Below are 288,358 nucleotides of genomic sequence, written 5' to 3'. Positions count from 1 at the left end.
CCCACAACAGGGAACTGAGGACTGAAGCTCCCCCCAGACCACCTAGCCTCTTGCCTTAGGGGTCTAAGGAGGGTGACACCTACCAATCAGTAGAGGTACTTGCATTGGGGGCTTAAGGTACAGCTGCAGTGCCCTCCCACCAAGGTGCTACAGGAATAGAGACACACTTACCTCACTGACACTTGGAGGAAGCCTGTCAGCATCCTGCCCCCCCTGGAGGGTGAACCTCAGCTGCTAATAGAATCTGGTGCACACAACTATCACCACTACTTCTTGAGGTGGATAGGTGTTAGGGTGCTGCACACACTTGATGACCCAAAATCAGATTCTACTCAAGAATAGTGAATAGACTCAGGCATATATATCTGGCAACAGCCCAAACCAGCTGGTAATAGGTCATAAGTAAGTAAAGGGCTACAACAAACAAGACAGCACAATCTAGTAGCCCATCCACGTATATTGAAAGAAAAAAAACAAGATAAGACTCAGTGAGCAATTACAGAATAAACCACTACTATATCTTTTTTTGTGTGATGGCTCGGACACAGCAGTCGATATCAAACCACATACAGAAGCAGACCATGACAGCTTCTACAACCCCCCAAACAAAAGAATCAAAATCTTTCCCAAATGAAGATACTATCCTGGAATTATCAGGTACAAAATATAAAAAACTAATTTACAGAATGCTTCGAGACATCAGGGATGACCTCAGAAACGAAATAAGGCAAACTGCAGAAAAAGCCAAGGAACACACTGATAAAAACAGTTGAAGAACTCAAAAAGATTATTCACGAACATAGTGGAAAAATTAATAAGTTGCAAGAATCCATAGAGAGACAGCATGTAGAAATCCAAAAGATTAACAATAAAATTACAGAATTAGACAATGCAATAGGAAGTCAGAGGAGCAGACTCGAGCAATTAGAATGCAGACTGGAAAATCTGCAGGACCAGGGAATTAACACAAACATAGCTGAAAAAAAAATCAGATAAAAGAATTTAAAAAAATGAAGAAACCCTAAGAATCTTGTGGGACTCAATCAAGAAGGATAACTTGCGAGTGATTGGAGTCCCAGAACAGGGAGGGGGGACAGGAAACACAGAGAAAATAGTTAAAGATCTGCTGACAGAAAACTTCTCTGACATCATGAAAGACGAAAGGATATCTATCCAAGATGCTCATCAAACCCCATTTAAGATTGATCCAAAAAGAAAATCACCAAGACATATTATCATCAAACTTGCCAAAACCAAAGATAAAGAGAAAATTTTAAAAGCAGCCAGGGAGAAAAGAAAGGTCTCCTTCAAGGGAGAATCAATAAGAGTAAGTTCAGACTACTCAGCAGAAACCATGCAGGCAAGAAGGCAATGGGATGACATATACAGAGCACTGAAGGAGAAAAACTGCCAGCCAAGGATCATATATCCAGCAAAACTCTCTCTGAAATATGAAGGCGAAATTAAGATATTTACAGATAAACACAAGCTTAGAGAATTTGCAAAAACCAAACCCAAAAAAAAAAAAAAACCAAACCTACAAGAAATACTAAAGGAAATTGTTTGGTCAGAAAACCAATAATATCAGATACCAGCACAACACAAGGTCACAGAACAGAACATCCTGATATCAACTCAAATAGGGAAATCACAAAAACAAATCAAGATTAATTAAAAAAAAAATGCTCATAACAGGGAATCATTGAAGTCAATACGTAAAAGATCACAATAATCAAAAAGAGGGACTAAATACAGGTGGCATAGAACTGCCATATGGAGGCAATATAGGACAATACAAGTTAGGTTTTTACTTAGAAAAATAGGGGTAAGTACTAAGGTAACCACAAAGAGGTATAACAACTCCATAACTCAAGATAAAAGCCAAGAAAAACGTAATGACTCAACAAATATAAAGTCAAACACTATGAAAACGAGGATCTCACAATTTACTAAGAAAAACGTCTCAGCACAAAAAAGTATGTGGAAAAATGAAATTGTCAACAACACACATAAAAAGGCATCAAAACGACAACACTAAACACTTATTTATCTATAATTACACGGAATGTAAATGGACTAAATGCACCAATAAAGAGACAGAGAGTCACAGACTGGATAAAGAAACATGATCCATCTATATGCTGCCTACAAGAGACACACCTTAGACTTAGAGACACAAACAAACTAAAACTCAAAGGATGGAAAAAAATATATCAAGCAAACAATGAGCAAAAAAAGAACAGGAGTAGCAATATTAATTTCTGACAAAATAGACTTTAGACTTAAATCCACCACAAAGGATAAAGAAGGACACTACATAATGATAAAAGGGACAATTGATCAGGGAGACATAACCATATTAAATATTTATGCACCCAATGACAGGCCTGCAAGATACATAAATCAAATTCTAACAGAACTGAAAAATGAGATAGACACCTCCACAATTATAGTAGGAGACTTCAACACACCACTTTCGGAGAAGGACAGGACATCCAGTAAGAAGCTCAATAGAGACACGGAAGACCTACTTACAACAATCAACCAACTTGACCTCATTGACTTATACAGAACTCTCCACCCAACTGCTGCAAAGTATATTTTTTTTCTAGTGCACATGGAACATTCTCTAGAATAGACCACATATTAGGTCATAAAACAAACCTTTGCAGAGTCCAAAACATCGAAATATTACAAAGCATCTTCTCAGACCACAAGGCAATAAAACTAGAAATCAATAACAGAAAAACTAGGGAAAAGAAATCAAATACTTGGAAAATGAACAATACCCTCCTGAAAAAAGACTGGGTTATAGAAGACATCAAGGAGGGAATAAGGAAATTCATAGAATGCAACGAGAATGAAAATACTTCCTATCAAAACCTCTGGGACACAGCAAAAGCAGTGCTCAGAGGCCAGTTTATATCGATAAATGCACACATACAAAAGGAAGAAAGAGCCAAAATCAGAGAACTGTCCCTACAACTTGAACAAATAGAAAGTGAGCAACAAAAGAACTCATCAGGCACTAGAAGAAAACAAATAATAAAAATTAGAGCAGAATTAAATGAATTAGAGAACAGAAAAACAATTGAAAGAACTAACAAAGCCAAAAGCTTATTCTTTGAAAAAATTAACAAAATTGATAAACCATTGGCTAGACTGACTAAAGAAATACAGGAAAGGAAACAAATAACCCAAAAAAGAAACGAGATGGGTCACATCACAACAGACACAACTGAAATTAAAAGAATCATATCAGATTATTATGAAAAATTGTACTCTAACAAATTTGCAAACCTAGAAGAAATGGATGAATTCCTGGAAAAACACTACCTACCTAAACTAACACATTCAGAAGTAGAACAACTAAATAGACCCATAACAAAAAAAGAGATTGAAACAGTAATCAAAAAAACTCCCAACAAAAAAAAGCCCTGGCCGGATGGCTTTACTGCAGAGTTCTACCAAACTTTCAGAGAAGAGTTAACACCACTACTACTAAAGGTACTTCAAAGCATAGAAAATGACGGAATACTACCCAACTCATTCTATGAAGCCACCATCTCCCTGATACCAAAACCAGGTAAAGACATTACAGAAAAAGAAAATTACAGACCTATATCTCTCATGAACATAGATGCAAAAATCCTCAACAAAATTTTAGCCAATAGAATTCAACAGCATATCAAAAAATAATCTACCACGACCAAGTGGGATTTATACCAGGTATGCAAGGCTGGTTTACTATTAGAAAAACCATTAATGTAATCCACCACATAAATAAAACAAAAGACAAAAACCACATGATCTTATTAATTGATGCAGAAAAGGCATTTGACAAAGTCCAACACCCATTTATGATAAAAACTCTCACCAAAATAGGAATTGAAGGGAAATTCCTCAACATAATAAAGGGCATCTATGCAAAGCCAACAGCCAACATCACTCTAAGTGGAGAGAACCTGAAAGCATTTCCCTTGAGAACGGGAACCAGGCAAGGATGCCCTTTATCACCGCTCTTATTCAACATTGTGCTAGAAGTCCTAGCCAGAGCAATTAGGCTAGACAAAGAAATAAAGGGCATCTGGATTGGCAAAGAGGAAGTAAAATTATCTCTATTTGCAGATGACATGATCTTATACACAGAAAACCCCAACGAATCCACCAGAAAACTACTGAAACTAATAGAAGAGTTTGGCAGAGTCTCAGGTTATAAGATAAACATACAAAAATCACTTGGATTCCTCTACATCAACAAAAAGAACACCGAAGAGGAAATCACCAAATCAATACCATTCGCAGTAGCCCCCAAGAAGATAAAATACTTAGGAATAAATCTTACCAAGGATGTAAAAGACCTATACAAAGAAAACTACAAAGCTCTACTACAAGAAATTCAAAAGGACATACTTAAGTGGAAAAACATACCTTGCTCATGGATAGGAAGACTTAACATAGTAAAAATGTCTATTCTACCAAAAGCCATCTATATATACAATGCACTTCCGATCCAAATTCCAAAGTCATTTTTTAAGGTGATAGAGAAACAAATCACCAACTTCATATGGAAGGGAAAGAAGCCTCGGATAAGCAAAGCATTACTGAAAAAGAAGAAGAAAGTGGGAGGCTTCACTCTACCTGATTTCAGAACCTATTATACAGCCACAGGAGTCAAAACAGCCTGGTATTGGTACAACAACAGGCAAAGAGACTAGTGGAACAGAATTGAGAACCCAGATATAAATCCATCCACATATGAGCAGCTGATATTTGACAAAGGCTCAGAGTCAGTTAATTGGGGAAAAGATAGTCTTTTTAACAAATGGTGCTGGCATAACTGGATATCCATTTGCAAAAGAATGAAACAGGACCCATACCTCACACCATGCACAAAAACTAACTCCAAGTGGATCAAAGACCTAAACATAAAGACTAAAACGATAAAGATCATGGAAGAAAAAATGGGGACAACCTTAGGAGCCCTAATACAAGGCATAAACAGAATACAAAACATTACCAAAAATGACGAAGAGAAACCCGATAACTGGGAGCTCCTAAAAATCAAACACCTATGCTCTTCTAAAGACTTCACCAAAAGAGTAAAAAGACCACCTACAGACTGGGAAAGAATTTTCAGCTATGACATCTCAGACCAGCGCCTGATCTCTAAAATCTACATGATTCTGTCAAAACTCAACCACAAAAAGACAAACAACCCAATCAAGAAGTGGGCAAAGGATATGAACACGCACTTCACTAAAGAAGATATTCAGGCAGCTAACAGACACATGAGAAAATGCTCTCGATCTTTAGCCATTAGAGAAATGCAAATTAAAACCACAATGAGATTCTATCTCACTCCAACAAGGCTGGCATTAATCCAAAAAACACAAACTAATAAATGTTGGAGAGGCTGCGGAGAGATTGGAACTCTTATACACTGCTGGTGGGAATGTCAAATGGTACAACCACTTTGGAAATCTATCTGGCGATATCTTAAACAGTTAGAAATAGAACTACCATACAACCCAGAAATCCCACTCCTCGGAATATACCCTAGAGAAACAAGAGCTATCACACAAACAGATATATGCACACCCATGTTTATTGCAGCTCTGTGTACAATAGCAAAAAGCTGGAAGCAACCAAGGTGTCCATCAACGGATGAATGGCTAAATAAATTGTGGTATATTCACACAATGGAATACTACGCATCGACAAAGAACAGTGACGAATCTGTGAAACATTTCATAACATGGAGGAACCTGGAAGGCATTATGCTGAGCGAAATTAGTCAGAGGCAAAAGGACAAATATTGTATAAGACCACTATTATAAGATCTTGAGAAATAGTATAAACTGAGAAGAACACATACTTCTGTGGTTACGAGGGGGGGAGGGAGGGAGGGTGGGAGAGGGTTTTTTACTGATTAATTAGTAGATAAGAACTGCTTTAGGTGAAGGGAAGGACAATACTCAATACATGGAAGGTCAGCTCAACTGGACTGGACCAAAAGCAAAGAAGTTTCCGGGATAAAATGAATGCTTCAAAGGTCAGCGGAGCAAGGGCGGGGGTTTGGGGACCATGGTTTAAGGGGACTTCTAAGTCAATTGGCAAAATAATTCTATTAGGAAAACATTCTGCATCCCACTTTGAAATGTGGCGTCTGGGGTCTTAAATGCTAACAAGCGGCCATCTAAGATGCATCAATTGGTCTCAAACCACCTGGAGCAAAGGAGAATGAAGAACACCAAGGTCACACGACAACTGAGAGCCCAAGAGACAGAAAGGGCCACATGAACCAGAGACCTACATCATCCTGAGACCAGAAGAACTAGTTGGTGCCCGGCCACAATCGATGTCTGCCCTGACAGGGAGCACAACAGAGAACCCCTGAGGGAGCAGGAGATCAGTGGGATGAAGACCCCAAATTTGCATAAAAAGACCATACTTAATGGTCTGACTGAGACTAGAGGAATCCCGGCGGTCATAGTCCCCAAACCTTCTGTTGGCCCAGGACAGGAACCATCCCCGAAGACAACTCATCAGACATGAAAGGGACTGGACAGTGGGTAGGTGAGAGATGCTGATGAAGAGTGAGCTAATTATATCAAGTGGTCACTTGAGACTGTGTTGGCATCTCCTGTCTGGAGGGGGGATGGGAGGATAGAGAGAGTTGGAAGCTGGCAAAATTGTCACGAAAGGAGAGACTGGAAGGGCTGACTCATTAGGGGGAGAGCAAGTGGGAGTACGGAGTAAGGTGTATATAAACTTATATGTGACAGTCTGACTTGATTTGTAAACGTTCACTTGAAGCTCAATAAAAGTTGAAAAAAAAAAAAAGGCTCCAGAACTAGGGAAAAAAAAAAAGAATAACATAACGGAAATTATTGCAATATTGAAAACAGAATTTTAACAACAACAAAAATGATTATTAGTTCATAGAAACTAGATTATACCAAAACATAGTAAATCGTTAAGAGGTAGAAACAGATTTCTAATAGAAATAATAAATTGATTCTTGGATAGTCTATCCAATTAATGAAAAGTAGTAAATCATATGAACACATTGGAAAAAGATTTCAATTTATTGCTTATTTGACACTGAACATAGAATTCATAAGATGCCACCTCAACAAGGTTAACAAGGTACCTCAGGTCAAAGAATATGTAAGTATGGTCACTCACAAAAAAAAACTTGAAATGCCCTGAACTCTCAAAGCACACGCGTAAAAGAAAATTGACACAGATTTTTCCCAATTTTGACAAGAATCCTAAGGCTTTACATGACATTATGAGATCCAATGCTGAAAGGAGTCCCTGGACTGTGTTAAGGGTTAATGTGCTGGGTAGAAAAACCTGGCAATTTATTTCCAAAAAAGCAGTGATTGAAAACCCTGTGGAGCAGTACCATTCTGACACACGTGGTTGCCACGAGTCAGAGCCAGCTCAACGAAGCTAAAAACAAGACAACACAACAAACCAAAAATACTTTTTCCAAACGAGCAATAATAAATGTTGATCACACATGCTAGAGGAAAGACCAAATTAACAATCTATTCTCCTTTAAAAAAAAAAAAATTATAAAATTATTGTCATAGGAAGAGACCAAAGAATATGCAGCCAAAAAATACAGGAAGAAAAACAACGTGGTTCAAGCAGTTCATTAATAAAATCTTACATATATTTTTTGGATTTTTTTTAATGTATATGTTATTAAATTTATTATTTATGGCTTTTTTTCACTTCTAAATAAATATTTGCTTTCATACCTAACTCCACACTGATAGTTTTATATTCTTGGTTATTAAAATGGGTCCCCCAAATGGGATAAGCTTCAGTCCCCACAAAACCTAGATCCACCACCATAGGAAGCATTGGCCCGACCTCAGTATGCATCTGCTGTTCTAGTGACACTGGAGGGGGAGGGGTGGTACAAGGATACTCTCAGAATTGTTTTAAAATAAATCACCAGTGTTTCTTATTTTTTTGTTTTGTTTTGTTTTTATGATTTGTCTTTTTCCCTGAAAAGAACCATTTCCTCAAGGTTGTCAATCTAGTTTCATTTTGTTATAGATTGAATTGTGTCCCCAAAAAACATGTGTTGTAAATCCTAACCACTTTTATGCCTGTGGTGATAATTCCATTTAGGAGTGGGTTGTCTTTGTTACGTTAATGAGAAATGATTAGTGTAGGGTGTGTCTCAAGTTAATCTCTTACAAAATACAAAAAAAGCAGATTAGACAAGCAGGGAGAAGCCAAGTCACATGAAGATGGCCCAGGAGCAGAAGCTCAGAAGAGACAAGGACCTTCCTCCAGGGCCAACAGAGAGAGAAAGCCTTCCCCTACACCCAGCACCCTGAATTCAGACTTGACAGAGAGAGAAAGCCTTTTCCTAGAACCAGCACACTGAATTCAGACTTCTAGCCTCCTAAACTGTGGAGAAAATAAATTTCTGTTAAAGCCACCCACGTATGGTATTTTTGTTACAGCAGCACTAGATAACTAAGACAACTGTTTAATAATTGAGAGCCAGAGTGCAGGGCTTTGGGAAAAACCATGCTCAATGATCAGAAAAAAAAGATTTTAACATTCAAATGTGAGACCATGAGAGTAAAACTACCAGGAACGATATAAAATAAGAGCAAAATGTGAGTTATCGTGTATAGGGGAAGAGCAAAAGGTAATGTAGGAGGAAGGGGATGTCACGGGTGGGGGTTGTTGGAGACACCCACCCCGTCACAATACTGCAGAGTTGCCACCCTGCCATGAGGTCACTCCTGGGCTCATTTATTTTTTAATAGTTTTAATGAAGGAAACAGCAAAACCCCATCTGCTTTGACAGCTGGGCCCACACGGCAGAAGACCTCCTGAGGAGATAAGGAGAGTTCAGTTTAATACAAGCAGACAATTAATACAGAGAATCTGTGCCAGCAGTGAGGTAGACGCAACCCTCCATTTTATCACAGAAAATCTGATAGCTCAAATCTACAGAACACTTGCTCTGTGCCACAGACTTTGCTAGGTGTTTTACAAACGTATTATGGCATTTAATTCTTCCACCAACCTCAAAGGTAGGAATTATTATCCCCACTTTACATGCAAGAGGAGACAGAAGCTGGACCATACCATCCCATATTCTATCTGCCACCAAAACCTGTGCTCCCATCCTTTCTCCCCGCATCAAAGCATTGTGTGAGTGCTGGGGCAGCCTCTGCAAACATCTCCCATGTTCTTCTGGGCTGAGTACTGGAAGGCTGAGTAACATAATTCCAGCAACTACATAATGAAAAGACCAAAAAGAAGTGGTGTGGACAGTCAAAAGGCAATGCCCCGGGAGTGAGAAGACAAGGATTCTAGTCTCAGATGTGCTCTTCACCAGCTTGGGTCTGCCATTCATTCCTTCACCTTCCCTTTCCCCATAAGCCAAACAAGAATAATCACACAGCCTACATTTATACAGCCATGGAGTCCCTGAGTGGCACAAATAGCTAAGTGCCTGACCACAGGCAAAAGCTGGTGGTTTGAACCCACCCAGAGGCACCTTGTCTCTGGGTGGTGCAAACGGTTTGAGCTTATCTATCAAATTAAATGTTGACAGTTCAAGCCCACTGAGCGGTGCCACAAAAGAGAGGCCTGGTGATCTGCTTCCATAAAGATTGTTGTTGTTATTGTTAGGGGCCATCAAGTCAGTTCCGACTCATAGTGACTGTGTGTACCACAGAACGAAACACTGTCCAGTCCTGCACCATGCTCACAGCCATTGTTATGCTTGAGCCTATTATTGCAGCCACTGTGTCAATCCATCTCATTGAGAGTCTTGCTCTTTTCCACTGACCCTCTACTTTATCAAGCATGACATCCTTCTCCATGGACTGATCCCTCCTGACAACATGTCCAAAGTATGTAAGATGCACTCTCGCCATACTTGCTTCTAAGGAGCATTCTGGTTGTACTTCTTCCAAGGCAGATTTATTCGTTATTTTGTCAGTCCATGGTATAGTCAATGTCCTTCGCCAACACCACAATTCAAAGGTATCAATTCTTCTTTGGTTTTCCTTATTCATTGCCCAGCTTTCACATGATGCGATTGAAAATATCATGCCTTGGGTCAGGTGCACTTTAATCTTCAAGGCGACATATTTGCTTTTGAACATTTTAAAGAGGTCCTTTGCAGCAGATTTGCCCAATTGCAATTCATCTTTCAATTTCTTGACTGCTGCTTCTGTGGGTGTTGATCGTGGATCCAAGTAAAATGAAATCCTTGATGTATTAGTCATCTAGTACTGCTATAACAGAAATACCACAAGTGGGTGACTTTAACAAAGGGAAATTTATTCTCTTACAGTCTAATAGGTTATAAGTCCAAATTCAGGGCATCAGCTTGAGAGGAAGGCTTTCTTTCTCTGTCAGTTCTGGAGGAAGTCCTTTTTGTTAGCCTTCCCTTAGTCTGGGAGCATCTCAGCGCAGGAACCTCAGGTCGAAAGGACGCGTTCCACTCCCAGCACAGCTTTCTTTGTGGTATGAGGTCCCCAACTCTCTGCTTGCTTCTCTTTCTTTTATCTCTTGTAAGATAAAAGGTGGTACAGGCCACACCTCAGGGAAAACTCCCTTTACATTGGATCAGGGATGTGACCTGAGCAAGGATGTTACATCTTACCCTAATCCTCTTTAACCACATGCAGAGATTATGATTTATAACACAAGGAAAAATCACAAAATGGAGGACAACCACATAATACTGAGAATCATGGCCTAACCAAGTTGACACATATTTTGGGCAGCCACAATTCAATCCATGACACTTGGCAACTTTAATCTCTTCCCCGTTTATCATGATGTTGCTTATTGGTCCAGTTGTGAAGATTTTTGTTTTCTTTATGTTGAGGTGTAATCCATAACGAAGGCTGTGGTCTTTGATCTTCATTGGTAAGTGCTTCAAGTCCTCTTCACTTTCAGCAAGCAAGGTTGTGTCATCTGCATAAAGCAGGTTGTTAATGAGTCTTCCTCCTATCTTGATGCCCCATTCTTTTTCATATAGTCCAGCTTCTTGTATTATTTGCTCAGCATACAGATTGAACAGGTATGGCGAAAGGATACAACCCTGATGCACACCTTTCCTGACTTTAAGCCATGTAGTATCCTTTCGTTCTGTGCCAAAACTGCCTCTTGATCTATGTACAGGTTCCTCTTGAGCATAATTAAGTGTTCTGGAATTCCCACTCTTCACAGTGTTATCCATAATTTGTTATGCTCCACACAGTCAAATGCTTTTGCATAGTCAATAAAACACTCGTAAATATCCTTCTGGTATTCTCTGCTTTCAGCCAGGATCCATCTGACATCAGCAATGATATCCCTGGTTCCACATCCTCTTCTGGATCCAGCCTGAATTTCTGGCAGTTCCCTGTCGATATACTGCTGCAGCCGCTTTTGAATGATCTTCGGCAAAATTTTGCTTGTGTGTGATATTAATGATATTATTCGGTAATTTCCACTTTTTTTTTTTTTTTTTTTGGATCACCTTTCTTGGAAATAGGCATAAATATGGATCTCTTCCAGTCAGTTTGCCAGGTACCTGTCTTCCAAATTTCTTGGCATAAATGAATGAGTACCTCCAGCACTGCATCCGTTTGTTGAAACACCTCAACTGGTATTCCGTCAATTCCTGGAGCCTTGTTTTTCATCAATGCCTTCAGTGCATCTTGGATTTCTTCCTTCAGGGCCATCAGTTCCTGAGCATATGCTACCTCTTGAAATGGTTGAACATTGACCAGTTCTTTTTGGTATAATGGCTCTGTGTATTCCTTCCATCTTCTTTTGGTGCTTCCTGCGTTGTTTAATATTTTCCCCATAAAATCCTTCAATGTTGTAACTCGAGGCTTGAATTTTTCTTCAGTTCTTTCAGCTTGAGAAATGCTGAGCATGTTCTTCCCTTCTGGTTTTCTATCTCCAGCTCTTTGTACATGTCATTATAATACTTTGTTTTGTCTTCTCAAGCTGCCCTTTAAAATCTTCTGTTCAGTTCCTTTACTTCATCATTTCTTCCTTTTGCTTTAGCTGCTCAACATTCAAAAGCAAGTTTCAGAATCTCATCTGACATCCATTTTTGTCTTTTTTTTCTTTCTTGTGTTTTTAATGACCTCTTGCTTTCTTCATGTATGATGCCCTTGATGTCATCCCACAACTCATCAGGTCTTTAGTCCTTAGTGTCATTAGGTGGAATACACAGGAATCAAATCAACTACATCTGTGGAAAGAGACAATGGAAAAGCTCAATATCATCAGTCAGAACAAGGACAGAGGCATCAAGTATTCCTATACAAGTTCAAGCTGAAACTGAAGAAAATTAGAACAAGTCCATAAAGTTTACAGCCAATCAAACCTTATGGAGCATTTCTACTCTGTAACACAAGCGGTCGCCATGAGTCAGAATTGACCTGAAAGCAACATGTTTGGTTTTTGGTTTAGAGGCACCTCAGCAGAAAGATCCAGTGGTCTGCTTCCAAAAGGTCACATCCTTGAAAATCCTATGAAGCACAGTTCTACTCTGCAACACTTGCGGGCGCCATGAGTTGGAATCAATTTGGCAGCAACTGGTTTCTCTGTTTTGTTTTGTTTTAATAATGAGCCAGACGCCACTTTAAGTACTTTACACTCCTTCATTTACTAAACCCTCACAATGGTATCATAATCCCTACCTTACAGGTGAGGCACAGAGAGGTTAAATAATTTGCCCACGATCCGGATTTGAGCCCAGACAGGCTGGCTCCAGAATCTTCACTCCCAACCACTCTGCATGTGCCTTATACATCTGCAAGGCTACTGCTAGTCCACTGAGGGGAGTGGTCTAAATCAGTGGTTCTCAGAGTATGGTCCCTGGACCGGCAGCATCTGCTGACTTGTGAGAAATGTAAATTCTTGGACCACAACAGACTTACTGAATCAGAGCCTCTGGGGGTAAGAAATCTGTGTTTAAAAAGCCCTCCAGGTGATTCTAATGCTTGCTAAAGTTTGAGAGCCACTGTTCTCAATGATCTCTAAGGTTCTTTCAAGAGCTGTGCTAGAAGGAGAAAAGGCGGTAAAAGGACTGAGAAGCAGGAGATAAAACAAGAACAAAGGGAGAAATAGAAACTGTGGGAACATGTTCCTTAGCAGACAAGCAGGTGTCTGCCCCAATATGGCCATTCTGCCCCAGGGAAAGAGGCCGAAGGCTGTCCCCCAGATAAGCAGGAGCCGAATTGGCCAGAGGCAGAATTTTTCAGGACACAGAGCCAAGTACAGGAGGTTTAGGCAACTGCTGAAACCTAGCTAAATCCCACCCCTTCCCCCGCAGCCCTCCTTTCTCAGTGTTGCTTTCACTGCCTTCAGCTTCTTTCACCCCAGGATGAAGGCTTTTGGACACATTAATGAAAAGTGATGGCATCTCTAGGCGGGATGAATTCTGGGGGGCATTTCACCCACCAAGACCACTTCTGAAGCAGAAAGCAAAAGTTGTTCAAGCACCAACAAGAAGGGTCTCGTGGAAAGACAGGATAAAAACCACATCCTACCTAAACCAGGGTGCCCAGAGAAAGGGGTGCCAGCAGCCGCACAAGTGGTTCAACCACTGGGGCTTCCCAGGTCGGGTGACAGAACCCAGAGTGTTGGAAAGTTGACGCTCTGTAAAGGGAATTTTGGCCACTAGAGACAGACCAGGCGGGATCCAACAGATAAACTCTTCTCCCTTCTCCTTTGAAGACAGTTCTGACAAGCAATGTTTCCATACAGCCTCCCTGGAGAGATTCCACAGAACTAAGCAAAAAACAAGGAGCCCTGGTGGTGCAGTGGTTAAGTGTCACTGAAGGGTCGGCCATTAGAACCCACCAGCCACTCTGCAGGAGAAAGATGTGGCAACTTGCTTCCCTAAGGATTCATAGCTTTGGAAACTCTGTGGGGGCAGTTCTACTCTGTCCTATAGCATCACTACAAGTTGGAATCGACTGGACACCAATGGAGTTTTTCTTTTTTTTAAGTAAAAAGCTGGGCTTTCTCGTGAAGCTGGGAGAAGATCAGTAACACATCACCTTATATTGCCTTCCTTCCTTCCCTGTTTCAATCCCTTTATCCCTCATTCTGGCTTCTTTAGGATTTTCAAACTCCTTCTCCAATAAAGTGTTAGCTCATCATATCTGGTTTCAATTTTCAAAAGGTATATCAAGAAAATAGACCTGAAAGTTTAGACATAAAGTTGATAAAGTTTCAGTCAACTCTCCAGTTGGTTAAAAAAAAAAAAAAATTTAGGTATGTAAAATGTGATGATCATTTAATCAGAAAACAGTCCCTTCCTGTCCTCATGCCTCTGCTATAAAGGGAGAATGACATGCCTGGATGTGATAAAGGGCTTGGGAAAAAAGGTCAGTGTTCTAGAGAGGAAACACAGTTTTCTCAGAGTAGTTATGACCAGGAAGAATTTGATAGTACAAGGATGAGTTGGATTAAAGATATAATCTAGTGAACTGGGAGCAAAGAGTCGTAGAAATCTGGGTGGAAACAATATAAAAGTAAGTTTCAAGCAAATGTTGAAATTAGTTAAGCTGCAAATAACAGAAATTTGTCAAAATCAACTTTTTCAGAACTCTGAAAATTAACCAAAGGCTTTCAACAATTGGAGGAGGTTTATTCAAGAAAAATAGCTGAATCTTGGTAAGAACTGAGAGCCTGGTATCATTTTAACTTACCCTATTTCCAATCCCCTCTTCCCTGCTCCATGGTAGACATAAAAATCAGAAGCCTAGCAGCCATTGGAGAGGACAGTGTGGGTTTGGAGCTTCCCAAAAAAGCTCATTCCTGGAGAATTGTCATTATCTGACCTTCCTGGAAACTCCCAGTAGCCACACATAACAAAGAACACAGGCTTTAGGTTTAATTCAGGAAAGTCACTAAACAAACAAAGCAATGACAACAAATAAACAACAAAGCCTGGGTAAGATGTAATTTTTAGAGTTGCCACATTATATTATTTAATATGTCCAGTTTTCAACAACAACAAACTGAGACATGTAAAGAAACAGGAAAGCATGGCCCATATGCAGGGAAAAAAGCAGTCAATAGAAACTGTCTCTGAGGAAGCCCAGAATTTGAACTTATGACAAAAAGACATTAAATCAGTTATAAGAAATATGCTCAAAGAACTAAACGAAACCATGTCTAAAGAACTAAAGGAAAGTATGAGCATAATGTTTCACCAAATAGAGAATATCAACACAGGGATAGAAATTATCAAAAAGAGCCCAATATAAATTCTGAAGCTGAAAAGTTCAGTAACTGAATGAAACATTCACAAAAGGAGCTCAACAGCAGATATGAAGATAGATCAATTGAGATTATGCAGTCTGAGGAATGGGGGAAAAAATGAATTTTAAAAAGTGAATAGAGAGGCAGGGCCAAGATGGCAGACTAGGTGGACGCTACCGCGGATCCCTCTTGCAACAAAGACTCGGAAAAACAAGTGAATCGATCACATACATAACAATCTATGAACTCTGAACAACAAACACAGATTTAGAGACGGAGAACGAACAAATACGGGGAGGCAGCGATTGTTTTCAGAGCCTGGAGCCAGCGTACCAGTCAGGTGACCTTCGGCGCCCGATTTGGGGCACAGCCCGGGGGGCAGACGGCACAAACAAGGGGCCCAGCCCTAGCCCCCAAACTCATTCCGGGAGGGGGCCCAGCCGGTTTGCGTGGGCGGCGTGACAGCGCAGCCAGTGGGAGAAGTCCCTGGGAGGCAGTGACTGCTCTTGGAGCGGGGAGAGCAGTGTCACAGCCGGGGAGCGGTCCCGCCGGGATTTAGGTGGGGCGCGGGCACGGCATAAGCGTGAGGAGCAGCTCCATCCCCCTGAACTGACCCTGGGGGGGGGCCCAGCAGGTTCGCGTGTGCGGCATGGCGGCGCAGCAGGTGGGAGAAGTCCCCGGGAGGCAGTGAGTGGTCTTGGAGCAGGGAGAGCCACGTCCCAGCCGGGACACGTGGTTGCGGCGCAGCCGCAGGGAGCTGCTCCACTCTCCAGAGCTGACCCCGCGGGGGGGGCCCAGCGGTTTGCGGGGGCGGCGTGGTGACGCGGCTGGCGGGACGGGGAGTCCCGGGAGGCAGGGTCTGATTTTGGAGTCAGGAGTGCACTGTCCCAGTAGGGGATCCTTAACCTTGGGCGTGGGGCTGACAGCGGAGGATCTGACCGTGACTCCAGCGGGCCAGACCCCCCGGGAGCAATCTCCACACAGCCAGCACACATAGGCGACGTGCCCTGCGGAAATCTCAGATATAATAGTCATTCCAAGCAAGACAAGCAACTCTGGCTATATTCTGAGGTGCTACTCTCCTAGCTCTCTGATCCCTCCCCCACCCTCCCCAGGCGGCTCCATTAACATCCGAATAGCCTGAGCCAGAGGGAGAACCCTGATAGGGATCTGACTGCATTTTTTTTTTTGCGGATTTTCTGGAAAAACTAGTTTCCCAGTGATGGCTCGGAGACAGCAGTCCATATCAAACCACATAAAGAAGCAGACCATGACAGCTTCTCCAACCCCCCAAACAAAAGAATCAAAATCTTTCCCAAATGAAGATACAATCCTGGAATTATCAGATACAGAATATAAAAAACTAATTTACAGAATGCTTCAAGACATCACAAACGAAATAAGGCAAACTGCAGAAAAAGCCAAGGAACACACTGATAAAACTGTTGAAGAACTCAAAAAGATTATTCAAGAACATAGTGGAAAAATTAATAAGTTGCAAGAATCCATAGAGAGACAGCATGTAGAAATCCAAGAGATTAAAAATAAAATTACAGAATTAGACAACGCAATAGGAAGTCAGAGGAGCAGACTCGAGCAATTAGAATGCAGACTGGGACATCTGGAGGACCAGGGAATCAACACCAACATAGCTGAAAAAAAATCAGATAAAAGAATTTAAAAAAATGAAGAAACCCTAAGAATCTTGTGGGACTCAATCAAGAAGGATAACTTGCGAGTGATTGGAGTCCCAGAACAGGGAAGGGAGACAGAAAACACAGAGAAAATAGTTGAAGAACTCCTGACACAAAACTTCCCTGACATCATGAAAGACGAAAGGATATCTATCCAAGATGCTCATCGAACCCCATTTAAGATTGATCCAAAAAGAAAAACACCAAGACATATTATCATCAAACTCGCCAAAACCAAAGATAAACAGAAAATTTTAAAAGCAGCCAGGGAGAAAAGAAAGGTTTCCTTCAAGGGAAAATCAATAAGAATAAGTTCAGACTACTCAGCAGAAACCATGCAGGCAAGAAGGGAATGGGACGACATATACAGAACACTGAAGGAGAAAACTGCCAGCCAAGGATCATATATCCAGCAAAACTCTCTCTGAAATATGAAGGCGAAATTAAGATATTTACAGATAAACACAAGCTTAGAGAATTTGCAAAAACCAAACCAAAGCTACAAGAAATACTAAAGGATATTGTTTGGTCAGAAAACCAATAATATCAGGTACCAGCACAATACAAGGTCACAAAACAGAACGTCCTGATATCAACTCAAATAGTGGAATCACAAAAACAAACAAATTAAGGTTAATTAAAATAAATAAATAAATACACACAAAAGGGAATCATAGAAGTCAATAGGTAAAAGATCACAATAATCAAAAAGAGGGACTAAATACAGGAGGCATTGAACTGCCAGATGGAGAGTGATACAAGGCAATATAGAACAATACAAGTTAGGTTTTTACTTAGAAAAATAGGGGTAAATAATAAGGTAACCACAAAAAGGTATAACAACTCCATAACTCAAGACAAAAGCCAAGAAAAACGTAACGACTCAACAAACATAAAGTCAAACACTATGAAAATGAGGATCTCACAATTTACTGAGAAAAACGTCTCAGCACAAAAAAGTATGTGGAAAAATGAAATGGCCAACAACACACATGAAAAGGCATCAAAATGACAGCACTAAAAACTTATTCATCTATAATTACGCTGAATGTAAATGGACTAAATGCACCAATAAAGAGACAGAGAGTCACAGACTGGATAAAGAAACACGATCCATCTATATGCTGCCTACAAGAGACACACCTTAGACTTAGAGACACAAACAAACTAAAACTCAAAGGATGGAAAAAAATATATCAAGCAAACAATAAGCAAAAAAGAACAGGAGTAGCAATATTAATTTCTGACAAAATAGACTTTAGACTTAAATCCATCACAAAGGATAAAGAAGGACACTATATAATGATAAAAGGGACAATTGATCAGGAAGACATAACCATATTAAATATTTATGCACCCAATGACAGGCCTGCAAGATAAATAAATCAAATTTTAACAGAATTGAAAAGTGAGATAGACACCTCCACAATTATAGTTGGAGACTTCAACACACCACTGTCGGAGAAGGACAGGACATCCAGTAAGAAGCTCAATAGAGACACAGAAGACCTACTTACAACAATCGACCAACTTGACCTCATTGACTTACACAGAACTCTCCACCCAACTGCTGCAAAGTATACTTTTTTTTCTAGCACACATGGAACATTCTCTAGAATAGACCACATATTAGGTCATAAAACAAACCTTTGCAGAGTCCAAAACATCGAAATATTACAAAGCATCTTCTCAGACCACAAGGCAATAAAACTAGAAATCAATAACAGAAAAACTAGGGAAAAGAAATCAAATACTTGGAAAATGAACAATACCCTCCTGAAAAAAGACTGGGTTATAGAAGACATCAAGGAGGGAATAAGGAAATTCATAGAATGCAACGAGGATGAAAATACTTCCTATCAAAGCCTCTGGGACACAGCAAAAGCAGTGCTCAGAGGCCAATTTATATTGATAAATGCACACATACAAAAAGAAGAAAGGGCCAAAATCAGAGAACTGTCCCTACAACTTGAACAAATAGAAAGCGAGCAACAAGAGAATCCATCAGGCACCAGAAGAAAACAAATAATAAAAATTAGAGCTGAACTAAATGAATTAGAGAACAGAAAAACAATTGAAAGAATTAACAAAGCCAAAAGCTGGTTCTTTGAAAAAATTAACAAAATTGATAAACCATTGGCTAGACTGACTAAAGAAATACAGGAAAGGAAACAAATAACCCGAATAAGAAACGAGAAGGACCACATCACAACAGAACCAAATGAAATTAAAAGAATCATTTCAGATTACTACGAAAAATTGTACTCTAACAAATTTGAAAACCTAGAAGAAATGGATAAATTCTTGGAAAAACACTACCTACCTAAACTGACACATTCAGAAGTAGAACAACTAAATAGACCCATAACAAAAAAAGAGATTGAAACAGTAATCAAAAAACTTCCAACAAAAAAAAGCCCTGGGGCGGGGGCCAAGATGGCGGACTAGGTGGACGCTACCGCGGATCCCTCTTGCAACAAAGACTCGGAAAAACAAGGGAATCGATCACATACATAACAATCTACGAACTCTGAACAACAAGCACAGACTTAGAGACGGAAAACGAACAAATACGGGCAGACAGCGACTGTTTTCAGAACTAGGAGCCAGCGCACCAGGCAGGTGACCTTCGGAGCTCGATCTCGGGCAGAGCCCAGGGGGGCAGACGGCACAGAAAGGGGGCCCACCCCTTCCCCCCCGAACCCATCCCGGGAGGAAGTCTAGCAGGTTGACTCGGGCGGCGTAGGGGCGCAGCCGGAGGGAGAAGCACCCGGGAGGCAGTGACTGATCTGGGAGGGGGGAGAACAGCATCCCAGCTGGGGTGCCGTCCCGCCGGGAGTCAGGCGAGAAGCCGACGGGGCGCGAGCGGGGGGGGGTCAACTATATTTCCCTAAAGTGACCCCAGGGCGGGGCCCACACGTTCGTGCGGGAGGACACACACCCAGTCCGCGCGTGTGGCACGGCACACCAGAGGGAGAAATCCCCGGAAGTGTCTGGTCTCAAAACAGGGAAAGCAGCATCCCAGACGGGGAGCCATTCCGCTGGGATCTGGGCGCGCGCGCGCGGGCGGGGCACGAGCGCGGGGTCCATTTTTATTACCCTGAATTGACCCAGGGGACGGGACCACCTGGTCGTGCGAGTGACGCCCTCCCAGTTTGCGCGAGAGGTGTGGCACACCGGAAGGAGAAGTCCCCAGGAGGAACTGATTGGTCCCGAAGCGCAGAAAGTAGCGTCCCAGACGGGGTGCCGTCCTGCCGGGGCTTGGGCGCACGCACAAGCGGGGCGTGAGCGCGGAGTCCATTTTTATTGCCCTGAATTGACCCAGGAGGCGGGCCCACCTGGCCGTGCAGGTGACGCCAAACCAGTTCGCGCGAGAGGTGTGGCGCTCCGGAAGGAGAAGTCCCCGGGAGGAAGTGACTGGTTCCGGAACGGGGAAAGCAGCGTCTCAACCCGGAAGTCATCCCGCTGGGATTTGGGCGCGCGCACAGGTGGGGCGTGACCGCGGGACCTAATTATAATCGCCTGAATAGACCCTGGGGGCGGGCCCACCCGTTCGTGCGGGAAACGCCCACCCAGTGCCCACTAGCGGTGCCGCGCACCGGAGGAAGTCCCCAGGAGGAAGTGACTGGTTTCCGAGCAAGGAAAGCAGTGTCCTAGCCAGGGACCCGTCCAGCCCGGATTCTGGCGAACGGGGGCGGAGCGTGAACGTGGTGTTCAGCTCTATATTCTGTGGTGCTACACTCCTAGCTCTCAGATCCCTCCCCCACCCTCCCCAGGCGACCCCATTAACATCCGAACACCCGGAGCCAGAGAGAGAATTCAGATAGGGATCTGACTGCATTTTTTTTTAGCTGACTACTTGGAAAATCTAGTTTCCCAGTGATGGCTCGGAGACAGCAGTCCATATCAAACCACATAAAGAAACAGACCATGACAGCTTCTCCAACCCCCCAAACAAAAGAATCAAAATCTTTCCCAAATGAAGATACAATCCTGGAATTATCAGATACAGAATATAAAAAACTAATTTACAGAATGCTTAAAGATATCACAAATGAAATTAGGATAAATGCAGAAAAAGCCAAGGAACACACTGATAAAACTGTTGAAGAACTCAAAAAGATTATTCAAGAACATAGTGGAAAAATTAACAAGTTGCAAGAATCCATAGAGAGACAGCATGTAGAAATCCAAAAGATTAACAATAAAATTACAGAATTAGACAACGCAATAGGAAGTCAGAGGAGCAGACTCGAGCAATTAGAATGTAGACTGGGACTTCTGGAGGACCAGGGAAACAACACCAACATAGCTGAAAAAAAATCAGATAAAAGAATTAAAAAAAATGAAGAAACCCTAAGAATCATGTGGGACTCCATCAAGAAGGATAACTTGTGAGTGATTGGAGTCCCAGAACAGGGAGGGGGGACAGAAAACACAGAGAAAATAGTTGAAGAACTCCTGACACAAAACTTCCCTGACATCATGAAAGAAGAAAGGATATCTATCCAAGATGCTCATCGAACCCCATTTAAGATTGATCCAAAAAGAAAAACACCAAGACATATCATCATCAAACTTGCCAAAACCAAAGACAAACAGAAAATTTTAAAAGCAGCCAGGGAGAAAAGAAAGGTTTCCTTCAAGGGAGAATCAATAAGAATAAGTTCAGACTACTCAGCAGAAACCATGCAGGCAAGAAGGGAATGGGACGACATATACAGAGCACTAAACGAGAAAATCTGCCAACCAAGGATCATATATCCAGCAAAACTCTCTCTGAAATATGAAGGAGAAATTAAGATATTTACAGATAAACACAAGTTTAGAGAATTTGCAAAAACTAAACCAAGACTGCAAGAAATGCTAAAGGAGATTGTTTGGCCGGATGACCAATAATATCAGGTACCAGCACAATACAAGGTCACAAAACAGAACGTCCTGATATCAACGCAACTCAAACAGGGAAAGCACAAAAACAAACAAATTAAGACTAATTCTAAAAAATAAATAAATAAACAAAATAATACACACAACAGGAAATCATGGAAATCAATAGATAAACGATCAAAATAATCAAAAAGAGGGACTAAATATAGGAGGCATTGAACTGCCAGATGGAGAGTGATACAAGGCGAAATAGAAGGATACAAGTTCGGTTTTTACTTAGAAAAATAGGGGTAAATAAAAAGGTAACCACAAAAAGGAATATCAATTCCATAACTCAAGAAAAAAGCCAAGAAAAACGTAACGACTCAATAAACACAAAGTTAAACATTAAGAAAATGAGGATCTCACAAGCTACTAAGAAAAACGTCTCAGCACAAAAAAAGCATGTGGAAAAATGAAATGGCCAACAACACACATGAAAAGGCATCAAAATGACAGCACTAAAAACTTACTTATCTATAATTACGCTGAATGTAAATGGACTAAATGCACCAATAAAGAGACAGAGAGTCACGGACTGGATAAAAAAAACACGATCCATCTATATGCTGCCTACAAGAGACACACCTTAGACTTAGAGACACAAACTAAAACTCAAAGGATGGAAAAAAATATATCAAGCAAACAATAAGCAAAAAAGAAGAGGAGTAGCAATATTAATTTCTGACAAAATAGACTTTAGACTTAAATCCGCCACAAAGGATAAAGAAGGACACTATGTAATGATAAAAGGGACAATTGATCAGGAAGACATAACCATATTAAATATTTACGCACCTAATGACAGGGCTGCAAGATACATAAATCAAATTTTAACAGAATTGAAAAGTGAGATAGACACCTCCACATATATAGTAGGAGACTTCAACACACCACTTTCGGAGAAGGACAGGACATCCAGTAAGAAGCTCAATAGAGACACGGAAGACCTACTTACAACAATCAACCAACTTGACCTCATTGACTTATACAGAACTCTCCACCCAACTGCTGCAAAATATACTTTTTTTTCTAGCGCACATGGAACATTCTCTAGAATAGACCATATATTAGGGCATAAAACAAATCTTTCCAGAATCCAAAACATCGAAATATTACAAAGCATCTTCTCAGACCACAAGGCAATGAAGCTAGAAATCAATAACAGAAAAACTAGGGAAAAGAAATCAAATACTTGGAAAATGAACAATATCCTCCTGAAAAAAGACTGGGTTATAGAAGACATCAAGGAGGGAATAAGGAAATTCTTAGAAAGCAATGAGAATGAAAATACTTCCTATCAAAACCTCTGGGACACAGCAAAAGCAGTGCTCAGAGGCCAATTTATATCGATAAATGCACACATACAAAAAGAAGAAAGAGCCAAAATCAGAGAACTGTCCCGACAACTTGAACAAATAGAAAGTGAGCAACAAAAGAATCCATCAGGCACCCGAAGAAAACAAATAATAAAAATTAGAGCTGAACTAAATGAATTAGAGAACAGAAAAACAATTGAAAGAATTAACAAAGCCAAAAGCTGGTTCTTTGAAAAAATTAACAAAATTGATAAACCATTGGCTAGACTGACTAAAGAAAAACAGGAAAGGAAACAAATAACCCGAATAAGAAACGAGAAGGACCACATCACAACAGAACCAAATGAAATCAAAAGAATCATATCAGATTACTACATAAAATTGTACTCTAACAAATTTGAAAACCTAGAAGAAATGGATAAATTCTTGGAACAATACTACTTACCTAAACTAACACATTCAGAAGTAGAACAACTAAATAGACCCATAACAAAAAGAGATTGAAACGGTAATCAAAAAACTCCCAACCAAAAAAAGTCCTGGCCCAGATGGCTTCACTGCAGAGTTCTACCAAACCTTCAGAGAAGACTTAACACCATTACTATTGAAGGTATTTCAAAGTATAGAAAAAGACGGAATACTACCCAACTCATTCTATGAAGCTACCATCTCCCTGATACCAAAACCAGGTAAAGACATTACAAAAAAAGAAAATTTTAGACCTATATCCCTCATGAACATAGATGCAAAAATCCTCAACAAAATTCTAGCCAATAGAATCCAACAACACATCAAAAAAATAATTCACCCTGATCAAGTGGGATTTATACCAGGTATGCAAGGCTGGTTTAATATCAGAAAAACCATTAATGTAATCCATCACATAAATAAAACAAAAGACAAAAACCACATGATCTTATCAATTGATGCAGAAAAGGCATTTGACAAAGTCCAACACCCATTTATGATAAAAACTCTCACCAAAATAGGAATTGAAGGAAAATTCCTCAACATAATAAAGGGCATATATGCAAAGCCAACGGCCAATATCACTCTAAATGGAGAGAACCTGAAAGCATTTCCCTTGAGAACGGGAACCAGACAAGGATGCCCTTTATCACCGTTCTTATTCAACATCGTACTTGAAGTCCTAGCCAGGGCAATTAGGCTAGACAAAGAAATAAAGGGTATCCAGATTGGTAAGGAGGAAGTAAAGCTATCACTATTTGCAGATGACATGATAGTACACATGGAAAACCCTAAGAAATCCTCCAGAAAACTACTGAAACTAATAGAAGAGTTTGGAAGAGTCTCAGGATATAAAATAAACATACAAAAATCACTTGGATTCCTCTACATCAACAAAAAGAACACCGAAGAGGAAATAACCAAATCAATACCATTCACAGTAGCCCCCAAGAAGATAAAATACTTAGGAATAAATCTTACCAAGGATGTAAAAGACCTATACAAAGAAAACTATAAAACTCTGCTACAAGAAATTCAAAAGGACACACTTAAATGGAAAAACATACCCTGCTCATGGATAGGAAGACTTAACATAGTAAAAATGTCTATTCTACCAAAAGCCATTTATACATACAACGCACTTCCAATCCAAATACCAATGTCATACTTTAAGGGAATAGAGAAACAAATCACTAATTTCATATGGAAAGGAAAGAACCCCCGGATAAGCAAAACATTACTGAAAAAGAAGAAGAAAGTGGGAGGCCTCACCCTACCTGATTTCAGAACCTATTATATAGCTACAGTAGTCAAAACAGCCTGGTAGTGGTACAACAACAGGCACATAGACCAATGGAACAGAATTGAGAATCCAGATATAAATCCATCCATTTATGAGCAGCTGATATTTGACAAAGGACCAGTGTCAGTCAATTGGGGAAATAATAGTCTTTTTAACAAATGGTGCTGGCATAACTGGATATCCATTTGCAAAAGAATGAAACAGGACCCATACCTCACACCATGCACAAAAACTAACTCCAAGTGGATCAAAGACCTAAACATAAAGACTAAAACGATAAAAATCATGGAAGAAAAAATAGGATCTACCCTAGGAGCCCTAATACAGGGCATAAACAGAATACAAAACATTACCAAAAATGATGAAGAGAAACCAGATAACTGGGAGCTCCTAAAAATCAAACACCTATGCTCATCTAAAGACTTCACCAAAAGAGTAAAAAGACCACCTACAGACTGGGAAAGAATATTCAGCTATGACATCTCAGACCAGCCCCTGATCTCTAAAATCTACATGATTCTGTCAAAAATCAACCACAAAAAGACAAACAACCCAATCAAGAAGTGGGCAAAGGATATGAACACACATTTCACTAAGGAAGATATTCAGGCAGCCAACAGATACATGAGAAAATGCTCTCGATCATTAGCCATTAGAGAAATGCAAATTAAAACTACGATGAGATTCCATCTGACACCAACTAGACTGGCATTAATTCAAAAAACACAAAATAATAAATGTTGGAGAGGCTGCGGAGAGACTGGAACTCTCTTACACTGCTGGTGGGATTGTAAAATGGTACAACCACTTTGGAAATCCATCTGGCGTTATCTTAAACAGTTAGAAATAGAACTACCATACAACCCAGAAATCCCACTCCTCGGAATATACCCTAAAAATACAAGACCCTTCACACAAACAGATATATGCACACCCATGTTTATTGCAGCTCTGTTTACAATAGCAAAAAGCTGGAAGCAACCAAGATGTCCATCAACGGACGAATGGGTAAATAAATTGTGGTATATTCACACAATGGAATACTACGCATCGATAAAGAACAGTGACGAATCTCTGAAACATTTCATAACATGGAGGAATCTGGAAGGCATTATGCTGAGCGAAATGAGTCAGTTGCAAAAGGACAAATATTGTATAAGACCACTATTATAAGATCTTGAGAAATAGAAAAAACGGAAAAGAACACATACTTTTGTGGTTACAAAGGGGGGAGGGAGGGAGGGAGGGAGGGAGAGGGCTTTTTATTGATCAATCTGTAGATGGGAACTGCTTTGGGTGAAGGGAAAGACAACACACAAAACAAGGAAGGTCAGCCTAATTGGACAGGATTAAAAGTAAAGAGGTTTCCGAGATAAAATGAAAGCTTCAAAGGATAGCGAAGCAGGGGCTGGGGTCTGGGGAACTTGGTTTGAGAGGACTTCTAAATCAATGGGCAAAACAATTCTATTATGAAAACACTCTGCATCCCACTTTGAATTGTGGCACCTGGGGTCCTAAATGCCAACAAGCAGCCATCTAAAATACATTAATTGGTCTCAACCCACCAGGAGCAAAGGCAAAGGAAGAACACCAAGGTCACACGACAACTAAGAACCCAAGAGACAGAAAGGGCCACTTGAACCAGAGACCTACAATATCCTGAGACCAGAAGAACTAGTTGGTGCCCGGCCACAATCGATGTCTGCCCTGTCAGGGAACACAACAGACAACTCCTGAGGGAGCAGGAGACCAATGGGATGCAGACCCCAAATTCTCATTAAAAGACCACACCTAATGGTATGATTGCGACTAGAGGAATCCCAGAGACAATGCTCCCCAGAACTTCTGATGGCACAGGACAGGAACCATCCCCGAAGACAAATCATCAGGCATGAAAAGGACTGGTCAGTGGGGGGGAGAGAGATACTGATGAAGAGTGAGCTAATTAAATCAGGTGGACACGGGAGAGTGTGTTGGCAACTCTTGTCTGGAGGGGGGATGGGAAGATAGAGAGAGAGGGAAGAAGGTAAAATTGGCACGAAACGAGAGACTGTAAGGGCTGACTCAATAGGGGGAGAGCAAGTGGGAGAAGGGAGTAAGATGTATGTAAACCTACATGTGACAGACTGATTGGAATGGTAAATGTTCACTTGAAGGTTAATAAAAAAAAAAAAAAAAAAAGCCCTGGCCCTGACGGCTTCACTGCAGAGTTCTACCAAACTTTCAGAGAAGAGTTAACACCACTACTACTGAAGGTATTTCAAAGCATAGAAAATGACGGAATACTACCCAACTCATTCTATGAAGCCACCATGTCTCTGATACCAAAACCAGGTAAAGACATTACAAAAAAAGAAAATTATAGACCTATATCCCTCATGAACATAGATGCAAAAATCCTCAACAAAATTCTAGCCAATAGAATCCAACAACACATCAAAAAAGAATTCACCATGATCAAGTGGGATTTCTACCAGGTATGCAAGGCTGGTTTAATATCCGAAAAACCATTAATGTAATCCATCACATAAATAAAACAAAACATAAAAACCACATGATCTTATCAATTGATGCAGAAAAGGCATTTGACAAAGTCCAACACCCATTTATGATAAAAACTCTCACCAAAATAGGAATTGAAGGAAAATTCCTCAACATAATAAAGGGCATCTACGCAAAGCCAACAGCCAATATCACTCTAAATGGAGAGAACCTGAAAGCATTTCCCTTGAGAACGGGAACCAGACAAGGATGCCCTTTATCACCGCTCTTATTCAACATCGTACTTGAAGCCCTAGCCAGGGCAATTAGGCTAGACAAAGAAATAAAGGGCATCTGGATTGGCAAGGAGGAAGTAAACTTATCACTATTTGCAGATGACATGATCTTATACACAGAAAACCCTAAGGAATCCTCCAGAAAACTACTGAAACTAATAGAAGAGTTTGGCAGAGTCTCAGGATATAAAATAAACATACAAAAATCACTTGGATTCCTCTACATCAACAAAAAGAACACCGAAGAGGAAATAACCAAATCAATACCATTCACAGTAGCCCCCAAGAAGATAAAATACTTAGGAATAAATCTTACCGAGTATGTAAAAGACCTATACAAAGAAAATTACAAAGCTCTACTACAAGAAATTAAAAAGGACATACTTAAGTGGAAAAGCATACCTTGCTCATGGATAGGAAGACTTAACATAGTAAAAATGTCTATTCTACCAAAAGCCATTTATACATATAACGCACTTCCGATCCAAATTCCAATGTCGTATTTTAAGGGGATAGAGAAACAAATCACCAACTTCATATGGAAGGGAAAGAAGCCCCGGATAAGCAAAGCATTACTGAAAAAGAAGAAGAAAGTGGGAGGCCTCACTCTACCTGATTTCAGAAGCTATTATACAGCCACAGGAGTCAAAACAGCCTGGTATTGGTACAACAACAGGCACATAGACCAATGGAACAGAATTGAGAACCCAGATATAAATCCATCCACGTATGAGCAGCTGATATTTGACAAAGGACCAGTGTCAGTTAATTGCGGAAAAGACAGTCTTTTTAACAAATGGTGCTGGCATAACTGGATATCCATTTGCAAAAGAATGAAACAGGACCCATACCTCACACCATGCACAAAAACTAACTCCAAGTGGATCAAAGACCTAAACATAAAGACTAAAACGATAAAGATCATGGAAGAAAAAATGGGGACAACCTTAGGAGCCCTAATACAAGGCATAAACAGAATACAAAACATTACCAAAAATGACGAAGAGAAACCCGATAACTGGGAGCTCCTAAAAATCAAACACCTATGCTCTTCTAAAGACTTCACCAAAAGAGTAAAAAGACCACCTACAGACTGGGAAAGACTTTTCAGCTATGACATCTCAGACCAGCGCCTGATCTCTAAAATCTACATGATTCTGTCAAAACTCAACCACAAAAAGACAAACAACCCAATCAAGAAGTGGGCAAAGGATATGAACACACATTTCACTAAAGAAGATATTCAGGTAGCTAACAGATACATGAGAAAATGCTCTCGATCATTAGCCATTAAAGAAATGCAAATTAAAACTACGATGAGATTCCATCTCACACCAACAAGGCTGGCATTAATTCAAAAAACACAAACTAATAAATGTTGGAGAGGCTGCGGAGAGATTGGAACTCTTATACACTGCTGGTGGGAATGTCAAATGGTACAACCACTTTGGAAATCTATCTGGCGATATCTTAAACAGTTAGAAATAGAACTACCATACAACCCAGAAATCCCACTCCTCGGAATATACCCTAGAGAAACAAGAGCTATCACACAAACAGATATATGCACACCCATGTTTATTGCAGCTCTGTTTACAACAGCAAAAAGCTGGAAGCAACCAAGGTGTCCATCAACGGATGAATGGCTAAATAAATTGTGGTATATTCACACAATGGAATACTACGCATCGACAAAGAACAGTGACGAATCTGTGAAACATTTCATAACATGGAGGAACCTGGAAGGCATTATGCTGAGCGAAATTAGTCAGAGGCAAAAGGACAAATATTGTATAAGACCACTATTATAAGATCTTGAGAAATAGTATAAACTGAGAAGAACACATACTTTTGTGGTTACGAAGGGGGGAGGGAGGGAGGGAGGGAGAGGGTTTCCTATTGATTAATCAGTAGATAAGAACTGCTTTAGGTGAAGGGAAAGACAACACTCAATACATGGAAGGTCAGCTCAATTGGACTGGACCAAAAGCAAAGAAGTTTCCAGGATAAAATGAATGCTTCAAAGCTCAGCGGAGCAGGGGCAGGGGTCTGGGGAACATGGTTTGAGGGGACTTCTAAGTCAACTGGCAAAATAATTCTATTAGGAAAACATTCTGCATCCCACTTTGAAATGTGGCGTCTGGGGTCTTAAATGCTAACAAGCGGCCATCTAAGATGCAGCAATTGGTCTCAACCCACCTGGAGCAAAGGAAAATGAAGAACACCAAGGTCACACGACAACTAGGAGCCCAAGAGACAGAAAGGGCCACATGAACCAGAGACCTACATCATCCTGAGACCAGAAGAACTAGTTGGTGCCCGGCCACAATCGATGTCTGCCCTGACAGGGAGCACAACAGAGAACTCCTGAGGGAGCAGGAGATCAGTGGGATGCAGACCCCAAATTCTCATAAAAAGACCATACTTAATGGTCTGACTGAGACTAGAGGAATCCCGGTGGCAATGCTCCCCAGACCTTCTGTTGGCATAGGACAGGAACCATCCCCGAAGACAAATCATCAGACATGAAAGGGACGGGTCAGCGGGGGGGAGAGAGATGCTGATGAAGAGTGAGCTAATTAAATCAGGTGGACACTTGAGAGTGTGTTGGCAACTCTTGTCTGGAGGGGGGATGGGAAGATAGAGAGAGAGGGAAGCTGGCAAAATTGTCACGAAAGGAGAGACTGAAAGGGCTGACTCAATAGGGGGAGAGCAAGTGGGAGTAGGGAGTAAGATGTATGTAAACTTACATGTGACAGACTGATTGGATTTGTAAACGTTCACTTGAAGCTTAATAAAAGTTAATTAAAAAAAAAAAGTGAATAGAGCCTCAAAGACCTGTGAATACCGTCAAGTGTACCAATGTATATACAATGGAGCCCCAGAAGGTATGTTCCACCACAGGACATTTGCACCTACTGCTCCTCTGCCTGACTCATTCTTCCCTTATACATAAGCATGGCTCACTCCCTTTTCTCTCCCATGTCTTTGTTCAAATATAATCTCAGCAGTGAGGCCTTCCTTGACCTCTCCATACAAAATAGCAGTTCCCTATCCTTCTTCGCCTCCTACCTTTCTTTATTTTTCTCTATAGCCATCATCACTATCTGATAGTCTATTCATCTATTTATTTATCTGGTTGTAGTCTCTACAAGAGGTAAATTCCACAAAAGCTTAGAGTTTGTTGTTCGATTCCCTGCCATATGAGCAGCTCCTGACTCAGTTCTGGTATCCTACAGATGTTCAACAAATATTTTTTGAATTAGTGAGTTTTACCAGCCGTAAAAACATCTATATGGTTTGATCCGACAAACTCACTCCTACGAATTTAGGCAAATGATTCCAGAGAAAAGTTATATGAAAGCAAATGTCATTGCTATAGAGTATGTTTGTCAAGTCTTATTTTACCAACGGCATAAGGAAAGCTAATAATGAAAAAAATCAGCATGTGGATGTCAGGCTTTTAGGAAAGGTACCTCGGAAAAAAGTTTTTAAACAAGTCTGACTCTTGAAGGAAGTAGCAGATTTGGTTTAGCAGAAGACAGACTCTAGCCAAAGACCCAGGAAGAGGAATGTTGTTGTCAGTTGCCGTCAAGTCAATTCCAACTCATGGCAACCCCACGTGGGCAGAATAGAACTGCTCCACAGGGTTTTCAACACCGTGACCCTTCAGAAGCAGATCATCAGACCTGTCTTCCGAAGCACCTCTGGGGTGGGTTCAAACCACCAACCTTTTGGCTGTTAGTCAAGTGCTTAACCGTTTGCACCACCCAGGGGCCTAGGAAGAGGAATGGGGCCTGGCAAATAATACCTAAAGGAAACCAGTCACCCAAGCCAGTGAGCCCCTTGGGAGGAGTAGAGTTTGGGGACTAGAGAGAAGTTGATAGGTGAGGTTACCTGGGAGGTGATAGAACACACCTGAAATTCAATCCAACTATGACTCAGCTCTTCTCTTTAAAAAAAAAAATAATAATAATTGGGGAATGCCAAAATATTGTAAATGTAATGCTTGCACCTTGTAAAAACCATTTTAAGATACCTAGAAATGTGTAAAATATCTGAGATTTGCTCTTCCAGATCAGGAGAGTCATTCTACAGTTCCTGGCAGATCCTGTCAAACACACGCCCACCTAGGTTCTAACACGAGCCAGCACAGATCAGCAAGGGCAAGACTTCTCCAGTACACACCTCCAGCCTATTAAGGATCCCTTAATGAGATAATTTGGGGGCTGTCACCATGTTTGCAACTCTTTCAGAAAAGATTTGAGACTAATTTCAACAGAAAGAACGAAAAGTAATTCTTCTAGGTGAGAAAAATCCTCAGACAGGAAAACTCTTCAGGAAAAAATATTTGGGGGGGAAAGAAAACTCTCAGGGCAAAGAGCTAAACTAACCAAAGGACATTTAGGGGCTCTGTCTTAACCAATTACCAATTATTTAAAAAATCTGAACCAGAGGACAATGAAGGTTCAGTGGTAGGATTGTCTCCTTCCTCGCAGGAGATCCAAATTTGATTTCCAGCCAATGCACCTTAAGCACAGCCACCACCCATCTGTCATAGGAGGCTTGTGTGTTGCTATGACATTGAACAGGTTTCAGCTGAACTTCCAGACTAAGACTAGGAAGAAACGCCTAGCAATGTACTTCTAAAATGAGCCAACGAAAACCCTATGGATCACAGCAGACAAATCCACAACTGATCATGGGGATGGTGCGGGACCACCTAGCAGTTCTGTTCTGCTGTGCACCGGGTCGTCACGAGACAGGGCCAACTTGACAGCAGCTACAAAAGCAACAAATCTGAACCAGAGTCATGAGAGCGTACAAGTACCAACTCATTCTCTCAGCAAATCTTTATGGGGACAATGTCAGTCCTGAGACTACGTATGTGGTCTCTGCGCTCATGGAGCCCATGAGGGCAGTCTCTGGGCCTAGATGTTCCCGAGACAAAAAGTAGGGCAGGTGCAAAATCCATTATCTGAAATCCCTGGTGCACTTTGTAATTTAGAATGTTCTGGATTGATTTCATTAAAAATATACAAGTGCGCAGACCTTATATTTCGTAGCAGCCCAAGCAAGGTCCAGTGCAGCACGCTGTAATCAAACATATTAGTATCGCTGTAGTAAAGCATGGATACTTATCCTAAGTGGGATAAATAAGACCATAAATAGCCTCAGTTCAGGTCAGCATTTTTCCACCAGATGAATTGGCTTCAAAGTTATGGAAAACTGACTTTTCAGAGCTTTTTGGATTTTAGGATTGTGGATAAGGGATGGTGGATTTTGGACACATGCTGTTTTCAGAGAAACCTGACATTCCTGAAAAGAGTGAATGCATGTAACAAAGCAAGCAGAGTTGGGATCACTGGACTTCAATTGCTTGGGCTCTCAGCTATCTTTACCATCAATGATATGCTCGAGTCCATCATTGCGGCTACTGTGTATTTTCAGTGCCCTCCAACCCAGGAGGCTCACCTTCCAGCACTATATTAGATAATATTCTATTGTGATCCACACCATTTTCATTGGCTCATTTTTGAAAGTAGATTGCCAGCGCTTTCTTCCTAGTCCGTCTTAGTCTGGAAGCGCCACTGAAACCTGCCCGCTATGGTTGACCCTGCTGGTATTTGAAATACTGGCGGTATAGCTTCCAGTATCATAGCAACACACAAGCCACCACGGTACAACAAACTGATAGACGGGTGGTGGCCACCACCTATAGCCCCATGTAAATTAAATGGCGATATACAAGACAGTTTGACATCCAGGACAGGAGCTCCTTGATGGAGAATATTTTGCAAATATAGTTTGGAACATGAGGATGTGGTGTTGTTTTAAAATATACAGATATATAAATGAATTTAACAACAATTACACAAAGTATGGTGCCCTGGTGGTGCAGTGGTTAAGAGCTATGGCTGCTAACCAAAAGGTGGGCAGCTCAAATCCACCAGCTACTCCTTGAAAACTCCATGTGGCAGTTCTGCTCTGTCCTGTAGGGTCACTATGAGCCAGAATCAACTCGATGGCAACAAGTTTGGTCTGGTCTGGTCTGGTCTGGTCTGGTCTGGTTGGTACAAAGAATGCTAGACCATTTGGTTTAAGTAATGCTCATAACAGTAATTAATGCATAAAGCACTCATCACATGCCTGGTAGTGTCTGAGCTCTTTGCCAGATCAACTCATTCATCTTCACAACAATCCACAGGGCAGGTATTTCCATTTTACAAATGAGGAAACTGAGGCACGGAGCAGTTACATGACTTGGAGTAGGGCACAGCTGGAATTTGCACCCAGGAAGCCTGATTCTGAAGTTCATACTATTAACTAAAACCCTAAACTATAAGAAGAAAGGAATCATGGATTACCGGTATTTTCTGAGAAGGCAGGAGGGGAGGAAAAAGTCTGTTATAAGTCCTTTATATTCACTGGTTACCAGAAAATATAAACACATACCCTAGATGATGATACTAAAGGAGTGACCTTCTGCAGATTTCTTCAGGTTCTTTGCCATGCCCTTGGAGTCAAGATTCAGATATATTGAATCTATAGAAAATGATCACAGACATTCTCTCCCCAACATGGAACCTGGGAGGTGCCAGTGCCCTTGGAGAGCTTTAAGTGTCCCGATGGGCAGTACCTGTGAGCTACTCCTAGCCCATCACTATTATCCCTCAGGTGTAGCCCAGCAAAGCCAGAGGTCACTCACAAATCTGCTTGGCCTAACAGCAACCCATCAACTTCAGGGCAGAGCATCCCTCCCCCATTTGTGAAGATGAGGGGTCCTTCAGGGAGGACCCACACTGCCCAGTGACATATCAGCATGATGGACATCTCCCGCTCCATGCTGCACCAGAGTCTTCTAGCAGGTACAGGCTTGCATTCCCACACTTTTCCAACCCCAGCTCATGGGAAGGATTTCAAGACACCTCTATACTGTCCAAGCCATCTCCCCTAATAGTGTCACCCCACAAATGACTACCTAGTGGGACCCTATGGTTCTGATATCCTTGCTCTAGAAATACTTTCCAGAATGCTTGCTTGTACTTGTGAATGAATTAACTCTTAGTTTTCATCACTACAAGTACCAAACATGTAGGCTCCAAAGGGAAGCCCCTTCTCTAGGTCATGGTGTCGCCAAAACAAATTGTTTCTTATTAAGAAAAGCCCTTGTTTTCTTTTTGTTTTGTTTTTTCTTCAACAATAATCAGTCTGACTCCATACAGATTTCTCCCAATGCCTGCTACCACCTCTATTTCCTCTGCCACTAAACCGATGAGAGACTGAGGAGTGGAAAATGGCTAGGATGGCTCTCACTTACAGAAGAGCTGCTAAAGACGATGAACTTTTAAGCTTTGGTTTTGTCTTATCTCGTTTACTCTAAACAGAAGCAGAACAGTGTTTTGCCATGAAATACATTTTTATGGTGAAGATGGCTAGATGGTTTTTCTCATATATTGGACTCTTAAACTTCAAGCACCATTCCCTTTGCTGTTGTTGTTGTTAGGTGCCATCGAGTCGGTTCCGATTCATAGCGACCCTATGCACAACAGAACGAAACACTGCCCGGTCCTGAGCCATCCTCACAATCATTGTTATGCTTGAGCTCATTGTTGCAGCCACTGTGTCAATCCACCCTGTTGAGGGTCTTCCCCTTTTCCACCGGCCCTGTACTCCACCAAGCATGATGCCCTTCTCCAGGGACTGATCCTTCCTGACAACATGTTCAAAGTATGTAAGACACAGTCTCACCATCCTTGCTTCTAAGAATTCTGGTTGTACTTCTTCCAAGACAGATTTTTTGGTTCTTTTGTCAGTCCATGGTATATTCAATATTCTTCGCCAACACCACAATTCAAAGGCGTCAATTCTTCTTCGGCCTTCCTTATTCATTGTCTAGCTTTCACATGCATATGATACCATTGAAAATACCATGGCTTGGGTCAGGTGCATCTTAGTCTTCAAGGTGACATCTTTGCTTTTCAACACTTTAAAGAGGTCCTTTGCAGCAGATTTACCCAATGCAATGTGTCGTTTGATTTCTTGACTGCTGTTTCCATGGCTGTTGATTGTGGATCCAAGTAAAATGAAATCTTTGACAAGTTCGATTTTTCTTGGTCCAGTTGTGAGGATTTTTGTTTTCTTTATATTGAGGTGCAATCCATACTGAAGGCTGTGGTCTTTGATCTTCATTAGTAAGTGCTTCAAGTCCTCTTCACTTTCAGCAAGCAAGGTCGTGTCATCTGCATAACGCAGGTTGTTAATGAGTCTTCCTCCAATCCTGATGCCCCGTTCTTCTTCATATAGTCCAGCTTGTATTATTTGCTCAGCATACAGATTGAATAGGTATGGAAAAAATACAACCCTGACGCACACATTTCCTGACTTTAAGCCAATCAGTATTCCCTTGTTCTGTCTGAAAAACTGCCTCTTGATCTACATACACATTCCTCACCAGCACAATTAAAGTGTTCTGGAATTCCCATTCTTCGCAATGTTATCCATAATTTGTTATGATCCAGTCGAATGCCTTTGCATAGTCAATAAAACACAGGTAAACATCCTTCTGGTATTCTCTGCTTTCAGCCAGGATCCATCTGACATCAGCAATGATATCCCTGGTTCCACGTCCTCTTCTGAAACCGGCCTGAATTTCTGGCAGTTCCCTGTCGATATACTGCTGCAGCCATTTTTGAATGATCTTCAGCAGAATTTTGCTTGTGTGTGATATTAAAGATAGTGTTCTATAATTTCCACATTCGGTTGGATCACCTTTCTTGGGAATAGGCATAAATATGGATCTCTTCCAGTCAGCTGGCCAGGAAGCTGTCTTCTATATTTCTTGGTATAGACGAGCGAGCACCTTCAGCACTGCATCTGTTTGTTGAAACATCTCAATAGATATTCCATCAATTTCTGGAGCCTTGTTTTTCACCAATGCCTTCAGGGCAGCTTGGACTTCTTCCTTCAGTACCATCAGTTCCTGATCATATGCCACCTCTTGAAATGGTTGAACATCGACTAATTCTTTTTTGGTATAATGACTCTGTGTATTCCTTCCATCTTCTTTTGATGCTTCCTGCGTCGTTTAATATTTTCCCCATAGAATCCTTCACTGTTGCAACTGAAGGCTTGAATTTTTTCTTCAGTTCTTTCAGCTTGAGAAACGTTGAGCTTGTTCTTCCCTTTTGGTTTTCCATCTCCAGCTCTTTGCACATGTCATTATAATACTTTGTCTTCTTGAGATGCCCTTTGAAATCTTCAGTTCTTTTACTTCATCAATTCTTCCTTTTGCTCAGCTGAAACCTGTCCTCCATGGGTGACCCCGATTGTATCTGAATACCAGTGGCATAGCTTCCAGCATCACAGCAACACACAAGCCCCCACAGTATGGCAAACTGACAGACTTGTGGGGGCCATTCTCTTTACATTACTATATATAGTTACCACCAACATTTTGTGTCAATGGAAAACAATGCCATTAAACACTTTGCCTTTGCCTTTGGCCCTCAGTTTTTTTTTTTTTAAGTTCCACAGTGACCTAGTGCTTTGGGCAAATGATTTCAACTCTGCTCCTTCACTGCACAGTGGAAATAATGATACTCATCAGTCCAAAAGTCAACTTTAATTAAAATACTGGAAGTGTGACCCACAGGCTGAAATAAGACTCAGATTGTGAGGAATCACTATCCCCAAATAAAGGGTGACCATCTGAAAAATGGACAAATGTTTTGTGTACCGCCAAATTTTAACAGAAACAGTATTTAGGCAATGCCTGCCTGCTGCTAAGTAGCTTACAGTGTCACCTAGGAAAGAGACTCAACACATGGAACCACCAAATGACAATTCAGAACAGAGTATTGATAAGCCCCAAAGGAAATATGTAGGAAATACGTAGTAGAAATAAATTAATATGAGGAAGACATCAAGGGAGAAGAAAAGAAGGGATTCAAAAAGTTGCAGAAAGATGAGTTAGAAAGAGCTGGAGCTGGGTAGGTATGAGCACAGCGGTTTAGAGGAAGGAGAGGAGAAATATGTGACAGGGTAGAGGGTCTACATTAGAAGGCAAAGAAATATAAGATTGGCTAGAAAGAATGGGGGCAAACTATAGATTACCTAGGAAGATATGCATTTTCTTTTTCATGAAAAGGAACTCTCTGCAATTTTTCCACAAAGAAGGAAATAATAGAGCTCTTCTTTTGCTCTTTCTCCTGCAGTAGTTATCCAATGTAAATGCGATGATCTTCTCCCTCTGGTCCCTATAAAAAAAAAAACCAAACCCACTGCCATCGATTCAGCCAGCCTGTAATTTCATACTATCATTAAGAGCAGTACTGCTCCAACTTTCTGTGTATGAGAACCACCTGGTGATCTTGTTACACTGCAAGTGTTGATTTGCTAAATCTGGGGAGGGGGCCGAGATTCTGCATTGCCAACAAGCTCCCAATGATGTGGTCTAAGGACCACACTTGGACTAGCAAGGATCTAGGATCTAACTCTCAAGTTAGGGAGAAAGAGATTTCTGAATCCCCTAGGGAGCTTCGTCATGCTCCACCCACCTGCTCCTGCCTGCACCATGATCAATACTAATCCATGATGTTAAAAGGTCCCCGTTCATGCAGTTTTTACCCCCAAAGATTCTGCTGGGATAGCTGCTGGCAGACTGAATGACAACAGAGCTAAAATACTATTAAATGATAAGGGTTTTTTTTAATACTCAATTTAAAAAAAAGAAAAAAGTCCAATATCTTCTGCCTCTTCTCACCAAACACAAAAGTATAACACCCAAGAAGTCAACTTGGGAATTGTCTCCATTTATCAGTCTTAAAGAGTTCCTGAGGCTCTGTTTGCACATCTTTGCTTCCTTTCCCACTCACTGGCTCTTCATTCAAGTTCCAGCCTTCACTGTATCAAAGGTGCCCTGAGGGAGCCCCTTGCAGGAACAAAGCCAAAAATATAGTCACCATGCTGAAAGCTCACAAAGATGATAGGTATGAACCCTTCTGAGCTCAGATCAGGCCGTTCTGAGACAAAACAGGAACTGAGTGTTTTGGGCTTCCCCCAGCCTATTTGTTCATGCACATCTATTAGACCTGTTGGGGCAGATCTTGTGATACCAATATTTACACGTAAGTGAGGGTTACTGTCTTAGCTTCCTAGGAGTGCCTTAACAAAATACCACAAAATGGGTGGCTTTAAAGAACAGAAATTTATTGTCTCACAGTTCTGGAGGAGTTCTGAAGTCTGAATTCAGGGTGTCAGCAGGGCCATGCTCTCTGTCTGCTTGAGGGGAAGATTCTTCCTTGTCTTTCAGCTCTGGTAGTCTGGAGTTTTCTTGCCATTCCTTGGCTTGTAGCTGGATCCTCTTATGGTGTATTTCCCCTGCTTGTGTGACTCTCTCTCCATTTATGTTCTCCCCTTTTATAAGACATCACTCAGAAGAGATTAGGAGTAGTAGGACAGTCTACTCCAATATGACTTACCTGATGATATCTTCAAAGAAAGACCCTATTTTCCCAAACAAGGTCACATTCACAGGTACAGGGGTTAGGACTTCAACAGATCTTCCTGGACAACACAATTCAATCCACATAGTTACCAGCTGCTACACACTCACACCCACACACAGAGACACAGACCCAACCTCCATACCCAGTTATATCAAAAGCTGGTCTCAGATAAATTATGTTAGTCACACAGCCAACGACCCACGAGCAGATGCAAAAACAATCATACCACCATGTGTGTAAGTTCTTGTCATGTCCCAGCAATCTGAGATTTTTATTGACCAGAACCACTCTGCATGAAAGGTTCCCAGAGGCTGAACTGTGGCAGGATTCATCTAACCATCTGTCTTAGTTATCTAGTGCTGCTATAACACAAATACCACAAGTGGGTGGCTTTAATAAACAAAAGTTTAGTTTATTCTCTCACACTTTAGGAGGTTGTAAGTACAAATTCACAGTGCCAGTTCCAGAGAATGGCTTTCTCTTTCAGTTGGCTCTGGAGAAAGGTCCTTGTCATCAATCTTCCTCTGGTCTGGGAGCTTCTCAGCACAGGAAACCTGGGTCCAAATGACGTGCTCTGCTCCCAGCACTGCTTTCTTGGTGATGTGAGGTCCCCATGTCTCTGCTCACTTCTCTCTTTTATATCTCAAAAGAGAGTGGCTTAAGACACAATCTAATTTTTTAGATTAGTCCTGCCTCATTAACATAACTGCTGCTAATCCCATCTCATCAACATCATAGAGATAGGATTTACAACACATAGGAAAATCACATCAGATGACAAAATGGTAGACAATCACACAATACTGGGCATCATGACCTACCCAAATTGACAGATATTTTGGGGGGACACAACTCAATCCTTGACACCATCTATCAGGGAGGTAGAGAACTCTGACCCAGCAGCAGGGCTACGGGACTGTTGGGGGATGAAGTCTGGGGCCCCAGCCTGAGACCAAGGGTGAAGGGACTGCTGGGCTTCTGCACGGATGTCTCTGAGGGAAACAAGGGAGAGTAGGCCCCCTGTGACAGCCTGGAGGCAGGGGTGTTGAAGACCTGGCACTACAACCATACTTGGCCGCTTTCAGACAGTGTGATTAGGGCAGACCATTCAAGCTCAGTTTCCGACTGTAAAATGAGGGTTCTACTGATGACCTCCCAGGCCACTGCAAGGGTAATGCGAGAGAAAGAGCCTCATGGGAAGCTGTGCAGCAAGGGCAAACCCCCAGGCAAAAGTTAATTACCCTGACTACTCAGCCTGTAGTAGTATCCCTGACCTTAAGGCAGACTTTCTTGGCCTCAGCACTGCTGACACTCTAGGCTGAATAATCTTTGTTGGGGGCACTGTCCTGTGCACTGTAAGATGTTTGGCAGCATTCCTGGTCTCAACCCACTAGATGACAATTGGACCCCACCCAAGCTGCGACAACCGAAAATGTCTTCAGACATTGCCCAATGTCCCAGAGGGAGGAGAATTCCCCTCCCCTGCTCCTTGAGAACCACTACCTCAAGGGACAGGAACCTCAGAGACACACTCAGTGGCAGACCTCTGCAGAGCCCAGGGGCAGGCTGCATCCTCCCTTCCCAAGGTAAATATGGAGAAGGAGAGAAGGCCAGTGGGAAAGACGCCGAATCCACAACAGCTAAAAACCAGGACATCTAAGGGCATGGTTTGGGTTTGGAGAGTATGCAGGTCCTCCATTGTATTTCTCTATGTGTATAATATGGTGTCATGCTGAAATCGATACAAATTTTTTCTATTGATCTGTTATATTCTAGAGAAGATAAAATATTTGTCTACGAAAAGAACACATTGTTCATGAAGGTAAACAAGAGCAGTGGCCTATCATGTGCCAAGGTGTGAAGTGGGGCAAATGGCTTCTGTGGGAAGCACGAAGTATCACACGTAGAGCAGAAGGGTACACTGTCCTCCTCGCTTGGCAGGTGTTCCCATTGGAAATCAAATCAGTCTGTGCCTGAGTACCACTTACATTCTAAAGGGAGATGTCATGGATTGAATTATGTCCCCCCAAAAATGTGTGTATCAACTTGGTTAGGCCATGATTCCCAGTATTCTGTGGTTGTCCTCCATTCTGTGATTGTAATTTTATGTTGAGAGGATTAGGCTGGGATTGTAACACCACCCTTACTCGGGTCACCTCCCTGATCCAATGTAAAGGGAATTTCCCTGGGGTGTGGCCTGCACCACCTTTTCTCTCTCAATAGATAAAAGAAAAGTGAAGCTAGCAGAGAAGGGGACCTCATACCACCAAGAGAACAGCACCGAGAGTACAGTGCTTCCTTAGGACCTAAGGTTCCTGCACTGGGATGCTCCCAGACCAAGGAAAGACTGATGCGTCACAAGGACCTTCCTCCAGAGCCAATAGAGAGAGAAAGCCTTCCCTTGGAGCTGACGCCCTGAATTTGGACTTCTAGCCTACTAGACTGTGAGAGAATAAATTTCTCTTTGTTAAAGCCATCCACTTGTGATATTTCTGTTACAGCAGCACTGGATAACTAAGACAGGAGAGTTCTGGTCAATCAAGCAATGGATAAAAATGTACAGACACTAGTACCAAGCAAGAAAGGCGGAAAAAAAGCATTGGGTAATAAAGGAAAGTTCCAGAAGGTAGGATTTAGAGTTTGATGTTTGGACATATCTTTTAGAAGCCCTCTTTAGTTCTTCTTTCCAAGATCTAACTCTACCTCCTGTTTGCTGAGAGGACACTAACTGGAAGCCAGGCTATGTGAGCAGGCTGTGGTGCCTTGCAGACTGAAAAGCAGCAGGACGCAGTGTCAGCCCCAGCTTCTGACCTCAAACACAGACCTTAGCTTTCCTTCTGCCTTCCATTTCCCAAACCACACAACAGAAACACTGGCCTAGCAAGCCGTTCTCTTAATTTTTACAGTGCTTCCACAGCTGCTAAGAGCTCATTAAAATTGCAGATGCCCAAACCATCTCCCCCAAAATGTCCATTTCAGTAAGTCCTACTGGGAACCAGGAATTGACCTTCAGATCTAGGTAGGGCCTGGACCACACCTAGGGAGGTATGGAATCGCCCCAGGATCCTTCCAGGGATGTTCACCTGTATGTTTCACTTTGGGAAGAACATCAACTCCGCTCAAATATCTTAAGAGCTGTTTAACTGTGTAGTTAACAGTTATGTTCTGATGAACTTAGGTAGCCTTGAGGTCTTCCTCTGAGGGTGCAAGCAAAAAATAAAAACAATGACTTCAGAGCTCTTAAAGAGTAATGTATATTCTTCTGCAGGATTTTTTTTTTTTTGTCACAAAGCATTTCAACCATTTTTACATGTACAATTCAGTGACGTTAACTACATTCACCATGTTGTGCAACCATCATCGCTCTCCATTTCCAAGTTTTTTAATCACCATTGACAAAAACTCTGTACCACTCCGGCAACACCCCCTCCTCCATTTCCCTCTCCCACCCACCGCAGGTAAGCACTCATGAACTTTGGTCTCTATCTAATTGCCTATTCTGGATATTTATATAAGTGGAATAATACACTATTCATACCTTTGTGTCTGACATTTCATTTAGCATAATGTTTTCAAGGTTCATTCGCGTTGTAGCATGTATCAGAACTTCCTTTCTGCTGAATATATTCCATTATACATATATATCACATTTTATTTACCCATTCATCTGTTGATGGACACTTGGATTGTTTCCACCTTTTGGCTATTGTGACTAGTGCTGTACTGAACATTGGTGTACAAGTATTTGTGCTCCTGCTTTCAATTTTTCTGAGTATATATCTGGAAATAGAATTGCTGGGTCATAATGTAGTCCCGTATTTAACTTTTGAGGTACCACGAAACTGTTTTCCATGAAGTTTGCACCATTTTACAATCTCACTAGCAGTGGATGAGGGTTACGATTTCTCCACATCCTCACCAACACTTGTTTCCATTTTTATGATCATAGCCATCCTACCCACCCCGTTGCCACTGAGTTGATTTCGACTCATAGTGACCCCATAGGGTTTCCAAGGCTGTAAATCTCTATGGAAGCAGACTCCCATGTTTTTCTCCTGTGGAGCCACTGGTAGTTTTGAACCACTGACCTTTCAGTTAACAGTCAATCACTTTAACCACTGCGCCACCAGGGCTCCTTACAGCTGTCCTAGTGGGAGTAAAGTAGTATCTCATTAAAGTTTTGATTTGCATTTCCCTAACGATGTTGAACCTCTTACTGGCCATCTGTGTATCTTTTTTAATGAAATGTCTATTTAAGTCCTCCGCCCATTTTTAATTGGGTTGCTTGTTTCCTTTTGTTCAGTTGTAAGGGTTTTTTATATATTATGGATATTAAACCCATATCAGATACATGGTTCCCAAATATTTTCTCCCAATCTGTAGATTGTCCTTTCATTTTTCTGATAAAATCCTTTAGCAAACAAGTTCCTAATTTTAATGAAATCCCATTTGCCTCCTTTGTTGCCCATGCTTTTAGTGTTATGCCCATGAATCCACTGTCAAAAATTAAGTCTCAAAACATTACTCCTATGTTTTGTTCTAAGAGTTTTATGGTTTTAGTTCTTACATTTAAGCCTTTCATCCATTTTGAGTTAATATTTGCATATGGTGTGCGGTATGGGTCCAAATTTTTTGTTCTTTTTTCATGCAGATATCCAGTCGTCCCAGCACCATTTATTGAAGAGACTATTATTTCCCCGTTGGAGGGACTTAACAACCTTATAGAAAATCAACTGGCCTGGGATTATGAGTTTATTTCTGGACTCTTAATTTTATTACATTTTGTCTGTCTTATTATAGGGTCGCTATGAGCTGGAATTGACTTGACGGCGTTAGGTTTGGCTTGGTTTTTTTTTTTTTTACCAGACTGTTTTGATTACTGTAGCTTTATAGTATGTTTTGAGATGGGGAACTGGGAGTCCTTCTACTTTATTTTTCTTTTTCAAGATTGCTTTGGGTATGCAGGGCCCCTTGCAATTCCACACAAATTTGAACCCTGGCTTTTCCATTTCTGCTATGAAGGCTTGGAATTTTGATGGGGATTGCTTTGGGTAGTATTGATATCTTAACAATATTAAGTCTTCCAATTCATGAACACAGAATATCTTTCCATTTTTTTAAGTCTTGTTTAAGTTCTTCAGCAATGTTTTATAGTTTTCAGTGTACAAGCCTTTCACCTACCTGGTTAAATTTATTCCTAGGTATTTGATTCTTTTAGGTGCTATTGTAAATGGAATTGTTTTCTTAATTTCCTTTTCAGACTTCTCATTGCTAGTACAAAAACTCAATTGATTTTTGTGTGTTGATCTCATACCCTATAGCTTTGTTGAATTCATTTATTAGCTGTAATGCCTTTGGCATTTTCTGTATTTAGGATCATGTCATCTGTGAATATAGTTTTACTTCCTTCCAGATGTGGATATATATCTTTTTCTTGCCTAATTGCTCTGGCTAGGACTTTCAGTACAATGTTGAATAGCAGTGGTGAAAGTGAGCATCCTTGCCTTATTCCTGATCTTAAGGGGAAAGCTCACAATTTTTTCCACTGAGTATGATGTTAGCTATGGATTTTTCAAAAATGCCCTTTATCACATCGAGGGGTTTCCCCTCTATTCCTACTTTGCTGAGTGTTTTTCTCATGAAAGGGTGTTGGATTTTGTTGAATGCCTTTTCTGCATGGATTAAACTGATCATGTAGTTCTTCTCCTTTGTTCTATTAATGTGGTATATTACATGGATTGACTTTATAATGTTGAACCACCCTTGCATTCCTGGATAAATCCCACTTGGCCATGGTAGACAAGTCCTTTAATATGGTGTTGGGATTCTGTTTGCTAGTATTTTGTTAAGGATTTTTGCATCTATATTCATAAGGGATATGGGGCCATAGTTTCGTTTTCTTGTGATATCTTTGTCTAGCTTTGGTATCATGGTAATGCTTGCCTCATAGAATCAGTAGGAAGTGTTCCCTTCTCTTCTATTTTTTGGAAGAATCTGAGAAGGGTTGGTGTCAGTTCTTTAAATATTTGGTAGATTTCTCTAGTAAAGCCATGTGGTCCAAGACTTTTTTGTTGTTGCTGGAAGGATTTTGATTACTGATGCAGCCTCTTCATTTGTTACGAGCCTGCTGAGATTTTCTATTCCTTCTTCACACAATTTTGGTAATTTGTGGTTTCTAGGAATTTGTCCGTTTCATCTAAATTATCTAATCTGTTGGCATACAACAGTTTATAATATTCTCTTATGATTCTTTTTATTTCTGTAGGATTGTTTGCAATGCCCCCACTTTCATTTCTAATTTTTGTTATTTGCATCTTTTTTCCTTTGTCAGTCTAGCTAAAGGTTTGTCAATTGTGTTCATCTTTTCAAAAATCAACTTCAAGTTTCATTGGTTCTATTGTTTTCTATTCTCTATTTCATTTCTTTCTGCTTTAATCTTTGTTATTTCCTTCCTTCTGGTAGCTTTGGGCTTGGTTTGCTCTTCTTTTTCTGGTTTCTCAAGTTGTAAGATTAGATTGTTGATTTGAGATCTTTCTCCTTTTTAATTTTAGCTATTTACTGCTATAAATTTCCCTCTGAGCACTGTCTTCACTGTGTCCCATTGGTTTTGGTACGTTGTGATTTCATTTCCATTCAACTTTTAAGTGTTTTCTGATTTCTGTCTTGATTTATTCCTTGACCCATTGGCTATTTAATACTGTGTTGTTTAACTTCCACAGATTTGTATATTTTACAGTTTTCCTTCTGTTACTAATTTCTAGTTTCATTCCATTATGGTCAGAGAAGATGCTTTGTATTATTCCAATCTTTTTACATTTATCAAGATTTACTCTCTGATCTGTCTTATGGTCTACATGGAGTATGAGCCGCATGCAATGAAGAACGTATATTGAGCTGTTGTTGGGTGGAGTGTTCTATGTATGTCTGTTAAGTCCAGTTGGTTTATAGCATTGTTCAAATACTCTACTTCTTTACTGATCTTTTTTTCTAGATGTTCTATCCATTACTGAAAATGCTGCACTGAAATTTGTATGTTTTTGAAGGTACAGCAAGCACGGTGCCTCATGCTGAACAACACCAATTTCTACCACCACTCCCCCGCCACCTCCCACAAAGCCATCCTAAATCACTCCCTCTCTCTGGTCCTGCATTCCTCACCTTCTCTACCTGTGCCCTCCAACAAGAGCACCTGGACCCTGCTTCCTAGGTCAGAGACTCTCCCTGACATCTGTGGCCCTCTGGGAAGTACGATCTGGTTTCCTGCCCCAGTACTTTTCTCTCATATATTGGGGGCCTGGAGTTCTACAGAAATCCCTCGGTGGCACAAACAGTTTACTCACTCAGCTGCTAACCAAAAGGCTGGAGATTTGAGTCCATCCAGAGGCACCTTGGAAGAAAGGGCTGGTGATCTACTTCTGAAAAACCAGCCACTGAAAACCCTATGGAGCACAGTTCTACTCTGACATACATGGGGTGGCCATGAGTCGGAATCAACTCAGCAGCAACGGGTTCGTTTTGTTTTGGGGGCTCTATGGAGTATCCACTGTGTTAACCTTACATCACAGCCAGAAGTCCTATAATTAAGTTTAAATTACAACAGGAAAAAGCTAGTGAAATACAAGGATCCCATAGTAGTTGGGAATGCCTTTTGGTTTTGAGGAAAAGTATGTATTAATTAGAAAGTGGAGGGTCCCCCCAAAGGACTTCAACCATATGAAACCAAAACAAGTAACACCTTAAAAGTTGGCTAGGTGGGAGGAGACCCCACCAGTGGTTTCACAAAGTCTAGCCCATGAGTCTCCTTATGAACAAGTGAGAACCAGGGAGCAGAGCCAAGCGAGGTTTTCTACAGGGACACAGCCCAGTGACACAGCTCAGCCCACGTGGCTGGTCAACGATGCGCAAACGATCTGCTGCTGCACAGTAAGCAATGTGCCAGGCCCTGTGGAGAATACTAAGGTGCACAAGGTCTGGATTCCGGAGTCAAGATGCATGCTCAAACAGCAGAATGCAGCCCAGGAGACAGCAACATCTACATGGGCAATAAAACAAGTAATGAGAGTTCAAATTTGAGGATGATGCAACTGGCTGAGTTAACAGGGAAGATGTCATGAAGGAAATGGAATGTGAGCTGGATATTCAATAATAGGCTTACAGGCACAGAAACCAGAAAAGATATTCCAGGCAGTGGGTACCAGTACGAGCAAAGATTTGACACAGAAAGGCATGAGGCTGACGTGAAAAAGAGCATAAATCCCACCTACAGGGAAGCACAGAATAATATGTGGAGTAGAGAGCAGAGCAATGAGACTGGAACCACAAGAAGTTTTGAACATCTGCTGCCAGTTATTAAGCCCTGGTCTCTCAGCTCCAAACACACTCCTCTATTCTGAGCTTTGTGATGCTGGGGCTGGGGCTCAGCAAATAACATTCCTGCTTTGCCAGGTGCTGCCAAAAAGGGGCACCAGGGGGAGTCTGCAAGGCTGGAGGAGAAAGGGGGACAGGCTCTCTTCTGTTCTACTTCCTGTTCCTATTTCAATACCTGTCCCTGCAGCCCTTCTTCACCTTGACAAAGCATTTGCTTCCCTTTGAAACCAAACTTAATGCCATCAAGTTGATTCCGACTCATGGCAGCCCCATGTGTTACAGAGTAGAACTGCTCCAAAGGGTTTGTTTGTTTGGCTGTAATCTTTATGGAAGCTGATTGCCAGGCCTTTCTTCCTTGGTGCAACTGATGCCAATCTTTAGGTTAGTAGTCCAGCGCAAACCATTTGCGCCCAAGGACCTCCCTTTGAATCCAGTTTGGGGGTTTTCCACTTGCAGAACCGGCCTTATTACACAGCCTGTCAGCAGCACCAGCACCAGCTGAGCAGCGCCTCCTCCTCAAAGGCCTGAGTTTCACCTCCAAAGCCCTTCCTCCAAGCTAATACATTCTAATAACTCCACCCAGTTCCCTTTGTTCTCCCAGCCCAAGGGAGACTGCTGTTCCTGTAGCTGCTACCTCCATGATGAAGAGTCGTCTTTTTACCTTTTCAGTCACCTAGTCAATAACTTTATGCCTAGTTGACAATTCTTTATATTAAACTCTCGCTGTTAAAATAGCTGTTTTGATTTATGTTTCCTGATTGGACCCTGCCTTATGAAATCAGGAAGAACTAAATCTTTATACAATGAGAACAACTCTTATCCGCAAACTTAGAAGCAGAAGAATATCTTTTCCATCCTTTCATTTAAAACAAGTTAAATCCTAACACAACAGAGAACCCCAAAGGCAGCAGAAGGGCAGTGGGATACAGACCCCAAACTCTCATAAAAAGACCAGACTTAAGGGTCTGACTGAGGCTAGAAGGACCCCGGTGGTCATGGCCCCCAGATATTCTATTAGCCCTAGACAGAAACCATTCCCAAAGCCAACTCTTCAGACAGGGATTGGACTGGACAATGGGATAGAAAAAGATGCTGGTGAAGAATGAGCTTCTTGGATCAAGCAGACACTTGAGACTATGTTGGCATCTCCTATCTGGAGGGGAGATGAGAGGGGGTCAGAAGCTGGTGGAATGGACACGAAAAGAGAGAGTGGAGGGAAGAAGTGGGCTGTCTCATTGGGGGAGAGCAATTAGGAGTTTATAGCAAGGTGTATATAAATTTTTGTACGAGAGACTGACGATTTGTAAACTTTCACTTAAAGTACAATAAAAAAAATTTTTTTAAATAAAACAAGTTAAATCCTACCCTGTGTCCTCATCCCATCAGGCTAGACATGACCAGGGTTCCGGCCCCCAGCCAGAAGCAAGAAAAGACCCAGGGGACTTACACAGCACCAGAACATTCATTTGTGAGGACTCCCTGGTCGCTTTTGAGATACCTGATGTCCAAGCCAACTGACCCACAAAATCTAGGTGCTCTGGGTTTTCTGCACCTGATTGTCAAAGGCCCAGAGCACTGAAAAGATTGTGGTACCCACCCATACGTACTTCAAATAAAAATAATATTAAAGATAAATTAAACATCAGGAAGTCCAACAAAATTCAGATTTTTTTTTTCCTGCAGCAATGACTTTGGATTTCCTTTTTAACATCAAATCAATTCTGAAAATTGTCTTCTCACTGCTTTGTGTCCCTGTTTTGCTGGTGCTCTAAGTACACCAGGAAATACTCCCGGGTGATCCAGCACTAGCCTCACCTCACCAGACCCTTCACAGAAGAGTGCCGGCTGTGTGGTCCCATTTACATGAAGTTACAGGACCTCAGAGCCTGCTGGCAGGGAGGAGACGTGAGGGTACCTACTGCCCCCTACTCCCCACCCTACCCACGGGTCTCGAAGAGCTCACTTCTTCCCCTCTCCTGCACAGACCTCAGAAGCACTCCCTCTTAAGTCAGCACAAATTGACCAAGTCAAGGTCATGGAAGATTCCTAGATACCTCTGAACTCTCTGAGGGACCAAGTTACTAGGCTGAGGGCTGGGGACCATGGTCTTGGAGAACATTTAGCTCAATTGGCATAACATAGTTTATAAGGAAAATGTTCTCCATCCTACTTTGGTAAGTAGAGTCTGGGTTCTTAAAAGCTTGTGAGTGGCCGTCTAAGATACATCTACTGGTCCCCCTCCCCTCCACCTCCCACCATCTGGAGCAAGGGGGAATGAAGAAAATCAAACACACAAGGGAAAGATTAGTCCAAAGGACTAATGGACCTCAACTAATACAACCTTCACCAGACTGAGTCCAGCACAACTAGATGGTACCTGGCTACCACCACCGACTGCTCTGACAGAAATCACAATAGAGGGTCCTGGACGGAACAGGAGAAAAACGTTGAACAAAATTCAAACTCACAAAAAAAGATCAGACTTACTGGTCTGACAGAGACTGGAGAAACCCCAAGTGCATGGCCCCTGGATACCCTTTTAACTCAGTACTGAAATCACTTCTGAGGTCACCCTTCAGCCAAAGATTAGACAGGACTACAAAACAAACAATGCCCGTAGTCCAACCATGTATACGAAACTAATTAGCCACACCAGCCCAGGGGCAAGGACAAGAAGGCAGGAGGGGACAGGAAAGCTGGACGAGTGGAAATGGCGAGCCCGAGGTCAAGAAGGGGAAAGTGTTGACATGCCATGGGGTTGGCAACCAATGTCAAAAAACAAGTTTAATTGTTAGATGAGAAACTAATTTGCTCTGTAAACTTTGACCTAAAGTGCGATTTAAATACAAAAAAAAAAAAAAGCACTTTCTCTTTCCCCTCCCCACAAATAAACTTTTAGCAAAGCATTTTCAACAAGTTCAGACTCCCACAAGGCTAGAGGAAGGGTAGTCTTCAGCCAGCTTCTTAAAACCCCTAAGGCAAAGAAATGTGAAGAGTAGGTCTACCTGCTTAGAATGGGGGAGAAGGGATGCAATGAAGAAAACAGAGAATAAAACACTAATCTCAATTATACATTTCAGTAAGTTATCCTGCCTTGTTACTATTGCAGGGAATTGCAAGCCATTGGAAGTGTCTGAAAAGGGTAAAAGAAAATTACCAAAAAGAGTTTAATAGAACCTATGCTTCAGGCCTTGATGGAGTTATCAGTACCAGATAAGCCCTCCTGCTATCCAGGAAAAAAAAAAAAAATTAAACAAGACAAAATATAGGAAATACCTGTTTTGATTCCCTGGACAACAGGAAAGAAGGAACCCAAGATGAGTCCTATGGCCACTCTGGTTTTCTGCCTGGAGACCCGTTCTGGACTGAGATCGAGAACGGAGTACCGACAATGAGCATTGCAGTTCTGAGCTGAGGAGACAGAGATGAGAGCTCAAGGAGGCTGGGGCAGTTGGAAGTTTCAGAACAGACCCCTGGAGAGGAAGGAGCTAGACATAGAAAAACTAAAAACCAAACTAGTTGCCACTAAGTCAATTCCAACTCATGGTAACCCCACGTGTGTCAGTAGCATTGTGCTCTGTAGGGTTTTCAATGGCTGTGATCTTTTGGAAGTAGATTGCCAGGACTTTCTTCCAAGGTGCCTCTGAGTAGACTTAAATTGCCAACCTTTCAGTTAATAGCTGAGTGTGTTAACCATTTGCACCACCCAGGGACTCCACATACCATTCAAAAACAGAAAACCAAACCTACTGCCATCTAGTGGATTCCGACTCATAGCAACCCTGTAAGACAGGGTAGAACTGCCCCATAAGGCTTCCAAGGAGTGGCTGGTGGATTCAAAGTGCCGACCTTTTGGTTAGCAGTGGAGCTCTTACCCACTGCATCACCAGGTCTCCACATACCCACTAAAATGGTAAAATTTAAAAGTTTGACAATACTAAGTATCGGTGACATTGTGGGGAAACTGCAACTCTCATAATTGGTGATACCAAAAAAAAAAAAAACCAAACCCAGTGCCATCAAGTCAATTCCAACTCATAGCGACCCTATAGACAGTGCAGAACTGCCCCACAGAGTTTCCAAGGAGTGCCTGGAGGATTTGAACCACCGATCTTTTGGTTAGCAGCCATAGCACTTAACCACTACGCCACCAGGGTTTCCATAATTGGTGATAGGAGTCTAAAATGGTGCAACCACTTCTGGAAAACAGTTTGGCAGTTTCTTCTACAGTTAAATTTATACTTACTATATGACCCAGGGAGGGCTGGTGGCACAGTGGATAAGTGTTTGGCTGCTAACCAAAAGGTCAGCAGTTCGAGTCCACTAACCACTCCTTGGAAACCCTATGGGGCAGTTTTACTCTGTCCTATATGGTTGCTATGAGTCGGAATTGACTGGACAGCAGTGGGTATAGGACCCAGAGCTCCCACTTCTAGGTATTTACTCAAACAAAATGAAAACATAAGCTCACAAAAAGATTCATCCTCGTATGTTCATAGCAGCTTTATTCAATAACCAAAATTGGGAACTCAAATATCCATTAATAGGTGGACGGATAAACAAACTGTAGTATATTTATGCAACAGAATACTAACAGTAATTTTAAAAACAGTTCTGATACAAGCATGAAATTCATAAATATTATGCTGAGTGAAAGAAGCCAGGTACCGAAGAGTGTGTGCTGCATAATCCCATTTATGTGGATGAAATTACAGAACAGGCGAGATTAATCTGCAGTGATAGACAGGGGTGGATTAACCAGTAAGCAAAGTACACATGGGTTTACAGTCAGCAAGGTATACACGGGCTTATTGCGTTTACTAATTTGTAGTACACAACTTCACATGAGTTTCACATCTTTCACGAGGTGAAACTGTGCATTCCAGATTAGTAAATAAACACAAACAAGCCCATGTATGCCTTGCTTGTCAGGTGATCTCTTCCTGGTGACAGACGTCAGATCAAGGATTATCTGGATCTACAAGGTGGCAGGAATTGAAAGGGCACAGGAAATTGGGGAGGGATGATGGAAATATTCTTGATCTGGATTGGGTAGTAGTTACATAAGTATATACGTTTTTCAAAACTCAACCAACTGTACACTTTTAAAATTAGTTCTTTTTCCTGTATGTAAATTATATCTCAATAAAGTTAATTACAAATATAAACTTAAAAAAAAAAGAGAACTGGAGAAATATGTGTCAGTTAGATGAGAAGAGTATGAACTGAAAAGGTGAGAGACTAGAAACAAGGATCTAGACTTCCCTACTGAACAAGCCAGAAGCCCAAGTTCTCACTTGAGTTTTGGTCTTTCAAATCAAGCCCGGTCTCAGGGTGTGGGGTACAGGGGAAATAAAAATAAGCATTTAGAGGTGAAGGTGGTCCATATGAAGTATTTGATCCATTGTGAAGAGAAGTGGGAAGACATTCAGACGAAGAGAGATCAAAAGCAGGTCTAGGCCCAAGGACTGAAACAGGATCAACAAAATGGCATACACTGGACTTGATGAGTTGCGATTCTAAGTGTACCACATTAGTGCGGATGAGCAGGGAAGTCAGTTTGCTGACTACTGCAACAGTCCAGCCTGGTAACAGTCCAATAGGCAATGGACAAGGCAAGAAGCAGAAAATCTGAAAGGCCCTAAAAGATGGGCCAGATATACCAGGGAAGAGGGAGTGCTTGGCCTGGGAAATGCTGAGCTGGAGATGCCCACAGGATAACCAGGCAATGCCAAGCAGTGGCTGAGAATGGAAGAGCAAAGCACAAGAAAGAAGTCGGAATGGCAAATAGGCATTTAGGAAGCCCACTGGAATGAGCCTTGTTCTTTTGTACCAGGTGCCTCTACACACAGCCTTTGCCTGAAACACCTTCCCCTTCTTCCCTATCTATCAAGTTAATTCTGCCTAAAACGCCAGTTCAAATGGAACCGTAAAAGCAGTCCTGGACTCCTATAAACCAGGTGCCAAGGAGTCAATTCCAAATCACGGCAACCCCATGTGTTTAAGTAGATTGTCAGGTCTTTCTTCCAAGATGCTTCTGGGTGGACTCAAAGTCCAACCTTTCATTTAGCAGCCAAATGTTAACCCTTTGCACCACCCAGGAACTTACAGGCAAACTTATTATAGCATTGGCCCCTAGCATCTTATTGCGCTAATTGGGATTTAGTGGGAAAGTTTAGGAAAGAGTCTGAGCTCTGGGGTCAGAGTAATCTAGTTTGAATTCCAACTCTGCCATGTACCAGCTGCGTGACTCTAGGTAATGCACAACCTCTAGACTGGACAGGGCTTCCAATATCTTCTGCAGGTCTCCGTAGCCCTCTTCAGACCAGGGAACAGGATGTAGAGAAGGAAGATCGGCTGATCATCCAAGCAGGGCTCGTGGGTGTCCTGAGCATAGCTTGGCTGTGACACTCAGAATTCACGTGCAGCACTTGCCAGACACACAAAAATGAGGCAAGCATCAGCCCTGCCACCTTCTACCAAGAAGGTCTGAGAAATAATGTCTTGCAACTACGAGTCACTGTAGATTCCACTGCAAATCTGCCTCGGGGAGCCATTCAGGTTGTCCTGAGGCCCAATCCGCATTCCCCAGAGGAACCAAGAGTTGAAAACTGGGAGTAGGCTCGGACTCAGTGGAGAGAGGGAGATGGCCTCTGCAAGACTTTTCCCGGGAGAGGGCCCTCAGCGTCCCGAACCTACCTCAAGCACAATGACATGGGGCTAGAGGGAGGATTTGACACCGTGGTGGGCTTGCTTGCTTTCCTAGAACAACTCGGGATCTCTGGAACACTCTTTGAAGCCTCCATTCCAGAAAGCTGCCCAGCACATTGCTGAGGACCAAGAGGTAGGGCACCAAAGGGCAGAGTCCCGCAGGGCGTGAAACTCAGCACAGGGCCCAGCAGCGCAGATCCCCAAACGACACCTGAGCGGGGGATTATGGCGTGGCGTCGACTACCAGGCCCACAAGGCCCTACAGCGCAATACAGACGCCACTCCAACAGCGGGAGCGCTGCCCCTTGGAAACCCATGGCCCCGCGCTTGGGGCGTGGCCCGGGAGCGTCTGGCCAATCGGCGCTGCGGGTTGCTGTCACGTGCCCACCACGACGCACGGCCACGTAACTACCAGCCTGCCCCGGGCTCTGACTCCCGCCGGCCCGGCCCGCCGCTCCCGGAAACGCCGCGAAGGAGCGGTTACGTGCCCGCAGCGGCTAGGCTTCTTGCGGAAGCAACGTAGGTGGGTCGTCCTCTCCTCGGTCCGAGAGACGCTGGGCGTTGCACCCCTGGACTGCGAAGCGAGGCGGGTGCGCAGCTCCACCAGAGTGCAGGGGGCGCCGGGCACGGGCGTTAAAAAAGGGGCAGCGGCAGGCCAGGCCTCTGGCGGCGGGACTCGGCGGGGCTGCACGCCGCCCTCCATCTTGCCGCAGCCAGCCGCGCCCCCGGGGCTCTCAGGCCCTGGACGTGCACTGTCCTTGTCCCAGGGAGAGGTGGCTGGGTTAAGGAGTATCTGTGGGGGCCTCAGATCCAATGCTTTTCAGCGTCTTTCTTAGCAGTCACGTCTCTGCCCACTGAAGAACTCGAGGCATGGGAGAACTTTTCCAGCAGGAAATCGGAGGTCTGCCCTAAGAGAAAATGTGACGAGAGCCACTGCAGTGTTCATGCACTAATGCACCTTAGTTGCCCTATCTGGAATCCTTTTAACTACTCTGTAGGGCAGGCTTCACTGACCCATTTTAGAGGTGAACAGTGAGGGATTTGAGAAATTTGTCCAAAGACACACCACTAAGAAGTGACATGCTTTTCGTGTCAGAAACGTGGCTCCAACCAGAACACGTCATGCTCTGCTTCTGTGTGACCAGCTGCAGGTCCGCACTTGGGGCCTAAGGTCTGAGGGATAAAGGCCTTAGGTAATACTCCCGTGCACTTAATTCTCTGTCCCAGAGGTAATACCTACCAAACCCAACCTCAGGTCTCCAGAAGACTGAGCCTGTCACCCTTTCGTCTCGCATTGCCTCTGGTCTTAGTGCTGTCCCTGGGCCCAGAGTTCTGAGCCACATGCCTTGGTGGTGCTTGGCCCGGAGGCAGGAGGAAGCTGGCCATGGGCTCAGCTGTGTGAGTATACTCTGGCTATGAAGGGGCTACCCCTTAACCACAGTGCCGGCGGGACTGAAAAATGGACTCCTTCAGATACACATATCTGAGGGGACTCCTAAAGTGATACTAAAATTGTCCCAACTTTTATTTATTCATGTCAAATAAATGACATTTGTCTCAAGCCTAAAACCAAAGAGATAACAATAGAGCCAAACTAATCTACTGCAACCACCTACCTACATGTGAGGCAGAGGCCGTCCTACCATTTAAAACACGCCTTGGAATTGCCTGAAATCCCACTATTAGCAATTTTCCAAGATTAAGGATCATCTTCTTTAGATTCATTGATCGACAAATTGGGCTATACTCTTAAGCCTCTGACAGGAGAGAAGGAGGCAAGTTAAATCTCTGAGTTGCTAGGGAGAAGATAGAGAGGACACAACGGGGAGAAGGGGCTCCCCTTTCAGGAGAGAACCTGGAGGCAATCTAAGAGAGGCCACTGGATCCAACCCATGCAAATCACTCAGGAACTTACAAATCCTGGTGTATCCAATTCAGCACTACCTGAGCCTTAGAATGTGATTTTCTGCACCTTATAGGGTCCTGTAATGGGCACCACATGAACCTACTGAATGTCCACAGCCACATGTGGACATTGCTCACAAGAGTGTGGACAAAGAATGCCAACACTCTACTGGCCAAATTCCCTCTGACCAGCCATGTCATCAGAGTAAGATTTCAAAACTTGGCTCCTCCCAGGATTCATCAGAACCAATTCTGTTTCCCATTCCAGGAAGCAAAACAAAGCCACTATCAGAAAATAATGAGAAAGAGTGGGACAGTCTAGTCAACTGGCATAACACGTTTCTTAGAGTTTATGTTCCACCTCCTAGTTTGGTGTGTAGTGTCTGGGGTTTTAAAAAAACCTATTGGTCTCTATTCATCTGGAGCAAAAGGAAAAAGAAGGGGAAACCTAGAATCAAAGAAGGAGCTAGACTGCAGGATTGTCTCCATCAACCTCTGCCTCCTCCACCTTGACCAGAAGAAGTAGGTAGTGCCCAGTTGCCCTTACCAGATGTTCTGATCAGGGACACAGTAGCTGTATCCTAATAGGGAGAAAAATGTGGAACGGAACTTTACGTTTTTAAAGACTCCAGACTTACTGGACCTGTGAAGCTGAAGGAATCCTTTAGACACTTGACGAGATACACTTTAAACCTTGAAGTGAAACTATCCCCTGAAGTTACCTTTAAACTAAATAGCAGGTTAGGTCAAAAAGTAAAGAATGTCACACTTGATTAATGCTCTTTTAAAAAAATTATCTGTATGAGACCAAATGGAGAACAGTTACTCTAAAACATAGATAAGAAGTTTGGGGGACAGGGATTCTAAGTCAATAAGAGTGAAACGGCCAGAACAGAAATAACCAGAATGTTGACAGAAAGTGTAGAATGTAGCCAGTGTCACTGAACATTATGTGTAGAAATTGTTGAATGGGAGCATGTTTTGCTGTGATATTTTTCATCAAAAATACAAAAAAATATTTTTTAAAAAAGAAAACAAAGAGCCATTAACTCAAAGAAAAACAAGCCAATGAATCAAATCTTTTATAGCTCCAAAGAAGGGAGTAAGAACCCCAAAGTGACATTAGCATTAAATATTATTATGAATATGAGAAATTCTCTTCCATTTGGACATGCTCTTGACTCATATCTCTTCATCTGCTGACTTCAAAGAAAAATCCCAGCTTGGAAGCAGGATGCTGCAGAAGGGGCACCAGTCATTTATCATTTGAGGGAGAGATTTGACTTTTCTTCCTCACCCTTCTAGAAAACAAGATTCCTTCCATAAATTTTGAGAATTGTTATCACCAAAATGAAGCATATGGTTCAAAGGAAATTACATCCATCTTGGCCCCACCCCTAACCCCACCACCACCAGTACCACCAAAGGCTTGCTCAGGGAGTAACAGTGTTTAGATGTCTGATGAGAGTCAACCAGTCAAGGGACAATAAGTCGCTCTCTCCACTCAGCAAGTGACCTTGCTGGACCCTGTCATGGATTGGATTGTGTCCCCCAAAAATATGTGTATTAACTTGGTTAGGCCATGATTCCTAGAATAGTGGTGGTGTCCTCCATTTTGTGATTGTAATATTATGTTAAAGAGGATTCAGGTGGGATTGTAGCACCCTTACTAAGGTCACATCCCTGATCCAACGTAAAGGGAGTTTCCCCGAGGTGTGGCCTGCACCACCTTTTATCTTACAATAGATGAAAGGGAAGTAGGCAGAGAGTGGGGCTTCATACCACCAAGAAAGCAGCACCAGGAGCAGAGCGTGTCCTTTGGACCTAGGTCCTGCACGAAGAAGCTCCTAGTCCAGAGGAAGATTTATGAGCAGGGCCTTTCTCCAGAGCTGACAGAGAGAAAAAGCCTTTCCCTGGAGGTGACACCCAGAATTTGGACTTCTTGCCTACTAGACTGTGAGAAAATTAATTTCTCTTTGTTAAAGCCAACCACTTGTGATATTTCTGTTATAGCAGCACTAGATGACTAAGACAGTCGCTCAGTAAAGACATGGAGGAAGGACCTGGCAGGCATCTGAGGGATCACAACCATAATTTCTAACACACCCAGAACTCTCTGAGGGCCTCTGACATCTTGGGATGCCCCTCACTTCCCTGTTTACAAGATGAAGAGCAACACCACTTTCTCGTGCCCTAACCCCATTCCTTGTATCAGCTGACCCCACCTGGTATTTCTGCCAGATCTAAACTGGGTCATATCAGGGATCTAGGCACAAGTCATCAGGACTCAGGAAGTAACACCACTTTAAATTTGCACAGGACTTTTTAGTCTATAAAGCACTTTTACATAATTTCCTTTAAGAAAATTATCATTATAACCCCAGTTTTTAGCAATCAGGTCCTGGAAGCACAAAGTAGTCACTCAGCCAGAGAGGAAAAGAGGCAGGATTACAACCCAGCTAGTTGAATCCAGGCCCAATGTTCTTTTTCCTGCTAGGCTGCTTGCAGGATGCACCTCTACATGAATTAGTAAAAGGCACTTCATTCAAGATACACTACTGCTCTCTGCCAGCAGATTGACCTAGGATGCCGAAGGAGAATGATGCCCCCTGGAGTTGTCTAGCTCACAACATGCACAACCGTACATTGGCAGCCTACAGCGGAAAACAGTCCATGAGCACATTCCGTGCAGGGACACACAGGCCACTGACTAGGGGAGGCCACCTAAACCCCAACCATAGTCTACTCTGTAGATGGAGAAGAGCCAGGGAGGCCTCATGGGTGTCCAAGCAGCCCCTGCATCAGTAAGGCCCAAAGCTTTCTTTGGCATCCTCTGAGACACTTGTAATATATGACTGCAGAGGGGCCAGGTGAACCCTGACTCATAGATGGCCCCAGCTACCTCGGTAAGTTTTTAATATTGTAAGTACTTTGAAATCTACATGTAGCATTAGGCTTGTCTTTTGCCTAAATAATATGAGGTTTTGATTTAAAGGTGATTTTGGTCAACTGGTCCAAATATATGTCATAAATGGTGGCTAAGTGCTATGGCCACTAACCAAAATGTCACCAGTTTGAATCCACCAGGCACTCCTTGGAAACTCTACGGGGCAGTTCTCCTCTGTCCTATAGGGTCACTATGAGTCGGAATTGACTCGAGAGCAACAGGTTTTTTCTTTTTTAACATTATTTCTCAAGAGGAACTGATGCATTCGAATTGTGGTGTTTGCGTAGATTATTGAATATACCACAGACTTCCAGAAGAATGAACAAATCAGTCTTGAAGAAAGTACAGCCATATTGCTCCTTAGAATCAAGGATGGTGAGACTTCGTCTTGCTTACTTTGGACATGTCCTCAGGAAAAACCAATAGCTAGACAAGGACGTCATCGTTGGTAGAGGGTCAGTGAAAAGGAGGGAAATCCTTATTGAGATGGATCGACACAATAGCTACAACTATGGGCTCAAACATGCCAACGATTCTGAGGATGGCTCAGGACCAGGCAGTGTTTCATTCTGTTATACATAAGGTCGCTGTAGGTCAGAGCCAACTTGAGGGCAACTAACCAAATTATTTCCACCACCTCTCTGTCAGTTTGTGGTACTGTGGTGGCTTGTGTGTTGCTATGGTGCTCTAAGCTATGCCACCAGTATTTCAAATACCAGCAGGGTTACCCGTTGTGGACAGGTTTCAGCAGAGCTTCCAGACTAAGACAGACTAGGAAGAAGACCTGGCAATCTACTTCCAAAAATTAGCCAATGCAAACCAACAGAACATTGTCCAACTCACTTGCTCTGGATATGTCATCAGAGGGATTGATCTCTGGAGGAAGTAGAGGGCCAGTGAGGGCAAGGATCCATCTCAATCCTCAGTGAGGTAGATTGGCCAAGTGCCACAACGATGGACTCCAACATTCAGGCGACTGTGAAAATGATGCAGGACCAGGCAATGTTTTGTTCTGTTGTATGTGGGTCACCAGGAATTGGCATCAACTCGACAGCAATTAACAACAACAATTATTTATTGTCAAATGAGTGGTTTTTGAAACAAGACCAGCAAGCCAAGGTGAGGATGAGGAGTGGTTACAGTTTACATGGCCACTGTCTTAACCTCAGCCTTCTCTTTGAAAAGTAAAATCTGTCAAAACCTCAAATCTGTCAAAAGCACCTTATATTTCCTCAAATGGTTGGATTACTGAAGGACTTTAAGAAAATACAACTGTTTCTGGAAGTATTCTTTGAAAGAAAAAGATTATTCTTTATTTGAAAAGCTATTTTTTCTAACATGCGTAAACACAGAGAAAAAAATAAGATCAGATAAGATGAAAATAATGGGGGGGCAGATAGCATGAGAAGAAAGGTCTCTTAAAGGCTCATGACAAGGTTGTTTGTATACAGTACAGTGGGTACACAGTGAAGAGTCAGTGAAGTAGAGTAAAAAATAATTTTTGGTTAGACTAGCATCAGTCTTTCTCTTAGAGAACAAATTTTTGTTTGAGAAAAACTGTGTTATGCTGTATGGCAGATTAATCTTTTCAAAAACTGAACACTGTCACATTTCAAGTCTCACATTTCCTCCAGAATCTTGCCACACGCCTTCTAAGAGATGGTGTCTCTTTTCCCTTCCCCTTGAAACTGGAAGGGCCTTATTGTGAGTACTTTGATGAATGGAACCCTACGGAAGCGATACTGCATGATTCCCAAGGCTAGGTCATAATAGCATAGTAGGTCATAGGGTTTCTACTTGGTTCTCTCTCTTTCTCTCTCTCTTCTGTCATGGATTGAATCATGTCCCCCAAATATTTGTATATCAATTTGGCTGGGCAATGATTCCCAGTATTGCGTAGTTGTCCTTCATTTTGTGATTGTAATTTTATGTTAAAGAGGATTAGGGTGGGATTGTAACACCACCCTTAGCCAGGTCACATCCGTGATCCAAGGTAAAGGGAGTTTCCCTGGGGTGTGGCCTGCACCACCTTTTATCTCTCAAGAGATAAAAAGAAAGGGAAGGGAGCAGAGAGGGGGACCTCCTACCACCAAGAAAGAAGCACTTGGAGCAGAGTGCGTCCTTTAGACCCAGGGGTTCCTGCTCAGAGAATCCCCTACTCCAGGGGAAGACTGAGGAGAAAGACCTTCCTCCAGAGCCCACAGAGAGAGAAAGCTTCCCCCTGGAGTTGACGCCCTGAATTTGGACTTCCAGCCCGCTAGACTGAGAGAAAATAAATTTCTCTTTGTTAAAGGTATCCATTTGTGGTATTTCTGTTATAGCAGCACTACGTGACTAAGACATTCTCCCTCTCCCAGCATGCTCATCTGTTGAATCCCAGCCACCATGTTGTCAGTTGCCCATAGGACATCCCAGCTATATTCAGAGCCAGATCGGAGGGTTCTAGGAGGGAGGATTCCAAGAGAAACACAGGAACATGATCGAAGCAAATTGCAAGACAGAGGTAAAGACAACCAGAATGTCCAGGGAAGAAAATACCCTACAAGAAAATGTAATCACGGTGTATGAGTTGGCTCTGCAGGAAATGATAGCTATGTAGTCTTAATAACATTGACCAGTACAGGGGGAGGATATGGGCTAACAATGTAAGGCTAAATCCTCACTTCCCATAATAGAAAATCAGCAGATAAAGTCTAAAAGGTAGGTGTATCAGGAAATAACAGGATAAGCACATATGAAAGTATGGTAGGCAGAATGGGTCCCAAAGATGCCCAGGTCCTAATCCCTGGAACCTATGATTATGTTACTTTACATGACAAAAAAAATGTTTTGCAGATGTAATTAAGGATTTTACTATTGGGAGAGTATGCTGCGTTTATCCAGGTGGTCCCAATGTAGTAACAAGGGTCCTTCTATGTGGGAGGTAGGTGGGTCAGAGCCAGAGAGGAGAGGTGAGGACAGAAACAGAGGTCAGAGTGATATCATTGCTGGCTTTGAGGATGGAGGAAGTGGTCACAAGCCAAGGAATGCAGCTGGCTTTCTAGAAGCTGGAAAGATAAGGAAACAGATTCCCTCCTGGAACCTCCAGAAAGGAATGCAGGCCCTTCTAATACCTTGATGTTAGCCCAGCAAGAGCCATTTTAGACTTCCGACTTCTAGAACTATAAGATAGTACATTTGTGTTTTAAGCCAGTAAGTATCCGATAATTTTCACAGCAGCAATAGGGAAGTAACATAGGAGATAAGGACAGAAGATACAACTGAAAGAGTTGAAATAGTTTTCTGGGAAGTGTGGGTGGAGAGGAGTGAAGAAAGGGACAGCTCCCCCCCCCATCCAGTGCCTTTCAGTTCCATAGAATTCTTTAACCACGTACATCTATTACTTTGATAAACTTTTAAATGTTCGATAAGGGATCCTTCACATACTATCACCCTAAAGAGAGGAATATCCAAGAAAACTAATCATAGCACCTATAGGGATGGAGCCAAAACAATTAAACAATCAGCAGGGTGTTCTTGAGCACCCCAGTGGGTACACCACACATGCTAGGTGTTGAGAGGAATTTATAAAAAGACCCAGCCCCTGCACTCAGGGATCTATCCATCCCACTAAACAGGCATGCCTCGCACTCCACGAGACCCAGAGCCTCGGTAGGAACTGCCTGGGTGCACGGGCCTCCAGCCCATTGAGAACTGGTTGGTATCACCAGGAGTGTTCTGGTGGGGCACTCAGGTGTGACTCAGACTCATTCAGTGGGCTAGCTTCACAGGTGCCCTACTCAGGTGAGCCAGTCCCACTCAGAGGGGTAAGAGGGGGTCCATGATACCAGCAGCTTCAAGGTCACACTGACACATCCGCTGAGATACCTTGTCTGCCATCAGTTCATTCCACAGACTCTTCAAGTAACCTACCATGTGCCAGGCACCATTCGGTCATTAGCTGCCATCGAGTGGGCCCCCGACTCCTGGCATCCCCCCGTATACCAGATCTAAACACTGCCTATTCCTGCACCATCCCTACAACCAGACCATTGTCATCTAAAGGTTTTCAGTGGCTGATTTTCAGGCCTTTCTTCAGTGGTGAAAGTGATCAACTGCTAACCAAAAGGTCAGCAGTCAATCCACCAGCAGCTCGGCTGAGAAAGCTGTGGCAGTCTGCTGCTGCAGAGGGTGACAGCCTTGGAAGCCCCACGGGGTCACTGTGAGAGGAATCAACTCGAAGGCAGTGGGTTTTTTTTGTCGTTGTTTTTGGTTCTTCCTTGTCCATCTTAGTCTGGAAGTGCCACTGCAACCCGTTCAGCATCACAGCAACACTCAAGCCTCCACTGACAGATGGGCGGTGGCTGCACCTGAAGTGCGTTGGCTGGGAATCGAACCTGGGTTTCCTGCACAGAAGCTGACAGTTCTGCCACTGAACCACCACTGCCCCTACGCACCTGGAATACTATAATGAATAGGACAGCCTAGGAGCCTGCCCTCAAGGGCTCACGATCCAGCAGGAGGACCACTGAGAAACACTGCTGCCAGAGGGTGAGAAGTGCTTAGAGGCAGAACAAAGCAGGGTGAGAGACAACGTGTGCTGCCCTAGACTCGGGAATCGAGACATGAGTCTGAGAAGATGATACTTGAGCAAGAGGGAGTGAGTGCTGGGGGTGACTTACCTGGCCACGGCGCCACTGGTGAATCTCTGCCCTCACCCAGTGAGCTTCCTTGCTTTATCCTTTGCATCTGCTGATGATACTAACGACAGCCCCCTTGCTAGAAGCAACCATTCCAGATGTTTGTTCCCCCTTTGCAAAGGTTATAGCTCAGCTGCCTGGCTCTGTTTGCTACGAGCATTTATCAGCTGTTCACCAGACTGGGCTGGGCAGTCTCCAAAGTTAGACATGGTCATATGGTGACCTCCTGACATATGAGCTCCCCAGAGCACTGAGAACCGGCACGTTCAAGAGCATGCTGAACACGCTGTCCTCTGCAGAGCCCTCCTGGGGCCTCAGCTCTCTATGTGAGGCCACGCAGCCGCGCACACACACAGACACCCAGAGTCATCAGCACAGCTTTGGGGTTGCTATCTTTGCCTGTGGAGTCCCACTGACAGCCATGTCCACCTGTGGTTATCTTCTGGCAGGGCGCTAGTCTTAGAAAGGCACACACATGCCCATGCCACTCAAGCTGAAGGAATTCGGGCATGTCGCTTTGGAGCTCCGAGCATGAAACACCCCACCTAAGGACTTTGGGAGTAAGACTGGGTTCAGAGTGCAGCTCAACTTGCTGAAATGGTGCAGCAGTGTTCCTTAAGCTTGGGTGTGCTTACACATTAATTAGGTGTGTGTTGAAAATGCAGATCCCTGGGTCCTGCAACCAAGAGATTTGGGTTCAAGCAGTCTGAAGGGGAAAGTGGAAACCTGCAACTGACAAGCCCGGGGTGGGGGGAGGGAAGGGGGTTCTGATGCAGGTGGTCAACAAAGCATACTTTGAGAAACTTTTCCAGCCAGAAACTAGCATTGGTGACAGGTTTTTTGAGACTCCGCCTCCTACTGCGGCATGCAGCCAGCTGTAAAGAACACAGAAACAACAACAAAAAAAAAAAACCAACCCAGTTGCTGCAGAGTCAATTCCAACTCGTGGCGACTCCCTGTGTGTCAGAGTATAACTGTGCTCCACAGGGTTTTCAATAGCTCTGATCCGGAAGTAGTTTGCCAGGCCTTTCTTCCGAGGCACCTCAGGGTAAATTCAGACCTCAGCTTTTCAGTTAGTAGACGAGCACTTACCATCTGCACCACCCAGGGACTCCCAAAGAACACAGAACAGCTCCTTTTAAAAACAAAGAGCAAGCTTCTCCAAAGTTTAACAGGGAAGAGGTATAGAAAGAGATGCTGGTGGAGGGGAGTCTTTTTAAGCTCATCTCCAGGGTTTCTAGGCTCTTACCTCTAAGATTCACTTTTCCCGTGGAATTTGTTTTGTTTTGCTTTTTGTTTGTTTTTGTTTTGCTTCTCACTGTGCCCATCAAAATTCTAACCCTAGATCAAAAATCCCTTTCCTCTTATCTCCTGGGTGTAGCTAAATTTAGCTGATATTTGCAAAGGAATGTTAATTAAGAGTGAAGAAAACAGAAACAATTATTGAAAATACAAACACCAAAGAACATTCAAGTTTCCAAAATGTAGGTTTCTAACTCTTAGATGACCGTCCCCCAGCAGTGAATGGGTGCCTCATTCCCACGCCCAGTGTCCTCCGTTCCTGGGCTTCTGCCTCCTCCTGGGCTGTTGGTCTCCACCTCCACCATCTACTGATCCAACGCAGCCATTGCCTCCTCTGAGAACTAAATCAGAAAATAAATTTCTTGTCCACGGGCAGACCTCCCACGCTGTGGAATGTGAGGCTCCCTGGTCTCTTACCCCTTCATGGGTAAGCGTGATATACCAACCGGTTGCTGACAAGTCGACTCCAAATCATAGCAACCCCATGTGTGTTCGAGTAGAACTGCATTCCACAGGGTTTTCGACGGCTGATTTTTTGGAAGTAGATCACCACGTGGCGTCTCTGGGTGGGCTCGAGCCTCCAACCTTTTGATTAACAGCCAAGCGCGTTAACCGCTTATACCATCCAGTGACCCCAAGTATGATATACATGCCATAATCACACACACAGAGCAGCTCACACGAGTGTACTCTGCAAAGCCTCTACAGTATTGCATGAGGCAAGCAATATACCTAATAGAGCAAAAAACGAGAACTGGCCCCTTGGATCTACAGCCAACAAAATACGTAAAGCTCTCCTAGCCATGAAGTTTAAGACTGTCCCCTCACACACTTTCAGTGACCCCATGGTTTGTTTTGTTTTGTTTTTTGCAGGTCTTTTTATTGTGCTTTAAGTGAAAGTTTACAGTTCACATCAGTTTTTCATACAAAAACTTATATACACATGATTATGTGACCCTAGTGCTCTCCCTATAATGTGACAGCACACTCCTCCTCTCCACGGTGTATTCCCCATGTCCATTCAACCAGCCTGTCCGCCTCTGCCTTCTCATCTCGCCTCCAGACAGGAGTTGCCCACTTAGTCTTATGTGTCTACTGGAGCTAAGAACCACACTTCTCACCAGTATCATCTTATGTCTCATAGTCCAGTCTAATCTTCGTCTGAAGAGTTGGCCTCGGGAATGATTTTAGTTTTGGGCTGGCAGAGGGTCCAGGGGCCAGGTCCTCTGAGTCCCTCCAGTCTGACTGAGAGACCTGGTCTTTTTACTAGAATTTGGTCTTTTTACTAGAATTTGTATTTGAGTTCTGTACCCCACTGTTCTCTTGCTCCCTCAGGGGCTCTCTGTTATGTTCCCTGTCATGGCAGTCATTGGTGGCAGCCGGGCACCATCCAGTTCTTCTGCCTCAGGCTGATGGAGTCGCTGGTTTACGTGGCCCTTTCTGTGTCTTGGGCTCATATTTTCCTTGTGTCTTTAGTGTTCTTCATTCTCCTTTGCTCCAGCTGGGTTGGGACCAATTGATGCATCTTAGATGGCCGCTCACTAGATTTAAGACCCCAGACACCACTCACCAAAGTAGGATGCAGAACATTTTCTTAGTAAACTTAATCATGTCTGTCCCCTGAAACCATGGTCCCCAGACCCCTGCCCCTGCTACTCTGTTGCTCGAAGTGTTTGGTTGTGTTCAGGAAACTTCTTAGCTTTTGGTTTAGTCCAGTTGTGCTGACTTCCCCTGTATTGTGTGTTGTCAGTGACCTCACATTTTACATCCGCCTTCTTGAATTCCTATCTACATAAACGTTCTTAACTTGTAGGAAAAAGACCACAGCTACGAGGACTACATTTTCATAACAACTCAAAAAAAAAAAAAAAAAAAAACGAGGGATGACATGATAAAGCATTTGTTTGGATTTGTGAATTAACTTATGCACAATATTCTGTAAATCCATAACTTCAAGTCTCTTCTAGACGTTTGCCAGGTCACCCGTACTGAGAAGAGCCCGATTACATGGAATAGAGTCTGCCCTGGAAAATCTGGGATGTGTGGTTGCCGTAGTAATTGAAGCCTTCTAGAACAAATCCATGCTTGGCTAATTACAGTCTTCTATTTTTAAACTCATCTACATTCTTCCCCCCACCCCAACATTTCTCACTACTTCAGCATTAAAATACTATTACTGTTATCTGTACAGGCTGTGCTGCTCTCAAAATAACATGTTTGCAGGCGGCCTCAGCCTGCATGTGAGGTGAGAGGCTCTCTAGCTTCAGAGGCTTGCTGCTCCCCAAGCACCAAAAAAAAAAAAAAAAAAAACCCATTGCCATCAAGTCAATTCCAACTCATAGCGACCCTATAGGACAGGGTAGAACTGCCCCATAGAGTTTCCAAGGAGCGCCTGGTAGATTTTAACTGCCGACCTTTTGGTTAGCAGCCGCAGCACTTAATCAGTACACCACCAGGGTTTCCTCCCCAGGTCCAGGAAGGCCAAATAAATACCTTTGAAGGAACCCCAATCATTTTACATGCTGGGAATAAAAACAACAGCACAGGCTGCCAGGGCTGCTTCCTGGGCTACATCCGATGCATGAGCACCAGGGCCAGGGGCGAGGCCTACTCCGAATTGGCTCACAACCTTCTGGAGCCAAGGCTCTGGCCGTTGCACTGTCTCATAGGAAGCTCTTTTGTGACAGGCTCCAGACAATAAAAAATCAACCAAACCAGTTGCCTTCAGCTCAACTGATTTTTTGTTAGTAGATTACCAGGCTTTCTTCCAAAGTACTCCTGAGTAGACTCAGACCTCCAACCTTTCGGTTAGTAGCTGAGCACATTAACCATTTGCTCCACCCCCGACTCAACAGGCCACAGAGATGATATCTAAGTAGCACTGAGGCTGACCTGGAAGTCATTCCAGACCTGAGTGTCCAATCCCTCGGTCTGTGTCAAGGCCTGAAAAAGGCTTCCATTCGCCTCCATGCTCCATGCCCCTGCCTGCTCCTCAGAAAGCCCGATGTCCTGCTAGCTCTGTCTGAGGGCCTGTCCTTTCCACAGCAGGGGTGCGGAAATAAACGAAGACCACCCAAAATGAGAACGAGCAAAGGCTACTTATTCAGAGCTGTCTATAGCAAGGGGGTCAGCCACCATTACTACGTTTGGCAGAGACTCAAAGGCAGGCAAAAACCAATTAAACCCATTGCCATGGAGTCCATTCTAACAGAGTAGAACTGAGTTCCATAGGGTTTTCTAGGCTGAAATCTTTAAGGAAGCATATTGCTAGCATATTGTTGAGGTGGTTTGAAGGGACAACCTTTCAGTTTGCAGCCAAGTGCAAATTGTTTGCACCACTCAGGGACTTCAAAGGCAGGCAGGCAAGTGGGAAAGCTTTAGTGGAAAAGGGAAGGCTTCAGGTGTGCCCTGACGGGAGGATGTTCACAGGGGAGGCTGGAGGCAGTTCAACTCGAGATGGGCATACTATGTTATTGGCTGTGGTGGTTGTGTTCCGTTAAGTCAGCTCTGAATCATAGCAACCCTAGAGGACAGAACAGAAGTGCCCCATAGGATTTTCTAGGTTATTTTTAACCTTTACAGGAGCAGATTGCCAGGTCTTTTCTCCCATAGAGCCAACGGTGGGTTTGAACCACTCACCTTTCAATTAGAGGCTGAGTGCTTAATGATTGCCCTACCAGGGTTCATCAACTCCAGTTGGTTCTGAGTTGGAAGTGGGGGAAAAACAGGGAAGCTGGCAGCCAGTGATCAAGTCCTGGCCGTCTGAGCCAATTGCTGCAGAGGTTGTGGTTTGGCTCCCCTTGCTGGATGCCGCAGATGGTGGGTCACAGGTCTAGTTTACAGTAAAACCTTCGAAAGCCAGAACTTGTGTAAAGCAGACACCTGTCAGAGAAGGAAAACTCAAATATTTTCCACTAATAGAGAGTGATAGGAAAGTGGTAAGGCTGCACCCTGTCAAATGTGGAAAACTCGTGAGACCCAGAAAAACAAGGCAGTCTTGTTGAGTTCTGGCTCTCACAGGTTTCACTGTTCATGGTCTGGCCGTTGTCCGTTTGTATATTCAGTCTCTCAGCAAATGCCACCTTCCACAGGCCTCGGGTGCTGCTTCTGCTGGTGGCCTGGAGGAGCCTGGAGAGAGCCCGGGCATGCAGTCCATGAGGCCTCAGGAGCACAACCACAATCCCATTGTGCCAACCCACCCTCCCTCTACCCCGCCCTGCCCAGGGGCCTTTCTGCCATCTTCTCTTCTGATTACTACAAGGCTCTGCACAGATGTGGGAAAGTGCAGATACACTTACTCCTAACCAGCTGTCCTTGGGTTTTTTGTCTTAAGGTCCTGTTGTGAATTGAATCATGTCCCCCAGAACAATACGTTGAAGTCCTAACCTCTGGTACCTGTGAATGTGACCTTGTTTGGAAATAGGGTCTTTGACGATGTTACCAGTTAGGTTAACATGAGGCCATGATAGAGTAGGGTGGGTCCTAATCCAACCTGAGTGGTGTCCTTACAAAAAAGGAGGAGAGACAGAAGTAGAAGGAAGATGGCCACATGACAGCTGAGGCAGGCATAAACCAAGGAACACCTGGGGCTACCAAAAGCTGGGAGAGACAAGGAAGGGTCTCCCCCTAGGGCCAGCAGAGAGAGCACGGCTCTGCCGACACCCTGAATTTAGACTTGTGGCCTCCAGAAATATGAGAGAATGCATTTCTGTCATTTCAAGCCACACACTTTGTGTTACTTTGTTACAGCGTCCCTAGGACACTGATCAGACCCCAAAGAATATTTTTTTAATGTGAGTTATATCCGTCAATGGAGCCCTGGTGGCCCAGTGGTTAAGAGCTATGTCTGCTAACCCAGAGGTCAGCAGTTCGGATCCACCAGCTGCTCCTTGGAAACCCTAGGGTTTTCAATGCTGATTATTTGAAAGTAGATCACCAAGCCTTTCTTCTGAGGTGCCTCTGGGTGGATTCTGTCCGCCTTTTGGTTAGTAGACAAATGCTTAACCATTTGCACCACGCAGGGACTCCTGATATTGGCAAATATATATATACCCGTTGCTGTCGAGTCAATTTCAACTCATAGTGACCCTAAAGGACAGAGTAGAACTGCCCTGTAGGGTTTTGAAGGAATGGCTGGTAGATTCAAACTGCCGACCTTTTGGTTAGCAGCCAAGGTCTTAACCACTGTGCCACCAGGGCTCTGGTATTGGCAAAACAAACAAAGCCTTTGCCATCGAGTTGATTCTGACTTACGGCAGTCCTAAAGGACAGAGTAGCACTGCCTCACAGGGTTTCCACGGAGCACCTGGTGGATTTGAACTGCCAGCCTTTTGGGTAGCAGCTGAATTCTTAACCACTATGCCACCAGGGTTTCCCAGTATTGGCAGAGTGCCGAGTGATAAATAGATCACTGCCTGGAAAAAAGAATGCAGAAATGGGTCTTATCTGACACTTACATGACCAACTGATTTTCAACAAAGGTGCCAAGGTAACGCGATGGGGGAAAAAGGATAGTCTTTTCAACAAATGGTGCTAAAACAACTGGATATCCGTATTGGAGAAAATGAACCTCAAACCTGACCTCCTACCATGTACAAAAATTTACTTGTAATGGATTCTTGATCTAGATATAAGTGCGAAAATTATAAAACTGATAGAAGAAAAATACTCCAGCTAAGGGACCTTTTTGGTTAGCAGCCGTAGCTCTTAACCCCTACACCACCAGGGTTCCCGGTGGGAGTATAGAAAGGTAAAACTGCTTTGGGAAAATGTTTGGAAGTTTCTTATTAAGTTAAATATTCAACTGCTCTATGACCAAGCAATTCCACTTCTAGATATTTACCCAAAAGAAATAAAAACACATGTCCAAATAAAAATACTTGTACGAGGATCTTCATAGCTGCTTTATTCTTCATAGCTAAAAACTGAAAACAACCCAAATTTCCATCCACAGAGCAGATAAGCTAATTGTGGTATATTCATATAATGGAATACTAGTCAGTTATGGAAAAGAACAAACTACAGCTATACAAAGCCAGATGGATGCACCTTACCAACATTATGCTGAGCAAGAAAAGCCAGACACAAAAGACTACATACTGTTTGATCTGTATATGAAATTCTAGAACATGGCAAATGAATCTATGCTGATAGAAACCAAAATAGTAGTTGACTGTAGAGGTGGGGATAGAGTGGAGACTGATAGAAGGGACATGAGTAAACTTTATCTGGTGATGGGAATGTCCATGTTATGATAGGGGCAGGTTTGTTCACTTGTCAAAACTCATTGAATGCTACACTTAAGACCTATACATTTAACTTTATGTAAATATTACCTAAAAAGAAAAGGCAAGGAAAACATCTAACACATTAAAGAAAAAAAAGATGAGAGTTAAGTCTTAAATGTGTAATCCTTGGGGTGTGGCGGGGGGTAGTCACAGATAAGAAGTGAGGGGAACCAAAAATGTTTCTGAAATAGTGATGCTGGTGAATTTTGCAGTCGTTGTGCGAGGACATCAGAGTTCATTGGAGAATCTTGTTTATGAATTTATGAGTAGTTTCTATGAAAGATTTGAGGTCAGGGACATGAACCACATTACATTCACTATACAGACTCAGACATGTAATAGAAGGGAGGAAGTCTTTTCAAATTATTGTATTTATTATAGAATCCTCTAATACAACAAATGTAAAATTAAGCTATCTAAATTAAACCCTTTTTCAAATTTTTACTATACACAACTGCAGCCCCAGTGGCAGAGTGGTTAAGAGCTCAGCTGTTAACCAAAAGGTCGCCAGTTTGAATCCTGCAGCCACTCGTTGGAAACCCCATGTGGCAGTTCTACTCTGTCCCGTAGGGTTGCTGTGAGTCAGAACCAGCTCTACAGCAGTGGGTTTGGTTCGGTATACACAACCCACAAGTTTCTTTGAGGCAGGAATAGTAGTCCAAAGGACCTTAACTTTCAGGTGTGTGTCCTCTTGTTTTTATGCATACTCTCCCTGAAATGGCCACACAGGCCATTCCTACGGATTGGATTCCGTCCAAGGGCTTTCCTCAGAGTGAGATCCAGATCTTCTGGCTAAAGACTAACCCTCTTTTAATGTTAAGAGAGGAGAGACACATGGGAGCAAGTGTCCCTGAGCTCTGAAAGCTCAGAGCCTTTACATTCAGTCAAACCTAATATGTTGGTCTTAGATGTGGATAGTGCCTATGCTGGCTCTGCTACCCCATCCACCTCCTTTTAGGGTTCAGCACATGCCAATTACACACCCTTAATGGTTAATCCTGGTAAGATGTGGTAACCTTCCCTGGAAGTAGCCCTCGTGAGAATTGGTACTGATTAGGTGCATTGGTGGTTCAGTGGTAGACTACTCACCTTCCACGAGGGTGAACTGGCTTGGATTTCCAGCCAGTGCATCCCATACGCAGCCACCACCCGTCTGTCAGTGGAGGCTTGCATGGTGCTCTGATGCTGAATGGGTTTCAGCAGAGCATCCAGGCTAAGAGACTAGGAAGAAAGGCCTGGTGATCTACTTCTGAAAATCACCCAGTGACAGCCTTATGGATTACAATGGTCTGATCCACAACCAACCGTGAGGGTGGTGCAGGACCCAGGAATATTTCCTTGTGTTGTACATGGGGTCACCATGAGTGGGGGGCCGACTCTACGGCAGCTAACACCACCACCACCAAGTGAGCGCTACGGCCATAACGAAGATTTAGAGTCTCAGTTCTCACTCATATATTATGCACCTGCATTGAGATAATTGTATTATTATTTCATAATTGACCTGAGCAAAGCAGGTATTTAAAACTCATCCTAAGAGCACCTGAAGGAGAGAAGTTGGGCTGTTGCCAAAGATATAAACCAAAAAACCAAGCCCAGTCCCGTCGAGTTGATTCCGACTCATAGCAACCCTAGAGGACAGAGTAGAACTGCCCCATAGAGTTGCCAAGGAGCACCCGGCAGATGTGAAATGCTGACCCTTTGGTTAGCAGCCGTGGCACTTACCCACTACACCACCAGGGTTTCTGCCAAAGATACAGGAGGGAAAAAGTACAAAAGGAAAAACATCACCCTCCGGCTGTGAGGAAGACCTGGAGCTTCTGCAGGGAGGTGCCCACAGTAACCAGGACGTTGCCTCTCAAGCTGGGGGTTGAAATTTTGAGGCCTTCTGGGTGGCGGGTCCTGCCTTTCTTGCATTTCAGAGAGAAAGGGGAAGAAGGAAATCCATTTAGTCCAAAGAAAAATCCCAGGCCCACCCATCATCTCTTCGGACAGCCTGATGGACTTTGAGCTATAAAGGTGTGAGGGTGTTATTAGCACAACATGGCGAGGCCTTCTCCAGTTGAGCTAGAGCCAAGAATAAGGAGGCTTTTGGGAAAGTACACACTTGTGTTCCAGAATGTACCATTGCTACTACCTAATAACTTTAATATCACCTTCCAGTTCACATACTGATCTAATTTAATATTCAAAACAATCCAGGCAGATAAATAGGATCGGGGGGTGGGGGGACAGTGGTGGCTCAGTGGTAGAATTCTCACCTTCCGTGAGAGAGATCCAAGCTTATTCAAACTAATCACCTCAAGCTCAGTTACCATCCATCTGTCAGAGGAAGCCTGTGTGTTGCAATGATGCTGAACAGGTTCAGTGGAGCTTTTGGACTAAGATGGACTAGGAAGAAAGGCCTGGTGATCTATTTCTGAAAATCAGCTGATGAAAACTCTATGAATCACAATGGTCCAGTCTGCAACCACTCATGGGGATGGTGCAGGACCAGGCAGCGTTTTGCTCTGTGGTGCACAGGTTCCTCTCGTGTTGAGGGCCGACTCAAGGGAAGTTGACAACAGCAAGTAAGATTATTCCCCTTTTACAGATGAGGAGCCTGAGAGTTTAGTGGCTTGTCCTAGATCACATGGCCATAAAACAAGAGAGCTCAAAGTAGGTTTGTGGGACTGCCTGGGTGTGAAGGACTTCCCCACCCACCCTGGAACTGCCCTGTCCATCCCCAACTGCTCTCCTTGGAGTTCATGGCGGACACTGACCTGACAAAGCCATTGATCTTGCTGGAGCTTCCCAAACTACTCCAGCGTGAAAATCTTCCAGAAGGATTCTTCACAGGGCAATGAGACAAGAAATTTATGGCTTAGCCTGATTAATGGGCTAGGCAGTTAAGAGTTCTTTGCCAAGCAATGAGCATAATTTATAGCAACCATGGCAGGAGGAAAGGCCCATAACTCACATCCTTAAAGGGCTCTTAGAACAAGAGACACGTTGAATCATTGAAAATATCTCCACTCCCCGTGTCAAAAAGAGACCAGCGTGTTTCTGGGTATTTCGGTCAAAGAACGAGGAGTCTAGATTAATTTACATGGTAGAAAAAGTAAGGAAAATACAGGTCATAAATTCCTGCCTGATATTTTCTTTGTTGTTTTCTGACGTGCTTGGTATTTCTATAGCCATGGTCCTGCTCGTCCCTCCCCTCCTCCAACCTTGTAAATACCGCCGTTTTAGCTGTGCCATTATTCATCTTCTAGAATGGAAGTGCTGCCAGGAAAGAGGCTTACAGGATCGTAGAAATAGTACCATAGGAAACAGATTAGAAAAAGGTCCTGAAATGGGAACTGAAGGCCTGGTTCTGTCCCAGCCCCCTTACTGTGGCTGTGTGACTTTAGGGACGGCACTTCTCTCTGGGCCTCAGTCTCTTCTGTAAAATGAAGAGTTTGGAGGGAATCGCGCTCTCAGGTTTGAAAGTTCTGTGAATTTCTTGCAATCTTGATAATCGCAGCATCATTACCATTCAGCATCTGGAAGGCATTGCTCCCTCTGCTAAACTCTCAGAGCATTTTATCTGTATATTAAAAAAATAGCATTCATCACTTTTTATCTCAAGCTCTAGTTATTTATGAGCTTCTTTTTCTTCACAGCTGGACTGAGTACTTTGGCTGGATGTCTTTTTCATCCTTGTATCTCCCCAGTCCCACCCAGCACAGTGTTTGGTACATGGTTGTCAACCAACAGAACTCTGGAACTTGGATGAAAAGTGAATGAAGCAAGATGGCCTTCCCTCACGATTTGCCCTTAGCTGGGGAGACTTGGTTTAGAGCTGTCCTTACAACAAGTACATTCTATTTGATATAATTTAATATCACCAAAAAAATAAAAACCAAATCCAGTGCCGTCGAGTCGATTCCGACTCATAGCGACCCTATAGGACAGAGTAGAACTGCCCCATAGAGTTTCCAAGGATCCCCTGGCGTATTCAAACTGCCAACCCTTTGGTTAGCAGCTGTAGCACTTAACCACTATGCCACCAGGGTTTCCATAATTAAATATACTTCTTATAATGTGGAGGTAGAAAGAGACTTCATTTTTCCAAAGTCCTTATTAAAATGTTCCCCTACAGCCCCTGAATTCTTAAAATCAAACAATAGTTTAGCTTAACTAGTAAAGAATGTCAGCCTTGAGCATTGTGCTCTTTTAAGAACTATCTCAAAACCAAAACCAAACCCATTGCCATCGAGTCGATTCCGACTCATAGCGACCCTATAGGACAGAGTAGAAATGCACCATAGAGTTTCCAAAGAGCGCCTGCGGATTGGAACTACCAACCTTTAGGTTGGCAGCTGTTACGCTTAACCACTATGTCACCAGGGTTTCTAAGAACTATCTATATGGGATCAAACTGGCAAAAACAATTAGGAAAATTAGATAGAAAACTTAGGGGGCAGTGGATTTATGTTAATGGGGGAGGAACAACTCAGAGAAGGAGGGTGAGACTGGTTGCACAACTCAGAGAATGTAATCAATTCACTGAATTGTACATGTAGAAACTGTTGAACTGGTGTGTGTTTTGCTGTGTATATTCTCAACAACAAAATAAATAAAATTATTTTCTCAAAAATGTTCCCCTACAAGGTCTCTTTTCTGTACTAGACTTTAAATCGAAGCAACATGTTTGTCAAGTTTTCTGGAAGATACTGCTCCACAAATGCCATGTCTGCTGCTCCCGTCTCCCTATCCTAAGGTGGCTGTGTGGATTATTCTTCATGAAATATTCATTTCCCGTCCCCCTTTCACTGTGAGCAGAATATACGCATTGATATTGGGTCTGACCATGTGGCTGGCTTTGGCCAATCAAAGGTTAGCAAGTGTGATGCAAACAGAGGCTTTATTATGTGCTTGTGCGGTTTTTCTTGCCTCTTGTAGTCATGCTAGTTACTATGAAAAGAATACGGGGAGTAGACAGGAATCCAGCCTGCAGCCTAGATCAACCAAACCATAGTCCATCTGCAAAACCATGGCAAGATTCAGCAAGGTACTGAGTTTTGGGGTTATTTGTTATGCAGCGTTATTGCAGCAGCAGTTGACTGATACTTTCAACTTCCATGCTTCATCCTTGTACATGTTTACTTTGCCCAACAACCCTCCATCATGTCTGTCTTTGTGCTTTTTGGGATAGAGATAGAAGCATGGCTTGGACATCTACTTTTTGGTGGAGATGGGTCTGTCAAGCAGGTGATTTTGGAAGAAAACCAAAAAAAAACCAAACCTGTTGCCATCCAGTCAATTCTGACTCATAGCAACCCTATAGCAGAGTAGAACTGCCCTATAGGGTTTCCAAGGAGTGCCTAGTGGATTCGAACTGCCAACCTTTTGGTTAGTAGCCATAGCTCTTAGCCACTACGCCACCAGGGTTTCTAAGATAGAATTGCCCCACACGGATTTCAAGGAGCAGCTGGTGGATTTGAACTGCTGACCTTTTGGTTAGTAGTAAAGCTCTTTAGCTACTACACCACCAGAGCTCCAATTTTTGAGAACTGATTTTAGTATTTCTGATTATTTATGGTATGTCTCCACTTAATTTGTTGCTCTGTGTGTTTTAAAGTAATTTGATGCATAACCTTTGGAAACTTTACATGATTACAAACTTTTGAAAAATTAATATGTACGTCATGTATCACGTTGCACAAATAACTTCAAATGTTAAGAATCACCATCAGCACAAAGCTGATTCCTATGAGATGGAGGTCAGGCATACCTTCACTCTTCAACCATTTTATCAATTCTGACACCAGTCATCCCTCCCACAGCACTCTCTGCTTCTCTTCTGGGTTCAATAATCTGTTGCAATGACCACATAGAACTCACAGACTATGCTTACAGTTAAGTGGTTTAAAATTAAGGAATAGGTTACAACCCGAGATCAGGATCAGGAAGCAAGTAGGCAATGTCTCCCTTCTTCAGTGCGGGACAGCTCTCTAGTTCCACTTGGTCATGCAGGCCTCCTCTTGGCTCCCTGAGGACAGGGTCCTCTTGGCCCTGCCATCTGTCACCACTGGCTGTGCCACTGGGCCCCTTCTGGGACTTTCACTGTCTTCAGTGTTACAGCCTTGACCCATGTTACAGCTGTTTTAGGAGGTTCCTTGCCTCCTCTCTCTCTCTGCTTCTTTCTGCTTTCTTCTGCTGCTTCTCACTTCTTTCTGTCTGCCTTAACTCTGTGGGGCTGGCTGTATATGTGTATGGATATATGTATGTATGTGTGTGTGTATATATATATATATCTATATATCTTCTTATCAATTTTAAGGCATGATCCCTCTCAGTGGGGCCACAAACTGACCAATCTCCCCTTGGTAGGTCAGAGAGAGTTCATTTGCATAGTAGGCATGGCTGGATTACCACTCACCTCATTTGCATAGTCCATTGACCAATCCCTGCAAGGTGCATACCAATCACGGGGCAGACTGCAGCCCAGGACCAGGTAAAAAGTATCAAAGCCAAGTTGTTTACAGATTACCCAGGAAATGTCAACCAAACTGGACAAAAGTAACAAATCCTCTGGGGTAGAAAACTGGGGCAAAGGTTAACTCCTCAGGGATTAGGGGGAAAATCTCTCAAGCTGTTTTTCCAAAGAACCAGGGCAAAAGGCCACAGAAAGAAACTGATTTTACCACACTAAATATTTCAGATTTTTATGAGATTTAAAGCATAACATCATTCAAAATAGCAATTTCCAATTATTTGTTCCCAAAAGCCATTGCCATCTAGTCAATTCTGACTCATAGCGACCCTAAGGACAGAGTAGAACTGCCCCATAGGGTTTCCGATGAGCGGCTGATGGATCTGAACTGGTGACCTTTTGATTAGCAGCTGAATTCTTTAACCACTACGCCACCAGGGCCCCCCAAGAATATAGAAATATAACTGTTTTTTGTATATCAGTCAACCTTGTGTCCTGTTCTCTTGTTAAATTAACTAATTTTTTAGTAGATTTTTGAGTGGATTTCTAAGTATTTTTGGTGTACATAATGTTGTCTGTAAATAAAGACTTTTATTCTTCCTTGACGATTTTTTTTCTTTTTCTTGACTTTTTGGAATATCTAAGATCACCAGTATAATGCTGAACAGAAGTGGTCCAAGTGGACATAATTGCTTTGTTTCCAATATTAGGGCAAAAGCATTCCAAATTTCACCACTAAATATAATATTATCTATAGAAGCCTTTATCAGATTGAGAGAGTTTCCTTTTATTCTTAGTTTGCCGAGAAGTCTGTCAAATAATTTTTCTGCATTTATGGAGACAATTGGAGATGAACATATAATTTTTCCTATATAGTCACTTAATGTTGACAATTACCTTGATCGGTTTTCCAATGTTGTAATGACCTTGAATTCCTAGAATATCCTTTTTATATAATTCATGGATTCTATTTCCCAATATTTTCTTGAAGGTTTTTGCATTTACGCCTTAAAAGATATTGTTCTGTAATTTTCTCTTTTTTGTAAAGTTCTTGTCTGGTTTGGTGTCAGGATTATGCTGGCTTCATGAAGTTAGTTGGGAAGTGGTCCCTCATTGTCTACATTTCAAACAAATTTACAGAAGATGGGTATTATTTCTTTCTTAAATATTTGGTAGAATTGACCAGTGAGAAATCAGGGCCTGGAGTTTCTTTGTAGGAAGGTGTATTCATTTCCTAGAGCTGCTATAGCAAATTATCACAAGCTTGGTGGCTTAAAACAACAGAAATTTATTCTCACAGTTCTGGGGACCAGAAATCTGAAATCAAGGCGTTAGCAGGGCCATTCTCACTCTGAAGAATTCTTGCCTCTTCCTAGCTTCTGGTGGCTCACAGAAATCCTCAGCATTCCTTGGCTTGTAGCTGTATCTATACAATCTCGGCCTCTGTCTTCATACGGCTTTCTTCCCTGGGTGTCTGTGTGTGTTATCTCCTCTTCTTATAAAGAAACCAGTCATTGGATTTGGGGCCCATTTAATCCAGTATGACCTCATCTTAACTAATTATATTTGCAAAGATGATATTTCCAAGTAAAGTCACATACTGAGGTTCTGGGTGAACATGAATTTTGGGAGGGGTCACTATTCAACCCACTAAAGAAGGTTTGAATTACAAATTAATTTTAACAGGTGTAGCTTTTTTTTTTTTTTTTTTTTTAGGGCTAATCAGGCTTTCTATTTCTTCTTGTTTCAGTTTTATAAATTGGTGTCCTTCAAGAATTTGACCATTTCAACTAAGTTGCTGAATTTATTAGCAGAAAGATGTTCATAATATTTCTTTATTATCCTTTTCATGTCTTTCAAATCTGTAGTAATGTCCTCTCTTTCATTTCTGATCTTAATAATTTTCATTTTTTCTTTCGTCTTCATTAGTCTATTTAAGCATTTATCAATTTTATTAATCTTTCCAAAAGAACCAACTTTCTGTTTTATCGATTGTTCTCTATTGTACATTTTAAACTTCTTATTATTATTGCCTTCCTTCTACTTATTTGGGATTTAATTTGCTCTTAATTTTTATCTTCATGGGGCATTGGTCTTAAACTTTATTTAAAATATATATATCTGAAGTTATAAATATCCCTCTACACACTGCTTTTGCTCCATTTCACACAATAAATTTTTTTTAATATTTAAAAAATATTTTCTAATTTTTGTTGTGATATATAATGTAGTCCATTGGTTATTTAAAAGTATGTTGCTTAATTTTCAAATATTCGAGGATTTTCAATGTATTTGTAATTGGTTCTTTTGGGGTCAGAAAGTATTATTTCAATACTTTTTAAAGTGTTGAAATTTGTTTTATGGATTAGCCTCAGGTGTAGTTTAGTAACTTCCAGATACACTTGGGAAAAAAAAATGTATTGAGCTACTGGTAGATGTAGTGTTTTGTATATATGAAACAGGTTAAGTTGGTTAACAGGATTATTCAAATTCTTTTTATCCTTACTGGATTTTTTTGTTTTTTGTTTTTTTTACTTATGTTTATGTCAATTACAGAAAAAGAATTTATAACATCTCCAACTATAATTGTGGATCTGGCAGCTTCTTCCTACAGTTCAGTCAGTATTCACTTTATGTATTGTGAAGCTGTTATTAGATACATACACATTTAGGATTGTATGTCTTCTTGGTGAATTGCTCCTTTTGTCATTAAGAAATGTCCCTCTTTATTTCTGTTAATATACCTTTATGTCTTATAATCTGATATTAATATAGTCAGTCCAGGTTAGTGTTTGCATGGTATATATATATTTTTTCTTCATTTAATTCTTGACCTAACTCTGTCTTTATGTAAAAGCATATTTCTTGTACACAGTATATAGTTGATTTTCGCTTTCTTTATCTAGACTGACAATGTCCACCTTTCAAATGGATTTTTTTAAATTTGATTTACATTACATTTAGAGTAGTTAGTGAAATGATTGTGTTTAAATCTATTATCACGCTATTTGTTTTTTATTTGTCCTATACAGCCTTTATTCCTTTTTTTCCCTTTCTGCCTCCTTTTTTATTAATCAAATATTTTTCACATTCTTGGTATTTGTCATCTACCACATACTTAGCTATTGATGAATTCAATTTTTTAGTGGTTGCTGTAGAATATGCATCCTTATCACAGCCTGCATGAATTAATATTATACCACTTTTCATATAATTTAAGAACCTTACAAAACGGCATTTACCTTTTCTCCATCCCTTGTTCTTTTGTTTACTTCTACATATGTTATTAGCCCCACAACATGTTATTATTTTTACTTTAAAAAGTCAACTGGTTTTTAAAGAAATTAAAATGAGAAAAATTATTTTATACTTTTCCATACATTTACTATTCCTCAGCTCTTCATTCTTGTGTGTAGATTGAAATTTCCTTTAGTATAATTTCCCTTTGGCCTAAATAACCTCCTTTAACATTTCGTATAAAGCAGGTCTGTTGGTTATACAAATGCTTCCAACATTTTTGTATCTGAAATATCTCACCTTCATTTTTTAAAGATATTTTCTCTGTATAGAATTCTAAGTTAACAATTTTGCTTTTCAGCACTTAAAAACTGTACCCTCATATTCTGCTTTGCATTGTTTCTGATGAGAAGACATTGTCATGCATTTTGTTGTTCTTCTATATGTAATATAAAGTATTTTTTCTAGCTGCTTTTAAGTTTTTTGTTTTTTACCTTTGATCTTTCAGCAATTTAAGTATGATGCACCTAGGTGTGGTTTGAGTGTATCCTGCTTGGGTTTTGTTTAGCTTCTTGGGTATGCAGATGGATATTTCTCATCAAATTTGGAAGATGTTCAGCTATTTTTCCCTCAAATACTTTTTGCTCCAACATCTTTCTCCTCTTCTTCTAGAATCCCAAAAACATGTATATTATGTATTTATGTGGCAGAGGTCTCTGAAATGTTATTCAGTTTTCTTTGTGCTTCATGTTGGAGAGTTTCTATTGAAATGGAATTATCTTTTTCTTCAGCTGGGTCCAGTATACTATTAATCCCATCCAGTAGATTTTTTATTTCAAATCCCAAAACCATTGCCATTGAGTCAATTCCAACTCATAGTGGCCCTATAGACAGAGTTGAACTGCCCCATAGAGTTTCCAAGGAGCATCTGGTAGATTCAAACTGCCAACCTTTTGGTTAGCTGCCACTGCATTTAACCACTATGCCACCAGGGTTTCCTTTCAAATATCATCTTTTTCATACCTAGAATTTCAATTTTGTTCCTTTTCGAAGTTTCTAATTTCTTTGCTGAGACTCCCCATTTGTTCACTGATTATCCTTCTTTTACTTTAAATCCATGAACGCGCTTATGAAAGTTGTTTTAAAATCCTTGTCTACTAATTCAAACATCACTTCTGGGTCTATTTCTATTGGCAAGTTTTCCTCTTGGCTATGGGCAACAATTCCCTGTCTTTTTTTTTTTTTTTTTTAACACGTATATTAGTTTTATATTGTATACTAGATATTGTGGATGCTTTGTTGTTAAAAATCTGAATTTTATTTTCTCTTTTCAGAGTATATTGCATTTTGTTCTAGTTTGGCAGCTAATTACTAGGGGATTGTCTTGATCCTACCAAGATTTATATTCAGAATACATAACTAACTTTTACAACTCAATGATAAGAAAACAATCAACCAAGTAAAAATGAGCAAATTCTTTTAATGGATACTTCACTAAAAAGATATATGAATGGCAAATATGCACAGGAAAAAATGCTCACTGTCATTAGTCACAAATTAAAACCACAGTGAAATACCACCTTGTACCTGTTATGGATTGAACTCTGTCCTTCAAAAATATCTGTTGTAATCCAAGCCTTTATACAATGTGGATGGAATTCCATTTGGAAATAGGGTTTTCTGTGTTATGCTGATGAGTGTAGTGTAGGGTGTATCTTCAGCCAACAACTTTTGAGGCATAAAAGGAGTAGATTAGGCACAGAACCAACCAAACATAGAAAGGGGAAGATTGATGCCACGCCACATGAAGATAGCCAAGTAACTGAGGAGCAGAAGCTGCAGAGACAAGGACCTTCCCCCAGAGTAAAGAGAGAGAAGAAGCCTTCCCCTAGAGCTGGTGCTTTGAATTTGGACTTGTAGCCTCCTAACTGTGGGGAAAAAAAAAAAAAATCTGTTTATTAAAGCCACCCACTTGTGATATTTCTGTTATAGCAGTACTAAGAAACTATTAGAATGGCAACAATCAAAAGGACTGACAATTCCAAGTGTGGAAAAGGAGGTAGAGAAACTGGAACCCCCATACATTGCTGGTGGGGATGTAAGTGGTATAGCCAATTTGGAAAAACACTTGGCAATTTAACGAGATGTTAAACACATACTTACCATAGGATCTAGCAATTCTACTTCATTTCCCATGATAAATGAAAATATATGACAACATAAATATTTCCAGACAAAACAGCAGCATTCATAATAGCCAAAACCAGGAACAATCAAAATATCAATCAACTGGAGAATGGATACATAGAATGTGGCGCATGTATACAACAGAATGTTGTTTAGCAGTAAAAGGAATGAACAACTGATACCTGCAATGAATGAACCTCAAAATCAGACATGTATCTACATCTTGTGTGATTCCATTTATGTAAAATTTCCAGAAAAGGCAAACTGGCAGAAACAGAAAGAGGATTACAGGTTGCCTGGAATTTGAGCAGGATGGATTGGAAATGGCCATGAAGGAAATTTTTGGGGTGATAAAAGTGTCCTAAAACTGGATTTCGTATAAATTTATTAAGACTCATCAAACTGAGCACTTAAATCAGTGAAATTTATGGTAAGTAAATTATACCTCAATAAAGTTGTTAAAGATGCATTAAGTTGAGTGAAAGAACACTAACACAAGAAAGTATAGCTATAGATATATAGATATAGGTAGGGATGATTCCACTATATAAAGCATCAGAATAAGCTAAACTAATTTGTGATGAAAAGATCTGAACCAAATAGTTACTTACGAGTGCTGTGTGTGAGAAATGACTGGAAAGGAGTGTGATAAGTCTTTCTGGGGTGATGATAATTCCTATATTTTGACATGTGTTTGGTTACACAGGTTATGCATTTGTCAAAACTCATTGAATATTCACTTAAGATTTGTGTGTTTCACTCTATGTAAATTTTGCCTAAAAAATAAAAACCGTTAATAATTATTGAACTGTAGTTAATGATATGCATGCTAAAGTGTTTAGGGGTGAAATCTATTAATGGCTGCAACTTACTCTGAAATACATTTAAAAAGAGAAGTATTCATGTATATATAAAGGGATGGTAGATATTTGATAATGGAAATATATCAAAATGTTAATTGTATAGTCAAGATGATGGGTATATCAATGTTCACCGTACATTTCTTTCAACTGTTCTGTATTTGTATATGAAATGTTTCCTAATAAAATGTTGGGGGAAAGGCGGCATACATCAATACTTATTAACTAGAACCAACAAATAAAATCAAACTTGAATATGATCAAGCCTGTAGATCAAACTACCATTATTCTGGAAAACCGAAAAGACAGAGGAATGTTTTAAATGTCACTACAGATACACAATCAGCAAAATCTAGATGGTATGAAACTCTACAGGACAAACAATCCAATTTCTTCAAAATAAATTACAGGAAAAAGGAAAGAGATAGAAGGGAAAACTATGAGATTTAAGAGATGCATTAATCAATTCCAATAAATAAACTTTATATGGACATTTATGAGACAATTAGAAATTCGGACACTGGCCTAATATTTAATAATTTAAAACAATTCTTTAGATGTGATAATGGTATTATGTTTGCGTTTCTTTAAAGTTTCTTTAAAGCCCTTATGTTTTAGAAATACTGAAATATTTGCAAATGAAATAACATGCTGAGATTTGCTTCAATATAATATGGAGGGGGGCTGGTGGAGACAGAGATGAATCAAGTTGGTAATTGTTGAAGCTGAGTAATGGCTAAATGCAAATTAATTAAATGATTTTATTTTTGTATATACTTAAATTTTTATATAATAAAAAGCTAAAAAAGAAAGAGATGAAAAATATGGGAGGAAAGGTTCAACATCACTAGTAATACAAGAAATACTAATTAAAGCAATATAGTTTTGCATCACCAATTTGATAAGTTTATTTAAATAGCATGATCAATTTTACTTGGTAATATAAAGCTGCATTTTTACCTCACCACACACACATCATCTATCCTGGTAGATGAAATATTTAAATGCAAACAATATCATAAAAGTAGAGGAAAATACAGGAGAGTGTTTACATTATCCTGGGGTGAAGAGATCTTAGTATGAGAGAAAAGTAAAAAACTATAAAGCAAAAGTTTGACATATCTAATTACATGAAGACATCTAATATCTCCATATGCCAAAGATATCACAGACAAAAGACGAAGGGCAAACTGGAAAACATATTTGCAATATATGAAACAGCCACAGACTGGTTAGCTTAATATATATAAAAGACTCTTGGAAAATCAGTAAGGGATGCCTTCAACTGCATTAATAATGTTATTTTAAAGTATTTGTTAAGTAAATAAGTTTATTTCTGGAATTTTTATACCTTTTTGTATGTATTAGATATTTTATATTAAGTGTAAGATAATGAAAACAATCAACAAAAAAGAGGAACAACCCAGCAGAAAAAATAACAAACATGGGAAAAGATGCTTATATGACTAATTAGCCAATGTATGCCAACTAATTAGCCAATGTATGCCAGCTCTGGTGGTGTAACAGTTAAGTGCTTGGCTGCTAATCAAAAAGTTGGTTGTTTCAACCCACCCAGCAGCTCTGCAGAAGAAAGACCTGGTGATCTGATTCCATAAAGATTAAACAAACCTATTGCCATTGAGTGGATTCCGACTCATAATGACCCTGTAGGACAGAGTAGAACTGCCCCATAGGGTTTCCAAGGCTGTAAATCTTTATGGAAGCAGACTGTCACATCTTCCTCCCACAGAGCAGCTGGTGGGTTTGAACCATCAACCTTTCAGTTAGCAGCAGAGTGCTTAACCACTGCTTCTTTCCATAAAGATTAGAGCATAGAAAACCCTATGGGCATTTCTACTCTGTCCTGGGGTCACCATGAGTCAAAATCGACTCATTGGCACCTACCAACAACATGCAAATTAAGGCAAAAATGACATGTGGAGGGGTGAGAAATGGGCATTCTGACACATTTGCTTGGAAGAAAGTACAGACTTTTCTAAAGGGCAATTTGAAAATATGCAACATACTGTAAACTATGAGTACACTTTGACCTAGTTCAACACTTATGAACTAGAGTTGACAAATAAAATCAAAGTTGAATATGATTAAACCTTTAGATTAAACTACCATTATTCTGTAAAACCAAAAAGACAGAGGAATGTGCTAAATGTCACCATAGTTATGTAATCAGCACAATTTAGAGTCTACGTGAAACTCTACAGGATAAGCAAGCCAATTTCTTCAAACTGAATTACGGAAAAACAAAAAGAGATGGAATAACTGAAAAGGAGGAGACTGACTTAAAGCACGACAGCATGAAGAGCTCTGCTGACCTGCTTCCCAGCAAAACTGGTGGGGGGGGGGGAATATATATATATATATACGGAAACCCTGGTAGCGTCGTGGTTAAGAGCTGAGGCTGCTAACCAAAAGGTCGGCAGTTTGAATTCGCCAAGCGCTCCTTGGAAACTCTATGGAGCAGTTCTACTCTGTCCTCTAGGGTCGCTATGAGTTGGAATCAACTCAACAGCAGTGGGTTTGGCTTGGTTTTATACATATATATAACATATACATTTATTTTAACTTAAAGCTTCTGGAAATGGTCCTAAGGGCAAACAGCAAATTAAAAAAAAAAATCTAACCAAGAAAGTCTATGAAATTCAGTAAGAAACATGAGGTCTGGTATTTGAATCAATTCCTCACTCCTCCCGGACACTCACTCCAGACTGCTGCAGCCAGAAACACAGGGACTATTCTACTCCAGCTCATAGCTGGAAGATTTTATTCCAGGGAGTGGCAAAACTTCAGTATTCATCATACCACTCCCAGCACCCTCTTCCTGAGAATAAGTCCCAGGTGAGTATAGTCAAGTCCACCATCTATTCATGGAATGGGCGCTCTAACTTGGATGCAGTGCACTGAAAATACTGGGGCTCCCATCACCCTTCCTTTGTCTCATGAAGCAGTGTTTCATGCCAGGGGAGGCAAGCCACGAGGACCTCAGGTTTTTGCTTTCCTCTCCATGGAGCACTCAGCTCCTAGAATGGAGGTGTCACTCAGAAAAAAGCTTCCCCTTATCCCCACTCCCAGTTTCACAGTCCTGGCCCAGAGATTTTGCCTGGAAAGGGGGGGGTGGTGGGGTGAAGCAGGCTGTAAAACAGATAGTTCCTAATCTCTTACAAAGGAACTGACTTCACTTGCATGGAACATGGAGAAGTCCAAACCTAAAGGAACTCTCAAGAACAGTATAGGCTGTGATGAAAGGCAATCAGGAGATTTGTGAATTTAATGAAGATACAGCCTACATTGTAGGTTAGCTAGTTTGCAGGAGATAACTGGAGAATCAGACAGCTGGGAGGAGCTCTCCTGGGATCAGAAAAAATATCAAACACAGATCTCAGAAACTATTCCTCCAAAGAAGACATGACTTGATTGGATTAGTTTATGCCACCAGACTTTGTTGAAAATAATAGATCAATCAGCTGGCAATTAGTAGAGTTTATAGCTGGATGTGGTCAGGAAAAGAGAGGAAATAAGCCGTATCAGTATTATTGTCATCTCAAGATGATTGTGATAGTCTACTCAAAGCTGTGCCTACCTGACAAGCAACATTATAGCTGAACACTATAGAGGGAAAGTAGACTTCACTAAAATAATCCACTTAGTCATTAAACAAGATAAACATGCATTTAACAATAACAAACACTGGGATGGGAGTGGGGGACCAGTATCCACAGTTGCTACATTATATAAAATGTCCAGTTCCTAACAAAAAACTACAAGGCATATAAAGAAACAGAAAACTATGCCCTATACACGAGGGGGAAAAAAAAGCCAGCAACAGAAACTGTCTGTGAAAGCAACCAGATGTTGGATTTAACAGAAAAAGATTTCAAAGTAGCTATTAAAAATATGTTCACAGACTAAAGAAAAGCTTGGTTACAGAAGTAGAAGAAGGTTTAATGGGAAGGTACTGCCCCACTGATGGGGGGGACCTGTATAATTGTTTGAAACAGAAGAAACAGACATATGCCACAAATAACTGTTTTTACAGGATACTGTATGAGGTGGTGCATCCTGGAGGTGTGATTGTGCAAAACTTTTGTCCCTTTTGGCTTTTGTACTGAGAGATAAGCATTGTAAGTATATTTCTGGGTTCCTGTGTGTTATTTAAAAGTTGTGTTTCTCATGATGATTCCATGTTCACAGGAATACCTCATTTTCAGGTCCCAGCACGAATTGCAGAGTACTTGATGTACCACTAATCCTACCCCCAGAGCCCAGGGGGACATATGTGTCCCACATAATGTGTATCAAAATCCATATTACCTACCGAAAATTCAGATATACTCATGATTCAGCATGTGTTCCATTAATGAAAAAACATATCAACAAAAAATTAAAAGCAAAAAATAACTCAGTCATGAAAGGGTTTAATTAATGCATACATACTCAGAGACTGCAGCAGTGCACAACCACAGGGACAGCTCCAAAAGGGCTGAGATCTGAATCAAGATGTGCAGTGGCTGTCATGGCTGAAATGTCCAGGGGCCCCTTAGGTGCAGAAGGGGACCAGCCCCGCCCTGTGTGGTCTCCACTGCTCCTGCCACCATTCTGCACCCTAAATTCTTCTTCTCCTCCTTGTGGCTCTTACCCATTGCTCCCACCTGCCAATGGCTCTTCATGGCACCTGAACCAGGTGAGACTGTAGAGGAGGTAAAGCTAAACTTCATGGGAAACCTGAAATAGAAAGGATAAGAAAGGCAGGTTGAGTAAAAAACCTGTGACCCTTCACATACAGTGACAATGATACCAACTGATGCTTCTCTTGAGGGATTATTTTAAAGACGAGCTTACCAAGATAAAAATTACATTAATGTATAAGAAAAAGTACATTCTCTAACTGCTTCCTTTTCTCAAAACCATCCTACCAAAGTGATTTTCCTAAAACATGCATCACTGTCAACATCTCCTATGGAATCAAGCACCTTAGGGTGACATTCAAGGACCCCAGGATTTGGCCCCTGATCCTCACTCTACATTCATCCCTCTCCAGGTTGAATTTGATCTTCTGCCAATCTTATCTACCTGGTGCATGTATTGTTTTCCTATTGCTGTTGTAACCAATTAGCACAAATTGAGTGTCTTAACACAAATTTATTATCTTACAGTTCTGGAGGTCAGAAATCCAAAATGGGTCTCACGGTTTCAGCAGGGCTGCATTCCTTTCTGGAGACTCCTTGCCTTTTCCGGTTTCTAGAAGTTGCAATATGGAGATGACACAACCTTGCTTGCTGAAAGTGAAGAGGACTTGAAGCACTTACTGATGAAGAACAAAGACCACAGCCTTTAGTATGAATTATACTTCAACATTAAAAAAAAAAAAAAACACAAAAATCCTCACAACTGGACCAATAAGCAACATCATGATAAATGGAGAAAAGATTGAAGTTGTCAAGAATCTCATTTCACTTGGATCCACAATCAACACCCATGGAAGCAGCAGTCAAGAAATCAAAAGACACACTGCACTGGGCAAATCTGCTGCAAAATACTTCTTTAAAGTGTTCAAAAGCAAAGATGTCAGTTTAAGGACTATGGTGCACCTGACACAAGCCAGGATGTTTTTAATCACCTCATATGCATGAAAAAGCTGGGCAATGAATAAGATAGACCGAAGAATAATTGACACCTTTGAATTAAGGTGTTGGCAAAGAATATTGAATATACCATGGGCTGCCAAAAGAACGAACAAATCTGTCTTGAAAGGAGTACAGCAGGAATGTTCCTTAGAAACAAGGAATGGCGAGACTACATCTTACATACTTTGGACATGTTATCAGGAAGGATCAGTCCCTGGAGAAGGACCTCATGCTTGGTAGAGGGTCAAAGAAAGAGAGGAAGACCCTCAATGAGATGGATTGACACAGTGGCTGCAACAATGGGCTCGAGCATAACAACAATTGTGAGGATGGCACAGGACCGGGCAGTATTCCGTTCTGTTGTACATAGGGTCTCCGTGAGTCAGAACCAACTTGGAGGCACCTAACAACAACAACAGAGGTTGCCTGCATTCGTTGACTCATAGCTCTTTTCCTCCATCTTCAAAGCTGGTAACAGTAGGCCGATTCTTTCTCACAATGACTGCCATTTCTCTGGTTCTGCCTCCCTTTTCCACTTTTAAGGATCCTTGTGATTACATTAGTTCTACCCAGATAATCCAGAATAATTTCCCCCATCTCAAAGTCAGCTGATTAGCAACCTTAATTCCATATGCAACCTGAATTCCTCTTTATCAGGTTACTGAACATATTCACAGTTTCCAGTGAGTAGGATATTATGATGATTAATTTTATGTGTCAACTTGGCTGGGCGTTGGTTCACAGTGGTTTGGCAAAACACTAGTCTAGTTACTGCCATGGAATAGTTACATGTGATTAAATCAGTTGGCCTTGGGTAGAGAAGATTACCTACTGTTGTTCTTGTGTGCTGTCATGTTGCTTCCCGACTCATAGCGACTCTATAGTACAGAGTAGAATTGCCCTATAGGGTATCCTAGGCTGCAGTCTCTACAGAAGCAAATCATCAGATCTTTTCTCCTGCAGTTGGTGGGTTCAAACCACTGGCCTTTTGGTTAGCACCTGAGCACTTAACCATTGTGCACCAAGGCTCCTTTTACCTTCCATAACGTAATGTAATGTACTTTACATGTAATATAATGCAATCACCTTCCATAATGCAATCTAATGCAATTGATCAGTCAGTTGGGTCATACCAGTGTCGAGTAGATCCTAAACCTAATCAATTCTGAATTATAAAGAGACCAGAATAGACACAGAAACACACATGCATAGGGAAAGACAGACGCCATGGGAGAATTTTAAGATTGTTTTAACCAGTTAAAATTGCTCTGGGCAGATCAGTGGTTGCCTGGGAATGGGGCAGAAAGAATGATGGATCACAATGGGGGCACAGGGGACTTTTGGGGGAGATAGAATCATTTGTAATCCTGAGAGAGATGCTGGTTACATGGATGTATACATATGTGAAATTGTACACTTTAAATATGCTCATCAATACCTCCAGGCTATTTTTGAGAGTATTTATTAAGACTGCAACTAAAAAAGTAAAAAAAAACTTTTAAGAGTGCAACTAAAAAAAAAAAATAATAATTTGGCAAATGAGTGGGGTGGTTAGATTAAAACTAAGAGTCATTATTTTCCTGTTAAAAAAATTAAACACTTTACCCCATATTAATAACTTTGCTCATTCAGTATTAATCAACAGGTAGAGAGAAGTAGACAGATGGTGGCAAATCACCACAAAGCAGCAGTTTATTAAGTTCTTCAGCTTGGTTCTCAATGTCTGATTCTTTTCTAGCTCCAAGTATGTGACACCTGCTAATTTATAAGGTGGACAAAGAAAAGACATAGTTCAAATGTAGTTCCCTAACTACCAGTGACATTTTGCAAAGTTTGAAGGAACTTCAGTTAGTGACTAATGAATTTAATGATTATTGATTCTTAAAGGCAATATTTCCTCTCCCCCCGCAACCCCCCAAAAAAATCACCTCTGGAAAATCAAGTCAACACATTCTCTTTTGTTAAAAAAAAAAAAAATCCCTTTACTGCTCATCTATAATTGAACACACCTGGAGCTGGAAGTTCAGTCTGGGACGAACTTGCTAAAGCCCTTTGTGGACACCCAACAAGAGTTCTGCTGGATTTAATAGTTGCCTATATATGCTATGAGTTGGAATCGACTTGACGGCAATGGATTTGATTTTGGTTATGTATGGAATGGCAGCCCTCCACCTCCAAACTCCCTCTCAATTATGCCTCTGAAATTCGCCAGAAATTGAGCTCAACTCTGTTTGCGTTATGTTAGGATTTCTCTGAGATCGACATTTCAGCAATATGGCAGACTAAATATTCTTTCAAATATCTAGTTGGGCTCATGAAAAAAAGCCAGAGAAATCTTCAGAGGCTCAAATGAAGATGATGCAGCTCTCCTGATTGAGAGTGAGGAATGGGATTTGTTGATCTCAGTCCCAAAAGGGAACGTCTTGGAATTTATTGTCATGAGTCACTGAGTGGCACAAACAGTTAAGTGCTCAGCTACTTACTGAAAGGTTGGCAGTTCAAATCCACCCAGAGGTGCCTTGCAAGAAAGGCCTGGTGATCTACTTCTGCAAGATCACAGCCACTGAAAACCCTATGGAACGAGTTTTACTGTGCAACATGTGGGCTGCCATGAGTCAGAATTGACTTGACAGAAACTTGTTCACTGATCATGACAAGAAATGAAGACAGTAGGCCCATATGAGGTGTGGAGTAGGAATAGAGAAGCCCACATAAAGCGGGGACTCTTGTGACTGTTCTTCAGTTTAACTGTAGACAGAAGACGAGGTTCTGGTTCTGAGTGGAGTGTAGTGACAGCGTGGTTTTGAATCTTCCCAATACTCCTCCAGAAAATCAAAGACAGCACAGATGATATCTGCCACTAAACTAGGTGACAGGAAATCCTTATAAACAGTAAAATATGGGTGTGGTCAACCCATACCAGGTGGCAGAACCACTGCAGGGTAAGCAAGGAGTAACTGGAGTAGTGGGAAGGAAAAGAGGAGGTCCTATGAGTTGAAGGTTGCTATGAGTCAGAATCGACTCTACGGCAATGGGTTATGAGTCAGGATGCCAGCAATTGCAGTAAGTGCTCACCCCCCAAAAAGAGGAGGGCTCTCAGATCTGATGAATGGGTCTGAGAAGAAAAAAAGTAACTGGAAGCCACTGAAGAGCCAAGTCCTTCCAGCCTCCAAATTCCAAGTGAGTGCTGATGAAGGTAGAACCTAGAGCAAATTACAAGGGAAGTCACTAAGGAGCAATGGGAGAATGATGCAGGGCTGAGATGACCTAAACCCTTGAGAATTATAGAAACCCCCTGTGTGTGTCTATTTACAAAATGACAGAGTCTTGACCTGAGTGGGGCATGCGGAGAGCAGGACTGATACTGAGCAGGGAAAGGCCGCTGAAGGGAATGGAAACGTTCCATTCAGACAGCAAGAAATAGTCCAGAGGAGGCAGGTCTAAGACAGTGTCAACAAAACACAGCTTCTAAACAAAGGTGCCACTGTCTTAGCTATCTAGTGCTGCTATAACAGAAACATCACAAGTTGGTGGTTTTAACAAATAGAAATGTATTTTTCACAGTTTAAGAGGCTAGTAGTTAGAGTTCAGGGCACTGGCTCTAGGGGAAGGCTGTGTCTATCTGTCAGCTAAAGGAGAAGGTCCTTCTCTTTTTTCAGCTTCTGATCATCAGCTCCTTGGCAATCTTCATGTGGTGTGTACCTTCCCCTCCATTCATGCTTCCTTCTCTGTGCCTGATCTGCTCTTTCTATATCTCAAAGGTGATTGACTTAAGACACACCCTACATTAATATAGTCTTATTAACATAACAAAGAAAGTCCTATTCCCAAATGGATTACACCCACAGGTATAAATAGGAGTTGAGAATTCACAACCCATATTTTTGAGGGACACAATTCAATACAAAACAATCACTATGAAAGGGAACAACTGTTAGAGTTCTGGGAAGCACAGACCAGGAGGCAGAAGCTCCCTGCATCAGGTTCGGCACCTTTTTAAAGGCAAATAAAAAGCTACGAAAACACCATTTTTTACTCATTCATGATACCAAGAGAAGTGAGAGCCCATGGGTCATGAAGCTTGGAAAGTTGCCCTGACCAATGACTCCCTCCACAACCTCCTTACCTCCATACAAAGACAGCATGAGAAAAGGGACTAAAATAAGCAGAACAGTTTTTAAGAAGATGGTCAAAATGCACTTTAAAAATGTAACCACAGAACCAAAAAACCAACCAAACCCACTGCTGTTGAGTCGGTTCCAACTCATAGTGACCCTATAGAGAAAATAAAAATTGAACCTATGTTTAAGATAAGCTAAAAGAAATTAAGAAAATCGTCAAAGCTTTAAAACAACACAAAGAAGGAATAGAAAAGGTTGTAAAAAGAGATAGCCAGGTAACGATTGGATATGAAATGAGAACAGATGGAAATAGGAAAAATAGAAACAAAAAAGAAAGGAAAAGAAATCAGAGATGAAGACTAAATTACTAGGAAAACACACACACACAAGAGATTCCACAGAAAGTATAGTAAAGGAAATATAAAGATAAAGAGGATTCGAAAGAAAATGATAGATATGAATTAAAAAAAAAATTGTTTTTTTTTTAATTACAGAGAAAAAATCCAATATTTATACATGTGTCTTAGGCTGGGTTCTCTAGAGAAGCATATATATATATATACATATATATATACAAAACCTGTTGCCATCGAGTCAATGCTGACTCATGGTGACCCTATAGGACAGAGTAGAACTGTTCCATGGGGTTTCCAGGAGTGGCTGGTGGATTGGAACTGCTGACCTTTTGGTTGGCAGCCGTACCATGCCATTGCTCTTAACCACTGAGCCACCAGGTCAGTGGTTAAGAGCTTGGCTGCTAACCAGAAGGTGGAGAGAGAGATTCATCTCAAGAAAACAGCTCACACTGTTGTAGAGGATGGCAAGTCTCAAGTCTATGGGTCAGCCATCAGAGTGGAGGCTTCTCCTGACTCACATACCTACAGGGGCTGATGAACCCAAGAACAGCAGGTCAGACAGCAGGCTGCTAGCTTACAGGCTGTAAAGGCTGATGAGTCCCAACATCAGCAGGTAAGATGGCAAGCTGCTGGCTCACAGGCTGCAGAGGCTGACAAATCCCAAGACTGGCAGTCCATACAGCAGACCACTGGCTCAAGTCCCAAGAACTGGAGGTCAGGTGATGATGAGCCACATACAGGATCCAGAGAAAGCAAGTAAGCTTTGCCAGAATGTCCACATATATATTGGATCCAGGCCACACCCCCAAGGAAACTTCCCTTACAACTAATTGGCTGATCAAATCACAGAGGATGACTACATCATTACATAACTGCCAAACTACATCATTACGTAACTGCCAATCTATATCATTACATAACTGCTAAACTATATCATTACATAACTACCAAACTACTGAGAATCATGGCCCAGTCAAGTTGACACACAAAACTTAACCATCACAATATGTATATATAATTGGACTCCCTGAAGAAGAAAACTGAGGCAATTAAACAGAAAAAAAATACTTAAGTATTCTTAAATAACTCAAGAAATTTTTCTGGAAATAAAAGAAGACTTAAAAGAGGGTGGACCGCAGCTATTGTGGTCACTTGGCAAACAAAGGTAGTAATAATTGTTTCTGGAAAGAATCATCAATGAATGCTAAAATTAGTGAGTAAAATTATGTTGAGAAACAAGATGTTTACATTGTTCAGTAGCCAGTCACCAAGATGGCACCAACGATCCTCATCTCCTAGTAATGGTGCTCTTGTGTAGTCCTCCGCCCACCCCCACCATACACACACTGAATAGGGTTTCCATGAGTACCAGTAAGATATTATAAGATATTACAGAAATGATAGATTGTGACTTTGGAGGATAGGTCATAAAAGACATTATGGTTGCCATTTTAAATATTTGGATCAACTGTTCTGAAGGAAGCCAGCTGCCATATCATGAGGATTGAACAGCCCTACTGAAAGCTACACATGATGAGGAACTGAGGCTTCCTGCTGACAGCCATGTGAGTGAACCATACTGGAATTGTTTCTCCAGCCTCAGTTAAACCTTTGGCTGACGTATTGACTGCAACCTCACGAAAGATCCTGAGCCAGAATCCTGAATTCCTGTTATACAGAACCTATGGGATAATAAATGGTTATTGTTTTAAGCCACTAAGTTTTGGGGTAATTTGTTATGCAGCAATATAATAAAGAATGCATCTCTGGTATCAAGAGTATGAGGCTGCTTAACAAATACCTAGAAATATGAGTGGTTTTGAGCCGGATAGTAGGCAGAATTTGGATGACTTTGAAAAGTGTGTTAGCGAAAGCCTAAAGAGCACGGAAGAGACTATTAGTAGAAGCTCGATGGCCTTTGAAGAGTGTCAAAGTAAAATGAAGATAATGTTATTGGAAACTGGAGGAAAAGGAACTTTTACCATGTAGTGGCCCAAAGTTTAGCAACACCGTCACCTGAAGTAACGTAGTAAATAGAAAACACACCTAATGAACTGGAGATTTCCAGGCAATGTTAAAGTTTTTTCTTGCTGCTTATACTAACATGTGAGAGAACAAGGGTGTCTTAGGCTGCGTTCTCTAGGGAAGCAAAACCAGTAAAGTGTATAAATATATATTTATATCAAGGAAATGGCTCTAGAGGCTATAACGTATCAAGTCTGTGGGTCAGAAAAGAGGCTTGTTGACCCCAAGATCAGCAGGCCAGAGAGAAGGACTCTTGCTCACAGGCTGCAAAGATCAACAAATCCCAAGATTGGCAGGTAAGACTACAGGTAAGGTGCTAGCTCAAGTCCCAAGAACCAGGGGTTAGACGAACAGGTGCCAGCTGCAGGATGCAGAACAAGTGAAAGTCGCTCAAGCACTGCCTGAACACCTGACCACACTCAATGCAGGCAACTCGCCCAAGGAAACCCCCCTTCAACTGATGGGCTACTCACAGCAGATTCCATCATGAGGGTGATCACATATCAAATCTCAACAGGGAAGTGATCACAACATTATACAACTGCCAAAACACTAAGAATTATGGCCCAGCCAAGTCGACATTCAATCTTAACCATCACAAAGGGCTAAGACAAAAAAAAAAAAAATGCTGTTAGCCAAAAAGTAGCAAGGACTTGCTGGTTTTAAAAATTTCCAGTTTCTCTAGATGGCACACTATGCAAAATTAAGAAATTGATTCCAAGCAAAGACTAAATCCTGAGCACTTCCAGGAAAACACGGTGTCTTAGTTTCTCAGTGCTGCTGTAACAGAAATACCATAAGTGAGTGGCTTTAATGAACAGAAATTTATTTTCTCACAGTTTAGGGGCCTGGAAGTTCCAATTCAGGGTATCAGCTCAAGGGGAAGGCTATCAGCTCTGAAGGAAGATCTTTTTCTCTTTCAGCTTCCAGTATTTGGTTCCTTGGCTATTTTCATGTGGCATCTATCTTCCCTGATTGTCCTTGCTTCTTTGCCTAATTTTCTCCTTTTATATTTCAAAAGTGAACCGTTTAAGATACACCCTACACTGACATGGCTTATTAACATGACAAAGAAAACCTTGCTCCCAGGTGGGATTACATCCACATGTACAGGCGTTAGGGTTTACAACACAAATTTTGGGGGAACACAATTCAATGCATAACACATGGTATAAAAATGAAGCCAAGGGGGTGACTCTAAAATTTTTTGTTAAGACTTCAGAATTATCCAAGGCAGTCTCTGAGAGAACTGTTCAAACAATAGGGCTTCTAAGAACCTTAAGGATGCTATCCCTGCACAGACTCAGCAGAAGGGTTTGTTTCAAGATTTGTGGGTGTGACATGTGTCCAATGGTGTGAATTCCACTAAGATTAACAGGACACCCACAAAGTTTTGAAAAAGAATTGTATTGGCACAAACACTGCCAACTTGGACTGAAAGGGACTGAGGCAGTAGAAAATGAAAAGATGTCTTGGACCCCAAAATTCTACTTGAAGGAAGTAGGCTGTGTCAGTTATCAACTTACTTGTCTCAGCTCCAAATCTACCCTTCCTTGTATGCTCTGCAAAAATGAAGATGAACTCTGTAAACATTTCTCCTTTGTCAGCTGGCCCAATGTTAGACTTTGCCAGTAGAAGGCACTGGAGGGACACTGGAGAAGAAGAGGTTTCTTCCCTGGCTCTGGTGTGCTTGTCTTTTGGAGCTCCTGAAAAGTACATGGTTTGTTATTTAATTTTTTATGATACATACATAGGAAACCCTGGTGGGGTACTGGTCAAGAGCTACGGCTGCTAACCAAAAGGTCGGCAGTTCAAATCTACCTGGCACTCCTTGGAAGCTCTATGGGGCAGTTCTACTCTGTCCTGTAAGGCCACTATGATACATACATAAAACATATGGTAAATACATATTAAAAAAATATTTGACATTTCAACAATCTTCAAATGTACAGTTCAGTGACATTAATTATGTTCATCACGTTGTTCAACCAACGCCCTTATTCATTCCCAAATTATACCATCACCTTTAACAGAAGCTCAGTGTATGATTTTTTTATAGCAGTACTCAGCAGCCAGAAGCAAGCTGCACCTTCCTCCAGCACACTCCTTCAGGTAACATCATAGCAGAGTGCCAATCATGGTGCATCTCATCATGACTGGCTTCCCCTGGCACACACTTCTCCCTTGCTCAGGTGGTTTCATAGTAGAGTGCTGCTGGCTAGGTACCTCTCCTTGGATGGCTTCCCCTGCACCCCAGAAGCTTGCAGAGGGTCCCCCCACATAAATGGCTTTCATGATGTATATCCTGCTCTGGCTAGCTTCACAGCAGAGTGCCAGCAAATGGGACATCTACAAACAGCTTTTCCTTTGCACATCCCCTCAGGCAGCTTCACAGAAAAGTGCTTGTGGTCAAGGCACCTGTGAACAGCTTTCCCTTGGCACGTCACCCTCAGCAGCTTCACAGCAGACTGCCAACAACGGGACACCAACCAATAGCCTCCCACAGTTTCATAAAAGAGTACCCTTGGACTGCTTTTATAGAATTCTATTAGATTCTTCTCTTGATAACGTACCTATTAGCATGCCAATATACTGCAGATTAATCACTTCCAATCGAAGATTATGTGGAAGGTCCTCCGTAGAAGTTAAATAGATTCTGAAATATGGAAATTTGGATTTACATTGAGGTCCATAAAACACTGCTGGAATTGTAGTTTGAGCTCAGATAATATACCTTCTGCAGATGTGGGTGGAAATGGAAATATTGCCTCTCATTTTAACTTTGACAGCACAGGAAGTATATAAAGCAGTCTGCATTATTTTTGATCCAAATATTAGTTGTCTAAATGGCTACTGCAGTGTGTTTCACATGTAAGCACTGTTTTGCCTTGTGATTTTAGGTTGAATTAATTAAGAATCATTATTAAGTCTGCAGCAAAAGCTAATTTCCAAAGCTATTCAGTGTTTGATAATAGTGGCTGAAGGCAGTTCTTATTCAGAAAAATTTCTATCTCAGCTCTGAGCTCAAAAATTGAAATAAAACTTCACTATTACCAAGTCACCAAACTCTTGTATGATGGGGCATATAAGAATGTACAGGTACTATTTCTGACAAAAATTAATGGAACTGTTGATAGTTAAGTCCACAAGAATATTGCTCATGATAGACAATACTGGTTTAATAACACATGATAGATCAAAATATTTTCTTCAGAGTCACTGCTGATAAATAATACAATGAAGAACCATAGGCATTAAACACTTTATAGCACAAGCTTTGCACATTTGCTTAACTATGGCTTTTACTGCTCCACACATATTTTACCACCATATTTGTAACACATATTAGCAGATTCCACTTCAGGTTGTACTCAATATGCTTTCTCAACTTCTTTGACAGTATTCTTACCTATATTTATTCTACACAGACTATTCATAGAGGTTATTTCTTTAGTTACTTCCAACTCACTACTGGCTCCTGAGTAAACAACTGAGTGGTATTGGTAATATCTGTTGATTCACCAAGATTCAGGGAAAACCACTCAAATAATTTGCCTTTTTTAAAAATTCACTATCGATGCTGTTCCTAATGTTCTCAACTCTTTGAGCAACTGTTCTCACTGAAAGGCGAATAGTCTTGAACAAGTTTATTTTTTCTGGACATGTTTCTTCAACTGCTACAGTCAAACACAATGGCATAGTGGTTAAAGAGCTCAGCTGCTAACCAAAATGCATCCACCAGCTGCTTCTTGGAAGCCCTCTGGGGCAGTACTACTTGGTCCTATAGGGTCACTGTGAGTTGGAATCAACTCAATGGCAATGAGTTTGGTTTTTGGTTTGGTTATATGGCTTTCCTTACTTGGCTAACAAATGAACCAATCAGAAACTTACTTCGGTTCACTTTATATTTTTGAAGGAAATCTGCTGCATATAAGAAAACCAAACCAAACCTGTTGCTGTTGAGTCAATTTTGACTCATAGCAATCCTATAGGACAGAGTAGAACTGCCCCATTGAGTTTCCAAGGAGCTCCTGGTAGATTCGAACTGCCAACCTTTTGGTTAGCAGTCATAGCTCTTAACCACTACGCCACCAGGGTTTCCCACATATGAAATAGGCCATACTAAATTTTCTAATTTTTCTGATCACTGCTTTCTTGTAAGAAATAGTTTAATGAGTGCTTAGACTGGTAATGTTGAGTATATTGTATTCTTTTAGCCCAGCTGTAGTGTCATTGCACTTTGCTACTTTATTCAATAACATAGTAATCTACGTTCTATTCTGCCTTAAAAGACAGTAACATTCCAGAAGGTGGATTACAAGTGAAGCCTGCCTCAAACCACCACAGGGCCACTGGGGCTCTGAAACCAACAAGACAGATCTCTCAGAGGCCCTTCTGAGGCATGCTAGCCCCTCCTCCTCCTGGAATGGAGGAAAGTCTACCTGTGTTTCTCCCAAATGCCAGCTCAGGTATAAGCAGTCCCCACAGTGCAGGGAAGGAAACCTGGGGCAAAACCAGATAGTAACATGCAGCCCTGAAAGGGGATCACTGGACGTGTGTTTTCCAACTAAAAATCTGGTTGCAGAAACAGTGAAGGGAAGAGAGTAATAACCAGAGGGGGAGGACTGCACCTCCTGGTGAACAGATTGATTACTACACAATATCTCACCTGAATGGTGGTGCTCACTGGTGGACAGACTGACCACAGCATGCTCTCTGGTGTGTTTGAAAGAGATAAAAGTTGAAAAACAAGATCTGGAACATTTGAATCTCAGTTAAACCAGGGAGGTAGAAGGAGCTATCACAGAGAGGGAGGGGAAAGCAAAGGCTCTGCCCATCTAAGAGTTTCTCGTGGAAAGTAGTGCAGGCAAAAACACCAAACACTGGGGAAAACAGAAAGTTAACACCTTGAAAATTTCAATGCCCCAACAAAAAATTACAAGACACACAAAGAATGGAGAAACAATGGCCTATCCAAACGAACATGACAAAGGCAGTGAAAGAGCATCTAGGGATGACCAAATAATGAAAATGAAATAATATAATACAACAACATTAAACATAATTAAAGAACTAAGAACAAAATAAGGATCTAAAAAAAGAGAGAGAGATTGCAACTGAAAGGACAGTAACTGAAATGAGAAATACAATAGGACTTACCAACAGATTTAATCAGGTAGAAGAAAGAATCAGCAAATTAGAGGACAAGGGAGTTAAAATTACAGACACTGTAGAGCAACAAGGACAGAGGCTAAAGAATGCTGAGCACAGTTTAATGGAATTACGGGACAACAACAAGACACCTAATATACAGATATGGGAATTGCAGAAGGAGATAAGAGAAAAGGACAGAAAGAATATTTGGAGAAATAATACCAGAAAACTTTCCCAATCTAATGAAGGGCATAAATCTACAAATCCAAAGAACCCCAAGCAGGATAAACCCAAAGAGATCTACACCAAAACACATCATAGTTAGGATCCCAAAAGATAAAGAGAGAATCCTGAAAGCAGCAAGAAAGAAGCACTCACATACAAAGGATCCCAAATAAGATCAATTGCCAATTTTTCCTTAGAAACATTGGAGGCCAAATGGCAATGGAGTGATATATTTAAAGTGCTGAAAGAAAAAACTGTCAACCAAGAATACTATACCCAGTAAAACTATCCTCCAAGAATCAGGGTGAAATTAAAACGTTCCCAGACAAACATAAGGTAAGAGAGTTCATATCCACCAGACCTGCCCTACAAAAAATATTAATGGGAGTTCTGTAGATGGGAGGGAAAAGACAATAGAAAGTAATTCAAACCTGTACATAAAAAGAAAGATCCCTAATAAAGGGAAATGCATGGACAAGTACAGGGCTAGAAATAAGGTATTCGTGCGTGATAATTCTAAATAACATAAAATTATATAAAAGGTAAGGATAAAATTATGTTGCAGGGCACATGAAATATAAAGACATAATTAGCGATAGCAACAACAAAGGAGGAGAAGAAGAGTGGTATAAATACAGAATTCCTTATATGTTACTAAAGTTGCTACCAACTTACCCTAGAATGTTATAAATATAGGCTCTTAAATCTAATATTCATGGTAACCACTAAGAAAATATATTTAAAAAACATACACAAAGGGAAAGGAGAAGGGAACCAAAAAAGCTCACTACAATAAATCTACAAAACACAAAAGAAAGCAGTACTAAAGGACAAAGACAAAAAAGGCTTAAGACACACTAAAAACAATTAACAAAATGGCAGAAGTTTGTCACTTCTTGTCAGTGATTACAGTGAATGTAAATGGCTTCAATCAAAAGGCAGAGAGTGGCAGAATGGATTAAAAAAACATGATCCAACTACATACTGTTTACAAGAGACACACCTTAAACCCAAAGACATGAATAGGTTGAAAGTGAAAGGATGGAACAAATATTTCATGCAAATAATAATGAAAAAAGAGCTGGGGTGACAATTGTAATATCAGAAAAAGTACATTTTAAGACAAAAACCTGTCAGAAGAGACAAAGATGGATATTACACAGTGATAAAAGGGCCAATTAATCAAGAATATTTAACAATCATAAATATGTATACACCCAACACTGGTATATCTAAATATATAAAACAAACACTGATAGAATTAAAGGGAGAAATAGATAGTACTATAATAATGCTTGGAGAATTCAATGCACCACTTTCCATATCGGACAGAAAACATCTAGAAAGAAGATCAACAAGGAAACAGAGGACCTGAATGACACTATAAACCAACTAAACTTAACAGACATGCACAGAACACTCCACCCAAAAACAGCACAATATATATTCTACTCCAGTGCACACGGATCATTCTCAGGGTAGACCACATTTTAGGTCACAAAGTAAGTCTTGATAAATTTAAAAAGATTGAAATCATATAAAGTAGTTTCTCTGACCACAATGGAGTGAAGCTAGAAATCAATACCAGAAAAAAACTTGGAAAATACAAGAACATATGGAAATTAAACAACACACTATTAAGCTACCAGTGGATAAAGGAAGAAATCAAAGGACAAATCGCAAATTTCTTAGAGTAAAATGAAAATGAAAGCATAACATATCAAAACTTATGCGATGCAGCAAAAGCAGTACTCAGAGGGAAAATTATAGCAATAAATGCCTACATTTAAAATTCACAGCCTAACCCAACAACTCCAGGAACTAGAAAGAGAAGAGCAAACTAGGCCTAAACTACCAGAAGAAAGGAAATAACAAAGATCAGAGTAGAAAGAAATAAAATCAAAAACAGAAAAACAATAGGATCAATAAAATCAGAAGATGGTTCTTTGAAAAGATTAATAAAGTCAACAAATAATCAAAACAAAATGAAAGACGGGACATTACAATTGACCAGATAAAAACAGAGAGGTTTCAACAGGCTTTTTTTACAGAAATAGAAACACCAATTCTCAACTTTATATGGAATAGCAAGAGGCCCTAAATAGCTAAAGCAATGTTGAAAGCAAAAAACAAAGTAGGAGAACTAGCGTTTCTTGATTTTAAAACATTCTACAGAGTTATAATAACCAAAACAGCCTGGTACTGGGATAACAATAGACATGTAGACCAATGGAATAGAATTGGGAGTCCAGAAATAAATCCACACATCTATGGTCAACTGATTTTTGACAAGGGTGCTAAGTCCATTCAATGGAGAAAGAAAAACCTCTTCAATAAATGGTGCCAGGAAAATTGGATTTCCACATGCAGAAAAATGAAACAGGATTCATGCCTCACACCACACACATAAACAAATTCAAAATGGACTAAAGACCTAAATGTGCAAACTAAAACCATAAAATTCTTAGAAGAACAAGCAGGGGTAACACTGTCAAACCTAGCTTTCAACAATGAATTATCTAAGATAATAGCAAAAGCACAAACAGCAAAAGACAAAATAAGTAAAAGGTACCTCATAAAAATTAAAAACTTTCGTTCCCCAAACCAAAAAACCAAACCTACTACCGTCAAGTTGATTCCGACTCATAGCTGCCCTACAGGACAGAGCAGAACTGTCCCATAGGGTTTCCAAGGAGCACCTGGTAGATTCAAACTGCTGACTTTTTGGTTAGCAGCCGAGCTCTTACCCACTAAACCACCAGGGCTTTTCCAAAAAAGTGAAAAGGCAAGCTACCAACTGGGAGAATATCTTCAGAAACCATGTATTCAACAAGAATCTAATAACCAAAATATAAATAAAACTTTGACAACATAGCAACAAAAAGACAAATATAGCCAATCATAAAATGGGCAGAAGACTTAAACAGACATTTCACCAAAGAGGACATTCATATGGCCACCAAACACATGAAAACATGCTCAGCATCATTAGCCATCAGAGAGATGCAAATCAAAACCACAATGAGATGCCATTTCACTCCCACTAGGATGGCTGTTCTTGTTAGGTGCCAGAGAGTTGGTTCCAACTCATAGCAACCCTGTGTATAACAGAATGAAACACTGCCCAGTCCACCAGGATGGCTAAGGTTAAAAAACAAAACAAAACAGAAAATAACAAATGTTGGTGAAGATGTAGGGAAATTGGAACCCGTATCCATTGCTGGTGGGAATGCAAAATGGTACAGCTGTTACGGAAAAACAGTGTGGGGGTTTCTCAAAAAAAAAAAAAAAAAAAACTAAACTAAAAATAGAACTACCATATGACCCAGCAATTCCACTCCTAGGAATATACCCAAACGATGTGAAAGCAGAAGCTCAGAAGAGACCTGTATACCAATGTTCACTGCAGGACTATTCACAATTGCCAAAAGCTAGCAACAGCCTAGATGCCCATCAACAGATGAATGGATAAATAAACGTGGTACATACATACAATGGAATACGACTCAGTTGGTAGGAGAAATGAAGTCTTGATAGATACTACAATATAGATGGAGCTTAATGACATTATGCTGAGTGAAATAAGCCAATCACAAAAGGACAAATATTGTATGATCTCACTTACATAAAAAGACAAGAAAAGGTAAATGTATAGACATCAAAGTTTATTTATGGTTACCAGGGGTGTGAGGGAGGGGGGAAAGGGAGTTAATGGTGATGGAAAAATCACATTAAGTGTAGGGTTGCAGAGCTGATTATGTCCATTGCTGTGAATAAGTTGCACACCTGTAAAAAGCTGAATTGGCAAAAGTTGTGTGATAGACATATTTACAACAGTGACAAAAAAAGTAGCTGCTGAGGCTGCTTATGTACAATCAAATACCTCATGGTATTTGGTTCCTCAGTTTGGAGGTTTAGGGTCATGGTTTCATGGGACATCCCAGTTAACCAGATTAATAACGTGTTTAGTGCTTCTGTTCTACTTCCTTGTTCGTTGTGTAGTGCCTGGGGTCTTAAAAGCTTGCAAGCAGCCATCCAAGGCTGCTTTAGTTTCTGTTCACCTGGAACAATTGGTTTCTATTCACCTGGAACAATGGAGGAAGAAGGAGAGTCAGAGACAGGAGGAAGATATGGAATGTGTGGCTAATTGCCTCCAGGAACAACAGCCTCCTTTGCTTTGTGACCAGAAGAACTGGATGGTGCCCGGCTACCATTACTGAACATTTTGATCAAAGATTCCATGGAAGAATTCTGACCAAAACGGGGAAAATGCAGAAGAGAACTTTAAATTCTCATAGACTAATGACTTTCTGGAGTCATGGAGAGTGTATGTCACCCCTGAAACTACTGCCCTGAGATAATCTTAAACCAAAACCTTAAACCAAAAATACTCCCCTAAAGTCATAATAGTTTAGCTTAACTAGTAAAAAAGTAGCCTTCACTAGTCAGCCTTGACCATTATGCTCTTTTAAAAACTATATGGGATCAAAATGACAACAGCAACTCGAAAGATTAGATAGGAACCTTAAGGGACAGTGGGTTTATGTTAGTGAGGGAGAAACAACTCAAAAAGGAGGGTGAGAATGGTTGCGCAACTCCAAGAATGCAATCAATGTCCCTAAATTGTACACGTAGAAACTGCTGGGGGAAAAAGAAGATGGTGACATTCTTAGTTGGCTATCTGACATGTTTTGACATGTACTGGTAGTAAATAACAAATAAATTAAATGTTGTGGTATGGCTATATGTGTGGGTCTCAAAATGTTGCTGAGTTACACCTGTATTACAGCAATTTGTAATGCACCGAGCAGCAGTGTGAAAAGATGCGTGCCTGTGAATTTTAAGTAATTTCCACGACATGAAATATTCTTCTTTTGATATTTTTCAACCATTTAAAAATGTAAACACCATTCTTAACCTGCAGGAGGGGGCTTGGATTTGGCCTGTGGGCTGTATCTTATTGAGTCCTAATCTACTGCTGTAGCCAGGAGGCAGAAGGCAATGTGGTCTCTGTTGTTCCAAACTCTCTTGTTCCTGGAGGGCCCAAAGCCCTGGAAGGATATGCCAAGGGCTCTGCTGCCAGCCACCAATAGGGAAATGGTGAGTAACAACAGCAATGAGAAAGCAAGCTGAAACGTCGAGGAGTCAAAAAAGGCTTCCCTGACAGTCACAAGAACATAATTGAATTTCTCTTGTTTTTTTCTTCCACTCACAACCCTATGTTACTTTTGTTCAGAGTCCCAAAGAGTCTCCCTGTCTCTTTTAATCCAGAGACATTGCCCTGGGATCCTCTCCCACCTACCAAAACCAAACCCACTGCCACCAAGTCAATCCTGACTCATAGTGACTCTACAGGGCAGAGTAGAACTGCCCCATTGGGTTTCCAAGGCTGTGTAACCTTTACGAGGAAACCCTAGTGGTGTAGTGGTTAAGAGCTACGGCTGCCACCCAAAAGGCAGGCAGTTCAAATCCACCAGGTGCTCCTTGGAAACCCTATGGGGCAGTTCTACTCTGCCCTGTAGGGTCACTATACGGTCGCTATATCTCGGAATTGACTCGATGGCAATGGTGTTTTTTTGTTTTTTTTTTTGTAGCCTTTAAGGAAGCAGACTGCAGCATCTTTCTCCCATAGAACAGCTGGTGGATTTGAACCACTGAACTTTCGGTTAGCAGTTGAGTGCTTAACCACTGCACCACCAGGGCTCCCACAAAGAAAGGGCCTAAGAAAAAATTCATCTAGCTGACGAATAATATGTGGTGCCCAGGACTGGGGGAGATAGATGGAGGGGTACAAGGAGGCTATGGATGCCACAGGGGAGAGGCAGTCACTCCGAAGGGTTACCCAACCTCTGTGTCACAATCCCTCAGGGTCTGCTGCTGCTGTGGCCACTGCAGACACCAACCTGAAACTCCTTGGGATAATGTTGAAGCTGGATTCTGGAAACTGGAAAGGGGGAAGATGACCTAGGGGAGAAAGGCAGGGGGTAAAAGAGTAGGATTTAGAGCAGGATGGATGAAGAAGCAGCCCCAGAATCTCTCAGTCTTGACTCTTCAGAGCCCCTGGCAAGCTATTTTAGTTTCATACTTAAATGAAAAGAATATCAGGGAGAAACCTGTTCCAAATTCATGAAAGGCTCATCAAAACAAAGATTTCTTTTAGGTACAATGGTGGCTCCTTAGGACAACAACATCATTCCTAAATAACAAAACTTTCCCTAGCCCATCTGCCAGGGGCCCACATTAATAGGTATTAAATTCGTCTCACTGTTAATCTGCTTCCAGTGGCCACAACAGCTAGAAGGATCACCCAGCTGCAGGTCTTGCGATGTAGTCTCAAAACCCAAGGTCAGCATGGAGAAGGGGAAAGAGTCCTGGACGAGAAGCCGGGACGCTTCTGGTTGTCATATCATTTTGGCAAGTTGCTTAAACTCTTAAAAAAAAAAAAAAAATTTTTTTTTTTTTTAGGTTTTCTGAAATGCAAAGTGAGGCACTGGCCAGTCCCTCTCAAACTTTAACTGCATGTGAATTACCTGGGAATTTGTTAAAATGCAGATTCTGATTGAGTAGGGCTGGGGAGCAGTCTGAGAACCTTTGTTTGTAACAGGCTCCCAGGTGCTGCTGCTGGTCCAGGAACCACCCCGAGTAGCAAGAGACCAGATGGTCTCTAGGTTCCCTTGAAAGATATAAAACATCTTAACGCTCAAGGAAGATATCATGGTATTAATTCTCAGAGCACACTGGCTTCTCCTCCCATTTCCCTTTAGGTCATTTCCTTCATCTCTTTGCCTCCTGATTCAGAAGGACCAAAAACCTATCTTTCCCAGGCCTGACAGTTTTTTCCTTTCTACAATACATTCTCATATCTAATTGCTTACTTGACCTCTCCGCTCAGATGTCCTATAAGCCCCTTCCTTACACTCCACAAATCTGCTCCACCTCAAATATTCCCAATACCAGTAAATGGCACCTCCATCCACCACATTGCTCAAGCCAAAAATCTGAAGGTGTGATGCCTTTCCCTCTCACCACTGCCCCCACCCCATCCCATCAATCCCCAAGTCCTATCAATTCTATTTCCTAGGCAGCTCTCTATCCACTTACAAACTGATAAGGGCATGGCCCTTTACTTTCTTTTCACACAGGCTTTGAACACACTGTTTCCTTCTCCTAGATTCTAGAACATTCCCATCACTACCTGGATAAGAGATCGGCTTAAACTTCAATTCCTCAGGGAAATCTTCTTCAGCCCCTCTGGACCAGAACAAGGTCCCGGTTCACACTCCTACTATGGTAAGCCCCAGGAGTATCCATAGTCACTTGTCTGTCTTCCCCATCAAAAAGGGACATGCTTTATGCTCTAATCCCTCCACCTACCCCACTGAAATGAAGCCAGTTCTGATCATAGAGACCCTATAGGACAGAGTAGAAATGCCCCATAGGGTTTCCCAGGCTGTGAATCTTTACAGAAGCAGACTGTCTCATCTTTCTCCCATAGAGTGGCTAGTGGGTTCAAACCTCCCACCTCCTTTCAGTTAGGAGCCGAGCGCTTAACCACTGTGCCACCAGAGCTCCTTCTCAACTGCAGGATCTAGCAAAGTGCCTGGGGGCATGACAAGTGTTCAATAAATATCTGTTGATGATTGCTCTTAGATGCACCTTATGCCTGCTGCCCCAAGGCCCTCCCTCAATTAGACTTTATTTTTCTTCTGGGCAGAGTTTTCATTTGTTCTTAAATTCCATTCCCAGGGGTAGGACTACAATAACTGCTTTCTTTGATTGCAAATGTCTTCTGAGGAAGGAGGGGAGACATTTCAAGTTTGCTATTCTACTCCTGGCAGTAAGAGAGAGTTGCTGTTTTGCTTATATACTGACTCACTGCTAATTCCCCCACTTTTAGTGAAGACAAGGAAGAACTGCAGGTAAAACTGAGCTGAAAGACCAGGATTAGTGAATATTCACCTGGGATGGCTCCCTGGACAGGCTCCTACCTTGAACTTTAGACAACTCAAGATGGTAAGCCATTGCCATTACAGGATGGATGGGCGGTACCTCCAGGAAAATATGCTCACAGGAAGGAGGAGCCAGTTCCAGCAGCCCACGTTTCTACATGTGGCCATGCTGCAGGCACAGGGCGGCAATCAGAGGACAGGAGTCCTGGGCAGAGTATCACTCAAGTCTAAATGTTGTCTCAGTCATAGCCCAAGACCGAGGGGATTCTGCAGTCCCCTCTGGGCCTCCTGGCACCAGAGGCATCTCATATATGTACAAATGGGTCAGTGAAAGGGCTAAGCACAACTAACCCATTGCCACTGAGTTGACTCCAACCTATAGCGACCCTACAGGACAGAGCAGAACTGCCCCATAGGGTTTCTAAGGAGCGGCTGGTGGATTCGAACTACCGACCTTTTGGTTAGCAGCCATATCACTTAACCACTGCACCACCAGGGCTCTAAGGGTGACTAGGAGCCATAAAAGCTAGTCCTGCTGGCCTTACACAAGTAGAAGGTGGTCTATGTGATTTGAATTTTAGGAGTATTTTATCTCCCTCAAATGAACACTTCAATCGCACTATTAGATCCATGGTTTCTAACTTTATCCATCCAAAGGCACAGGCCATTGTAGGGCTAATGTCCCTAAGAGATACCAGTCATTTATATTTCAATACAAATGAACAATATGCACTGAAACATAAATGTCCTAACAGCTTTTTTGTCCTAAGAACTTTTTGTCCTTCGGTTTGATATCAGGAACGGAGGAGACCTTAGGAATGAAGAGAGTGGAATAACACTAGGAGAAGGCAAGCTAGATGTGCTGAGTACCCCAACATATGAATTAAAAACAGCAACAAAAACAACTAGCCCCTCGCAGGAGTCCCTGGGTGGTGCAAACAGTTAACACACTTGGCTACTACCAAAAGGTTGGTGATTCGAATCCACCCACAGGCCCCTTGGAAGAAAGGCCTGGCAACCTGCTTCTGAAAGCTCACAGCCACTGAAGACCCTGTGGAACACAGTTCCACTCTGCACACATGTGGTTGCCGCACATCAGAATCGACTTTACCACAACTGATTTGGTTTGGTTTAGCCCCTTAAAAAAAAAAGCTCACAGCCACTGAAGACCCCTGTGGAACACAGTTCCACTCTGCACACGTGGTTGCCGCACATCAGAATCGACTTTACCACAACTGATTTGGTTTGGTTTAGCCCCTTACTGCCTTTCAAATGTGGTTTAAAACCCATTAAGTTTCAAAAGCTTTCCCAATAAAACCACTGTTTATGAATTTAAGAACTGATTCTTACTGGTCATCCTCTTCTCCCCGATCTAAGCCAACTCTCTCAAGGCTAAAAATGTAACCGACATGCCTGGCATGGAGCTGGGAGGGCAGGTGGGGACTGTCACTGGACACGTGATCACCAGGGTCTAATGAAAGTGTTAAAACAAAGGACCCTTAGATAGATATTCCTCCGACAGCCTCCTGGAGAACATAGAGTTCGTCTGAAAAAACCATCCTTTTCAAAACATTTGAATATCATACATTTATATCAAGGCAAAATGAACACCCCCAACGTTCTAAAGTAGATGTGGAGCTGTGTTAACATCCAGTCAGAGAGCCCATAAATAAAAGCCAACTGAAAAATGAGCGTTCAGAGAAACCAGCACTCACCTAAATTCCCCGATCCTGGTGTTCGTTTCTACATCCATATCCATGTAGAAAAAGTAGATTTCATTCATGGGGTAGACTCAAGATCTGTATTTAGTTAGCTACCAATTACACTAGTCATTGTGCTAACTTTTATGTACATTATCTCATTGAAGGCTGCACAAAATCCCGTGGAGTGGGTACTACAGTTATCGCCATTTTATAAAAGAGGAAACGGAGGCTTCCAGAAGTAAGCGATCCGAGCAGGGTAACAGCTAGCAAGCGCTTTAACAGGGTTTGAATCCACCTGTCACTCTAGAGGTTGAAATCTGACCTCCACACCAAGCTGCCTTCCCACCCCGGGGCACTGAGACCAGAGGGCTCTAGGCGGGAGAACCTCCCACTTCTTAGAAGAGATCATGTGAGCGGGAGGGTAGACGAGCAAATCCCAGCCCGCTGCTGGCAAATAAACTTCACACGTGCCATTCTCAAAGACAGGAAGTCACATCAACACACTTTCAAATTAGAAGATGACAGAAGAAATTGTCTTTTAATGAGAAACTAAGTTGCTCTGTAAACTTTCACCTAAAGCGCGCGCGCGCGCGCACACACACACCCACACCCACACACAAATTGTCTAAGTTATATATACTTACATCTGGTAATTTCTGCCTTGGGGGAGCGGGCTTGTTTATAACATTTTATAATGCAGCATGTCTTGTGAATTTTACTGTTCATTTCATTTTATATGTTTGTGAGTCTGTGTGTACATATGTACACACACATACTTGAAAACAAACCTACATTTTAAAAGCTCTGTAACTCAGGATCCCGCCGTTGGATTCACGCACACACCTCCTTGTCCTGAGTCATCCCTGGCTGCAGATGCGGAATCACCTGTAAAGCTTTAAAAAAAAAAAAGAAAAAAGAAAGAAAGAAAAGAAAAGTGCCCGGGCTCCACCCCCACTCTCTGAATCACAAGTCTTACGAAGCTCTCCGGATGCGCCGGTTGTGCAGCGGGGCTAAAAGCTCCTGTTTTAAATTGGTGAGTATCATTTACCAGTCTAAGATCATGGCTTATCAGAACCCTTCTTGATAGAACGTGCTTACTCATTCCCTGGGCGTGAGCGGCGAGCGGAAGCCGAAGTTGCAGGACGTCACCCCACCACTGGGTCACCTCGCTCCACGCGCCCTCACCTCTCCAGACTAGGGCTGGTCTGGGGCGTATACAAAACCAGGTTTCCTCCTTCAGGTCACTATTTGACTCTATTGTGCTGTCTTTAAACCCCATTGCCCTCTAGTTGATTCCAACTGTAACGACCCTGTAGGACAGAGTACAACTGCCCTAGACGTTTCCAAGGCTGCAAATCTTTACGGAAACCGACTGCCATCTTTCTCCTGCAGAGCAGCTGGTGAGTTCGAACCGCCGACCTTTGCCTTAGTAGCGGAGCGTCTAACCACTGCGCCAGCAGGACTCCTTAGAACTTTAAAAACAGAACCGTTTTACACCACCAGAAGTACTTTTACTTTCAAAGGGAATGACCAAGCCCCATCCTCACCCCACCCCGCTATTGCACTTCTCTGCAGCATTTCTCTGCAACAGTGAGTCAAAGATGGTTCAATTCACCATCGGGCTCTATCTTGACCAATTTAGCCTTTTTTAGCGAGGTAAGCTGTTCTCTGTGGCCTACCTCGGTCAGGCTCAGCTCTCTCACCTCCTGCTTGTTAATGATCCATCCACCAGCCACACTGGCTGGGCCAGCTGCTTGGCCTCTGCTGCCCTAGGGAAGACCTACCACCCACCAGCTGGCTACCTGCCCCTTTCCTGTGGCGCTGCCTCTACTTAACTCCCGCAGCTGAAGAACTCAGGGGCAATTATAGTATTAATGAGGAAATATTGGGAGGCACATTTACAAGAGTACAATAAAAAAAAAAAAAATCCCAAAAGTAGCAATTAAAAAGATTTAATTGGAAAGAATGAAATAAACTATGGTCTTTCAAACAGACAAAATGCAATACCTACTTGGCTTTTCTACATGTTGCAACTTGAAAAACTTTCAAGTATTCTAGATAATAGTTGGGTCGGTCATGTCCGCTGATGAGTCCCCTACTGGCACTATGGTCCTGTATGAATTTCCAGTGTAAATATGCTCTGTTTATTCACTTTATTTACCCCATCCTTCACTGGGAGTATGGCCACCATTTTTCTTGACCCAGATTTTAAAATGAATTTATTGGTCAACATGACTCCTAAACTGATCCTCTGCTCCTTCAGAACCCAGTTGAGACGAGACAATGCTGTGAAAGCAAAAGGAAGTGAGTTCAAGGCTTCCTCGCTGTCTGAAGAAGCATCCACACATTTTGCGGGGGATGGCAGGGATTTCTTGCTCCCCAGAAACTGAGATTCCCTCACACTTCTCACTTCTTTGTAGAGAGGCACACTCTAACAGGGAGGGGGAGTTAGAGGGCAGAGGGGAGTGTTTTCAGGTAAGGAAGCTGCATATGGAAAAGCAGCCTGTGGGGTTACAGGTACCAAGTTGTTAACTGTATGTGTGTAATCAATGTTCAGTTGGAGAAACAGCTTGCGTTTGAAGATGATTTAAGGTGAGAGATGAGAAAAAAATAATTATCTTGTGCTCTGTCTTATGGTGAACCTTATTTTGTTTCAAGAACTGCCTGGCTCTTTATTGCCTTTCACTGTGAGTAGGTGGCATCTGGGCCCTTGACTATGCGTACTGCTGCAGAAAGAGAAGCACAAACCAACAAACCACTTACCTTACTCAACAAGTCTTCCATCAAAAAACTCTAATGCTTTAAACACATGTGGAAATCACTAATATAGGGTGAAGACCCAAATGGCATTCACGGTACGTCTCTCAGTGGACACATTTAGGGTAGAGCTATGCCATTAATGATGATGATGATGAATAAAGTAAGCTATTTGCTCAGAGGTTTTCCGTTCTTTGTACTAAAAGGAGGTAAGTCTAGGTAAGGAGATCCAAGGCTAAGAAAATAAGTATCTGCTCTATTTTTCCTGATACGAAAGGCTTTCTAGCAGGGCTTCAAACAAGTTCATTCTGGTTCAAGCCACTTGCTGAGAATTTCCATTTCTAGCAAGTTCCCTGCTCAGAATTTACATTTCCACCCCAGATAGACTGAATCAGAATCTACATTTCAACAAGATTCCCAGGTGATTCTTATGTATAACTTCCTGAGAAGTTGTTAGAAATGCAAACTCAGGGATTTGAGCCTGAATCAGTATGAAGCCCTGCTTTCTAGTGCCTAGCCAGTAGGCACACCCCAAGTGGGATTTTATGAAACCTGAATACAGGCAGTCCTCGGGTTACAAATGTTCAACTTACATATGTAGTGAAGAACCAACCCCCGTAAAGCCTATTATATGAAAAATTCAAGGTACATACAATGGTTTGTAATAACAAGCTGACGCTACTTTGCGACGCACATGGAAACATTATTACTGTATTGGTATGTTAAAGATGTTTTAGTGTATCTGGAAGTGTTTAATGTTTTTTATGCATAGAAAGGTACACTATATACTAAGACAAACATCATTGACTTTAGATACGAACCGTACATAACTGTTCCAACTTACGTACAAACTCCACTTAAAAACGGACTCAGGAACAGAACCTTTTTTGTAATCCGGGGACTGCCTGCCTGTAGAGTCTTAGTATACCAAAGCTGCGCTCATCTCCCCCCACTTTAAATTTTCAAACTTTTCTCACATATGGCACTAAACCAAGGCCTGTGTACAGAATAAACCATCTGGTCTACTATGTATGGTCACCACTACAAAAAATGGATATGAGTTCTGAACTTGTACCCTGAAGGCTAACAACAACAACAACAAAAACCAAACCCATTGCTGTCTAGTCGATTCCAACTCACAGCGACCCTATAGGTCAGGGTAGAACTGCCCCACGGAGTTTCCAAGGAGCACCTGGTGGACCTGAACTGCCGACTTTTTGGTTAGCAGCTGTAGCACTTCATCACCATGCCACCAGGGTTTCTCAACAAAATAAAGGTAGGTCAAAAGGAAATTGGGGAGCTGGCCTAGAAGAAATTTAGCATTTGCTATCTTGCCTTTATGTGTATTTTCTGTTTATGCATTTCCTTATTATACTAATATTTCAGTAAGTTTAACAACACAGGAGCTGGAAGAGAGGGTACAATGGCAAACATGATAGTCATTCTGTGAGCATTATAGAATTTTTGCAGCCTTGATGATTTCTTACAGTTCTAATAGTCATGAAATAAAAATAAGCCTTTTTTTAGCCCAATATCACAAAATATGTCACTTATCTAAGTAAAATTCTCATACCCTTAGAAAAAATTAAAGGAAGTTTTCTTTTTTTTACATGTAGTAAATTCAGATTTATCTAGCCAACCTGAATTATACAAAAATCACATTTAACTTTTTAAGTAAGTTTCCTACTTCTCAAAGTCAACTTAATATACACTTCTGCAGGTTCATTTATAAAACCAGAAGACTTTAGAAACTAATTCCCTGTGGCAGGAATTCTAGAATTTCTACCAGAAAAGTCCCTGATAGGTCCCCACACTAAGATTTGGACAAGGAGGAACAATATTTGTATTCTGTCTTGCTTCCAAGCAGGTCATCTAACTTCCACATTCATTCTAAACACTGCAAACTAAAACATGAGCACTCTGAATCAGAGAGAAACGGTGTAAATATAGTATATAAATATAGTAACCATTCAATTTTAAAAATCAAATTGCTCTCTTGAACCTCCAGTTTTTACTTTCAGAGATGTCCAAAGCCTATGTTGATGTAACTAATACTTTCCTTTGTTACACGTGACTCAACTTTTACTCAGTATACCTACCAGACCGTTCGTTACCTGGACCAGGTTAATTGCATAGGAAGATTTTTACTATGTTTACATTTTTCTTAAATTAATTTTAAAAAAGCATAGTAAAGAGTCTGAGGACAAATTATTCAACTGTTTATCATACATAAGACCGCATGACTATAATACAAAGGGGGTTCTTTTTTCATTTAACGTTACAATATACACAGCAAGTCCGGACTAGATCTTACAATCTGAACACAGGTATTTAACCTTTTCCATGCTGTTTATGTTTACAATGCACAGGAGTCCTGTAACCAAACTGTGTAGTAAAGCACACAAAACTGGACTGTAACATAACACAGTATGCAGAAGCAGTGGATCGTATGTGTGATTTTCTTTATGCAAATATCGGTTTAAAAACTGCTTTTGTTTTTGGTGCTTGCTGTGGCAACCAGCACAGAAAAAAATGACCTGACCCATATAATATCTGAACCTTATATTCCTAAACAGCAGTAACTACTGAATTCCTTTTGATATTGCTATACTCAAGATGATATCCTTTTATTTACTGTAAACCTTTATGAACTACCAAGTTCAAAAATCATCCACAGGCTTGACATTTAATTACAAAATAAATATGGGTTTCCTGATTCACAACAAAAAATTTTGTGGTTTATAAAAACGGTATTTCCAAGTTTCCATTCACATTTTTACATAGTTGTAACCCTTTCTTTTTGTCACTGTTTACATATAAAAACCTGCTTTTGTTCAGAAAAACTGGACCTTGTCAGCCACATGGAATTGACCAATAAAAAGTAATGTGGTGTTCTGCTGAGCTGTTTTGAACAGGGTTTATTGGCAGAGGTAGATTACTGCTTCTTTTCTAGGCTTCTTTTGACCCTGGACAGATAACATTACTTATCGCCATTCTCCCAACTCAACCACTCAAAAGTATAACTCTCTAAAACTGATCAATTTAAAATGGGAACACAAATTGAGCAACTGCCAGACTGTGTTACATTAAGGCAGCATAATCTCAAAACTAGGCACCTGTTCAATACCAGCCTGTTACCTTCAGGTCGTGGGTGAGGGTTCTGCTTTACTCCAGCTCATATTCGGGACCTGTTGGTGCAGTCAAGGTCTTGCTTTCAAGTTTACAAGTGGGTTCATCAGGACTACGAGAATCAACTGCTGGCTCCATAGCTTCTGGATCCAGTGTCCCTTTCCCTTCAGAAGCCTGAACACATTATAATGTAACAGATGTTGTAATCTTGAGTTAGATGTCAATCTATTATGTTCAGTACACAGATTGCTGTAAATGTATTGGCTATGGATTCAACAACAGTTCCAGTTTTGTTTAAGCAATAGTACAGCCATAATTTTCAACTGACATTTAAAAATGGTCTAGTTACACCTTGTGTCAAAGTGCAGAACTGCTACATTATTGGTTACAGACATCTATGTGCTATAAAAACAGCTTTGGTACAATAAATTATCAAAAAAGAAAATAAATTTTTGTAAAATTCACAGCATAATTGTGAGGCAAAAAAGCAGTCACATAAAATTCTGCATTTTTTAAAAATGTTCAGGATGAACAGAAGACATCGTTGTGCAGAAGAAATGGTGGAGATACCACGTGCCGAGAAAAAGCAAAAGAAAAAGTAAAAAGCAGGAAGGGACACAGCTGTAGCTATTTTCGTCAAAGCAAACCACTACTTCTGTGACCTTCAACCAATAAAGAAGTCAACTTTATGACACACGCAAAGTGACCTTGCAATACCTTACAATTAGTGGGTCACAAAAGTCTATTTTAAAAGAAAGGCCTCTTGAATTACCCATTCTCTGTGTTTTCAGCATTAAGGACTGTCTGCAAAAGCATGTCCAAAAGTGATTGCATCTGAAATGGCAGGCTCTTCTAATTTAGAGTCCAAATCCATAAGGCCAAAGGTTATCCCAAAGACCACCACTCAGACCTCCCCAGGACTGGCCATGACTGACCCGTTGATTGCTTCTCAGTGCACCTTGGTTAGGAGACCAGTCACGTTCCATTACTATCTCCCTGCTGCCTCGAAAAACAGGAGGCCCACAGAGTCCCACGTCATTGCTGCTTTGCTCCTCAGTAGGTTCAGACAGGAGAGTTCTGATCCCCGCCACTTAGCATGCTTACTGTGCCTTACAAACTTCAACACAACCGTCCCTTTTGTACAGCTGAAGATGATGTTTGTGTCAGCTGGAGGTCCCTCTTCCCTACAGTACTGCATTTCCGTGCCCAAGTGTGTTTAGAGGACTTACAAACCCAAATTCCCCACCCCCACCCAAAACAGAACAAAACAAAAACGGGGAGGAAAGGAAAAAACAAAACGAAAACAAACGGGGGGGGGGGACACCCTCATGGGGCCCTTGATGCAAATTATGTGCAGTGCCTTTTTATTTTAAAATTAGTTGGCAAATGACCAAGACCAACACCTGACCATTAACTTCTGCTGAATAGAAAGACAAAAAACCCCACTATGATTGGGATGTGGCAAGTTAAAATAGGGGAGGCAAAAGGAGAGGTACTACCTCTGAGCTATCCGTGAAGATGGGTTTGGACATGGCTCTTTAAAAAACTTCATTGTCCCTCTGCAATCTTTTCAAGTTAAAAAAAAAAAAAGGGGGGGGGTCAGCTTTGCCCTCTTGTAGCGGTTCAGTGTGTTAATCTCCTTCTGATTCAAGCAGCTTTGCACTTTGTTTTTGGAAAAAAACACCACTTCTATAAAAACACACAAGAAACAAACTCAAGTTTCAATTTAGTCACGAGCTAGCTACAGGACTTTGTTGAACACAAACTCCTGTCATAGGAGACTCTTCTCTATCAATTCCTTGTCTCATTGTCAGGTGTCCTTCAGTCATGTAATGTGCAGGACCTGTATTAGCAGAAAATTGGTATGTTGGATGTCCAGCTATGCCAGTCTCTTGGCGGGGATTGGAGTAGACGGTTAAATTAACGTCCATAGCTCCATTCTGTCCAAAGTCCAAGGTATTAGCAGCCACTGGGCGATTCTGGTAGGCCTGATTGCCTTGATTACCAGTAGAGGAGGAAGATGTAGAGGAAGAAGTAGTTGAGGAAGACAGGGATGTCATGGAGTGGTGACTATGGCCAACCTCCATAGAATCCTGGGTAGAGGAGCTATTCGTTGGAGAATTGTAGACCCTTGGCCTGGTCCGGTTACCCAAGGCTTGTTGTCCATGGTGGTGGTGGTGGTGGTGGTGATGGTGATGGTGATGGGAACTATTTCCATGGTGATGATGCAATGCATTCTGTTGAGGGGCTACATGAAAGGTTGTTTCTTGAACAGGATGAGTTTCAACAGTGACTTGTGTAGGAGCTTCAGTGCCCGACCAACCAAGAGGAGCGGGAAATTGCTGACGCACCTGTAAGAACAGATTTTAACAGTATTCAGAGCACTGTTTCCATGCTTTTTCTTCAAAGTCTATTAACACTAGCATTTATATCAATTAGGGAGAAAGAGTTTTGAAACTTTAATGTGTAAACAGTGCAAAAGTCCAAATATGTTCAAGAGTAAAAAATGTATTACTATGGAAACTGCAGTTTTTAATAAATTATATCCACAAATAGGCTCATGTATTTCATTAGCCACTTCCTTTCCTTGGCAGTTTATTATGCCAAAATTCAGCAAACTTTTTCTAGGAAGGGCCATATAAACTATTTTTAATGGACTCAAAAGGAATTCTTCACTTTCCCCACTAAAAGCCCTCCTTTCTCTACCTTTCCTGTTTCAATAAAGGCACTACGATAGGGTCGCCATGAGTCGGAATCAAATCGCCGGCATACAACCACCACATACATCTAGCTGCTCAACAATTCCTCCACCCAATCAATAAGCATAACTCTCCTGAGTCTACGTTCATTGTATATTCCACATGGCCCCTTCTCTCCATCTATACCACATCACTCCATTGTGTATTCCACACGGCCCCTTCTCTCCATCTATACCACATCACTCCATTGTGTATTCCACACGGCCCCTTCTCTCCATCTATACCACATCACTCCACTGTATATTCCACACGGCCCCTTCTCTCCATCTATACCACATCACTCCACTGTATATTCCACACGGCCCCTTCTCTCCATCTATACCACATCACTCCATTGTGTATTCCACACGGCCCCTTCTCTCCATCTATACCACATCAACTCCACTGTATATTCCACACGGCCCCTTCTCTCCATCTATACCACATCACTCCACTGTATATTCCACACGGCCCCTTCTCTCCATCTATACCACATCACTCCATTGTGTATTCCACACGGCCCCTTCTCTCCATCTATACCACATCACTCCACTGTATATTCCACATGGCCCCTTCTCTCCATCTATACCACATCACTCCATTGTGTATTCCACACGGCCCCTTCTCTCCATCTATACCACATCACTCCACTGTATATTCCACACGGCCCCTTCTCTCCATCTATACCACATCACTCCATTGTGTATTCCACACGGCCCCTTCTCTCCATCTATACCACATCACTCCACTGTATATTCCACACGGCCCCTTCTCTCCATCTATACCACATCACTCCACTGTATATTCCACACGGCCCCTTCTCTCCATCTATACCACATCACTCCATTGTGTATTCCACACGGCCCCTTCTCTCCATCTATACCACATCACTCCACTGTATATTCCACATGGCCCCTTCTCTCCATCTATACCACATCACTCCATTGTGTATTCCACACGGCCCCTTCTCTCCATCTATACCACATCACTCCACTGTATATTCCACACGGCCCCTTCTCTCCATCTATACCACATCACTCCATTGTGTATTCCACACGGCCCCTTCTCTCCATCTATACCACATCACTCCACTGTATATTCCACACGGCCCCTTCTCTCCATCTATACTACATCACTCCACTGTATATTCCACACGGCCCCTTCTCTCCATCTATACCACATCACTCCACTGTGTATTCCACACGGCCCCTTCTCTCCATCTATACCACATCACTCCATTGTATATTCCACATGGCCCCTTCTCTCCATCTATACCACATCACTCCAGTCTGGGCCACTAACATCCCTGCCTAGAGCAATACAACAGCCTCCTAAACAAACTCCCTGCTCCCACCCATTCTCCAAAGGAGCAGTAAGAATGATCTTTCTAAAATATAAATCCTATCACCTCCCTCTTTGAAATTCTTTAATGACTTCTCATTGCACTTACAAAAACAAAATACAGTTGATTCTTGTTATCCATAGTAGTTCTATAAAGTTCCTACAAACAGTGAATTAGTGAATATTGGAACCAGCTGGAACAGGCCCTTCAAGCAACTTAATTTGCTGCTCTGCACATGTACATGTCTGAGTGACCCCAAAAGTGCAGTGAGCATAGATTTTGGGGTTATGAATAAACTTTAGTGAGTAGGCACATTCACAAATACATGATCCATGAATGGCGAGGATCCACTGTAATCCAAAATCCATACAAATGAGGTGCATAATTTGCCCAAGGCCCATCTCTCCAATCTCTTCCTTTAGCCATCTTCCCATGCTTTCTGGGTTCCCAGGCACAAAGGTCATTCCTTCTATTCCTCTACCTGGCCAAGATCTTCCAAATGCCTCACACACTAAATATCTAATCAACGATGATGGTGTCAGAACCAAACTTTAATAAGAAATACTACTGAAAACAGCCCAGTAGAAAAATATATGGAGTTCTCAGAAAACAAAATCCTTAAAGGTTCTTTTTCAAACTATGAAGCTGCTCAAACACATGCATAATAAGAAATAAAACTATACTCTAATTCCATTTTTCATTTCATCTACTGGCAAAGATCCAAAGGCTGATCACATTGACTGGTGGGAGGGTAAATTATCAAAATTAAAAATTATATTATACTTTAACCCGCCAAGTTTTTATATCCTTGATAAATTAACATATTTGAATGATATACACACAGTATTATTTGCACAATAGTAAAAAAAAAAAAAAAAGCTTTCTACACACTGATACAGAAAGATCTTCAAAGTATAGTTACATGTTTAAAAAAAAAGATGTGAAATGGTGTGTACGGTATGCTACTATTTGTGTACAAAGGTTGGGAGCAAAATATGTATTTGTATTTGCTTGTATGTACATAAGATATCTAAGAAAGGATACATTAATAATAGTTTAAAAATTGGGTGGCTAGAGGACATAGATTTTTCACTGAATCCCCTTTTATACTTACTTTTTTAACCATGTAAATATATTACCTACTCAAAAATTAAATAATAAAAAAGGATCTGAAGCAAATAAGGCAAAATAACTTTTATTGCATATGGGTAGGAAGTAAACAGGTGTCTTATGTTATTCTTGGTACTTTCCTGTGTTTGCAATATTTAATATATTAGCGAGGGAGGGAGAAAAGAAAGAAAGGGAGGGAGGAAGGAAGGAGTAGTGATATTCAAATGTAGACGTGAAGCATAAACAGTAATTACAAAAGCAAAGAGAGGGAGAAAGAGTATTGCAGGCTGAAAGTACAGTAAATGTGAGAAAAGTGAGAGAGAACATAGCAAGTTCCAAAAAAAGAAAATCGAGTGAGATGAGAGCTAGAGAACAGAGGGAAGAATGGCCTGGTAGGGGCCAGATCATGGAAATCACTGAGACTGTGGTAAGAAGCCTAAATTTTACTTTAAGTACAAAGGAAAGCCAGAAGTTGGTTTAAAGTAGGAGAAAAGAGCAAGATCAGACTGCTCTTCTGAAAGTTCACAGGCTGTAGAGACAGCAATGGAGTTCATGGGTGAATAGAATGCTGGAGGACTAACTGGTCTAACGGGAAGCTAGAGATGGTGGCAGCAATAGGGGAACAATGAGGTAGAGAGAATAAAAACATTACTTAAAATCCACATCATTTAACTTTCATTCAGTGTCAGGGGGTGAGGGAAAGGAGCAAAGGATAAACCTCTATATCCCAGGTTTATGACTGGAGCAAATGGGTGCATGTGGGCCATTTACAAATAGCTAACACTGGAAAAACTGGGGTGAAAATGAAAATGACGACATTAGTTTATGTGACACATCTGCAATTCCGGTTGGTGAGACGCTCAAAGCGATATTTATAGTCAACAGTAGGAAAATAAAGGCTCTGGGCTCAGGAGTGAAGTCTAGGCCAGAAATAAAGATGCAGGAATGACTTACATAAAGATAGTAACTGAAGTCATTGGTAAGAGTGGAGGAGATCATCCAGGTAGAGTGGCAAGTGAGAAGAGACAGGCCCCAGACCCCAGGAACACCAGCGTTTAAGTAGTGGCTGGAAGAAGAGAATCTAGAAAAGGAAACAGCCAAGTAAAGGCCAGAGAGATGGGGAATGAAGGGGGCATCCTGTCAAATAAGCCAGAAGAAGAGTATTTCAAAAAGTAGGCAGAAGTTGACACTGTCAAGCATTGTCGAGGGATGAAGAAAGGCAAGCCATCAAAGCATCTGCTGGGCACGTCCAACAGAGAGCTTCACTGCAACTCTGGCAGTGGAGTTGGAGGCAGAAACCGAATTGGAGCATGCTAACGAGCTTTTAAAAGGTAAAGGACTGGAGACCACAGGTGGCAGAAACATAGGATGAGGAAGACATGGGGCTAGGAAAAGGTTTTGTTTAAGATGGGAGAGACCTGAGAATGGTTAAATGCTGATAAGAAAGAGTCAGCAGAGAGGAGCTAGAGGAGTGACCATGAACAAAGCCCGGTGAAGGACAAGGACACTAGGAGGGTACCAGGTGGGCTTAGCCTTGATTGAGCAGGAAGATACACATAGCTCCTCATGAAAAGAGGGAGAAAGAGACCCAGACAACTGCACATATAGATAGGACTGTATATTCGATGATAAAAAGTTGAAGAATATTTTCCTTACAAAGCAAGGAGAGAGTGAGCATGGAGAAGAAAGTCAAAAAAATGTAAGAAGGGTAGAAAAGTTTGAAACAATTATTACAGAGAATCGGACCTGTAAGGTTGCCCAGTGGAGGTGCGTAAACACCAGTTAGTAGTGGTAAGAATGCACCCATGTGTGTGACTTTGTCCGGTAGTATTCAGCAGCTCCAGTCACAAGAATGAGAACGATACCAATGAATTTCACTTTTACTTCACCCATTGAATAATACACTGACTTCTCACCATAAAACACCCTAGTGCCGTTCTCAGTATAGACTAACCTAGTATTTTACAGAGAGGATTTAAATACTTTTACCACCATCATCTGTTTCATCCTAATTTGTTGAAAATTATTTAATTAGATCCTCTTCTTTAACAGGCTTAAAAAGTAAAGTGCAAAAAAACACAGGTTTAGCATAACGAGTGCTAAAAGACTATGGGATCTTTTAAATTATATGTATCACATATATGTAGATATAAACATATATAACTTAGTGTAGCATAGTAATTAAGATTGTGACCCAGGGAAAGTTAGTTAACGCATGAAGTCTCAGTTTCCACTGTAAAATGCAGCTCAAACCAGTGTGAAGCTCAAAATGCTATTGTGACAAATGAAGTGACACAGGAGAAACGTTTGGAACAATAGCTGGTATGCACCCGATAAATGTCAGCTAGCTCTAAACAAGGAGGCAGAAAAATGGAAGGACGTGCTCCTTGAACTGTCATTAAGTTACACTTCCTCATAAGTAAGGAAGCCATGAACTTGTAGAGTAAATGACTTATGATTAGAAAGGCAGTACTGCTGAGCCTGAGGCCTGGAGCCGGGTGTGGCGCAGCGTGAACGCTGACCTGGGGGCTGTGGGTCTCACAGTCCATGGCCTGGACTGCGGCTGTGAAGTGCCCCCCGCTGTGCCGGTGCTGGTGCGTCGGGTCTGACCGCGCTCTCCCACTGTTGCTCGTCCCCGATGATCCACCTTAAATATCACAACACAGCACAACTTGTGAGTTCATTTTGTTTAAGTTTACATTCCAATGCCATAATATGAAAACTGACAGCCTATCACAAACTCCTAAGGCTTTTGGCTAAAACTAAGCTCTTTCTCATCAACCACTGAACTAAGTAAAATACAATCAACTTTGTTTAAGCTAAGGGAAAACGTCAGTATGTGGGCGAAGCAGTTCCACTTAAAAACAACTCAAAAAAAATTTTTTTATAGTGTGTTTCCAACTATCATGCAGAATTTATTACATAATTTAAGTATTAGTGCTTGGGGGTAGATGACTTTATTACCAATACAAAGAAGAGATTATGTAAAACTCGTTCCTTCCCGCCCCATTAACAAATTTTATAAACACTTTAAAATAAAGCCCACCTCACCAACCAAGTACAGAACATTTCAAAGTCTAAGTCTAACATCGGAGAACAGACCTGAGCTTGAAGATGTACTAGAGGTGGTGCCTGAAGACTGTGACTGCTCCATCGCCGGACTCGTGGATACGCTATTACTTGTATTTGTACCTTCATCAGCTGTTTTCTTGAAAAAACTGTGCTGCAGGGCATAGTATGGTTGGATTCGAGTTTTGGGGTCATAATCAAGCATCCTTAAAATGAGGTCTTTGAACTTCAAGTAGTCAGCTACTGTATGACCCGACTCCCCAGCACGGCGCCCACCAGGTCCTCCTGTTTCTACTCCAAGGATATTATGGAGTTTACGGGTTCCTGGGGGTTTGTACTCCTAAAGGAGAAAAAAGAGAAAGAGGTTTTCTTTAAATTTGGTGGAATAAGTAAAAACCTACATAATTTAACTTCACAAACGTTTTAACATACTATTTGTTGAGGCCTTTGTTAGAAGGAACAGTTTATAGTCAGACATTCTGTATTTTCACACATTACTATTCTGAACACCCTGTAGTTAGAGAAATTAAACACAATTTCGAGAGCAAAGATGACTTTAAAAATTATCTAGTCCACGGAGCAGCAAAGTATGGCCCAGCTGAGAGTCTGTTTTTGTACAGGCCTAGCTAAAAATGGTTTTTGCATTTTTAAAGGGTTGCAAAAAACTAGGAAGAATATGCAACAGAGGCCTGCAAAGCTTAGGACATTTACTCTCTGGCCCTTTACAGAGGTGGCAGGCGGTGTACCGTGCCTGGCCAAGCCCAGGAGTCCTGACCCTCTCTCCTGCCCTACCACACAGACACCTGAGTGCACTTTCTTCAGGAGCGCTGGCTACTACAGCTGCACGGACCACCCCAGGGAAGTACATCCAAAGAAAAAATCACTACCTGCTCGTATATACAGAAATTAAAACCAAGTCATTTATGCTTCCCTTTAATAAATATATTTAATATTTCACTCTAACACGTGCTGAGATTTTTTTAGAAGAATACTTTTATAGATGATAGCATAACCCTTAAGTTGTTGCCGTTAGTTTCCATCGAGTCGATTCTGACTCATGACAACCCCATGTGTGCAGAGTAGGGCTGCTCCATATGTTTTTCAAAGCAGTGACCTTTTGGAAGCAGATTGCCAGGCCTGTCTTCCAAGATGCCTTTGGTTGGGTTCAAATCACCAACCTTTCAATCAGCAGTCGAGCCCTTAACCTTCTGTACTACTCTTAAGATCCCTATAAATTTTTAATTTGTTCAAACATCTTTGGACTTTTGCTTCTAGTTACAATGTAAAAATTTGCAAGAGACCACTGCTTCCACTCTAAAAGTGAGAACAAGCCAGGTAAACCACAAAGTCACTGCTTTTCAAAAACGTATCAGAAAACCAAGCACTCAAGCCATAATCAACTAAATTCTAGATAATGAAACACCTTTGCTAGGAGAGAAGAGACCTCTGGTGGGAGCAGGAACAAATATACCAGACACGTGGGTAAGGAAACCTGACCAACTCTGAACAAACTTCCAGTTGGCCAGTGAGGGGAGGTCCCGGCTAGGACCAGACAGGAGAGCCAGGAGAGGTTTCCCCAGGGCACAAAGAGCTGTGACTGACTGCAAGGTTGGGGGTAGAGCAGTGATGGGGAAAGATTTCCTGATGGGGGCAAAGTCAGTAGTGGGACTGCTGGCTGGGCAGTAACACAAAGACTTCTGGAGTCTCCCACCCAGTGCTCTGAACATAAGAACTGCTTACGGGCAAGTCCTGATTCTGCCCTCCAAACATGATGCCAGTGGTAAACAGATCCTAAGTCATATAAACAAACAAAGCCCAGATCCCCTTAACCTACAAAGCAGAACGGCTCAGCCCCATACTGGTGACCTGACACTGTAAAAGGCATCCCTCTTTCTGAGGGGAAATATGACTGACTTCAATCTTTATTGTTCTCAAGTACAGTAAGTATGACATACATTAAAAAATTACAGACACAAGCAAAAAAAAAAAAAAGAGGCCCATAATCAAGAGAAAAAAATAGTTGAAAGAAGAGCCACATAAAGAGAGTCCCTGGGTGGCCCAGGTGTTGAACTTAACAGACAAGCATTTTAAAGTAATTATGATAAATAAGTTAAAGAATCTAGTTTAAAAGGTGGATAAAACTTTTTTAAAGGACAAATACAAACGCTAGAATTAAAAAAAAAAAAAAACCTATCAGAAACGATGAAGCCATTTAATGGTTTTAACAGCAGACTGGACTCAAAAGGAAAAAAAAAAAAAAATCAGTGAACTAGAAGACAGGGCAGCAGATATTAACCAAACTCAAACACAAAAAGAAAGCAGAATGAATAAGCCAGAGACCTCTGCGATAGTACCAAGCACTCTAACATACCTGCAATTAGAGAACCCCCAAAGGGAAAAAATATCAAAGAAAACCATATTTAGGACATAAATAGTTTTAGTTCAATCAAACTGCTAAAAACCAAACATTAAATATTAAAATCAGCCAGAAGTTAAGAGGGAGAAATACTACACACAGGAGAGACAAGGGTAAGAGTGGCCAATGAGTTCTTATCAGAAGTAGTGAAAGCCACAACACAATGTCTTAACATTTTTTCTTTTTCTAAAGAAAAAAAATATTATTCACTTAGAATTCTATATCCATCAAAAATAAATTCCAGAAATGAAGGTAAAATAAAGACATTTTCAGATAAATGAATGCTTGGGAGAGCTGGTCAACAGACACCATTCACTATAAATGAAAAAGTTTAAAGGAAGTTCTTCAGACTAAAGGACAAACAACACCAGATGGAAGCCGGGAATTGCAGAAAGGAATTAAACAACAAAAAGGGCAAATATATCGGTAAATATAAAAGATCTTTTTTTATTACCTTTATTTTTTATGTGTTCTAAAATTTCTTTAAAGGTCTATTTTTTATTTAAACAGCCAATAATGTGCTGTGGGGTTTTAGCATTCACAGAAGTAACACGTGGCAAGAACACAAAATATGGACGGGGTTAAACAGAATTGTACAGTTATTACATTGTTTATTATGTGGTATTATCTGAAGGTAAATTGATAAGTCAGAGATGCATATTATAAAAGAAACCCTCTGAATAATTAAACAGGCTAAATATTGTAAAACAGATTATCAGACTGGATTAAAAAATATGGTCCAAGTATATGATGAATATAAAAGTCATACTTTCAAGATATGGACAGGTTTAAAGAAAAAGGGTAGGAAAAAAAATACCGTGGAAATGCTAAGGATAAGAAAGCTGGTATGACTATAATAATATCACACAATGTAGACATAAAGATAAAAGTATTATTAGAGATAAAGAGGAATATTTCAGGATAATAAAAGGGTCAATTTATCAAGAAGTCATAACAATCCCCAGCTATTAAAGAGCCTCAAAAAACATAAAGCAACTAAAGGGAGATTTAGGTGAATCCAAAATTATCGTTAAAGATTAACACTTTTCTCTGAGTTATTGAAAGAACATACATACACATGTATGCATTCACCCTCACACAGAGAGTAAGGATGGATATACAAGATGCGAAGAAACACACAGAATGACTTACACTGATGTTTACAGAGCACTATACCAAACAAATACAAAATACTAATTCTTTTCAAATGCATATGGAACATTTACCAAAATGGAGTACATAAAAAAAACTAGGCCACAGAATAGTCTGAACGAATTTCAAAGGACTAAACAATAGTGATTTTTTTTTTTACCATACCCAAAACCAAACCAAACTCACTACATCAAGTAGATTCTGACTCACAGTGACCCTATAGGACAGAGTAGAACTGCCCCACAGGGTCTCCAAGGAGCAGCTGGCAGATCTGAACACCAGACCTTTTGGTTAGCAGCCAATCGCTTAACCACTGCACCACAGGGCTCCATTTCTGATCACCCATAAAACCAATACAGCGCTCTTAAATTAGAAATCAGTAACAATAAAAAATCCTCAAATATTTTGAAACTATGTAACAAAATTCTAAATAATGATGGGTTAAAGAAAAAATCACAAGAGAAATTTAAAACTGTTTTCAAAATAATGATAATTATAACACACAATGTATTAAGTTTCAGGACGCAGCTAAAGCAGTGCTTAGAAATTTATTCATTAGATGCTTTTATGAGAAAGATTTAAAATCAATGACTTAGGTAGAAGAAAGAGCACATTCAAGCCAAAGTAATTAGAAATAAAGGAAATAATAATAATAATAAAAATCAACTAAATAGAAACTAGACAAAGAATGGGGGGGGGCAACAAAGTCAAAAGCTGATTATTTGAAAAATTAGTAAGTTTGATAAATCTCTAGCAAGACTAATCAGAGAAAACACAAATGACCAGTATCATCAGTAAAAGACTATCACTACAGATCATCCTGAAATTAAAAAAAAGGATATTATGGATAATCTTACAAATGCAACAACTTAGATGAAAAGGACCAGTTTCTTGAAATACACAATTTACTGAAATTGACTCAAAAAGAAAATCTAAATAGCCCTGTATTTATCAAAAATACGAGTCACAATTAATAACCTTCCAACAAAGAACACCCCAAGCCATGATGCTTTGTTTCACTGATGAACTATGTTAAAGATTTACAAAAGAAATAATGCCAATCTTATACAAATTCTTCCAGAATATTAAGAAAGAATAGTTCCCAATAGTTTTATGAAGCCAGCCTAATCCTGAGATCCAAATCTAATAAACGTTACAAGAAAATTTTAGGCAATCATCCATTATTAGCACAGAAACAAAACTCTTTACCAACAGAATACAGTAGCAAATCAAACCAGCAATATATAAGAAGGATGGATAGCACATTCTGGCCAAGTTTGGTTTATCACAGGTTAAACATGCCAAACATCAATTAATGTATTTCACCACATTAACATGTGAAAAATCATATGATCATCTGCAGATGCAGGAAAAGTATGACAACATTTAAAACCCATTCCTGATTTAAAAAACTTTCAAAAAAACTAGAAATAGAAAAGTACTTTTCCAACCTGATAAAGGACATCTACCAAAAAAAAAAAAAAAAGGTACAGCTAAAGTCAAACTTAATGTTGAATGACTGAATACTTTCCCCATAAGATTGTGAACAAGGCAAGATGTCTGCTCTCTTTCATCATTATTCAGCGTATGGAGGTCCTAGTCAGTACAATAAACCAAATAATAATAATAATAATAAAAGGTATATACAATGGGAAGAGAAAAATTAAAAGGTCTTCATTTGCAGAGGGCAAGATTGTTTAAGTAGACAACCCTATAGAAACAAACCAAAAAATTAACTTTTTTGGTGGTGGAAATACTCTATCTTATGGTTTTAGGTAGGAATACACTGTTGTATATAAAAGTTAAAGGTGAACTGGACACTTAAGATCTATACATTTTATTGTATGTAAATTACACTTCAACAAAATAGCATCATTTATAGTCTCAATTTTTCATCTTCCTTCCCAAAGAGAAAAACTTGCTGTAGTTATGGATTTCATTATCGGAAAAACCTAAAATGGATTCTTAAAACAGAAAATGAAGCACTAAAAGTAACAAAATCAATGATGGTGTGTTCACATGTATTTATACCTATGGATAAAGGCCTTAGTGTATCCTTCATAATATAATTACTTGATTATGGACTTGATTTTTTACTTTAATATTTATTTTTATTAGAAGAGAAAGTTATTTTATAATTTAAAAAATTATGAGTCTTATATTAATTGCTAAATGTAGCTAAGGAAAATCTCATAAAATCTAAAGCCCATTTGTTGTTGTTAGGTGCCACTGAGTTGGTGCCAACTCATAGCGACCCCATGTACAACAGAACAAAACGCTGCCTGGTCCTGTGCCATCCTCGCCATCATTGTTATGCTTAAGCCCATTGTTGCAGCCACTGGGCCAACCCATCTCATTAAGGGTCTTCCTCTTTTTCACTGACCCTCTAATTTACCACGTATGATGTCCGTCTCCAGTAACTCATCACCTCTGACAACATGTCCAAAGTACGTGAGATGTAGTCTCGCCATCCTTGCTTCTAAGGAGCTTTCTGGTTGTACCTCTTCCAAGACAGATTTGTTCGTTCTTTTGGCAGTCCACGGTATATTCAATATTCTTCACCAACACCACAATTCAAAGGCGTCAATTCTTCTTCAGTCTTCTTTATTCATCGTCCAGCTTTCATGTGCACAGGAGGCGACTGAAAACACCATGGCTTGGGTCAGGCGCATCTTATCTTCAAGGTGACATCTTTGCTTTTCAACACTTTGAAGAGATCTTTTGCAACAGATTTGCCCAATGCAATGTGTCTTTTGATTTGACTTCTGCTTCCATGGGTGTTGATTGTGGATCCAAGTAAAATGAAATCCCTGACGTCTTCAATCTTTTTCCCATTTATCATGATATTGCTCATTGGTCCAGCTGTAAGGATTTCTGTTTTCTTTATGTTGAGGTGCAATCCATACTGAAGGCTGTGGTCTTTGATCTTCATCAGTAAGTGCTTCAAGTTCTCTTCACTTTCAGCAAGCAGGGTTGTGTCATCTGCGTAACACAGGCTGTTAATGAGTCTTCCTCCAGGTTAATACGTATTAAATGTAGCTTAAGATACTAACTTTCAATTTAAAAAGGAAAGGTTTATCACTTATTTCTAAAGCGCCCCCCACCAAAATAATAATAGTTGCTTAACCGCAGCTTAACTGGTTTCAGAAGACAGATTGTGGGATTGGGGGGAGGAGTTTAATTTTGGGGGAAGGGGGAAACAGGAGCAAAAAATTTTTTAAAAAAAGGAAAAAGAAATTCCAATGGGAAAAGAAGGGGCAACCTCTATTGCAGAGAGAGAGAACATAAAGAAGGTTTCATATCCTTTCTGCAAGTTCCAATCAACTGGTAAGGGCTTGCCCTGAATGCTGAAGAGCTAAGGAGGATTCCCAGGCCACGTTCTGGTTCAGCAGTAAAAGCGGTCATGATTGATAAGTTACGTGGACACAGGTTAAGGAGGGAACTCAGGACGTGTGCTTCGCAAGTGGGCAAATTTAGCAGTTGAAAATTTAAATAAGGCAGAACGGAATAAAAGTTATGAATTAGTTTTGAAAGATACAATTACATATCTATTTTAGAATGTTTTCAAGTAAATCACATGATACTCAAAGTTGAGTCCATAGCTATGTGGAGGTGAATTAAAGCAAACCACCATTATCTTCAGTTCCTTGAAAATGACACCTGGTGGCAGCATCACTAAAACGCATGGGCAAAATAACAACCGGAGCAAAAGTAAAATCTCCAAACTACAAGTCACAAGGTTATACTAGGGCCAGACTGGATTATAAAACTATGATTATTTATAGATACATAAAACAAAAATAAAAGCCAAGATGCAAAATTACTATCGTTTCTCCTATTAAATTGACATTAGCTCAATATCTGAAAAAAGTCCTCAGGAAAAAAAGGAAAATTACTAAAACAAACTTAATGTTTTAAGAACTTTTAAAGATTCTGGAGATATATGAGCTAGGAATCTGAAATCTATCAAAGGACTACTTGGTCAGTTCATATCATTTAAAATAATACAAATTTCTTCTACCAGCAAACTTCTCCCATATTCCATCAACTTAAAAAAAAAAAAAAGGCCATCTACTACAAGTGTAACCTCGGTTCACAGCGGCTGTATTGTGAACTGTGGCTTCACTGTATGCCCAAGCTGTGAGAAACAAAGGTCAAATTTATCGATTCTACCATTGAAACAAGACATGGTGATCTGATCAGCAATCTCAAAAAAAAAAAAAAAAGGTGAGTTTCAAAATGAAGTCTTAAAGGGAACCCTGGTCGTTAAGTAAACACTGGTCCATACAAATAATTCAGGCCCAACTATTATTCTACTTTAAATAGTAGGCACCTAAGTTATCAACAAAATCACTAAGTGTGACACTCCCAAGTAAATACAAAATGAACTATAAAAAGAAAGCTCCAGTGAAAGAAATAACAAAGGCTCGGAAAAAACTGATCCTATTTTACCCGTTTTCCATCTTTGGTCTTCTTTAAGTTCCAAGTGCCATCTGGCAACTTCTCAAAGAACTTTCTTGCTTTTGGTGCTTGGTCAAGAATATGAGCAGGTGGAATACCCAGAACTTCCACTATTTTATTCATCTGATCTACCTGTATATATTAAAAACAAAAACAAAAAAACTGTAATTTCTACTGTACGTTCTCCTTCGGTCCATTCATTCACTCACTCACTCATTCATTCATAAATAAATTAAGCACCTCCCACGTGCCAGGCAGCCCTCTAGGCACTGAGCTTCCTCCTTCCACAGAGGGGAAGGCAGACAATTAACAAACACGTGAATCTACAGTAAGTCAGAATACTACGGAGAAAAATAAGAAAGGACAGGAGAGAGTTTTAAAGCTTTAGTTTTGGGGGAGTTTTAGTTAAATAACCATCACTAAAAAGTCTACAGGTTTAATAAAGTCTAGATCTAATAAAATGTTTTTAAAACTGTAGATTCATTTGCTCGTTCATTCATTAAACAAATACTATTGCTTACTATATGCCAGAAACCATGCTCAGCAGTATAACATAGCAGTAAACAAAAAAGAGACAAAAATGCCTACCAAAAGAAGTTTATGTAAGAGGATTAAGTTCTACTGAGAAAATTAAAATGGGATGGGGAGTGAGAAGGGGTACTACACGTTTAAATAGGGTAATCATGAAAGGTTTCATGGGAATGTGACGTTTGAAAGAAGACCTAAAAGCAATGAGGGAAGGAGCCAAGTGCTACCTGGGAAAGAGCTTTTCAGGCACAAGAGAGAACAATCGCGCAGACCCCAGTACAGGCCTGTGCATGGTGGCCAGTGCCTGGTGTCTCCTAAGGACAGTAGAGGAGGCTGTGTGCTGGGTGAGAGAGGGAGGGAGAAGAGTAGGGGACGAAGTCTGAGGTCCCAGAGAACAAGGGCCAGAGTAAGCAGGGATTTGTGAGCTACTCAAAGGACTTGGTTTGTACTATGAGCGACACGGGAAGCCAATGGAAGTTTCAGGTCCCTTTAATATTGCTTAAGACCTAGAAAAGTATTCCAAGGCAATATTATTTATATTTAAGCAAAAACAAATACAATGGCAGATGCTGCCAAACAGTAGCTCACTCACTGTAGCTGATGTGAATCAAAAGAAGGAAGGACAAGATTCTGACACTATCTATTCACAGCAATAAAATCTACTACAAGTCATTTAATTTCTTTGATCTTTCTTTTCTCATTTACAAGTGAATATCCTGATCAAGATCAGCAAAGGGTCAACCTTTCTTCAAGGAAAAAACAAATGAAGCAAAATAAAAACCCCACAAGTGAATAGTTTTAAAGCACCTGAGAGCCAGATTCCTTTGACTTAAAGGGAACACTGGCCTCTGCCTTGCCACCCCGCCCTGCCCCAGGCACTGCTCCACTCCCCCTCACCCCCTACCCCCGCCCGGTCCCCCTCATCCCCCAGGCACTGCTCCTTTCCTTCTCACCCCTCCTCAGTCCCTCTCACCCCCCAGGCACTGCTCCTCTCCCCCTCACCCCCCCAGTTACTGCTCCTCCCCCTCACCCCCCCAGCACTCCTCTCCCCTTCACCCTCCCACAAGCACTGCTCCTCTCCCCTTCACCCCCCTGCACAAAGTCTGCTCCTCTCCCCCTCACCCTGCCCTGCCCCAGGTACTAATCTCCCTCATTCCGCCCCCCTCACCCTCACAGGCACTGCTTCTGAACTTCACCAATGTCCTAACAACACAGACTGAAAACTAGTGGACTAGAGAATTATGCACCTCCTCTGTAGCTCTTCAATTCTGTAATTATTATTACCATCAATTATTTAGATTGAGTATCCATCAACCCCACTGGTCATTACTTCTTTACAGAACAGAGTCTCAAAATTTATAGTGACATTCACCAATCTTCAGGTTGGGCCTCACCGCTTTGCTACTGTATAAATTACCCCCAAAACACTTTACTTCCTAATCTAGTAGTTCATGTCTCCCCCTCACCCCAAAATGACAAATATCCTACTTCTCATCCCATAATTCTAAGCTCACCATTACATGATAACTGACAAAAATAGACAATAAAAAATAAACTGAAAACTGATCTCATATTGGAATGATCAAGTTGGTAGGCAGCCATCTTTTATCCCTAAAAACAACTTTCAGATCACGCTCTCAAAAGACAAAAAGCAAAACCAAAAAAAGGGGTCATGAAAACAGAAACAACGTTTCTGAAGTGACACGTTCTTTACCTCATTGGCACCACTGAACAGAGGTTCTCCAGTGTGCATTTCAACCAGAATACACCCGAGGGACCACATGTCGATAGCAAGGTCATAAGGCATTCCCAGTAGCACCTCTGGAGACCGATAGAAGCGACTCTGAATATACTGGTATATCTGAAATATATTTCAAAACAGTATTAATTCTAAAAGATGTTCTGTTTAGATTTTTAGACAACATTTGATTAAGAATACTGATCTGGTATTAAGGGGCGGGGGGGAGACCCTGATAAAACTCCTGCTTAGGGTTTTATTTACACTGACTTAAGACCAACTTTATGAATATTGTTTAATGAGCCAGACATTTCAAGGTATTGGTTTATCTGACTGTGAAATACAAAAAATATGTAAAGTGCAAGCCCTTTTTATTCAGTCCAACCCTAACTGGTAATTAAGGTACATTTAAAACAAATAATTACACTTTATTTTTTAAAAAAGTATTGAGAGTATTTCATTTTCCTATTTATTATTCTTTCCGGCTATGGCTAGCACTTGGGTTGTCATTAACTTGATAGCCGAACTTGTACTAGTCTCACTGATAAATCCTAGCAAAGTTGCATAGAAAGATTCAAATGAAAGCTGAATCACTTCTTCTCTGCCCTGCACCTCCATCTCAATCCAAGCCTTCTCAGGAAAATAACATCTGTATTGAAAGGGATTGTTTCCAATGACCTAATCTTGGAAGATCAATTCATCTTCACTTAGCCACTGTAAATTTATATCCAGAAATATCATTAAAACAAAGAATGTTTCATTAAAAAATAGAGAGAAAAAGAAAACTCTCATAATTAAACTCCCAAGCTAACACCTAAACCACACAGCCAGCCAGGGTGGTACGGCTTCATCATGAGAGCTCTGTGGCCCCATTTGAAACTCCAGTCAAGTTCCCTACAATCTCCTGCCTCCACAGGCTCTTCCACCCACTGAAGGCTATGGGAAGAAACTCTAAAGCAAAAGAACAAGGAAAGAAGTACTATATGTGCAGGCTCTTATATGCCAACATCACTGTTAAACCTCCTAGGCACAAAAAATCCCCTTAGTACTATGACTAGCTTATGTAAGGAAGTTTGTCGCCTCCAGATCCAGTTTGGTTAAGCAGTAGCTAGGTCCTCCACAAGGCTGAGGAGCTTATTCCAAAACACACTTGCCCTGCCACCTTCTGGTTCTGACCCAGAACCAGGGAGGGTAGGGCCACTGCATATGTATTTTGGAAATGACCTCCCCTGAGATTCTGAAGCACGTGCATGGTTAAAAACTCACTGAGCTGAAAGGATAGTTAGTTTGGCTGGATGGAGATATTAGGACAAATATATGATTTGGTTTAAGGAAAAAAAATTTTTTTCCAAGCCTAAAATCTTATTTAAATTCCTCTCAAGATGGGTATATATATTTCCATTCACAATATACTTTATTCCATATTCACATAACTACCCACATCCCTAGATTTTCAGAGGCTTAGAACCTTTTAAACTGCAAACTCTGTTGTCTACTCCTTCAACTTTTAAAAACTGTACCAATGATCACACGTTAATTTGCAGAAAAAAAAACCAAAAATCAGATGATCCTGTTTAACTTGCTATAAACCTTCATGATTAACCTGCTCTATTTAGAGCCTCGATAAAAAATTGAACAGCAGTGGAAAAAATCTAATTTGGAAGAATGAGAAATAGGAAAACCAGTAGGAAACAGTAACACCTAAATGTTTTATTTTGTAAAGAAGTGCAGTTTCAGTACTTTCAGGTAAATAGAGCAGTGTCAAGAATGAATATTATCAAATAGTGAGTCTAATTTCTTTTAAGAGAATAATTTATAATTTCTATTTTATATGCAAAAGATGCTAGAAAGAATGGTAAGAAAAACTGCTTTCCTAAACAGCTGAAGTTTTATCGCGACTGATACGGCTTTTTCCAGTTGAGTCTGAATAAAACCAGTCTGAAATGTCAGAATTTATATATAAATTGTAAACTGGTGGGGGGAAAAAAAAGATTTAAACTTATTTATCAAAACAAGTATGTCTATCAATGATGCAATTTCTATGCTATCCCTGGTGACACAGTGGTTAAGCCCTTGGCTGCTAACCAAAAGGTCAGTCTGCTTCTGCAAAGATTACAGCCCTGGAAACTCTATGGGGTGGTTCTACTCTGTCCTGTAGGGTTCTCTATGAGTCAGAATTGACTCAACAGCTTTAATTCAAAGCATTGTTATTTGTATTTTAAAAGATGTAGACATTGATACAAGGTGATTCAAGAGTCTATATTTTAAAGATAAATAACCATAATCGTCTATGCATTATTAGTAACATTTCAAGTGTCCACCTATGTTGTTTTAGCTAATTCCACTTTAATTCACAAACTATGAAATAATACTTACCCTCTGCCCCAACTGGCAAGAACTGCCAAAGTCCACAATCTTGATTGCACTGCGTTTCGGGTTACAGAGAAGGATATTCTCTGGTTTTAGGTCACAGTGAATGATACTAAGTTCTGGAGTGGCAAGGAAAAGCAGTGCAGTGCACATCTGCTGTGCAAACTTCCGTGTTAGGTTCAAAGAGACACCTCGAAAATTGGTATTCCTCAACAAGTCATAGAGGTTGTAGGACAGCATTTCAAAAACTAAACAGAGATGGTTCCGAAACATAAAGTGGCGCTTCAAATGCACTGAAAGAGAAAAGTTTCATTTTAAATTAGACACACCTATAAAGCTCAGAGTAACGTGTGCTTCTGTTCTCAAGCAATCTAAAACTCTATAATGTCAAACGTACAGTAAAATCAAGTTAAAGCTTGGCCATTAGCAGTCTGCAGTAACAACACAGTCTTTAATCAGTCGAGAGTATCTGAACAGTTTTTCTGCTGAATGGAACAGGTGTAGCGTCTATCAGTAAGAGATATATTGTGAGAAGTACCTCTGAAAACCAAGTCAGGTCTGAAAACACAAGTAGCAAACTGACGAAGACAGTACTGATGGTAGTTCAGTAACTTCCCCTTTATTTATAAAAGAGAGCCCTTTTTCCACTTCCTGAGCCCTACCTCCCAACTTCCTACGTCTCTGTTCCACCCACGGACCTCTGGTCTGCTCCACGGTTCCCTCTGAAGGGGCACTGGCTGCACACTCTGCTTTGCTGAGGATTAGGTTTCTCTAGTAATTTTCTGTTAACTAGAGCAACTGTCAAAGAAAGAACAGATTTCTTTTCTTTTAGGCAAATACAGCAAATGTTTGAAAATCATGCTTTATAAAATACTTGGGCTCATACTCCAGGCATTTGATTTTGTTTATCAAATTGATAAATGGTAAATTTTGTGCAAGACTGGTGGTTTGGTGAATGTTCAAAATAAAGCTCAACCACAAGAAATTATGAATAAGCTTATGACTGGGGAACAGTATAGAATGCAGTCATTACTTGATACCACTGCCGATCGCCTAAAAAGGTGTAATGTTTTCTAAATTGCTTCAAAGACTGTACTTTAAGTATTAACACTGACTTCACATCAGATGAGACCATTCAATATGGTAAAGCGTTGCCCAAACCAAGCGCCTGCAACTCAACTGCAATGACATAAAACTACCATTTGTCAAAGCTGTCTTCGTTTTAGTTTTTTAGTATCATAAAAACGGAGATTTCTCTACAGAAATATCTGGAATAACTATCACGGTTTCAGTACCTGGTCACTAAGAATTGCACATACACTATGCTGTCCTGGTAGCAGTCTTGGACTTCTTCTCTTGAAGCAGTGTGTGTCAACATTGTCTTTAGATACACATGATTTAAAGTTAAGCAACAAAAATACCACATTGCTAACAGGAGTTTGCAGTCCTACTTGACACACACTACAGAATGTGTAACAGCTGCCCTTACCCACTTAAAGTTCCCAGGTTTAAAACTAAAAAGATAACTCCATGTGACACAGGATATCCCACAGACATGGCCAATGCGTGCGTTTAAATTTCCTGGTTAAGCAGTAGCCATGAAAGAAACCAAAAGGTAGATGATGTCGGAATCCCAACATAATTAAGAAAATCCCTTTAAGAAGGGCTGTGTTTATTTAGAGTGGTGTCTGGGGTCTTAAACGCTAGCTAGTGGCCATCTAAGATGCATCAATTGGTCTCAATCCACCTGGAGCAAGAAGAATGAAGAACACCAAAGACACAAGGCAATTATGAGCCTAAGAGACAGAAAGGGCCACATAAACCAGAAACTACATCAGCCTGAAACCAGAAGAACTAGATGATGACCAGCCACAACCGCTGACTACCCTGACAGGGAACATAACAGAGAACCCCTGAGGGAACAGGAGAGCAGTGGGATGCAGACCCCAAATTCTCGTAAAAAGATCAGACTTAATGGTCAGACTGGGACTGGAAGGACCCCGGAGGCCATGGTCCCCAGACCTTCTGTTAGCCCAGAACAGGAACCATTCCCAAACCCAACTCTTCAGACAGGGACTGGACTGTGATAAAAACTGGTGAAGAACAAACTTCTTGGATCAAGTGGACGCATGAGACTATGTTGGCATCTCCTGTCTGTAGGGTGGAATGAGATGGCAGACGGGGCCAGAAGCTACCTGAATGGACGCGAGTAGAGAGAGTGGAGGGAAGAACCGTGCTGTCTCATTGGAGGGAGAGCAATTAGGAGTGCATGGCAAGGTGTATGTAAACTTTTGTATGAGAGACTGATCTGATTTGTAAATCACAATTAAAGCACAATGAAAATTAATTAATAAAAAAAAGATGTTACCTTCAAAAAAAAAAAAAGCTCTATGTTTAGAATGATCTTCCAGTGGAAGACCAATCCATTCAGGTACTTTCTGGGTACCTGCAATGAGCTGCCCACTAAAGACAAGGTCAAAGGAAGTTCAATTGTAACCTATTTGTTCAGTCTTTTTAACTGGACTTTGGAGAGAAAGGAAGGTTAGCAAGACTTGTTTCAGGCTTAAACTGAAGACTTGTTTTAGAACTACAATGAGTTTTTCTTTTAACTACACCATCCATGGTAGGTACCAAATAGTCTAGATAAAAACTTATGCCATATGGTAAAGAAGTAATGATAGATTCACATTCAGTTTTTTTTTTGTTGTTGTTGTTAAAGGTCAAAGACTTAAGACTACAAAACTCAGAACAAATTGTATCAATTGATCACTTAAAAATTATTTATATCATATAAGAGGAGTACCAACCCTCAGAAACCTTAGATGTAAATTATCAACTCAAATGACATGGCTATGTCTAATTCTAATGCTCTTTCCGCCCCCCAAAGTAGGACCTGTTTCTTGAGACACTGTGCCTTCACCACCTTTCTAGATAAAAACTTTAAAAAAGTCATCCAAAAGAATGTATGTAACAATAATTGCAATCAATAAAGAGGTCACTTTATTCAAAACAAAATGATAGCTACTCATAATGGACTCGATGGCATCCAACATCAACAACTATGTTTTGTTGTTTTCTTTCAATAAGGCAGAAAATGTCCCATCAATATTTTCATACTATCACCATTTTCCCCCTTACTTAAGCAAACACTCAACATACAACGCAAGAGAGTGGGGAGAAAGAAGCGGGGAGGCATGTCCAGAGACCCCTTTGTAAGCCAAGCACCGTTAGAATGTCATTCTTGTGCTTCTAAGCTCCTTAAATGGAAATGGGCTCACCTTGTACTAAATTAAATTATATTTGACAATGAACAGCAAAGTTTCAGTGAGTGTAATCAGTAAAGGTTTTAAGATGCAAACATTATTACTACGTATTAGTTATCTACAGAGGAAAAGAAACTACAGAAGAAAAAGTAATAGTACAAGCTCATTTTTATTGTAACAACAGGGAATGATGAATGTCTTATGAATGATATCTAATGACAATATTTGAAACTTACACCTTTAAACACCAATTTCTGTTTCCACTATTTTGAGGGAACTAAAGAACCATAACATACCCTCCTAATTTCTTAAAACTAGTTGCTAAATAAATTTAACCTTACATTTATCAGGTAAGGCCAGCATTTCTGACCATGAATTACTACGTATCTATGCCAACAGAAACTTCCATAATTCACTAATCCTGAAGTCTGTATCTTAAAACTGATGATGTCTTACAACTCTATTCGGCGGCAATTTTTTCCATAGTAGTACATAAAATGGTGTCGTACAATCGCTAACATCTTGGACTTCATTAAAAATAGTATTACAGGCGGTATAATTAGAAGATGTTTTGTACATATGTCAACTGGCCCCAGGCTTCAGTATTTTCGTAATTCTTTGGTCTCCTCTTTTTGTTTTCAGAAGGGAGATCATGTGACAAACACATGCTTTGGAATCAGGCCGAAGTCGGTTCAGATCCTACCTCCAGAGCCCCATAATGTTGGGCATGTAACTGCCTGAACAAACTATTTGTTAAATAAGGATACTACTGCTCTTCCTTTTAGGACTGCTATGATTACTACAGATGATGGAAGAAAAGCCCAAGGAATATGGTAGGAGCTCAGTAAATGGTGGCTTTTATCCTTTTCTATTATAATAAGCCTAACAGCTTCTAATGCTGCCAAACCGGCAGGTAACAGCCTGGGGAGGAGCTTGAGATCTGGGCTCAGACTTCCTGCAGTTCTTATAACCATTAAAAACATACTGGCTTACTTTAAGTTTCTGAGCTATATTAGAAAACGGTTAAGTTACCAAAAGTCCCTGGGCAGTGCAAACGGTCAAGAGCTCAACTACTAGCTAAAAAGTTGGTGGTTCGAACCTACCCAGAAGCACCTTGGAAGGGTGGGTTGGCAATCTGCTTCCAAAAGGTCACAGCCTTGGAAACCCTCTGGAGCAGTTCTACTCTGCACACATGGGGGGGTTGCCATGAGTCAGCCAAATCAATGGCAACTAATAATAATAGGTTACCAGAAAGATGACCCTCTGAATAAATGTGCAACATTAACAAATAGCAAAAAAATGACACTACTCATTTCTTTCTACACTGTACACCACCCGGAATACACATTCCAAAAGATTTAGAAAATTACTGTCAGATCCACTATATAAATCTACGCTCTAAAGCAGAAATAGTCTGAATTTTTAATCAATCACCTAAAGATAAAATCAAGAAATTTCTGGTCTGTGTTTGGGTACACTTGCTTTGTTTACCTACCTATGTAGTACTTCATTTCTGTGTCATGTTTGTTCATGAGCTCAAGAAGTCGCACTTCTATCTGGGCTTGATTCAGAAAAGCCTTCTTGTTCTTTATTATTTTAATGGCAACCCATTCTTGTTCCACGCGATCATATGCTTTTACAACCTGAAAGAGGAAAAAGATGAATAATCTTTTTATTTCATTAATAATAATTTCACAAGTTTACAATTCACTTCAGTTGTACATTTTCATGGCATTTAACTGTGTCTTTTCAACATTTTAATTTTTTGACCTTCCTAATTAGAAGAGATCCTATCTCTCTGTTCAATTCAGTGTAACATTCATTTACTAACACAATAATTTTAAGTGAATCCTTTTGCATCCTTGCGGTATTTCTAAATATCTACTGTACAGATAACTTTATCAAAATTAGATGAACTGCTTTCCTCCAGAAACAAATTATGAATCTTGACAAAGGTTTTGGTTTTTCATTTTTCCTCCTAAATGATATTATAATTCATACCACTGGTTATTCTTTTAATGAGAGAAAAACCTGGTTTAAATCCTAAGTATATGTGTGTAAAACCCACTGCCGTCGAGTCGATTCTGACTCATAGTGACCCTATAGGACAGAGTAGATCTGCCCCACAGGGATGCAAGGAGCATCTGATGGATTCAAACTGCTGACGTCTTGGTTAGCAGTTGTAGCTCTTAACCACTACGCCACTATGCTAAGGCACTGGACTGTGTGGATCATAACAAATTATGGATAACACTGTGGACAATGGGAATTCTGGAACACTTCATCGTGCTCAGGAGGAATCTGTACATGGATCAAGTGGCAGTCATTCAAACAGAACAAGGGCATACTGCATGGTTTAAAGTCAGGGAAGGTGTGTGTCAGGGTTGCATCCTTTCACCATACCTATTCAATCTGTATGCTGAGCAAATTATCTGAGAAGCTGGACTATATGAAGAACGGGGCATCAGGATTGGAGGGAGACTCATTAACAACCTGCATTATGCAGATGACACAACCCTGCTTGCTGAAAGTGAAGAAGACTTGAAGCACTTACTGATGAAGATCAAAGACCACAGTCTTCAGTATGGATTACACGTCAACATAAAACAAAAATCCTCACAACTGGACCAACAAGCAACATCATGATAAATGGAGAAAAGACTGAAGTTGTCAATAATTTCATTTTCCTTGGATCCACAATCGACACCCATGGAAGCAGCAGTCAAGAAATCAAGACGTATTGCATTGGGCAAATCTGCTGCAAAAGACCTCTTTAAAGTGTTAAAAAGCAAAGATGTCACCTTGAGGACAAAAGGGCGCCTTACCCAAGCCACGGTTATGCATGCGAAAGCTGGACAATGAATAAGGAAGACCGAAGAAGAACGGATGCCTTTGAACTGTGATGTTGGAGAAGAATATTAAATATGCCATGGATTGACCAAAGAACGAAAAAATCTGTCTTGGAAGAAGTACGACCAGAATGTTTCTTAGAAGAAAGGATGGCGAGACTACGTCTCACATACTTTGGACACGTTATCAGGAGGGGTCAGTCCCTGGAGAAGGACATCCTGCTTGTTAAAGTAAGAGGATCAGCAAAAAAGAGGAAGACCCTCAATGAGATGGACTGACATAGTGGCTGCAACAGTGGGCTCAAGCATAACAAGAATTGTGAGGATGGCACAGGACCAGGCAGTGTTTTGTTCTGCTGTACGTACGGTCACTATGAGTCGGAACCGACTCAACGGCACCGAACAACAGCAATGTATGTGTTTAATATTTGAAAGTTTCCAGTTCATTTCAGAAATACAGATAACTTTCTCATTTTAAATCAGAATCTCGAAGATAAAGATTTAAGCATATAAAACAATTAGTTTACACTAAATATGTATATGTGGAAGTTAAATGCCATAACAAGGGGATTTTGAAAGTTGTTTTAAAATGAGAATTATTACTAAAAAAAAGGCGAAGTGTTCATGAGCAAATCAGCATGCACACTTCTAACTTAAAATTGTAGTCATTTAAAGTAAGTTTTATAATAAAGTATTAACAAAAATTTACATAAAAATGAGGAAATCAATACACAGATAAAAGAAAACTAACCAGAGACAACCACAATAACTGATTAAAAATAAGTTATATTTAGTATATGTAGTCTGAATAAGTAATAGTTTTAGATACAGTTTCTAGAACATTCAAAAAGTCTGGGGTCAGAGGAACTTCTATTTTGGAGTTGGGGTAAAACCCCAGGTATAGGTTGAGAACCACCAGACTAGTAGAAGAGAATGGAATGCATGTTTCAGAATCTACATCCATCTAGGCCAACTACATTGTGAATGACAGATAAAATGGTTCAGCTAAAATCAAAACCTAGAAAGAAAAATGCTATATCCCTTGTTTCACTCAAATCTGAGCGATACTATCTGTCATCTCTCAAATCAGAGGCTATCACCAGGTAAAATCCAGGTGTTTTTGATATTCCCGTTTCACTGACTATACTGACTGCACCAAGAGTTACATTTCAATGCCCAGATTCTGATGGTCTCCAGGACAAAGATCGCTAACATGGGCCCAGCTATTTACTGACCTAGCAAATAGTTAACCAGTTAAATGCTAAAGTAATGGTTTTCAACCGTGAATTACATATTCAATGAGGAGTTTTTAAGAATACCAATGCCCAGTGTCCACCCACAGAAATTCTGATTTAACTGGTTTGGGGCCCAGGCACCAGTACTTTTGAGAGCTCCCTTGGAAATTTTAAAGTGCACTCAGGATTGATAATCGCTGGCTAAAGTAATCCAGGAACTCCTTTGACAAGGACTTGGCACTGGATTTAGAGCAAGTCTGACCAACTTTACACTGCCAAGTCAATATGGAAGACATTATTCTGGTGAGAGACAGGCCCTGAATCTGAATGTGGACACTGCACAACACTTCGGCCTGGTAGGGGACTCAGTCTGACCTGGTGCAAAAGAATTTGATCTCAAACAGGCCTGTATTTTTACAGGTTTACTATGCTCACCAGCTTTTAGGAATTAAAGTATGAGGAAATCAAGGTGGGGGGAGAAGGAAAACAGCTACAAGTATAGAGACTGATAATTTGCGGACAGCTAAGGTAAGTGGCAAACAGGCTGTACAGACACAATTTCCATGGTGGATGTTAGAAAAGTTAGAAAAATGTCTTGGTGACAATAACTGCCTAAACGTTGTGCAATTTTCCAAGATGGAGAAAGGCAATCATTAAATCTACGGCGTTTACCGCCTCGGTAAAGCTAGGACTCAGAAAGACTTTAAGAAGTTCAGATAGAGAAGGAGAAGTTACTTCTGACAAAATAGAATACCTTCATAGAGGGGGCTCCCAAACCACTGAGAAACTCCTGATTCAGAAGAACAACAGGTTATAAGTCAAGGAAAAAAAAAATCAATCCCTCGATTATGTATAAACCCCAGGAAATCAGGTGTAGACACACTATGCAGGTGACACCAGGGCCTGACACAGCCACCATGGAGTTACACACGTCATCTCACACCCCCGTCCACGTTTTCTTACATATTTAATAGCTTATATTTTTCTGTGTTGAGCAGATCTGTGGCCGCTAATGACCCACAACATATACTTTGTCTAAAACATGATTAAATTGACATATAATGAATTTTTCCTGACAGCCAAAAAGGGCTTATTTTACTTTCTCTTAAGGTAAAAACAGGGAAGAGTGTGTAGGTTTCATAGTTTTAAAAGAACAAAAACAAAAAAGGTCCATCCAGGAAAAGGTCATTTTGAGCCCCATTTTATCCTCACGAACTGAAGTCGGAAGTATTTGGATGGCAGGCTACACACCGCACAAACGTTGCAATGCAAAGGAGACCAAGATTAAGAGTAAAACATGTCCAATTGGTCTCAACCCTCCTGGATCAAAGGAGAATGAAGAACTCCGAGGACACAGGCGATTACGAGCCCAAGAGACAGAAAGGGCCACATGAACCAGATACTACATCATCCTGAGACCAGAAGAACTAGATGGTGCCCGGCTACAACCAATGACTGCCCTGACAGGGAACACAACAGAGAATCCCTGAGGGAGCAGGAGAGCAGTGGGATGTAGACCCCAAATTCTCATAAGACCAGGCTTAATGGTCTGACTGAGACTGGAAGGACCCCGGTGGTCATGGCCCCCAGACCTTCTTTTGCCCCAGGACAGGAACCATTCCCGAAGCCAACTCTTCAGACATGGATTGAACTGGACAATGGGTTGGAGAGGGGTGCTGGTGGAGTGAGCTTCTTGGGTCAGGCAGACACTTGAGACTATGTTGGCATCTCCTGCCTGGAGGGGAGATGAGAGGGTGAAGGGGGTTAGAAGCTGGCGAAAAGGACACGAAAAGAGAGAGCGGACGGAGAGAGCGGGCTATCTCATTAGGTACAGAGTAATTAGGAGTGCGCAGCAAGGTGTATATGGGTTTTTGTGTGAGAGACTGACTTGATTTGTAAACTTTCACTTAGAGCACAATAAAAATTATTTAAAAAAACAAAAGTAAAGCATGCCTGAAACAAAAGTGAGATCTGTGCCTTAATTAAAAAAAAAAAAAAAATTTTTTTTTTTAGATGGGCAAAATTTACCAAATGGGAACAGCTGGGGGACCTGAACCCAGAGAAAAAGCTTTCTCAAAGTGTAACGAAGAACTGTTAGCTCTGATAATCTAGGAATAACTGATGAATGAGCTAGTATTTTGAGGGTACTGTGCTTTGTGTTGGAGCCCTGGTGGCACTGTGGTTAAGAGCCTGTCTGCTAACCAAAAGGTCGGCAGTTCAAATCCATCAGCTGCTCCTTGGAAACCCTATGGGGCAGTTCTACTCCATCCTACAGAGTCGCTATGAGTCAGAATCAACTCAACAGCAACGAGGTAACAAGGTAACGGTGCTTTGTGTTGAGGATGCGTGGGGGGTGAGGAGAGAGGAATTGTGGGCGCAGAGAAAAGAGTGGAAGGAGGAGAAAAAAACAGGTGTGTTGGAGTCCCTTCCTCACCCTTTTTCGTAGAAGCTGCCTGGCTGATGCTTTCCATCAGAAAGACCCCAACCACAATAGCAGCAATGCTGGTGCTGGTAAAGACTGGAAGAGGAAATCCCGAAGACTGTCTGCCCACTTGGAGGCCTAATACAGTTAGAAGATAACACGGGGGAAAACCGCAGGCTTGAAGCCTCCAGAAAGTGGGAGGGCACCTGCTGTGCCAGCTGAAAAGGGTTAATTCCCTCTTAGGTGAAGTCTATCAGACAGAAGGGTAAATAGCTCTCTATACATAATGAAGACACAGCCATATAGATTCCATCATATAAAGTCTCTATGAAAGGGGTGATAGCCATAGAAAGTAAGTCAAGAAAAAGTCTAAAATTTTTTTTATAGCTGATGCGCAGTGGTTAAGAGACTGGCTGCTAACCAAAAGGTTGGCAGTTTAAATCCACCAGCTTGCTCCTCGGAAGCTCTATGGGGCAGTTCTACTCTGTCCTATAGGGTTCCTAGGAGTTGGAATCGATTCAATGGCAACGAGTTTGGTGTTTTTTTTTTTTTTGGTGACACTTTCACTATCTTTATAAAAACAAAACAAAAAAATCTTTATAGAACTGTGATAATCCAAATATTTACATACCCATTGTTTAGATGTAAAAATATTAAAAGACAGTACACTTTTAATTTATGAAATTCATCATTTTCCATTACCTGTCCAAAAGAACCTTTGCCTATCAAGGAGTCAATTTCGTAACGATCCATCCACTTTTCTCCGTTTTTTACAATATAATCATAGTTATCATCATCATAACCATCATTGTAAACCTTCCGCTCCTTCTTATGACTGGAATCGTCTCCCTGACCCTGTTGGTGTCTTCGCTTCTTTTTTGCATAGTAAACCTGAAATGAGAACATGTAGTTTTAACTGTACAATTTAAATCACTAGGGGTGGAAAAGAAAAAAAAAGAAAGTATATATGAGCAAATCTCTTCTCTGTAGTTAACTGATAAATTTTTATCCTTTGGTACTAAATACAAAAAAATTAATTTTCTACAACTGAGATTTTAATTATGAAAAGAACATTGACATAACCAAAGAAACAATATCTACAGGGAAATTCACTTTATAGTTATAGTACTGAAAGGTGACAAAAATAGATTTTTTATAAATCTCTTCATTTTATAAATAGGGAAATCGGACCAGAGACTTATAAAAATAGACTTATAAAAAAGTTTCTAAGACTAGTACAAAATAATAGGTAAACCTGTCACCAGTCGCAAGTAATTGGTAATGAACTTTGAGAAAATTATAAATTACACAGCATAGAACACTATCAGAAAAACTCTAGTTTACAAGGTAGCAACACATTTTTAAAACTAGCTGCAACAAAGCTACTTTTAACAATTTATCAGGTATTTTCAGATTATTAAATGCTATTTTGGTAAATCTTTTATAACATATTAATGCGTACAAAACCCAACTCAGAAATGTTCATTTAGTTTATTCTAATTTTGTCTGGCCACATCCACAATAACATAATAATATCGGCATTCAACAGCATCAAACTGCTATAAAACTGGTGTGCACTTAAGAACATCTTTTGAGTTCAATGGCTCTAAAACCAGCAGAGGGTAAGCTTTTATGGTGGAAGGCTCAGGACTTGCATCAGAAGAGGAAAACAAGCTGGAGCACTCCCACTCTTCTCCAGAAAGGCTCACTTAATACAGTAAAACCTGAGAAAGCCGGAACCTGTCAGGGAAGGACAATGCAAATGTCTTCCACTAATAGATGGCAACAGGAAAGCGGTAAGGCTGCACATGACAAAGGTGGAAAACTCACGAGACCCAGAAAAACAAGGCAGTCTTGTGGAGTTCCAGCTCTCACAGGTTCTACTGTAATTAATTTCTGAGCTACAGCTGAGGACAGAAGCAAATGGCAATCAAGCCAAAGGCCTAAAACACCAGAAAAGTTTCTCTTGCCAGCAAAGAGCCAAGTTATGAAACAAGTAATTCAAAGTGCTGTCTATGGTTTTTATCCTACTTACTACCACCAAAAAGGCTTTCAGACATCTTACAATGAAAGACGTAAAAGAGCACACAAAGTTTTAAAAAATTTAAAACCACAGAAATACAGAGATCAAATAAACTAGGCCAAATGACTTTAAATATATCTCAGCACTTCCTGACACCTATGGCACAAGTAGAAATAGGTATGTAAAAATTTAAGCAAAATTCTTAACTTAAGCATATACTTTTATAGTCTCATTATTTCCCCCTTTCTTTTGGGGGGAAGAGCTATGACAAAAATGATAACTTAGCATATGCGTATTTGGTGGGGGGGGAAGGAAGTTATCCACAATTATCTTTTTTTTTTTCAGTCCTTATTAATATAGCTTTCTTTTACATAGCTGTAATTATGTTACCTGTGAATCAGTAACTTAACCAGTCTTCAGTAATTTTAATAACAATCATTAGGAATAAAAAAAAGTTTAGAATGTTTAAGTAGGTCACGAAGTAACTTTTTCCCCTGATCCATTACAAGACAGATGCTGTTATAACAAATCAACAGTCTTACCTCATTAATATGCTTATATGTTTTGATCAAGTCAACAGAAAGTTTTCTCAGGGGAGCGGTTGCTGGGTCACGGAAGGTTTGGGGCATCCGCCTCTGTAACATGACAATATCAGGCATCACCTTAAATAGACAGAAAAGACTAGCACTTTAACTACATAAAATGCTATAAAGTCCCTCTTCTGTGACCTATTATCTATTTAAAAAAAAAAAAGGGTATCTAAATTAAAAGATTACATATTCGCTCTCAGAGTTATTTCTTTCATCCGAATTCCAATGAAGACAACCACTGAAACAAATAAATTAGAAGATGATGTGCCCAGCTGCCCAAGGCTTCAACCCTGTTCACCCAAATTGAACAACAGGATTACAGACGTACCTCTGATACAGGAGACAAGCATGATGCTATCCAAGAGGGCTCCCTCACCATACAGTCAGCCCAAGGAAAATTCTTCTGAATATATTTCTAAAACCTGCTCTGGCTCACAAGAGGCAGGCAAAGCCAAACCCAACCATCAGGGGCAACTTTCAGCTTCAAGAACCAGTTAGAAGCTGAGGCTGCTTAGGTACAACCAAACACCTCATGGGATTTGGTTCTTTGGGTTGGAGGTTTAGGGTCATGGTTTCATGGGACATCCCAGTTAATAAGCCTAATAATGTGCTTAGTGCTTCTGTTCCACATCCTAGTTCGTTGCATAGTGCCTAGGGTCTTAAAGCTTGCAAGTGGCCATCCAAGGCACAACCATTGGTCTCTATTCACCTAGAGCAACAGAGTAAGTTCAGGAATAGCAAGAAGATACGGAATGTGTGGCTAACTGCCTCCATGAACAACTGCTTCCTTTGCCAAGAGACCAGAAGAACTGGATGGTGCCCCACTACCATTACCGAACATTTTGATCAAAGATTCCATAGAAGAATCCTGATCAAAAGGGGGGAAATGCAGACCATAATTTCAAATTCTCATGCACTCTAGACTTCCTGAAGCCATGGAGCGTGGAAAAATCCCTGAAACTATAGCCCTGAGATATTCTTTAAACCTTAAACAAAAAATATCCCCTGAAGTCATCTTAAAATCAAACAGTTTAGCTTAACTAGCAAAAAAGGCCAGCCTTCAACATCACGCTCTTTTAAGAACTATCTGTATGGGATCAAATTGACAACAGCAAGCTGAAAGATTAGACAGGAATCTTACGGGGCTGTGGGTTTATGTTAATGGGGGAGGAACAACTTGGAAAAAGGTGAGAATGGCTGCACAACTCCAAGAATTCAATCAATGTCACCGAATTGTACATGTAGAAACTGTTGAACTGGTGTATGTTCTGCTATGTGTTCCGTTCAACAACGGAAACCCTGGTGGTGTAATGGTTAAGTGCTACAGCTGTGAACCAAAAGGTCGGCAGTTCAAATCTACCAGGAGCTCCTTGGAAACTCTATGGGGCAGTTCTACTCTGCCCCATAGGGTCGCTATGAGTCGGAATCGACTGGACGGCACTGGTTTGTTTTTTGGTTTTTTTTTTAATCAACAACAAAATAAATAAAAATTTAGGGGGGAAAAAAGAAGAACCAGTTGGCACTAAAAAACAGGTTGGCAGTATGCTTGGTGCTGAAGAAATCTGGCTACCCACAACACGCCCTGTCCTTCTACAAGTATCTGTCACTTAAGAAGCAAGGTTGAAATCTGTACTCGTTTAGCACAATTAAGTAAAACATGTCATTCATGGTAATGCCTCCAACATACCCCCTATATTCTTTTCTCTGCTTTATTATTCTCCAGGGCACTTACCACTACCTGACATACTATATATTTATTCATTGTTTCATTTTTTATCCCCCACCTTCCACTCCAAGGAAAACTTAACAAGGGCAGGAACTCTTTTGTTCACTAGTGTATTATCTGCCTAAAACAGTGACTGACACATAGTAGGTATTCAATAAATACTTGCTGAATAAACAAATGAACTCATAGTGCCAATGCCCCTACTTATGATAATACTAGGAGGTGACCACAAATAAGTTCCAGAGGACATAATAAATCTAATGAATGGCATTTTCTTTTAAACTTCATTAACTTCATTTCAATTATACTCCACTAACCCTCACCCCCAGTCCTAAACCATGTCTCCTGCATCATCCAGTACATAGTGGGAGGTTCAAGCACGAGCTTCCCGCCAGACCAATTTCACTGCAGACAGAGCAGGTGCATGAACGGCCTCTATACACATACCCACACATGCTGCAACTAACACGCCAATGATTCCAGACTGACATTTGAGCCCCATTCTTCCCCCAAGTGTCTGCCTCATTAAAGGAGTTCCCAGTGGGGCTTTGTGCAATCAACAGATCCTCATCCAATTCACTACATCAAGGTACCCACATAACCATTACCACTATCCCATCCTTGTGTTCCTGCCTAGCTCTGAGGCATTTAAGCCAGTGAAATCTACTGAGCCGAAGTCCCCAACACAGCCCACTTTCAAAGGACACTGAAATCAACTGGAGGGCACAGAGTGCTGATAAATGTATTACACCAAGGCCTCAGAGAAATGTTTGGAGTCTTGAGATAATTACTACCATAACCCACACTAACAAACAAGAATGGAGGAGGGCTGTAAGGTGAGAGTGGACAGACAGGTAACCATCATCATCTATACAGACTGAAAAGTGGAATGGTTACAGGACGTACCTAAGTGCATTTTCTCTTAAACTAATATAGAAATTATTTTTCACTGCACAAATACTCAAACGGTAAAAAGTTGTCATCCAGGTGGTGAATTCATGGATTGAATCACTGTTTCAAGTTAATATCATCTTTTTTCATGTACTTTCAAAGTTACAAATATAATTTATAAGGAAAGAAAAAAAAATTCAGTGATTATAATTATTTGTCTGAAAAGACAGCTAGAATAAAAAATCTGAATTACTTTTTTTTCAAATATATTGTTTTATTTTTCTAAAGATAAACAACAGGTAGAGCTAAGTTCATGGAATACTCCATTCTTATGCTATTCATTGGAGACTTGAATAGACAAGTAATAAGCATGTCAATTCTTTTTACGCAATCGTTGCTATAAGCATGTAAGGTGATGAAAGGGGCTTTCCTTAGCGTGTCTTTTTTTTTTTTTTTTAAGTCTCATGCAAGTAACATACTCAGTAAGCCCCTTCTTGGACTAGTGGAGCACAGCCTCAATGTGAAGTTTCGCAAAATCTGAATCAGTGGAAGTTTCATTACCACTGTAAGACAAGTTGATAGAAAGTATAACTACTGATACAACCAACTGAATAACAACCAAGTAATAACAAGGTAATAATGGCAGCAAATATTTACTGCACACCGTTTTTAGCGTATGTATTTTTACACATCTGTCACATAATACTCTCAACAAACTCATAAGTACTATTCTTATCACTATTTTACAAATGAAGAACTTGAGACTCTGGACCAAGGTCCTAGAGCCCGGGAAGAACACAGCTAAAATAAGAAGGCGACAGTCTCACACCAAACCACAGCGTCGTAACAAGAGCTCCCTGTCAACCTTCAGGCCTCTAGTGTACCCTTGTGCATGAGTCACTTTTAGGCCATTTATTGGGCAAAAGACTTGAAGTATGCATAATAAATACCAATAAAATAAGCATATGCATTTATTAAAATTAGTTACATACAAAACTGTGAATTTAAGTTTTAACTTGCCTATTTACAATGCCACTGTCAAGTATTAGGAAGAATCAATAATCAATGACTACAGCTTTCGAGGAGTAATTATGTTCACTCAAAACACCAAAATCATACAATCAAAAAAAGCATTTAAAATGTGTTAATACATACATGAAACTGGATATGAATGTGACTTTGAGAAACATGATCAAGTTTCTGCAGTGAGGATTAGTGTGTGCTGTGTGCTTGGCACATCACAAAATATCATTAAGCTTTTCCACACTAGTTAAACTCTGCCTATGAAGGTCTAATCAATTAGCTAATTCATTCTCAGTAACTTAATTTTCCAAAAACTTCTGGCAACAGAAGTTACTATTTCAGGGGGCACCTCGATTTATAAAACAGATGCATTCTGCCCGCCAAAACTGGCCTTTAACGTGTATTTTAGGGCTTCAGATAACACTATGAACAGGGTAAATGATCAAAATATATGGTAAGAACAAGTAATTCCTAAAAAGTAAACAACACTCTTTTTGCTGACATTCATTGTGATTTCACGTAAACGAAATTTTCTATTTACAATATTATGCTGTCATAAGCACAAATCTGGAATTAGAAAATAACTTTTCCAAATACTCAGAAATCTATCCTAAGACTCAAGGCCAGCCCTAAACATCTGATGCTTTCTCTACTTCCTGCCTCTCAAAGTCAGGAGAATGTAGAGTGATGCAGCAAACTGCCTTCTTGCCTTCTAGCACTGACAGTAAGCCCATGGTGTTCAGAGAGCCCAGGAGCTCACCAAGCTGCGGGTGGCTAGCACCCCCCCCCCAACGTACATGCAGACACGCACGCACATATGCACGCATAGTGTTCTCACTGCAAAAAGGAAAGCCGATGAGATGGCATCCTGCTGCCTCAGCTATCTGGCTCTGAGAGCTGGAAAAAGCCACTGCCCTAACGCTCACACTCTTATCGTTTCTCTTCACACAGCTTACAGAGCAAAAGAAGAGCAAGAGTTGTTTGTACCTCCTGTTTAAATCAGTTACAAGAGTTAAAACAACCATTAATTTTTTTCCCCCACAACATAAGCTCCAGGACTTTATTCAAAAATTATTTTCTAGTTTAATAATATCTATCTCATTCATTTTATTCATGCTTACCCCTATTTTCATATATAAAGAACAATCAGAAATACTATAGTCTGCCTTTCTTGCTATTCTGACAGATACTGCTGAAGCTGGATAGCATATGGAACACACATCCTAAGTACGAGTACAGCTTAAGAATTATGAAAGGTACTGCAAGAACTATAAAAGCCCAAAGAGACTCAGCATTCCAAGAATCAATCACAATTTTTCCACACATGTTTCTACTAGATTTCTCTCGTTTTCTAAATATGTGTTTGAATAAGATTGTTTTTAAACTTCTATCAACCCAAACGCCTATGAGAAATATTAACTACCAGAAATAAAATGGTAAAGTTATCTTACTTGAATTTACTTGTACAATGTATCTTATTTTAAAAGCACTGATATGGTGATTAACAAGAAACGATGAAAATTTCATTCAAATAACGAAACAATAGAAGCTCAGAGCTAGAAGGAACTTTAGGGAATCTGGTCTCACATCCCCACTTTACATGCAAGGAACAAATACGAAGGGTCCACGTGACTTGACTCAACATACTATCAGGTCTTGAGCCAAGCCCTTGAGTTCACATCTGACAACTTGTAGACCATTCCACATCAGCACACAGCTTTCATGTTTTACACTTCAGTTATAAGACATCTTCTAATACGACTGCGTTATTAGGTTCAGAAATTTCTGGGTTTCGGCAAAAATATTTGCCTGGGTACTATTACTTAAAAGACAGTCTTATTATATCATAGGAATCTTTTAAAATACTTTACAGTTTAAAATGGAAATGCTAGGGAAAATATCTTTTACTGTAAAATAAGATGTTCATTGTATCTAAAAACAGGTGCTTTGCTAACTAAATTACCTACTAAAATTATACAACTATAAAAGTATCTTTGAAAAGAAGAAAATTCTGGTGATCTACTTCTGAAAGGTCACAGGCTTGAAAGCCTTAGTGAGTCCAGTTCTACTCTGAAACACATGGGGTTGTCAGAAGTTTGATTTCATTCAATGGCAATTGGTGTATGTGTGTATACACACACACATACACACACATATGTATATATACACACACATATATATGTTGCGGCTTTTTTTGCCAACTACGCCCTCTTCCCCATGATGTATTTTTGTGGGCGTGCTATGCCATTTTTTTAACATGTTGTTACATCAAGAAGAGAGAAGCCTGGGCTGGAACTCAGAGCCCACTGCTTCCACACTTGGAGAAGTTCAGTCCCTTCATCTGTAAAATATAGATTATAATAGCACCTTGCCTGAGAGGCTGCTTTTGAACAAGTGGTAAAATGAATGTGAATATACTTTGTTTATCCTTTAGACATTCTTCTGGTGTACAGTTTCCAAGCTTAGTGAACATTCTCACCAACTGTTCCAATTCTCAAACACACGACTACATTCCTCTATCAGTTCACTGCATAAAACAAATTACAACACTCCTGAGTCCTGCCATAATTCACCCTATTCACTATTTAACTGTGAAGCATTTTATAAATGCAATGCCAGCTTACATACTGGTAAAATCTTATCACAACACACACAAGAGCACTCCCTAAGAAAGATATTACTTAACTGCAGCCAACTGCTCATTAAAACCATGTATTATTGAATTCAGGAAAATGCAATATTCTCATACAAACAATTTTGTAATAAAACTATTTTTTAATTTCCAAAATTTTTGACCACCACTTAATATATTAAGATACCTAAACAAAACAGTGACAACTGAAATTTATATTTTTATGCTCATATGCCCAATAGCCAGTGGTGAAAGAAACATTACAACCATAGCTATTAAGAAAACTTTCCCCAAACAAAAAATAAATGTAGAAAGTGCAGTTAATTCAGGAAGATATTAGACACATACACACACACGTACACTGCATATACACATATGTGTATGTGTGCATAAAATGAAAAGACTTTATTATTCCTTAAAATTGCTGAATCTCTGGTCTGAACGTTAGAATGAATGTTGTCGTCATTGGGTGCCACTGAGTCGATTCCGACTCATAGCGACCCTATGCACAACAGAACGAAACACTGCCTGGTCCTGTGCCATCTTCACATTTGTTGCTATGCTTGAGCCCATTGTTGCAGCCACTGTGTCAATCCATCTCATTGAGGGTCTTCCTCTTTTTTGCTGACCCTCTACTTTACCAAGCATGATGTCCTTCTCCAGGGACTGATCCCTCCTGATAACATGTCCAAAGCATGTGAGACGTAGTCTTGCCATCCTTGCTTCTAAGAAGCATTCTGGTCGTACTTCTTCCAAGACAGAATTATTCGTTCTTTTGGCAAACCATGGTATATTCAACATTCTTCACCAACACCACAATTCAAAGGCGTCAGAAATTCTTTGGTATTCCTTATTCATTGTCCAGCTTTCGCACGTATATGAGGTGACTGAAAATACCACGGCTTGGGTCAGGTGCACCTTAGTCCTCAAGGTGACATCCTTGCTCTTGAACACTTCTAAAGAGGTCTTTTACAGCTGATTTGCCCAGTGCAGCATGTCTTGATTTCTTGATTGCTGCTTCCATGGGTGCTAATTGTGGATCCAAGTAAAGAAGAAATCCTGGACAACCTCAGTCTTCTCTCCATTCATCATGATGTTATTTATTGGTCCAGTTGCAAGGATTTTTGTTTTCCTTATGTTGAGGTGTAATCCATATTGAAGACTGTGGTCTCTGATCTTCATTAGTAAGTGCTTCAAGTCCTCTTCACTTTCAGCAAGCAAGGTTGTGTCATCCGCATAATGCAGGCTGTTAGTGAGTTTTCCTCCAGTCCTGATGCCCTGTTCTTCCTCATATAGCCCAACTTCCTAGATTATCTGCTCAGCATATAGACTGAATACATACGGTGAAAGGATACAACTCTGATGCACGCCTTTCCTGACTTTAAACTATGCAGTATTCCCTTGTTCTGTTTGAACGAATGCCTCTTGATCCATGTAGATTCCTCATGAACACAATTAAGTGTTCTAGAATTCCCATTCTCCACAACATAATCCATAATTTGTTAGTGCAGTCAATAAAACATATGTAAACATCTTTCTGCTATGCTCTGCTTTCAGCCAAGATCCATCTGACATCAGCAATGATATCCTCTGTTCTACCTCCTCTTCTAAATCTGGCTTGAATTTCTGGCAGTTCCCTGTCAATATACTGCTGCAGCTGCTTTTGAATGGTCTTCAGCAAAATTTTGCTTGTATGTGATATTGATGATATTGTCCCATAATTTCTGTATCCAGTGGGATCACCTTTCTTGGGAACAGCCATAAATATTGATCTCTTTCAGTCGGCTGGCCAGGTAGCTGTCTTCCAAATTTCTTGGCATAGACGAGTGAGCACTTCCAGCTCAGCAACCAACTGCTGAAACATCTCAATTGGTATTCCCTCAATTCCCGGAGTCTCCTTTTTGACCAACGCCTTCGGTGCAGCTTGGACTTCTTCCTTCAGTACCATCGGTTCCTGACCATATATTACCTCCTGAAATGGCTGAATGTCAATCAATTCTTTTCTGGTACTGACTCTGTGTACTCCTTCCATCTTCTTTTGATGCTTTCTGAATCATTTAATATTTTCCCTGTAGAATTCTTCGCTATTGCAACTCGAGGCTTCGATTTTTATTTCAGTTCTTTCAGCTTGAGAAACGCTGAGCATGTTCTTCCCTTTTGGTTTTCTATCTCCAGATCTTTGCACATATCATAATACTTTACTTTGTCTTTTTAAGCCGCCCTTTCAAATTTTCTGTTTAGCTCTTTTACTTCTTCATTTTTTCTTTTGCTTTAGCTACTCGACATTCAAAAGCAAGTTTCAGAGTCTCTTCTGACATTCAGTTACATCTTTTCTTTCTCTTCTGTCTTTTTAATCGTCTCTTGCTTTCTTCATGTAAGATGTCCTCGATGTCATTCCACAACCCATCTGGTCTTCGGTCATTAGTGTTCAACACATGAATTCTTGAGATGGTCTCTAAATTCAGGTGGGATATACTCAAGGTTGTACTTTGGCTTTTGTGGACTCGTTCTAATTTTCTTCAGTTTCAACCTGAACGTGAATACGAGTAATTGATGGTCTGATCCACAGTCAGCCACTGGTCTTGTTCTGACTGATGATATTGAGCTTTTCCATTATCTCTCTCCACAGACGTAGTCGACTTGATTCCCGTGTATTCCAACTGGCGAGGTCCATGTAGTTGCCACTTATGTTGGTGAAAAAAGGTATTTCAACAAAGAAGTCACTAGTCTCACAAAATTCAATAAAGTGATCTCCAGCATCATTTCTATCACCAAGGCCTATTTTCCAACTACCAATCCTTCTTCATTTCCAACTTTCACATTCCAACCTCCACTAATTATAAGTACATCCTGATTGCATATTCGATCAATTTCAGACTGTAGAAGTTGGTAAAAATCTTCAATTTCTTCATCTTTGGCCTTAGTGGTTGGTGCGTTAAGTTTGAATAACAGTTGTATTAACCGGTCTTCCTTGTAGATGTATGGATATTATCCTAACACTGACATCACTGTACTTCAGGATAGATCTTGAAATGTTCTTTCTGACGGCGTGTATAACATCATTCCTCTTCAAGTTGTCCTTCCCGGCATAGTACACCCTATGACTGCCCTATTCAAAATGCCCAATACCAGTCCATTCCAGCTCACTAACACCTATGATATCGATGTTCATGCATTCCATTTCATTTTTGACAGTTTCTAATTTTCCTGGATTCATACTTCGTACATTCTAGGTTCTGATTATTAATGGATGTTTCAGTTTATTGTACAGTGGAGGCTTGTGTGTTGCTGTGATGCTGGAAGCTATACCACCAGTATTCAAATACCAGCAGGGCCACCCATGGCAGACAGGTTTTAGCAGAGCTTCCAGACTAAGACAGACTAGAAAAAAGGACCCGGTGGTCTACTTGTGAAAATAATTAGCCAGTGAAAACCTTATGAATAGCAGCGGAACACTGTCTAATATAGTGCCAGAAGATAAGCCCCTCAGGTTGGAAGGCGCTCAAAATGCGACTGGGGAAGAGCTATCTCCTCAAAATTAGAATGAATAACATGGTTAATTTGCAGGCATTTTTCTGTGAAATTTTAAGGAGTTGCGTATTTATTTTTAGAAATGTATACTAAAATAGTTTATAACAGCATAAAATCAGTCCTGTAAGTTTGCTGTAATAGAATCTGACTTGTTTTCCCACAACTTATATTCTTCTACTTAACCACCTTTCCATGAAAATGAGCTTTTTCTTTAACTTCCTTTATTTTAACTAATACTGTCTAGAAGTAACTTTTTCCCTTTCTACTTCAGAATGAGAGATTGTGGTTAGTTTATGATTTTTTTTTTTTTTTCAATTAAGTGAAATAGAATGAAAAAAAAAAAACAATAACAAACATTTTAATGCAAACTTCTTAACATCAAGTTTTGCCAACCTGGAATTCTATGTATTACATAAAGCTAAATGCCATTAAAAAATGTGCCTATTTGATATCGCAGAGTTTTAATGAATAAACTACCATTTGGGCAATTGTTTCTGATACATCATGAACTTACCTGGTTAGTTAGAGGTTGCTGAATCTGGTCAGAATAAGATAAGGCAGAAACCTGTTGGTCACTTATGTTTGGCTGGCGACGGTCACTGTACTGATGTGAATGGGGCATCTGTCCAGCCATCTGAAGGCCAGCAGCATGGAATGAAAACGACGGTGCAAGCCGAACGGATGAAGGTTTGCATGCTGAAGTCTCTCCTCCTATGAGAAGATAGTAAGTGACCTTTAAGGAAGTATTCACATCCTAACATTCATTACCATTTGGCAAATCTGATAGTTCTTTAAGTAAGCACTATAAAATAGCATGCTCAATAATATTTTTTAAAACCTTCAGAAATACAAACAGGAATATGTCACTCAGCACAACTATATGTTAAATGGTATAAAATATATAAATTGATTAAAATAAATACCTATAAATCTGTAGTAAGAGAAAATTTAAGTAAATCTTTTTGGATCGTAACAGGGATAACTTTTAATACTTAATTTTCATACATGAAATTTTTGTCAATTGAGAACCATAATATGTTACATAAATAATCTCTGGATTCTTGAGAATGGCCTCTCCCTCGGGTCAGCTCCTCAACAAACCAATTAAAAAAGGACACTACTGAGATGCTGCTTTAGGTCTTCCAGTTATACAACCAATTCCCCCCAACAACCTCCATATCAGGCGAACGATTTGTCCTAACGGTGCTGCTGTCCACCGACATAGGTTGAACGTACAATACAAAGAAACAAATTCACAGGATGTTGGAATCCTCTGGACCCTTCTGGCATAGTTAATATGTCTCCTAAAGAGAATCCCCCCTATATACAACCAAACTCGTATCACAGACTAAAGCCAAAACGCAAAGCTTAAACTCTGGCCTACAAACTCTAGACCCAGAATACTTGTGATTGTCCCTGAATGTACCAAGTAGCTATTGCCATCCAACAGACCATCCTGTTGAGCACCAGGATACTTTTTTCTAAAGTCTACTATTTCAGAGACAAACAAGAGTAGGCCCAACAGTGAAGAGTGTGGATGCGCAGCCAGGCTGCAGGGCTGGAAATCCCAGTTCCACTACGTATCAGTTGTATGGGCTTGCACACCTAGTTTCCTCATCTGTAAAAAATAGCTGATAATAATACCTACACCTCAAGAGACTGCTGGGAAGGTTAAGTGCTTTAATATAGGTGAAGTACTTAGAACATCTCTGGCATTAGTAACACTTGGCTCAATGTTAGCAGCAATGACTGTATGGTAAATGTGCTATCATGTACAGTAAAGAATGATGGTGTTAGTACTCGTTCTTGTGGCACATATGCTCTCTATCTGGGTGTTGTAAAGAGTTCCCAAACTGAAGACAACAAAGCTCAATGCGCCCAAAATATACATTCCACTTCTATTTCCAACCACCGTTTTCTACCCAGTCACCTGAATCAAAAATCTGAGTCACAATGGAGTTCTTTTTCCCCATAGCCCACCTCATATAGTCACCCAGTCTTACGGATTCCACCTCCTATTTAAAAAAAAAAAAAAAACCACATCGCCGTCAAGTCGATTCCACCTCATAGCAACCCTACAGAAACTCAAATACAACCTCTGCATCTCCACTGCAACATTTTTCACTTGGATTACTAAAACAGATTCCTAATAGGTCTTTCTGTCTTTACCCAATTAAAGCTTCCTATTTCTTTTAAAAGACAGCCAGAGTGACCTTTCTAAAATGTTAATCTCAAGTGCCCCATCTCTACTTAAACTTGAATATCACCTACCCTCTGCATGGTCTCCTTCCATTATAGCATGAAGTCAACTGACCCATAAATCAAAAAATTAAACCTGCTGCCAAGTCGAGCCCAATTCACAGTGACCCACAGTACATGACTAATAAATAGCTGCTGAATAAAAGGACAGTGTACCCAAGATGATAAATGGGAATAACTTTTTTAAAACATTACACTGATCATGCTGAAAAATAAGTTCAGTCAACTCAATTACGTGCAACAAATTCAATTTGTTCAGTTAAAAAGAAAAAAACTAGGAACTTATCCTATAGAAATAATGTGCACAAAGGTGGTTATTATTGTTTGGAATAGCAAAAAACTGAAAACCTAAATGCCAAACAATGGAGAAAGGGGAGGCATGGGGTTTAAGCCTGTATGTCAAAAACAAAAACTGGGAAGGAATATAAACAAACATAAACACATATGAAAAGAACTGAGGTCCCTGATATATAAAGAGCTTTTATAAACAGTAAAAATACTAAAGCTCTGAATGGCAAATTACTTAACCACTCTGGGCCTTAGTTTCTCTATCAGCAAAGCAGAAATAGTATTATACTAACCCTGTCCTCCTAGGTTTAAATGAGGTATCGCAAGCAGGCAATTAGAATGAAACCTGGTACATAACAAGAACTTTTTAAATATTTGCATCTATTTTTATCATTAATGTAATCCTTTTATACTGTGTTTAAACTAATTTACTGTAATATAAGCAAAAAAGTAAAAGCCATTAGTATAAAGCTCAGAGAAATTATAAAGTGAACAACCTGTATTGCAAGAAAGAATCATAACTAGCACCCCAGAAATCCCTACACCCTGACCTCAATCAATACCTGCTTCCTCTTCCCCCCAAAGTTAGCATTATCCTGACTTTCCAAAACCAGATTAGCTTTACCAAACCAAAACCAAATCCAGTGCCATCGAGTTGATTCCCACTCATAGCGACCCTATAGGACAGAGCAGAACTGCCCCCTAGTTTCCAAGGAGCATCTGACGGATTCGAACTGCCAACCCTTTGGTTCGCAGCTGTGGCACTTAACCACTATGCCACCAGGGTTTCCCAGATTAGCTTTAGCTTTATATAAACGGCTTTGTTCCCGTAATGTTATACCTGTAAGCTGTTGTTTGTTCATTATCACTGTTTAATATTATTCCATTATATAGCATATGATGATTTACTTAACCATTCTACTTTTGATTGACATTTGAATTAAAATTGAAATTGAAATTTTAATAGCCACACGAGGCTACTGGCTACCATTTTAGATGGCACAGCTATGGAATAATTTGGGGAAAACTGAAATCTTCCTAATACTGAGTCTTCCAATGCACAAACACTGTATAGTCCTCCACTGATGTGCTATCGCCTGTTGCTGGTGGCCACTGAGTCACAGCCCAACTCATGGTGACCCCACGCACCACGGAATGAAGCACTGCTTCGTTCTGCGCCATCCCCACAACTGGTTGCAGACTGAACCATTGTAATCCACAGGGTTTTCACTTACTGATTTTTGGAAGCAGATTGCCAGGCCTTTCTTCCTAGTCCATCTTATTCTGGAAGGTCCATTGAAACCTGTTCACCATGGGTGACCCTGCTGATATTTGAAATACCAGTGGCAGAGCTTCTAGTACCATAGTAAGATGCAATCCACCACAATACAACAAACTGACAGACAGACAGCAGAACAGTATGTTTACTTCATCTAAATCTCCAATGCACTGGCATCAAGTACTTTATAATATCCTCTCTTTTGTGAGCTTTTCAGTGTCGGTAGAATTGTAATGATACCCTGTTCACTTCAAGGCTGGTTACTGGGACTTTCTCCTCCTCCTTTGCAATCAGTCTCAGCAAAAGTTTATCAATTTTATTAAATCTATTCAAAAGAACCAAATGTGGCTTTGTTGATCCTCTTATGTGTGCTTTCTATTTCTGCTCTCATCTTACTCTATCAATAAGCCAGAGAGATGCATAAAATATTACCACTATAACTGTGCATTTGCTATCTCTCCATTTGTTATCGGATTATACAAATTTTAGAGTTGTTACATTTTCCAAATAAAATCTTTTCTAATTATGAACTGACCCTCTTTATTTCCCATAATGCTTTTCACCTTAAAATACAAGTTGTGTGATATTACTATGACTACACCAGGCTTTTGCTTAATCGATGTCTTTTGTCCATCCTTTAACTTTCATCCTCTGTGTCCAAAACAGTATGTTGCATGGTTTTATTTATGTATAAAGACTAAGAAACAACCCCGTTACTTGTTCCAATGATTTTATGTTCCTTTCTTGTCTTCTGCTGAGCTGATCTTTTAACATCCCCAACACATGTAACATTGTTTTATGATTCTCTTATATATCTTATAAAATATAATATAGATTTTATAGCCTGGATCCATCCAAATCTAATAAAATTAGCACCCCTCCCTTAATTTCTATATGATTGTTGGCTTGTATCTTAATCCTAGCTCTCTCTCTCTTCATATATAAACACACAACACACTTCATTATTGTTTTATACTGTTGTTATTCATTCATATTTACCCTTTTAGTTGTTCTACATTCCTCCCTGCATTTCCAACCTTTCATCTGGGATCATTTTCCTTCTTCCTAGAGAAAATGCTGTTTAATACTTCCTTTTTTTTTAGTACAAGTCTGCTAGTGACAAGTTCTCCCAGTTTTTACCTAAAAATATCTTTATTTCTCCATTATTGAAGCATATTTTTGCTGGGTATAAAATTCTAGATTGACAGTCTTTTTTTTTTTTTAGCATTTTGAAATTACATTTCATTATCTTCTGGCTTCCATTGTTTTTGTCAAGCTATTCATCTCATTTTTTTTTCCTTAAAATGTTCTCTTTTTTCTCTGGCAGTGGATTAAAGCCAGCCATTAGGTTCTTAACTTCAGTTTTTGTATTTTCTGTTCTAGAAGCCCCCCAGTTCTCTGCCAAAATTCTCAATCTGGTCTTTTAATTCCTAGAACATATTAAACAAAGTTATTTTTAAGTTTCTGATGATTCCATTATTTGGCTCTCTTATAAATCTTTTCCTACTGTCTTTCTTCTCTCATTGTATGCCTATTTTTTTTTTTTAATTAAGAATAAAGATGGTATAAGAAAAACCCACAAAGATAACTTGAACCTTAAAACAATATTATCTTTATCCAAAATGGGCTTGTGTTTTTTTACAGCTGGTAGTCTGGGATCCCAGCAATCAGGGATTAAAATGATTCAAAGGAGGGCTACAGTCCCTGTGAGGCAGATCTGTTTGCAGTTAACCCTTATTCTTATGCCTTTATGGGTCCCAACACAAACACTGGAGGGTATCGCAAGGCTGCCTTTCTTTGGCAGGCCTGGCCATATAATTTTTATATCCGTAGTTTCATGAACTGCAAGACTATGCTCCGCTTCTTAGCCTTTCAGTGCTTCTTCCAGAATTAGCTGGCACTCTTGAGAGGAAAAGTGGTCCCAAATGCCAGGCTCACCTCTTTCTTTCTCTGGCATCCTGACCCCATAATTCTTCAAAGCCTTGTCAGCTCATTCAAGCCTTCAAACATTTTGCTTTTCAGACTTTCTTATTGACCTCAGAGATAGGACTGATACAAATTACACAGTGCATCACTATTGGAAACACAACTCCTTTATACCTTTTCTAAGAAAAAAATATGTGCATATAAATAGAAAATATATTTGTAGGTCACACAGAAAAATATTAACAGTAGTTATCTTTGGATGGTGACATCAAAAGTGGAGATATTTTTTCTCTGTTTTTTTTTTTATTGTTTCCTATGTTTTCTGCATGAAGAATTTTTGGTTTTGATAATAAATGATTTTTTAAAATCCCTACCTATAGAGCCTAGCTTAATGACACCCATCCCATGATGTGTTCCCAATCGCAAAGGATTTCTCCTTTCCTGTGCTGTAAACTCTTACTGTATTCAATTTTTATCATTCGTAAGACATGTATTACAAACCATATTATTAACAGTCACGGAAAGACTAGCTCATCTTCCTTACAAGAGAGAGAAAGCTTCTTGAGAGCAAAGTGTTTCTCTTCTATCAAACATACCCTAAGCAATCCCTGGCACATGACAGGAGCTTGAGAACACAAATTAATGAAAGCGGGTATAAGGCAAACTAAACTGCCATGGTTCTACCTGTGATGCCATTTATAGGACTTTTTTTTAGAGATTTCCTTTCACGTCAGATTAATAATGTGTTTCTCTTGTGCCCGTGCCCTGTTCATGGTCTAAGTATTTTCACTTGAGAAATATTCATAAGAACTTTTACAGTCAAGAGATCTTAGAAAGGCTTAATACATGCATCTTTTCAAAAGCTGGTTTGGTGGTCATGGCAAGTGGAAGCCATATCCCATTTGTTAAAGTGTGTAACTATTGAGATACTTATGGCTTATCTTTATTATCAGCTTTCTGATTTTGAAAATCAGATTTACCACTGCCAACAGTTCTTGTTTGGCAGAGTTTGAGCCTAGGAGAAAGATGATAATGACTTAAAAATATTTCTTATTAATAATGTATTTAATCATTGAGAAAAGGGCAATCTATTAAACTACCAAATTCCCTTAATCCATTTAAAAGTCTTGTTGGTTTTCCTTTAGCAAAACTTTCCAGATAACTACCCCCCTCCTTGCTTTTCCTCTCCGACACTATCTAATCTGCGTCAAGGTCATATCATCTCCTGCCAAGATTACTAACAGGTCCCTACGGCTAATTTCATTCACTCTGCCCCCACAGCAACCTATTCATCTCCACCAGCCTAATCGTACAGAAACACTTCCTTACCTTATCTTCTCCCAATGCAAGATCCCAAAATGAATACTTCAAGTCTTCATCTTATTTGACCATTTCGTCATTATATACCAGAGTTAACCATTTATTTCTAAAAACTTTGCCAACCGTATCTTTCATGGTAACATGCTAGAATCTCCTAGGTCACCATGTAGCTCTCTAACCTCTATTTCTGAGTCTAATCTAGGGTCTTTCCCTAACTACTACCCTCAACCCTCTCCCCAGGAGCAATCTCATCCATTCTCATGGTTTTAATAACCAACCCTAAACTGAAAGCTCTTAAATGCTATCAATTGCAGTGAACGTATATTGAGTGCTTACTACGCACCAGGCACAATACTAAGGGTTTTGCATTAATTATTTTATTTAAGCATAAATATCTTCATGAGATAAATACTATTATAATCACCACCATTTTACAGAAAATTGAAGTTTGGAAAGATTAAACAATGTGCCCAGGATCAAAGAGGTACTAAGTGGTAGAGTCACAACTCCAGAGCCTGTGTACCTAACACATTCTGCCTCCAGGATACAACGCCCCTTAGGAACCTCATACTCCACAGGGCTGAACCTGAAATCACTCTCTCCTCAAACTATGACCCACTCCTCTTCCAAGAAAAAACCTCCCACATGGATTCGCTACCCCAGTTAGTGGCAACACCAAAGCACCCCATCTTCCCTCATTCCTCAAGTTTCTATAACTGCCCCATCCAATCAATCACTCAGAATGTAATCTGACTCAAGGATGCATTTGGATGGATGATTTTGTGATATCCAGATAGCTACAAAAGAATTACAAACAAACAGCTGCTTCGGCATTATTATAGTAACCATCCTCCTAAAATACATGCATTATTTTTATTCCAAAAGTCCCTCACATATATTCTCTTACCTTACCCTCACAACTGTGTACAAGTGGGGGACGGATCTTTATTCTAGTTTTGCAGGTGACAAACACATGATATATACGTGATTTAATACACAGCCCCATGCCTAGCGATGATATGCTAGCTGACAAAAAATCTCATATTCTTTTTGTAATTTGCTATAAATAATCTGCACGTAGATTAATAACTTTATATTTTTTGACTTGTGGGAATTCTTCCACTATTTACTATACCTTCTATCATAACTAATTAGTAACATTACCAGTTATCTGAAAAAATGAAAAAGATTAAGCCTCCTGCACTGAGGCCTGGTAACAACAGTCTGCACATAGGTGTGTCTGTCACATGCTCATTATCTCTTTTCTTAGGTCAACTGCTGTGATAATTTATACGAAATCCAGGAAGTTAATTAAAGTTTCACATCCTCCCATAATGCCAAAAAAAAAAAAAGTATTTAAGTTACCCGCTCATTCACTTCTTTCCTATGACAAGATCCTAAGGGGACAAACTAACACAGGCATTTCTAGTCAACTGGGTCTTACTAATCACTACATTCTTTTTATACTAAAGTATTAGGCTGAATCATATGAAATTGCTGATATATGACTTTTTTTGGCCTACAAAACAGCAATATCATAGGGTTCAACCTGATGGCTACTATGTTAATATAATCTTTATTCAAGTAAGTTAAAAATTACCTATGATAATATGTAACCCAAGAATGTATCAAGATATATTTCCCAGCATCAGATAAAGCTATAGTTTATAATAAACTTACATTAATTCAAAGCTATCTTCAAAATCATTATTTGGAGTTTAAGTCCAAACTAATCTTTAAAAATTGCTGTCAAATAGTGTAAAAAGCAAGTTGGAGAAAAGTCTGAGTGCAGGATCCTATTTACATTTTTTTATACTCTTCTGAACTATATGGATCGCTAGACAGGGGACCATCCTTCTAAAGCATTAATCTACATTAGATTTTAAAGAGAAACAGTTAAATGAAAGAACAATGTTAAAGAACAACAACAAAAAGAAAACTAAAAATAACTCGTTAACTAAAACTATAGCATCCAAAACTCTTGAGGCTGAGGTTCTGAGACAGAGTCCCCTAAGAAATGAAGGGAATAATCAAGCATATGTGGGAAGAAACCTCCAAGGTCTCTAGTAACAAGACATGCCCAAAATGAATGAGAACACAAAATGTTAAAAGGACAGCCAACTGCAATTTTAATGATGGCTGGAAATAAAGGAGGACGACTGAGAGGATGACTGAATTTAAGTTCATGAGTAAGTTTTGTTTACCACTTCATTACTAGCACTGAGAACAGCACTGGCACATGGCCTGCGTTTAATACATATCTCGTCAATCACGAACGAATTGAATCCATCAGGGTAGTATTTAAACACCGGGAAAAAATGGTGGAGGGTGGGAGGGACTTGATAGGGATAAGGATGAAAAGAAATAAATGAGTGATTCATGAGTCAAAACGAAAGCACAGAATTATAACACAGGCTACGACTACTGCTTAATAGTCAGTCTCTTACCCATATTTCTATTCCAAGCACATAGCGCTGTGCTTAGTTACACAGTAGGTGTTAAATACCATATTTTATGCAAATAACGCATGCCTTGTACATTTGTTTGCCAACTATGCCCTCCCCTGGCAAAGTACTTTCGTAAGTGCAGTGTGATAATTTTTTACAGCAACATGTAAAAACACATTGGCAAAAAGAACATAGGCGGTGCATGTTATTTGCATAAAAGTACGTATATATTAAAGTTATGCAATGACTATTCAAATTATCCCATGATTAAGGGCAAATGAACTGACTTATTACCCTCTAGTGGTCAACAGGCATCACTACAGCAATCATACAAACGTGAGCCTACACATACACACATATCCTACACATACACACATATCCCCTACTAGCAAAGACAGCAAATACTCAAATAGCCTGCAGATACAATGAAACTATTCACACAGGCCTAAATAAAAACTCAGATTTTTCAGTCTGCAATATTAAGTCAATGTATTAAATTGTTAAGAATGACAATGGAATAAAGTGGGATAAAATATGTATCTTTAAAAGGTCTGAAATATTAGACTTCCACCTCTGACCATTTGGAGTACCTGGTATCAAACTAGCTTATCCACTATAAACAACTATAAAACTGGTCAAAATATATGGAATAACTATTTTCAGACACTGAGCAATAGGCAGTACAGAACTGTGATCGCTGAGAGAAATGAAAGAAGCTAGGTAAGCCTCACAATCATCTTGGTTTTCTATATGGAGCCAATTTTCAGAGGATAGAGTATCTAGCAAGTGAAAAAAAAAAAAGCCCCCCCAAAAAACACTGCAGTCTTGGTGAGCTAAGGACACAAAAGATTCAATGCAAGTGACTTGGCTGTCATTTGTGAGGCAGGTAGCAGAAACAGAGCTATGCAGAGAAGCTGTAGTAATCCATACGTGGGGATCCCTTTAACTCTTTGGCCAAATACTAAGCTGCACAAGCACTGGGCAAGACTCCATGAGGTCAAGCCAAGAACAATTACTAGGGAGCTGTGAACTGAACAGCTAGCAGAACTCTCACAGGCCTGGGAGACATTAAGTGTTCCAACCAGCTAGAGTGGAGAAACCTCAATAAACACTAGACATTCAGCAGAGACCCCAAAAAAAATCTAAGCTTTAGGAGTGGGACTAACCTACTCCTAAATGAAGACCTTAGGATAAAGGCAGCCTTCTAAATGCCCTAATAGAGACTAAAAAAAAGTCACGAAGGGCCAAGCTGATCTACAAGCTATCTAAATTAACGGCCTGTCAGGATAAAATTCAACACTCTTTAGAGGAGGACAACAAAATCCATCCTTAATGCCCACAGCCAATCAAAAATCACTAAGCACACAAGAAACAGGAAAATATAACTTGTATTCAGGAGGCGGGGGGGAACCTGTAAGTCTAGAAATGATAAGGGGGGAAAAAAGGGGCAGACAAAAAACAGCTATCGTAAACATTTCAAAACATGAACAAAAAATGGGAATGGTGAATCGTAAACAGAAAATACAAACTATAAAAAAGAATCAAATGGAAATTCTAGAACTGAAAAATAATATAACTGAAATGAAAAATTCACTAACGAAACAGTAGGCTGCACACGGCAAAAGAAAAGATCAGTGAATGTAAAGGCAAGGCAATATAAATTAACTAAATTGAAAAACAGGGCACAAATTAACGGAAAAATATGTAAACAAGGTAGTCAGCAACTCTGGAACAAAAGCTGTCTAACCTTTCCCCTTGGAGGGGCAAAAATTAAGAAAAAAGTTGAAGAATTAAAAAAATTCAACGAAAAGCATCAACACACATATCCAAGTTCAATGAAACCCAAGCAGGACAAGCACAAAGACACAGACAGATAGACAGATAAGCAGGCAGGCAGGCAGGCAGGCAGACACACACCACATCACACCACGCCAAGCCACTCAATCACAGTGTTGAAAATCAAAGATGAAGAAAAAAATCTTAAATGCAGCCAGAGGGGGAAAAAAGACACATTACATCCAGGGGAACCAGTGACTTCTCATCAGAAACAATGCACACAACAAGAAAATAAAGTCTTTAAAATGATCAAAGAAAAAGACCTTTAACCTACGATTCTATATCCAGTAAAAACATTTTTCAAAAGGAAGGCAAAAGACTGTTTCAGAAAAACTAAGTGAGAGAATCTGTCAGCGGCAGTAGACTCAAAAAATCTTCATGTAAGTTCTTCAGGCTGAAGGAAACTGATTCCAGATAAAAACTGAGACCTACACAAAGGAAAAGACAGCACTAGCAATGGTAAATATGCAGATACATGCGAAAGGTATTTTCTTGTTTCTTAATATTTTTAAAAGGTAACTGACTGTTGTGAACAAAAACAACAATGCACTGTGCAGTTTAACCTATATAGAAGTAAAACATATGACAACAAGCACGAAGGATGGGAGAGGTAAAATGGAAGCACAGTGTTGTAAGGTCCTTACATTATGAGAAGTGGTATATTATTTGAAGGTAAAATGCAATAACTTAAAGATACATATTGTAAGCCAAAGAGCAACGATTAAAAAAATAAGAGACATTACTAACAAGCCAATAGCGGAGAATGTGGAATACTAACTGTATTTAAGAACCAAAAAGTATAGTCTCAATGTTTTGAGGCTAGTATATGAATGCACACATTTCACTCCTTCTGTATTTAACGAGTACTTAGTATTTTTTTGGCATTACACTGTCCTCAACAACTAGATTACAGAAAATCTTACCGCTTTCAACTACAAAAGGCAACCAAATTCTTACAGGTGAAATAAGAGACCAGGAGCTTAATTTTAGTAATAGCATCTGGAAACAGAAAGAATTAAAACAGTCACCCAAAATACAGCTGCTGGATTCCATTAATTATTATAATGTACGTAATATAAAATGCAATGTGAATAAATTTGTATTTTCTTCAATATTCTAAAATTACAAAAACGTTTTTAAATAATAAAAATAAATAAAGCAGACAATGCCATCTTATGGGTTATTAGTTATCAGTAGTCATGAACATCCCAAGTGGTTGTTTTATTTTTCCTATAATTAAAACTGTTTAAAAAAAATAATAATAATTAAAACTGTTTAGTCAATAATAAATCCCATCTAAATAAAATTCTTTATTTAATATCAAATACCAAGCAGCCTTCGCACACTAAATATCCAGGAATGAAGTGGGGGGAGGGGGAGTATGAAACAAAAGACAAGTAAACAAACACACACAATGTCTCAAGAGAAATTTTAGAGGTGAGATTTAAACCTTTTAAGAGATCAAATCCAACCACTTGATGAGGAAACTGAAGACCAGTGATTCTGTGATGTGCCCAAGTGGCTAGTTAGTGGCTGACTAAAGATCAGAAGTGGAAATCTAACTCCCTGTGCAATACTGTTACTAAAAGGTAAGCTCCTGGAGAACAGCCCCCTCCCACCTTTGACCAGGGCCTGCACTCAATACAAGCTCGGTAACAGAGCGTGCTGCCTAACTGAAAGAATGCGCAGTACATAAGAAGCACAGGTAAGTGACTCTGCCATTAAGAGAAGATTCAGAAATTCAGAAATACCAACACTAAATGGCACTGCAGTAAATGAAACAAACGCTGCTGAATTTTAGGTTTATGATTAACTGATAATTGATTTTAAATGACTACAACAAAACTTCTGAAAAGCTAAAAACGAATACTTTATTGGAAAAATTCTACACTAAGAAAACAACATATCTAACATAGCCACTGACATAATGGTCACTTATACAAAATGCTCACAAACATTTTTAACTCTGAGGCAAATACAATTAACAAAATATTCATCTTCAAAAGAACTGAAAAATCCAGACATAAATCCATCCACATATGAGCAGCTGATATTTGACAAAGGCCCCAAGTCAGTTAAATGGGGAAAAGACAAGTCTTTTTTACAAATGGTGCTGGCGTAACTGGCTATCCATCTGCAAAAAAATGAAACAAGACCCATACCTCACACCATGCACAAAAACTAACTCAAAATGGATCAAAGATCTAAATGTAAAATCTAAAACTATAAAGATCATGGAAGAAAAAATAGGGACAATGCTAGGAGCCCTAATACATGGCATAAACAGTACACAAAACATTACTAACAATGCAGAAGAGAAACTAGATAACTGGGAGCTCCTAAAAATCAAACACCTATGTTCATCCAAAGACTTCACCTAAAGAGTAAAAAGATTACCTACAGACTGGCAAGAAGTTTTTAGCTGTGACATTTCCAATCAGCGTCTGATCTCTAAAATCTACATGATACAGCAAAAACTCAACTACAAAAAGACAAATAACCCATTTAAAAAATGGGCAAAGGATATGAACAGGCACTTCACTAAAGATATTCAGGTAGATAAAAGATACATGAGGAAATGCTCACCACCATTAGCCATTAGAGAAATGCAAATCAAAAACTACAATGGGATTCCATCTCACTCCAACAAGGCCGGCATTAATCCAAAAAACACAAAATAATAAATGTTGGAGAGGTTGTGGAGAGACCAGAACACTTACACACTGCTGTGGGAATGGAAAAATGGTACAAGCACTTTGGAAATCGATTTTTTCCTTAAAAAGCTAGAAAGAGAACTACCATATGATCCAGCAATCCCACTTCTTAGAATATATCCTACAGAAATAAGAGCCTTTACACGAACAGATATATGCACACCCATGTTTACTGCGGCACTGTTTACAATAGCAAAAAGATGGAAGCAACCCAGATGCCCATCAACAGATGAATGGATAAATAAATTATGGTATATTCACACGATGGAATACTATGCATCAATAAAGAACAATGATGAAACCATGAAACATTTCATAACATGGAGGATACCTGGAAGGCATTATGCCGAGTGAAATTAGGCAGTTGCAAAAGGACAAATACTGTATAAGACCACTATTATAAGAACTTGAGAAATAGTTTAAACAGAGAAGAAAATATTCTTTGATGGTTATGAGAGGGTGAGGGACGGAGCGAGGGAGAGGGGTAGTCACTAATAGTAGATAAGAACTATTTTAGGTGAAGGGAAAGACAACACATGATACAGGAGATGTCAGTACAACTGGACTAAACTAAAAGCGAAGAAGTTTCCTGAATAAACTGAACGCTTCAAAGGCCAGTGCAGCAGGGATGGGGGTTTGGGGACCATGGTTTCAGGGGACATAGGTCAACTAGCATAATAAAATCTATTAAGAAAACATTCTGCATCCCACTTTGGAGAATGGTCTCCGAGGTCTTAAACGCTAGCAAGCGGCCATCTAAGATGCAATTGGTCTCAACCTACCTAGAGCAAAGGAGAATGAAGAACACCAAAGACACAAGGTAATTATGAGCCCAAGAGACAGAAAGGGTCACATAAACCAGAGACTACATCAGCCTGAGCCCAGAAGAACTAGATGGTGCCCGGCTACAACCGATGACCACCCTGACAGAGAACACAACAGAGAACCCCTGAGGGAGCAGGAGAGCAGTGGGATGCAGACCTCGAGTTCTCTTAAAAAGACCAGACTTAATGGTCTGACTGAGACTAGAAGGACCCCAGAGGCCATGGTCCCCAGACCTTCTGTTAGCCCAAGACAAGAACCATTCCCAAAGCCAACTCTTCAGACAGGGATTGGACTGGACTATGGGATTGAAAATGATACTGGTGAGGAGTGAGCTCCTCAGATCAAGTAGACACATGAGACCATGTGGGCAGCTCCATCTGGAGGTGAGATGAGAGGGCAGAGGGGGTCAGCAGCTGGCCGAATGGACACAAAAACAGAGAGAATAGAGAGTGGAGGGAAAGAGTGTGCTGTCTCATTGGGGGAAGAGCAACTAGGAGTATCTAGCAGGATGTATATAAATTTTTGTATGAGAGACTGACTTGATTTGCAAACTTTCACTTAAAGTACAATTAAAAAAAAAAAAACCTCATCTTCATGACTGCAGTTGTATGATCCTTGCTGGCTAAATTAGGCACTTAACCTAATGCTCCCAAACAACTATGAATAATTTTTTGAATTTATATATTCTCTATTCCCCCCCTGCCCCGGTCTTTTGGGTGGAACAAAAAGAAAACTCATTTTGTGGTGAAAGTTTAGTTTTAGCTGTTGTTTCACGGGACAGCCCTGCAGAATGGGATAAAAGGGTGTCAAGCGGAACAGCAGAATCCTGGTAGTAACACAAGGGAACAGTAAATGAGACAAAGATGCTGAGGAAGCCATATCAGGGAGTGTCAGCATCTTAATATAAAAACGGTATATTTTATATATACATACATATATATCAGAGAATTAGAATAACTTTTTTACTCAATAACTAATCAGGCTAAACTTAAGACCACGCCCATTTAAAAAAAAAACAACCACTACGTCGAAATCTAAAAGACGAACACACAGGACAGTGATGGCTGCTCTACCAGGCATCAAGGTCAGTACTAAAGAAAATAAGCAAATAATCAGTGCCTTGTCTAGACCGCCTGTGTCAATGCTAACGACTTATCTCCCTGAAGGAGTCATACTTTTACTGCAGTCATTTCAGCCATCAATAAATTTAGCTTTCATAAATACACAGAGATTTCAGAAGTTTTACAAAAACGACTAAAGTCATTCAAACTGAAGCACTATGCCGGTTATATTATAATCAAGGTACTGATTGTTTCAAAAGGAGCCCTGGTGATACATGATTAAGCACTTGGCTGCTAACTGAAAGGTCAGATGTTTGAGCCCACTTCAGTGGCTTCGGGAGATAAAAGACCTGGCGATCTGCTCCCATAAAGATTACCGCCTAGGAAACCTATGCAGCAGTTCTGCTCTGTCCTATATATAGGGTCGCTATGACTAGGAATGGACTCAATGGCACACAACAACAACAATTCTTTCAAGAGAGCTAATACATTATTATCCTTCAAACTAGCGGATAGGCTAGATTCTAGTGTTGCCTTTCAAGAAAGAAATGATTACAGTGGTCGTACAGCTCAAGGCTATCAGTATGATTTCAGTTTCTCAGATGAGGTGCCCTTATTTATGGCTTAGCAAACACAGTCACCCAAGAGAAGATGAGAAACAGCCGTCAGCCTAACTATCACTGACAGGACAAGTACATTCGATGAATACCACTTTCCATTTTTCATCTTCCTTCACTTTGTCCCAGGTCAAAGCCATCTGTAGGGTAGATAACAGAGCACTTGGGAACACTCTAGACAGGAGCACTGTAGGCCTTGAGTTGCTCAAGACCTGGTAAAGCCTATGTGCTGGGTCCTGCTGTTTCTGAGACTCCTCTATAACATAAATGTAGCATCTTCATTTACAAAAAAGGTAAAACAAGAAATACACTGGAAATGTCAGCTTGCTAGGGCAGAAATACACCGGACCAAGATTTAAGAGCCTCTTTGGAAACCCTGGTGGTGTAGCGGTTAAGAGCTATGGCTGCTAACCAAAAGGTCAGCAGTTCGAATCCACCAGGTGCTCCTTGGAAACCCTATGGGGCAGTTCTACTCTGTCCTCACAGGTTGCTGAGTCAGAATCGATCGACAGCAAAGGGTTTTTTTTTTTTCTTCTCTCTAGTTTTAGCACTGGCATAAATGCAGCCTGGCGGCAAACATGTCAGCTTCCTCATACATGAAATGAGATGATTTATCATCATGTTTAGTCACATAAATCCGAAGTACTCCTCCCCTCATCAAATGCCATGGATCTGAAATGTTAAACGGTTGCCAGAGTACAGAAAGGCTGCCCTCAAGAGGTAGTCCGAAGTCTCTATTTAGAGAGCTAAAAACTGTATTTCAATAAATGATGGTTAGATTCCAACTTTTTTAAAAAAATCTAAACAAGAAGCAGAATACTATTTATCTAAAATAAAAAAAAAGTGTACATATGCATGTACGTGTGTGTGTGTGTGTGTGTGTGTGTGTGTGTATCTCCCCTCCCTTCTTCAGAACCCTTGATCATAACTTTGCCAGGGCCTACAGCACACTAAGGCAGCCTTTCAGCAACCTTAAGGTACAGTAAGATGTGTTTAATACAACACATCTAAAAGCTGAAATATTATGAAGTCATTAAAAAGTGGAACACTGCCTACTTAGCTACTTTTCCCCTCAGAGGAAAAAGGTAAAAACTCAGAAAGAGGGGGAACATAATGCAGGCAGAAATCCTACCTACCACAGACCTTCAACTATGCCACAACCATGCTATTTTAAGAGGTGTAGGAAGATGCTACTAGCTTTCCGGCACATGATGTTTCTTTGGAGAGAAAGCTGCCCCAAGCCTTCCCTGATCTTTACCTTTGCCTTTTCCTAAAGCAGGCACAGCAGTAGCAGCTGAGGAGATAAAAAGAAAACAATTCTCTTTTTTAATTTTCCCCTCTCCTTTCTGAGAGAGAAGAGAAGAGAGGAGAACCATAACCACAACCACACAACTCCTCACTCTTTCATAGTTCTAGCTCAACAGCTGTAAGCACACAGGATATTTTTAAATCTAGTTAAGTACTCGGGTACTTACAATGAATTACAGCACAATACTTAAAATTATCCAATGAGGCAATCACTTAGCATTGTGATTCCAATTAAAACACTGTATATTTACGGGAATCTTCCATCATAAAATACCCAAAAGGCAAGATACATTGACAGAGATACTTCAAAAGTTGTACTGAGCAAATTAACTGTTCAAAAGAGGTTATAAAATCATATTAAAAAATTCCTTCATTAAAAGTATACTATATTTTTACACAAATAACGCACACCTTCAGTGTTTGTTTGCCAACTGCATCCTCCCCCCTGGGATATTTTCATAAGTGCTGCTATGCCAATTTTTTTTTACATGTTGCTGTAAAAAAAATTAGCATAGTGCTACAAAAACACCCTGCAGGGGGAGGGCATGGTTGGCAAACCAACGTAGAAGGCATGCACCATTTGCATAAAAACATGGTATTTATGTAGTAAATACAAACATTTTAAAACTCATAATTTTCCCTTTTCCATATATACTGTACAAAAGTATTTAACACTTACATCTCAATTCTATACTGTCCAAAGTGTTATTTAATATCCTTAATATATAAAAGAAAGCTTTCTAATGATACAATTAAAAAAAAAAAAAAGAAAACACTTAAGCCTACCACCCCCCCCCCCCCAAATTAGGCTAAAGGTGCAATTCTCACAAACCAGTCAGTATATACAGGTCAACTTTCAAACTCAAAAAGTAATAAGTAAGTATGTAATAACGAAATTTCATTTTTACCTGTCAAACCAGTAAAATTTTCCAAACCAGAAAGAGGAACCTCAATAACAACAGTATGGATAAGAGAAGCTTTTTTTAATCCACAAAGAAAAAGTAATTTAAAAAAATGAGTACTGGCAACATTCACTGGACTCCTAGTTTGTACTAAGTATTGTTCCAGTCCCATAAAGTCCTTAGAAATTAAGTGGCATTATTACAGCATTTGTTGTATTTTACATATAAAGAAGTTGTGGTCAGGTAACTCCACGGTGGCCCTAAGTTCACACAGCCCCTAAGTGGCAAAGCCAGGATGCAAACCAGCTCAGTCTGCAGGGCTCACCTACCCTCCTCACCACCATGAGCTTGAGTTTCCAAGACAGAAGGGGTGGGAAAGTACTCAAGACACGCTAGAAATTCCTCCTAATAGACACTAGAAACTCCTAAAGCAATCTCTGCAAACAGATGGAGATAAACTAGCAAGGAAGAGAGACCCAGGGTGACGAACAGCACCCTGTCTGAGAACATCCTTTCCCAAATACTACCTAGTTCCAGTGAAAATAGGCAAATGGGTGGCTGTGGCTGAAAGACAGGGGAATTAAATAAGGAGTCCAGGAAAATGAGAAAACTTCACATCAAGTTTTACCAAGCACCGTAGAAAAAAGAAAGCCAGTTATCTAGGTATCCATGAACCTATGCGCAGCTCACAAAAATGTACCGTAGAAAGAAGACAAGGCCAGGAAGCTCTCTGCGACCTGGCTGATACTCCTAGCCTACCAGCCCTTGCCACCCACCCTGCGCTCCAGTTCTTCCAAGGCACCCCAGGCTCTCTCAAGCACACTCTTTGCTCTGTCTCAAACATTATTCCCTTATTGGTTCATCTGATTGACTCCCACTTCTATTTCAAGTAGCAGCTTAAATGTCACCAAGTTTAGCTGGAAAATACAGACAGAGGAGTAGGTTAAGACTAGAATGGTAATCTATCTGGGCCAAAAGAGTCTTAAGTGCCAGGCTAAGGAATTTGGATTTTGCAAAACAGGTGAGAGGGCTGGCAGTGAAGACTCCAGCTGTGTTTTTACTGTAGAGTAAAAAATACTCGGGACTACCTGGATTCAATTCTGCCATCTATTAGCTATTAGCCAGCTGTTAGGCTAGCTACTGTGCAACTCTGGAGAGGTTATAATTAAATCTGTGCTTCCCATCCTAACTGCAGAGTGGGATAATAACAGTACTTAAATCGCAAGATTGTTACGAGGGTTAAAGAGTTAATGTTTAAAACAGTATCTGGCACATGATAAACGCTCAATAAATGTTCTCTCATTTAGGCATATTATCAAAGAACTAACGTGTAAAACGGACTGGAATGAGAAACCACAGGTAGAGATCAACTGGGTGGTTATTTCAACAGCCCAAGCAAGGGATCGTGGGAGCCTTTGGGAAGTTAATATTGGAAAAGGAAAGGAAGGGGATGTATGAACAGACACCTGAGGATAGAACTGACAGGCGTTGAAAATGTGTTTCCAAGTCGTGTCACGACTTGGAAAACAGTGGTGATAACTAGAAAATCCAAAAAGGGTACTCAGTTAAGATGATAAGCCAAAACCAAACCCGGTGCTGTCAAGTCGATTATGCTGGGGCAGAAAAAGAGGTTGAGCACCCCTGAAAAACAAGCTCTACAGTCATTTCCAGCTTTGACATTTACCTGAACACACCATAATCCAGAAAATAAGGCTGTACCAAAAGCAAGATCTCACACTTGCCAGTGAGATCAATACTCCACACATCAATACTTTAACTATAATCTATATATATGAGGCATCATTTCAACATTGTCAAAAGCCTACTTCCATCTTTCAGCATTAGTGCCTCTGTCATCAGATTTCCTCTTGAGTCATCTATGCTTTCCAGAGCACATAATCTTCTGTTGTAGATATACTTTTTGAATCCCTGCATAATGCCGTAACTGAAAATTTACCCCAAGTCACAATGGGATGAAACTTATTAACATTAGAACAGTTGACATTTTCCATTAATCCTATGTGCATGATTTCCACTTACTACAATGGTTTTTAAAATGGTGTTTACAAGTTTTATTTACAACATCCAACACCTAAAAATAAGAGGTCATAACCTCAAATATCAGTGCAAATTTCTGTGTCCTGTTCTTTACAGTTTCATCCCACTGAGTAACCCTCTGTGAGCATCCCAAACTAATACTGAATGAGGGTCCCCCCAGGCTTATGTGTTGTCCTCAAATAGAACACATTATTCAAATGGAGAGCACGTCCCATTATATGACAGACTATATAAGAGATTCAAGTACGTGTTAGCACTCAAGTATGTAGGGATTGAGGGATAATTTTGGAGAAAAAACCAGACTTTATATTCAAACACGTATAATACATTTTATAAAATTCCAAATATAATCACAATGCTAAAAATCAGACTCAATAAGCTATCTTTTAATACAGAAAATATCTCTATTTCACCTTAGTTCTTTTAAACATTATTAAAATCAAACCCACTGCGTCGAGTCAATTTCGACCGAGTGGAACTGCCCCACAGGGTTTCCAAGGAGCGTCTGATGGATTCGAACTGCCAACCTTTTGGTTAGCAGCCAAACTCTTAACCACTACGCCACTAGGGTTTCCAAGCAATATTAAAAGGGTTCTCAAAAAAATATATATTTTTCCAGTTAAATGATACTGAAGCAAAAATACTGATACATGTCAATAACACCTTTTCCTACTCACCACTTAAAAGGATGTTTTTCTTTCCTTTAAGTCACTCGAGAAAATACCTTAAGACTTTTTAAATGAACTTCAATCCCTAAAATGAGAAATAGTTCTAACACAATTCAGTTTTAAGTATGCTAGACAAAAATAACCAGATTTGAGCCTCATTAAAACTGGAGAGGATCCCCCCCTCAACAGGGATGAGACAGTGTCATGGATTGAATTATGTCCCCCGAAAAACATGTGTATTAACTTGGTTAGGGCGTGATTCCCAGTATTCTGTGTTGTCCTCTATTTTGTGATTGTTATTTTATGTTAAGAGGATTAAGGTAGGATTGTAACACCATCCTTACTTAGGTCACCCCCCTGATCCAACATAAAGGGAGTTTCCCGGGGGGTGTGGCCTGCACCACCTTTTATCTATCAAGGGATAAAAAGAAAAGGAAGCAAGCAGAGGTTGGGAACCTCATACCACCAAGAAAGCAGCACCAGGAGCTGAGCGCATCCTTTGGACCTGGGGTCCCTGCGCCTGAGAAGCTCCTCGACCATGGGAAGATTGAGGACAAGGACCTTCTTCCAGAGCCAATAGAGAGAAAGCCCTCCCCTGGACGTCTTGAATTTGGACTTTTGGCCTACTTTACTGTGAGGAAATAAATTTCTCTTTGTTAAAGCCACCCACTTGTGTGTGGTATCTCTGTTATGGCAGCGCTAGGTGACTAAAACAGATAGCAAGAAGCGGTCCATGGCATCTGCCTGGGCTGTAGATCCCAGCCCTGTCTAGGCCGCTCGTAGGAGGTCTTCCTCCATCAATTAGCCCCTCTGTCTCCTGTTATCTTTCACGTCTCTCTCATCCAGTTGTCTTAAACATATAAATATGCTCAACTTTCTTACTGCAAAAACAAAATCCTTCCTCAATTCTATATGCCTCCTTTAGCAATCTCTTAATTTATTCGTTTCTTTATTCATTTGTTTCACAAATATTTACGATTTGTTAATGAGCCCCTCCTACGCTCTAGACCTGTGCTGTCAATATGGTAGCCACTAGCCATAAGTGGCTAATGAGCACTTGAAACGTGGCTAGCCCAAATGGAATACGAAAAACAAAATGTGAAGTATCTTGATATTTCTTCAATTTGATTACAAGGTGGAATAATGTATTCTGAGTATACTGAATAAAATAATTACTAAAATTAATTTCACTATTACTTTTTACATTTTTTAAATGTGGTTCCTATAAATTTTTAAATTTTGTGAGTGGTACAAGTTTTATTTCCATACAGCACTGTTCCAGACAATTATTTTTAGCATTAGGGACACAAATGTGAAGACGATGGGCAACGTCTCTGGCCTCCTGGAGTTTACATTTTATTGGGGGGAGGGGGTATCCTTAGACAATAAACAAGTAACACAATAATATCAAAAAAAGGTGAGTGTTCTGAAGAATAACACAGGGAGGAAAAGACTGGGGAGAGAATGAGTTTCTCGCCCTCTTCCTCTCCCCTTCCCAACTCTCTAACAGGGAAGCCAAATAGGTTTCCTCTCAAGCACCAACTCAAATAGACTGGCAGTGGCTGTCTGGAGCACTCACTGCTATAGAAAAGAAGCCAAGGCTAACTTCAGCCTAGTTGGAAGGCCCAGCATGCTGTATCAGCCATGTCTGCATGGGCTTGGGAGCCGGCAGCAGTGCCAAGTGTGACAACCTTCTATAAATGGCAGCTCCATACAGCCATCCACTCAAACTAAAAGCCTCAGAGTCCTATTCACTCCCTCACTGTCTCCTCCCCAGCCTTTTAAACACACACGCACACACACACATATCCAATCTAACTAAATTCTGCAACCTTTGCCTCAGGAATGCCTCACAAATCTGGCTGTTCATGTCAATCCACTACATCACAACCCTAACTCAGAAGAAAGGTCATGAGAGGGGATTCTATAGTAAGTGCTCCTTATCTGGTCTTTATGCCTTCAGTTCAATCTGCCCCTGCTGTCAAAGCCTACTTCCTTAAAAAAAAAGTCTCAAATCATCAACACTATAAAACATTCAGAGCTTCCAGGTTTAAGTGTAAACTCTTTAACTTCACACAATCTGAAACTACAAGACCTCTCCCTATCACATTTCCCACATTCTCTCTCTACCCTGAATCCTCAGCCCCACCTCTCTCCGTCCTGTATCCCCACCTCTCTCCACCCTGTATCCCCATCTCCACCCTGTATCCCCTTCTCTCTCCATCCTGTATCCCCATCTTCTCCACCCTGTATCCCCATCCACAGCCTTTCCCTCAACCAAATGAACTCTTCTTCATATACACTAAACCTTTCACAACTCCACACCTGTGCAAAACTGTTCCCTCCATCTAAAAAGCTGTCCTCGCTCTCCCCTTTTCTGCTCCTACGAATCTTGAACTCAAACTTCCAGACCCAGATCAAAGTCATCTTCTCTAAGAAACCTTCTCAAAGTCTTACAGAGTGACTCACTCCCCTGGCTCCCTCCTTCCCCTTATACTCTGTTCTTATCTCAATGTAGCAAGTATGCTAGTAACCTTAAGGGAAGGACTGAGCTTACTTGTTTTTTATTCTCATAACTACAACAATGCAAAGGCAGAAAGAAAGTATTCAATAAATGAATGAGTGAATGAAGCAAAGAGCAATCCCTGAGCCCCTACCCCACAACCCTCACTCACAGTCTGGATTGGATACTCGTGCACTCCTGTAACACCCAGGCTGGACTATTAGAGCACTTCACCTGAACTGTATTAGACTGATTCCTCTACTCATCCACTAAGCCACAGAAAGGCAAGGATGTCTTCCTTACCTTTTTGATGCCAGCACATAAAAGACACTCAGTCAGTATTTACTTAGTGAGTGAGTGAATGAATGGACATCGTCAAGTCATCTAATTCCCCCACTTCAATTTTTATACAGAGGACAGCTGCAACCCAAAGAGGTTTAGTGACGTATACAACAAGGCCAGTAGCAAAATCAAGACTGGAACAGTCTTCTATTTTATACACAACTTTTTTCCTCCTTATGAAAAGGGTTCTTAAGTAGCTATTTGTTATTTTTTGGCCACTGAGTATCTGGACATTCTTCATAGCTTGTGGGAATCATGGAAGGCAAAAAAGGTTCTGCCTTCTACTATAAAAGCCAAATGTAACAAATATTTCCTCTTCTCTACTCCGTAGGGTTTTGTTAGTGGCTAAAGTTTGGAAATCAAATGCTCCTACTCAGAGCTTAGAATACTGAATATTCACTCTTGCAAGATGCAGGGAAAGTGAAAGAATATTCACTGTGGGGACAGGAGCGGGAAAGCTGAGCCTCTGGCAGCAATTCACTGCAGAAGTTCCAGGAGAGGCATCCTGAACAGACCGGTCCTATGGCCAATCCTTGCTGAGCCCTCTACTGCCTGCCACCTCGGTTCCTACTTATTTCTCTAGCTCAGTTGCCAGCTTTCCAATCAATTCTCTGAGCTACCTTATAGCCTTCCATTAAATTCATTTTCTGTCCAAGTTAGCCAGAAATGGGTTTCTGTTATCCACATCCAAATCAAACCTAAAAGTAACAGAACTATTTACAGTCAGTCAGTGACCAAGGGATATTCTCCTTGATGTCAAATAGTTAAAGTGATGAAATGCCATATAATACAGGCAACAACTACTTATCGAGCACTCCTTGTGTCAAACATTTCCTCTTGGTGCTGGGGTTATAGCAGTGAATAGGACAGAGTCTCTGCTTTTGTGGAGGTTACTTTCTAATGTAAGTGGACAAAATGAACATCCAAACAAGCAGATGGTTGGGGGAGACGCTGTTTTTGCTAGGAAGGTCAGAGAAGGCCTCTCCAAGAAAGTCCTTAGCTTCAGTTTCATTTGACTCATTTCAAATTAACTAATGTGTCTGCGGAATATATTAGTTTATAGCACCAATCACAGCCAGGCGTAAGATCTTAACATTTTTTTTCCCAACTGAAGTAGAGAATCATAGTGTTTCCATATGAAAACCTCAGAACCTCAGTATGAAAGAGTAATCACTGCCCATCTTGTCACTAGGCCAAGAAAAAGTTGGGAATTTTGCACCTTGCCCATTATAAGATTAACAGTATTATTCTTATTATAATTAATTTGAGGGTAAGGGCTTCCCTGCTTATAAAACAGTGCGTAGATTTTGATACCAGAAATGACCTAAACATTGGGAAACAAATGTTGCAACATGCAGAAAAATTTAACTAATGAATGCTAATGATACACACTCAAAGACACACACAGGAGCCCTGGTGGCACAGTGGTTTAAACACTCAGCTGCCAACCAAAAGGTCAGCGGTTCAAACCCAACAGCAGCTCTGCAGGAGAAAGATGTGGCAGTCTGCTTCCTTCTAGATTTACAGCCTTGGAAACCCTATGGGGTGGCTCTACTCTGTCCTCCTATAGGGTTGCTATGAGTTGGCTGTTAACTCGATGGCAGCAGGTTTGGTGTTGTTTGTTTGTTTGTTTGTTTTGGTGCAACTCAGGTAACAAGTTACTTTTATTTTTAAAATGTAAAATAAAAATAGCCTATTCAGGTCCATAAGAAAAAAAAATTTAATATTTAAATTGACATTTTTTTCCTATTCAGTAAATAGTTAATGGGAAAACTGGCACCGCTTTCCAGCTATTAAAATATTACTAAACTGACATCTGAGAAATTAACATAAAGGCGGCTTTCTAGTCGTTCATCTTTGAATTTGTGTGGTGTTTAAGAGTTTATAAAGTGTGCTCACATGTGCTATCTCATGTGAACCCCTCACAGGAGCTGGAATTATTTATCACTCCCACTACAAAAGCAAAAGGAATGGGCCATGGAGAAGGTCAAGGTCACAGAGTGTGTTAACAGTAGGAAAAAAAAAAAAAAAAAACAGTAGAGCTGAGGCTAAAGTTTGTTTATTCCTTTGAACGTACTATTTACTGAGTGCCTGTTGCATGCCATAGGCACTATATAGACCAAAATGAGAGAGAAATCCTGTGCCTGCACTCCAACTTCCAATTGTAGAAGCACAATGTCCAGGATGGGCAGGAACAGTTCTCAATCAGTCCCTCTGCTACTTGGTGATACTACTCTTTGAACCTTTCTTGTCATTAGCACTCGTTTCTCTTTGTCAGCGACAATGATGGCTTGGGAAGGAAGAAGGGGCAATAATCATCTGACTATACAGGCATAACTTAAATATTACAATTCCTCTACTCTCCTCAAAGAAGACTTGTTACTTCTTTTGCATCCCTCTCTTCCCAGTTAAAACCAAACCCAGTGCCGCTGAGTAGATTCCAACTCCTAGCGACCCTATGACCCTCTTCCCCGTAGGAAACCCTGGTGGCGTAGTGATTAAGTACTATGGCTGCTAACCAAGAGGTCGGCAGTTTGAATCTACCAGATGCTCCTTGGAAACTCTATGGGGCAGTTCTACTCTGTCCTATAGGGTTGCTATGAGTCGGAATTGACTCGACGGCAATGGGTAGTAGGTAGCTTCCTCATCAATGTGTGTTCAGGTCTCATGAGGTGAGTTAGTTGAGTCAGTCAACAATATTTTTTGAGTGCCTGTAACTAAATATTTGTCAGTGAATGAAGCAGCAGCTCCATCCTTAAGGGCCTTAAACTGTATGCTGGGAAAGAGACAATAACGCAAACACATGTAATATATAGGTAAGACGATTTTGGGGTACCTCACAATAACCTTGCTTCTTAAGACTCAAGACAAAGGACTCTAGGCCACAGGTTAGGTAGGGTGATGAGGTGACTCTGGGGTGGGGGCTAGCCAGGCCAGAAAGACCTTATGATTGCCTCGTTATATCAACTGACCTCAGGGAGAGGGGCTGGTCAGGCCAGAAAGACCACCTCATGATACTGACTGACTTCAGGGAAGAGGGGCTAGAGTTTGCATTATCTAATGAGAACCCTAATAAAAGCTCAGGACACTGAAGCTCCCTGGGCTTCCTAGTTGGAGAAAGACTTAAGCGTGTAATACGGCCCTTTTCGGGACATAGAAGGTCCACGCCGGACACCCTTCCAGACTTCTCCCTGCGCATCTCTTCACTTACATCCTTTTCCTACAATAAAACTATAACTATAGCACTTTTCATGAGTTCTGTTAGCTGTTCCAGCAAATTCAAAGGAGTTGTAAGAGCCAGCAGGTCAGAAGTGAGGACGGCTGGGAATCCCTGAACTTCCGGCTGGTATCCAAAGCGGGTACAGGGAACTCCCAAATTTGTAGCCAGTAGGTCAGAAGTGAGAGGAACACTGGAGACTCCCAAGTTTGCAGCTGGCGTCTTAAGCCTTGGGCTGATTGGATAATTTGAAGGATGGCATCTTTTTAACGTGTGAGATACAACCTAGCTGCATGTGGCCAGGGTGAAAGAAAGAAGCTTCATGAGCAGCTGGTGTCAGAATTGAACAGACAAGTGGAAAAGTGGGCATTTGTTATATTCTCATACTCTTAATAGGCAGCAAAGTCCACAAGGATAGAAGCAGATTCTAAATTTTCACAGCTCTATTCCCTACACATAGCAAACAGTTCTGAACTTGGTAGGTTCAATAAACACTCAATAAATTAATGCATGTCTAACTTACGTTAATAGCCTCCTAAATGCCTTACCTGATTCAAATGCCTCATTTCAACAGCTTGTCTGCTCAGACACATTAATGTATTCAATCCAAGTAGCCACTAGTTATAAGGTACTACAAGTGGTACTGGGGACAACAAAAGAAATGGGATACAATACCAAATTCAGTCTCCAAAAATGTTGCAAATATGTGTGGAAAATGCCAATGTAAATAACTACTTTAGTTCTGATAAGTAGGTGACGACTTTTAAACAAGATAGGCAGAGGAAAGGAAAGGGGCATTCCAAGCTGAGGAAAGAACATGAATTAAGATCCTATGAACTTAAGGGACATGTTGGTGGGAGAATGCCCGGTTTCATGTAAGTAGAGAAATGAGAATGGAAAGGTTACAGAGGCCTTGATAATCACAAAGAAGTATGCTCCACAAAACCATGAATACCACTCACCAACCAGGAGTAATCCTTCTAAATGTAAATCAAATCACATCATTCACTTGCTTAAAGCCCTCCAATTACTCTACATCACAATTAGAATACTCCTTACCCTACTTATAAGACCTTTTAGAATTTGGCTTCACTTCACTGGCCTCATCCTGTACCATCCTCTCTTACCCTCAAACCATAGGCCTGACTGGCCTATTTTCTGGTCCAGTAACATTCTCAGCATTGTTCCTGCCTTACGCTCAGCTCAAGTGGGTTATTCACACTTCACTCTCCTAGATTACTATTTTATACCACCTCCTTTTGGCTAAAACTCTTCACACTTCCTCCTGCATCCTCATTCTCAGCTTCCTGCTTCAGAGAAAACTGTAAGAGAATACCCATACTCCCACTTCCACTTACTAGTCTACCAGCATCTACACCCACATACTCTACCTCCCCACTGTTAACCACAGATAAACTTTCCAAGTTCCTAACTAAAGATAATCTCTCCATTTGCACACAAGATTCCTGCCATTCTCATCTACTCAAGGGCATCAACTCCAATAAGTCTCCCCTTCTATCACCTATGTTAATTTTTTACTGTTACTTCTCCCCATTTAAAAAAAAATTTTTTTTGACCACATTTCTTCACCAGATACTACTCCAATCCCTTTATAGTAAAACTCTCCGAGTTTTCTCCCACTCTCTCTTAAACCTACCCCAAATAGATTTTCACTCTCGAAACCCACCAAAAATATTCATTAAGATAACCAGTGACACACTGCTAAATCTAAGTCAATTTTTAGTCCTCACTTTACCTGATCCATTAGCACCATATGACAGAACTGAATGCTCTTCCCTTCTAGAAAAACTCTCTTCACTTAACTTAAACGCTGCCATACTTGCCAGGATTTCTTCCTCGCTCACTAGTTTTTTTTCACTAGTTACTTCTTTCCAATTTCTTTGTTGATTCCTCCTTTTCTTCCAATCTCTAACATGGCAGTGGCTGAGGACTTAGTCCTACCTAGGCCCTCTTCTATTCTCTACATATATAAATTCCCTCATCTAGCTCACGGCTTTTGAAACCATTGATATGGTAAGCACTTCCAAATGCACGCATCCAACTCAAACTTTTGCCAGACCTGTAGTTTATTTAAAACTCCATCTAACTACTCAATACCTGAAACTGGATATCTAATAGACATATTAAATTTAACCCACCCGGGAACTTCTACATTTGGTCAAGATGGAGTATTTACCTTCATGCTCAAGACAACGAAAAAACGGACTAAATATATGAAACAACAGTTTTAAAGACAATGGACATCAAGCAACAAAGGACAGCAACGCCTGAGATGAAAAACAAAAGAATGAGCCCTACAACTGCCCCAGCGTAATAAACTGCCCCAGCGTAATGCCTTTCAGTTTCTAGCCCCCACTGCAGAGATTCCAGCAGACTCCTTTAGTAATAAAGACAGAACTCAGAGCACCAAAGTGGCAAGCATTCACAGGAAAGAGTGCCAGAGAGGAAAGTGTTGGACATAAAGTTCCAGAGATCTGTATAGGATACATCCCACCATCATACGTCCCACCGTCATATGTCCCACCTTCATGAGTATTCAACTGAGTACCTATGTGCGCATGAATGTTAGAAAACCACTGAAAGCCTAAGAAAGGACCAACCAAAAAGACTGGAAGTAACAGTGCCTAGTGCTCACACAATGCTGGGAAGTGTGCCTGTTCCCATCAGCCAGACTGGGAAACCTCAATATTCAGTGAACATTAGATTAAAAGTACACCGGCAGTCTTTACTCAGTAAAAATTAAAAAAAACTGAGGAATAATTAGCCCAAGACTAAATACTGTGCTGGTCCCATCTACAAAGTCTCATAAGTAACCCCCCTACACCCAAAATCAAACTATTTCCAAGTTAACGTAACTGTGTCTCAGAACAAAGGTCAAGAAAATTTATAGGAATACAAAAATATTCAGGACCCAACAAAATAAAAGTTCGCAAATGTCTAGCACATAATGAAAAATTACGTGGCATGCAAAGAAGCAGGACAACACAAGTCATAATCAGAGTTTTAAAAGAATAAAAGAAATTAATCAAACAAACCAAGCCAGAACTGACACAGCTATTACAATTAGCAGGCACAGACGTTTTAGCAAGTATTATAACTGCTATATTCCATACATGCAAATAATTAAAGAGAGTCATGGAAAATATTTTTAAACTCGAACTTCTAGAAATGAAAGCTACAAAGACTAAAAAAAAAAAAAAACTAGACACAGATGGATTAATAACATATTAGACATTGCAGAAAAGATTAGTGAACTTGAAGACACCAGAATAAAAACTATCAAAAATGACACAAACGAATCTGTGAAACATTTCATAACATGGAGGAACCTGGAAGGCATTATGCTGAGCGAAATTAGTCAGAGGCAAAAGGACAAATATTGTATAAGACCACTATTACAGGATCTTGAGACACAGTATAAACTGAGAAGAACACATACTTTTGTGGTTACGAGGGGGGAGGGAGGGAGAGTGGGAGAGGGTTTTTTACTGATTAGTTAGTAGATAAGAACTACTTTAGGTGAACGGAAGGACAATACTCAATAAACGGAAGGTCAGCTCAACTGGACTGGACCAAAAGCAAAGAAATTTCCGGGATAAACTGAATGCTTCAAAGGTCAGCGGAGCAAGGGCAGGAGTTTGGGGACTATGGCTTACGGGAACTTCTAAGTCAACTGGCAAAATAATACTATTATGAAAACATTCTGCATCCCACTTTGAAATGTGGCGTCTGGGGTCTTAAATGCTAACAAGCGGCCATCTAAGATGCATCAATTGGTCTCAACCCACCTGGAGCAAAGGAGAATGAAGAACACCAAGGTCACACGATAACTATGAGCCCAAGAGACAGAAAGGGCCACATGAACTAGAGACTTAAATCATCCCGAGACCAGAAGAACTAGACAGTGCCCGGCCACAACCGATGACTGTCCTGACAGGGAACACAACAGAGAACCCCTGAGGGAGCAGGAGAATAGTGGGATGCAGACCCCAAATTCTCACAAAAAGACCAGACTTAATGGTCTGACTGAGACTAGAGGAATCCCGGCGGTCATGGTCCCCAAACCTTCTGTTGGCCCAGGACAGGAACCATTCCCGAAGACAACTCATCAGACATGGAGGAGACTGGACAATGGGGTTGGACAGAGATCCTGATGAAGAGTGAGCTACTTGTATCAGGTGGACACTTGAGACTGTGTTGGCATCTCTTGTCTGGAGGGGAGATAGGAGGGTAGAGAGGGTTAGAAACTGGCAAAATTGTCACGAAAGGAGAGACTGGAAGGGCTGACTCATCAGGGGGAGAGTAAGTGGGAGTATGGAGTAAGGTATATATAAGCTTATATGTGACAGACTGACTTGATTTGTAAACGTTCACTTAAAGCTCAATAAAAATTATTTTAAAAAAGAATGACACAAGGGGGGGGGAGACATTCAGTGAGTTCTGGGACAACCTCAAGTACCCTAAGATACATGCAACTAAATCCCCTAGTAAAAGGAAAGAAAGAGAAAACAAAAAAAAAATTTTTTAAATAATTGGTCAAGAATTTTCCAAATTTGATGAAAACCATAAACCCACAGATTCAGAAATTCGACAAGCACCAAGCACAAGAAAACTACGCTATAATCAAAATGCTCAAACCCAATGATGAACAGAAAACCTTAAAAACAATCAGGAAAAAAAAAACTAACCTCGTTGTCATTGAGTCGATTCTGACTCACAGAGACTGTGCAGGACAGAGTAGAACTGTCCCACAGGGTTTCCAAGCAGCTGCCGGTGGATTTCAACTGCTGATCTCTTAACCACTATGGCACCAGGGCTCCAAAGTGAAGAAAAGCCAACCAAAATGACTGCTGGAACAGTTAAGATACTAGCCCTTATCTTAAGAAGATGACACCAGCTGGCCTGCAAGCTCAAACAGTGAAATAAGACACTGGAGGTCTTGATCACTCTGACCACCTGTATTTGGTAAATGAATAACCCCAGTAGCCTTGCTTTTGTTCAATTTTTATTTACTCTCCACCCTAAAACATTCTTCCTTCCTATTACTCACCAGCTATCTGAATCCTAAATCGTGTTTAAAACCTAAACACAAGTTCTATGGGCTTCCTTTTTTTAAGTGTTTCTCAGGCTACTCAATCCATTTCCCATGTCCCTGTCCTTAAAACTCCTAGTGATTTTTTTTCTATACTCTACTAGATAAATCCTACGGCACTTTCTGTATGGTCATCTTATAATTTGCACATATTTACTTCTCGACTCTTGAACAAAACCTGGGTTTTGTATTTCCTCCAGAACCTCCCATGTAACAGTATCCAAATAAAGGCTTAAAGTGAGCCAAAGATAATAGCATAAGCAATAGTTAAAACACCTGACTTAAACTAGAAAGGTAGTAATAGCAAGGGGCAGTGAATAAGAATCTGATCTTCCAACAGAACATGAACAGGGGGTTCAAGTTTATGCTCCTTTTTGCTGTTATTAAATGGACAGTACAACATAAACTCTGCCCAGAAGCCTTACCAATTTATGAAAAACAAACATGTATTTTTATAAAAAGGTCAAAATCATAAGAAAAATCAAATATGCTACTTATTCCAATGGTACTACTTCAAACGTGGGGGGGGGGGACAATTTTACTGATCAGAGTTTTAGAAAACCTGCACATAGTGCTGTTACCTGAGACTTACATTTTAAGAGACAAACAAAGCCAAAGTATTTCCCTTTTATGTCATAAAATATTTAATTAAAGATTTTATACAACTCAATTTCTATAATTTAATACACATATATTGGTTACAAGTATTTAACAGAGCAATTAAATCCTACTTCCACTTCTGTTCTAAAATCCGCCTGCCCGCAGTGAGTGAGAACTGCTGCAGATCATTAAACACTCATTTATCAATGTCTCTTACCAGGCAACACAATGCAGCAGAATAGCACACAGAAACCATCCTGAACCCCAGCAACAGCGGCTAATTAGCATAGCCTACCACTAAACCGACACCGTATGATTGGAACTGTTAGTCGGAATGTTGGCCAATCAAACTAGGTTATGCAAATAGCCTATTTTAGTTGCTGGGGTAGAGATACTTCCAATTGTCCAATAGGAAAACAAGCAATAAACAAGAAATGAAATTTCAGCTTTGTCAGATTTTTAAGTTGCTATTAACACTTTCAGGTTTAGAGCAAAATTAACAGCAACTGGTAAAGGATTAGAATCATATTCCACAATCTGTGTGTATGGTAATACATACAGAATACAGTTAAAGTAATGCATTTGTTATAATTTTAACTTTTTACTACATAGATACAAGTTTTTACAACAGAAACTGCCATCAACATTTCAACTTTTTTCTCCACCTAATCAAAACTTTATGTAAATGTCTTTCCATACATTCAAGAAGATTCTCAAACATTACACATTTTAGAGAAACCTTACAAAACATTTTTATTCTATAAAGAAAAGACTAATAAATAGTGCGCATAAGAAAAAGCATGGCTCACTTTTCTCAAATAAGCTTCTATCAGGTGAAAAAAAATAACATTTTGTTTTCGATTATGACATACATTAATGTATGATTTCAAAAATAATTTTTAAATAATAAAATCCAAATTAAATATTAACCCAAAAGGCTTAAAACAGGCACACTGGAACGAAGTAAATAATACTCATATCCTTGGAGCAAAGTTCAAGTAAGATGTAAGTATAATATAAACACATTATATTCATATATAAAATTTCTGATGATATAGAAAACATAAAAACCTCAACTCTGTCAGTACATACTAACATCTACAAAAATCGTTTTAAAGAACATCAGTGTTCTGACAATTCTTAGTGGTTGAGAGAATTTCTTTTAATCTCACATATCCAGAGAAATGCTTTGAAACATGTCAAGGAGACACAGTTCCCGTTTGTGCCTTACAAAAGATACAATTTTATTATAAAATAGATCAACTTGTCCCACCTATTCTCACAATTATCTCCCTCTAAATGGAGTACAGATTCATACCACACCATGGAAATGCTAGTGACTTTTAAATACATTTTTCCATATAATGTCTATAAATGTCTCCAGAAGGATTTCTAGCATTGGCAAAATACACTCAACCAAGACACAGAGCAGATTTCAAGCATCAGATTCTAAGAGAATATCATGCTGGTCCTATTTCTATTACTGCAATCTATCTTCCCTCCTTAAGAAAACTGAAAGTCACTTTTCCACCATCTCCATGTACCTACCACCCACACTTGTCCCCTAATTTTTTCCCATTTTCTCTGTAATCTGGGATTCAGAGATGCAAACTACTTTAGGCCCACTAAAACCAAGATTTGAAAAAGTCAGCTTTTATGGGGGAGAGAGACTACTAATTGAACTTCAGAGCTGGAAGATCATCTGATACTAACCCCTCGCCCTAAAAACAAAGAAACTGTATACACTTCCAGAAACACAGTGTAGAAGATAAAAACCCTATACATAGAAGCCAAAGCCCTCCCAAACTTTCCTCTAACAGTATCTAAGACCAATCAATATATCAGGCAGGTATCAATAAGCCTCTGGGTTTCTTGTTCATATGAAAACATACATAAGCGTTCAAAAAAGATCAGCTCAGAATCATTCCCCACGTCATCATCTACAATACCTACGAACCAAAGTTTAAGAAAAATTTAAAAATCACTCTCCAATCAAAAGCATTAAATGCACTCCCTGATTGAATCTCAGTTTACTTCAAACTTTGACATCATTTGGTGTTGTTTTTGAACTACTGGAACCCTTATATGCCTCCTTTAACTCCTAAGGATAAAAAGGGAAGGGAAAAGATAAGTTTTATTTTTAAGCCAATTTTGTTCACACCCTTACCCATGCATCTTTAACATTTTTGTTCATCCAAGTTTCAACCTTGTGTTATTCCTTCCACATTGGTAAAGCAATTCTAACCCAGCCTATCTTTCAATCTATAGCAGTAAACAGGGCATTTTCAACATAAACAAGGACTGTTACCTGGTTCACCTCTTAAACATTCTTCCTACCTATCACAAAATCCCCATCCTGGAGGGAGAAAAGTAAAACCTCCACATTCCTGTTTTCCTTCAGGGCCTAGAGACACAAGCAAGCCCATTATCTGCCTGGTGACAGATGCACTGGGGTAAAACATCCAAAAGTTAATGTCATTTAGCTTATCGTCAATTCTCTTTAAAGCCACTTAAATTGTGGCAGTTAGAGAAGTATCAATGAGTAACAGTTTTAGAATTGGAAATTAAACATTTAAAATTCTTAAAAATAGTTAACTCACAGTTAGAAATAGAACTACGACACAACCCAGAAACCCACTCCTCGGAATATATCCTGGAGAAATAAGAGCCTTCACACAAACAGATATATGCGCACCCATGTTTATTGCAGCTCTGTTTACAATAGCAAAAAGGTGGAAGCAACCAAGGTGTCCATTAACGGATGAATGGTTAAATAAATTGTGGTATATTCACACAATGGAATACTACGCATTGATAAAGAACAGTGACGAATCTGTGAAACATTTCATAACATGGGGGAACCTGGAAGGCATTATGCTGAGCGAAATCAGTCAGAGGCAAAAGGACAAATATTGTATAAGACCACTATTATAAGATCTTGAGAAATAGTATAAACTGAGAAGAACACATACTTTTGTGGTTACGAGGGGGGAGGGAGGGAGGGTAGGAGAGGGTTTTTTACTGATTAGTAGGTAAGAACTGCTTTAGGTGAACGGAAGGACAATACCCAATACACGGAAGGTCAGCTCAACTGGACTGGACCAAAAGCAAAGAAGTTTCCGGAATAAACTGAATGCTTCAAAGGTCAACGGAGCAAGGGCGGGGGCTTGGGGACCATGGTTTAAGGGGACTTCTACGTCAACTGGCAAAATAATTCTATTAGGAAAACATTCTGCATCCCACTTTGAAATGTGGCATCTGGGGTCTTAAATGCTAACAAGCGGCCATCTAAGATGCATCAATTGGTCTCAACCCACCTGGAGCAAAGGAGAATGAAGAACTCCAAGGTCACACGATAACTAAGAGCCCAACAGACAGAAAAGGGCCACACGAACCAGAGACCTACATCATCCTGAGACCAGAAGAACTAGTTGGTGCCCGGCCACAACCGATGACTGCCCTGACAGGGAGCACAACAGAGAACCCCTGAGGGAGCAGGAGATCAGTGGGATGCAGACCCCAAATTCTCACAAAAAGACCAGACTTAATGGTCTGACTGAGACTAGAGGAATCCTCGTGGTCATGGTCCCCAAACCTTCTGTTGGCCCAGGACAGGAAACATTCCCGAAGACAACTCATCAGACATGAAAGGGACTGGACAGTGGGTAGGAGAGAGATGCTGATGAACAGTGAGCTATTTGTATCAGGTGGACGGACACTTGAGACTGTGTTGGCATCTCCTGTCTGGAGGGGCAATGGGAGGATAGAGAGAGTCGGAAGCTGGCAAAATTGTCACGAAAGGAGAGACTGGAAGGGCTGACTCATTAGGGGGAGAGCAAGTGGGAGTACGGAGTAAGGTGTATATAAACTTGTATGTGACAGTCTGACTTGATTTGTAAACGTTCACTTGAAGCTCAATAAAAGTTAATAAAAAAATAAAAATAAAAAATAGTTAACTCACTAAATTAAAATCTTCTTTACATAAAAATATATTTCAGAATTTCTAGTAAAGGAAGTTTTCTCGGTATACAATTAATCATTAACATTTCTCTAAATACAATATTCCTATTGCTTTTTCCCCTGTATTTTAAGAAGAAATATATTTAGGATAACTGGTAACTTCTCATCGGCAGTTACTGATGTTCAAGATATATACAGCCTCTATCCTCTCAGTGTATAACAGCCATTATTATACCAAGTAATATATCACAGAAGATTATCTCAAATAACAAATCATTCCATACCAACAATTTTGTATTTTAGGGAGAAGTACAATGCAGCTTTACACCTCTGAGAAAACAGAAAGTAGATAAAAATGCTTTTTTTTTTTTTTTTTTTTTAATTTGAAGCCATCTAAGTTGGAAAAATATTCAAAAACTTTGGGCAACTCAAGGTTTTAATTCTATAAAGTGAGGCTGTCACCACATTGTTTCACTGGATACCTTTAACAAAAGATTAAGCCCAGTAAGTATCTGTAGTCTCAAACTTAAGAGCAATCAATACTTCTTCCCTACTTCTCCTAAATTTACTTAAAATATTGGAAGGTAAACTATCCTTTACATCTGGATTACAGACATAATTTTTTTAAATCTTGGGCTGTTCTTTACTTCTGTGGATGAACTAATTCATGTTTGGAGAATGGTACCATTCTCCTCCTCCTCCCAAAACTAAAAAGCCACCTAGAAAATTATGAAAAGTCACTGTTGTACATCAAATACACTTTTACTTCCTCATTCGGCTATCGTGGAAATCAACCCTTTATTGAGCCAAATCTTAATAATAGTATATTGCTAGAACAAAAAAAATTAACTTTGGAGTTAAAAAATACTTTTGTATTGTACTTATCAGAATAATAAAATATAACAATTTCATCTTTCTTACGTATCTTCATCTATACAAACTACATTAAGTATTTACTTGCTAATTCTGGTATCATGTGAAAACAAGTAGACAGAATTAACAAATTTAGGCCTGACTTAAAAATGGACAATACAAAAAATTCACATTTAAGAGCCCTGAGTGGGAAGCATCTGAAGCCGAGGTAACAGAGAGAGGCTATGTGTCTGTTCATGAGGAGGTGATAGGCAAACCACGTGAACAGGCCAAGGACAAAGAAAGCAGTGCTTCTGAGCAGAGCCCAAAGCAAAGTCACAAAAGCAGAAAGTGAAGTACAGGTGTTGTTAACTTTCAATAGAACAGCCTCTCATAGGCAATTTTAAGTAGCAAGCTACAGGGTGAGTAGCAGGATGAATTTTTTATTGAGGCCAGGAAGGCCACCTAGTTCTTAATATGTGTTAACGAAATTCATTAGTAAATAGAAAACTAAGGATAGCCACAAAACAGAGCAGTGCCTGAAAAAATCCTTTAAGACTGGCAGCAAAAGAAGGACCCAATACCAACCACATCCAGAAGTTCAGTTTAATAAAAGAGAAGGGTGCTTCTACTAAGAAAATCTAAAGCACCTGATAAAGAGTTTCCAGGTCAAGGTGACAGACTAAACACGCTTCATTGTATCTACCATGATAAGCACTGAAGTAAAGAAGCACAAAATAAAATCACTGGAAGTATGGGATGGAGACACACCTGTGGACCAAAGATTCTGACAGCTTTCAGGAAAACAAAAGACAAACGGAATCACAACATTAGGTAAAAGAAAGTCAAAGACCTAGAGCTGAAAGCTCGTGCCAGGAACCGCAGAAGCTGCAAGTGCCCTTTTGGGCAGGAAGGAAAACTGGAAAGGAAGGAGGGGCATGGGGCAGCCTGACTTATTCCAGAACTCCCTGCTGTAAAGTTGGCCTCCCTCAATGGCTCTAAAGCAGTATCTACTGCACAGTCAGCATGCCTCAGCCACTCAACCACACATGCGCAGTCCCACCCCTCCCAGCCGAAGCCAAAGAAATGCCCTGAAAGGATGCAAAGCCACCTGCCTGAGAAAGGCTCGGTCACACATGCCCTTACTGCTTGGTGAGCCTCCTCAGCCTGGTAGCAGAGGAAGTGACCGTTCCTTCCTGCCAGGGCCTCATTCACATTCACTAAACTAAAAGCCTGTCATCAGTTCACATGCCTCACCCACAAGTGGCAAATCTGCACTCAGTCCTCCTCACGTTCGGGACAGCAGCTGATGAAGGCAGAGGCAATTCTGGTTCTTGGGCTGGGCTACAAGGGGTTCAGATATTTATTTTTAAAATAATATAATAAAGAAGGGCCCTAAATGGATCAAAGATGACAAGTGTCATAAATAAGACACTTAAAACTCTACATCTGAGATAAAAAAAAAAAATTCCTAGTGAAAGCTGAATGCACAGCACACAATTAAACCATTTCTTAAATCATCACTACATTACAATACACCTCAATCCCACTTTTAACATTTCTCCTATGAGCAGAACAAACTTAGTGACAGAGCATTCTAGCTCCCTCCCTGCAACGCATGGTGCTTTTCCAGAATAGTATTCTGTTTTCAGTTTTCAGAACCAACTCAAGTCAAAAGCATGGCATTCAATTATAGCTAAAAAGAAAGGTGTGTAAGTAGATAACCTGTATACAATGTAGAAGTAATTGGTGGGCAAAGGTTGTGAGGTAGAAAGAAATATAAAAGATACTAAAGCCCTCATTTTACATCAAGGGAAACTTATGGGCAAAGAGAGGTTTAAATCAATTTTATAAAATTTTGATAACAGAAACAGAAAAACCTTTAAAAACGGATAGGAGAAACTGACAGGAAAAAGGTAATGTAGAGAACTGTTTGGTTTCATCCTTCTGGGACCAAAGTCAGTAGTTTTTTAAATGATAAACCGAAACAGCTATAAACACATCACTTTAAATACATTACTATATTTAAAGTGATGGAAGTAGCCAAGAGAATAATTAAAAAACTCAATAGATTAAAAGGAGTTACTAGTAAGAAGTGGGAATAAGAAAATGAAAACTGGTATTTCATTTTTTCTTCCAGAATGGATTAAATGTCATTAACAACTGCGTGTAAATTGGTGATTCATGCTTACTATTGAAGAAAAACACAAATCTGAACGCAACCTGTCAGCTGAGCATGACCTGAAGAATAATGCTGCTGGTAGGTGGGGGAAAAAAGGCTGGCTGTAACCACTAGGAGGCTACAGAAAGAGCACATTTTAACAAGAAAAAACTTTTTCATCTTTTATAACTTTACACAACAGAGATTTACGTTTGTACTAACAAGATAAATATTTATATTTTCAAGTACCTGCTTTTTGAGTGGTAGATTCTTTGCAGTATATTTTGTGGGTGTTTTATAAAACCGGAAAGGAACTTATTTGTGTTTCTCTCTAATATAGATCTATTGAATAATATGGATTGCCATACTTTTTAAAAACACTAGAATACAGGGTAAACAGGCCCATACCAAACTAAACAGAAAACACTAAACATCCTCAGGAGGAAGTATAATCATAATTTATGCCTTCTGAGGAGTTGATCTACACTATCCAAGCGTTAAGCAGTAAGCACTTTTTATATGGGTTTCTTAGTTTGGATTTTCTGTGTAAAAAATCTTATTCCTTAAAGTTCAACCAAAATCTATTTTTAAAAACTTTTTAAATAATGCCCAAATCTATCCATTTTCTAACAATACAAAAACTAAGCTCCATCAAAATATTCCTAGAACCAAAAGCACATTTCATTTCACTTAAATCTACAATTCAAATCAATGTCCATAATACACATTCTTCACAACTTACACTTGCCTGTTTGAGAACACATGCTCCTTTTTAAGGCAGTGATAACTTCTACAGACGTTCCAGAAAAGCGAATACTGATAAGCTTATTGTATCTTATCAAAACTAAGGAGTCCTTGGGAATTTCTTTAAAAGGAGAAATACACTACACAAAATAAAAGGTCACTACCTTTTTTTTTTTACCATCAATAGAGTGTTAATGGGTTTATTCTCATTTGTTCAACAAATATTTGAGAATCTAGTACGTTCCAGGCATTGCACTAATAAATAAGACCTAGTCCCCGCACACTAAAACTGACAGATACTATGACCAAAACTAAAAGGCAAACAACAAACTGGAAAACATACCTATAATAATGCTGGTTAAGAGTAGGGGGCTCCAGAAACACACCGCTTGCTGGGTTTGCATCCTAGTTCCATCCCTTACTAGTTGTATGGCCTAGAGCAAGCTACTTAACCTCTGGCTAGATTAACTGTGGTACCAATTGCAGAGTTATTAAGCGTAAGTAATACCTGCAAAGCATTTAGAATACCTGGCATGTAGCACGTGTTCAATGAAGAACTCTTATTAAAAAAAAATTAAAACTCTAAGAGAAATTATCAGCCAAGAACATTAAAAGGAAATTCACAGAAGAACATGAGTAACAACCGTAAGAAAATATATTCAATCTCATTAATACACAAACAAATGTAAATTAAAATACTGAGTTATCTTTGATAGTTAAGAGGGCGGCAAGGGAGGTAGAGGGGTATTCACTAACTGTACACAAGAATTATTTTACATGAAGGCAAGGACAACATACAATACAGGGGAAGTCAGCACAACTGAACTAAACCAAAAGCTAAGAAATTTCCTGAATACAACCAAACACTTCAAGGGAGAGAGTAGCAGGGGCCGGGGTCTGAGGACCATGGTTTCAGGGGACATCTAGGTCAACTGGCATAACAAACTGTATTAAGAAAATGTTCTGTATCCCACTTTGGTGACTGGTGACTGGCGTCTTAAAAGCTAACAACAAGCAGCCATCTAAGATACATCAATTGGTTCCAACCCACCTGCAGCAAAGGAGAATGAAAAATACCAAAGACAGAAAATATTAGCCGTTAAGAGACAGAAAGGGCCACATAAACCAGAGACTCCATCAGCCTGAGACCAGAAGAGCTAGATGGTGCCTGGCTACCACCAGTGACCACCCTTACAGGGAATACAACAGAGAGTCCCTGACAGAGCAGAAGAAAAGTGGGGTGCAGAACTCTATTTCTAGTAAAAAGACCAGACTTAATGGTCTGACTGAGACAGAATGAACCTCTGAAGACATGGCCCTCTGACTCTCTGTTAGCCCAAAACTAAAACCACCATTCCTGATGCCAACACTTCAGACAAAGATTAGACTGGACTATAAGACATAAAATGATACTCATGAAAAGTGTGTTTCTTAGCTGAAGGAGATACATGAGATAAATGGGCAGCTCCTGTCCAGATGCAAGATGAGAAGACAACTAGATGTGTGGACACAGGAAATCTGGGGTGGGTAGGAGGAGTGTGCTGTCACATTATAGAGAGAGCAGCTAGGGTCACATAGCTATGTGTGTATAAATTTTTCTATGAGAAATTAACTTGAGCTGTGAACTTTCAATTAAAGCACAAAAAAACAAAAACTGAGTTATGTTTTATCTATCAAACTGGTAAACGTTTTTAAATACTCAGGATCCCAGGGTATGGGAAAATACTGATGTACACCTGGTAGAAGCACAAATTTTAGTTTAAAAAGGTATTTGAAAATACATATCAAAAACCTTTAAAGCGTATGTACGCTTTAACCCAATAGCTCCAACTTCTAGGACTTGGACCCAAGGCAATAAATCACAGATGAGCATAAAGACTTCCTATAATAATGTTCACTTAAACATTATTTATAAATTAATTAGCAAAAATAAGGAATAGGTTATTAATTATTACCAATATTAAGACCAATTCGTGGCATACTAATTAGTTATTAAAAATGACACTATAAAAGAATGTTAATGATGGGGAAATGTAGACCAGACTATAAAAAGTAAATAAAATATGACGCTAATTTTATTTCTTATATAGCGTGTGAATGAGCCACAGGCACATGAAGTAAAACATAATACACACACCAAAAACTTATGGTATTTTCTTTGAGTGTTAAGACTACTGGTAATTTTTTTTTCTTCATTATAGTCTTCTATCTGAAATTGAATTATTTTTAATTAAAAATATACATAAACTGTGTTGTGGTGATGATAGCTGCACAACTGTATAAATTTACTGTAACTCGAACTTACTTGTAAAAGGGGTAAATTTTACAGTATGTTAATTATGCTTCAAGGAATCTGTACACATATACGTAACTTATTAAAACGTTGTGGGGTGGGGAAGAGTCCCTGCCCTCAAGGAGAGAAAAAAATTACACGCATTTTATTTTCTTTGGTGGGAGAGGGACTACTAGTGGGGGAAGGGAGTATTTCAGGTATCTTTCAACAATAAATGTGCATGATTCTAACAACTTTTTTACTACTATAGCATGTAAAAACAGATACTATGTAATCATTTCAAGCACATCAGTATAAAAAACAGAATATTAACTTTTCAACTAATTCAGTTTCCAGAACCCCTTTATCTACTGTCACATTCTTTCCCTATCTGTCTTACTCTTGCAAATCCTTTCTGAATAATTCCAGAGTCCAAATCATAGGCCACAGAAGTGGTAGACAAGCAGAAAAAATAAGCCTACTTTCAGTATCTAATAACTAAAACACAGTCTTGCAACACTAAATTATATAAATGAGATACAAATTTGAGCCTCACTGTAATTCTGATAATCCCAGGTGATGCCAATGGTTTATGCACTCAGCTGCTAACCCAAAGACTGGCAGTTTGAGTCCACCCACAGACACCTCTGAAGAAAGGCTTGGTGATCTACTTAAAACATCAGCCACTGAAAACCCTATGGAGCACAGTTCTACTCAGACACACACGGGGTCGCCAATAATCAGAATCGACCCCACAGCAACTGGTTTGTAAGTCTGATAACACAGGTAGAACAAATAAATGTTACAGCATTAAAATGTAATTTGAGAAGACATCAATTTCTTAAATGGGAGAATTTAAGAAAATGAAAGCACCATACCCACAAAATCAGTACGGTAACAATTCAGAGGGCAGATAATAAAAGAGTAAGGCACGTCTACTAGCAAGCACTATGCACTCTGCTCTGTATTATGAAGTATTATCACCATTATTATGATTATTATTCCCCATCTGAAGAAACTGAGAGTTAGGGGTTTGTATTTTTATTCTAATGGTTACCTTAATACTAATAACTTTATATCATATCCTAAATCATCCCCTTTTTTTCTTTCTTTTCATTATGTGTCAGGGCGGAAAGGCAGGGTGGAAAGGTAGGACCTATTGAGCCCCCTACTTAGGAACAACACTGGAATTTAACCAATAACATTTTTGCCCCTTTTCCCTGTCCCCACTCCCAGCATCTGATTTGAAGTAATATTCTTTTGTTATTGTTGTTGTGTACCATTAAGTCAATTCCGGCTCACAGCAACACTGTATGACAGAGTAGGACTTTCCAAGGCTGTAATCTTTACTGGAGCAGGCTGCCAGGTCTTTTCTCCCACGGAGCCCCTAATGGGTTTGAACCACCGACCTTTCAGTTAGCAGCCAAGCACTTAACCAGTGGGCCACCAGAGTTCCTTAACATCCTTCTGCACCCAGTTAATAACTATAAAGCAATCAGCAACCTTATTCTACTTTTGATTTTTGGATTTGTACTGTATCTTCATTGCACAGAAGACAGTCATTACATATTACACCCTCACTTATAACCATCATTTAGTCTAAATTCTACAATACCTATTCAATGCTTGTTCTCCTTATCATCAATATCCCTCCAGCCTTTTCGGTTGCCTGAAGTTTGTTCTCTAGTAGATTCCTCAAGAAGCACTCACAGAAATAATATTCCCCAAGCTCTGGTGTTCACTGCTTTGTCTGCTGTCTTTACAGCTGGAAATCCATTTAGCTGGATATAGCACTCTCGGCTCCCATTTACTTTCCTTGAGTATATCAGATGTGACTTCACTGCTTCTGACATAAAACATGGCGGTCAAAATCTGATGTAATCTAATATTCTTCCCATTAATAATGACTTATGTCTTTTTTCCTGGATGCCCAAAGAGGTTTTTTTTTTTTTCCCCTTTAGAGTCCAGTAATTTTTAACAGAACAAGTCTACAGGCTAGTCAGTTCAGGATCAACTTCCCAGATATACAACAAGCCCTTTCCAAATGTGGTGGCAACTTTTTTTTTTTTTTTAAGGAAATTTTCTTGAGTTATTAATTAGCATTTGTTCGGTTTCATTGCTCCGATTCTTCTTTAGGGCCTCCTATTATTTATACGTTGAGACTTCTTTGCCTGTCTTTAATAACTGTCACTTTCTCTGGAACGGTTCTCCCTTCCCCTCACCCATTTCTTTTTGTTTTTTTTTTTTTATTATTCATCTTCTGTTTCTCTGAAGGAATTTTCTGTTGTATATTTTCACTCTCGAGTTCCTTCTAGTTTACCTTCAATTTTGAAATGATTTTTTTCCTTTATTTTTCTTTCCTGAGTTATCACCACATTTCTGAGTTTTCCTTATTTGAATTTATGTTGCTCTTTCACATTTGTATCATTTTCTAAATTTCTTCGGGTTTGTTTTGAAATGTTAGGTTATAGTTTTCATCTGTTTTTGTGAACACTTCTTTCTGGCATGCTTTCATTGTCTGCAAGGCTATACTATTCTGCTTCTTGTTTCTTTTTTCTTATAAAAACTCTGTGGGCAATTTGACTGTGATTCTTGTCTGTTGCTCATTTTTATGTGAAATAAAAAACTTTTAGGAGACTGGAGTGGGTCATAATATCCTTTCTGGCTTCAGTAGGAGTCCTCTGCTTTCTTCATGAAGTATAAGAAAACTTCTACTGAATATATACTACCCTCTTTTACATTTTTCTAAAACAGAGGATTCTTCTTTTTGCCTGCTGAATTAGAGATTTATTTTTAACTACAAAATCCAATGCTGACAAAGGTTTGTTAAAAGAGACACATTTATATAATCCTAGTGAGTACAAACTGGTACATATTACAAAATAGCCACAAAAAAAAAAAAAAAAAAAAACCATAAAGCCATTGTGGAAAACAGTGTGGTGGTTCCTCAAAAAACTAAAAACAGAACTACCATATGACCCAGGAATTTCAAGCCCAGGCATACACCCAAAACCTGAAAGCAAAGACTCAAAATGACACAAGTACACCAATGCTCACTGCAGCACTATTCACAACAGTTAAAAAGTGGAAACAACTTAAATGCCCATCAACAGATGAATGGATAAACAAAATGTGCTACATACATAAAATGGAATACTACTCAGCCAATAGGAGAAATGAAGTCTCGATACATGCTACAGTATGGATGGAGCTTGAAGACATAAAGCTGAGCAAAATAAGCCAGTCACAAAAGGACAAATACTCTATGACCTCACTTATATAAAAAGACAAGAAAAGGCAAAGTTTATTAGTGGTTACCAGGGGCAGGAGGGAGAGTAAAAAGGGGGTTAACAGTGATGGGAAAATCACATTGATTAAGGGTAGGGTTGCACAGTCAACTGTTGTAATTGTTGTCTATAGGTCCTACACCTGTAAAAAAGAGTAGCTGCTGAGGCTGCTTATGTACAACCAAATACCTCATGGAATTGTATCTGGTTCCTTGGTTTGGAAGTTTAGCGTTATGGTTTCATGGGACTTCTCGGTTAATTGTCCTAATAATGTAGTTAAAGCTTCTGATCTACCTCCTAGTTCGTTGCATAATGCCTAAAGTCTTCAAGTCGCCATTCAAGGAATGACCATTGGTCTCTATTATTTGCCTGGAGGAACAGTAGAAAAAGTTAGAGTCAGTGATACTGCATGGTTTAAAATCAGGAAAGGCGTGCGTCAGGGTTGTAAACTTTCACCATACTTAATCAATCTCTATGCCGCGCAAATAATCCGAGAAACTGGACTATATGAAGAAGCATGGGGCATCAGTGTTGGCGGAAGACTCATTAACAATCTCTAATATGCAGATGACACAACCTTGCTTGCTGAAAATTAAGAGGACTTGAAGCACTTACTGATGAAGATCAAAGACTACAACTTTCAGTATGGATTACACCTCAACATAAAGAAAACACAAATCCTCACTAGTGGACCAATAAGCAACTTCATCATGAAAGACTGAAGTTGTCAAGGATTTCATTTTATTTGGATCCACAATCAACACCCATGGAAGCAGCAGTCAAAAAAAATCCAACAACTGACTGTACTGGGCAATTCAGCTGCAAAAGATCTCTTTAAAGGTGTTGAAAGTAAGCCACTTTGAGGACTAAGGTATGCCTAACCCAAATCATACTTTCAATAGCCTCACATGCATGGGAAAGCTGGACAATGAATAAGAAAGACAGAAGAACTGATGCCTTTGAATTGTGGTGCTGATGAAGAATAATGAATATACCACGGACTGTCCAAAGAACAAACAAGTCTGTCTTGTAAGAAGCAGAGCCAGAGTACTCCTTGGAAGTGAGGATGGCAAGACTTTGTCTCATGTACTTTGGACATGTTATCAGGAGGGATCAGTCCCGGAGAAGGACATCATGCTTGGTAAGGTGGAGGGTCAGAGAAAAAGAAGACCCTCAATGAAATGGATTGACACAGCGGCTGCAACAATGGGCTCAAACACAGCAACAACTGAGAGGATGATATAGGACCATCATTCTGTCATACGTAGGGTCTCTATGAGTTGGAATCGATTCAACAGCACCTAACAACAACATGGAATGTGTGGCTAATTGTCCCCATGAACAACTACCTTCTTTGCCACAAGACCAGAACAACTGGATTGATGTCCAGCTACCATGACTAAACATTTTGATCAAAGATTCTACAAAAGATTCCACAAAAGATTCCTGATCAAAAGGGGGGAAAAGTAGAGCAGAATTTCAAATTCACATGGGCTCTAGACTCTCTGGAGCCATGGAGGCTGAATGAACCCCTAAAACTATTACCTTGAGCTAACCTTTAAACTTTAAACCAAAAATATCACTTGAAGTTAACCTAAAACCGAACAATAGTTTAACTAGTAAAAAGGTCTGCCTTAAGCATTGTGCTCTTTAAAGAACTATCTATTATGGGATCAAATTGACAAAAGCAACTCGAAAGATTAGATAGGAACCTTGGGGGCAGTGAGTTTATGTTAATGAGGAGGAAATAAGTCAGAAAAGGAGGGCGAAAATGGTTGCACAAGTCAAAAGAACTTAATCAATGCCATTAAATTGTATGTGTAGAAACTGTGAATTGGTGTATGTTTTGCTGTTTATATTCTCAACAACAAAATAAAATTTAGAAGGAAAAAAAATCTTAACGAGAATACCAGAAGCTACACTGCACTGTGAACCAATTAAAAAAAAGAAACTAAACCTGTTGCTGTTGAGCCAATTCCGACTCACAGCAACTCCACGTTAGCACTCTTAAAAGTTCTATCAAGGGTCTTAAAATTTCTGAAACCCTATGACCCAAGCGTTATCATGCCTAGGAATCAATTATAAGAAATATTTTAATAAATTTTAATAATAATAATTTTAGCATATAGCCAAACATTTATGCACTGATGTTAGTACTTCAGAAAATTAAAAAAAAAAAAAAACTTAATGTCTAAGAATAAAGACTAGCTAGCTTAACTAAGAAATGACCACACACTGAAATAGTCTCAAATCAGCACACTTTAAATTTCTAAGGTCATTCATCCTCAAAAACAATTACAGTTCTCAATGCTCTAGACCTGCTCCAAGTCCAGTGTGACAGCAGACCACTGTTGTTAGTATTTTTGATGACACGGGGAAATGTTTATGATATAAAGATATAAAGTTAGGCAATTAAAAAAAAGATATAAAACAGATTTTCAGGATTATCTCATTAATCAGAAATGATAAAGAAAAAAACAAAACAAAAAAGATTGGAAGGGATGTGCCACAGTACTTTGGACAGCTGAACTTTTCAGTGTTTCTACTTTTCTCTATTTTTCTAAATTTCTAAATGTTTTCAATGGCTGTTTATTACTTAATAAGCAGAGAGAGAAAGTAAAAACCTGGGAGCAAAAATACATCCACTGGGTTTATCATTTACCAAAAGCAATCTCACTGAATTAGGAAGAGCAAATTATCAGATTGCTCAGGGCTGAGAAACAAATGAAACCTAGACAAACTAAACATACATAGATGACACTTAGAAAAAGATACGTAGGACCATATGAACAATTCCAAAATTGGCAATATGTACCAAAATATGAAAATGCACATACCCTTTTATTCTCCTAATGAGCAGAACAAAAGTTTTTTTTTACCCAACAAAATTCACATTCTAAAATCAGAGAATCTCAAGTTGAAAACTCTGCCACATCAAATGGTTTTAATTAAGCCCTTAAATTCTTACATATAAGAATTATGGCAAAGACTGAATGAACACATCAACCCATTTTAAATAAGTTTCTAAGATTATTCACCTTCAAAAAAAGTTATAGTTCTGTGTGTTCTGGAACTATTCCAAATTTTAGAATGAGTAGCATATCGCTAAAATTAATTAAAAAAAAAAACTATTACTGCTTGTTAAAGAAGTCCACATCAACGAAATAAAAAATAGTATCAACTGTTGTGTCTGACAGCTTTTCCCAATTATTTCATGGGATGCTGATGGGTATAAATCAAAATAAAAGAGTGGATGTCCCTTAATGAAATAAACTGAAGAAATGCTAGGTTAAGCAGGTTTCTTCATGTAAGAGCCTTTTGTTAATGTGCATAGTAATCTCTGAGGTATTGTATTTTCTAAATTTAAGCTTAAAAAATAAGTGATTCTATATCCTACAGTGAATTTGGTTACCACTTGATTGGAAAGGGAAAGAGTGGCTTCCAGGATGATAGTGTGATAGTGTGCTTGGGTAAATGATATCATTCATCGATAACGGGAATAAACAGGAGACAGGGCGGTGATCTGTGCAGGAGAGGCATCCAGAAGGCAATTATGTGAGTCTGGAACTAGGAGAGAAGGCAGGGACACAAACACATTTTATTAACGTCAGCATGTAGGTGTCCTCAAAGCCTTTACTATGAATGCCATCACGCAGAGGGTGTTTTCTGTTTTTAGTTAAGGTGCCTTGAGCTCAAGAGCTAAGTCTTAAAAATGTACCATTAATATCCACGGCATCATTTATTTGTTTACATATCTGCTACCTCCCCCAAATGAAATGTACTTCTTGATTCTTAAGGACATGAATTATGTAATTTATCCTTGTAGACAGAGTACCTATTACAGTACCTGGTAAAGCAAATCCTAGCTAAATGTTAGTCACACAAATGAGCTGTTGTCTTCTAAACATCCAAAGACAATTTAATTTTATCTCCTTTATGTTCTAATTATATTTTTTAAAACATACAAAAAGAACCCTAAAATTAAACACCTATATACACACTTATGTGAGTTACACCAAAGTCTGACTTTAGCTTGGTGTTCAGTCAAAATCTATTCTTAAGCTCTGGTTTCTGACAGACTAATTAGCCAATGCCTTTCTATCCCCGAATCAACGGGATGGTATGAAAGAGTAACTCAGGATTACATCTAACCAGCATAACACAATACCACGAACAATGCCTGGTGAAAGCAGAAGCTTTCAAGTATGCATAAGCATTCTATTGGCTGAAGAATAATAAACGTGAACACAGTTAGCTAGTACAGGAGCTAACCCCTCCATTAATTAATGATGATTACAAAAAGTATTAATTGTTTAACATAAAATTAACTTTCAAATTGTTAAAACGGGAAATATACCAACAGCTAGTACATGTATTTAAGAGAGTGCTAGATCTTTTTCTCTTATATGCCAAAAAAATTTGGTAATTTTTAATTAATACAATGTCAAGTAAGAGATTGGATTACATTGTAAATCTGATTCATCTTTGTTCAATTTTTCTTGTGTTCTAACATTCATAAAATTAACCAGATAACCTTTATAAACTGTATTAATTTAATTCTATTGAGGCCGTCTTTCAAGAAAAAGGAATAATTGAGAATCCTTCATATTTTGAGGATAAACTAGAAGTATCAACTTTGCCACCTCAAAATTTCATGAGGAGAATCTCCAATATCAATACTAGCCATGGATAGATCTACGAGATCCCTCAAAGATACTGTGTCCTGTACTGACCTCAGTTGAAAGTGAGCATCTACTTGGTATAGTCAATGTGCAGTAAAGTGCCCAAGGAACAATCCGGGAGTGGGGACAGTGCTGAGAAACTGTTCCTGCACCAAAAGGTCAAGCTTATAAAATCTGAAAGCAAAAAATTTTCATAAAATTCTAAAAACTTTCTGTAAATATCCCTACTGATTTCTCTCTAATGATCGTATTCAGCCCTGGCATACTGTTGACCTTAACGAGGCCCTCAGAAAGAACGCATAATCGGTGTACTTCTAATACATACAATCAAATACATACGTACACACGTGTCCATGTAGAAGAGAGAGACACAGTCGGGAGATGATTATTACTCAATTACCTTTGACTTAAAAAAAGACTCACCATCAGCTTCTTACAGACAAGTCCCTCATGATTGTTAAAACAGTTTATCTATAACTCAATTCACAAACATATTCAAGCATGTTTCTCCATATGAAATGGTACACTCAAAACATTAAATTTTAAAATCCTACTTTAACATCAAAAACGGTAACTTTTTCCTTTTGGAAAACATGTATCACCAAGAACAAGAACGGATCACAAAAACTTTAACAGCTATACCAACAATGTAACTGGATACCTATTCAAGATTCAACATTCACGTAGTTACTTCTCTTCCAGTTAAAGGCCACATTTTCAGACATTAGTTCATAACCAAGTAAGACCTACGGACTCTACAAATATAAATCACTTGGTTCATCAGAATGCCTCACTATCTGCCTGATTCTCAAGAACCTACACGTTTAAACGTTATTTAGAGTTTGAACAGAGCCATATATGTAATAGCCTCCATTTTTCCACGTACAAATAAGATCACCTCAATTAATTATAAAGCAATAAAAAAATATTCTTTCAAGAGCACCTTCACACTGTTTCTCCTATATAAATACAAATGGCAAAAGGGAGGGAGGGACCAAGAAAGGAAGGGAAGAGGGACAGAGAGCTGAGAAAGGCAAGGGACAAGTAAAGAAAAACCAAAATCCCAGACACAGATTTTCTTAACGAATCAAACAACTGCATGGAATACTATTAATATTCTGAGCTTTATTAAAGATACATTACTAACATCTACTCCTCATGCCTTTAAAAGATTTGCTATATTCTAATAAGGATTTGCAGGAGACATTCATTCAACCATAAAGGTGGATATTTATTTTATTAACAGAAATAATTCAATTTCCACCAAAGCATTAACCAACCATCCACTTTTAAAAGCCTCAAGCACCAGCAATCAGTATATTCTATTTCTACTAACACCACTATAAGTCACTGATTATCAGACAATCTGAGTCCCAAAGCCAAGTTTAATAAATATCCCAGCTACCTTCGGCATTTACTGATCTAAATAATCTCCCCCCGCTCAACACACACATACTAATGGATATTTATCAAAAACCAGGCCGTTCCAAATATATCATCAGTCCCCACATTCTCTCAGACAACCATAGTTTTACTGTATTTCAAAACATGAGTCACCTGTATGCATCGTCTTCTTTCAAGTCTCATATCATCCTGATGGGGTGGGGGGAGGGAGGGAAGAGTCCAGCAGCAAAACTATAACACTGTGTGAAGAAAAACAGATTATGATAAGAGATAATGATGCAAGACAATTACCCCTAATTGAGGAATATCTCACGTAACTACAATCCCCAAAACATACAGATATAAGTACTCCATATTTTCAAAATGTTTACTAACACTGAGTTATGCTTACTTGAAAATTTTCCTTAGCCTTCATTAATCAAAATCAATTTTGTGTGTATAAAAAAAAGTATTTGTCAGGAAGAATAAAAACAGTTTTTAAATGTGCGTGCTACCAACAAAATCTTCAAGCATTTCTAGGTATGGAACAAACACTGACTTATTCAGCTATTCTATTATTAATGTTAAAAAAAATCTACATTTTGTAATCTCCATCAATTTGCGAATCAATACAAAGGTGAGTTAACTTTTCATAGTGACTTACTATCAAAGCAGGCAACGAAGGTTACTTTACAGGAAAGACAACATGTCAATCTAGCAAAAGTTATTTGTAAATTAAGTACTGAGACACTTCTCAGAACTGTTTCACTAAGTCTATATAAAAACCCTCCTGCTGTCAGAGTGGCTTCTCTTATTTACTGTAATTCTTTTACAGTACTTTCTACTTAGTGCTTCCACTGCTATTCCATGATTGACCAACAACTTTCATAATAGCCGAGGAGAAAGTGAAAGCAACCTCATCACTGTTATCGACTAAGAGCAAACGATAGCAGCCAAAGAGACAAAGTACAGGTTAAAATCTAATTTATAAATGGGTAGAATTGAAAAATTTATTTTTAAAACTGATACTGTAGATTTAATAACTACTCCTAATGAAGAAATTTTGCTAAGACCAGGCTAGTCAAAAGAACCTTTTGATTCCAAAAGATATTACTAAGGACCATGCAGGGGGAAAGTAGTACAGAAAGTTATCCAATTCTAGATTCTTCAATTACCTGGACAAATTCTACGTTGTTCACCTTTGTCTCAATCCTGATGCCTATAATCCTCTAAATTTTACATTGTGGCATCCCAACCATTCTGCTTTATATTTAATAGTTGCTTTCCAAAAGTAGTTCTATGCTCCTAAATTACCAACCAACGTTTCAATGGCCTCAGTGTAGTTCTTTTGAGGTGTTAGGAAGAAATCAACCGTACTGAAATAATCCACACAAATATTTGCAATTTTCAATGAGGATGGTAAGCCTGTTGCTGTCGAGTCAATTCCAACTCATAGAGGTCCTACAGGACAGAGCAGAACTGCCTCATAGGGTTTCCAAAGCTGTAATATTTGGGACATCATGCTTAGTGAAGTACAGGGTAAACAAAAGAGAGGAAGACCCTCAACAAGATGGAGTGACACAGTGGCTGCAACAATGGGCTTGAGCATACCAACAATTGTAAGGATGGTGCAGGACCGGGCAGTGTTTCGTTCTGTTGCACACAGGGTCGCTGAAAGTCAGGGCCAACTTGATGGCACCTAACTAAAACAATCTTTACAGAAGCAGACTGCAGCATCTTTCTCCCTCAAGGTGGCTGGTGGGTTCAAACCACCAACCTTTCAGTTAGAGTGCTTTTACCATTGTGCCACCAGGGCTCCTTATAAGGATGCTAATTAGCCCAAATGAACCCTCTAATTGGTAGAATTCCAAGTGGTGTTGCAAAATAAAATACTACTCAGGCAGTCTGAAGAAAAACATTTGTAGGCAAGTGGTTACATACATTTGAATCTATATTTATCACCCAAAACTATTCTCTGCTTTCACTTATTTCTCCTTCTACTTCTGAACTCCTAGGTTCTTTAAAATCTCCAAGTGTATACGTCAAATAACAGCAAGAGCAGGCACTTCATTGGAAGAGAAGCTCAGGGACTGAGGCTTAAATGTATAAATCATTTGAAAATTGGGAACTGCCTACATCTGAAATCAACTATAATCCAGAATCCACTTTTCAAGAACTACATTCCCAGTTAGGATACTGCTATGGCTTCAAGTAAAACCCTAGACAAAGGTACCCAATTTTTTGAGTGGATGGTTGGATAGATGGATGAGTGGTCAAACGTTGCTATCTGCTGTCAAGTTGATTCCAACTCAGAGCAAACCCATGCGTGCAGAGTAGAACTGCTCCATAGGATTTTTAAGGCTATAGGCTTTCGGAAGCAGATCACCAGGTCTGTCTTCCAAGGCACCTCTGGGTGGGTTCAAACTGCCAACCTTTTGGCTAGTAAACAAGCGCTTAATCATTTGCACCACCAGGGACTCCTGGATAGACTTTAAAATTCTCTTAGTTTTATTTACAAAAATAATCAATAATTAGAAAATCTAGATTAAATGATTTTTACTGTAAAGACCTACTTTTCTAGGAATTTTCTCCCCTAGAAATGGTCTGTCTTAAAAATTCTAGTATGGATCATGGAGAAAGAAAATAGCTATGAACTATATATAATCAAGTTCTTCAAGCTTTCAACATCATATTCTACCTATAAAATATCACAATATTAGAATGCTACCACACCTTGTCAACTTTAATGGTTTCAGCAGAAATAGGTATTATTCATATACTTCATAAGAAGCAAAATCAATTAAGATGTTAGAATTCTTTTTATTTTATTACAAGTTATAAAAAATTAGCCAATTTACTTCATTACGGTTTGAAATCCAAAATCTAAAGGTAAGGAACTTGCATCAAAATTGCCTGACCCTAAAACTGACACCTCTTAGAAATGTCATCCATTAATCACTATTCATCTCAAAAGCACCCTTCAGCAAAGGATGAAGTGTCTCCACAAGTCACAGAATTTGCTGCCGACACAGGTAGCAACTAACCATCATAAACTGGGTAATAATAAACTCCAGAATGCTTGACCTTAGATTGTTTAAATAAAGATTCTAGGGATTATTCATTCCATATAGCCTTCAGGCTAGTCCCTTTTCAAGAAAAAATTGCTTATACCAGGTCACAGTTTTACGACAATAAGTAGATAATACCAAACACTAAATGTGCCTGGCAGACAGATTGTAGATACAATATCCTTTCTAAAAAAGCTTTAAAATCCAGTCATATTTTTTAATTTTTCTGAGAAAACTTTGCAATGCATTCTACCTCCTCCGCTCCCCGATCTCAAATGGAATCATTTAAAAATTAGGCTCCCCATCTCAAATGGAATCATTTAAAAATTAGGGAGCAAAATGTAGATGCTAATGAAAAGCATCTACTAGCCTCACCATAAGAAGGTCCATAATCGTCAACACATCTTTTATAGTATGTTTTAGCTCACATTTTGCTGAAGGCAATACAATGGTCTATGAACAATCCAGGAACTGAGTTTAAGTCATTTTTTAAGCTAAACTTGCAAACCATTTTTTTAGTTGCCTCAAAATCACTGCATAAAATTAACCCACAGCATATCTTCAGAGGAAGTAGAATTTCAACAAGCTGTCTGAATTTAAGCACATGGTATACACTCAGGTATGGGTCAGATAATCTCTGATTAAAGGATATGGTTTTATTTCAAAAACTAAGTGGAAGTACAGTTTTTTATTTATTATTATTCCTTTAATGTACACATTACAGATATTCTCATATGTATTTCACAACTTAAAAAATTTAACCCATGTGAAAAAATAAAACATAATGCACAATTTAAAACTACAATTTAAAGAGCTGGAAAATGCCAGTTAAAAATAACTGCAAAAAAAAGACAGGGTACAAAAATGAAATCAAGGGAAGACAGATTTAAAACGTAATTCCATGAATTAAAATTACAATGATTATTATATATTACGCCTATCGTTTCTTATAAACTTTTGCTCATTTACACTAACAGATTAAAGTGACAGAAGAAAATGTTTTCTTCAATATAAGAATTTTAGCAATATTCTAGAATTATAATAAAGGAGTCGAGGGGAAAAGAAAATAGGAAAATGTTGATTCTCATGCCTAACCCACAAGAAAAAAAAAAAACGTATAATTCTAATTCCTAGTAAATGGTCAAATGACATACAGAGAAAAAGCTCCTACACTAATTGGGGATTTCAAGCGAAAACCTAAGAAGCAAGAACATCTATCACCCCTTCCCCAAATTCCCTAAGAAACAATCACAGTTTTTAAAAATAAATAAAGCAAGAAGCACAAAACTTTAGAATGTGATATCACACCAAAACTATGAGTAAAACCATAGGGAAAAGAACCCTTGCAGAATGCTTACTATGCACCAGCCACCCAGCTGAGACACTCTACAGATGCTGACACATTTAATCTCCTGACAGCTCTACAGCAGGCAGTGCTGCTGCCATTTTATCACTGGGCAAATGAAGGGTCAGAGAAATTAACTGGCCTTAAGGTCATAGCTTGTGAACTCTGGTCCCCCACGCCAGAGTTCACCATTCTTCCACACACCAAGACGCCTCTCATAAAGACCACAGAAACGGTTGTGAGATAAATCATAATAAAGATGCAGGAATCCACATGTGTCTGAGTCTGATTTTTGACCCTGTGCTCACTCTTTAGGAACCCTGATGGCACAGTGGTTGCCTGCTAATGGAAAGGCTGATAGTTCAAATCCACCAGCTGCTCAGGAGCAGAAAGAAGGGGCAGTCTGCTTCTGTAAAGATTTACAGAAGTTCTATTGCCCTACAGGGTCTTTATGAGTCAGAACTGACTCGATGGCAGTATGTTTGGCTTTGGCTTGCTCACTTTTTTGCCTTACCCATCCCAAACATGAAAAAAAATAAAATAAAAACGAAAGCTCAAAAGAAGTAAATTAACCGGTAAATGCATTTTCGTTTAGGAGAATGGAACACTAGTTCTCCTCAAAGGTTAGTCTAGTAGAGAAGTTCTGACTCTGGCATGTAACAGACGGCTACCAGCATACTTAAAAGGAGACAAACTGAAAAGAAGGTAAACCTGATAGCAGATGACTCATTTTTGCACTAAAGCCTTGGACAAGACAGAAGAACATTAAGGATTATAAACCTGGGTTTTGGGTTATACTATCCCCATGGCATCGTGGAGGTAGGAATAGGGGAGATATATGTGCTAAAGGCAATAGCAACATGCGATTTCTCATGAAATTCCATGAGAAGAGCTGATATAACCTGAGTAAGCACTAAGGAGAACGGTCAGGCACTAAGACCTGCAGAGGTTAAAATAAAGGCTGCCCAGAACTTCTGCTCTCCCAGGCACCAAGTTACTCAGCCTCTCCGAAACTAGGCCTGGGCTCAAATAAGATAAAAGTAGGTACAGCATATTTGGACACACCAACAAACACAGCAAATCAGGAGGGAAATGCCTCAAGTACACATTCTCTGTAACAATGTATATAACACACTGACAAATATATTTTTAAAAACTGCCAAGGGAGAGACTAAAAAGTTTCCAGGGGCAAGCTATAATCAGTAAGTACACACTAATTCAAACTATGTAAACTGCCACTGATATTTCATTTTGCTTGCTATTCTGTCTTCCTTTAGTGAATGTGAAAATACTTATAAATGATTGGCAAAGGTTTATATCAACCGTCAAGTCTATCAACAAATTTCTATCCTCTTGTATTTTGAGTTCTTCAAGCATGAATCCTCAGACCACAAAACTTTTCAGTAACCTAAGCAGGACCAGGCAGTGTTTAGTTCTGTTGCGTCACAATGAGTAGGAACAGACTTGATGGCACCTGAAAACAACAACCTCCCACTGCTGGGAAGTGACCACTACATATAAGGTCCCTATGATAGGGTTGGAAACCCTAGTGGCGTAGTGGTTCAGTGCTACAGCTGCTAACCAAGAGGTCAGCAGTTCAAATCCGCCAGGCGCTCCTTGGCAACCCTATGGGGCAGTTCTACTCTGTCCTATAGGGTCACTATGAGTCGGAATCAACTCGACAGCAGTGGTTTACAATAGGGTTAAGGAGCTCTGGTGGTGCAGTGCTTAAGCAACCAGCTATTAAACGAAAGGTCAGCGGTTGGAAACCACCAGACGCTCAGTGGGAGAAAGATGCAGCACTCTGCTCTGTAAAGATTTACAGCCTTGGAAACCCTAAGGGGCAGTTCTACTCTGTCCTATAGAATCCCTGTAAGTCGGAATCAACTTAGTGGCAATGAGTTTGGTTTTGGGGGGGTTTTTTGTTGTTTCGTGTAACAGAGTCACTACGAGTTGGAATCGACTCAATGGCAACAAGTTTGATTTTGTTTGGTTTATAACAAGCAGATCCAAGTTCCAGAAAGCTCATTGCTAATACAGTTGATTCAAAGTCAATATTAAGTACAGAATTAAACACATTTTTATAAAGCTGACTTGCCTCTCCCTAGAGTGCTAGGCTCACATTTCCAATAGCCCAGTGAACCAAACTTGAATCTCCCATTTATTACTGTTTCACTCCATCTGTGGTATCTTTAAAGAGCACTGTTCTAAATATTTTACTTTAATTCACTTCATCACATAAGGTAGGTGGCACTGTTAGTCCCATTTTACAGGTAAGGAAACAACGGCTCAGAAAGCTGAATTAAGGCTGCTCCAAGTCACACCTGACTAAATGTGGAGTCAGGATTCAAACCCAAACAAACTGACCCCAAAGCCACTACTCTCAGGCACCAAATTCAACTGAATTTATAATCTCCTCACCCTTTGCCACAACTCAAAATGAAAGGAGAGAAAGACCAGGGAGACCAGGAAAAAAAAAAATTCACTTCCCACTCTTGGTTAAGGTTAAACTCTTGGTTTCACCATTAGCACAATTTCCCAAACTGAAACCCTAATCATCTAGAACTCTTTCCTCTTCCTTATCCCACATGCAATCCACAAATTCTTAAGGTGGATTTCACCTCAGAAATGTTTCAGACTGGCCTCATCTCTCCTCTTTCTTAGTTAAGGTCCTCCTCATTCTATTTGGACTCCCTGCTGAATCAAGTTTTCACCCATGCCAGACCATTTTCCATCAGAACTACATGCCTTAAAAGCATATCCAATCACCACTGTGTGAAATTATATTGTTCAGAAGCTAGAATTTAATAATGATAGTCTTTTCTTCGTTCGAAATTTAAAAATCCAAGTTTTTCTCCCATTGTTTCTATCTGAAATAAACAGGCTTAGACCGTTATCTGATTATAAAGTATCACATGATCATTATTAGAAAAAAATTAAGTGTAAAGAACGAAAGCTTACAAAAAATTCCACCACCCTAGAATATGTTTTGTTGTGGAAATCTTGCTCTTTTTTGTTTAGGTTTACATCTTTACATCAAGAATTTGTATTTGCATCATCATTTTTAGTAGCTACACAGTATTCCAATGCATAGATGTAAATTTACTTCCAGTAAATGCCTCCTGCAGGATATTTGGCTTGCTTCCAATTTTTCACCACCATAAATTTTGAACCTTGGAGCATGTTTCTAACCATCTACTAATAGGAATTAGGAGCAAAGTTATATGAACAAAATACCAAGGGCCAACAAGATTATTTCAACTGTTTTTTGTTGATGTGCATGCTTACAGATGTGATCTATCAACTACACATAACATACTCAAACTTTCTATTACTCAAATCGATCCTAGATTATAAGAGGAATTAAAAAGCAGTGTCCTGATCATCTCCAGATGCTCTGCAAATCAAAAAAGCTTGAGATTCAGTGCTCAGAGCTATCTATTGCTGTGTTCCCCTTGTTGACCTGAAACTCGGGGGGTAATCTGAGTCATGTACATGCCCCCTCAACACACAGTATCTAGCACACAGAAAGGACTTAAGATGATTAGGTTAAATCAACAGCTGCAAGCCCTTCTCATAAGTTATTTGCAAGAAATGCATTCCAATTTCCAATAATCAGGAAAACCACTGTGTTCCCACCTCTCGGATAGCACCGACTTTTCTAATTAGGATGGTCTAAAGTATAATACATGCATACACACCCATATGCTGAATTGGTTATAGGTACTTTTATGTATAATTATATATAACTTTATAAACCACTACTTTTAATTATCCTTACATTTCAGAAACACAGAAAAATAGCAAGGCCCAGAAATAACCAAATAATGTCATTAACAGCTTAAATTTTCCTCCAACAAGCCTATTACTTTACTAAGAGTAGTAAAATACATTTAGTTTTACTTATTTTCCTTGCTATATTTTGGTGAAACCTACAAAGAAATGATACCTTCTTAAAAATTCTTCAAATTTGGTCTTGTATTTCCAAGTATGGGTTATTCTTCAACTATTCCGTGTTTCTTCCCCTACCTGTCATCCTTCTAGTTCTAACCTCAGGTGTTAGCTCCAGTTCTAGCCCCTGGCCCCTCGACTCATATCTTTACACATTCTCTTTCCCTCAGAAAGAAGTATGTTCAAAGCTTTGTTCTACACTAATAGTTTCAAACTCTGTTCTTTCTCTACTCTAACCTTGCACTCAATATCCAGTCCAACGACCTGCTGGCAGTGTCTGCCCACAGTGCCGCTTGACTACCTCCAGCCGACCCAGTGCCGTCGACCTCAGTCGCTAAATCAACAGCGCATCCTCATCGCCTTCGCTTTGCGACCACCTGTCTAGCTTCCCATCCTGTCCCCTGCACCACCATACTTCAGTGACCTCGGCAGAAGCGGTGGACTTATCTACTCTAAATGGTCTGACCAAGTACTCTCAATTTTCAAAACACCTCATGGTTTCTATTTCTCTCCATGCCAGCTATAATCACCTTGGTCCAGTCTTTATTACACACCTAGATATCACAGATGCCTCCTAAAATTAAGCATCTCTCAGGCCTGATGATATCTCAGAAACAAAAGGAGAGGTTTCTAAAACTGCAGATTCTAGGCCCCACCACCAAAGATCCTGGCTCATCCATCAGGAGGCATGGAGAAGAGCCCAAGGACCTACATTTTTTTTTGAAGCACTTCCAGATGATCCTTGAGCACAGCCAGGTTTTGGGAACTGCTGTGCCTTTTCAAAGGCAGCTTAGCTGACCCCTTTTTCCTATTCATTCTGCATATATTTGCCACATGCATCTTCCTTTCAACCTGGATTTAACCTCTTCAAAACTTAGGGAACCTTTTATTACATCTTATTTCCCTGAGCCAGAGCTCAGTATGGCATTCTATAAAGTGCCATCTAACCCTCTTCTGCACCAATGTTTACATGATTTCCCCCATCTGAAATGTGTCCCTTCTGTATCTAAATCCTACCCATCCTTCAAGACCGCCTCAATTCCCCTTTTGTCCAGGCGAGAGCCACCCTGGATTCACCTCTGTACTTCTAGAATACTCAGAGTAGCTACTACAAAATTTTACACTTAATTATCTACCATTATATTTTATAATTGTTTATGTTAGTTATATTTTCACTCCAATGATATTACCTACTGCTTGGCGAAAAGTATTACTAGGTCTCATATTTCTGTATCATAGTAGATGCTCAATAAACAGATTGACAGAGTAGTAACAACACAGAAAACAGTTTTATGTAGAAAAGCTGGGTTATAAAACAGTGTGCATACATCATAAAATCAGTTTTTTTAAAAATGAGAAAAATAGTTGTGTGTTTAAAAAAAAAAAAAAACCCAGGCAGGATAACTACAAAATTCAGACAGTAATTATCTCTGGAGAGAGGAACTGCAGGAAACTGTTATTCATATCTTCTGTATTTCCTAAATTTTCTAAAATGAACATGTATTTTGGGATAAAAACAAGTGTTTTAAATCTTAAGCTAGAATGTTCTTCATCAGTGGAAATACTGTAAACATGGCTGAAATGAGGTACCACCAGTAAGACTATCACAATTCAAATGTAGATGTCAACATTTCCATATCCCCTGGCCTCATCAGACTGGGGACCTTGCAAACCAATTATATACAGGCATGCCATTCCTTGAGCTGTCTAAAACCAAAAACCAAACCCGCCACCATCGAGTCAATTTTGATTTACAGCAACCCATCTACAGGACAGAATAGAACTGCCCCACAGTTTCCAAGGAGCTGCTGGTGGATTCAAACTGTCGACCTTCTGTTTAGCAGCCGAGCTTTTAACCATGTGGCCGCCAGGGCTCCTCGAGCTGTACAGATGGGAGTTTTGTTTTCTTGTTTTGGTTTGTAATTTCAGTCAAAACTAAAAACCTTAACATAGTATAAATGCTTTCTTATCTCCATATAAGACCAGAAGACATACAATAGGTAAGAAAACTGCAATTAGTATTAAAATAAATCTTAGACATAAAGTTCTGGAATAAACATTTAAGCATTCCCTTTCCTTAAGCAGAACATAATCCTAAATACAGGGAAATCTACCCATTACAAAGAGGGATTCTCATGATCAACTATGCCAAAAACTTTCAATCCTTAGATACTAATTATATCCCAAATTCCTCTAATTAACAACTTAAATTCATGCTGTTTTTTCCTGCATTCTGAAGAAAAAGAAAATAGCTACACATGGCCTACAAAACACTCTGCATACGCACAGACTTATTACTCTGCAGCTTCTTCTCCAACTGAACACCAAGTCTCTCAATCTTTCCTCCCAAATCTTATTAGCCAGTCTCCGTAAATTTTATTGCTCAAATCTCGTGCTCTGTTTCTCAGTTTATGACACCCAAATCTGTACACAATACACTTAAACATGAGCGTTGGCAACAGTAAGTATTGTTCTACAACCTTTTCTTCATTACATTCTTTAAACGTGTTAACTGTAGCACTGATCCACGTTCCAGCTGCAGTCTATTTTGCCTCATAATCAAATCTCTACTTTTAGGTGCCCACTTCAGTGAAATGATAGGAAATATAAAATTTATTTTCAAAAGTTGACAATTAAAAATAATAAGAAATTAGAAACAATAAAAATACTCAACATTACAGAAAAGGTGATATAAATTACAGTAAATCTACTTGATAAAATACTACATAATCATTTAAATTCTTTATATGATAAGTGCACTGCATATAAGAATGCAAAACCTTCCCCAGTCTCAGGAAAGTAAAATAAATGTACAGAAAAAATCTGGAATATATTTAATTATTAAAAACAAATGCCTTTGGTTAATAAAATTCTGGCTGATTTAAAAATTTTCTTCTTTATATCATAAATTTTATGATCGGGGAAAACAGTCCAAGAAATTCAGCTTCCATTTTAACATAAAAGTCACATCATTGTGGAATCTAGCTAAGGGCCACAACTATGAGAACCACCTCTAAGTATGTGTGTGCAATTTTTAAAACTCCAATATAGGTAAAAAGCTCATCATAATAAGATATTAAGGATGTCTGTTTCTTAAAACCAGTTAATATACTGCTAGGTGCCATCATCCAAAAGATCCAAAAAAAGATCCAAAAAACTGGCCACTCAAGGCCCTAAGTGATCCAGCTGGAGTGACCCTGCCCAGTTCAAGTCCTGGCTCTGCCACAGGACTGGGTGGATTCATGCAAAGTTCTTTACCCTTCTGTGACAAAGCTTCCTCATCTACAAGATGGGGGTAATCCCGTAGTTTGTTGTATTATCAGTGAGAAGGCCCAAATAAAAAGCATGCAAGAACATTTCACAGTTTAGTACTCGGTCCATGTTCTCTTCTTTATATAATACTTGATATTTTTATCATTACCTCCACCTTTTCAGTCTTTATCTCCTACTAATCACTGTCCCAGCCACAATGGACACTTTTTTGCTAAGACGAATCCATAAGCCTTCTTCATCTATCTCTCCCTATTAAGAGTGTGCTGAAAGCCCATCGCCAGTGCTTTTTCATGGGAAGCTTCCCACTAGTATTCCTTATAAACATGATTCCCTCCCTAAACCTTGTCATAGTATCGCTTATACCATGAAAGGAGGGAAAAGTCCCTCCATGACTGCATCTAGTCCCTCAAAGCGGGAAAAAAGCCATGTTCATCTCACCCTATAGAAGAGCCAGCTTCCTCAACAACAGCCAATTTTCACAAAGGGAAATAAAGAAGATCGTAATCATCAAACCAATTTGGCACCCACAATATCTCCTAATAGTTGCTCTGTTGAAAGAAGTCAAGTGGGCTGAAAATTTTACATAGATGAGATAATAAACACAGTTAATGGTACCTACAACCCGAGTGAAACTAGTCAGTTGCAAAAGGACAAATATTGTATAAGACCATTATTATAATAACTGGAGAAATAGTTTAAACACAGAAGAAAATATTCTTTGATGGTTATAAGAGGGGAGAAGAAGGGAGAGGGGAGAGGAGTTTTCACTAATTATTTTAGGTGAAGGGAAAGACAACACAATACAGGCAAGGTCAGCACAACTGGACTAAACTAAAAGCAAAGAAGTTTCCTGAAAAAATTGAACGCTTTGAAGGGGTGGGGTTTGGGGACCATGGCTTCAGGGGATATCTAAGTCAATTGGCATAATAAAATCTATTAAGAAAACATTCTGCATCCCACTTTGGAGAGTGGCTTCTGGGGTCTTAAACGCTAGCAAGCGGCCATCTAAGAGGCATCAATGGAGCCTGAAGCAAAGGAGAATGAAGAACACCAAAGACACAAGGTAATTATGAGCCCAAGAGACAGAAAGGGCCACATAAAGCAGAGACTGCATCAGCCTGAGACCAGAAGAACTAGATGGTGCCCGGCTACAACCGATGACTGCCCTGACAGGGAATGCAACAGAGAACCCCTGAGGGAGCAGGAGAGCGGTGGGATGCAGACCTCAGTTTCTCGTAAAAAGACCAGACGTATGTTTTAATGGTCTGAGACTTAAAGGACCCTGGAGGTCATGGTCCCCAGACCTTCGTTAGCCCAAGACAGGAACCATTCCCAAAGCCAACTCTTCAGACAGGGATTGGACTGGACTACAGGATAGAAAATGATACTGGTGAAGAGTGAGCTTCTTGGATCAAGTAGACACGTGAGACTATGAGGGCGTCTCCCGTCTGGAGGGGAGATGAGAGGGCAGAGGGGATCAGAAGCTGGCCGAATGGACACGAAAATAGACAGTGGAGGGAAGGAGCATGCTGTCTCATTAGGGGAAGAGCAATTAGAAGTATATAGCAAGGCGTATATAAATTTTTGTATGAGACTGACTCAATTTGTAAACTTTCACTTAAAGCACAATAAAAATTAAAAAAAAAAAAGAGCACCTACAACCTAATGGTGGAACAAATGGATTTGCTATGGTTTAGGTCTGTGACATAATCTAATGCAAATGGCACAAAATCTAGTATTTTTACTACAGGGGGTAATTTTTATATGAGCTAAAATACAGTTTACACAATTGTCAACTCCAGCCGTAACAAGATAAAGCTTGGGAATAGTCTGGATTTTTTGTTTATTTGTTTGTCTTGGCGGGGGGGGGGGGGGGGTGTTAAAATATCTTAAGAAACTATTTTCCATTAAATGTTGTTTTTAAATAAGTCACTAACAAAGATGTACCTACATAACCTTTTGATTTCTATAAAATTTTTAAAGAGGCATTCATTGTGTTAATAAATGTACAGTTGTGATGTGAAAATTCTAGGAGTTGGGGTGAAATTCCCTTTTAGGATGTCATCAGCTAGCTTTGCTGAATCAATAAAGCTCAAACTTCCTACTGCCAAAGTCCAAAACATAGACAGATCCCAGTACTAACTAGTTTAAGCAGCATTTTCTAGCCAATTTTTTTTTGGTGGGGGGATTACAAATGCTAAGAACTCCCCCCAAAAGCTTCCTTTTGCTGCCCCAAGTCATATTTTATTTTTGTCTTCATATATTCTCATTATAGCATATTCTTCGTCATATCCAATACAGATGAATTATACAATGACACAATTTTTATCAGATCTAGAGGTACAGGGTCTTTCATTTGGTTGAAATCTATCCTTTAATAGATGTGGGAACTGAGGTCTAGAGAGGTTATGGGCCTTACTTAGGATCACCTGAAAGGAACATAAACACTGAAAAAGTTTGATTATCAAACCAATGATAACACCAAAATAATATTCAATTGCCACCTTATACATTAATATAGTATATGTATGTATAACAAGATCATGAACATACTTACATAAAAATGGAAATGCTCAGGACAATATCCAGAAAGATATCAGTAAACCATTAGCAGAGTACCTCTGGTCAGAGTAAAGGGACTGAGAAGGTAGTCAGGTAGAAGTTGGGGGGAAGAACTGACAGAGGGGCAACCATACATTCTTCTGTATACACTTTAGTAACATATCAATGTGAACATACTTATGCCTATTCATACAGCTAAAAAATAATTTTAAATAGCTGCTTATATACAAATAATATTCTAAAAGTCAGATGGTATCATGACATGAATAGAGTTTCCAAAATCCATCATTTATTTCCTCTACAATCATGTGCTGACACTAGGGACATAAAGACACACTATCACTCCGCCTGCCCTCATGGAACTCACAGTTCAATATGGAAAACAGATAAAATCATCCCAACATACAACTACAAGCTGTGCTAAGTATTACAAAGAAAAGTACAGATTGCTGAGCAAGAATATCACGAGAGAAACCAATCTAGATTTGAGGAAGGACATTATCAAAAATAACCTTTCCAAGAATATGACTGGTGACACCTAATCTGTAGTCTGTAATAGTTCTTAAGCTCACAACTTTTTTAATTTCTAGGTCCATATAAAGAGTTGCTGAGAAGTTCAAAACTTCTGGGAAAATAATGGGTAAGTGCAGATCTGGACGTATCAAAGCTATTCAGCCAAGATAATAAAAGACTAAAAGAATGGTGAATGCATGCCTTACAATAATTAACCAAGTCTCAAAACGAAAGAATGAATCCACTTGCTCTCTGTAGTTTGACATGACAAGAACCAAAAGTAGAATGATACAGAAAAGCAAGTAGGGAATGAATAAAAGAACAAAGGCATCCAATGATGCAACAGTCATTTCACAATGTCAGCCCCCAGGCACTACACATTCTGCAGAGTCTGGGACCCAACGGGTCTAGCTTGACCATGATTCCAACACTAGGTGGGAAGCAGTGTTCCATTGCTCTAGAGCTCATCCATCTGGCTTGACTTTTTACCCAAAGGCCCATATCACTAAAACATGACTTAAAAAACGTCTGCCCCCGAATGAAAAACTTTTATGATCAGGGAAAAAGCTAAAATTTCAAAGAAATCATCCCTCCAATGAACCTGTTTTGTTTTTTTTGCCCTCAGATTCTGTACTCTCTGAACACGCTCATACCATGGAAGCTGTATTTTGGAATCTTGAAGTGGGGTATTTTTTACTGAACCCTTCAGAATGTATACATCCCACTTCACCATCCACTCCACCCCTCCTCACCTGCAGAATCCTAACTGGCTCTAAACACCACTGAAATAGGGACCTGATTGTATTACTCTTCATATTCCTCTGTGCATCTACAAAGGAGCTGTCTACCTCACAAGTATTGAAGAGTAATCCTTAAGATCTTGCTTCTGGCTGGAAAAAAAAAAAAAACTGGCACTGATTGGCTCTCCCACTATAAATAACCATAAAATTGCACAGAACATTTAAGCCAACTGTTTTCCGGCAAAAGATAAATGACAACACAAGGCTGTGGTCCCTAAGGGAAAGGGGTTACGATAGACCTGATTCTCTGGAGGCAATTTCTCAACATGGTGGAGGGAGCTAGAATCCAAGCAAAGCATAGTGATCCTACTGAAACGTGGAAGTAAAGATCCATAAGGAGAGGAGCACAAAAAAGGAGGAAGCTGTGCAGAAAAGGTTCTCCAGAAGTCTGTGTACAGTACCCATGAGTCCTTGGGTGAGGACTAGAGTGCACATGGACAGGGTGAGACCATCTGAGACTTAACAGAAAGTGATCGCTAAGAGGCTGGGAGCAGAACAGAGATGAGAGAATGAGCAAGCCTGGAGGATCTGGGAGTTCCTGCCCAGCCAAGGAAGTGAGATCTCATTAACACCTTCTGAAACATTCCCTTTCCATTTTGATGACTAAGGACCACACCCTAGAGTACACTCTACTAGAGACCAGGTTGAACCAGATGTTGGATTTAGCAAAGACTTAAGAAAATATGTACAAAACCTTAAAGGAATATATGGTCTTTAATACCGTGGACAGACAGGGTAGTTCAGCAGAAAAACGGCAACTACAAAAAAAAAAATTTTTTTTTTAATTCTAAAGCTAAAAACTGTAATAACTAAAATGAAAATTATACTGGATGGACTTAACAGCATACTGAAAATGACAGAAAATCAGTAAACTTGAAGACAGATCAATAGAAATTATCCAATCTAAAGAAGAGAGAAAAAAGACTACAGAAAAAAAATTAAGTGACCTTCAGAGACCTGATGGACAATATCAAATGTTCTAACACACATGTAAATAGAATCACAAAAGAGAAAAGTGGCATAAAAATATTTGAAGAAATCATGGGTAAAAATCTTCCAAATTATAACCACACCCAGGCACATCATAGGCAAACAATTTAAAACCAAAGATAACCAGAAAATCTTGAAAGTAGCCAGAGATGAAAAAAAAAGACACCATATACACAGAGAAACAAGGATAGTAATTTCTACTGACATCTCACCAGAAACAAGGGAGGACAAGGGACAGTGGAACAACATCTTTAAAGTGATGAACAAGAGAACTATCAACCCAGAATTCTATATTCACTGAAAATACCCAAGGAAAAACGAAAAAAAAAAGCAGACCTGCACTACAAAAAAGCCAAAATTAACTACTTAAAACAAAATATAACATAAGAAAAAATGCAGTCTAACAATGAACTTTCAAGTTTGATATAACCAATAAAACTTCAGAAAAGTATAATCATAATACTTTTCACTACTCTCCAGCAATCTGTGCCTTTTAACACAGTCACTAAATCCCTATATTGCTAAAATAGAAGTTCTAATAATTTATGTATCATTTCCCTAAACTTGGACTCACCATACCTATTCAACCTGTATGGTGAACAAATAATACAAGAAGCTGGACTATATGAAGAAGAACGGAGCATCAAGATTGGAGGAAGACTCATTGACAACCCGCAACATGCAGATGATACAACCTTGCTTGCTGAAAGTGAAGAGGACTTGAAGCACTTACTAATGAAGATCAAAGACCACAGCCTTCAGTATGGATTGCACCTCAACATAAAGAAAACAAAAATCCTCACAACTGGACCAGTGAGCAACATCGTGATAAACGGAGAAAAGATTGAAGCTGTCAAGGATTTCATTTTACTTGGATCCACAATCAACAGCCATGGAAGCAGCAGTCAAGAAATCAAAAGACGCATTGCATTGGGTAAATCTGCTGCAAAGGACCTCTTTAAAGTGTTGAAGAGCAAAGATGTCACCCTGAAGACTAAGGTGTGCCTGACCCAAGCCACGGTATTTTCAATGGCATCATATGCATATGAAAGCTGGACAATGAATAAGGAAGACCGAAGAAGAATTGACACCTTTGAATTGTGGTGTTGGTGAAGAATATCAAATACACCATGGAATGCAAAAAGAACGAACAAATCTGTCTCAGAAGTACAACCAGAATGCTCCTTAGAGGCAAGGACGGCGAGACTGCGTCTTACATACTTTAGATATGTTGTCAGGAGGGATCAGTCCCTGGAGAAGAACATCATGCTTGGCAGAGTACAGGGTCTGCGGAAAAGAGGAAGACCCCCAACGAGGTGGACTGACACAGTGGCTGCAACAATGAGCTCAAGCATAGCAGCAATTACGAGGATGGCTCAGGACCGGGCAGTGTTTCGTTCTGTTGTGCACAGGGTTGCTACGAGTCGGAACCGACTCAATGGCACCTAACCACAACACCTTTTATGGTACTTTGCAGTACCATAATTTCAACTACAACTCATTTCATGCCCTCTGAACCCTGAGAAGTACGGTAGCCAGGAAAGTATGATTACACACTTTCACATGTGAGCCAAATGAGCAGACTACCAAAGGCTTTGGTCCCCATACCACAGAGAGCAGTACCAGAATCACCCCGAGAGGCTTGTTAAACTCAGATTCAGAGACATAACCACCAGAATCTCCAAGAGGTAGGGCCTGAACCTATATTCTGAACAAGGGCTACAGGCAATTTTGACGCCTGGTCAAATCTGGAAGATTGTCATAAGAATTCAGAGTCCAAGAATACTGATGATAATTAAGAAGGTGCTTCCTTTGATTGGACTAGTTTACCAAAGTGAACTATGGGCTACTCCTCTGGAAAAGAGAGACATCACTTGTTATGAATGTGCACCTAAGTGTTCCTAAGGACACAAGGTAACTCAAAGATAAAATGACTCTTCACCTGGCTTGTACTTTGAGGAGACAAAGGTACAGTCCATTGGGGCTGTTTAATTTTATGTCTTTAAATAACTTCAAAACTTGTCTTTCAATGTATTTACCGTTTTAACCAATCACAAGCCAAAACAATTGACTATCTCTTAGTATTAATTCCACAGCTTTTGGTAAACAAAAATGTCACGCAAAACATTTCCCCTAAAAAGTATACTAAGAAAATTAAATAGCTTCATATATACTATTTGTGGCAGAGATAGCTAGTTATCTCCCCATCTTTAATTGTAAATTAACTCCAGTCAGCCTCCCTTGCAAATGTGTATGGCCCCAGGGTCTAAGTTCTCAGGGACAAAATGTTGTAGGCCTCTTCTCTGCCTTAAGACACTAAGCAAACATCCTCCTCTGTCTCTTTACCTTCCTGTGAGCTGGTGCAAGGAACACACAGATGTGGATGTACCCAGTACTTAGGTAGAACAACATGATGAAAGAAATCTGTGTCTCTGAATAACCAAGTATGAGTCAACCCACCAACCAGGCCATTCACATCAAGACTTATTCTATGTTCTCAAAGCCATTGGAATGCTGGATGTCTGTTACAGCAGCTTAAGTGCTTACCCGGATATACTACTGTTTACAAGATGACTGGAACTAATTCCCTCTTACTAACTGCCATCAGGTGAGGCCATTTCTAATAATGTGCTCACAATATCTGGTAACAGAATTTGCATCCTGAAGGGCTCTTAAAAATCACCTACCAAATCCCTCAAGTTTATAGCCAAGGATACTAAGTAGAGATAGATTAAAAACATGGCAGGTAGAACTTAAATGAGATAGGCTAATGTATAGAGACCAAAGCTCGTTAGTAGTTAACAGGGGTAGGAGGGAGGAGGAAAGAGGCAATCACTGCTTGGGGGGGGCGATGAGTTTCTGCTAATGGTGGCGAAATAATCTGTAAAAGGACAGTGGTGACAGTTGCACAACATGATGAATAATTGTACATGCAAAAACTGTTGAATTGGCAATTGTTTTGTTATATACTCTTATCCCTGCACCCCCCCCCACAAATACACACCAAAAAAAATGGCAGGTAGAAAGAACGCTGTACCCCAAGTCTCTTAACTTCCCAGTTCGTTTTTCCTTCCATATTATGCTACAGACTAGTTTCTAAAATCACCAAAAAGAAAATTACATTTTTTTAGTAATCTTTTAGATTAATTTCACTCATTGATTCAACAAATCATCTACCCCAGCACCTGTCAATTGCCAAGCAATGTGTTGTCAAATGAATGCGGATTTAGAGGCTATTATGAACTGTGTCCCCCCAAAATGTGTATCAACTTGGCTAGGCCATGATTCCCAATATTATGTGAGCATCCACCATTCTGTCATCTGATGTGATTTTCCTATGTGTTGTAAATCCTACCTCTATGATGTTAATGGAGCCCTGGTGGCTCAGTGACCAAGAGCTTGGCTGCTAACCAAAAGGTCAGCAGTTCGAATCCACCAGTCGCTCCTTGGAAAACTTCCGGGGCAGTTCTACTCTGTCCTATTGGGTTGCTATAATCAACTCAACAGCAACTGGTTTGGGTTTTTGGTTTATGATGTTAATGAGACAGGATTATCAAGTTATGTTAATGAGGCAGGACTCAATCTAGAAGATTAGGTTGCATCTTGAGTCAATTTCTTTTGAGATATAAAAGAGGGAAGTGAACAGAGAGACGGGGGGACCTCCTACCACCAAGAATGAAGAACCAGGAGAGGAGCTAGTCCTTTGGACCCAGGGTCCCTGCATTGAGAAGCTCCTAGATCAGGGGGAAGACTGATAACAAGGACCTTCTCCCAGAGTCGACAGAGAGAGAAAGCCTTCCACTGGAGCTGGCACCCTGAATTAGGATTTCTAGCCTCCTAGACTGGAGAGAATAAATTTGTTTGTTAAAGCCATCCACTTGTGGTATTTGTTATAGCAGCACTAGATAACAAAGGCCTTCATTTTCTGGCTATACTAGGCCTTTAACTCTCCTAAGCCTGGGCAAATTACACAGAAAATGAAACAAGTACAAAGAACACTACCTTAAGGTACGTAAAAATATTCAAATCAAAGTTTGAAAGTTTTCTTTACAGAAAGTAATACATTGGAAATCCTCCAAAAAACTGTCCTCCAAAAAACCCTCATCCCCAAAAAGCATTTTTATTTGCACCCAGCCCAAAGCAAAGCAAGCAGCCAGCATGCCCAGACAGCAGTGTGCTCTTTCTACACTCCTTGTCCTTCCTGGAGAACTGAGGCCTGTCTCGCACCATACCCTGCACTGCAGATGACACACAGATACATGGGGACAGGCCTGGCCCAAGATTTGGGTTGGGGAGCCCACAGAACGGGACAGACACTATGTTAGAATAATTCTTATAGGACAATGTTTCTCAACCTTTTTTTAATTATTGCTACTCCCAAGGAAAAAACTTCAATTAAGTTGATTTAAATTTCATTTCTCCTTAACAAGAGTGTTTAAATACTAAGGAATAAGATTTCATTGGGTAAGGCTGAGTTTTGGAGGGCCACAACCATTGTATTGAAGTTTTTCTCAGCCCCTAAGAACAATTTTTTGCCCTCTTAAGGGGTGATATCACCCCTCTGAGAACACATACTGGGCCTAAAAATGTGATTCCCAAACTTTTCATCACCCTAGGCTCCTTCTCAGATACATGAATATGGAAGGTCTAGGGTTAGACCCAAGAATCTGCATTTCTTAATAAGCTTTCCAGAGGACTCTATACGGTCTATGGGCCACAATGTTTCTGCTCAATTTCCATCATCATACCCAAACCTAACAACAAGATGACCATCCCTCAACTTGGAATCAAGATGAAGACCGTTTCAATGAAATGAAACACTGCCAAGTCCAGGGCATTCAGAAAGGATGCGATTTGTTTGAAAGATGAGATCTGTTTGGGGAGGGGGGGATATGTCTGAGCTGCAATTACAGAAGATGTGAGATTCTCTCTCTCTCCCCTGCACAATGGACAATCATAGGATTGTTACCATAGGAGAGTTACTTGAGATATTTTATGGATTGTAACATGTGACCCAAGAGGAGCTTTATGTCACTTATTTTACAAACTACGTATTCAGGGTTTGTATCCAGTACTTTGGTACTTCACAACTTAGAAATGAGTATCCCATAAAGTATTCATTATCCCTTTCCCCCCACCCCAAATCTATATTTATGAACCCTAACAAAAGTACCAAAATACAATTTAATTAAATTTGACAAATTAAGATTATACAGCTACTTAAATGTAGTTATGGCAAAAAGTTAGGCATACAACTATATCACTGCATTATAAAATGAATATGCCAGTGAGATTAGACAATAAAGAAACAAACAGAAAAAAAAGTTACCTCTTTTCCTTTTTCCCCTTCAGACAGATACTTGGTTCATGTGGTAGACTGTCCCTTGGTGGCTTCAAGAAGCCACTCTTCCCAGTATCCACTACAAAACCTGTGCCAGTTCCAGACCTACCTGGCAGCTTCCACTTTGGCACCTCCGGAATCCAGTCACCACATAAGAAATGCTGTGAGAAACCCTGAGCTAGCCAGGTGAAAAAGCCATATGGAGAAAGATGCCAGAGGCACCACCATATAAGGCAGTAAGTCATCCTGGACTTTCCAGTCCTCACAGGTGCCATGTGGAATAGAGACAAGCCCTGCCCAAACTGAAGAATCGTGAGCTAAGAAATAAGTATTGTTATTTCCTGGTTTTGATACTGTACTAAGGCTCTGTAAGACTTCACTTCTGGGGGAAGTTGGGTGAAGGGCACCCAGGACTTTGTACTATTTTTGAAACTTCCTGTGAGTCTACAATTATTTGAAAATTAAAAACTAAAAAAAAAAGAATCAGGGCCTGGCAAAACGGCCAATTCCAAGGCTGGTACACAGGAAGTTCAAGATAAGCCCGAAAGTGCTCAAAAAATGAGGGACACATGCCACAAGGACACAGGAGCCAGCCTGAGGGGCTTCCACTGGCAAAATCTAGAACTAGAGCATCAAAACAAGTAATTATAGTAATGGATTATAACTCACCAACTAAAACAGAAAATTAGGTGTCCACAGTGATATAAAACATGTGAATATATTAAAAGTCTGATTACTAATGATAGATTTACATAGTCTCAAAGTATCTCCACACAAAATATTTATTAATTACAAAGAGGAAAAAAGCAGCTTTAAAATGGAGAAGTCTGGAGGTGCACCATCTTAATCAAATGACCAAAGTGATTACCAGTAATTGGAAAACAGAAATCCTGTGCCACTTGTGGCAGGCAGCATAATGGCCCCCCAATGATATTCACTGTCTTAATCCCTAGAACCTGTGACCATGTTAATTTACATGGCAAACAGGGCTTCCAGCTGGTTCATGCTGGTTCGATCTCCTGTTGACAATTTTCATTTCCGTTCCCAGATATGCTGGATCAGAACTTGCCTTTTCATAAGGTCCTCACGTGATCTTATTATGTATACCTTTTTTTTTTTTTTTAATTAAAAAATAATTACTTGGGATTTTGTTAAAATGTAGATTCTGATTAAGTATATCTGGGGTGGAAACGCAAATTCTCAGCAGGGACTGAATGGGTTTGTCACCCTGATAACAAAAGGGAATTAGGTTACTAATGCTCTAACTTTAAAATAGGGAGATTATCCTGGATTATGCGGGATGACCCAAAGTAATTGCCAGGGTCCTTAAAAGTGAAAGGAGGTAGAAAGAGGGAGGAATAGAGAGATGGCAGTGTGAGAAGGGTTTGGACGAATGTTGCTATCTTTGAAAATGGAGTAAGGAGGCTATGATCCCAGGAATGTGGAAAAGGAACGAAAATGGATTCTCTTCTAGAGTCTCCAGAAAGGAACAAAGCCTGCCAACATCTTTTTTTTTTTTTTTAATTGTGCTTTAAGTGAAAGTTTACAAATCAAGTCAGTCTCTCATACAAAAACTTACATATACCTTGCTATATATTCCTAGTTGCTCTCCCTCTAATGAGACAGCATGCTCCTTCCCTCCACTCTCTATTTTCGTGTCCATTCAGCCAGCTTCTGATCCCCCTGCCCTCTCATCTCCTCTCCAGACAGAAAGAAGCTGCCCACATAGTCTCATGTGTCTACTTGACCAAGAAGCTCACTCTTCACCAGCATCTTTTTCTACCCCATAGTCCAGTCCAATCCCTGTCTGAAGAGTTGGCTTTGGGAATGGTTCCTGTCTTGGGCTAACAGAACGTCTGAGGACCATGACCACCAGGGTCCTTCAAGTCTCAGACCATTAAGTCTGGTCTTTTTAAGAGAATTTGAGGTCTCCATCCCACCGTTCTCCTGCTCCCTCAGGGGTTCTCGGTTCTGTTCTCTGTCAGGGCAGTCATCGGTTGTGGCTGGGCACCATCTAGCTCTTCTGGTCTCAGGCTGATGTAGTCTCTGGCTTATGTGGCCCTTTCTGTCTCTTGGGCTCATAATTACCTTGTGTCTTTGGTGTTCTTCATTCTCCTTTGCTCCAGGTGGGTTGAGACCAATTCATGTCCTGCCAACATCTTGATACTAGCCCAACGAGACCCATTTTGGACTTCTGACCTACAAAACTATAATAAATTTGTGTTGTTTTAAGCCATTAAACTTGTGGTAATTTGTTATAGCAGCAATAGAAAACTAATACACCACCTAAGAGAATGCACCGAGAAAAACACAGCTTCATTTCTGTGATATTCCCGCCAAAGGTGCCTAACCTGCATCTAATATGAGGAAACATCAGACGAAACCTACACTGAGGGTGACTCCATAGAAAAGCTGGCCCATATTCTTCAAAAATATCAACCTCATGACATAAAGGACAGCTGAGGAACTACTCTGTTGCTGTTAACTGCCATCCAGTTGGAGAAATTGTTGTAGATCAAGAGAAATGGGGAAAAAACAAAATGTGAAAAGTGATCCTATCTTCTTTCTATAAAGAACACTACTGAGGTAACTGTCGAAAACTGAATGAAATCTTAAGGATTCGGCGACAGTGAGGTATCAATAAAAAGCCCTGGTGGTACAGTGGTTAAACATTTGGCTGCTAACCAAAAGGTAGGTGGTTTGAACACACTAGCGGCTCCATGGGAGAAAGATGTGGCAGTGTGCTTCCCTAAAGATGAAAGCCTTGGAAACCCTATGAGGCAGTTCTACTCTGTCCCATAGGGTTACTATGAGTCGGAATCAACTCGACGACAACAGGTTTTAAGGTATCAATGATGAATTTCTGATTTTGATGGCTGTATTGCTGGTATGCAAGAGAATGAATTTGTAGGAAACAAACACTAAAGTACTAAAAAATGAAGACACGTAACGTCAGCAACTTTTTTGCACATGGCTCAGAAAAAGTTATTTGCACTATACCTGCAACTTTTGAGTTAGTTTCAATAAAAATAAGTAAAGACAGACAGTAAGACCCCGAACTGCAGCCCTAACAGCCTGTCAACTGCCCTATCCTCAGAGACCAGAGGCATATTCTTCAGGGGAGGGGGAAGAGGGATGAGCACAAAGGCACTGTACTTAGAGCTATTGAGCACAGCAGAGAAATAGTTTTGAGGCTAGAGGCTAAAGGTCAAAAACAGAAGAATTAAGTAACAACCTATATACAGAAGTGTGGACTCTAGCACCCAGTTCTCTCGATGAACACAGGCATGGAATTTACATTCTCAACTGGAGACACTAAAAGGCCAAAGTAAAAGCCTAGGGGTACTCATATTCCTGGGTCCCTCAATCACCTTCCGTGAACAAGCCCTGCCTTCTTCCCAAATAGCTTCCAATCAGATTTATAGTGCTTGACTCTTAAATACAAGCCACCAGCTCAAGGATGGCCAATTATTTGAGGAAAGCCGCCAACGTCAAAGACAGAAACCAAAACAAGCAGAAAAACAGGAATCCAGAAGAACGTGAGACAATGCCATGTAGAGGGAAAAAAAGGTGATTTATAAATATGTTCGGAGAGGTAAGAGAATGTATGTATGCATGAAGTGAAAACAAAATGCTATTAAAAAAAAAAAAGGCAGTAAGAGGAAGGTTAACAGTTGAAAAATGTCTCTCAAAAAGAATAAAAAATAAACAGAGAATAGACAAAATTACACATCACTTGGAAAGACCAGAGAGAAGAAATTATCAAAGAAATTATTCAAGAAAATTTCCCAGAGCTAAATGAGTCTAGAAAGTGAAAGTGTGGGTCCAACACAATGAAAACTCCCATGCCAAAGCCTATCACTACAAAATTTCAAAACACCAGAGCAAAAGAGAAGATACTTTAAAACATCCAAAGGGAAAATGGAGGGGAGCGGGGCAACTACATAAAAAGGATCAAACCTCTTAAGAAATTAAGGCATCTATGCAGTATTTAATGGCATAATGGTTAAGTGCTATGGCTGCTAACCAAAGGGTCAGCAGTTCGAATCCACCAGGCGCTCCTTTGAAACTCTATGGTGCAGTTCTACCCTGTCCTATAGGGTTGCTATGAGTCAGAATTGACTCTACGGCACTGGGTTTGGTTTTTGGTTTTTGTAACATGTCAAACAGATGTTTTGTGCCTACTGTGAAGTATTCTCTCAATTCATGACCCCGTCCCAAAAAAAAAGAGATAAAGAAAAAACAGCATTTTAACAAGGCTCTAGGTCATACTACCAATTAACAGGTAACACAAGGACAGTGACACCATGGGGATTCATTCAATAGCATTCAGGCTTTAGGAAACTACAAGACAGATGATACAGTTCGTTCAACAAATAAACTGCTGGGGGAAAAACACAGTGGGGCAACAAAGAGAAAAGATTTTTTTTAAGTGGCCATGAGTTGATAAATGCTGAAGTTGAGTGGTGGGGTACGTAAATTTGAACTTTTCCATAATTTTTTTTAATGGAATCAGGAATACAAATTACACTGAAGCCTGTGAGAGCTGGAACTCAAGGGGACTGCCTTGTTTCTCCAGGTCTTGCAAGTTTTCACCCTTTGACAAGGTGCAGTCTTACCATTTTCTATTGCTCTCTATTAGTGGAAATATTTTAGTTTTCCTTCTCTGACAAGGTTCCACCTTACACGGGTTCCAGCTTTCGCAGGTTTTATTGTGTATCTGCTATACGAAGCTACAGGACCATGAAGCAATACAGTTCAAGTTTTCAGTAAAAATTACATTCAACCTATAATTCCATACTCAGTCAAAACTCTTAATTATGAGGTAGGTAAGGAATTTTTTTTTTTTTTTAAGAGTAAAGATATCTTCAGGCAGGATCTCAAAAATTAACCTCTGTTGAGGTTAATCTCTAACCCGTGGGAGAGATGCAAATAGAATTCCATTAGGCCTAGAGAGCAAGAGTTAAACAGAGCAGTTTGATGGAGGTACCATTAAGAAAGTTCTTAAAAACAAGAAGGAAAAAAATCTTGATACGTTTGATTGTATACAAGACTACAAGGAGAGGCTACAGAAGGTATGGGAAAACTTAATCACAACTACCTAGAAAACAAAGCAAATGGCAATACAATTAACTCCAAGAAAAACATACCAGAATCATAGTACATACCATTTAGCTCCATGGTGAACAAAATTTACATAGTCATAATTAAACACTGAATATTGATTTAACTAAGAAATCGTTTAATTATAATGGGTATATGGAAGAAGGAAATTGTGAGACAAATGGTTTATCTAAAATCATTCATCTACCTTAATATAAAATCAACAGATAATGTCTTAAATTTTAAGTCAAATGCAAACATAAGGTCAGGGTTACCTAGCCAGCTTCCAATTTCCCCTTCTTCCTTTGAAACACAAGCTAACTTTGTTTAGAACCCATTTACACACCCATCCCATTCAGGCATGTGCTCAGAAAAAGCATGCCCAGTTCAGGAGCAAGCCTAACTGGCCTACACATAACTCCATTTCCCTTTCTAGTGAAGGTTTCAGAAATGGGCCTGTAACTCATGAGATAAGTCAGCCAAAGAGTTTCTAGGCAAGGCTGCTACATTCTTAGATAAAAAAAAAATAAATAGCTACAAGAAAAATAATTTTGTCTTCCTTCTCTGGACACTGTTGTGTCTGGATACAATTTCTAAAACTGTTGTAGCCACCTTATTAATCTGAAGGTGGAGCCAATACAAACGATGCCTAAAGGGAGAGAGAAAAAACCTGGGACCCTGAAGACATTATCCTGCCATGAATCAATTGGCCCTGGAGCCCATCTACCGCTCAACTTCCAACTGTATGAGTTAAGTTAAGCCATTGTGGGTCAGAGTTTCAATATTTGAGTCCAAGAGCATTCTTAGTGATACAATAAGCTTATTTAGAGACAAAGAGATAAATACTAAAAGAAACGGCTAAAAGTGTGGAGGTGAAAGTGATCATCCATGAAGCAGAGTTTGCCATCTGGTCTTCATGGCACACAGGGCCATAAATGTTTCAGGTGTGTCAAGATCCCCTGAAGATCTCAGGAGACCCAATCTCTTCTATTTTTTCCACATAGGCCCTGATGTGAAAAGGTCTGGGAAGCACTGCTCAAGGGAGCAGGCCGGGGACAGGTAAGGAGTGGGGATGGAGACTGCTATTTCTCATTAAAAATCTTTGCACTAGTATTCAATTTTAATTATATGCATGTTAAAAATAAAAATTAATTCTTAAAAGAATTACTGCAGCAAGCAAACAGAGACTAAAGATCTGATCTGACAGAGATGCCATCAACAATAATATAAAGAACAAAACTTCCTTGAATAAATGTCATTTAAATTGAAACCAAAAAGATAAGTAAGACTTAGTAGGGCAAAGTTTGGAGCTCTTGGGTGATGCAAAAGGTTAACAGGCTTAGCTGTTAACCAAAAGGCTGGAGGCCTGACTCCACCCAAAGGCACCCTGGAGGAAAGGCAAAAAAATCAGCCACTGAAAATCCTATGGAACACAGTTCTACTCTACATACATGGGGTCGCCATATGTCATAATTGACTCAGCGTCAACTGGTGGTTTAGGACAAAATAAATCTAAGCACTTTATATTCATTCAATTACACTTCACAACATAAAGTAGGTGCTATTTTCCTCAATAAGCTGAGGCTCAGAGACATTTACACAGCTAAAAAAAAGGCAGAGATAGGATTCAAAGCCAGATACCCAGATTACACTTCACAGAATGCACTCCCTACCACTACACAACGGATGCAACGCTGGAAGCACTCACTCGTCTATGCCAAGAAATTTGGAAGACAGCTACCTGGCCAAGTGACTGAAAGAGATCCACGTCTGTGTCCATCCTAAAGGAAAGGTGATCCAACAGAATGCAGAAATTAGCGAACAATATCGTTAATATCACATGCAACTAAACTTTTGCTGAAGATAATTTAAAAACGACTGCAGCAGTACATCAAGAGGCAACTGCCAGAAATTCAAGCTGGATTCAGAAGAGGACATAGAACGAGGGATATCACTGCTGGTGTCAGGTGGATTATGGCTAAAGGCAGAGAATACCAGAAAGATGTTTACCTGTGTCTACTGATTACACAAAGGCACTGGACTGCATGGAACATAACAAATTATAGATAATATTGTGAAGAATGGGAACTCCAGAACACTTAATTGTGCTCACGCGGAACCTGTACATAGACCTAGTGGCAATCATTTGAACAGGACAATAAGATACCACGTGGTTTAAAATCAGGAAAAGTGGACATCAGGGTTATATCCTTTCATCATACTTAATCTGTGTGCTGAGCAAATAATCCAAGAAACTGGGCTATATATGAAGAAGAACGAGGTATCAGGATCGGAGAAAGACTTATTAACAACCTGCAATATGTACAACCTTGCTTGCTGAAAGCAAAGAAGACTTGAAGCACTTACTGATGAAGATCAAAGACTACAACCTTCAGTACGGATTACACCTCAACATAAAAAAAAGAGAAGATACAAATCCTTACAACTGGACCAATAGGCAGTGTCATGATAAAAGGAGAAAATATTGAAGTTGTCAAGGATTTCATTTTATTTGGATTCACAATCAATGCCCACAGAACCAACAGTCAAAGCAAACAACATACTGTATTGGGCAAATCTGCTGCAAAAGATCTCTTTAAAGTGTTAAAAAGCAAAGATGTCACCTTGAGGACTAAGGTGCACCTGACCCATAATAAATAATTTTTTTTTTTAACCAAGCCATGGTATTTTCAATCTCTTCATATACATGCAAAAGCTAGACAATGAATAAGGAAAACCAAAGGAAAACTGGTGCCTTTGGATTATGATGTGGTAAAGAATACTGACTATACCATGGACTGCCAGAAGAACAAACAAATCTGTCTTGGAAGAAGTACAGTCAGAATGCTCCCTAGAAGCCCAGATGGTGACACATCGTCTCATGCACCCTGGACATGTTATCAGGAGGGACCAGTCCGTTAGAGAAGGACATCATGCTTGGTAAAGTACAGGGTCATAGAAAAAAAGGAAGACCCTCAACAAGATGGACTGACACAGTGGCTGCAACAATGGGCTCAAACAGCAACAAGTCTGAGAATGGTGCAGGACCGGGCAGTGTTTCATTGTTTTACATATGGGCATCATGAGCCGGAACTGACTCAATGGCACCTAACAACAACAACCACTATACAACACTATTTGTGGCAGCAAGTCTCTAAGGCAGCTCCCATGATTCCCACCTCTTGGCGTTCACAGCCATGTGTAGGTCCTCCCCCTTCAAATGCAGACAGGACAAGTGACTTGCTTTTAACCAACAGAATACAACAAGGTGATAAGATGTTACTTCCGCAGTTAGGAAATGTTAAGACTGTACGCCTACCTTGCAAGGAGACTCTCTTACTTGCTGCTTTGAGAAAGTGAGTGGCCATGTTGAAAAAGCCCACATGGCAATGAACTAAAGATAGATTCCAGAGGATAGCCAGGCAAGAAACTGAGGTCCTAAGACCTACAGTCCACAAGGAACTGAATGCTGCCAACAACCACATGATCTTGGAAGAGATCTTACCCCAGTTGAGCCTCAGGTGAGACCAAGCCCCAGCCAAAATCTTGACTTCAGCCTTCTGAGATACTAAGGCAGAGGACCCAGCTAAGTTGTAAGTTGTGTCCAGACTCCTGACCAACAGAAACTCTGAGATAATAAATATTTGTGGTTTTAAGCTGCTAAATTTGTGGTAATATTGTTACATAGATGAGATAACTAATACAATGTTGCACAATAAAGTCCTTTCACATACCCTGAAATACGGATTTTCAACTATCAACTACGTATCAAGCTGACTTCAGGCATTGTTGTTGGCTGCTGTCCAACTGATTCTGAACCATAGCACCCCATGCATGCAGAGTAGCAACAGGATTTTCAAGGCTGTGGCCTTTCAGAAGCAGATCACCAGGCGGGTCTTCTGAGACACCTATGGATGGGTTCCAACGGCCAGCATTTTACTTAGTAGTAGTAGTCAAGTGCTTAACCGTTTCTGCTGCCCAGGGATTCCTAGACTTCAGATAGAATGACAATTATCCATTTTTTTTTAAAGCTAAATTCATGTAGTAAAATGACAACACTAACCACAATCTGATCCTTCATTTTAAAGTAGCCATTTTAACCACCTTATCTGCTAATCTCATTATCTGTCATTTCCGTCTGTTTCTATTGGCTACGTTTTCTCGCTATGTCTTCAAGCTCACTGATGTTTTTTTCTGCAATATCTACTCATTAATGCCATTCAGTGTATGTTTTCACCTCTAAAAGTTTGATGTGGGTCTTTTTTAATACGTTCCATGTCTCTGCCTAACTTTCTGAACATAGGGAATATAGTTAGAATAACTGCTTTAATGCCCTTGTCTACTAATTCAACATCTGTGTCAACTCTCGGTTGTTTTCAATTGACTGATTTCCTAATCATGAATCACATTATCCTGCTTCTTATTAAAAAAAACAGTACTTTTTAATTGGATGCTGGACGTTTTATATTGTTGAGTGTTAGATTTTGTTATATTCCTTTAAAGAGCATAGGACTTTGTAATAACATGCAATTACATTACTTTCAGATTAGTTTGCTCCTTTCAAGGCTTGTTTTTAAGCTTTTTTTCAGACACATCTTTACTTGAAGACTAGTTTATCCCCACCACTAAGGTGTGGCTTTTCTAGGGTCTCAATGAGACCTTGTATTTAATGAGGTCTTTCCACTCTGGCTATAAGGTATTCAAATTAATTCTCAGCCCTGTATGAGCTCTATGAACTATTCTGTTAACATGTTCCCAGGAATTTCTTTACCCAGAAATTCATCCTTTATAAAGTCGCACCCTATATATGTGCAGACTGGTATTCAGTCAAACACTTAAGGAGACCATAACAAAGGTTTATGGAATTCTTCCTCTGCATAAGCTCCTTGGGTGGCGCAAGCAGGTTGTGCTCAACTACAAACGGAAAGGTTGGCAGCTGGAGCCCACCCAGTGGCACCACAAAACAAAGGCCTGGCAAACTGCCTCTGTAAAGACTACAGCCAAGATAATCCACTAAACAGTTCTTTCTACTCTGTAACATATGTGGTTGCCATGAGTCCAAATCCACCTGATGGCAAAAGGTTTGGCTTTCTGTTTTCTCTGTATAGCTCCCTCATCTCCAGAATTCTGCTTCACAAATTAGGACCACCTTGGCCACCCTCAGCTCAATCTTTGTTTCCTCAACCTAGCTCTGTTCAGAATCCTCCTCTTAGCAATGAGGTCTGAAAACTGCTTCTAGGCAGAAAGCTGGGCCATAACAGGACTTATCTCCTTTGTTTCCCATCTGTCAGGGATCAAAGTCCTGCGTTGCTTATTATTATTCAATATCTGAAAACAATTATTCCATGTACTGCTAAATGTTTTCTAAACTAAACGCTTATAAACTAAGCATACATATATTCACCCATCCCCACACACAGATCATTATCACATTATCCTATCTTTATCTTGATGTTTAACACTCTTTGTAATTGTTATTTGCTTTCTTATTTATTCTATATATTACAACAGAATGTAAGCTCCATGAGTGCAGGCGTCTTGTCTGTCTTACCAGCCCCATATCTCTTACATCTAGAACATACCCTGGCCTAGAAACACCCAACCCAGTGCCGTCGAGTCTATTCCGACTCACAGCGACCCTATAGGACAGAACATACCTTGGCCTAGAAGATATGCTCAAATTCAGCAAATTAATTATATCGATATACAAACTTTTACAGGTATTTCACTTAATATACACCACACACTCTTCCCATTAGTAACTTCTAATCTAGATGCAGGTAATGCTGGCCCTACAGAATTCCTGAGAATCTTCTTATTATTTTAATTAGCATCATCCATGAAAAGGTTCTTAGTTGCAAACAAAAGAAACTAACTCTGGCTTTGTTTAAGCTGAGAAGGAAGTTATTAAAGCATATGAGGCAACTCACAGAAAATCCCAGGAGGGCCAGGTTGTAAGGCTATGTAGTCAAGAACACTCAAAAAGCAAACCACAGATCTGGTCCAATGGAGACAACACAGGACTCAGTCGCTGCAATGTGAACTGATACCACTGACACTAGAACTTAATGAATGCTACAAATGGAATCGCTGTCACCGCCACCTCTGGACAACAGAGGTAGCTGCCATCCCCTTCATACTGCAGAACACGGATTCTTCGAAGTGCATGCTTCTGCAAATCTCTGGTTTCTGACTCCGTAAGGCAGCAGCAGGAGAGGCAGGCCTAGATCACATGACTATATTCTAACTGTAAAAGACAAGAGGAAAGTGAGCACCTGGTTTTCACAGAGGAAGGAGCCCTCTCTACCTCCCACCAACACTCCTAGGGTAGAGAATTTCCCATACACAGGAAGGTGTTAGGTTTTCTTGTTTATCATCCAAAAGACTAATGAACCAGTAACACAAGGCTGCAAACTCAGCATATCAGAACTTTCATCTAGTTCAATTAATGGGTTATAAAATCTCCATGTTTCTTTTTCTTTTTTCTCTAAATGTTTAATTTCAGGGGTAGCTATGAGTTGGAAAACCTGGTAGCATAGTGGTTAAGTGCTACGGCTGCTAACCAAAGGGTTGGCAGTTCAAATCTGCCAGGCACTCCTAGGAAACTCTATGGGGCAGTTCTACTCTGTCCTATAGGGTCGCTATAAGTTGGAATCGACCCGACGGCACTGGGTTTGGTTTCTTTGGTTTGTGAGTTGGAATGGAAACCCTGTTGGTGTAGTGGTTAAGAGCTACAGCTGCTAACCAAAAGGCCAGCAGTTTGATCCACCAGGTACTCCTTGGAAACTCTATGGGGCAGTTCTACTCTGTCGTATAGGGTGGCTATGAGTTGGAATCGATTCGACGGCAACGGGTTTGTTTTTTTTGGTATCAGTCAGAATAAACTTGACAGCAACGGGTTTGGATTTGGTTTGGTTTAGGCTTTTCACTAGGCTTTTTTTATCTGAAGGCAGAATATGCAACCTACTACCAATTAACCTGAAGCAAATTTCTTTCCCTGCATCTCAGTTTTCTAACTTATAAAAGAAGGATACCACCAACTACCTTGTATAGTTGCATGAAAGTATTAAAATAACTAATAATGAATGTGTACAGTGCCTGGTCCTTAGCAATCAATAGTAGCTAAATGGCCTGACAATCTACTTCTGAAAAATCAGCCATTAAAAGCCCTATGGAGCACAGTTCTACCCTGACACACATGAGCCGCCATCAGTCAGAAATGAGTGGGCAGCAATGGTTTTTTATTGTTACTGTTATTAAATAGTAGCTTATTTTTTAAGGGGAGAACTCACCAATTTACATGGACATCTCTTTTTTAAAAATATGCCAACAGGCTAAAGATTCAAGTTTTTATTTTACTTGGGTATTATAAATGTTATCCTCCTTATCTCCTGTCTTATAAGAGATAAAACAACAAGAAGCTTAAAATAGTCTAAAATGTTGCCACCAAAACTAAGCTCAAGAAAAAATACAAATACATAAGTAAATAAACTGAAGAGCTCCTCTTGCCATGCTTCCTGCACATTTCTCTCCAGTGAGCTGTGACTCTACTGAAAAGCTTCACGGGGGGGGACCAAGCATGTCCACCTGATTTACTACTATGTCCCAAGGGCCCAGCACAGGGCCTGGCACAGAAGGGAGACCAATAAATTATGTGAATGGTATTTATTTTAGAAAATATTTACTAGATAAACTAGTCACTGAAAGAGGTTACAGAACTATATTGAAAAAAATCCCTTATAAACTTAAAAGGAAAAAGAAAACTTATTTATCTTACGAAATCAATAGCTTCAATAATTTTCTAACTACAAAACTCACTTTTGAAAACTCTTCCATATGATGAACTTTCCTTCAATCACGCTTTTTGTTCTGTCATCCAAACTTGAAGAAGTTAAAGCCAAAATCATCCAAACTACTTTCTTCACATTTCTGTCACATTTAAATCAAAGTCAAAGCTAGGGCTCATTTTAAATGTGAACCTCACAGGTATTACGAATGTCTGATTTACATTCGAGATGTAACTGTTGAAAGAACTTCACTCTGTTGGCTAGGAACAGTGACAACTATCCAAGCTGATTCTTCTCTACAATTTAAAATTGTTCCAAATGACCACTAAGGACTGTATCAATTTCAACAAACTACTAAAATTATATACTCCTTTAACACTGAAAGCACAATCTGTCTGCTCCCTATTCTAGCTCTGTGCCCAGCATATAGTAAGCATCTAGCATGCATTTTTCTAGTTAATCCATGAATAAATAAATTTCTTTCTCCTGACTACAAAGAGCTTTGCAATTCTATTTTTAAAAAGTTTCCCCCTTTTTCTTCTTCCTCAAGGCTCGCATGCTCCCTGTTCAGCTCTTACTGTAAATGCACACCATTCCCCTGCTATAGCCCCTTGGTCCTTGAGACCAACTAGTAGAGATCAAAATATATAGTTCATGGATCCATTCAACACGTTTATTTAGTGCGGAACACCCTACTGACCCCTGAGGTTGCAAGTGTGGGCAAAACACTACCGCCCCTGCTCTCTGGAGGGCATTAATCAAATAAGCACTAAATAAATTACCAAGTATGACAGAACAGGCATTGTGAAGGAAAAGCATGGGGAGACATGAGATTTTTATAGTTAAGGCGAGAGGGGGCAGGGAGGGAGAAGGCTTCCCTGGCAAAGTGATATCCAAGCTCAAACTGAAGAAGAAAAAACAGCGGACTAAAGGTGGGAAGGGATGAAGGCCAATGACGCAGCACATGAAAAACCCTCAACCAGGGTAGCTCTGTGACCCAGAAACCCGTGAGATGAGGCTGCATAAGCAAGCCAGGGCCAGGTCATCTGGGTACGGGGACTTACAGGCCCTGTGACTAGTCCGGTCTCTACCTTAAGAGTCACAATAAACCTTTGAAGAGTTTGTTTTTTAAAGAACAGAAAATTCATCTTCATTTATCTGCTCAAATCACTCATCCATTTCTGCCCACTCAATCCAACTTTCTTTATTCCTCTGACCTTTCCTGTATACTCACACCCTTTACTGAGGTATCTATAACTGTGTCTTATTCAGCAAACAGCCTCCTCCAAACTGTGTCTCCCCTGAATCCTGAGACTCCTGTCTTCAATCTCTTTCCTCTGCAGAGCTTACTGTAATACTGCTGAGTAACTACGGGCCTTCAGGCCAACTCCTAGGTAAATTTACCTACCTTTACTGATGTTTTGGGCTATACTATAGAACTATTACACAAAAATGCAAAAAAATGAAGACTGTAAAATACTCAATGAGATTCTATTAATTTTCTTACCATTCTTGTTTCGAAAAACTGTTACAAAACAAGCTTTTATACTATAAAAGTAATGTCTCTCCATAATGAATATATTTAATGTAAAGATAAGGTAAAAAAAAAAAAAAAAAACACCACTGTGGTGACAACGGTCCTTTCCAAGGAAAAATGATCAAATCAGAACAAATTTTCCAGAAGGCAATATTTGCCTGAAGGACCGGAGTCCTATTTATAACCAATAAACTTTAAACTCAAAATTAACTGAGAGTGTGGAAAGAAGGAGTGTGCTGTCTCATTAGGGGGAGAGCAATTAGGAGTATATAGCAGAGTGTGTATAAATTTTTGTATGAGACTGACTTGATTTGTAAATTTTCACTCACAGCACAATAAAAACTTTCAAAAAAAGGCTCTAAAATGAGACAAAACTCTTTAAACCTTCAAAAGGCAACATCAAAAATTACTCCACTTCATAGACTCTAAGTTCCTTTGATGAAAGTTTAATTTATGTCTATAATAGACTGAGGAATCCCTGGTGGCATAATGGTTAAGTGCTACAGCTGCTAACCAAGAGGTCAGCAGTTCAAATCCACCAGGTGCTCCTTGGAAGCTCTACAGGGCAGTTCTACTCTGTCCTATATAGTGTCGCTATGAGTCGGAATGGACTCAATGGCAGTGGGTTTGGTTTTTTACATTAGACTGAGTCCTTAAGCCTACTTGAGTGACTTTTAAAGTTCCCCCCACCAGACCATAACTTCCACAAAGATTCCCAGACCTCAGTACATGCCTGGACCTAATAAGTGCTCAATAAATAATTCTACCCACCCTACAATATGCAATGCTTTTTAAATGGTCTGTCTCTCAATTAGGGATACATATGAAAATAAACAGAATGTATTTTTTTCAAGAAAATACAAAGACGTTTATAATAAACCGTTTGTTCAGCCACTCAACACTTTTCAAACAGTAAGTTACGATACAACTATTTCCTTTTCAGATTTCATAGCTTCTAACACTGCCTTTTCCCACTTTCCCATTTTTCAGCTCATCGTTACTGGTGCTACAGATTATCTCCACCTGTCCTTAACTGACGGCCTGAACTACATTAATAATTCTCTCTCCTGTTTCTCAACAATTCCTTCAGGTCCTAAGTAGGAAATTTCTCAACTGTCCCATTAAACCAATCAGGTCCACGTTTAGAATCTTATACTATATTATGCCACCAAAGTTTAATCACCTTCTATATCCAAAACTTAGGTAAATTTCTGTATGAATCCAGAAATACTCACTTCGCTCTGTTGAAAATTAAAGAATAGTTAATAATCTTTTTAAGGTATTCCAAACTTGGCTCTCCCACCTGTCTTCTACTTTTTACCTCTTCTTCATCACTCATGCCTGGACACCTAGAATGGCCTTGCCCTCCTGCTTCCAAGCCCTCCTTCTTAGTGTCATCTTTCTTACCCACAGATCTATCACCATTCCCCTGCAGGAAAACCTTCAACCACCCCCAAAATCCAATTCCTCACACTATTTAAGACATAGCACTCTCATTTCCCACTAAAACTGTCCGTATCCCTCCCTTGGCATACCATACACCTGCCACACACTATACTCCAAACACAGGACTCTGCCATTCTCCATTTCCCCCACCACTCCAGGCTGCCCACATGACCTCCTCCTATCAATTCCCCAGGCTCTACTATAAAAATTCTACTGTTTTTTTTACTGACAAAGATCTCATTCCATCCCATCTCCCCCACAAAGCACTGGTGAATCTCCAGAATCGTCTTCCTTCCCTAGGTCTTCACATGTCAATACCTCTTTTAGCAGCCATGGTCTTACCAGTGTTAATCTTGTCTGTTTACAGATATCTATCTCAACACTAAAAGCAGAAATAACCAAATCTTACTCATTTTTGTAGTCAAAAGCCTCTACTACTATGACTCACCTATCTTATACAGAGGACATGCAAATGTTTACTTAATTGAAAAGGTACAAAAATCCCTTTTCCTGTAGACATTTATACTTTACGAACAGTTCTTATCCAAAAGAGAAAAAAAAAATATTTTTTAACTACATATATTCGACAAAAAATTAATATTTTGTTACTTAAAATAGAGTTATACTGCAACTTAGATTTAAGATGTTCAAATTCACCCGTAACTAAAGAAATGCATATCCAGACAATTAAATGTCATTAGTCACCAATCAAATTGACAAAAATTGAGAAAGTTTAGGAGAATGTGGGAAACTGCACTCTCAGACACTGCTTTCACTGCTTGTCCAAGTAGAAATTGGTGTTACTTTCTGGAAGGCAATCTGGCAATATATTCAAATATTTAATGCAACTACCTAGTGAACCAGCAATTCCCTTCTAAACATGTATCCTATGGCTAACGCCACAGAAATACACGTTACATGTACAAGGATGTACCCACCCAGAATCCAAATATTCATATTCACAGGTGCTGGGGATTAAGACACAGACCAAACCAAAAAACCAAACTCACTGCCATCAAGTCGATTCTGAATCATAGCGACCCTATAGGACAGAGTAAAACTGCCCTGTAGGGCTTCCAAAGCTGTAAACCTTTACGGAAGCAAGCTGCCACATCTTCTCCTGTGCAGCAGCTGGTAAGTTCAACCCGCCAACCCACTGGTTAGCAGCTGAACGCTTAATCACTGTACCACCAGGGCTCACTACAAGGATGTACACTGTAGCATTATTTAAAATTTGAAAACAACTTAATGGAGACTAGATAAATAAACTGCAGTACATCCATGAAACAATACTTTCCAACCATCACAAATAATGGAAACCTCTACCAGCTGATATGAAAATATTTCTAAGATAGAACAAGTGAAAAGAATCTTACATTGCAAAACTGTATGTTTAGTATGATGCATTTTTCTTTTATTTTACAAGTATGGGTTTTGTCTGTATACACACACATACATCACAATGCCTATGTGCTTAACAAAAAACAAACTGGCTCATACTAAAAAGAGTTTGGCAACACATGTACATATATATAAAGCAAGATAACATATATAATTGCACATAGAAATACACAGAACGTTTCTGGTAGGAAAGACTGAGCAGCTGTTATTTACGGCGCATGCAAAGAGCTGGTGATCTGCCACCCTTCTATAGGGCTTGAATTTTTTTTTTAAAACCGTAAGTATGTATTACTTGTTTCTTTAAAACTAAAATTCCCTAAAAGATACTCAGCATCACTAGCCAACAGAGAGATGCAAATCAAAACCACAGTGATATACCATTTCACTCCCACGAGGATGGCTAAAATAAAGCACAACAGAAAATAACAAATGTTGGTGAGGATATCGGGAAATTGGAATCCTTTAAACATTGCTAGTGAGGATGGAAAATGGTACAGCCATTGTGGAAAACAGTGAGGCAGTTCCTCAAAAAACTAAAAACTACATAAACCCAACCCAGTGCCGCCGAGTCGATTCCGAGTCATAGCGACCCTACAGGACAGAGCAGAACTGCCCCATAGAGTTTCCAAGGAGCGTCTGGCAGATACGAAATGCCGACCCTTTGGTTAGCAGCAGTAGCACTTAACCACTACACCACCAGGGTTTCCACAAAACTACATATGACCCAGCAATTCCACTTCTAGCTATGCACCCAAAGGACTCGGAAGCAGAGACTCAAAAAGAGACTTGTAACCAACGTTCACGGCAGCACGATTCACAATAGCCAAAAAGTGGAAACAACGGCAGATGAATGGATACATAAAATGTGGCACATCCACACAATGGAATACTACTTACCCAGCAGGAAAAATGTAGCCTTGATATATGCTACAGTACAGATGAACTTGACTTTATGCTGAGCGCAATAAACTAATCACAAAACGGCAAATATTGTATGACCTCACTTATATAAAAAGACAAGAAAAGGCAAATGTACTTTGATAGAAATATTGCATTAATGAAGGGTAGGGCTGCACAGCCAATTATCGTCACTGCTGTCAATAAGTTGTATATTTGTAAAAAGTTGAACTGGCAAAAGCTGTGTGACAGACCTACTTACAACAACAGCAAAAAAAAATAGAGTAGCTGCTTATGCTGCTTGTGTACAACCAAACACCGCATGGGATTTGGTTCCTCGGTTTGGAAGTCATGGATTCATGAGATATTCCAGTTAATGGGCCTAATAACGTGTTTAGTGCTTCTGCTCTACCTCCTAGTTCACTGCATAGTGCCTAGAGTCTTAAACACTCATAAGTGGCCATCCAAGGCACAATAACTGGTCTCTATTCAACTGGAGCAACAGAGGAAGAAGAGTCAGAAAAACAGGAGGAGGATATGGAATGCATGGCTAATTGCCTGCATGAACAACTTCCTCCTCTGCTTCCTTTACCGTGAGACCAGAAGAAATGGATGGTGCCTGGCTACTATTACTGAAAAGATTTTGACCAAAGATTCCCTGGAGGAATTCTAATCAAAAGGTGGGAAATACAGAACAGAATTTCAAATTCTTCTGGACTCTAAACTTTCTGGAACCATGAAGGATGCCCCTGAGATAATCTTTAAAGCTTAAACCAAAAATATCCCCTGAAGTCACCTTAAAATCAAACAATAGTTTAACTAGTAAAAATGGCCTGCCTTCAGCATTATGCCTTTTTAAGAACTATCTATACGGGATCAAATTGACAACAGCAACTCGAGAGATTAGACAGGAAACTTATGGGGCAGTGAGTTTGTGTTAACAGGGGAGGACCAACTCAGAAAAGGAGGGTGAGAACAGCTGCACAACTCGAAGAATGTAATCAATGTCACTAAATTGTACGTGTAGAAACCACTGAATTGATATATGTTCTGCTGTGTGTGTTCTTAACAACAAAATAAATAAAACTTAGGGGAAAAAAATTCCCTATGTGACTAGAATTGTATCCTTATTTACTGGGTATGTTGTAAGGCTAGTCAAATAGAAGCCCTAAACACGTAATGGAGTCCCAGAGTGGTACAAACAGGTAACACACTCACCTGCTAACCAAAAGGTTAGAGGTTCAAGGCCACTCAGAGGCACCCTGGAAGAGCAACCATTGAAAACCCTATGGAGTGCGGTTCTACTCTGACGCACATGAGGTCACCATTAGTCAGAGCAGACTTCACAACAACTAGTAAACAGATGATAAAGAACTAAGAAAAAAGGAACAAACTCTCTAGTCCCATAGCTACCTTCAGGTCAGGAGGTACGTAATCAAGCCCAGTCAGTCTCAGGCAAAATTACAGAGTCCCTGTACAATATTCTCAGTCACCAGAGAGCCTCGCCAGCACCGTATCACAAGCTGACAGCTCTGAAACACACCCTTCCTTTCATCAGGTTTGGGCACTTGTGCCCTTATGCTTCTCTTTCCCTTCCCAAAAGTTCTCTCTGCTTAATGCAGGTGCTAATCTCTGATTTTTAGAATGACAGCCAGCTAACTGACAAGAATTAAACTGTTAACCTGACAACAGATTAAAAAAGTATTGTTTCAGGAATATTTCCATTTTATATTAGAGTCTACATCTTCCCTTAATCTAAAGGAATGAATTACAAGAGTGAGAACTGCAAGCAACGAGATGAGAAATAATAATTCTGGGATAAGACTCTCCTCCGCTCTGTCTAATCATGCCACGTGAGCATCTACCCATCCATCTACCTTAATGATATCCATGCGCCGCCCACTCCAGTCCTGATACAAACCAACTTCTCACCTTTAAACATTTATTTGACTAATTTGGACTATTTTTTCTCTTAAAACTAAATGGACAATTAAGCGAGCCAACCATTCACTAAAAATGACCTTGCACATAAAAGCAACATATTTTAGAATGACAGTTATTCCTATACAATCCCAATGCACCTTCTACTCCTCATCCTCCACCCCTCTTCGTAGAAAGCAGCAGCAGGAGCCAGGAAAACCAGTAGTAGTCCCAGGTCAGCTTGTTCCCAGGTCACGTGGCTTCTCTGTATTTCCTTCTTTAAAATGAGAAAGAGGAACTATATCAGTGTTGCCCAAAACATTTTTACTTCATCAGGATTACCTGCAGATTCCAAGGCACCACCCCAAACGTACAGAAAGAAAAGCGCCTGCGCTTGGGAATGGCACAATTTTGACAAGTTCTCCAAAGTCTATTTGAGAACCACTCATTTCTCAAGTCCCTACCCGATTTAATAATATTCTATACTTCAAAGGAATCCTAGATTTTCCCTTTTTTCCAGTCCACAGAAATTAAAGAACAGTAAATGTATTTTTAAACACCCCTGCTATCATCCTTCTTGCAACATTCAGTGACTCAAACATTTGCTGAAATCCTGACAAGATACAAGCAATATTCTAGTACTGTTTGCTGAGAACATGAGGAGGAATACAAACAGTGTGGTCCAGGAGACTATTAAGACTAAATTCAAAAACTCAAGATTCCAAACATTGTTTATATACAATATAACCAAAGCTATCAAGAATCATGTTTCTATCATAAAATAAGGTGTCAGAAAACTAATGTGCAAGTAGACCAAAAATCCCTTCACCACTAAAAAAAGAGCTACATTTTCCCCTAAACTGACTACTTATTTATATATTGCACAACTGATGATTATTAGAATTTGAATATCATAGTTCAAAAGATTAATGAATAAATGTAGAAAATAAAACTATTAATTAGCACAATAAATTGTCTTTTGAAAGTTTGTGTAATAGTTTCTTCCAAAACATCTGAAAGTGTGGTAGGCAATGCTTCATTGTCCCCCATTCTCCCTGTCTTCAGTAGAAACAGATTTTCAGCCAAATACAGCCACCCCACCAAAGACCACGGAAACCCTGGTGGCATAGTGGTTAAGTGCTACAGCGGCTAACCAATGGGTTGGCAGTTCCAATCTGCCAGGCGCTGCTTGGAAACTCTATGGGGCAGTTCTACCCTGTCCTGTAGGGTCGCTATAAGTCGGAATCAACTCGACGGCACTGGGTTTGGTTTTTTGTTTTTACCAAAGACCACATATTCCAGCCTCCTTGTAGCTATGCGTGATCACATGACTAAGTTCTGACCAATACAGTGTGAGCAGAAGTCATGTATGCAAACTGGGAGAAAACACGCCTTCCTCACCTTCAACTCTACATCCTGTTTCTGGACTGTAGTGGGGAACTGTCTTGTACTACACAGAAGATAGTACAGGAAAGCAATAAGACAGAAAGAACCAAGGTCCCCCATACCATGGAGCCACCATAGCAGCCTTCAACTATTTATCCTTATCCTGTTGTTAAATGAGAAATAAATTTCTCATTCAAGCCACTGCGCATTGAGTCAGAACACAGGCTCAACCTGTGTTCTAACTAATACAGGAAGTTTACGATAAATAATTTAATAGCTACCTTACCACCTCCATAAACCTGAGACTTTAATTATAAATTCTCACTTCAAATCACATCAAAGCTTCCTATTGGGTAACCCCACTGCTGATATTATTGCTACTACACTATCTTACATTTATATGGCATTTTACACTTTTACAAATCACCTCATTATAGTATCTCATTTCAAATGCTCACAATCCTGGACAAGGCCACTGGTGCACAGGACACAGGCTCAGAGAAGCTGCTCTGCCTAAGACTGCACCACTTAAGGGGTGGCACTCAGGCTTCAGCAGGTAGGTTTCTCATCCCCTCACTCCACATACATGTGTCTACACATGCTATGTACCAGGCACTGGAGGTACAACCACGATCAACAAAGAGATTGTTTCTGTCCTGATGCACCTTACGTACGACATAATGGAGAGGGAAAGACAGATCTTAATTACATAGTTTTTGCAATAAGGAGTGTGAAAGAAAAAGACAGGGTCCCATAAGAATGCATCATCAAGGGACCTACCTATTCTGATGGTTTGGGGAAGGCCTCTCTGAAGTCATGTTCATCGGGCAACCAAAAGAGTGAGTACAAATGAAAAAGAGGAGCGGAGGGAGAAGAGAGAGAAAAAAGGGTGCTAAGAAATGTACATGCATTATTATTTCAATCTTCACAAGAACCCTAGGTAAGTACTATTAACCCCCCTTAGAAGATGAGGAAATGGATCTAAAAATCACTGCGACTGAAGTCACACTGCCAGTGAGTGACAAGATATTCCAGATGTGCCTAACTCTGGAGTCTCTGCTCTCTACCATCTATCTCACAGGTCAGTACTCTCCAAAGTATAATGCTTCTTCAATATCTATAACTAGATATCAAGCAGATTTTGTTGAGATGTGAATTGAAGCATCTTTTTACCAAAACGCACGTGCCAACATGCCAACCTTCACCACAAACGTCCATAAAATTTAAAAAACAATCCTTGCCATTGTAAATTCTATATACTTAGAAAAATCAAGGGGCTATTTAATAAACACAGATGTTACTTAAAGACGATGCTGAAAACCACTATCATTCCATATCAAGCCAGTTTACTAACCTCCCCCCCCCCCCGCCAAAATCTATTTAAACAGGCATTTTCATTATGGGAGCTCAAAACAATTCATCACTAAGACTGAAAACACATTTAAAACTACTATTTCAAACAAAAAAAAGTATCTACTTCATCAAAACACTTACTTTTAACAGAATACAAACTTGAAAATCACCTTCTAGAAGAAGGATGCATAACTCTGATAGAAAAACCAACTGCCAAGAAGCCAAATTAGCAAAGAGTACAACTATAAGGAATCACAGCATTTGAGATGTTCAACATACTGTAAGTTATCTTTCTGATAAACCACTTTAACTAGTTATGGAACTCTGAAAGCAGATTTTCAAAGTAAAAGCAAAAACTTTTTTAAAAACATTTAGCTAATTTATACAATCCAATATTTCTAAATCATTTTGTTTTCATATACCCAAAAAGAAAACTAAGGTCCCTCGTAAACACTAGATTAGGAAACAAAACTTCTCTTCAATTACCAGTATGAACCTTAAATTATCTTAGTCATGTGCAGTCAATATTTCACGTTTACATACCCAAGGCTAAACTTTACAACTCTAGCTTAAAACTATAGCATTGACATAAGACAAGATTTCAAAAGAAGAATCCTTTATTTGGGGGCACCTGAGGAGAAGTTTCAGGTAATTTAAATTACTTTGATGGTTTTTCCAAGTATTTAAATGCCAATTTTCACTCCAAAATAATTTTAATCCAAAATTATTCAAGTCTTGTGTTAAGAATTACTATAATTTCTCTAGCCACCACAAAACTGCCCCCAACAGCCATGATAAACCAAAAAAAACACACCCAGTGCCGTGGAGTCGATTCTGACTCATTGTGACCCTAGAGGACAGAGCAGAACTGCCCCACAGAGTTTCGAAGGAGCACCTGGCGGATTCAAACTGCTGACCCTTGGGTTAGCAGCCATAGCACTTAACCACTACGCCACCAGGGTTTCCACAGTCATGATAACACATGGGAAAAAAAATAAAGAGCATAACTACTATGTACACATAAGGTGCTATTACACAAACCATGCCATTCATTTTGATAGGGCAAGCTGTTAGTATTAAGTTTCAAGTGACCATGTTTCATAGTTTCAAGTAATACCATTACTTCTACATACAAAATTTACAAGTGTGTATGGAGATAAAACCACTAAAGCACTCCTCAACAGGAAAGAACCTTAGATCACAGTTTAAATTACTGATAAGGCATACAACAAAATTACAAGACAGGTAAAATTTCTGGAGTGAGGAGCAAAGTTCCTTATGAAGACTGTTTCTGGAAGAGTTTGGGTTCTGCTGGGTTTGGATGGTTAGGGCTTCTCTTGGGGTGAGGGAATTGGGCTGAGTGTATATGCAGGAGATGGGGAAAGCTCTTTTAAGAGAAAAGCTAAGGGCAAAGCAAAGAAAAAGTGATACACATCGTATCACAAATACCAAGGGAGTCACAAATTACCAAGCCCTCAGGCACTGGGTTATCTTCTACCAGTCTTATTTTTAAAGTCATAAAAGAGGCATGGAAACCCTGGTGGCATAGTGGTTAAGAGCTATGTCTGCTAACCAAAAAAAAGGTCAGCAGTTCGAATGCCCCAGCCGCTTCTTGGAAACCATATGGGGCAGTTCTACTCTGTCCTATAGGACCGCTAGGAGTTGGAACTGAATCGACAGCAGTGGGATTTTTTTTTTTTTTTTTTGGTTTTTATACAAAAGCAATTCCTTTCTCACCCACAGTAAATTTACTTCTATCCAAATTTTCTTCCCACAACTAGATACTTGCCAAACATAAGCATGCATGTGAAAACACCTATAGGCAGTCTCAATTTCTAAACTATTTCTTAAAAAAAAAAAAAAAAAATGGTTTTCAATTACTACCCAAGATTCAATGCAAATGAGCATTTTTCTTTCTTGGTGTGGTTACTAAACAAAATGAGTGCCAATAGTCATTTTAGACATGTTCATAACAAGTTATTCCAATTTCACTTTTCCAGATATTCATAGAACTATAAAAATCCATGGAAATTCTTCAAATACAATTTGTTCTACTTACCACTCCCCAGTTTACCCCATATCTATAAGTCATAAATACAATGAACTCACAATAAAACCAAGGAACAGGCTTCAGGCAGTATTATCGAGACTAAAAAAATTCTAACCAAGGGTCTTTTTTACTATCCACACTTCCAAACAAGACACTGCACTAAAATGGAATATTTCCACTTATTTTGAACGACAGTGCACCTAAAAGACTGGATTACTTGTTAATTTTTAAATGCACAGTACAATAACTTTATTAAATTTCTAACAGGTCCCATCGAAATGTCTTCAAAATACCTTAAGAAACCATCTTATTCCTAAATTTCAAAATCCTAAACAATTTAACAATAACAGAGATCTCACCAGATCACTTAGCCCACCCCCACCCCTACCATTCAAGTCTATTCCTTCAAATCTAAAATCTTTTTTAAACACCACCAGAAATAAGAGTATGCCTTCGCCTTACAGACACAAGGGAAGACCCTTCTAGAATAATTTTTGAGCTCATGCCTCCCTGAGGTAAACAGGAACTTTTTTATGCCCAGGTTTACAACAGAACACAGTGTAGACACTGACAAGAGTCCTAAGCTCTCCAGCTAGGTTTGAAGTCTAAATAATTTGGACAGCTACCGTAAACACTACTGTTACTTCAAGGCAGATCCTTCAAAAGTACTGGGATACATTAAAAAGCTTAACTATAATCAAGCAAATGTTTTTCTTAACTGCTGTTTCTTTAAAACTATCTTCAATTTAAAACCCTAGTACATGAAACATTAATCCTAGTCTCACATTTAGTCTATCTGAAAATATTCTTTTAAAGTAATGGAATAACCAAATGAGAAATTTAAGAAAACAAAACTTAAAAATAATTTTACTTATTAAAGTACCCAAAATCAAAGTACTAATTATATTCATTTTTAGACACTTTAGATGTGTAAAATGTCACAGAAAAAATCCAAAATATTTATTTAAATATAAAATATCACCAAAAATAACTTCACACAAAACTTTATGACTCATCAATACTTAAATGATGCCTATAATTATCAAGAACACCACACACCTAAGAATACTTTTTAATTCCTTCCATTCTAAAACTAATTTTCTTGAAAAAAAAACTGACAAGTTTCATCAAGAGGACCTCATGTCAACCTTTCCCTTCCACTTCCACAAACCACAAAATCAATCCCATTCTAAACACTATAAAGAGAGACAATCTCTACGTTAGAATCCTGAGTCATTACACACAAATGGTTCCAAAATTTGCCAGTATTCATAATGATTTACAATAACACGGCGGTTAAGAGCACAGGCTCGCTACAGACTCCATGCTCCCGCTGTTTGACCTTGGACGTGTCACTGCCCTTCTGTCGGCTCAGTTTCCTCATCTGTAAAATGGGCAGCAGTTCCTCCTGGCCGGATCAGCGAGGTAATAACATGTAAAGCCCAGAGAGAGGCACCTGGCACTACTCGTCCTCATCTTCAACTCCGTGTAAGAATAACGTTATAACGTATCTTTCCTGACAACTCGGGCAAAACTCAATAATCAAGTCGTGCTGGCACTCAAGCGCTATACGGACATCACAGGGTTCCTATAACCTCCGGGTGGATGAAAACCACAGCCAAGAAGTCAGAGGCACTCACTCGCTAATTTTTCTATTTTTTAACTATTTCAGAATATGGAGGAGCCTTTTGCTAAGTGTGGAGATAAATATTCAGCAGAAATGTGAGTTAGAGTCTATAAATAGCTAAGTGAAGTTATGTCGTAAAACACAGGTATCAATTATAATTCACGTCTTCCCAGTCACCAACTCCTCCAGCTGCTGAATAGGGCATTACTGCATCTCGAGTGGCCGGATTACTTGCAGTCACTGCACAACTTCAGAACACGCCGAGTCCCACTCCCTCCAGCACCGACCCCAACGGGTTGTGAGGGATCGGGCTCCCGACGTTCCCGGCGCCCAACCTCGGCTCCGCCGTCCTCGCCTCGCCCAGCACCAGCCCCATTTTCTTAACCCAGGCATTGTCCTTGCTAAGAACCCCGGCGGTTCCCACACTGGTGGGGACCAAGAGGAGGGACGAGGGAGGAGCTGGGGGAAGAGGATGAGGAGGAAGAGGAGGAGGAGGAAGACAACCTCCTCCCCTCGGCTCGGGCGACCAGTAAAGGTCTGGCGCTTTCTCCGGCCCCTAAGGCCCCGGCTCCCGAGAGGCCGCGGCCCCCTCCTCCCGCCCTCCGCAACTTTCCCTGCACTCGCACCCGCCTCTCCTCCAAAACCCGGCCTTGCAGCCTCCCTCCCCGGCGGCCGGGCCTGGGCCCGCGGCGCCTCCTCCTAAAATGGCAGGTCCCTCCCTCCGCCCGGCCGGCCTCGGCGCGAGCCCGGCTACAGGCCGCGGGGGGAGCCGAGCGCCGGACCGGGCGGGGCCGCGGCCGGGCCGGACACTCACCGGGACGATGGCGGGGTGCTCGCGCCGCTCCCTCCGGTGAGTCTCAGCCTCGGGCTCCCGCCGCTGCGCTCCCGCCGCGGCCTCCGCAGCCAGCGCCACCCCGGCCGCCTCTCTCCGCCCCCGGCTCCTCGCCCGCGCCGCAGTCTGCTCAGTCTCTCGCCGGCTCTCGGTTCCAGCGGCGCCCGGGGCCGGGGAGGCGACAGCCCCCTCCCCGGCAAATACCGCAGTCCCCGGACCCCGACTCCCGGCGGCGGGGCCGCACGGCCCGGCCCGGCGAGGAGGGCGGCGGCGGCGGCGAGGCCGGGCACCTAGTCGCGGCCGCTCCCGGCTGCTTCTTCCCGAAGAGGATTTTGTAAATCTCACAAAATGGCGCGCGCTCCAAACCTGCGCAGCGAGAAGCGCCGGGGCCCGAGCGGCGGCGGCGGCAGCGGCGGCTTCTCCGCCAGGAGCGCCCGAACCGCCCGCCCCCGAGTGCCCGCACAGACAGACACTCACACACACACTCGCACACACACGCACGAACACTCGTCCTCACACACGCTCACTCACACACTCTCACACTCACACCGGTCCCGCCCGCTCGCCGGCGGCGGCAGCGGCACCAACAGCAGCAGCAGGAACAGCAGCAGCAGAAGCGGCGGCGGCGGCGGCGGCGGCACCCTCACCCCCCGCTCGGGGTGTCCGCTCCCCGCGCCCGACTTGGGCCACGATCGGCAGCAGCAACGGCAGCAGTGTCCCCGGATCCCCCCGCCGCTGTTGCCGCCGCCACCCCCGCCTCACTCCAATGGGGCTTTTTATTATTATTCGGGCGGGAAGCGAAAGGGTTTAAAAAAAAACCAACCAACAAAATGGCGGCGGACCGATCCGGTCGCTATAGCAACTGTCAATCAAAACGCAAAACCCCGGCTGACGTGCTGACGTCCTCCTCCCGCCCCCCGTCCCCGAGCCGGCGGGCGGGGCTTGTTGCTCGGGTAACGGCAGATTCCGTTCCCTCCTTTCCCTCTCCCTCTCCGGCCCCAACCAACCACCCAGCCCCCTCAGGTCACGTGAAGGATAAATTCGGAGCTCGGGCCCGCTACGAGTGTCAGAGGAGGGCGCGTGATTCGCTCGGGGGAGGGAGGAAGAAGAGGGGGGACGGACGGGCTGAGGGAGGAAAGGGGGGCGAGGCGGCGGCCAGCCTGTGCGCGAGCGCCCGCCGCCTCCCGACCCCCGCGCCCGCCGCGCCCGCGCCGACTGCGGCCCTGAGAGCGCGCGCCCTCCCGCTCCGCGCCACCGCCCCCGGAGCCCCGCGCTTCCGCGTCGTGCGCCCGCGGCCCCGCCCGCGCCGGGGGGAGGGGCGCCGATGGGGGAGGGGACCCAGAAAGCCCCCCCGCGGGCGCCCGTCCACGGGGCTCTCACCGCGGTCCGGACGAGGTGTTCGCCTTTATTCCCGGGGCGCGCGGCGGCCGCGTGGGAGCAGCCCGGCGCACACGTCCATGGGTTTAAAGTGTTCTTTGAAGGGCTCGCGTCCCCCCCTCGCCGGAAAATGCCCACGGAGGCCGCGGTGGGGGCGGGGTGGAGGCCGCCTCCGCACTTCAGACATCTCAGGAATTCCGACGCTTCCCCGGAATCAGGGATGTCCCTGCGGCTGACACCTTGATTAAATCATGCCGCTCAGATTTTTAAGGAACCAATACCAACGTTCAAGAATTATGGACGTAGCTGTCATAAAAACTTTTCTAGGCAGTGCACGCTCCGCCCATGCTTCCCCATCTATTTCGAGCCTTCTTTTTTACCCCTCCCCGCTTCTGTGGGTACAGCCTGGCTTCTCCATGGAAATGCCCCTCAGATTAATCCTTTTGTGCTATTACTATGTCCTTGTCGTTCGACTCCTTTTTTTTTTTTTTTTTAATGTACCTTCTCAATTTCCAGATACTTAATTTGCCCACTTACCTTGACAATCAGAACAGTTATTACTATTTTGGCTTGCATTCAGGTTTTGTTTTGCCTGACTAAATATTTCTAGGTGTGCTCCCCAGGCATTAAAACCCAAGCTATGTCATGCTGGCTACTTTGTAATTAGGAGACAGCCACTGGCTAAAAATTGTATTTTGTACCAACCGTAATATAAGGGCCTTTAATGTTCAGCTGAGAAGAGTTTATATATTATTTTGTACCAAAAGTCGCTAATATACTGATTTATTTCTAAGTTCGGTTTTGCCATCTTATGATGGTGATCATATTCGTTTTTTCTTATAGGAGCCTTCAGCTGTTCACAAGTACGGTAGCAACATATAAACAGTATTAGGTGTAAAAAAAAGTATTGTAATAAATACTGATAGCTATCTTATGTATGTGACTCAAGGAAAGATGTTTGCTTAAAAAGATTTGCAACAAATGTTCTGTTTCTACAGTTAGTAGAACATTGACAAAACCAAAAAAAAAAACAAACAAACCAATTGATGCGCTAAGGTAATCATTGAAGTTAGTACAGGCCCTGAAAGAAATCAAATTAAACGTAAAAGAAATTAGGCAAAAAGTATTCAGGCATGTGTATGTTAAGGGTGGTGGGATAATTAGGAAGAAAATGGGCACAGAGGAGTGCAACCTAAAGAGTGTAATCAATGTCGTTGAGTTGTACAGGTAGAAACTTGAATTGGTGAATGTTTTATTGTGTATATTTTCACCACATTAAATAGTGTGTATATTCAGGCAAAAATAGCTTACTTCAGTTTGATTCTTCAGGGTATCAAAAAACTACAAAAGTTCTTCTGGATTGCTGAGTTTTTTCAAAGTTACCCTGGTACTGTAATTAACATCCACATTGTACTTAGTTGTTTTGAAGGAAGAGGTAGTGGCCAAGAGTGTCCTTATACAGATGAGCAATCACTACCTTGGTTTTACCCAAGATCAAATTTCCACTTATACAGCCAACTTCCTCCTCCTTTTCTTGTCCCTGCTCCGTCCCCTTTACATGGTTATGCTTCTGTCTAATCACTTAGGCATTTGTAACCCTTAACACTAAAAAAAAAAAAATTGGCAACAAGTGAATTCCGATTCACAGAGATTCTATGGGACACAACAGAACTGCCCCCACAGTGTTTCCAAAACTGTAAATCTTTACAGAAACAGACTGCCACATCTTTCTCCTGTAGAGCAGCTGGTGAGTTCAAACCACCAACCTTTCAGTTAGGATCTGAGTACTTAACCACTATATTAAATGAGCCAAAATTAATTGCTATGTCAAAGAGTAAAATCTGAGAGTTTGTGAAGTAAAAGCAAGGAGTTTATTGAGGCAAGATACAATTTGCAAATTGGGCAGCACTTCGTTCAGAGAACAAGGCGCTCCATCTTTCTGGGGACAAAATTGAGCTTTTATACACAAAGTTAAAACCAAAAACCAAACCCATTGTCATCAAGTCGTTGTCCCTATAATCCCATAAACATTTCAAAAACAGCTCTTCATATCAGTTAATCTAATCTCAGCCTAAGAGACAATTTTCGAAAAGCATTCTTTCCAAGGACATTGAATTTGTGTCACATGTTTCCTGTAACATTCTAAGCACATTTATTACTTTCCTTTCTGTCTCCCTCCCCTGTTTACTCAGAGTAATCTGGATAAACCCTTTGTTGAGATCCAAGTCCTCAGCCATTTTGGCCTGGCTGAGAGCCTCTGTTTGATTTTAGAAGCTACTTATCATCCCCCTCTTTAGTAATCTGGACAAACCTTTTATTGAGATCTGAGTCCTCAGCCATTTTGGCCTAGCTGAGAGCCTCTGTTTGATTTTAGAAGCTACTTATCATTCCCCCCTTTTGATCAAGAATTTATAGAATTTCTTAAATCACAAAGACCATTATGACAGCCCTTTCTTGTGCATGGTCTTTAAATTGTGCTGTAATATAGATGGCTGCTTTCAAGATTTTAAGGCCCCAGATGCTGCTATGCTTTTACTGAGTAGCCAGGCACCATCTAGTATCTGCACTATGCCATTGCTTAGTCACTCTCCTCCTGAACTGATGGTAAGGGGAGCTTGGAGTAGAAAGGCCAAATTTTTTAGAGGAATATCTCAGCATTACGCAAGCTGACAAACTGCGAAGGCACAAGCTCAAAGTTCCAGAAACTTGAACCTCCTCAATATATATATACTTTGCATAACTTTGGGTCTGGCGGTGTGACTGCAAAAGTTAGATATATAATTCATGATGCATTTAACCAGTCTTATAATTAACATAATGATCAGAAGAATTAGTCAAGTTTCTAATGATGAGCATAACGAAGAACCAATGCCATTGGGTAACCAACTAAAGATATCAAAAAAGGAGAAGAAATTACTACAAAGAGAAATATAAAACTTAAGTGGACTTTCATGTTGAATAAAATTACTAAGGAATAAGGCCACAAGTATGGAGTAATGCTAGCAGCATAAGGATAGCTACAATTATAAAACAAAGGCCACAAAGTTGAGCAAGATGCATGGAATCTTGTTCTGTGATCTTAGGATTAGCTGCCTACCTTGGATGTCCTCTACTTCTGGCCTCCAGAGTGTCTCAAGGTGATTTTTAGCTTTAGAGGGCTAGCTGGTCTACAGAGGCAGCATGGACTTTTTTCAGTTGTGATAGATGGATTCAGGGTTTGACTCCTAGTTTTGGGGGCACACGAGTTGGTGAGGAAGTCTAGGTATGGTCCCTTTCAATGGGGTTCTAATGGGTCCTTGATTAGTACCTTTTCTAATAAATGTGTGTATGTATATATATATATATGTATGTATATGCATATATACATATATATAGTCTCCCAGAGTGTTACGGATTGAATTATGTACCCCCCAAAAAATGTGTGTAAACTTGGCTACACCATGATTCCCAGTATTGTGTGGTTGTCCTTCATTTTGTGACCTTATCCAATTGTCCTATGTGTCAAAAATCCTAACTTCTATCATGTTAATGAGGCAGGATTAGAGGATGTTGTGTTAATGAGGCAGGACACAATCTACAGGATTAGGTTGTATCTTGAGTCAATCTCTTTTGAGATATAAAAGAGAGAAGCAGAGAGGAGATGAACCTCATTATTACCAATCAAGAAGAGCCAAGAGTGGAGCACATCCTTTGGACATGAGGTCACTACACTGAGAAGCTCCTAGACCCAGGACTAGATTAATGACAAAGACCTTCCCCCAGAGCTGACAAAGGCAGAAAGCCTTCCTCTGGAGCTGGCACACTGAATTCAGACTTCTAGCCTCTGAAACTATGAGAGAATAAATTTCTGTTTGTTGAAGCCATCAGTATTTCTGTTATAGCAGCATTAGATAACTAAGACATGGGGTAAAGCTAGGTGGATTTTGAGTGTCTGACTTCTGGTCATCAAAGACTTCTTTAACCTGTAATAGTATTTTAATAGTTGAGGTTGAACAATGTGGAGTCAGTATGGGCAACATAAGGGAGGACTATAGGCTTTCAAGTAATTATTCTAGAAAGTAAAACATTAAATGTCAGCAATATTCACATATAAACCTTATAATAATTTTTTGAGTTTACTCGGTCATATGTAGTTAAATTTGGTTCTATGTAATTCTGGATAAGTAGCAGTCTGAAAATCTTGTCACCTTCTATATAAGAGTTCTGGAAATCTTGATTTAGTCTATTTTTGTTGAAATATTTTGGTCAAGTGTTTTCAGTGAGTCAGCACTAGTTTTTTTTTTTTTTTTTTAGCAAAGTAAAACTTATCTGCAGATGACAACTTAAAAATGTCCGCAATTAACTTATTACAATAATAATTCTTAAAGGTGAAAGACCTGATGGGAATTAACTATAAAAGTAATGCAAAGCTAAAAAAAGTCAATTAAAAAAAAAAACTTTAGACAAAAAATATCTCTAAACATGATGATTAACCTTATATTCAAAAAGCTTCAGCTATAATAATCTTGAGACATAATACTAAATAGTCGGGCTATACTAAGAATATACTAATTCTCTAAACTTTGGAATAAAATAAAAACTCAATGGTTAAATGATGTAAATTCCTCAGTTAAAACCACTGGCCTGGATGATGCTATTTTTTAAATTAAAGAAATAAAGTAGTGGCCAAGTTAACACTTAAAAAAAACACTAAAATTATAACTGATAATACTATACTTTTATTGTGTAATATCAGGCAATGTATCACCAGATCATATCAAGGAGAGAGAGAACATTGACAAATTTCTAGGAACTTACACAATTTCTGAAATATGTTATTAATAACAACCAAAATTTAACCTAAAATTGAGCACATCTCCTGATCTGTTAACATTTCTCATGCAAATCATAACATAGTAAATAAACAATTTAGCATTTTTCTCTTTATAAAACAAGCAAGTCTTTTTGTGGTTTTCATGACATTTCAAAATTGTCAGGAGTTTATCACAGGTCACTGAGGAATAATACTTGGCATATTTAACTAAAGATCTTAAAAGTAAAATCTTAGCTTTTTCTAGAGCCATGTGGCTTTGTTTTTGACTCAGGAGTTTATTCTGTTGTCTTTGAGGCAGATTGGACAAAGATTAAAATTAACTCTTCAATGCATTAATCAAAGAAAATCCCATCATCCACACAACAAGAAACCCAATTCTTTATTATTTGACATTAAAGCTCCTAAAAATTCTCATAAACTAACCCATGAAATCCTAAAATGCAACACACAAAAAATTTGACCACATCAAACTCCACTTTAATAAACCTCTCAAATTTCCCATCTTCTTCACTTATCTCTTATAATGCAATCCTACGAGTGTCAAAAACATCCATTACCATACCTAAAAACACATATTCATTCTCTGTGACATAAAAAGCAAGAGCCTATACAATTTAATTGTAAAAAAATCCACCAACCTAACTCAACATTAGCAAGCCACCCAGAAATCTTGGAAATAAACCTATCAAATCTTAGATAACCTTCTGGTTTAACTTTCTTATAACCTTCTACAACTTTTTCTATCTGTCCAGGTTTGTGTGCGTGTGTGTGTGTTGTTTGGTTGGTTCTGTTTTATTCTGCAGCAACCAGTCTTTTTATTTTAAGACAAAATTACTCTTTTCCTTTAACAAAATAAATCTTGTATACTTAGTCTAGCCTAGTTACGAAAAAGATCTTGGAAACTGTGTTTAAGTTGGCTTGCTACAAAACAAAAAAACTTTTGTCAGAACAAATTAATTTTCAGTAATTTCTGGGAATAGTAGGAGTATTGAATTTATATAAGCATTTATTTATTTTTGAACCAATCACAATAAAACTCTATGAAAGATATTATAATCTAATTTAGTAATACCATCTGTAGTTTAGGAAATTATTATATTTTCATAACCCTGTCTTTCGCATGCTTTATAGGATCCTTTAGAGAAGTAATTTAGAATAATTTTTCCCTTTTTAAGGCTTTTTTATACCAAACAAAATAAACAATTTACCCTTTTCAGCATACTTTTAAAATTGATTTATATCAAAGTTTCTCAGAGTAACTACTAAAAAGCCCAGGCACTAGAGGAGTTTTTCTTGGAAGAGAAAACTGAGATTTTAGATAGCCCCACGAAAAACACCAGCCATGGCCTTTAATCTGATACAAAAACTCAGACAAAATGCTCTAGACTAGAGGCAAACCCTCAGAACAAAATGAAACAGAAAAACTACATAAACTCACATGTGTGAGGCCAGCTCAAAACCAGTCTTACACAGTATCATACAACACAAACAACCTTGTTCCTTAAAACGTATACAGTAATTCTTGGATGAGACTGATTTAGAAAAACAGGTCCTAGATAAACTCATGAATTTTCCAGAGTCTCACATGGAATGATTTTATTCAGACCCTTCAAGTAAAACTTGAGTATCAAACAAAAGTTCCCCAGAGAAAAGAAAAGACAACACAAATGGGAACTCGTTTTCCTAACATGCAAGGAAAAAGAGCAGATGGAAACGTATTTTCTCAAAGTGATCACTGAAATTATAAATTACTTCAGGTATATTCAGCTTATAGTATTTTTGAACATGAACCCCAAACCAGTATCCCGGTAGTGGAGAAATACAGGCTCATTTATCAAGGATGCTTTAAAAGTCTTTCTAAAGTTAACTCATGAAAATTAGAGTCATCAATAAGCAAATCTGGGAAATCTCTTTCCTTACTCACTGTAAGGGCCAGAATAATTTGAGAAGCAGCTTGTTTAACTACCTAGTCTACCAGGTTATTTCCCTTAATTTCCTCAGTATTAATTATTTCTAAGAGTCAAAAGACTTGACCAATATTGGCAGGGCCCTAAGTCATTTATGGAGCCACACCACCACCATTTCAAGTGCAACCAGCATGAGTCCAGCCCAATCGCCTGGTAATATGGTGGTGGTTCCTACCAATTTTAGTTTTTCAATTTCTTCTTAATATTGCAGCTGTGACTATGTTACTACTTGGTTGTCTTAATAGGGACAATTATCAGCACATTCTAGAGGGAGCCTCTAAGGTCTCTTCAAAGCCGCTCAACATAAGGCTCTCTTGAAGGGTTTTTTACTTTGTTCCTCTTGCTTTGCATTGAGTATTCTCGCTGCTGGGAAATCAGAAAGCTGTTACATTGTTGTTAGGTGTCATGGAGTTGGCTTCAACTCATGGCAACCCTATGTAAAACATAATGAAACACTGCCTGTTCCTGTGCCAGTTGCACAATTGTTGCTATGCTGGAGCCCATTGTTGCAGCCACTGTGTCAGTCCATCTCATTGAAAGTCTTCCTCATTTTCACTGACCCTCCACTTCACCAAGCATGATGTCCTTCTCCAGCGACTGGTCCCTCCTGATAACATGTCCAAAGTATGTGAGATGAAGTCTTGCCATCCTTGCTTATATGAAGCATTCTGGCTGTACTTTTCCCACGACAGATTTGTTTGTTATTCTGGCAGCCCATGCAATATTCAATATTCTTCGCTAACACCATAATTCAACGGCATCAGTTTTTCTTTGGTCATCCTTATTCCTTTGTCTAAAGCTTTTACATACATATGAGGCAATTGAAAACACCATGGCTTGGATCAGGTACAGTTTAGTCCTTAAAGTGACATCTTTGCTTTTTAACACTCTAAAGAGGTCTTTTGCAGCAGATTTGCCCAATACAATGTGTTGTTTGATTTCTTAACTGCTGCTTCTATGGGTGTTGATTGTGGAATGAAGTAAAATGAAATCCTTGAAAACTTCAATACTTTATTTGTTTATCATGATGTTGCTTATTGGTACAGTTTTGAGGATTTTTGTTTTCTTTGTGTTGAGGTGTAATCCATACTGAGGGCTGTGGTCTTTGATATCCATCAGTAAGTGCTTCAAGTCCTCTTCAATTTCAGCAAGCAAGGTTGTGTCATCTGCATATCAGAGGTTGTTTTAGTTTTGATTTATTTTTGTGATTTCTCTATCTGGGTTGATAACTGGTTGCTCTGTCCTGTGCTCTAGTCTTGGGTTGTTACTTGATGGTATTGATTTTCTAGCTGGAGGACTTCCTTTAGTATTTTTTATAATTTAGGTTTGGTTTTTGCAAATTCCCTAATCTTCTGTTTATCTGGAAATGTCCTATTTTGCCATCATATTTGAGACACGGTTTTGCTGGATATATAATTCTTGGCTGCCAATTTTTTCCTTCAAGGCTTTATATATGTCATCCCATTACCTTCTTGCCTGCATGGTTTCTGCCGAGTAGTCTGAGTTTAGTCTTATTGACTCTCCTTTGTAGGTGATTTTTCATGTATCCCTAGCATTTTTTATTTTCAGCTCTTAAAATTCTCTCTTTATCTTTGGTTTTCCCAAGATTGATTATAATATGTCTTGGTGACTTTCTTTTGGGCTCTACCTTGTGTGGGGTTCAATGAGCATCTTGGGTAGATATCTCATCTTTCACGATATCAGGGAAGTTTTCTGCCAACAAGTCTTTGACAATTCTCTCTGTATTTTCTGTTATCTCCCCCTGTAGTGGTACTCCAATCACGTGTAGGTTATTCCTCTTAATAGAGTCTTACAAAATTCTTAGGGTTTCTTCATTTTTTAAAAATTCTTTTATCTGATCTTTCCTCAAATATATTGGTGTCAAGTTCTTTATCTTCAATCTCACTAATTCTCACTTCTATTGCCTCAATTCTGCTCCTATGACTTTCTATCGAGTTGTCAAATTCTGAAATTTTACTGTTAATCTTCTGGATTTCTGTTTGTTGTCTCTTTATGGACTCTTGCAGCCTATTAAATTTGTCATTATGCTCTTCTCTAATCTGCTTAAGTTCCTCTATTCCTTTGTCCATGTGTTCCTTGGCTTGTTCTGCATTTTGCCTAATCTCCTTCCTGATCTCTTGAAAAGTTCTGTACATTAATCTTTTGTATTCTAACTCTGGTAATTCCAAGAAGTTCCCTTCATCTGGAAGATTTCTTGATTCTTTGTTTTGGGAGCTTGCTGAAGCCATCATGGTCCGCCTCTTTATGTGATTTGATATTGACTATTGTCTCCAAGCCATCAATAAGTTATTATATTTATTTATTTTATGTTTCCTTACTGTGTCCTGCCTTCTTGTTTTGTTTTGATATGCCCAAATAGGCTGCTCAAGTGATCTAGTTTGATTATTGGTGCCAGGTAGACTTCTTACTAGGTATGTGGGCCCAGGAGTCCATTTACTTTTCTTGTATGGATTCAGCTCAGGTGTCCAGGTAGTCAGTCACCAAGTGTGTAGTACAGGCTCTCACCTACAGTCCTAGACGAGCAGGGGTGATTGGTGTAGGCACAGGTATCTGGCTGCAGTAGGGGGTCACACACTGATCAAGGCAGAGGGCTGACAACCACCCTGACTGTCTATGAGGGAAGCATGTCTGTTCCCTAGAGCACATAGGTGGGTGGGTTTTGCAACCAGACTATGGGCACCTAATGCTGTTGGCTGTAAGGACTGGGAGGCACCACTTATTCTTGGATCCCTGTTGCAAGTGTCTAGGTGGTGTGGGTGGAGCCACCGGTCCTCAGGACCCTGGTGTGGGTAGGTGAGAACCTGTCTCTCCACCATACAGCTGAAACTGTTGAAGTTAGACTTTAGGTATATACCCTATTGTACTGTGCTAATGAGGGCCTACACTTTTGAAAAGGGCCCATACAGGCCTATGCAGGGGTGAAAGGCATTCACAGTTCATGGACCCCTTATGCCTGTGCCTAGGCAAAGGAGCTGTTTCTACTCTGAGTTCCTGGCTTTGGGGAGCCAGCAGATTATTTTTTCCCTGTTTGGTAATTTTTTCCCTGTCCAAGGCCAGGAGAATTGCTCAGGGCGTGTGATGAGTCCAACATCCGATCCAGGGGATGCAGCAATCTCTGAAGCTGGTTCTGACCCAGTGCAGAGTGGGAAGGGGACAGGAAGTGGGAGAGAGGTTTTTCCCAAAGGGGTGTTTTTTGATCTGCATGGTAGATTAGACACACGTACTTATCTTGCGCTGATGTGTGCTGGTTTTGGCTGATTCTAGACGCGTGAGTAGACTCTTCACCTCTGAGTCTCTCCCTTTGTGGAAAATGCATCCCAAATGCCACTGCTTGCCTCACCGCTGGCGCCAGCTGGTCCCAGTCTGCAGGGTCCTGGTTCCCACCAGGTCAGGTCTGGCAACTCTTCGCTGTTTCTCAACTGCCTCTCCCTCCTCCTGCTGCTCCGTCCGATTCCTCAACTTTGTCTTTGATGTTAAGGGCTCCTAGGTTGTCACATACAATCAATTCACTTGTTTTTTCAGGTCTTTGTTGTAAGAGGGACCACAGGAAGCATCTAACTACTCCACCATCTTGGCCCTGCCTCCTGCAGGTTGTTAATGAGTCTTCCTCCAATCCTGTGCCATGTTCTTCTTCATATAGTCCAACTTCTCAGATTATTTGCTCAGCATATGGATTGAATAGGTATGGTGAAAGGATACAACCTTGATGCACACCTTTCTTGACTTCAAACCACGCAGTATCCCCTTGTTCTGTTGGAACAACTGCCTATTGGTCTAAGTACAGGTTCTGCATGAGCACAATTATGTGTTCTGGAATTCCCATTCTTCACAACATTGTCCATAATTTGTTATGACCCACACAGTTGAATGCCTTTGCATAGTCAATGAAATACAGGTAAACATCTTTCTGGTATTCTCTGCTTTCAGCCAGGATCTACCTGACATCAGCAATGATATCGTATTCCACATCCCTTTCTGAATCCAGCTTGAATTTCTGCTGCTACTGCTTTTGAATGATCTTCAGCAAAATTTTACTTTGTATGATATTAATGATACTGCTCAATAATTTCCACATTCTGTTGGATCACCTTTCTTTAGAATGGTACAAATATGGGTCTTTTCTAGTCATTTAGCCAGATAGCTGTCTTTCAAATTTCTTAGCATAGATAAGTGAGTACTTCCAGCACTGCATCTGTTTGTTGAAACATCTTTATTGGTATTCCATCAATTCCTGGAGCCTTTTTTTTTTTCCTGCCAATGTCTTCAGTGCAGCTTGGATTTCTTCCTTCAGTACCATTGGTTCTTTTTATTTATTTACTTTTTTATTGTACTTTAGATGAAGGTTTACAGAGTAAACTAGCTTCTCATTGAACAACTGATATACATATTGTTTTGTGACACTGGTTGTCATCCCCATGACATGTCAACACTCTCCCCTTCTTGACCTTAGGTTCCCCGTTACCAGCTTTCCTGTCCCGTCCTGCCTTCTCATCTCTGGCCCTGGGCTGGCATGCCCATTTCGTCTCATTTTGTTTTATAGACCTATCTAATCTTTGGTTGAAGGGTGAACCTCAGGAGTGACTTCATTACTGAGCTAAAAGGGTGTCCAGGAGCCATACTCTTGTACTGTCAGACCAGTAAGTCTGGTCTTATTTTATTTATTTATTGTGCTTTAGGTGAAAGTTTACACCTCAAGTTAATTTCTCATACAAAAATTTATACACATATTGTGATGTGACAGTAGTTGCAATCTCTATAATGTGACAGCACACTCTCCCTTTCCACCTTGGGTTTCCTGTGTCCACCCAACCAGCTCCTGTGCCTTCCTGCTTTCTCATCCTGCCTCCAGACAGAAGCCACCCATTTGGTCCCATGTATCTGCTTGAACTAAGAAGCACACTCTTCACAACTATTATTTTATGTTGTATACTCCAGTCTAATCTTTGTCTGAGGAGTGGGCTTTGGGGATGATTTTAGTTCCGGGTTAACAGATCATCCAGGCGCCATGGTTTCGGGGGTTTCTCCAGTTTCCATTAAACCGTTAAGTCTGGTCTTTTTACATGAATTTGAGTTCTGCTCCACGCTTTTCTCCTGCTCCTTGAGGGACTCTATGTTGTGTTCTCTGTCAGGGTGGTCATTGGTGGTAGCATGGCACCATATACTTCTTCTGGTCTCAGGCTGATGGAGTCTCTGGTTTATGTGGCCCTTTTGTCTCCTGGGCTAATATTTTCCTTGTGTCTTTGGTGTTCTTCATTCTCCTTTGCTCTAAATGGGTTGGGACCAATTGGTGCATCTTAGATATCCACTCACAAGCTTTTAAGACCCCATATGCCACTCACCAAAGTGGGATGCAGAACATTTTCTTAATAAACTTTGTTATGCAAATTGACCTATATGTCCCCCAAAACCATGGTCTCCAGACTGCAACTCCAGCATTTTTTTTTTTAAGTTAGAATTTTGTTCTACGTTTTTCTCCAGCTCACCATCAGTTCTTCACCATATGCTGACTTCTGAAATGTTTGAACGTCTACCAATTCTTTTTGGCAGAGTGACTCTCTGTATTCCTTTCATCTTCTTTTGATGCTTCCTGCGTTGTTTAACATTTTCCCCATAGAATCCTTCAATATTGCAACACGAGGCTTGAATTTTTTCTTCAGTTCTTTCAGCTTGAGAAATGCCAAGGGTATTCTTCCCTTTTGGTTTTCTATCTCCAGGTCTTTGCACATTTCATTATAATACTTTACTTTGTCTTCTTAGCTGCCCTTTGAAATCTTCTGTTCAGTTATTTTACTTCATCATTTCTTCCTTTCACTTTAGCTACTCTATGTTCAAGAGCAACTTCCAGAGTCTCTTCTGACATCCATTTTGGTCTTTTCTTTCTCTCCTGTGTTTTTAATGACCTCTTGCTTTCTTCATGTATGATATCCTTGATGTCATTCCACAACTTGTCTGGTCTTTGGTCATTAGTGTTCAATGCATCAAATCTATTCTTGAGATGGTCTCTAATTTCAGGTGGGATATACTCAAGGTCATTCTTTGGCTCTCCTGGACTTGTTTTAATTTTCTTCAACTTCAACTTCCGTATGAGCAATTGATGGTCTGTCCTGCAGTCAGCCCCTGGCTTGTTCTGACTGATAATGTTGAGCTTTTCCATCGTCTTTTTCACAGATGTAGTCAATTTGATTCCTGTGTATTCCATCTGGTGAGATCGACATGTATAGTCACCGATCATGTTGTTGAAAACAAGTATTTGCAGTGAAGAAGTTCTTGGTCTTGCAAAATACTTATGCTATCTGTGGCATCGCTTCTATCACCAAGGCCATATTTTTTATTTACTGAGCCTTCTTCGTTTCCAACTTTCATATTCCAATTGCCAATAACTATCAATGCATCTTGGTTGTAGGCTTGATCAATTTCAGAGCACAGAAGTTAGTAAAAATCTTCAAATTCTTTTTGTTTGTTTCTTTATACCTCAAATCAGTTCTTTCATTCTCAAATTAGAGGGACCTCCCTCTCTTGGATTACCATATGGACTAGTTGATATAATCAGGGAGTCCAGGCTGGTAAACCTCAACAAGGATATTAAATTCTTTAGTAAATTTATCGGGGTCCTCGTGTAGTTTTGGAAAACCTTTTACAACACTACACAGTTTGGACAGTGTCTAAGGAGTGAAAGTGATACAGGTGGTATCTTCATTTGTACTGAGGTGGATTTTAAAAGACTTTCCAGGTAGAGGTTTACCAGCTGCTTACTTTGGAAAGAAGAGGTGTTCAGACATAACATTATCTTGAGTATAGGAGAGGAGAAAAGGATAAAGAGAAGGAGTCACTGGCACAGTAGCAGAAGGTTGAGTGGCAAGATTTTGACACTGTAATTCCTTGTTGAATTTGATCGATTTAGAGACAGTTTCCTGCAAGAAGGCAATTTTGTTATCCTCTTATCTTTTAGAAACCTCCATACCCCAATCAAAATAAGCATCCCACTGAGTTTAATTCAGGCACCTCTGTTCTCTAATTTACTGCACAGGAAATTTAGCCTAGAAAGTTCAAAATTTCCTCACAATGTTGTTGTTGTTAGGTGCCGTCGAGTTTGTTCCGACTCATAGCGATCCTATGCACAACAGAACGAAACACTGCCCTGTCCTGAGCCATCCTTACAATCATCATTATGCTTGAGCTCATTGTTGCAGCCACTGTGTCAATCCACCTTGTTGAGGGTCTTCCTCTTTTCTGCTGACCCTGTACTCTGCCAAGCATGATGTCCTTTTCCAGGGACTGATCCCTCCTGACAACATGCCCAAAGTATGTAAGCTGCAGTCTCACCATCCTTGCTTCTAAGGAGCATTCTGATTGTACTTCTTCTAAGACAGATTTGTTCATTCTTTTGGCAGTCCGTGGTATATTCAATATTCTTCACTAACAGCACAATTCAAAGGTGTCAATTCTTCTTCAGTTTTCCTTGTTCTTTGTCCAGCTTTCACATGCATATGATGCAATTGAAAATACCATGTCTTGGGTCAGGTGCACCTTAGTCTTCAAGGTGACATCTTTGCTCTTCAACACTTTAAAGAGGTCCTTTGCAGCAGATTTACCCAATGCCATGCGTCTTTTGATTTCTTGACTGCTGCTTCCATGGCTGTTGATTGTGGATCCAAGTAAAATGAAATCCTTGACTACTTCAATCCTTTCTCCATTTACCATGATGTTGCTCGTTGGTCCAGTTGTGAGGATTTTTGTTTTCTTTATGTTGAGGTGCAATCCATACTGAAGGCTGTGGTCTTTGATCTTCATTAGTAAGTGCTTCAAGTCCTCTTCACTTTCAGCAAGCAGGGTTTTGTCATCTGCATAACACAGGTTGTTAATGAGTCTTCCTCCAATCCTGATGCCCCGTTCTTCTTTACATAGTCCAGCTTCTCGTATTATTTGCTCAGCATACAGTTTGAACAGGTATGGTGAAAGAATACAACTCTGAGGCACACCTTTCCTGTCTTTAAACCAATCAGTATCCCCTTGTTCTGTCTGAAAAATTGCCTCTTGATCTATGTAAAGGTTCCTCATGAGCACAATTAAGTGTTCCAGAATTCCCATTCTTTGCAATGTTATCCATAATTTGTTATGATCCACAGAGTCGAATGCCTTTGCATAGTCAATAAAACACAGGTAAACATCCTGCGGGTATTGTCTGCTTTCAGCCAGGATCCATCTGACATCACCAATGATATCCCTGGTTCCATGTCCTCTTCTGAAACCAGCCTGAATTTCTGGCAGCTCCCTGTCAATATACTGTTGCAGCCATTTTTGAATGATCTTCAGCAAAATTTTGCTTGCTTGTGATATTAATGATATTGTTCTATAATTCCCACATTTGGTTGGATCACCTTTCTTGGGAATAGGCATAAATATGGATCTCTTCCAGTCAGGTTTGGCAGGGAAGCTGTCTTCCGTATTTCTTGGCATAGACGAGTGAGCACCTCCAGTGCTGCATCTGTTTGTTGAAACATCTCAATTGATATTCCATCAATTCCTGGAGGCTTGTTTTTCGCCAATGCCTTCAGAGCAGCTTGGACTTCTTCATTCGGTACCATCGGTTCCTGATCTTATGCCACCTCTGCTAATTCTTTTTAGTATAATGACCCTGTGTATTCCTTCCATCTTCTTTTGATGCTTCCTGCGTCGTTTAATATTTTCCCCATAGAATCCTTCACTATTGCACTTTGAGGCTTGAATTTTTTCTTCAGTTCTTTCAGCTTGAGAAACGCCGAGCATGTTCTTCCCTTTTGGTTTCCCGTCTCCAGAAGAAGGACCTGGCAGTCTACTTCTGAAAAGCATTAGGCAGTGAAAACCTTATGAACAGCAGCAGAACATTTCTCCACAATAGCGACTGATTTCCCAAACTGTTCCTAGACAGGTGCTGCCAACTATTCAAGAACAAGCATGTCATGAGACCAAAGTGCTTGTTCATATAGTGAATAGGGGCCCCAAATGGGAACTCTGGGCCACTTTTGGATTTGGCAGTACCCATTATCTCCTTGAGATTCCTGGGGATAAGGAAATTGAATTATCCCCTTCAGGGTGTTTAACGTGTTCACAGAAATAAAGGAGTTATAGATGAAGCATTACTTTTGGTTCTCAGAGTCCAGGCGAATTCCTAACAGGGAAGTACCACGGGATGGGGGCAGTGTTCTGTTTTTACAGGGTGCCTGCAGCTTCATGGCTTATGGGACTCTGAAAAACTTCACAAGGATCAAAATGAAAATAAAAAACAAACTCTCAATAAAAACCCAGATTTTTTCTGTGCAAGGAAGCGGAAGCTGGGATCCGAGAGGTTATATACCTTAGGTGTCTCCTGAGAGCTCAGTGGAGACAGAGAATGCAACCCAACCAGCTGGTACTTGAAGCCCTGTCCTTGCCTCTTCAGTGGCTACTAAAGATAATGCACCTTTTGATTCCACGTATCTGACACCAAGAAATGTCAAAGAGTAAAGTCTCTGAGTCTGTGAAGTAAAATCAAAGAGTTTTATTGAGGCAAGATGCAATTCACACATTGGGTAGCACTTAATTCAGAGAACAAGGTGTTCCATCTTTCTGGAGATCAAGTTTGCTTTTATACAAAAAGTTAGGCATGACTAATCCCACAATCATTTCAAAAACAACTCTTTCTTCATATCAGTTAACCTTCTCTCTTCCAGAAGACCAACTGCACAAATCATTCTATTTGAGGACATCGCATTTGTATCACATGCTTCCTGGAACATTCTAAGCACATATGTTACTTTTCTATTTCCCTCCCCCACTTACTCAGAGTGATCTGGATTAACCCTTTATCAATAGCCTAGTTGTCGGCCATCTTGGCCTTGCTGAGAGCCTCAGTTTGATTTTAGAAGCTCCTTATCTCTCTGGTAATAGACGAAACTTGCGTAATTAATTTAGGTAACCTGGACAGAACATGACAATGTCTCAAGAAATGTGTCTTTGTCTTCAGTTAAGACAATCTAAAAGATTATCAGAGTGAGGCAGAATCTTGAATTTATAGACCATCAGTAATTGAAGGCATTGCTGGTCTTCTTCTCTAGAAGGTTGCACCTTCCTTCCCCTCCCAGCCCCTGTTGTGACAGCCTTATACCACATTGATCAATGAACTGTCATATGGAGGTTGGAATGCTTTAAAATGGTTTTATATAAACAAAACTCTCTGCCATTGAGTTGATTCCAACTCATAGTTACCCAGTCAGACTGAGTAGAATTGCCCAATAGGTTTCCAAAGGCTGTAAATGTTTATGGAAGCAGACTGCCATATCTTTCTTCCACGGAGTAGCTGATGGGTTTGAACCACTGACCTCTTGGTTAGCAGCCAAGGGCTTAACCACTGCACCACCAGGACTCCTTATGGTTTTACATAGACTTCACCTAAACAGTAACCTGTAAATTACAGCTGGCTCTAAAGAAGTAAACACAGTAGGCAGGAAGGACTCTGGTACAGATATCAGTTTAGTGTTAATCAGGTTCAGTGCTAAATCCTTGCTGTCATCTGAGAATATCCTACTTTTGGTTCCCCACATCAGATCCACTTATGGATGTATCCATCCATTGAAGTTAACCTACGAAAGCAAAGACCACAGGTAATAACAGCCTCCACTTACTGGGCACATTCTACAGTATCTCAAATGCTCACACCAATTTACATCTCCATTTTATGGATGAGAAAACAAGTCCTGAGCAATTAAATAACTTTCCCAAGGTCACATCACCAGTAAGCGGTGAAGCCAAATTCAAACCCAGATGAAATTACAATGCCATGTTCTTTCCACCACAACAAGCTGACTCCAATTAAAATTTTACTGCCTATAAACGAAAAAATGCAGACCTTTTTCGCTACATATTTTTCATGATGTAAAGATCTTCGGTTAGTTTTTTCCTCAAAGATATATTACAACCTAGCTTCAGATAAAAATATTAAATGGAAGCGATATGTGCTCCTATATGATAACTTATAACAGTGATAACTATCTTAGTTATCTAGTGCTGCTATAACAGAAATATCACAAGTGGATGACTTTAACCAGCAGAAATTTTTTCTCTCACAGTCTAGGAAGCTAGAAGTCTGAATTCAGGGTGCCAGCTCCAGGGAAAGCCTTTCTCTCTCTGTCGGCTCTGGGGAGAGGTCCTTGTCATCAATCATTCCCCAGTCAAGGAGCTCCTCAGAGCAGTGATCCCAGGTCCAAAGGACACTTGCTTCTGGTTCTTGGTTGGTGGTATGAGGTCCCCCCGTCTCTCTGCTTGCTTCTCTCTTTTATATCTCAGAAGAGATTGATTTAAGATACAATCTAATTTTATAGATTGAGTCCTGCTTCATTAACATAACTGCCTCTAATACTGCCTCGTTAACATCACAGAGGTAGTATTTACAACACGTAGGAAAATCACATCAGATGACAAAATGGTAGATAATCACACAATACTGGGAATCATGGCCTAGCCAAGTTGACAGAGATTTTTGTCACCCTTCAATCCATTACAATAACCTTATTAGAAATGATAATAAAAAAAGCTTCACATCCATTTGTTGTTTATTCAACTCTTCTGATCCCAAATTTAAACTGCTAGTTAAGAATAATTCAGATACTCCACTGGTCTCACCCCATCTGGAGCACTGGAAAATGAAGAAAATCAAAGACACAAGGGCAAGATTAGTCCCAAGGACTAATGGGCCACAACTACCACAATCTCCGCCAGACTGAGTCCAGCACAACTACTAGATGGTGTCCAGCGGTAGCTCTGACAGGAGTCATAATACAGCATCCTGGACAGAGCTAGAGAAAAATGTAGAACACAATTCTAATTCACACACACAAAAAAAGGCCAGACTTACTGGTCTAACAGAGACTGGACAAACCCCGACAGTATGGCCCCCCTACAAACTTTTAGCTCAGTAATAATCACCCTTCAGCCGAAGATGAGACAGGCCCATAAAACAAAATGAGACTAAATGGACACACCAACCCAGGGGCAAGGACGAGAAGGCAGGAGGGGACAGGAAAGCTGGTAATGGGGAACCTAAAGTCAAGAAAAGGATAGTGTTGAAATGTCGTGGGGATGGCAACCAATGTTACAAAACAATATGTGTATTAATTGTTTAATGAGAAGGCAGTTTCCTTTGTAAATCTTCATCTAAAGTACAACAAAAAAAAAAAAAGAATAATTCACAGCTAACCACACAAATGAATTTATTCTTAAGTTAATATGGTATATTCATTCACTCACTCAACAGTCATTTAATCGTTTATTGAGTGACTGACCAGTGCCTGGAGTCCCAGGGTGGTGAAAACAATTAAAGCATCTTAGCCACTAACCAAAATGTTGGAAGATCAAGTCCACACAATGGTTCCTCTGAATATAGATCTGGAGATCTACTTCCAAAAAATCAGCCATTGAAAACCCTTTGGAGCTCATTTCTACTGTGTCACACATGAGGTCACCATAAGTCAGAATCGACTCTATGGCAGCTGGTTTTGACCATTGCCTAGCATGGACTGCTGAGGCACACACATTCCCCGCGCTGGGCACTGTGCTGAGGAATGGGTCAACAGATTCAAGCCAAGATGTCAGGTTTTTTTTTTTTTTTTTTTGGTTGGTCCTCCACATTAGTTGGGGACTACTCATGGTGATACATGATACTAAGCCCAAAGTTTCAGTAGTTGAAACCCCAATAGGAGTTATAACCCAAACCTTCCAAGAACAAACCAGCAAATTTACTATTCCTAGCTCTGCCCCTCACACCAGGTGAGAAATGAACAATTCACAATTCCTCCCTGGACAGTGGCATGGGCCTGAATCTGACACCCCTGCTGTTCTTACAGATTTCTGAGTGAAGGTCCCGCTGCCTTCCCTCTTTCCAAGCTTGACTGTTCTGAATTTAAAACTAATACATGTATATCAGGTTTTTTAAAAAAACAATACATGCAGTGCCCGAGTTATGAACGTCAGTTTTAAGTACAACCCATAGACACAAATCAACCCACTCCCCACCCCCTACCCCCACACACACCCGCAAAAAGGCCTAAATCTTGTACAGACCAATCCCGTAACGCTACCAGGGGAAAACCCACTACAAAAAAGCCAAAAAGGGAGCAGAGGCTCTAGGTCACCTCCTCTCTATGGCCCACCGCTCACTGGCAAGGCCAGACCAGCAAGGCTCCTCACTATTGGATACGCAGCCTCCAATAGGCGGGCCGCTCAGTTCGTAGCGTGCTGATTGGCCAGGCTGGCCATGCGGAGCTGAGCAGCGGTGCTTGGGGAATGCGGACGGTGGGGCTGAGGTTTTCCGAGCTCCGAGAGAGGCTGGTGCCGTGGGCTCTCTATCTAGCTGCGGCGGCGGCTGGGCGCACCATGTGGCAGGGACCCGCCCGCCACAGAGGACGCCCTAGGACCCACTGCAGCACCTGCGCACTGCGGGAGAAGCGCGGCCCGTCGTGGGGGCCTTGGGGCCCAAACATTGTGTACCTGCAGGTGGTGGCGCGGGCTGCCAGGACGCGGGCGCCGTACTCTGCGTGTTCTCTGAGCACAACCAGTCAGTGTGCTGTGCAGGGCACATGGCCAGGCCTCCACGGCGCCCCTTTACCTAGTTCCGCCCCACGCCATTCTGCTGCGCCGTCTGCGCAGGGCACCGAGGGCCGTTGCAGCGCCTCTCTGGGCATCTGCTTCCCCTGCCTTACACATGTGGGATTTCACTGTGGCAGCGGTTTGGGGCCTTTTTGGTAGCTGGGGAGCCGCGGATCTTAGATTCCTGGCTACTGTTATGTCCGTATGGTTTCCAGGGGTCGCGGAGAACTTCGGACTCGGGTTTTCCTAAGCGTCCTGTTCACAACCTTTGGGCCGGGCTTGCTCTTAGCACATCATGAGGGCACTTTCTCCCTTGCATCCCCAGGAGTCTCATAGTTGGTGTGAGGTTGACAGGTCTAGTGAGGAGGTGATAGGAGAATGATCTGTCTGGCCCCTGCACCATCCTACCCACGTTCCCCAACCCTCCTTGCCTTTGCTAAAAAAAAAAAAAGAAGGGTTCAAAACTCAGCAGAAATGAGGCCCGGTGGCACAACTTAGATTTTTTAGTTCAGCGTTTCTAATAAAGTATCTAATTGGGCTCAAAGATTTTACAGAACAGAATCTGCTGGTTAGTTTGGCTAATGTTTGCCCTGTAGGTATCTCTCCAACTGTGGAGAAGGTACGTAAGATGGTTCCTAATAACAAATGGGCGCTACTTTGCAACAGGCATCAAAACATTATTACTGCATTATTACGTTAAACAGTTTTAGTGTACCTGTGTTTCTTTAATGTTGTTCATGCGTAGAAAGGCACACAAGCATTTCATTAACCAACATTAGATATGAACCGTACATAACTTCGGACTTAAGTACAAATTCGACTTAAAGACAGATTCAGGAATGGAACTCGTTGGTTATCCGGGCACTGCCTGTAAAGTAAAATAAGAGAGGAGCCTTCTGTAAACTAACAATTGTTGGTAGCCTATCAGCCAAGAAATTAACAATTTTCTACACCTGGAGTTCAAAAATAAAAAAGTGAAAGTAATACATGGTCATTACAGAAAGTTTTACAATACCCGAAACAATAAAGAGGTAAAGATCACTCATAATCCCCACCCAGAGAGAAACCTTGTTAATATCTTCATATTGGCATATATCCTTCCAGATTTTAAGGCGACACTTGTGCACACACGCAAATATAACACATACATGCATATTTTATGACTTTTTACTTAGTATTATGAATACATGTTCATGTTAATCAGTTGAGATTTAGAAAATTATTTTGACAGCTATGTACTATCCCATCAGTTGAATGGACTGTAATTCATTTAACCGCTCTTCTGTTTTTTAAGAAAATTGTATTCTTTTTTTATTTTGTTATTACAAGTAATACTGCATGAATGTTATATATGTACGTTTGGCCTGCCTGTCCAGGTTTTGCCTTCGGATAAGGGCATGCATCCTTAAAACACTTTTGATTCATATTGCCAGCATATCCCCCAGAAATGATTTCACCAATTTGCACTCCTAAAAGTAGTATGTGAGAATGACTTTTCTCTACACCATACCACACTGTCTTGTTTTAATCTGTATGCCATGTTCTCTTGTTTTAATTTGTATTTCTTCAGCCACCTTGTGTCTTTATCTAGTGCATGTATTGGCTATTTGTGCACTGCCTGTGTATATCCTATGCCCATTGAGGGTGTCATCTTACTATTGATTTCTTTTTTGAAATTTAGCTGCAAATTATAATAAGGAACGGAAACTGAAAGAAGGTAGAAAGAAGGAAGGGAAGAAGAGAGGAAAGAGAACATTAGAGAATAGAAGAAAATGGAAGGCCATAAACTGCTGTCCACCACCCATCTGTAGGTTTGTTGTCCTGTGATGGCTTGCATGTTGTTATGATGCTGGAAGCTATGCCACTGGTATTTCAAACCAGCAGGGTCACCCACAGTGTACAGGATTCAAAGGAGCTTCCAAACTAAGACAGACTAGGAAGAAAGGCCTGGCTATCTACTCCTGAAATTCAGCCAATGAAAACCCAATGGATTACAACAAAATATTGTCCAATATAGTGCTGAAAAATGAGCCCCCTGGGTTGGAAAGCACTACACAATAGCCACGCAATGGACTCTAACATACTAATGACCATGAAGATGGCACATGACCAGGCAAAGTTTTTTTCTGTTCTACACAAGCTTGCTAGGAGTCAGAGCCCACTCAATGGGCAACTAACACCACCACCACCACCAACATGCTGGTGTTAGTTTAATATATGGCTATCGATACCATACATCCTTCACCCCAGTCAACTCATCCGTTCCTTGCTATTTCCCAGGTGGATCTAGCTTAGACATCCTATCTGCTCTCAGCCTTACCTGCCCCACCTTCCCTACCACTTTCTAATGTGGCACCTGGATCCTCCACTGTCCTCCTTCAGGTAGCTTACAAGGTTGTTTTATGCCAAAATGTGGTTCTAATGGTGCCATTTTTGTGTGTGTGCGTGCTTTAGGTGAAAGTTTACAATTCAAGTCAGTTTCATGCACAAAAACTTATACACACATTGTTATATGACTCTAGTTGCCCTTCCTACAGTGTGACAGCACACTCCTCCTCTCCACCCTGTATTTCCCGTGTCCATTCAACCAGCTCCTGTCCCCCTCTGCCTTCTCATCTCACCCCCAGACAGAAGCTGCCCACATAGTCTCATGTGTCTACTTGAGCTAAGAAGCACACTCCTCACCAGTATCATTTTATGTCTTCTAGTCCAGTCCAGTCCAGTCCAGTCTAGTCTAGTCTAGTCTAGTTGATGGCAGTAGGTAGTGGGTTAGTCCAGTCTAATCTTTGTCTGAAGAGTTGGCTTCGGGAATGGTTTTAGTTTTGGGCCATGACCTCTGGGGTCCTTCCAGTCTCAGTCAGACCATTAAGTCTGGTCTTTTTACTAGAATTTGAGGTCTGCATCTCCCTTTTCTCCTTAATGGTGCCATTTTTAAAGAACAGGGCAATATTCATTACGTTTTTACTGTATAAGAATGTTTACCCATATCATTTCATGAGTTATCATTAACATTTCCTGTGACATTAAATACAAAAGGTAAATGTTAAATACAAAATATGAAAGTGTCAGACTAAAATGTCTATTTTGCAGTGTTTTGGCATATCTTATAGTACGGAAACCCTGGTGGCGTAGTGGTTAACTGCTACAGCTGCTAACCAAAGGGTATGGGGGCAGTTCTACTCTGTCCTACAGGGTCACCATGAGTTGGAATCGACTCGACGGCACTGGGTTTTTTCCCTGGGTTTTGAAGTAGTATATTGTAACATTTTGGCAAGACTTGAAAAGACGTAATCTTTTATGTATTGATTCATGCATATACACAATAGCGTCCTCAGAATTAACAGGTTGAGGAAAATGCCCTCATCAAACAGTGAAAAATGGTTAAGTTCATGAAATAAAAAATTAGGTAAGTGGCATTGAAGTCTACAAAGGTCACTTCATTCAATGGTTCATTAGCTCAATAGTTCTTGAGAGTTTCAACTTATTTTCTAGGCTTTTTAATCTAGATGTATAGTGGACATCATTTAATATTCCTACAATGTTTATTGGTATGCACTTTTACCGCTACTCTCTTCAACATTTTTTCTATTTTTGTTTCAATTCAAAAGATATTTTTGCCATTAAAAAAAATCCATTGCCATAGAGTCAATTCCGACTCATGGTGGCCCCATGTGTTAGAGTGGAGTTGTTCCATTGGAGTTTCTTCGCTGTAATCTTTACAGAAGCAAATCACCAGGGTTTTCATCTGCAGTGACACTGGGTGGGTTCAAACCACCAACCTTAAGGTTAGTGGTCAAATGCAAACTGTTAGTGCCACCCCGGTACCTTTTTATTTTTTGGTTATAGCAGTGGTATTATTTTACTATATTGCATTTGCTTGTTCTTTTCTAAAGTATAAGTACTTTTAGGGCAAGGATTCTATATGTCCATTTCTGTGTCACTAGTACCATTTCTGGAGCCTTGGTGGTACAGTGGTGAAGAGTCCAGCTGCTAACCAAAAGGTCAACAGTTCAAATTCACAAGTCACTCCTTGGAGGCCCTATGGGGCAGCTCTACTCTGTCCTATAGGGTCGGTATGAGTTGGTGTCACCTTGAGAGCAGCAGGGTTTTTTTGGGGGGAGGAGCACCTTTTCTGGTATACTATAAACATTGTTTTGTTTTGCATTTTTAAGTGAATGATAAGCTCCTGATATTTTCTTCCTATTTTCCTCCATTCTACACAAAGTTTGGACAATTGTAAAGCTTTAGGTGAAATTCCCCGGTGATTTGAATGGGATTTCTCTAGTGTCAGAGGAAAAACTGTTTGCAAACAGCAAAGCTAGGAAGTAGATTCCACTGAAGAGATACGGTAATGTCTGTGATTATCATGTAGCTAGTTAGTGTC

General features: G+C 40.2%; 1 protein-coding gene across 3 annotated transcripts; it reads right to left on the bottom strand.

The window, feature by feature from the left end:
- Positions 1-116,351: 116,351 nt before the first annotated feature.
- DYRK1A (dual specificity tyrosine phosphorylation regulated kinase 1A) lies at positions 116,352-262,270 on the bottom strand. Of its 3 annotated transcripts, none has more exons than XM_049874836.1 (12): positions 262,180-262,270; positions 213,190-213,275; positions 160,906-161,102; positions 150,541-150,660; positions 148,678-148,866; positions 142,965-143,112; positions 138,213-138,499; positions 135,813-135,959; positions 133,562-133,702; positions 125,575-125,881; positions 124,995-125,119; positions 116,352-119,633 (listed from the first exon to the last, which is right to left on the bottom strand). In XM_049874836.1, exons 2-12 carry the CDS (start codon positions 213,197-213,199, stop codon positions 119,013-119,015), a joined length of 2,292 nt encoding a protein of 763 aa, XP_049730793.1. In that variant the 5' UTR covers positions 213,200-213,275; positions 262,180-262,270; the 3' UTR covers positions 116,352-119,012. The 3 variants fall into 3 exon arrangements, with proteins under 3 accessions (XP_049730793.1, XP_049730792.1, XP_049730794.1); XM_049874835.1 differs by lacking the exon at positions 262,180-262,270 and adding an exon at positions 236,947-257,862; XM_049874837.1 differs by lacking the exon at positions 262,180-262,270 and adding an exon at positions 236,947-257,854 and having other exon boundaries at positions 150,541-150,633.
- Positions 262,271-288,358: the final 26,088 nt, after the last annotated feature.

The sequence above is a fragment of the Elephas maximus genome, chromosome 2 (genome assembly GCF_024166365.1).
Source record: "Elephas maximus indicus isolate mEleMax1 chromosome 2, mEleMax1 primary haplotype, whole genome shotgun sequence".
Taxonomy (NCBI): domain Eukaryota; kingdom Metazoa; phylum Chordata; class Mammalia; order Proboscidea; family Elephantidae; genus Elephas; species Elephas maximus.
This window is presented reverse-complemented; position numbering and strand designations above follow the sequence as displayed.

Excerpts from the sequence above, each read along its gene's own strand:
- DYRK1A (XM_049874836.1), bottom strand. Across the intron at positions 138,500-142,964 it reads AGAAATGAAGTACTACATAG|TGCATTTGAAGCGCCACTTT; the intron begins GTAGGTAAACAA and ends TTTCTCTTTCAG. Across the intron at positions 125,120-125,574 it reads TAGTACATCTTCAAGCTCAG|GTGGATCATCGGGGACGAGC; the intron begins GTCTGTTCTCCG and ends GTGATATTTAAG.